This window comes from Heterodontus francisci, chromosome 1 (assembly GCF_036365525.1).
Source record: "Heterodontus francisci isolate sHetFra1 chromosome 1, sHetFra1.hap1, whole genome shotgun sequence".
NCBI classification, from domain to species: domain Eukaryota; kingdom Metazoa; phylum Chordata; class Chondrichthyes; order Heterodontiformes; family Heterodontidae; genus Heterodontus; species Heterodontus francisci.
Window position 1 is genome coordinate 108,868,592 of NC_090371.1, and position 288,358 is coordinate 109,156,949.

The 288,358-nt window shown below is 43.0% G+C and overlaps 3 protein-coding genes across 11 annotated transcripts; 2 read left to right on the forward strand and 1 right to left on the reverse strand.

The window, feature by feature from the left end:
- Positions 1 to 22,506: 22,506 nt before the first annotated feature.
- Positions 22,507 to 78,248, forward strand: ppwd1 (peptidylprolyl isomerase domain and WD repeat containing 1). Of its 3 annotated transcripts, XM_068034198.1 has the most exons (12): positions 22,591 to 22,661; positions 39,777 to 40,050; positions 44,984 to 45,086; positions 47,344 to 47,447; positions 50,270 to 50,390; positions 58,038 to 58,485; positions 61,444 to 61,634; positions 64,250 to 64,439; positions 69,103 to 69,284; positions 71,171 to 71,252; positions 75,665 to 75,847; positions 77,948 to 78,248. In XM_068034198.1, the coding sequence occupies exons 3-12, from the start codon at positions 45,016 to 45,018 to the stop codon at positions 78,089 to 78,091; spliced, it is 1,716 nt and encodes a 571-aa protein (XP_067890299.1). In that variant the 5' UTR covers positions 22,591 to 22,661; positions 39,777 to 40,050; positions 44,984 to 45,015; the 3' UTR covers positions 78,092 to 78,248. The 3 variants fall into 3 exon arrangements, with proteins under 3 accessions (XP_067890292.1, XP_067890306.1, XP_067890299.1); XM_068034191.1 differs by lacking the exon at positions 39,777 to 40,050 and having other exon boundaries at positions 22,507 to 22,661; XM_068034205.1 differs by lacking the exons at positions 39,777 to 40,050; positions 47,344 to 47,447; positions 50,270 to 50,390 and having other exon boundaries at positions 22,507 to 22,661.
- On the reverse strand, positions 77,907 to 133,240 carry trim23 (tripartite motif containing 23). 2 transcript variants are annotated; one of them, XM_068034230.1, is made up of 11 exons: positions 132,926 to 133,240; positions 128,092 to 128,254; positions 126,807 to 126,928; positions 111,614 to 111,892; positions 109,029 to 109,211; positions 107,947 to 108,162; positions 105,924 to 106,058; positions 91,200 to 91,329; positions 90,607 to 90,717; positions 83,135 to 83,256; positions 77,907 to 82,762 (listed from the first exon to the last, which is right to left on the reverse strand). In XM_068034230.1, the coding sequence occupies exons 1-11, from the start codon at positions 133,010 to 133,012 to the stop codon at positions 82,583 to 82,585; spliced, it is 1,728 nt and encodes a 575-aa protein (XP_067890331.1). In that variant the 5' UTR covers positions 133,013 to 133,240; the 3' UTR covers positions 77,907 to 82,582. The 2 variants fall into 2 exon arrangements, with proteins under 2 accessions (XP_067890331.1, XP_067890322.1); XM_068034221.1 differs by having other exon boundaries at positions 83,135 to 83,259.
- A 23,663-nt stretch (positions 133,241 to 156,903) lies between these two features.
- trappc13 (trafficking protein particle complex subunit 13) lies at positions 156,904 to 276,001 on the forward strand. Of its 6 annotated transcripts, none has more exons than XM_068034289.1 (14): positions 156,904 to 156,983; positions 181,847 to 182,782; positions 200,442 to 200,510; positions 202,605 to 202,704; positions 213,085 to 213,169; positions 214,562 to 214,689; positions 219,474 to 219,546; positions 230,518 to 230,562; positions 237,443 to 237,460; positions 245,926 to 246,059; positions 262,602 to 262,800; positions 264,339 to 264,439; positions 273,687 to 273,837; positions 275,228 to 276,001. In XM_068034289.1, exons 2-14 carry the CDS (start codon positions 182,083 to 182,085, stop codon positions 275,333 to 275,335), a joined length of 1,911 nt encoding a protein of 636 aa, XP_067890390.1. In that variant the 5' UTR covers positions 156,904 to 156,983; positions 181,847 to 182,082; the 3' UTR covers positions 275,336 to 276,001. The 6 variants fall into 6 exon arrangements, with proteins under 6 accessions (XP_067890390.1, XP_067890346.1, XP_067890354.1 ...); XM_068034280.1 differs by lacking the exon at positions 181,847 to 182,782 and adding an exon at positions 159,269 to 159,339 and having other exon boundaries at positions 156,939 to 156,983; XM_068034245.1 differs by lacking the exon at positions 181,847 to 182,782.
- The last annotated feature ends 12,357 nt before the right edge of the window (positions 276,002 to 288,358 follow it).

Consider the following 288,358-nt stretch of genomic DNA (forward strand, 5'->3'; position numbering starts at 1 on the left):
TGGAAGAGCAGATTGGGAAACAGATTTTGGAAAGGAGCAGAAGTCACAGGGTAGTAATTATGGGGGATTTCAACTTCCCAAATATTGATTGGCAACTCTTTAGATCGAATAGTTTGGATGGGGTAGTGTTTGTGCAGTATGTCCAGGAAGCTTTTCTGACTCAGTATGTAGACTGCCCGACCAGAGGGGAGGCAATATTGGATTTGGTACTAGGTAATGAACCAGGGCAAGTGATAGAGCTGTTGGTGGGCGAGCACTTTGGAGATAGTGATCACAATTCTGTAGCATTCACTGTGGTAATGGAGAGGGATAGGTATGTGCAACAGGGCAAGGTTTACAATTGGGGGAAGGGTAGATATGATGCTGTCAGGCAGGAACTGAGGAGCATAAGTTGGGAGCATATGCTGGCAGGGAAGGGCACGGTCGAAATGTGGAACTTTTTCAAGGAGCAGATAGTAGGGGCCATTGATAAGCATGTCCCTGTCAGACAGGGAAGGGATGGTCATGTGAGGGAACCGTGGTTGACAAGAGAGGTTGAGAGTCTTGTTAGGAAGAAGAAGGATGCGTATATAAGGTTGAGGAAAAAGGGCACAGGCATAGCTCTGGAGGGATACAAGATGGCCAGGAAGGATCTGAAGAAAGGGATTAGGAGAGCTAAGAGAGGGCATGAAAAATGCTTGGCGGGTAGGATAAAAGAAAACCCCAAGGCCTTTTACGCGTATGTCAGAAATATGAGGATGACTAGGGGGACCGTAGGTCCGGTCAAGGACAATAGCGGGAGACTGTGTGTTGAGCCGGAAGAGATAAGTGAGGTTTTGAATGAGTACTTCTCTTCGGTATTTACGAATGAGAAGGGGTGTATTACTGAAGAGGACGGTGTGAAACAGACTGGTAAGCTCGAGGAAGTGCTCGTTAGGAGGGAAGATGTGTTGGGGTTTTTGAATAACTTGAAGATAGACAAGTCTCCCGGGCCTGACGGGGTATATCCAAGGATGTTATGGGAAGCAAGGGATGAAATTGCAGAGCCGCTGGCAATGATCTTTTCATCTTCTCTGTTGACGGGGGTGGTACCAGGTGATTGGAGGGTGGCAAATGTTGTGCCCCTGTTCAAGAAAGGAAATAGGAACAACCCTGGGAATTACAGGCCAGTTAGTCTTACTTCGGTGGTAGGCAAGTTGATGGAAAAGGTGCTGAGGGATAGGATTTCTGAGCATCTGGAAAGACACTGCTTGATTCGGGACAGTCAGCACGGTTTTGTGAGGGGTAGGTCTTGCCTCACAAGCCTGATTGAATTCTTTGAGCAGGTGACCAAGCAAGTGGATGAGGGTAAACCAGTGGATGTGGTGTACATGGATTTTAGTAAGGCATTTGATAAGGTCCCCCATGGTAGACTTATGGAGAAAGTCAGGAGGCATGGGATAGTGGGGAATGTGGCCAGTTGGATTAAGAATTGGCTAACTGATAGAAGGCAGAGAGTGGTCTTAGATGGTAAATACTCAGCCTGGAGCCCAGTTACCAGTGGCGTGCCACAGGGATCAGTTCTGGGTCCTCTCCTGTTTGTGATTTTTATTAACGACTTGGATGAGGAAGTCGAAGGGTGGGTCAGTAAATTTGCAGATGATACAAAGGTTGGTGGAGTTGTGGATACCGAGGAGGGCTATTGTCGTCTGCAAAGGGACTTGGATAGGTTGCAGTGCTGGGCTGAAAAGTGGCAGATGGAGTTTAGCCCTGAAAAGTGTGAGGTCGTCCATTTTGGAAGGACAAACACGAATGCAAAATACTGGGTTAACGGTAGGGTTCTTGGGCATGTGGAGGAGCAGAGAGACCTTGGGGTCTATGTGCATAGATCGTTGAAAGTTGCAACTCAAGTGGATAGGGCTGTGAAGAAGGCATATGGGGTGTTAGCGTTCATTAGCAGAGGGATTGAATTTAAGAGCCGTGAGGTGATGATGCAGCTGTACAGGACCTTGGTAAGGCCTCATTTGGAGTACTGTGTGCAATTCTGGTCGCCTCATTTTAGGAAGGATGTGGAAGCCTTGGAGAGGGTGCAGAGGAGATTTACCAGGATGTTGCCTGGAATGGAGAATAAGTCTTACGAGGAAAGGCTGAACATTCTAGGCCTCTTCTCATTAGAACGGAGAAGGATGAGGGGTGACATGATAGAGGTTTATAAGATGATCAGGGGAATAGATAGGGTAGACAGTCAGAAACTTTTTCCCCGGGTGGAGCAAAGCGTTACAAGGGGTCATAAATTTAAGGTGAAGGGTGGGAGATATAAGGGGGATGTCAGGGGAAGGTTCTTTACCCAGAGAGTGGTCGGGGCATGGAATGCCTTGCCTGGGGAAGTTGTTGAGTCAGAAACTTTAGGGACTTTCAAACGGCTTTTAGATAGGTATATGGATAAAGGAGAATGATGGGGTATAGATTAAATTGTCCTTGACAGAGGACAAAGGATCGGCACAACATCGTGGGCCGAAGGGCCTGTTCTGTGCTGTATTTTTCTATGTTCTATGTTCTATTACAGTACTATATCTAGTGCAAACAAATATGCTCCTTGTTCATTTTGAGGTTATTGAGAAAACAACAAGATATCTGTTAAAATGCAGCATGCACAGCAGTAAGTGATGCTGCAGCTACCAAGGCAAAAGTAGTACCTATTGGCTGGGATGCATAGTCCCCAACCATTATTCGGTTGCACACCAAATTGGGTCTGAGCAGCACCAAAGTGTAATAACAATGCAGCTCTATATGTACATATATGCTTCAATTTCAAATATAATCCCCTTTCACAGTATTAAGCTTTGCTTGATTGCAGGTTAAATATTAAGATTACTCGTCCTTATTCTTATTACTTTAGTTTTATTTTTCGTTGTCTTCAAGGTTCATGGATTGCGTCATCAACTGTGAAAACAGTAAAGGCTTGTGCTCAGACTAAAAGCAGATAAGGGAGGCCGAAGGTCTGTGCCTGGACATAGAACTTGCTGTGACTATGACTGGATAGATTTTTCAGCAGTTCCATTTTTTGGCATACATCCTAGGGGGTTTGGGTCATTCTCTGTGTAGAAGGGCCAAGGAGAACACCAAACAGGGTGCACAAGCTTATGTGCAGAAGTGTCTGAGGAATAGTCCACACCTTCTATCCAAGGATCAATGGAGTAATGCAATTTTGAATTATTTCTTGTAAACTGCTGCTTTTATGCACCAGCAGATAAGGCCAGTGTTTGACAAAGTGATAAAAAGACAGAACTGAAGGCTCTGCATCTGAATGCATACAACATTCGTAACAAAATGGATGAATTGTTAGCACAAATAGAAATAAATATGTATGACCTGATAGCCATTACAGAGATGTGGTTGCAAGGTGTCCTTGGCTGGGACCTGAATATTCAAGGATATTTGACATTTTGGAATGACAGAAAGCTAGGAAAAGCTGTGTTAAGTAAGAGTGACACTAATATGATAATGAGAGATGACCTTAGTTCAAAAAAAATGTAGAATCAGTTTGTGTAGAGATAAGAAACAGCAAAGGAAAGAAGTCACTTGTGGAGTAGTTTATAGGTCCCCTAACAGTAGCAGCCATAAAGGCGGGGCTAAAGTGTGGCGAGTCGAAGAGACTTAGCAGTTGGCAGGAAAAAAGACAAAAGCGCAAGGGGAGAGCCAACTGTGTAACAGCCCCAACAAACAAATTTTTCTGCAGCACCTGTGGAAGAGCCTGTCACTCTAGAATTGGCCTTTATAGCCACTCCAGGCACTGCTCCACACACCACTGACCACCTCCAGGCGCTTACCCATTGTCTCTCGAGATAAGGAGGCCAAAGAACAGTAGCGACACTGTAGGACAGAGTAGACAGGAAGAAATAATGGGGGCTTGTAAGAAAGGTACTGCAATAATCATGGGTGATTTTAATCTACATATAGATTGCATGAATCAGATTGGCAAAGGTAGCCAGGAAGATGAGTTCATAATGTATTCAGGACAATTTCTTACAGTAGTGCATTCTAGTGCTATTCTAGGCCTGGTAATGTGCAACAAGACAGGATTAATTAACAACCTCTTTGTAAAGGAGCCTCTAGGCAACAGTGATCATAACATGATAGAATTTCACATTTAGTTTGAGGGTGAAAACTGTGAGTCTAAGATTAGCGTTTTAAACTTAAATAAAGGCAATTACGAAGACAGTATGAAGATAGAGTTGGCCAAAGTGAACTGGGAAATTAGGTTAAAAGATTGGACAGTAGAGACGCAATAGCAGACATTTAAAGAGATATTTCATATCTCTCAGCAAAGATGTATGCCAGTGAGGCATACTCTAGAAGAGGATGTACCATCCGTGGCTAACTAAGGAAGTTAAAGTCAGTATCAAACTGAAAGAAAGAGCATACAATTCTGCAAAGATTAGCAGTAGATTAGAAGATTAGACATATTTTTAAAAACAGAAAGAATGAATAAAAAAGATAACAAGAAGGGAGAAATTGGAGTATGAAAGAAAGCTAGCTAGAAATATAAAAATAGATAGTAAGAATTTCTACAAGTATTGCAAAAGGAAAAGAGTAACTCAGGTAAGCATTGGTGCTCTAGAGAGTGAGTCTGGGGAATTAATAATGGGTAACAAAGAAATGGCGGAAGCATTGAACAGGTATTTTGTGTTAGTCTTCACTGTTGAAGACATAAAAAATCCCAAAGATGCTTGAAAAACAAGAGGTAAAAAGGAGGGAAGAACTTAATACTATCACCATCACCAGGGAAAAGGTACTGGGAAAACTATTAGAGCTAAAGGCTGACAAGTCCCCAGGACCTGATGGCCTGAATCTTAGGGTCTTAAAAGAAGTGGCTGCAGAGATAGTAGGTGCATCAGTTGTGATCTTCCAAAATTCCCTAGAATCTGGAAAGGTCCCAGCGGGTTGGAAAATACACCTTTATTCAAGAAAGGAGGGAGACAGAAATCAGGAAACTACATGCCAGTTAGCCAAACATCTGTCATAGGGAAAATGCTAGAATCCATCATTAAGGAGGTTATAGCAGGACATTTAGAAAATCATAAAGCGATCAGGCAGAGTCAACATGGTTTTGTGAAAGGGAAATTGTGTTTGACGAGTTTATTAGAGTTCTTTGAGGAAGTAACAAGCAACGTGGATAAAGGGGAACCTGTAGGTGTGGTGTACTTGGAATTCCAAAAGGTATTCGATAGGGTGCCACATCAAAGGGTATTACACAAAATAAGTGTTCATGGTGTAGGGGGTAACATATTAGCATGGACAGAGAATTGGTTAGCTAACAGGAAACAGAGAGAAGGGATAAATGGGGCATTTTCAGGTTGGCAGGATGTGACTAGTGGAGTGCTTCAGGGATCAGTGCTGGGGCCTCAACTATTTACAATTGACATCAATGTTTTGGATGAAGGGACCGAATGTATGGTAGCTAAATTTGCAGATAACACAAAGATAGGTAGGAAGGTAAGTTGGCATGAGGACATAAACAGTCTACAAAGGGATATAGATGAACTGAGTGAGTGGGCAAAAATTTGGCAGATGGAGTATAAAGTGGGAAAATGTGAACTTGTCCACTTTGACAGGAAGAATAGAAAAGCAGTATATTATTTAAATGGAGAGAGACTGCACAACTCTGCGTTACAGAGGGATCTGGGTGTCCTGGTACATGAATTACAAAAAGTTAGTATGCAGGTACAGCAAGTGATTAGGAAGGCAAATTGAATGTTGTTGTTTATTGCAAGGGAAATAGAATATAAAAATAGAGAAGTCTTGCTACAGCTGTACAGGGCTTTAGTGAGGCCACTTCTGGAATATTTTACAGTTTCGGGCTGGAATTTTATGCTCGCCCCCTCGACAGGTTTGGAAGTGGGGAGCGCATAAAATCTGGTGGGATGGTGGTGGGGGGGCCATCCCGCCTCTGCTGAAATTTAGTCTGGGTAGGAAGGCCTGGGCTGGCTGCGGTGGGGGGGAGGAGGATGGAGGAATGGGGGTCCCTCTAATGTTGTGCCTTTATTTAAGAAGGGCAGCAGGGATAAACCAGGGAACTACAGGCCGGTGAGCTTTACATCAGTGGTGGGAACGTTATTGGAAGGGATTCTGAGAGACAGGATTTATATGCATCTGGAAAGGCATGGTCTGATTAGGGATAGTCAGCATGGCTTTGTGCATGAGAAATCATGACTCACGAATTTGATTGAGTTTTTCGGGAGGTGACCAAGAGGATTGACGAGGGCAGGGCGATGGACGTTGTCTACATGGACTTTCGCAAGGCCTTTGACAAGGTCCCGCATGGTAGGCTGGTCCAGAAGGTTCTAATACATGGGATCCAGGGTGAGCTAGCAAATTGGATACAAAATTGGCTTGGTGATAGGAGGCAGAGGGTGGTAGTGGAGGGTTGTCTTTCAGATTGGAGGCCGGTGACCAGTGATGTGCCGCAGGGATCGGTGCTGGGCCCTCTGTTGTTTGTCATATATATTAATGACTTGGATGTGAATGTAAGGGGCATGATTAGTAAGTTTGCAGATGACACCAAAATTGGTGGTATTGTGGACAGTGAAGAATGTTGTCTAGGGTTACAACAGGATATAGATCAACTGGGAAAGTGGGCAAGGGAGTGGCAAATGGAATTTAATGCAGACAAGTGTGAAGTGATGCATTTTGGGAAGTTAAACCGGGCAGGACATATACAGTGAATGGCAGGGCCCTGGTGAGTGTTCTTGAGCAGAGAGACCTTGGGGTGCAAGTACATAGTTCCCTGAAAGTGGCAACACAGGTAGACAGGATGGTGAAGAAAGCGTATGGCATGCTTGCCTTCATCGGCCGAAGCATTGAGTGCAAGAGTTGGGACGTCATGTTACAGTTGTACATGACGTTGGTTAGGCCGCACTTGGAGTACTGTGTGCAGTTCTGGTCGCCGCACTACAGGAAAGATGTGATTAAGCGAGAGAGGGTGCAGAAAAGATTCACAAGGATGTTGCCTGGTTTGGAGGGCTTGAGTTATGAAGAGAGATTGGATAGGCTGGGTCTGTTTTCCCTGGAGCGAAGGAGGCTGAGAGGGGACATGATAGAGGTATGTAAAATGATGAGAGGCAAAGATAGGGTAGATAGCCAGAGTCTGTTTCCCATGGTAGGGGTGACTAAAACTAGAGAGCATAGATTTAAGGTGAGAGGGAGGAGGTTTAAAGGGGATCAAAGGAGTAAATATTTCACACAAAGAATAGTGGGTATCTGGAATGAGCTGCCTGAGGAGGTGGTGGAGGCAGGAACAGTAGCAACATTTAAGAGGCATCTGGACAGGTACTTGAATGAGCAAGGCATAGAGGGATATGGAATTAATGCAGGTAGGTGGGATTAGTATAGATAGGCATTATGGTCGGCATGGATGCGGCGGGCCGAAGGGCCTGTTTCTATGCTGTAGGACTCTATGACTCTTTCAAAGGCACAGTGCCTGAACAAGGGACTCAAGATCGGGAAGGGCGGGGCCAGCTGAGGATCTCCCCCGCCCTTGCTGCCAACCCCCTCACCCACGACTCCCACTCCACGAGACCCCTCCCACCCTGACCTACCTTGAACCTGGTTCCAGTGCTGCTCCTCGGTTTCTGGTCGCTGCAGCTACAGCCGCAGCTATCACCTCTGCGGTGGTGCTGCAGCTGCTGCCCTCTGATTGGACAACAGCTCTGCAAAGCCGGGACTTCCAGCAGCAGGGTCCTAAATCGTATGGAAAGCCTGCTGCTGACCAGTTAAGTGCCTCATTGGCACTAAATTCAACGGGCCGTCCATACAAGAGCTGATGCGGGGATCTCGGCGTCAGTTTCCCCCGACGTTGAGCCCCACACCGCCAGCACAACATTCCATCCTTGGCCTCCTTACTTAAGAAAAGATAAAATTGCATTAGAAGCAGTTCAGAGAAGGTTCACCTGACTGATTCCTAGAATGAAGGGGTTATGAGGAAGGGTTGAACAAGTTGGGCCTATATCCATTGGAGCTTTTAGATGAATGAGAGTGATCTGATTGAAACATATAAGATCCTGAGGGGACTTGACAGGGTGGATGCTATTTAAAAATAAGTGGTCTCCCATTTAAGATGGAGATGAGGAGAAATTTTTTCTCTGAGGGTCGTTAGTCTGTGGAATACACTTCCTCAGAGAGCAGTAGAGGATGGGTCATTTGATATATCCAAGGCTGTTAGATAGATTCTTGATAGACAAGGGAGTCAAGAGTTATGGGGGGCAGACAGGAAAATGGAGTTGAGGCCATGATCATATCAAATGACGGAGCAGGCTTGAGCAGCCGAATGGCCTACTCCTGCTCCTAATTCGTATGTTTGTATGTAAATAAAATCATAACTGTTACCAATATAGAATCAGCTTCAAACAACTAGACAGACAGTCTAAATTTATTACAGAAATTTAATCTAGTTGCATAACAGGAGACCAAGTGAGGGACAAAGGGATTCCTTTAAAGTAATTTAATTATTTGTTGCAAGTTGAAGGGCTCAAAAGTTTTCCATCTGAAGTATCCTTCGACCAGCAACTAATACTCAAGATAAAGAGTGGAGGTTACTGATTGTTGGATTTCATAAAAGATGTATTGGCAATGTATAGGATCCAGTTTGAAGAACCAATGGAACATTTGAACCACTAACACCATATTAAAGGAATCCATATGAGTAAAAATTTAAAGATTAAGTAGTGTCATTCAAAAGGATGCTACAGATTATGTTGCAATTTTCAAACTGAAATCATTACAAAAGCAGGATGTGAGCATGACATAACTAATATATATATATATATATATATATACTGACTCCACTGCATGGAAACCAAGAATGTCCCTATGCAAAGCGCTGCAATTAGAGCAGACTCAACATCTTCTACCGATAACATCACAGAAAATGATAAAATAGATTTTTGTCAGACATGTATCTATAAACAAAACAGCATCTGTTCTTGAAGATTCTTTTTTATATCGCAGGAGACTGTATCAATAAAATATATGTAAACAATAAGTTTTATTGCCTTTGAAGTTGATTGCAAAAATGTTCAGCACATTTTGTATTGGGGCTTATAGTTGAAGGATAAAAGTGAGAATGAAAACAATAAAGTTAATCCACACCATAAGCCAAAAATTAAATTATTTACTTGTGTAATTGATCAGTCATGAAGCCTTTAATTTGTCAACAATTAGCAGTTGGTTTGATCATGCCTATAGATTGTACATACAATTTAGAATAGATATTATACAATACAATGCAAGATGATTAGAAGTAAGGTGCAGAAGAGGAAATTTTCACCTCTAAGTCTGTTGCAGTGCTTCTTACAGAAGCTTGTGACTGACTTATTTTATGTATAGAAACTACTGAAATTTCTCAGACTATGAGATAACATCTTAAATAATTTTCACACGTCAATAGTTTGAAGAGAAAGAGATCCTGAAAAAATATATTGCAAAGGAGAGGTTATTTTTCTGCACCGAAATAAATTCTTTCAGATTATGGCACATGAATATAATAAATTAATTTTGAATAGTCGTTTGGTAGTACAGAACTTGAGTACTGCTGAAAACAAAGACATTTTGTTGAAGCTTTTCATCTTGCACTCATCAGGACAACTCGCAAGAATACCACCTTAAGGGAATTAGCAAATATTTCGCCAAAGTATTCTTTTTTGTCTTTTTTTGTAACAGAGCTCTCGAGAAAATCTCTATTTTTCAATTAACCAGTGTGTGTGTGTATGTGTGAGGGGCTAAGGTATTTCAATCTGTGTGTTAATGCTTTGCTTCATTACTGGTTAAGTCTTGATTTATAATAAACTGATAATTTTGTTGTTTATTACAGAAACCTGGTTGGTGTATTTTATTCTGGGATAAAAAGAATCTATGATTAACCATATTGGTAACTGGGTAAACATTTAAACAAATGTTGTGACCTGAGGAGAAGTGGAACTAGAAAAAACAGTGCACTCCTGCCACCTGTGTCGTAACATATAACTGTGGGCTCTGTGTGGGATAACCCAATGCTGGCGATGTGCAATTGTAAGTGGGGTAATAATAACTGAAAAGAGGAAAAGTTAAAAAACAACAGGTTTCTTGTGCATTAGAGTAAAGTTTACACTACCGGAATGTCTTTGCCAGTTGCTATGACCTTTCTGGGGATGTATTCCTGAGTGATTTGAGAAACTTAACCAGGGCTAGACTAAAGGATTTGACAGAGCTGTTAGTGTTAGAGTTAAAATCAGGAGCTATAAAAATAGATATAATTGAAGTAATAGCACAACATTTGAAATTGGAAGAAGGAAAAGGCAAACCAGAGGGCAGGGCAGTTGAATTAGCTAAAATTCAGTTGCAGATGAGGCAGCTTGACAAAGAAAAATAAAAATAAATAGAATTGGAAAAACTTAAGGTTGAACAGGAAAGAGAATTGACAATAAAGAAACTGGAATGAGAATTTCAAAGAGAAAGAGAAAGAAAGGAATTTGAACTTAAAAAGATGGAACTAAGACAAAGGGGTGGTCTTGATTTCAGTGAATGTTCTGGTGGGGAAAGATCTGACCCCAACCCAGGACCCAGTGGAGAGTTGTTTAAATTTGTACAAGCCCTTCCGAAATTTGAGGAAAGGGACGCCGAGGCATTTTTCATTTCGTTTGAAAAGATAGCCCGATAGATGAAGTGGCTGAAGGAAAGCTGGACACTGCTTGTGCAATAATATAAAAGCAAAATACTGCAGATGCTGGAAATCTGAAATAAAAGCAAGAAATGCTGGAAATACTCAGCAGGTCTGGCAGCATCTGTGGAGAGAGAAGCAGAGTTAACGATTCAGGTCAGTGACCCTTCATCAGAACTGGCAAATACTAGAAATGTAATAGGTTTTAAGCAAATAAAGTTGTGTGGGGGGGGTGTAAGAGATAACAAAAGAGGTGTTGCTAGGACAAGGTCACAGAGAATAACTGACCAGAAGGTCATGGTGCACAGGCAAATGGTAATTTAATGGTGTGGTGAAAGACAAAGCGTTAGTACACAGAGCGTGTTAATTGACAGAAAAATGAACAGCCCTGGACCCAAGTACAAACAATGAAAAAAAACAGTGGGTAGGCACAGTAGGAAGAAACTAAACAAACTAAAATAAAATAAACAAATAAAAAATAAAAAATAACAAAAAGTAAAAATAAAAAGGGGGGCCCGTCATGCTCTGAAATTATTGAACTTAATGTTCAGTCCAGCAGGCTATAGCGTGCCTAATCGGTAAATGAGGTGCTGTTTCTCGAGCTTGTGTTGATGTTCGCTGGAACACTGCAGCAATCCCAGGACAGAGATGTGGGCATGACAGCAGGGGGGTGTGTTGAAATGGCCAGCAACTGGAAGCTCGGGGTCATGCTTTTGGACTGAGCGGAGGTGTTCCACAAAGCGGTCACCCAACCTGCGTTTGGTCTTCCCAGTGTAGAGGAAACCATATTGTGAGCAGTGAATACAGTACACCAAATTGAAAGAAGTAAATCGCTGCTCCATCTGCAAGGAGTGTGTGGGGCCTTGGATAGTGAGGAGAGAGGAGGTAAATGAGCAGGTATTACACCTCCTGTGATTGCAGGGGAAGGTGCCATGGGAAGGGGATGAGGTGGTGGGGGTAATGGAGGCGTGGACCAGGGTGTCACGGAGAGAACTATCCCTTCGGAATGCTGACAGGGGAAGGGAGGGGAAGATGCATTTGGTAGTGGCATCATGCTGGGCATGGTGGAAATAGCAGAGGATGATCCTTTGGATGTGGAGGCTGGTGGGGTGGAAAGTGAGGACAAGGGGAACCTTGTCGCGGTTCTGGGAGGGAGGGGAAGGGGTGAGGGTAGAGGTGCGGGAAATGGGCCGGACATGGCTGAGGGCCCTGTCAACCACAGTGGGGGGGGAATCCTCGGTTGAGGAAAAAGGAAGACATATCAGAAGCGCTGTCGTGGAAGGTTGCATCATCAGAGCAGATGCATCGAAGACGGAGAAACTGGGAGAATGGAATGGAGTCCTTACAGGAGGCAGAGTGTGAAGAAGTGTAGTCGAGGTAGCTGTGGGAGTCGATGGGCTTATAATGAATATTAGTAGGTAGCCTATCCCCAGAGATGGAGACAGAGAAGTCGAGGAAGGGAAGGGAAGTGTCAGAGATGGACCATGTAAAGGTGAGAGAAGGGTGGAAGTTAGAACAAAGAACAGTACAACACAGGAACAGCCCATTCAGCCCTCCAAGCCCGTGCTGATCATGATGCCCGTCTAAACTAAAACCTTCTGCGCTTCCGAAGTCCGTATCCCTCTATTCCCATCCTATTCATGTATTTGTCAAGATGCCTCTTAAACGTCGCTATCGTACCTGCTTCCACCACCTCCCCCGGCAGCAAGTTCCAGGCACTCACCACCCTCTGTGTAAAAAACTTGCCTCGCACATCCCCTCTAAACTTTGCCCCTCGCACCTTAAACCTATGTCTCCTAGTAACTGACTCTTCCACCCTGGGAAAAAGTTTCTGACTATCCACTCTGTCCGTGCCACTCATAACTTTGTAACCCTCTATCAGGTCGGCCCTCCACCTCCATCGTTCCAGTGAAAACAATCTGAGTTTATCCAACCTCTCCTCATAGCTAATACCCTCCAGACCAGGCAACATCCTGGTAAACCTCTTCTGTACCCTTTGGAAGCAAAGTTGATAAAGTTTTCTAGTTCTGGGCGGGAGCAGGAAACGGCACCCATACAGTCATCAATGTACCGGAAAAAGAATTGGGGGAGGGGGCCTGAGTAGGACTAGAACAAGGAATGTTCGACATATCCCACAAAAAGACAGGCATAACTAGGACCCATGCGGGTACCCATAGCAACACCTTTTACTTGAAGGAAGTGAGTGAGTTGAAGGAGAAGTTGTTCAATGTGAGAACAAGTTCAGCCAGGCGGAGGAGGGTGGTGGTGCATGGGGACTGGTTGGGCCTCTGTTCAAGGAAGAAGCGGAGAGCCCTCAAACTGTCCTGGTGGGAGATGGAGGTGTAGAGAGATTGGACATCCATAGTGAAGAGGAGGTGGTTAGAGCCAGGAAACTGAAAATTGTCAAAATGACTTAGGGTGTCAGAGAGTCACGGATGTAGGTGGGAAGAGACTGGACCGGGGAGAAAAGATAGAGTCAATATATGCACCAGTGAAACCCAAGTGCATCTAGTGGGTTCTCTTAATTCTTTTACGAGTGCTCCTACATGGTGCTCCCCCTTCGCTGCCAGCTGCGGTGGAGGCAGGCTGCTGAATTTGGTGTCCCGTGGCTTGGCATGACCTTGGCGGCCGTCCTCTGACTGTCTGAGGCCTGGAGGGCCCCGACATGCTGAGAGGTTCCTGCACAGGTACATGTGCCTCCTCTTTCTTTGCGGCAACTTGAGGCGCTGGCGTCACTGGCAGAGGGGCTGAGGAGCCACTGTCCACACAATGAACACCCTGAGACGAGTCTTCAGATTCAGAAGGCTACTTCCTCCCTTGCAAAGCACACTTGCACTTCCCTGCTGAGATGGAAGAAGACCTGGTCGAGACTCCAGGTGCCTCGTCCCTCTTGCCTTGCCACTGCTACATAGAGCTCATGGACAAGACGATGGTGTGCTGGTCTGCGTGCATCTCCAGCATCCACTGACTGGCCTGCTGGATGTAGGTCTCCAGGAGAGTTGCCAGTCTCTTGATGGCAGAGGCCACACATGCAGACAAGAGGGAAATCGCAGCACTCATGTTCTCCACTGTCCGAGCCAAGGTGCGTATACTCTCTGGAAATTCTACCAGGAAAGGAGGCCTAGTCAATTCTCAGATTGAACCTTCAACTATCAGATTAGCGAATACAGAATGGCTAGGAAAATTGGACCATATGCTTTTGCACTTAGAGGCGAAACAATGTGAAGACCTAACCAGGCTTTTCACAATGTTTCAAAGAGTTTGTAGGGATAAGCTGGGATGTACAACCTTAGCCACACATGATGTGGATGTGGGGGAACCATTCCTTTAAAACAACATCTTTACCACGTAAGTCTGGACAAACAGATTCAAGTAAAAGCAGAACTCCAATACATGATGGAAAACAATTTGATCAAACCTAGTCAAAGCAGCTGGAGTTCACCAATAGTTCTAGTACTTAAACATGACTGGTCAACCCGATTTTGTACAGACTACAGAAAAGTCAATGCGGTAACGAAGGCAGACTCCCACCCAATTCCGCCTTTAGAAGACTGTATCGAGAGTGGGCAGTGCTAGGTTTCTTACCAAGGTCGACTTGTTAAAAGGATATGGCAAGTTCCTTTGACTCCTCTAGCCAAAGAGATATCACCTTTTGTAACACCTGACGATCTTTATTAGTGTTGTTCGCCATTAGGGCGAAAAAATGCCCCAGCCACTTTTCAAAGATTAATGAATCAGGTGGTAGCCAGTGTTCCCAACTGTATAGTGTATCTCGATGATGTATAGTAACACTTGGCAAGACACTTAAACCAGCTAAACATTCTGTTTAAAAAGTTACAAGCAGTAGAGCTAGTGATAAATCTGGCAAAAAGCAAATTCGGAAAAGCAAGACACATAGTAGGGCAAGGACAGGTATAGCGAAAAACGGCAAGGGTACAAGCCTTAGTAGAGTTCCCTATCCATTAATCTAATCGGGAAATAATGATGTATTTAGGGATGTGCAGTTTTCATAGGAAATTTGTATGGAACTTTAGTACTGTGGCTGCTCCATTAACCAATTTGCTACAAAAAAAGGAAAACAAAGTAGTCTGGTCAGATGAATGCCAGGCAGTTTTTGAAAAGCTAAAGGCAATCATAACTAATGAATCAGTGTTGGCTGCTCCAAATTTTGCTAAACCCTTTAAAATAGCGATCGATGCTACCGACCTGGGGGTTGGCGCAGTCCTATTGCAGGATGGCGAATCAGGCATAGAGAAGCCAGAAGGGTAGTTTTCAAGAAAATTAAATTATCAAAAAAGTATTCCACTGTGGAAAAGGAAACATTAGGACTTTTGCTGGCTCTCAAACCTTTTTAAGTATATGTCTGCCAAGAGTATAAAGAAACACTAATATACACTGACCATAACCCATCAACGTTTGTGTAAAAATTTAAAAAACGAAATGCTAGAATTTTTAGATGGAATTTGTTGTTACACCCTTATCAATTGAAAATTGTACATATTTTGGGAAAATACAATGTTACCGCCGACGCTTTGTCACGAATTTAACCATGCTAAGTTATATGGATGGCGATAGTACAAACAAAATGCTGTAAATTATCAGTCGAGTGAATGGTGCATGAATGTGGAAAATAGAGTGTTTTTTCCCAGTTTCTTTTTTTTTGCATTGTAATGAAACACATTTTAAGAATGGCGTTTCATTTCGCTAAGGGCGGAGGTGTCACGGAACCGTATTTATTTTCTCCTCAGATTAAAACAGTGTGTCTTTAAGACAGGGAGAGAAAATTTTGGATTTCACAGTGTGCCACAGCTGCCTTTTGTTACCTAGGCTACAGCAGGAGAGAGAGGTCACATGGTATAATGTTTCGATTAGACTGTGTGTAAAACTGGCAAAAACCAGTCTGAACCAGACTCTCCAGCAAGGCATGCTACTGAAGAAAAGAGCTGTCTATTCTCTCTCAGCAGAAATTCTACAAGGACCTACAGGCCAAGTTAATTGCCTAAGGAGAAAAAAAGCTTTTTTTGAAGAAACCATTTGTATTGCTGAAGGTAGCAAAACTCCTTTTCTTTACTTCCAAGCCAGGAAGTATTTGCGTCAAGATTGACTCTCTCTTGACTGATTGCATCTTCTGGAATTCGCCGGTGGTCTTGATGCCTGCTGCAGTCGAAGTGTTTTGAATGCCTATTTACTGAAGGACTATTTCATCAAATCTGTGTGAATACTTTGAGAGGCATTTGATTATTTTTACACTAGAATACCTCACCCATTAGGAACGTAACCCACAAAGGAGCTTCAAAACAGCGCGAGAGGGGACTGATCCGAGAGCTTCAAAACAGCTAGCTGGGACTGGGCTCAGTCTGGAAACACACCACTTTCAGAGAAAAAATAAAAAGTGGCATCACAGGAAACAGGTAAGTGATTGGTTGGTGAGTATTTTGTTATTTTTCTCATTTATCTTTCAAAACTCAGGTAATTTAACAATATTTGTAAGGTTTTATTGGTATTAGTAAAGTTTACTAGTGGTAATAAAGCTTATTGGGAGTCGGGTAAAGTCTACAGTTTTTTAATATAGTAAGTAGTGTTTTTTAGGGAATCAAGGTCCCAAGTGCAAATAATCTCTAATTCTTGAGTAATTTAAGGAAGTACATTAGGGGTAAGTCATGGCGAGGCAGCTCGGCAGTGTGGAGTGCTCCTCCTGTGCAATATGGGGACACTTAAAGTGTCCAGGGAAAACACGTGCGCAGGACGTGTCTACAGCTGCAGCTACTCGAAATCCACATTACGGAGCTGGAGCTGCAGGTGGATTCACTGCGGAGCATCCGCGATGCTGAGATCAGCATGGATAGCACATTTAGCGAGGTGGTCATACCGCAGGCAAATGCTGCAAAGGCAGAAAGGGAATAGGTGGGAGGCAGGTAGTGCAAGAGTCCCCTGTGGCCATTCCCCTCGCTATTCACTAGAGTTTAGAAGAATGAGAGAGGATTTCATAGAGACCTATAAAATTCTAACAGGACTAGACAGGCTAGATGCAGGGAGGATGTTCCTGATGGCTGGGGAGTCCAGAACCAGGGGTCACAGTCTCAGGATATGGGGTATGCCATTCAGAACCGAGATGAGGAGAAACTTCTTCACTCAGAGGGTGGTGAACCTGTGGAATTCTCTACCGCAGAAGGCAGTGGAGGCCAAGTCATTAAATACATTCAAGAAGGAGTTAGATATATTTCTTAATGCCAAAGGCATCAAGGGATATAGGGAGAAAGTGGGAACAGGGTACTGAATTAGACGATCAGCCATGATCTTCTTTGAATGGCGGAGCAGGCCCGAAGGGCCGAATGACCTACTCCTGCTCCTATTTTCTATGTTTCTAAGACTTACTTATTTGTTTATTCTTAAGAAACAGCTAATTTTTTTCAACACCACTTTTAAAACATGTTAACCATGATTTTTCAATGCATGTGTGTGAATGGGGGAGTTAGGTTAAAATAAGAAGTTATAAGGTCTTTAGACATAGGTTTATCTTAATAGTGTTTATGATTTAGTTTTTTAATAAATAGTTAACTTGTTGTTGTCTAAAGATACCTGGTTTGGTCTGTTTTATTCTGGGGGTTAGTAGAGTGTTTAATTTGGGTGTTTAATTTCCAGTTGGGTGGGAAAACCTTAATAAAATGCTGCGACCTGTGGAGTGATGGGACTGAATTGACAGTACATTGCTCCCACCTCAGTCATAACAATACCCACTGACGTGAGAGTATCTACACTATTGAGGGTGCGGGGGAATGATGTGATGGTCACCTCCTCCTCCTCCGAGGTGGACAGCTGTCTCCCAGAGATGGCAACTCTTTGTTCTTTGTTTTAATGCAAGAAGTGTAGTAGGTAAGGCAGATGAACTTAGGGCTTGGATTAGTACCTGGGAGTATGATGTTATTGCTATTACTGAGACTTGGTTAAGGGAAGGGCATGATTGGCAACTAAATATCCCAGGATATCGATGCTTCAGGCGGGATAGAGAGGGAGGTAAAAGGGGTGGAGGAGTTGCATTACTGGTCAAAGAGGATATCACAGCTGTGCTGAAGGAAGGCACTATGGAGGACTCGAGCTGTGAGGCAATATGGGCAGAACTCAGAAATAGGAAGGGTGCGGTAACAATGTTGGGTCTGTACTACAGGCCTCCCAACAGCGAGCGTGAGATAGAGGTACAAATATGTAAACAGATTATGGAAAGATGTAGGAGCAACAGGGTGGTGGTGATAGGAGATTTTAATTTTCCCAACATTGACTGGGATTCACTTAGTGTTAGAGGTCTAGATGGAGCAGAATTTGTAAGGAGCATCCAGGAGGGTTTTCTAGAGCAGTATGTAAATAGTCCAACTCGGGAAGGGGCCATACTGGACCTGGTGTTGGGGAATGAGCCCGGCCAGGTGGTTGACGTTTCAGTAGGGGACTACTTTGGGAATAGTGATCACAATTCCGTAAGTTTTAGAATACTCATGGACAAAGACGAGAGTGGTCCTAAAGGAAGAGTGCTAAATTGGGGGAAGGCCAACTATACCAAAATTCGGCAGGAGCTGGGGAATGTAGATTGGGAGCAGCTGTTTGAAGGTAAATCCACATTTGATATGTGGGAGGCCTTTAAAGAGAGGTTGATTAGCGTGCAGGAGAGACATGTTCCTGTGAAAATGAGGGATAGAAATGGCAAGATTAGGGAACCATGGATGACAGGTGAAATTGTGAGACTAGCTAAGAGGAAAAAGGAAGCATACATAAGGTCTAGGCGGCTGAAGGAAGACGAAGCTTTGGAAGAATATCGGGAATGTAGGACCAATCTGAAACGAGGAATTAAGAGGGCTAAAAGGGGTCATGAAATATCTTTAGCAAACAGGGTTAAGGAAAATCCCAAAGCCTTTTATTCATATATAAGGAGCAAGAGCGTAACTAGAGAAAGGATTGGCCCACTCAAGGACAAAGGAGGAAAGTTATGCGTGGAGTCAGAGAAAATGGGTGAGATTCTAAACGAGTACTTTGCATCGGTATTCACCGAGGAGAGGGACATGACGGATGTCGAGGTTAGGGACAGATGTTTGATTACTCTCGGTCAAGTCGGCATAAGGAGGGAGGAAGTGTTGGGTATTCTAAAAGGTATTAAGGTGGACAAGTCCCCAGGTCCGGATGGGATCTATCCCAGGTTACTGTGGGAAGCGAGAGAGGAAATAGCTGGAGCCTTAACAGATATCTTTGCAGCATCCTTAAACACGGGTGAGGTCCCGGAGGAGTGGAGAATTGCTAATGTTGTCCCCTTGTTTAAGAAGGGTAGCAGGGATAATCCAGGTAATTATAGACCGGTGAGCCTGACGTCAGTGGTAGGGAAGCTGCTGGAGAAGATACTGAGGGATCGGATCTATTCCCATTTGGAAGAAAATGGGCTTATCAGTGATAGGCAACATGGTTTTGTGCAGGGAAGGTCATGTCTTACCAACTTAATAGAATTCTTTGAGGAAGTGACAAAGTTGATTGATGAGGGAAGGGCTGTAGATGTCATATACATGGACTTCAGTAAGGCGTTTGATAAGGTTCCCCATGGTAGGCTGATGGAGAAAGTGAAGTTGCATGGGATCCAGGGTGTACTAGCTAGATGGATAAAGAACTGGCTGGGCAACAGGAGACAGAGAGTAGCAGTGGAAGGGAGTTTCTCAAAATGGAGACGTGTGACCAGTGGTGTTCCACAGGGATCCGTGCTGGGACCACTGTTGTTTGTGATATACATAAATGACTTGGAGGAAAGCATAGGTGGTCTGATTAGCAAGTTTGCAGACGACACTAAGATTGGTGGAGTAGCAGATAGTGAAGGGGACTGTCAGAGAATACAGCAGAATATAGATAGATTGGAGAGTTGGGCAGAGAAATGGCAGATGGAGTTCAATCAGGGTAAATGCGAGGTGATGCATTTTGGAAGATCCAATTCAAGAGTGAACTATACAGTAAATGGAAAGGTCCTGGGGAAAATTGATATACAGAGAGATTTGGGTGTTCAGGTCCATTGTTCCCTGAAGGTGGCAACGCAGGTAAATAGAGTGGTCAAGAAGGCATACGGCATGCTTTCCTTCATCAGACGGGGTATTGAGTACAAGAGTTGGCAGGTCATGTTACAGTTGTATAGGACTTTGGTTCGGCCACATTTGGAATACTGCGTGCAGTTCTGGTCGCCACATTACCAAAAGGATGTAGATGCTTTGGAGAGGGTGCAGAGGAGGTTCACCAGGATGTTGCCTGGTATGGAGGGCGCTAGCTATGAAGAGAGGTTGAGTAGATTAGGATTATTTTCATTAGAAAGACGGAGGTTGAGGGGGGACCTGATTGAGGAGTACAAAATCATGAGAGGTATAGACAGGGTGGATAGCAAGAAGCTTTTTCCCAGAGTGGGGGATTCAAATACTAGGGGTCACGAGTTCAAAGTGAGAGGGGAAAAGTTTAGGGGGGATATGCGTGGAAAGTTCTTTACGCAGAGGGTGGTGGGTGCCTGGAACGCGTTGCCAATGGAGGTGGTAGATGCGAACATGATAGCGTCTTTTAAGATGTATCTAGACAGATACATGAATGGGCAGGAAGTAAAGAGATACAGACCCTTAGAAAATAGGCGACATGTTTAGGTAGAGGATCTGGATCGGCGCAGGCTTGGAGGGCCGAAGGGCCTGTTCCTGTGCTGAAATTTTCTTCTTTCTTTTTCTTTGCGGCTCACCCGCATGAGAAAACAGATAGCTCAAAGAGTTTTGTTCTTCCAAGTGCAACCCTCCAGAATCGGCTGGTGTTCTGATCGATGTGTGTGCAGTGGAGGACATAGGAGCACCATCTCTCATGCTTGCCCAAACCATGCAGCCCTGCCAATTCCAGAGACTCCTCTTCCGTGGGTGTGAGGATGGTGGGAAATGGCACCCCGTCACTGGTCTGGGCCCTTTCTATGGCACTGTGTGCTCTCTTTTCCTGCAGGAACAAAGAAGAGCAATGTTAGTGGCCTGCCAAAGACAGGCACAACGCCTAAGCGGGTGGCAGCCTAGCTGTCCAATTTGATGGCACTCAAATGCGTCCATCATTCAGCCCACTCTGGACGGAGCTTGCAAGGGTTGCCACTGACAGACGAGCACCCGTTGACTGAGCTGCATCCATTCCTCCGACAGGAACTGCTGCGGCCTGATCCCATTGCCACCGACTGCCTCCCAACAGCCGGAACCCTCACACATTGCCATTTGTAAACCCCTAAGTCAACCGAGGTTTGAGGTACTCACCTTGGCGGAACAAATAAGGTCTTTCACGCGCTTGCAGCACTGCAGCCAGATTCACCGAACGACTTCATGGCTGCTGAGATCCTCTGTGACCTCCATCCAGGTTTGCTTGATTAGGCAGGGCGGTATCCTCCTCCTGTCCCTTGGGAAAAAGGACCTCCTGACTTTGAGGAGAACCTGCAGGGAGTCTTCACTAAACCTTGGACTCCAGTCTCACACTACATGGTTGACCTGAATTGCCTCTGAAATGGTCCAGCCAATCACTCAGTTGCAAATGATTATTAGAGTTTAAAAAAATGGACCAGGCACCACCACCACAACAACAACAATTTATATTTATATAGCTCCTTTAGCTTAATAAAACATCCAAGGCTCTTGATAGGAGCATTGTAAAACAAAATATGACATCGAACCATGTTAGGAGATAGTAGGTCAGATGACCAAAAGCTTGGTCAAAGAGGTAGGTTTTAAGGAGTGTCTTAAAGGAGGAAAACAAGGTGGAGAAGTATACGAAAAGTATTCCAGAGCTCATGGCCTAAGCAACTGACAACATTTAAGAAGAATTTAAATGTGCACTTGAAATGCCATAGCATACAAGGCTATGGGCCAGGAGCTGGAAAAATGGGATTAGGATAGGTGCTTAATGGCTGGCACAGACACAAAGGGCCTGTTGCACAGACACAATGTGCCAAAGGGCCTGTTTCTGTGCTGTATAACTCTATATCCGGGATCTTCCTTCTGATATGCCAAGTGCCTTGTTCCTCCGACCTTCAGAATGCCTGCTTTGTGGAACAATAGGCGTACTCACATTGGCAGGGCTGAACTGTTGGCTTTGTCATCAGGGCAGACTGGGTATTCAGGCAGAATAGGTCTTCAGGGCAATCTTCAGCTGTGCTCCAACGGTGCTGACAGCGCTTTAGAAATGACACCAGCACCACCTTAGTTCTGGGAATAGTCAGAACCCCCCCAACTGCCGGCAGTTAATTGGAGGGCTGGCACGAGATAGCATTCCACTTGGGTTGTGAGAGCCAGAGGAATCCATTCCGGTCCCGGAGTTGGAACCTCATAGAGTCATGGTGTCATATAATTATTTATAGCACGGAAGGAGACCATTCCTCCCATTGAGGCCATGCTGTCTCTCCATGGAGCTATCCAGTCTGTCCCACCCCTCCGACCCCAATCTCCGTAGTCCTGCAAGTTTATTTTCTTCAAGTGGCCATCCAATTTTCATTCGAAGTCATTGATTGTCTTCACTTCCACCACCCTTTTGGGCAGCCAGTTGCAGGTCATTTACCACTCGCTGCATAAAAAAAGTTTTTCCTCATATTCCCTTGCATCTCTTGCCCAAAACCTTCAACCTGGTAACGCTGAACCAGAAACCCCGCCCCTGGTAACGCTCATCCCGAATCCCCGCCCCCTGGTAACGCTTAACCAGAAACCCCGCCCCCTGGTAACGCCCATCCCGAATCCCCGCCCCCTGGTAACGCTGAACCAGAAACCCCGCCCCCTGGTAACGCCGAACCCGAAACCCCGCCCCCTCCCCTTTGGTCGCTCTATGGTTCTTTTAGATGCCAGTCCTGAGTCAAAGTGTAAAGTTCAGAGGTTATAATGTTCCTACAATATGGCGGCGGCGACAAAGAAGCGAGAACAATTGACAGAGGGAAGTGGACCGGAGTCCGACGAGGAGTGGGTCGGGCCGTTGCCTTCCCAGGCTGTGCACGCAAAGAAAAGGAAAGGTAGTTGAGTCCGTCCGACTGTGGGAGCTCAGTGCCCACCCACTGGCGCAGCGTCTAGGTCGGGGAGTGGAGCCTGGTACGGCACATAATCCACAGTAGATTGAGCAATGGTCCCCGAACACACTTGTGCCGATTATCAACAGCTACAACCTTCACCTTATAATAATCACAGTACGAAAGTTGACCAAGTGCTTGTTCAAAGATGCGCCTTAAAGGAAGTCATTTATAAAACACCTTTCATTAGCCGAGGACGTCCCAATGCGTTCGACAACTAGTGAGTGTAGTCGCTTGTAGAGAAATGCAGTAGCTGGAAATTTGCGCACAGCAACTCCCACAAAGAACGATGTGATAACCAGATAATCTATTTTTGTGATAATGGTGGAAGAATAAATATTGACCAGGACACTGGGGGAAAAAACCCTTGCTTTTTCCATAGTGTAATGGGATCTTTTAAATCCACCTCAGGATAGACGGGGCCTCTGTTTAAATCTCAAGTGAAAGACAGCACCTCAGACAATGCAGCAGTCCCTCTGTACTGTACTGTTTGTACTGTAGTTGAGATTGTGCTCAAGTGTCTGTAGGGGGTTTGACCCACAAACTGCCGATGCAGAGACAAGACTACTGCCCACTGAGCACATATCTGTGCCATCACTAAGACTGCCAATTTCCACCTCCATAACATCATCTGACGTCCCTACCTCAGCTCATTTACTGAAACCCTTAGCCATGTTTTGTTACCTCTAGACTTGACTACTTATTTCAACATGCTTCTGGTTGGTCTTCCACATTCTACCCTCCGTAAACTTGGCATCATCCAAAACACTGTCCTTACTTGCCGCAAGTCCCATTCACCTATCCTCCCGTGTTCTCTGAACTGCCTTGGCTCCTGGTCAAACAGTGCCTTGATTTTAAAGTTCTCACCCTTGTTTTCAAATCATGGCCTCACCCCTCCCTATCTTTAAATTTTTTTCCAGCCCCCAGCCCTCATATCTGCGCCCATTTGATTCTGGCATCTTGAACATTTACGATTTTAATTGCTCCACCATTGGTGGCCATACCTTCAACTGCCTGGGCTCTAAACTCTGGAATTCCCTCCTTTCCACCTTTCTTTCTTCATGACGCTCCTTAAAACCTATCTCTGAACAAATGTTTGATCATCTGCCCTAATATTGCCCTATGTGGCTCAGCGTCTAATTTGGCTTTATAATCTCCTGTGAAGTAGGATCACAGAATGGTTATAGACTAGCAGGAGGTAATTCGGCCTGTTGTCTGTGCTGGCTCTCTGCAGGTTCAACTCACCTAGACCCACTCCCCTGCCTTTTGCCCGTAGCCCTACAAATCTTTTCCTTTCAGATAATTATCCAATTCTCTTTTGAAAGCCACAATTGAATTTGCCTCCACCACACTCTTGGGCAGTGCATTCCAGATCTAACCACTCACTCTGTAAAAAAAAAAAGTTCTCTCGATGACGCTGTTGCTTTTTTTGCCAATCACCTTAAATTGGTGACCTCTGATTCTCAATCCACCAATGTGAAAATGTAACTGAAGTTCTTCATCGCAGGAACCATTCTTGTGAATCTTTTCTGCACCCTCTCCAAAGCCTTCACCTTCCTAAAGTATGATGCCCAGAATTGGACACAATACTCCAGTTGAGGCCGAACCAGTGTTTTATACAGGTTTATCATAACTTCCTTGCTTTTGTACTCTGTACCCCTATTTATAAAGCCCAGGATACTGTGTGCTTTATTGACTATTTTTTCAACCTGCCCAGCCACCTTCAATGATTTGTGCACATATACTCCCAGGTCCCTCTGCTCCTGCAACCCCTTTAGAATTGTACCCTTTATTTTATGTTGTCTTTCCATATTCTTCCTAGCAAAATGATTATCTTCACACTTTTCTCTGCATTAAATTTCATCTGTCACTTGTCTGTTCATTTCACCAGCCTGTTTGTGTCCTCTTGAAGTTTATCGCTATCCTTCTCACAGTTCACAATACTTCCAAGTTTTCTGTCAAGTGCAAATTTTGAAATTGTGCTCTGTACACCAAAGTCTAGATTATTAACATATATATCCAGAAAAGCAGGGGTCGTAACACCAACCGTCTATAACCCACCTTCCTCCAGTCTGAAAAACAACCGTTCACCATTATTCTGTCTTTCATGTCACTCAGCCAATTTTGTATCCATGCTGCTACTGTCTCTTTTATTCCATGAGCTCTAACTTTGCTGACAAGCCTTTTATGTGGCACTTTATCAGACTCCTTTTGGAAATGCATGTACACCGCATCAACTGCATTACCCTCATCCACCTTCTCTGTTACCTCAACAAAAAACTCAAGCAAGTTAGTTAAAACACAATTTGCCTTTGTTCAGTTGACAAAATTCAGACTCCTTCATGACTGGATATCAGCCAAGCGATCTGACAGAACAAAGCTGGACAAGTGGTAGAAATATCAGTGGGAGAGCATTTCCGGGTTAGTGACCATAACTCTGTAAGATTTAAGGTAGTTATGGAAAAGGACAAAGACGGGCTAGAAATAAAGGTACTGAATTGGGGGAAGGCCGATTTCAATTTGACAAAAGAGGATCTGGCCAAAGTGGACTGGGAGCAGCTACTTGTAGGAAGTCTACATCAGGCCAGTGGGAGGCATTCAAAGAGGAAATACTGAGAGTTCAGAGCCAACATGTACCCTTTAAGGTGAAGGGTAGGACCAACAAGTCCAGGGAACCCTGGATGTCAAGGAATATAGAGTATTGGATCAGAAAAAAAAAGGAGGCTTATGGCAGATTCGGAGCGCTGAAAACAGCGGAGGCCCTAGAGGAATATAGAAAGTGTAGGGGGGTACTTAAAAAAAGTTATAAGGAGAGCAAAGAGGGGACATGAAAAAACATCGGCGGTCAATATAAAGGAAAATCCTAAGGCGTTTTATACGGATATTAAGGGCAAGAAGATAACCAGGGAAAGAGTAGGGACCATTAGGGACCAAAGTGGCAGTCTGTGTGTGGAGCCGGAGGACATAGATGAGGTTTTAAATGATTACTTTTCATCTCTTTTTCACTGTGGAGAAGGACGATGTAGGTGTAGAGATCAGGGAGGGGGATTGCGATATACTTGAACATATTAACATTGAAAGGGAGGATGTATTAGATGTTTTAGCGGTCTTAAAAGTGGATAAATCCCCAGGCGCAAATGAGATGTATCCCAGGTTGTTGTGTGAGGCAAGAGAGGTGATAGCAGCGGCACGGACACAAATTTTCAGATTCTCTCTGGCCACAGGAGAGGTGCCAGAGGACTGGAGGACAGCGAATGTGGTACCATTATTCAAGAAGGGTAGCAAGGATAGACCAGGTAATTACAGGCTGGTGAGTCTAACATCAGTGGTAGGGAAACCATTGGAAAAAATTTTGAGGGACAGGATTAATCTCCACTTGGAAAGGCAGGGAACAATCAGGGATAGTGAGCACGGCTTTGTCAGGGGGAGATCTTGTCTAACTAACTTGATTGAATTTTTCAAGGAGGCGACTAGATGTGTAGATGAGGATAAAGCAGTTGATGTAGTCTACATGGACTTCAGTAAGGCTTTTGATAAGGTCCCGCATGGGAGATTGGTTAAGAAGATAAGAGCCCATGGGATTCAGGGCAATTTGGCAAATTGGATCCAAAATTGGCTTGCTGGCAGGAAACAGAAAGTAATGGTCGAGGGTTGTTTTTGCGAGTGGAAGCCTGTGACCAGTGGTGTACCACAGGGATCGGTGCTGTGACCCTTGCTGTTTGTAGTGTACATTAATGATTTAGCCATGAATATAGGAGGTATGATCAGTAAGTTCGCAGATGACACGAAAATTGGTGGTGTCGTAAATAGTGAGGAGGAAAGCCTTAGATTACAGGACGATATAGATGCACTGGTAAGATGGGCGGAGCAGTGGCAAATGGAATTTAATTCTGAGAAGTGTGAGGTGATGCATTTTGGGAGGACTAGCAAGGCAAGGGAATATACAATGGATGGTAGGACCCAAGGAAGTACAGAGTATCAGAGGGGCCTTGGTGTACTTGTCCATAGATCAGTGAAGGCAGCAGCACAGGTAGATAAGGTGGTTAGGAAAGCATATGGAATACTTGCCTTTATTAGCCGAGGCATAGAATATAAGAGCAGGGAGGTTATGATGGAGCTGTATAAAATGCTAGTTAGGCCACAGCTGGAGTACTGTGTACAGTTCTGGGCACCACACTATAGGAAGGATGTGATTGCACTGGAGAGAGTGCAGAGGAGATTCACCAGGATGTTGCCTGGGCTGGAGCATTTCAGCTATGAAGAGAGACTGAAAAGGCTAGGGTTGTTTTCCTTCGAACAGAGAAGGATGAGGGGAGACATGATTGAGGTATACAAAATTATGAGGGGCATTGATAGGTTAGATAGGAAGAGATTTTTTCCCTTAGCGGAGGTGTCAATAACCAGGGGCCATAGATTTAAGGTAAGGGGCAGGAGGTTTAGAGCGGATTTGAGGAAACATTTTTTCACCCAGAGGGTGGTTGGAATCTGGAATACACTGCCTGAAGATGTGGTTGAGGCAGGAACCCTCACAACATTTAAGAAGTATTTAGATGAGCACTTGAAACACCAAAGCATACAAGGCTATGGGCCAAGTGCTGGAAAATGGGACTGGAATAGGTAGGTGCTTGATGGCCGGCACAGACATGATGGGCCGAAGGGCCTGTTTCTGTGTTGTATGATTCTGGCTCTATGACTAAAGATAATCAAGGGGCCGAGAGAGATGGTGAGGAGGTGAAGCTGAGAGACTTCAGCTACATGTGTGAAAGCTGACCCACTGTCCACAGATGATGTTCGTGACGGCAGTATATAGATGAGGAAGGGGGTGGGGAAACCAAGGATGGATTGGAAGATTCAAGATTACACTGCAAGGGTGGGAAATGCATCTAATGCTGGAGATGACCTGGCTATGAATGCATAGGTAGAAACCATGCAATGCCAGTCCAATGGATGTGGATAGTGGAGGAGATAATAGAGGAGGATGGGACTCCCACTGCCTTAATAATCTTATCTGTTTTAATACATGTTGCTTAGCAAACACAGTCCATGCATTCATATCACTCCATGTTATCAGTTCTGTAGAAGTGAATTTAAGTTCTTCAGATACATGTATAATTTAAGTTCTGTGCGTCAGTTATGAGGGTCATGATGAGCAGAATTCTGATACACGAAAGGAGGGAATATTGAGATTGAGAAGCAACCACTCCAGCTGCTTTTGTGCAACTTTGAGCGGACAATTGGTTTAGAACTGGGTGATGAATGGAAAGGAAATGGGGGGGCTGTTATAAAAGATTTAAAGAACAGATCTCTCAGGAGCTTCCTGAATGTTCAGCTGATTAAGTTAACAACAGCCAGGAAGGCAATCAATAGAGTTTTAAAATTTTGCTTTAATATATAGTATCATAAATGGAGACATTTTAACAGTGGAACAAGTTGCTTGTTTATCCTTGCCCTTATCTCTCAACTCCAACCTTTGGTCTCTTAATCCTGCTGAATTCTACCTGCGGTGACTGAGTATTCCGTTGTCTCAGCATTCCACTGGATCTCCCTTCCTAAGAGCCCTGCTCCTCTCTCCACTTACAGAAGAACATAAGACATAAGATCATGGCTGATCTACCTCAACTCCTGCTTCCTGCACTATTCCCATATCCTTTAGTTCCATTAGTACCCACAAATCTATCGACCTCTGTCTTGATTATACTCAACTGCTGAGCATCCACAGCTCTCTGGGGTAGAGAAATCCAAAGATTCACAACTCTCCGAGCAAAGAACTTTCTCCTCCTCTCAGTCCTAAATGGCTGACTCCTTTTTCTGAGACTGTGACCCTATGTTTTAGATTCCCCAACCAGGGGAAACATTTTCTCAGCATCTACTCTGTCAAGCCCTTTGCTTCAGTTGCACAGGGCATTGGTGAGACCGCATCTGGAGTACTGTCTACAGTAGTGGTTTTCTTATTTAAGGAAGGATGTAAATATGTTGGAAGCAGGTCACAGAAGGTTTACTACACTGATACCTGGAATGGACGCACTGTGTTATGAGGAAAGGTTGGACAGGCTCGTCTTGTATCCGCTGGAATTTAAAAGAGTAAGAGGCGACTTGATCGAAACGTATAAGATCCTGAGGGGTCTTGACAGGGTGGATGTGAAAAGGATGTTTCCCCTCGTGGGAGAATCTAGAACTAGGAGTCACTGTTTAAAAATAAGGGGTCGCCCATTTAAGACCGAGATGAGAAATTTTTTCTCTGAGGGTTGTGAGTCTTTGGAACTCTAATTCTCAAAAGGCAGTGGAAACAGAGTCTTTAAATATTTTTAAGACAGAGGTAGATAGATTTTTGATGAGCAAGGGGGTGAAAGGTTATTGGGGGTAGACAGGAATGTGGAGTCAAGGTTGCAATCAGATCAGCCATAATCTTATTGAATGGCGGAGCAGGCTCGAGAGACCAACTGGAGTTCCTGCTCCTAGTTCATATGTTTGTATGTTATGTTCATTCTTCTAACCTCCAGGGAATATCTCTGCTCATTGGACAGTTCCCTCATCCCAGGAACCAGTCTACTGAACCTTCATTGCACTCCCTGTAGGGCAAGTATGTCCTTCCTTCGGTAAGGTGACCAAAACTGCACATTGTACTCCATGTGTAGCCTCACCAATGCTCTGTATAATTGTAGTAAGACTTCTTTACTCTTATACTCCTTTTCTAACAAAGCTAACGTACCATTCGCTTTCTTAATTGCTTCCGGTCCCTGCATGTTCATATTCTGTGACTGATGTACATGGACACCCATTCCCGCTGAATGCAAATATTTCCCAGTCTCTCTCTATTCAAAAAATATTAATTTTAATTTTTCCTACTAAGTGGATAACTTCATACTTCACCAAAAGGTATTCCATTTGCCATATTCATGCCCACTCACCCAACCTGTCTATATCCTTCTGCAGACTATTTGCATCCTCCTCACCACTGACTTTCCCATCTAACTTAGTATCGTCAGCAAACTTGGAAATATTACACTTAGTCCCCTCATCAAAGTCATTGATATAGATTCTAAATAGCTGAGGTTCAAGTACTGACCATCGCCATACCCCACTAGTTACAGTCTGTCAACCTGAAAGTGTCCCATTTATTTCATCTATCTGGTTTCTGTCCATTAACCAATTCTCAGTCCATACTGATACATTGCCCCCAATCCCATGAGTTCTAATTTTGTACAATAACCTTAAGTTTGGCACCTTATCGAATGCTTTTTGAAAATCTAAATACATTACATCCACTTGTTCTTTTTCCACCTGACTAGTTACATCCTCAAAAAACCCTAACAGTTTTGGCAAACACAACTTCCCTTTCATAAAATAAATTCTGTTGAAAGGTCACAGACCTGAAATATTAGCTCTGTTTTTGTCTCCACAGTTGCTGCCAGATCTGCTGAGTATTTCCAGCACTTTCTGTTTTTATTCCCTTTCATAAATCTGTGTTGACTCTGCTTAATCATATTATGACTTTCAAAGTGCTCTGTTACCACGTTTCTAATAATAGATTCTAGCATTTTACCTACTACTGATGTTAGACCAGCTGGCCTATAGTTCTCCATTTTCTCTCTCCCTCCTTTCTTAAAGAATGGGATTATGTTTGCTACCTTCCAATCCTTGGCAATTGCTCTAGAATCTAAGGATTTCTGGAAGTTCAAAACCAATACATCCACTATCTCTGCAGCTACTTCTTTTAAAACCCTAGGATGCAGGTCATCCGGTCCTGGGGATTTGTTGCCACTTAGTCCCATTAATTTCTCCAGCACTATTTCTTTACAAGTATACTGTTTCTCTCTAACAAGTATACCGTTCTGGATACTGTTGGTGGGGATTGGCCTATCAGGGGAAAACAACAGCAGCAGCCAGAGCAGTGGCACCACGGCTGGCTCTGTTGTTCAGCCGGGAGGGACAAAGCGCAGAAGAGCAATAGTTATAGGGGACTCTATAGTCAGGGGCACAGATAGGCGCTTCTGTGGACATGAAAGAGAGTCCAGGATGGTATGTTGCATCCCTGGTGCCAGGGTCAAGGATGTCTCTGGACAGGGAGCATTCTGAAGGGGGAGGGTGAACAGCCAGAGGTTGTGGTACACATCGGTACTAATGACATAGGCAGGAAGAGCGACGAGGTCCTGCAGGGGGAGTTCAGGGAGTTAGGTAGAAAGTTAAAAGACAGGACCTCTAGGGTTGTAATCTCGGGATTATTCCCTGTGCCACGTGTCAGTGAGGCTAGAAATAGGAAGATAGTGCAGCTAAACACATGGCTGAACAGCTGGTGTAGGAGGGAGGGTTTCAGATATCTGAATTATTGGGATCTCTTCCGGGACAGTTGGGACCTGTACAAGAAGGACGGGTTGCATCTAAACTGGAGGGGCACAAATATCCTGGCTGCGAAGTTTGCTAGCGTCACTTGGGAGGGTTTAACCAAGTGTGGCAGGGGGGTGGGAACCAGAGCAGTAGGACAGCAGGTGAAATAACTGAGGGGGAACGAGTAAATAAGGCCAGTAAGACTAAGAGGAAGAGCAGACAGGGAGATGTTGCTGAGCACAGCGGGACTGGTGGTCTGAAGTGCATTTGTTTCAATGCGAGAAGTATAACAGGTAAGGCAGATGAACTTAGAGCTTGGATTAGTACTTGGAACTATGATGTTGTTGCTATTACAGAGACTTGGCTGAGGGAAGGACAGGATTGACAGCTAAATGTTTCGGGATTTAGAAGCTTCAGGCGGGATAGAGGGGGATGTAAAAGGGGTGGGGGAGTTGCATTACTGGTTAAGGAGAATATCACAGCTCTACTGCGGGAGGACACCTCGGAGGGGTCATGCAGCGAGGCAGTATGGGTGGAGCTCAGGAATAGGAAGGGTGCAGTCACGATGTTGGGGGTTTACTACAGGCCTCCCAACAGCCAGCGGGAGGTAGAGGAGCAGATATGTAGTCAGATTTTGGAAAGATGTAAAAGTAACAGGGTTGGAGTGGTGGGTGATTTTAACTTCCCCTATATTGACTGGGACTCACCTAGTGCTGGGGCTTGGATGGGGCAGAATTTGTAAGGAGCATCCAGAAGAGCTTCTAGAAACAATATGTAGATAGTCCAACTAGGGAAGGGGCCGTACTGGACCTGGTATTGGGGATGAGCCCGGCCAAGTGGCCGAAGTCTCAGTAGGAGAGCATTTCGGGAACAGGAACCATAATTCTGTAAGTTTTAAGGTACTTGTGGATAAGGATAAGAGTAGTCCTCGGGTGAAGGTGCTAAATTGGGGGAAGGCTAATTATAACAATATTAGGCAGGAACTGAAGAATTTAGATTAGGGGCGGCTGTTTGAGGGTAAATCAACATCTGACAATGGGAGTCTTTCAAACGGCAATTGATTAGAATCCAGGACCGGCATGTTCCTGTGAGGAAGAAGGATAAGTTTGGTAAGTTTCGGGAATCTTGGATAACGAGGGATATTGTGAGCCTAGTTAGAAAGAAAAAGGAAGCATTTGTAAGGGCTCGAAGGCTGGGAACAGACGAAGCCCTTGAGGAATATAAAGAAAGTAGGAAGGAACTTAAGCAAGGAGTCAGGAGGGCTAAAAGGGGTCATGAAAAGTCATTGGCAAACAGGATTAAGGAGAATCCCAAGGCTTTTTATACGTATATAAAGAGCAAGAGGGTAACCAGCTAAGAGGGTTGGCCCACTCGAGGACAGAGGAGAGAATCTATGCGTGGAGCCAGATGAAATGGGCGGGTATGAAATGAGTACTTTGCATGAGTATTCACCAAAGAGAAGGACTTGGTGGATGATGAGCCTAGGGAAGGGAGTGTAGATAGTCTGGGACATGTCATTATCAAAAAGGAGGAGGTGTTGGGCATCTTGCAAAGCATTAAATTAGATAAGGCCCCAGGGCCTGATGGGATCTACCCCAGAATACTGAGGGAGGCAAGGGAAGAAATTGCTGGGGCCTTGACAGAAATCTTTGTATCCTCATTGGCTACAGGTGAGGACCCAGAGAACTGGAGAATAGCCAATGTCGTTCCTTTGTTTAAAAAGGGTAGCAAGGATAATCCAGGAAATTATAGGCCGGTGAGCCTTACGTCAGTGGTAGGGAAATTATTATAGAGGATTCTTCGGGACAGGATTTACTCCCATTTGGAAACAAATGAACTTATTAGCGAGAGGCAGCATGGTTTTATGAAGGGGAGGTCATGTCTCATAACTTGATTGAGTTTTTTGAGGAAGTGACGAAGATGATTGATGAAGGAAGGGCAGTGGATGTTGTCTATTTGGACTTCAGTAAAGCCTTTGACAAGGTCCCTCATGGTACAAAAGGTGAAGTCACACGGGATCAGAGGTGAGCTGGCAAGATGGATGCAGAACTGGCTCGGTCACAGAAGACAGATGGTAGTAGTGGAAGGGTGCTTTTCTGAATGGAGGGATGTGACTAGTGGTGTTCCGCAGGGATCAGTGCTGGGACCTTTGCTCTTTGTAGTATATATAAATGATTTGGAGGAAAATGTAGCTGGTCTGATTAGTAAGTTTGCAGACGACACAAAGGTTGGTGGAGTTGCGGATAGTGATGAGGATTGTCAGAGGATACAGCAGGCGATAGATCGGTTGGAGACTTGGGCGGAGAAATGACATATGGAGTTTAATCCGGACAAATGTGAGGTAATGCATTTTGGAAGATCTAATACAGGTGGGAAGTATACAGTAAATTGCAGAACCCTTCGGAGTATTGACAGGCAGAGAGATCTGGGCGTACAGGTCCACAGGTCACTGAAAGTGGCAACACATGTGGATAAGATAGTCAGGAAGGCATACGGCATGCTTGCCTTCATCGGTCGGGGCATAGAGTATAAAAATTGGCAAGTCATGCTGCAGCTGTACAGAACCTTGGTTAGGCCACACTTGGAATATTGCGTGCAATTCTGGTCGCCACACTACCAGAAAGACGTGGATGCTTTGGAGAGGGTACAGAAGAGGTTTACCAGGATGTTGCCTGGTCTGGAGGGCATTAGCTATGAGGAGAGGTTGGATAAACTCGGATTGTTTTCACTGGAACGACGGAGGTGGAGGGGCGACATGATAGAGGTTTACAAAGTTGAGTGGCAGGGACAGAGTGGATAGTCAGAAGCTTTTTCCCAGGTTGGAAGAGTCAGTTACTAGGGGACATCGATTTAAGGTGCGAGGGGCAAAGTTTAGAGGGGATGTGCGAGGCAAGTTCTTTACACAGAGGGTGGTGAGTGCCTGGAACTTGCTGCCGGGGGGAGGTGGTGGAAGCAGGTACGATAGCAACGTTTAAGAGGCATCTTGACAAATACATGAAGAGGATGGGAATAGAGGCATACGGTCCCCGGAAGTGCAGAAGGTTATAATTTAGACAGACATCAAGATCAGTGCAGGCTTGGAGGGCCGAATGGCCTATTCCTGTGTTGTACTGTTCTTTGTTCTTTGTTCTTTACTTGTACCGATTTCTTTAAATTCCTCATTTTCACTCGACCCTTGGTTCCGCATTATTTCTGTAATTTTTTTATGTTTTCCACTGTGAAGACATGCATAAAGTATTAGGTTAATGTCTCTGCCATTTTCGTATTCCCCATTATAATTTCAGGTCTCTGCCTCTAATGGACCCATATTTACTTTCACTAATCTCTCCTTATTTACATACCTATGGAAACATTTACAGTCTGTTCTTGCGTCTCTTGCTGGTCTACTCTCATATTCTCTTTGCTCTTTCCTTATCAATTTCTTGGTCTTCCTATGCTGAATTCTAAAAGCCTCCTAATCCTCAGGCTTACTGCTGTTTTAGACAACATTATAAGGGTCTTCTTTTGATCTAATGCTATCTTTAACTCCTCTTGTTAGCCAAGATTAGACCACTTTTTCTGTGGGTTTTTTTGTGCCTGAAAGGAATGCATACTTATTCCAAATTATGTATTAATTCTTTAAATGTTAGTCATTACTTGTCGACCATCAGATCTTTTAATGTAGTTTCCCAATCTGCTTTAGCCAACTCACCTCTCATACCTATGTCGTTTGCATTGCTTAGATTTAAGATCCTAGTTTTGGACTTAACTAAATCACTTTCAAACTCAATATAAAATTCTATCATTATGGTTATTGTTCTTGAGAGACCCCTTTACTACAAGGTTATTAATTAATCCTTTCGCATTTCACAATACGAGATCCAAAATAGCCTGTTACCTAGTCAGCTGCTAGACATATTGATCCAGAAAGCTATCTTGTATACATTCCATGAACTCGTTCTCCACACTATTACTGCAAATTTGGTTTGCCCAGTCGACATTAAGATCAAAGTCCCCCATGTTTACTGTATTACCCTTGTTATATGTGCTCAAATTTCCTGATTTATACTCTGCCCTACACTACAACTACTGCTGGAGGGCTATAAACAACTCACATCAATGTTTTCTGCCCCTTGCAGTTTCTTAACTCCACCCAAACTGATTCTACTTTTTGATTTTCTAAGCTAAGATCCTTTATCTCTACTGTCTTTATCCCATCCTTTATTATCAGGGCTACCCTTCCTCTTCCATTTTGCCTATCTCCTCTAAAAGTTAAGTAACCTGGAATATTTAGTTCCCAACCTTGGTCACTTTGCAACCTCATCTCTGTAATGGCTATGAGATCAAACCTATTAATTTGTATCTGTTCTATCAATTCATCTAATTTATTGCAAATGCTTCTTGCATTCAGATAAAGTGCCTTTAGCTTTGACTTTCTTCTAATTTTCCCTGATGTCATCTTAGTCACTAATACCCTATTACCTTTGCTGCTCCCACTGTTTCTTCATGACCCTCTCTGCTTATTTTTACCCAAAATGCTGCTCTGCTCGAGAGCCTTGACATTTCCCTTGCTGCCCAACCACCACCCCCCCCCACCCCCTTTATTAGTTTAAAGCCCTGTCTACTGCCATAGTTATTCGATTTGCCAGGACACTGGTCCCAGCCCAGTTTCAATACAGCCATCCTGTTGCAACAACTCCCACTTTCCCCAGTATTGATGCCAGTGTCCCATGAAGCAAAACCTCTGCCTCCCACACCACTCCTTTAGCCACACATTTAACTTTATAATCTATTTATCCCTATGCCAATTGGCACATGGCTCAGGTAACAATCCAGAGATTGTTACTTTTGAGGCTCTGCTTTTTAATTTGGACCCTAACAAAGAACAAAGATAATTACAGCACAGGAACAGGCCCTTCGGCCCTCCAAGCCTGCGCCGATCCAGATCCTCTCTCTAAACATGTCGCCTATTTTCTAAGGTTCTGTATCTCTTTTCTTCCTGCCCATTCATGTATCTGTCTAGATACATCTTAAAAGACGCCATCGTGCCCGCATCTACCACCTCCGCTGGCAACGCGTTCCAGGCACCCACCACCCTCTGCGTAAAGAACTTTCCACGCATATCCCCCCTAAACTTTTCCCCTTTCACTTTGAACTCGTGTCCTCTAGTAATTGAATCCCCCACTCTGGGAAAAAGCCTCTTGCTATCCACCCTGTCTATACCTCTCATGATTTTGTACACCTCAATCAGGTCCCCCCTCAACCTCCGTCTTTTTAATGAAAATAATCCTAATCTACTCAACCTCTCTTCATAGCTAGCGCCCTCCATACCAGGCAACATCCTGGTGAACCTCCTCTGCACCCTCTCCAAAGCATCCACATCCTTTTGGTAATGTGGCGACCAGAACTGTACGCAGTATTCCAAATGTGGCCGAACCAAAGTCCTATACAACTGTAACATGACCTGCCAACTCTTGTACTCAATACCCCGTCCGATGAAGGAAAGCATGCCGTATGCCTTCTTGACCACTCTATTTACCTGCATTGCCACCTTCAGGGAACAGTGGACCTGAACACCCAAATCTCTCTGGACATCAATTTTCCCCAGGACTTTTCTATTTACTGTATAGTTCACTCTTGAATTGGATCTTCCAAAATGCATCACCTCGCATTTGCCCTGATTGAACTCCATCTGCCATTTCTCTGCCCAACTCTCCAATCTATCTATATTCTGCTGTATTCTCTGACAGTCCCCTTCACTATCTGCTACTCCACCAATCTTAGTGTCATCTGCAAACTTGCTAATCAGTCCACCTATACTTTCCTCCAAATCATTAATGTATATCACAAACAACAGTGGTCCCAGCACGGATCCCTGTGGAACACCACTGGTCACACGTCTCCATTTTGAGAAACTCCCTTCCACTGCTACTCTCTGTCTCCTGTTGCCCAGCCAGTTCTTTATCCATCTAGCTAGTACACCTTGGACCCCATGCGCCTTCACTTTCTCCATCAGCCTGCCATGGGGAACCTTATCAAACGCCTTACTGAAGTCCATGTATATGACATCGACAGCCCTTCCCTCATCAATCAACTTTGTCACTTCCTCAAAGAATTCTATTAAGTTGGTAAGACATGACCTTCCCTGCACAAAACCATGTTGCCTATCACTGATAAGCCCATTTTCTTCCAAATGGGAATAGATCCTATCCCTCAGTATCTTCTCCAGCAGCTTCCCTACCACTGACGTCAGGCTCACCGGTCTATAATTACCTGGATTATCCCTGCTACCCTTCTTAAACAAGGGGACAACATTAGCAATTCTCCAGTCCTCCGGGACCTCACCCGTGTTTAAGGATGCTGCAAAGATATCTGTTAAGGCTCCAGCTATTTCCTCTCTCGCTTCCCTCAGTAACCTGGGATAGATCCCATCCGGACCTGGGGACTTGTCCACCTTAATGCCCTTTAGAATACCCAACACTTCCTCCCTCCTTATGCCGACTTGACCTAGTGTAATCAAACATCTGTTCCTAACCTCAACATCCGTCATGTCCCTCTCCTCGGTGAATACCGATGCAAAGTACTCGTTTAGAATCTCACCCATTTTCTCTGAGTCCAAGCATAACATTCCTCCTTTGTCCTTTAGTGGGCCAATCCTTTCTCTAGTTACCCTCTTTCTCCTTATATATGAATAAAAGGCTTTGGGATTTTCTTTAACCCTGTTTGCTAAAGATATTTCATGACCCCTTTTAGCCCTCTTAATTCCTCGTTTCAGATTGGTCCTACATTCCTGATATTCTTTCAAAGCTTCTCTCAGCAGAACATCATTCCTAGTTCAGCCGATGTCATTGGTTCCTATGTGAACCATGACAACTGGATCCTCCCCCTTCTACTCACACAAGTTCTTCTCCAGCTGCGAGGAGATGTCTTGAACACTGGCACTAGGCAGGCCACAACCATTGGAAATTCCTGATCGTGGCTGCAGAGAACAGTATCTATCCCCTGGTGATACTGTCCTCTATCACTAACATTCCATTTTAGTCCCTCACTTGAATGGCCTCCTACATGATGGAGCTATGGTCAGTTTGCCCAACCATGCTGCAGTCCTTGTTCTCATCCACATAGGTAGCAAATACCTTGTGCCTTTTGGTCAAAAGTCTTGTATAGGCATCTTCTTCTTCGTCTTCTTTGGCCTCCTTGTCTCGGGAGACAATGGGTAAGCGCCTGGAGGTGGTCAGTGGTTTGTGGAGCAGCGCCTGGAGTGGTTATAAAGGCCAATACTAGAGTGACAGACTCTTCCACAGGTGCTGCAGGAAAAATTGGTTGTCGGGGCTGTTACACAGTTGGCTCTCTCCTTGCGCTTCTGTCTTTTTTCCTGCCAACTGCTAAGTCTCTTCGACTCGCCACACTTTAGCCCCGCCTTTATGGCTGCCCGCCAGCTCTGGCGATCGCTGGCAACTGACTCCCACGACTTGTGATCAATGTCACAGGACTTCATGTCGCGTTTGCAGACGTCTTTAAAGTGGAGACATGGACGGCCGGTGGGTCTGATACCAGTGACAAGCTCGCTATACAATGTGTCCTTGGGGATACTGCCATAAATAGCAAAAGGAGTGGTGAGGCCGATTAAGGACCAAATGGGATTTAGGCATGGAGACAGAGGACATGGCTGAGGTACTAAATGAGTACTTTGCACCAAGGAAGAAGATGCTGTCAAAGTCATAGAAGGCTGGCTATAGTGCTAGGTCACCAGGCCCGGATGAGATGCATCCAAGGATACTGAGGGAATTAAGGCTGGAAATTGCAGAGGCCATAATCTTCCAATCCTCCTTAGGTACTGGCGTGGTGCCAGAGGACTGGAGAATTGCAAATGTTACACCCTTGTTCAAGAAAAGGTGTAACGACAAGCCCAGCAACTACCAGCCAGTCAGTTTAACCTCAGCGGTACGAAAATTGTTAGAAACAATAATCTGGAACAAATTTAACAGTCACTTGGGCAAATATGGATGAATTCAGAAAAGCCAGCACGGATTTGTTGAGGGTAAATAGTATTTAATTAACTTGATTTGAGTTTTTTGATGAGGTAACAGAGGGAAGATTGATGAAGGTAATGTGGTTGATATGTGTACATGGATTTCCAAAAGGCGATTGATAAAGTGTCACATAACAGACTTGTCCACAAAGTTAAAGCCCATGGGAAAAAAAGGACAGTGGCAGTATGGATAGGAAGTTGGCTGGGTGACATGAAACAGAACAGTGCTGAACGGTTGTTTTTTGGACTGGAGGAAGGTATATGGTTGGGTTCCCCAGGTGTCAGTACTAGGACCACTGTTTCTTATGATATGCATTCATGATGTAGACTTGGGTGTATAGAGCACAATTTCAAAATTTGCAGATGACACAAAATTTGAAAATCTAGTGAACTGTGTGGAGGACAGTGATCGACTTCAAGAGGACATTGACATGCTGGTGGAATGGGCGAACGCATGACAGATGAAATTTAATGCAGAGAAGTATGAAGTGATTCAGTTTGCTAGGAAGAATGAGAAACGGCAATATAAAAGAAAGAATACAATTTTAAAGGGGGTGCAGGAGCAGAGGGATCTGGGGGTATATGTGCACAAATCGTTGAAGGTGGCAGGGCAGGTTGGGAGAGTGGTCAATAAAGCATCCTGGGCTTTATAAATGGGGACATAAGAGTACAAAAACAAGGAAGTTGTGGTGAACCTTTGTAACACACTTGTTTTGCCTCAACAGGAGTATTGTGTCCAATTCTGGATACCACACTTTAGGAAAGATGTGAAGGCTTTGGAGAGGTTGCAGAAATGATTTACGAGAATGGTTCTGTGGATGAGGGACTTCAGTTACGTGGATAGATTGGAGAAGCTGGGGTTGTTCTCCTTCGAGAAGAGAAGGGTGAGAGGAGATTTGATAGAGGTATTCAAAATCATGAGGGGCCTGGACAAAGAAGATAGGGAGAAACTTTTCCCATTGGTGGAAGGGTCAAGAACCAGAGGAAACCAACTTTAAGGTGACTGGCAAGAGAACCAAAGGTGACATCGTGATAAACTTTTTTACGTAGCATGCGGTTAGGATCTGGAATGCACTGCCTGAGAGTCTGGTGGAGGCAGATTCAATTATGGCTTTCAATGGGAATTGGATAATTACAGGAAGAGAAAAAATTTGCAGGGCTTCGGAGAAAGGGCAGGGGAGTGGGACTAGCTGAGTTGCTCTTGCAGAGAGCCGGCATGGACATTATGGGCCAAATGGCCTCCTTCTATGCGGTAACCATTATATGATTGGTTAAAGTCAAGGGCTGAGATTCCTCCATCACTGTATCATGGATCCCCATAGGTGGAGAGACAGTGGCGTAATGGTAATGTCACTAAACTAATAATCCATAGGCTCAGGCCAATTCCTTGGGGACACGGGTGAAAATCCCACCACAGCAGCTGGTGGAATTTACATTCAATTAATTAATTTAACAAAAATCTGGAATTGAAAGCTGGTCTCAGTAATGGTGCCATGAAACTATCATTGATTCTTGTAAAAATGCATCTGGTTCACTACTGTCCTTTAGGGAAGGAAATCTGCCGTCCTTACCTGGTCTGGCCTACATGTGATTCCAGACCCACAGCAAAGTGGTTGACTCTTAACTGCCCTCTGAAATGGCCTAGCAAGCCACTCAGTTGTCAAGGTCAATTAGGGATGGCCAACAAATGCTGGCCTTGCCAGCGACACCCACATCCCATGAAAGAATAAAAAAATGTAATAAAAGCAAAATACTGTGGATGCTGGAAATCTGAAATAAAAAACAAGTGCTGGAAATAGCAGGTCTGGCAGCATCTGTGGAGAGAGACACAGTTAATGTTTCAGGTCTGTGACCTTGCGTCAGAACCTGCCCTGCCATGTCTGTCTAACCTTATTTATTTAAGTTACTAATTTAGTAAAGTAATAGGAAGTTACAATTTCCTAGTTTAGAGACAAAAGGAAAACACTCACCAGCTACTGTAGGTAAAAACATGAATAAAAAGCAGCTCCTTCTTCCCACTTGCACCAAATTCCCAACTTTAGCAGTCTGTTTATGAGGCACTCTTTTATGACCACTCCATGTTCTGCACTTTCTAAAACTATTTTTAAAACCTATCTTTTTGACCATACTTTCAGAGACCTCTCTATATCTCCTAATCCACTTCAATATCATTTTCTCCTTTTTTCATTGTAATGTGCTGCCACCATTTAACATTGGTGTAGTTACCAATAAGTATGTTGGAAGCAGTTATTGTTGCACTGAGGGAGAGCAGCTGTTCTGATTTATATTTTTAAATTTACGTGACCAAAATCTAGTCGGGGTCAGTGGCTAGTTTGACTCCGAAATATGGTGCTCCAGGCAGACCTAGAAGTGAAGTAAGCCTAGAGCTGTAAAAAGCTTTTTCTTTAATGCAAATTAAACTCACAAGGCACTTCACAGATGGGTATAAGGAAAATAGTTATCAAGTCAGGAAGAAAGAGATTAGGAGGGGTGACTGAAAGCTTGGTTAAAGAGATTAGTTTTGAGGAACAAATGATTATGGTTAGTACTGGTGCTGTCTTGGGAACTCATTGCTATTGAGGCCCAAGCTGGGATGGAATTGAAGAAACAGATTTTGGAGGCAGAGTATGAAGTGCAGTATGTTAAAAAAAAAAAGTGCAGCATGGTTCTTCCTAACCTAGGATCCATAATTCCATTTCACTGGCTGTGTTTGTCCTTTGAATTTCAATCTTCAACCAAGTTCTTAACCTAAGTTTCATTTTATCAGAAATGGGTACAGCTGTACCACTACTACCCCCTCCCCTCTCCTCCCCAATCTGGATGTGCAGTTACAGTTTGTCTAAGTCAGGCTTGCAAAAAGGGCCCGTTTTCTTTGTTTTGTTAAGCAAATTGCATTTTTTGAGGTTTGTGCAAAATGCAATATGATATTCAATTTTTGAGCTTTTAACTTGTAACCTTTTCCACTTATTTAGGAACAAATTAAGAAAACAAGCGGCTGCATTTTTTTCCAAATGAATAGTGCTATTTAGAGAATGTATTTAATGCATTCTTCTGAATGTGTTTGAACTGAATCCTAATATAGAATGGGTACTACTTGTGCCCCTTGTAACTGGGGTTTGGTTGGTGTACCTGTCATTATTAATTCTGTTATAATTAAATTATTATAATTAAAAGGAATGAAACTGAATGGACCACCCAGCATTGACCTAGGCACTGGGAATGACTACAGAAAACCCAGACCTGTCGACCCTGCAAAGTCCTCCTTACTAGCATCTGGGGGCTTGTGCCAAAATTAGGAGAGCTGTCCCACAGACTAGTCAAGCAACATAGTCATACTCACGGAATCATGCCTTACAGACAGTGTCGCAGACATCACCATCCCTGGTTATGTCCTCTCTCACGGGCAGGAGAGACCCACCAGAGGTGGCAGCACAGTGGTGTACAGTTGGGAGGGAGTTGCCCTGCGAGTCCTCAACATTGACTCTGGACCCCATGAAGTCTTGTGGCATCAGGTCAAATATGGGCAGGGAAACCTCCTGCTGATTACCACCTACCACCACCACCCAACCACCCCCCCTCCCCCTCCCTCAGCTGATGAATCAGTGCTTCTTCATGTTGAGCACCAATTGAAAGAAACACTGAGGGTAGAAGGGCACAGAATGTACTCTCAGTGGGGGACTTCAATGTCTATCACCAAGAGTAGCTTGGTAGCACCACTACTGACCGAGCTGGCCCAGTTCTGCTAGACTGGGTCTGCGGCAGGTGGTGAGGGAGCCAACAAAAAGGAAAATCCTACTTGACCTCATCCTCACCAGTCCACCAGTTGCAGATGCATCAGTTGATGACAGCATTGGTAGGAGTGACCACCGCACAGTCCTTGTGAAGACAAAGTTCCATCTTCACATTGAGTGTGGCACTACCACCCTGCTAAGTGGGATAGATTTCGATAGATCTAGCAACCCAAAACTGGGCATCCATGAGGTGCTGTGGGCCATCAGCAGCAGAAGAATTGTATTCAACCACAACGTCATGGTCCAGCATATCCCCCACTCTATCATTACCATCAAGCTGGGGGACCAACCCTGATTCAATGAAGGGTGCAGGAGGGCATGCCAGGAGCAGCACTAGGCATACCTAAAAATGAGGTGCCAGCCTGGTGAAGCTACAACACAGGACTACTTGCATGCCAAATAGCAGAACAAGCCTGCGATAGACAGGGCTCGGCGATCCCACAACCAAGAGATAAGATCTAAGCTCTGCAGTCCTACCACATCCAGTCATGAATTGTGGTGGATAGTTAAACAACCAACAGGAGGAGGAGGAGGCTCCACAAATATCCCCACCCTCAACGATGGGGGAGCCCAGCACATCACTGCAAAAGACAAGGTTGAAGCATTTGCAACAATCTTCAGCCAGAAGTACCCAGTGAATGATCCATCTTGGCCTCCTCCAGAGGTCCCCAGCATCACAGATGCCAGTCTTTAGCCAATTTGATTTACTCCATGTGATATCAAGAAACGGCTAAAGACACTGGATACTGTAAAGGCTATGGGCCCTGACAAAATTCCGGCAATAGTACTGAAGACTTGTGCTCCAGAACTTGCTGCACCCCTAGCCAAGATGTTCCAGTACAGCTATAACATTGACATGTACGCGGCAACGTGGAAAATTGCCCAGGTATTTCCTGTGCACAAAAAGCAGGATAAATCCAACCCGGCCAATTACCGCCCTATCAATCTACTCTCGATCATCAGCAAAGTGATGGAAGAGGTCATCAACAGTGCTATCAAGTGGCACTTACACAGCAATAACCTGCTCATTGATGCTCAGTTTGGGTTCTGCCAGGGCCACACAGCTCATGATCTCATTATAGCCTTGGTCCAAACTTCGACAAGAGAGCTGAACTCCAGAGATGAGGTGAGTGTGACTGCCCTTGACATCAAGGCAGCACTTTACCGAGTATGGCATCAAGAAGCTTTGGCAAAACTGGAGTCAGTGGGAATTGGGTGGGGGGGTGGTGGGGGGGAAACTCTCCACTGGTTGGATCATACCTAGCACAAAGGTTGTGGTTGTTGGTCAATCATCTCCATCCCAGGACATCACTGCAGGAGTTCCTCAGGATAGTGTCCTAGGCCCAACCATCTTCAGCTGCTTCATCAATGACCTTCTCTCCATCATAAGGTCAGAGGTGGGGATGTTTGCTGATTATTGCACAAAGTTCAGCACCCTGTGACTGTATGCAGCAAGAAATTGAACTGGACCAGCCATATAAATACTGTGGCTACAAGAGCAGGCCAGTGATTCTGAATTCTGCGGCGGGAACTTGCCTCCTGGCTCCCCAATGCCTGTCCACCAGGCACAAGTCAGGAGTATGATGGAATACTCTCCACTTGCCTGGATGGGTGCAGCTCCAGCAACACTCAAGAAGCTTGACACCATCCAGGACAAAGTAGCCTGCTTGATTATCATCCCATCCACCAACTTCGTCATTCACTCCCTCTACCACCGACGCACAGTGGCAGCAGTGTGTACCATCTACAAGATGCACTCCAGCAACTCACCAAGGCTCCTTTGACAACACCTTCCAAATCCGTAACCCCAACCACCTAGAAGGACAAGGGCAGCAGCTGCATGGGAACACCACCTTCTGCAAGTTCCCCTCCAAGCCATGCACTATCCTGACTTGGAACTATATCGCTGTTCCTTCACTGTTGCTCGTTCAAAATCCTGAACTCCCTTCCTAACAGCACTGTGGGTGTACCTACACCCCAAGAACTGCAGCGGTTCAAGAAGGCAGCCTACCACGACCTCCTCCAGGGCAATTAGGGATGGGCAATAAATGCTGGCCTAACCAGTGACTCCCACATCCCACAAACAAATAAAAAAAATTCTGCTAAAATTGGAAATACGTTTGCTTTGTTTTTTTTTCCAGTTCTTGACTTTGAACATGTGTATCTGGACAACATGCCCAGTGCTTCAATGTATGAGCGTAGCTACATGCACAGAGATGTGATAACACACATGGTGTGCACCCGGTAAGACCTGCTTTCATTTTTTTAAACTTGAATTTATATGGAGTTCAAGTGATTTGATATGTATTGCTATCGTATTTATTTATTGTGGAATTTGTCTTTGCTTGTGATTGTGTAAGTTATGTTCTCTGCTAATTTGCACAATAAGCAAGTAACTTTGCAGGCAACTGTGTGTGCTTTGAGACCAAGCACAGTGATGATTATCTGAGTAGTCTTTGTAATTTCATTCTTGTGATGTTTCTTTGTTTTGATATGTTTCCCTTGTATCTCTCTGCTATTGATCCACATAAGTTAAGATTTCCCTCTAACCATTTGCTTGTAGGTATTGGCTTTCAGATGGACCCAAGGCCCCAGTCTATTTTGTGGCTTTTTCCAGACCTGCCCTTACTTCTCTCAACCTCCCCCACACCCATTCAGTCAAACCTACTTTCATCAGCCTATTTCCAGCATTATAACTTCATCGCTACTTTATCTCACTGGGTGCTATTCCTCAGCCTATCCTTTCTCTTGCTGCTGTCCCACAGTCAAGCCCTTCCTAATGGCCTTCTTTCTGTCTACCACTTCTGTAAGCTTCAACCTGCATCCTCATCCTGTCACACATCTAAGTTCCACTCACCTATCTTTATTGACCTATATTCATTACCATTCCTCCAGTGCAATAAATTTAAAGTTGTCGTCATTGTCTTCAAATCCTTCCAAGGTCTTGTCCCACCCTATCTTTAACCTTCAGTATTTTAACTCAACCTGGACCCTTCGGTCCTTTTAAAACTGCCCTTTTGTGCATACCCCATGACTTCATCCGACAGAGCCTTCAACCACTTTGGCCCTTCTTGGTATTCCCTCTCTAAAACCTTCCAATTCTCCCCTCTGCACCTTTTAAAATCTCCTCTCAACCAAACTTCAGGTCATTTAGGCCATTTCTCCTAATCTGTTCTCCCATCGCTTGGCATCCTTTTTCTTATCATTCCTGGATTTCCTCCTTTCTTTCTTCTTTGCCACCCCCACCCCGCGCCCCATACTGGTTCCCACTCCATGTGAAGCTGCTTGGGGTCCTTCTTGTGTTAGAAATGCTGTATGGATGCAAATTGTTGTTAGAATACCCCAGAGCTTCTCTTCGGCATCTTTTTCCCTTTATCTGCAATAGTTGGCTCTAAATCAGCATTTGAGGAATTGTAGCTATAAAACACTGTCGACATGCAGGTGCAGCATGCGATTAAGAAGGCTAATGGTATGTTAGTCTTTATCGCAAGAGGATTTGAGTACAGGAATAGTGAAGTCTTCAGTTGTATAGAACCTTGGTTAGACCGCACCTGGAGTAGTGTGCACATTTTGGTTCCCTTACCTTAGGCAGGATATTATTGTCATAGAGGGAGTGCAATGAAGGTTCACCAGACTTGTTCCTGAGATTGCAGGACAGTCCTATGAAGAGAGAGTGGGGAAACTGGGCCTGTATTTTCTAGAGTTTTGAAGAATGAGAGGTGATCTCATTGAAACCTACAAAATACTTAAAGGGATAGACAAGGTAGATGCAGCTAAGATGTTTCCCCTGCTTGGGGAGTCTAGAACCAGGGGATACTATTTCAAAATAAGGGGGAAGCCACTTAGAGATGAGGAGAAATTTCTTTACTCAAGAGGGTTGTGAATCTTTGGAATTCACTACCCCAGAGAGCTGTGGAAGCTCAGTCATTGAGTATGTTTAAAGCAGAGATTGGTATTTAGAAATCTGTCAATGATGTAAGGGGTATGAGGATAGTGTGGGGAAAAAGGCAGTGAAGTGGATGTTCAGCCATGATCATATTGAATGGTGGGGCAGGTTCGATGGGCTGAATGGCCTGTTCCTATGTTCCATTGATCGTAAAGGATTTTAGAAAAAATCAACTTACAGACATGTTAAATTTACTATTATCAAACAATTCCAAGCCGCTATAACCAGAACTAGTTATGTGTATGCTTTATTTGTGTGCCATTGTCCAAATTGGTGGTGAAAGTAATTATTTCTGACCCTGAGGTAAATTGTTCAAGTTCAAAAATTCAAAGCATAGGCAGAAGAGACTCTGGAGCCAAAGATACATAGATAAAATTGTCATTATTGTAGTTAACTTGTGACTTTTGAATATTGTTAACTGACTGCATTGATATTTTTCTCTTGCAGTTAAATTGCTGAAGGTTTTCCCTTTTTTATAGTACAGTTCTGCAATGAGGTAAATTTTCCAATGTTTGAGCTTACTAACCTATTATTGTTTGATTTGTAAACACACAGGACAGATTTTATAATAACTGCCAGTCAGGATGGACATGTCAAGTTCTGGAAGAAGAAATGTGATGAAGGAATAGAGTTTGTTAAACATTTTCGCAGTCATTTAGGTAAAATGTTCTGGTATTAGTTTTGTACTTGTATTTAACAATATAAAATGAATATCAAAGCCAAATATAAAATCTCTTTAGTCACACTGGTTTGGGGGGAAAAAATGCAGGAAACTAATGGCAATTTGATGTTGAGACTTTAGTGTCTCTATGCTAACAGGCAGGTAGAAAATACTTCATAAGTGGATCTTATGAGGCTTTTTCCATTTTTGCTTTGGGAGTTGAGGTAAAAGGAGGTTGGTACTCCTTATTATGCACTTGTCTATAAGAAATTTTATTATAGGAGTTCCATGCTACTGTTGTGGATTGAGGCTGATTCGGGACCAAAAAGGGGATTTAGGCATGGAGGCACAGGACATGGCTAAAGTGATGAGTACTTTGCATCTGTCTTTACCAAGGAAGAAGATGCTGCTAAAGTCATAATGAAAGAAGAGGTACTTGAGACACTGGATGGGCTAAAAAGTGATAAAGTGGTATCAGCTGCACTTAAATATTGATCAGATGCATCAGAGGATACTGAGAGAAATAAGGATGGAAATTGCAGAGGCACTGGCCATAATCTTCCAACTTAAGGTGAATGGCAAAAAAAAACTAAAGGTGATATGAGCAAATCCTTTTTATACAGTGAGTGGTTAGGATCTGGAATGCCCTACCTAAGAGTGTGCTGAAGGCAGGTTCAATCATAACTTTCAAAAGGAAATTGGGTAATTATCTGGAGGGGAAAAATTTGCAAGGCGACAGAAAACGAGAGTGGGACCAACTGAGTTCTTTCAGAGAGCTGGCACAGACACGATGAGCCGAGTGGCCTCCTGCGCTGTAACCATTTTGTGATTCTAATCGAAGTAATTGCTGGAATTCCTTTTACCAACCCGAAGATTTTGGGTTTTTTTCAGCATTTTATAAATTGTATTACTTATTCAAGCGGTCAGTCAACTACTTCAAGGGATAGTTGCTTTGAGTCCTTATTCTGAAACATTGCTCTGGTAATAAAAATACATCATACCAATATTTTAAAAAACACTTTAAATCACATTGGTAAAAAGAATAGAAAAACAGATTTTTTTTTTGAAATGGTGAGAAATTTAAATGTTGGTGTTTAGAGGGATTTGGATTTCCCTCTGCACAAAACACAGAAAATTAACATGCAGGTACAGCAAGCAGTTAGGAAGGCAAATGGTATGTTGGCCTTTATTGCAAGGCGATTTGAGTACTAGAGTAAGGAAGTCTTGCTGCAATTGTTCAGGGCTTTGGTGAGACCAGACCTGGAGTACTGTCCACAGTTTTGGTCTCCTTACCCAAGGAACAATATACTTGCCTTAGAGGGGGTGTGACAAAGGTTCACTAGATTAGTTCCTCGGATGAAAGTGTTGTCCTGTGAGGAGCGATTGAGTAGTATGGGCCTATGCTGTCTGGAATTTAGAAGAATGAAAGGTGATCTCATTGAAACATAAGATTCTGAGAGGACTTGATAGGTTAGATGTTTGGAGATTGTTTCTCCTGGCTGGAGAGTCTAGAACTAGGAGACATAGGCCAGGATTTTGTGAGGCCCCTAAGGCGGGGGAGGCACGGAAATATCACGACGCGGGGTTGGGGAGGAGCGGAGAGCCCGTCGTCCTGCGATCTTCTCGGGGGCAGTATAGGCCGACGACAGCCTTCCCACCCAGGGGCCAATTGAGGCCCTTAAGTAGCCTAGTAATGGTCAATTAAGGGCCTCTACCCACCGCCGCTAAGATCTTAGCGGCGGGGGAGAGGGTGTCTCTGCCACACGGGGAGGACGCCTTGTAAAACAAGAGGCCTCCCTGCGGGCCTGGGGGTGTCGTCCCTCCTTCGTGGGCAATTTCCTGCCCATGGAGGACTCCTCGCGGGAACAACTTTTCCCCCCGGATTCCCCTCCCCCTGGACTGCACGACCACCCAGCCCCCGTTGTTCGGGCCTTCTGGACTGGCCGCAGCGACCCCGTCTCACCTACCTCTGTTCCAGGGTTCCACTGCTGAGCCTGGATCAGAGGCCTCTGCAGTACTGGCAGTGGCCACCGCTCCCAGTGGGGCTGCCGATACTTCTGAGCTGCCGGCCTTGTGATTGGCCGGCAGCTCTTGGAGGCGGGAACCCGTCACTTTAAAGTCTTTAAAGGGATAGGGATCCGCCTCCTAAAACTATGATTCAAAAAGACCGGTGGATTGCTCCTGGGGGGCAGGTAAAGGCAGAGGCAGGGTTCCTCCGCTTTTTGACCTGGTGCTGGGAGCCCCGCCTCCAGCTCAAAATCCAGCCCATAGTCTCAGGATAAGGAGTAAGCCATAGAAGACTGAGAGGAGGAGAAATTTCTTCACTCAGAGGATTGTGAATCTTTGGAATTCTCTACCCCAGAGGGATGTGGATGTTCAGGTTATTGAATATATTCAAGACATAGCGATGAAGTTTTGGGCACGAAGGGGTCAGGGGATTAGGCAGGAAAGTGGAGTTAAGGCCAAAGATCATCCATGATCATATTGAACAGTAGAGCAGTCCCGAGGGGTCATATGGCCTACTCCTATTTCTTATGTTCCCTTGAATATTATCTCAAGCTAAATGGCAAGAATAGGACAAGGATACGCACACAAGTGGCAATATATGGCAAATTTAGAACTAAATCACTGGGGTGGCAACTAATGTTGAGCTGGGTTTAAAAATGCTGACTTTTAAAAAGGACTAACCTTATGAAATGAGGTACTATGGTTGGTACAGGTACAAGAAAAATAAGAACAGCTGCTAAATAACTTCAGTAGATGTTACATGAGTTAGTACTGCGGGCTCATTTGTGTTTCATTTTATTTTTTTAAATGCAGGAGTTATTGAATCTATCTGTGTTAGTGCAGAAGGAGCTCTGTTCTGTTCTGTTGGTGATGACCAGGCAATGAAGATTTTTGATGTAGTGAACTTTGATATGATTAACATGCTCAAATTAGGGTAAGGAAACAAAAATTATAGACTATCATTCTTTTTTCCTGTTTAAAATAATGCTTTTAGTTCATGGTTTAATGTTTTTTAAAATTGAAGTTGCACAAACTCAACATGGCATATGTTTCCTGATGCTGATTGTCTATGTTAAAATAAAAAGAATAGAAAATTGCTCTATTTAAATAATTTCTAATAGCCGTCTGTGCACTTTTTTAGAATAGAGGAATGAAATGGAACTGTTGTTTCATGAAATTAATCTTGGTGGTGTGGAAGTGAGCAGAACGGTATGACAGACTCGGTATATTTACTGAACCAGACTGAAGGCAAAAAGAACTCAGATTAACAGTGGTTGCTGAGAGTTCACAATTTGGAAAATGTATACTTTGTTACCAATACAAACTATCATCACAAAGGCAAAATATTGCAGATGCTGGAAATCTGAAATAAAAACAGAAAATGATGGAAACACTCAGCAGGTCTGGCAGCATCTGTCGAGAGAGAAACTGAGTTATCAGATGAAAAGTCAGAGACCTGAAATATTAACAAACTATCATCAGTTGATATTTAGGTATTGTTACTATTATAGTGGTCATGGCTACCCATTTTTATGGTTGGCTACTGCCTTTATATAAATGCTGATCAACACAGTAAGAAATGGTTGATATCCTTCATCAAAATTTCTACAATCATTTTCTATCTTCCATGTTCTCTATCTCCATTTTCTCTCTCTTTCCCTCATCCCCTTCTCTCACTGTTTATTTATAGCTCCATTCACTTCTCTTTTTCTATTCTCTTCTGATGACCTCCACAAAAAAAGCACAGATGGCTCATGTATCTGCCTGGCTGAACTTTTACTTACATTGCTCAACTTCTCCTTTGATTCCTCTCACTTCCTCCAATTAAAAGGTGTCACCGTGGGAACCCCTATAGGTCCTGGCAATGCCTGCCAATTTGTGGAAATGGGGAACATTCTTTTTCTCCAGTTATAGTTGGGTCCCTTCCCTCACCTCTTTTTCCAATACACTGATGATTGTATTGCTGCTGCTTCCTTGTTTCACCCCAAATTGGAAAATGTAATCAACTTTGCTTCTAATTTCCACCACTCCCTCACCTTCACATGTCCATGTCCAACTCATCCTTTCCTTAACTTCTCTGTCTCCATTTCTGAGAATAGATTGTCAACCAATATCAAATATAAGTCCCAGAACTACTTTGATTATGCTTGTTTCTACCCCATTTCCTGCAAGGACTCTATTCCATTCTCCCAGTTTCTCCATGTCCAACGCATCTGTTCTGATGATGCCATCTTCCATAACTGTGCTTCTGATAAGTCTTTTTTCCTCCACGGAGGATTCCTCATCACCATGATTGATGGAGCCCTTCCCATTTCTCACACATCTTCCCTCACCCCTTCCCCTCCCTCCCAGAATCATGAAAGGGATCCCTTTGTCCTTGCCTTCCATACCACCAGCCGCCACATTCAATAGATTTTCCTCCAATATTTCCTCCACCTTCAGCCTGATGCCACCACCAAACACATCTTTCCCATCCCACTCCTTTTAGCATTCTGAAGGGACCCTTCCCTCTGCAACACCCATACATACATACGTACAAATTAGGAGCAGGACTAGGCCATTTGACCCCTTGAGCCTGCCCCACCATTTGATAAGATTATGGCTCATCTGATTGTGTCCTCAACTCTACTTTCCTGTCTACCTGCAATAACCTTTGACTCCCCTGTCAATCTGCAATAACCTTTGACTCCCCTGTTAATCAAGAATATATCTAACTCAGCCTTAAAAATATTCAATGACCCTGCCTCCACTGCTCTCTGAGGAAGAGAATTCCACAGACTAACGACCCTCTGAGAGAAAAAATTTCTCCTCATCTCCGTTTAAGTGGGAGGTTACTTACTTGTAAACTGTGTCCCCCAGTTCTATTCTCTTTCATAAGGGGAGACATCCTTTCAGCATTCACTTAGTCAAATCCCCTCAGGATCTTATATGTTTCAATAAGATCACCTCTCATTCTTCTAAATTCCAATGGATACAGGCCCAACCTGTCCAACCTTTCCTCATAAGATAACCCCTTCATACCAGGAATCAGTCGAATGAGCCTTCTCTGAACTTCTAATGTAGTTATATCCTTTCTTAAGGAGACCAAAACTGTATGCAATACTCCAGTTGTGGTCTCACCAATGCCCTATACGACTGTAGCAAAACTTCCTTACTTTTATATTCCATCTCCCTTGCAGTAAATGACAATATTCCATTTGCCTTCCTAATCACTTGCTGTACCTGCATACTAACATTTTGTGAATCATGTACCAGGACACCCAGATCCCTCTGTACCGCAGAGTTCTGCAGTTACCCTCCATATATATAATATACTGCTTTTCTATTCTTCCTGTCAAAGTGGACAAGTTTCCCACTTTATACTCCATCTGCCAAATTTTTGCCCACTCACTTGACCTATCTATATTCCTTTTCAGACTCTTTATGTCCTCATCACAACTTACTCTCCTACTGATCTTTGTGTCATCAGCAAATTTAGCAATCATACATTCGGTCCCTTCATCCAAGTCATTGATATAGATTGTAAATAGTTGAGGCTCCAGCACAGATCCCTATGCACTCCACTAGTTACAGCTTGCCAACTCGAAAATTCCCCATTTATCCCTACACTCTGCTTCTTGTTAGCTAATTCGAGGTATAAAATACAAAAGCAGGGATGTTGTTCGTAAAAGAGGAAATCAATACGATAGTGAGGAAGGATATTAGCTCAGAGAATCCTGATGTGGAATCTATATGGGTGGAGCTAAGAAACACCAAGGGGCAGAAAACGTTGGTGGGGGTTGCATATAGACCCCCAAACATCAGTGGTGATGTAGAGGATAGCGTTAAACAAGAAATTAGAGACGCATGCAATAGGGTGCAACTGTAATTATGGGTGACTTTAATCTACATATAGATTGGGCAAACCAAATTGGCAATAATACTGTAGAGGAGGAATTCCTGGAGTGTGTACGTGATGGTTTTTTAGACCAATATGTTGAGGAACCAACTAGAGAACAGGCCATCCGAGACTGGGTATTGTGAAATGAGAAAGGATTAGTTAACAATCTTGTTGTGCGGGGTCCCTTGGGGAAGTGCGACCATAACACGATAGAATTCTTCATTAAGATGGAGAGTGAGAGAGTTGATTCCGAGACTAGTGTTCTGAATCTAAATAAAGGAAACTATGAAGGTCTGAGGTGCACATTGGCTATGATAGATTGGGGAACGTTACTTAAAGGATTGACAGTGGATAGGCAATGGCTAACATTTAAAGAGCGCATGGATGAATTACAACAATTGTTCATTCCTGTCTGATGCAAAAATTAAACAGGAAGGGTGGCTCAACCGTGGCTTACAAAAGAAATTAGGGACAGCATTAGATCCAAGGAGGAGAAATATAAAATGGCCAGAACAAGCAGCAAACATGAGGATTGGGAGCAGTTTAGAATTCAGCAAAGGAGGACAAAGGGATTGATTAAGAAGGGGAAAATAGAGTATGAGAGTAAGCGTATAGAGAACATAAAAACTGGCTGTAAAAGCTTCTATAGATATGTGAAGAGAAAAAGATTAATGAAGACAAATGTGGGTCCCTTACAGTCAGAAATGGGGGAATTTATAATGGGGAACAAAGAAATGGCAGACCAATTAAATACATACTTTGATTCTGTCTTCACAAAGGAGGACACAAATTACCTCCCAGAAATGTTGGGGAACATAGTCTAATGAGTAGGAGAAACTGTATGAAATCAGTATTAGTAGGGAAATGGTGTTAGAGAAATTGATGGGATTCAAGGCCGATAAATCCCCAGGGCCTGATAATCTACATCCCAGAGTACTTAAGGAAGTGGCCCTTGAAATAGTAGATGCATTGCTGGTCATTTTTCAAAATTCTATAGACTCTGGAACAGTTCCAACAGATTGGAGGGTAGCTGATGTAACCCCACTATATAAAAAAAGGAGGCAGAGAGAAAACAGGGAATTATAGACTGGTTAGCCTGACACCAGTAGTGGGGAAAATGCTAGAGTCCATTATAAAAGATGTAATAGCAGGCACTTGGAAAACAATGACATGATTGGACAAAGTCAACATGGATTTACCAAAGGGAAATCATGCTTGACAAATCTACTGGTTGGCAGACAGGAAACAAAGAGTAGGAATAAACAGGGGTCTTTTTCCGAGTGGCAGGCAGTGACTAATGGGGTACCGCAGGGATCAGTGCTAGGACCCCAGCTATTCACAATATATATGAATGATATAGATAAGGGAATTAAATGTAATATATCCAAGTTTGCAGATGGCACAAAGCTGGGTGGGAGTGTGAGCTGTGAGGAGGATGCAGAGAAGCTCCAGTGTGATTTGGACAGGTTGTGTGAGTGGGCAAATACATGGCAGATGCAGTATAATGTGGATAAATGTGAGGTTATCCACTTGGTGGCAAAAACAGAAAGGCAGATTATTATCTGAGCGGCAGTAGATTGGGAAAGGGGGAGGTGCATCAAGACCTGGGTGTCCTTGTGCACCAGTCGCTGAAAGTAAGCATGCAGGTGCAGCAGGCAGTTAAGAAGGCAAATGGTATGTTGGCCTTCATAGCGAGATGATTTGAGTACAGGAGCAAGGATGTCTTGCTACAATTATACAAGGCCTTGGTGAGACCACATCTGGAGTATTGTGTGCAGTTTTGGTCTCCTTATCTGAGGAAGGATGTTCTTGCTATGGAGGGAGTGCAGCGAAGGTTCACCAGACTGATTCCTGGGATGGCAGGACTGACATATGAAGAGAGATTGGGTCGATGAGGCTTGTATTCGCTAGAGTTTAGAAGAATGAGAGGGGATCTCATAGAAACCTACAAAATTCTAACAGGACTGGACAGACTAGATGCAGAAAGGATGTTCCCGATGGCAGGGCAGTCCAGGACTGGGGGTCACCATCTAAGAATAAGGGGTAAGCCATTTAGGACTGACATGAGAAGGGATTTCTTCACCCAGAGAGTGGTGAACCAGTGGAATTTTATACCACTGAAAGCAGTTGAGGCCAAATCATTAAATATATACAACAAAGAGTTAGATATAGTTCTTATGGCTAAAGGAATCAAGGGATACAGGGAGAAAGTGGGAACAGGGTACTGAGTTCGGATGATCTGCCATGTTCGTATTGAATGGCGGTGCAGGCTCGAAGGGCTGAATGGCCTACTCCTGCTCCTATTTTCTATGTTTCTATGTAATGCTGGAACTGTATAAAAAGCTGGTTAGGCCACAGCTGGAGATCTGATCACTACATTACCGGAAAGACATAATTGCTCTGGAGTGAGTACATAGGAGATTTGCAAGAATGTTGTCAGCACTTGAAAATTGCAGCTGGATAGGCTAGGGTTGTTTTCCTGAGAACAGAAAAGGCTGAGTGGTGACTTAATTGAGGTGTACAAAATTATGTGGGGCTTAGATAGAGTAAACAGGAAGGACCTGTTTCACCTAGCAGAAGGGTCAACTACCAGGGGGCACCGATTTAAGGTGATTGGGAGAAGGATTAGAGGGGACATGAGAAAAAACTTTTTCACTCAGAGGGTGGTGGGTGTCTGAAATTCGCTGCCCGGATCAGTGGTGGAGGCAGAATCCCTCAACCCATTTAAAAGGTACCTGGACCTGCACCTGAAGTGCTGTAACCTGCAAGGCTACGGACCAGGCGCTGGAAGGTGGGATTAGAATGGACGGCTAGTTTGTTCAGCTGCACAGACACGATGGGCTGAATGGCCGCATTCTGTGCTGTTAACGTTTCTATGGTTCTATAGTCAAACACGATTTCCCTTTCACAAAACCATGTTGACTGCCTGATCACATTAAGAGTTTCTAAGTGCCCTACTACAACCTCCTTAATAATAGATTCTAGCAATTTCCCTATGATAGAAGATAGGCTAACTGGCCTGTAGTTTCCTTCATTTTGTCTTCCTCGTTTCTTGAATAGAGGAGTTACATTCACTATTTTCCAATCTGATGGGACCTTCCCAGAATCTAGGGAATTTTGGAAAATTACAACCAATGTATCTATTATCTCAGTAGCTACTTCTTTTAAAACCCTAGGATGCAGACCATCAGGTCCTGGGGACTTGTCAACCTTTAGTTCTAATAGTTTTCTTAGTACCCTTTCCCTGGTGATTGTGATTGTAATTGTTTTATGTTCCTCTCTCCCTTTCACCTCTTGATTTACAAGCATTTCTGGGATATTATTTGTGTCATCTACAGTGAAGACAGTTACAAAATATCTCTTCAATGTTTTTGCCATTTCCTTATTTCCCATTATTAACTCCTGGTTCACTCCTCAACCACCCCCTTCCCTTTCCAAGGTACCTTCCCATGCAATCGCAGGAAATACAACACCTGCCTGCATACCTCCTCCCTTCCTACTGTCCAGGGCTCCAAAACAGCAATTTCTTTCAATTTAATTTACTGTTTTAGTTGCCAATAATGCAGTCTCCTCTGCATTGGGGAAACCAAACGCAGATTAGCTGATTGCTTTACTGAGCACCTCCGCTCAGCCCACAAGCATGGCTCTGAGCTTCAGGTCGCTTGACATTTTAATTCTCTGCCTCACTCCTGTTCTGACCTCTCTTGCTTTGGCCTCCTACACTGTTCCAATGAAGTTCACTGAAGCTTTCAGAACAGCACTTCATCTTTTGATTAGGTGTTTTAAAACCTTCTAGACTCAACATCATGTTCAACAATTTCAGATCATAAGCACTGCTCCCATTGTTTTGCACAGCAAGTGCTGGTAATGATCCTTAGACCCATCTTTTGTTTCTTTACACCTTCAGTACCATCTTCTTTTGCCTTGCATCATCACCTCTTTTATCATTTAATCACTCCTGCCCTCCAACCTATCGTAGACCTTCCCTTTTGTTCTTTCCTCCCATACCTGGCCTCTCTAACATTTTCCAGTTCTGATGAAATGTCATCAATCTAAAACGCTAAATTTTTTGATCTCCACATTTGTTGTCTGACCTGCTGAGTATTTCCAGCATTTTCTGTTTTTATTTCAGATTTCCAACATCTGCAGTAATTTGCCTTTGGCTCATGTAGCCTCCTGTTTTGCCGTCCTTTGGTGTGTCAGTTCATATCACGAGTCTGGGAGTTAAAATCGTTTCTTCATTTCCATATGGTGTAATTTATGATGAGCAATTGAAGTACTTCATTATTGTCCAGCAATATTAAATGGGGAAGCTCCAGGATCAAACAACCGATATTGATTAGCTTGCTTTTATATTTAAGAGGCTTAAGGTATAGTAAAGATATAGGTGTAGCAATAGGTCTTGGCATTAAAGTAGTGCATCAAGAATTAAAAGCAGAGTAGCAATGTCTTGTGGCACTAAATGTTGCTAACGATCTCTCAAATTAGTTTGTAAGATTGTTTTTGATGCAAGGTATTTTAATTATTTCTACTAGTCTGAACAGTGGTAAAATAGCGTGCATTTTCTGCCTTATTTTGTTTCTATAGCTATGTTTTAAAGATTGGAATAATGAAATTTTAGTAAGTATAAATCAATAATTAGATGAGAAACCAACAATGAGTTTAGAACTAAATGAGTCAAAATTACATTTATTTTTGCAGCTATCATCCTGGTAAGTGTGGATGGATTTACTCACCAGGAGATGCTATATCTGCTGTGGCATGTTCAGAAAAAGTCACTGGAAAGATCTTTGTATATGATGCCAGAGGAAGCAACCAGCCACTCCATTTATTTGAAAAACTGCACAGTTGTTCCCTCACTGAGATTAACTTAAATTCTGTCTACAAGGTTGTAGTATCGACTGACAAATCAGGAATGTTGGAATACTGGACTGGGCCACCCAATGAGTACAGGTTCCCTAAAAATGTAGAGTGGGAGTACAAGACAGATACAGACCTGTATGAATTTGCAAAATGTAAATCATACCCAATAAGCATCACATTCTCCCCTGATGGGAAAAAAATGGCTACTATTGGTTCTGACCGCAAAGTACGGATTTTCAGGTTTTTGACTGGAAAGCTCATGAGGGTGTTTGATGAATCGCTTACAGTAAGTGTAAATTTATTTTTAAGTATCTAAATTTTTATGCTCCATTATTGAATGCAATGAGGGGATAGAATACCTTTTTTTCACCTGGTGACATCAAATGCATGTACTGAGTCCAGGTAACCTGCTCTAAAGCTGTCTTGATTCCATTATTTGAACTATTCATAATGCAACATAACTAATTTTATCCAACTCGCAACAGCCAATCGTAAGTCTCTGGGAGATTGCCAATTTAAACGTAATTTGTCCTGCATTTTAGTCAGCACCATGCTGTGATCATGCATTCACCAGACATAGGATTAGGATTACTACAAAAGCAAAATTCTTCAGATGCTGGAAATCTGAAATAAAAACAGAAAATGCTGGATGCACCCAGCAGGTCTGGCAGCATCTGTGGGGAGAGAAACTGAGTTAACATTTCCCGGTGGCGCTCGCGCTTCTTACTGCTGCTGCATTGAGCAAGAGCAACGGCAGGCAGGCAATGAGTACTGAGGAGTACAGGCCACTCTTGGAGCCGGATGGGGATGCCCAAAAGGAGCAGCAGTACTTCAAGTGAGTGTCCCAGCAGACCATGCTGATGTTCATCCTGGAGTTTAGTTACTAATGGTGTACCGCAAGGATCTGTTTTGGGGCCACTGCTGTTTGTCATTTTTATAAATGACCTGGATGAGGGTGTAGAAGGGTGGGTTAGTAAATTTGCGGATGACACGAAGGTCGGTGGAGTTGTGGATAGTGCCGAAGGATGTTGTAGGTTACAGAGGGACATAGATAGGCTGCAGAGCTGGGCTGAGAGATGGCAAATGGAGTTTAATGTGGAAAAGTGTGAGGTGATTCACTTTGGAAGGAGTAACAGGAATGCAGAGTACTGGGCTAATGGGAAGATTCTTGGTAGTGTAGATGAGCAGAGAGATCTTGGTGTCCAGGTACATAAATCCCTGAAAGTTGCCACCCAGGTTAATAGGGCTGTTAAGAAGGCATATGGTGTGTTAGCTTTTATTAGTCGGGGGATCGAGTTTCGGAGCCACGAGGTCATGCTGCAGCTGTACAAAACTCTGGTGCAGCCGCACCTGGAGTATTGCGTGCAGTTCTGGTCACCGCATTATAGGAAGGATGTGGAAGCTTTGGAAAGGGTGCAGAGGAGATTTACTAGGATGTTGCCTGGTATGGAGGGAAGGTCTTACGAGGAAAGGCTGAGGGACTTGAGGTTGTTTTCGTTGGAGAGAAGGAGGAAGAGAGGTGACTTAATAGAGACATATAAGATAATCAGAGGGTTAGATAGGGTGGATAGTGAGAGTCTTTTTCCTCGGATGGTGATGGCAAACACGAGGGGACATAGCTTTAAGTTGAGGGGTGATAGATATAGGACAGATGTCAGAGGTAGTTTCTTTACTCAGAGAGTAGTAGGGGCGTGGAACGCCCTGCCTGCAACAGTAGTAGACTCGCCAACTTTAAGGGCATTTAAGTGGTCATTGGATAGACATATGGATGAAAATGGAATAGTGTAGGTCAGATGGTTTCACAGGTCGGTGCAACATCGAGGGCCGAAGGGCCTGTACTGTGCTGTTATGTTCTATTTCAGATCTGTGACCGTCTGATGAAAGGTGATAGACCTCAAACATAAACTCTGTTTCTCTCTCCGCAGACTTGCTGAGTGTTTGTAGCATATTCTGTTCTTATTATGGGATTAGGATTGTTGGAACATTACCGAAGTAACCATTTTCATGTATGAATCTGGGCAGTGTGTGTTGGCTGCTCAACTCTAGAGGACATTTGAGCCACGTCCAATCCTGTCCTTGCCCACTGTCCACACACGCATACTTCAGCAGTGACCAGATATTGATTTGGTAACTGTGTTGGGCCTCTTGGAGCACACATTTAAAGCAGCTCCTAGCTGGAAGCAGTAATCTTGTACGGAATAAATTTAGTGTTCGTTGTTCCATCTTGCACGTGCAATTCTTCTGACTTTGATCTACTATGCATCCTTCTTCCATTTGGCAAAGACTTCAGTTATCTTTCCACTGCATGCTAGAATTCTCCCCCTAAAACCCTCTGCCTTGCTCCATCTCTTTCCCGTGTTCAAAGTCCTCATAGATGCTTACAACCTCACCTTCTGTCGGTGCCTTATTCATCTCGTTTTTGCGCGGTGTCTGATTGCTCCCCTCTGTCTTCCATATGAAACACCTACGTAGTAGGTAGTAGGTGTTTCAACATGAGTGGGGTGCAAATTATTGTAACGAGCACACTGCTGAGTTCATGTTTAATGTGCTGTAGTTGATAAATGAAGCTTTTATTTCTGCATGCAGATTGGCAGCTATCATTTGCTTTGTAGCCATGGCTCTCGTTCTGTGCTTTAATGTTTTCTTCTTGAATATTTTGTATAATTCAGGGGTGAAGTTGCAGCACAGATGGCACTTCCATTTTGCCAATTGTGTGAGACAACCTTGAGGTAATCTTAGTTTGACACCGTCTTTAACTAATCTGCTGCAAAGCAAACTTGAAGTTTCCAGGTGGTCTCCTGGTCTTTATTTCTAACTGTCATGCAGCAGAATCAACTGTTTGTCAGCTCTTTGCTAACATATATATAAAAAACAGCATTTGGATGCTACTGAGCAGAGCCCAGTGCCTGTATAATTCTGCTTTTCTGAACAGCGAGATGCAGAACCAGCAATATAACTCAGCACTGCCAACTATAGATTGTTCTACATTGGGACTTGCACCATAACTGGACCATTAGTCCCCAGAAGTGTTAAGGTTAAAAGCTTATATGTGATTTTGATTTTCATCACTCCCTGTTGGACGGAAGCCTTAATAACTTTCCCCCCATCACCTGAAACTTCCGTAGATCTATTCAGTACATTCCACCAGGTCTGTAGTCCATATTAAAATTTCTGAAGAATCTTCATTTACAATTATTCTGCAATAGAATTCAATGATCCATGGAACTCTTTTAATGTTTTTAAGATGTTTACAGAATTACAACAGATGAGACCACAGCTTCCTGACATGGAGTTTGGTCGACGTATGGCTGTTGAAAGAGAACTGGAAAAAGTGGATGGAATAAGGCTAACAAACATCATTTTTGATGAAACTGGACATTTTGTACTTTATGGTACAATGCTGGGAATCAAAGTAATAAATATAGAAACAAACAGGTAATATATCCACAGAAATAACACTGCATGAAATAAATGCAATAGTAGACTGTTCGAACTGTTAGAATAGGGGTAGGATTGAATATTTAATATCCTATGACATGATCCTATAATTTTTTTCTCCTCATATTTAGTTTGTCACAATAACTTGCATTTACGTAACACCTTCAATATAATGAATATTCGCAAATATAGAAGCAGAAAAGATGGCTCATGAGATTTCCCTTCACCAGGCAGTGATCACAGGGAGAGGGATTTAAGGAGTAGCCAGATAGCTGAAGACTGTCTCACTGATGGTAGAATGGATGGAGAGACAGCAGAGTTGGAAGACTAAGAGTAATAAGGGATAAGGACTTATTATAGAGTAGGATATGGGTTGTGTAATTTTGGATGAGTGGGAGTTTATGTAGTGCAAAGCACAGAAGGATGCTCAGACATTGGATAAATTGAGCCTGAGACATAGATGAGGCTTTGTTTTGCTTTAGTAGATGAGGTTGCAACGAGGAAGCAGTATTTGTTCATTGCCCGCAAATGAGAAGAAGGGAAAAATCAGCCACGGTTCATCATCCTAATTGCGACTCAATAATTTTGGCTGGAAAATGTGTGTGTGTCAGTTGGACATTGGGCTTGGCTGTGTTTTCCTACCATTAAATTGAATCATACAGCAGAGAGGGAGGCCATCTGGGGAGTACCAGCTCTCTTGAAAGACCTATCCAATTGTCCCATTTCCCTGCACTTTCCCCTGAGCCCTACAAGTGTTTCCTTATTTTTTATTTTATTTTATTTAGAGATACAGCACTGAAACAGGCCCTTCAGCCCACCGAGTCTGTGCCGACCATCAACCACCCATTTATACTAATCCTACATTAATCCCATATTCCTACCCCATCCCCACCTTTCCTCAATTCCCCTACCACCTACCTATACTAGGGGCAATTTATAATGGCCAATTTACCTATCAACCTGCAAGTCTTTGGCTGTGGGAGGAAACCGGAGCACCTGGCGAAAACCCACGCAGGTCACAGGGAGAACTTGCAAACTCCACACAGGCAGTACCCAGAATTGAACCCGGGTCGCTGGAGCTGTGAGGCTCTGGTGCTAACCACTGCGCCACTGTGCCTTTTCAAGTATGTATCCAGTTGCCTTTTGAAAGTTATTGTTGAAACTGTTTCCATCACCCTTTCAAGCAGTGCATTTCAGATCATAACATTAGCAACTAACTTACTCAGTAATACATAGAATATACAGCACCGAAATAGGCCATTCGACCCAACTACTAAGATACATTGAAAGTTGAATGAAAGTGTTGATTATTTTGCTTCGTATTAGTAACTTCCAGTTCTGGTGGGTGCCAACTGAAGGACTTTCTTCAGCGACATCACAAGCTTCCAGTGCAGATTAAGCTTGTTGTACATAAGACATATATCCAAATAATTCTGCATATGGTTTGGCAATAGAAGATTGAACTGAGTCAGCTACTGTAAGCTTAACAGCAGCTTACAGTTTATTGACCCCCATCTGGCATACTGCATTCAGTTTTTGCCACCGAACCTCAGGAGAGTTACAGGCCTTGGAGTGGGTACTGAAAAATGTGGGATCTGGGATCAGAATGATATCTAAAATTAGAGCTAGGGCATTTAGCAATTTAATCAAGAAGCTTTTTTTTTAATGCAAAGGGTGGTGCAAATCTGGAACTTGCTACCCAAAACTTTGTGGATGCCAGATTAGTAGACATTTTTAATACTGTGATGTTAGGTTTTTGTTGGATAAGGATGCCAAGGGAAATGGAGAAAAGGCAGGTAAATGGAGGTGAGGTACAGATCAACCATTATCTAATTGACAGGAAGAGCAGGCTCAGGGGACTGAATGGCCAAGTCCTGTTTCTGTGTTCTTAGTGCTCCTGAAGTACAGAAAGGCCTAAAAGTATTTTCTGTGACAGAGGAAATAGTGGACCTTAAGCAGCAGGGAGTAAAGAAATAGAAAAGTCGTAGGCAAAACCATGGGAAATAGGTTTTTGAAAAGGCTTTTGTAAGTGAGGAGAGAATTCCAGAGAGTGGGAGCATAGTGGCTGATGGTTGAGTGGAGGGAGGGGAATGAAGAGTGAATTGGAGTTTGAGAAGCAGTGGGGTGCCTATGGGAGAGTACAGCCAACGGAGATTGATGTGGGAAGTGGGGCGAGGTCATGGAGCGATTTGAAAACAGGGACATTGAAATCAATTTGCCGAAGCAGGGGAGCTGTGACAGAATGCGGGGTAAAAAGAGAATTTTTAAAAATCTGAATAAAATTAACACACATATTTGTCCCACCTTAGTGAAAGTGGTTTTCAAAAGACAGATAAACGCAAGATTTTGTTCCTTGGTTCAGGTTTTCCAGTTGGAATGTTCATTTTTGATTCTTGTTCTCCGATTACATTATGTCTTCTTTGCTTCCTCTCCAAGTTGCTGCTTAAGTTGCATAGAAGCAATAACATTAATGACATTTATAGAGGGAATTTAAAATACTGCACAAACTGAATGTGGTGAGGAATAATATATTGCTATACTTTTAAGTGCTACGGTGATGTGAATGTGATGGCATCATTTGAAAAAAAAAATTTCCCCCCTTTTCTCTTGAGGTGTGTGCGAATCTTGGGTAAACAAGAAAATATTCGGGTGGTGCAACTGGCCTTATTCCAAGGTGCAGCTAAACAGGCACAGGTTGTAATGACCATGGAAATGAAAGCTTCTGACAACCCTGTGCTACAAAATGTTCAACAGGACCCAACTGTATTCTGTACAGCATTTAAAAAGAATAGACTTTATATGGTAAGTGGGAATTCATGATATACAAATTGGTCAAAAATTACTTGAGTATTTAATCTACTAATGAGGCAACAGACTAATTACTAGCCCATAAAATTCAAACTGAACTAACTAGTCATTAAGGAACAAGCACAAATTAGACCAAGTTGCCTGGGCTGCAGAGCCATATGTCCACAGACTGAAGTTTAGATATCCAAAAGATCTTTAACACAAGTTGTTGTTAACAAAGAACAGTACAGCACAGGAACAGGCCATTCAGTCCTCCAAGCCTGCACTGATCTTGATGCCTGCCTAAACTAAAACCTTCTGCACTTCCGGGGACCGTATCCCTCTATTCCCATCCTATTCATGTATTTGTCAAGATGCCTCTTAAACGTCGCTATTGTACCTGCTTCCACCACCTACCCCGGCAGCAAGTTCCAGGCACTCACCACCCTCTGTGTAAAGAACTTGCCTCGCACATCCCCTCTAAACTTTGTCCCTCGCACCTTAAACCTATGTCCCCTAGTAGCTGACTCTTCCACCCTGGGAAAAAGCTTCTGACTATCCACTCTGTCCATGCCGCTCATAACTTTGTAAACCTCTATCATGTCGCCCCTCCACCTCCGTCGTTCCAGTGAAAACAATCCAAGTTTTTCCAACTTCTCCTCATAGCTAATGCCCTCCAGACCAGGCAACATCCTGGTAAACCTCTTCTGTACTCTCTCCAAATCCTCCACGTCCTTCTTGTAGTGTGGTGACCAGAATTGCACGCAATATTCTAAGTGTGGTCTAACTAAAGTTCTGTACAGCTGCAGCATGACTTGCCAGTTTTTGTCCTGTACGCCCAGATCTCTCTGCCTGTCAATACTCCTAAGGGTTCTGCCATTTCCTGTATACTTCCCACCTGCATTAGACCTTCCAAAATGCATTACCTCACATTTGTCCGGATTAAACTCCATCTGCCATTTCTCCGCCCAAGTCTCCAACCGATCTATATCCTGCTGTATCCTCTGACAATCCTCATCACTATCTGCAACTCCACCAACCTTTGTTTCGTCCACAAACTTACTAATCAGACCAGCTACATTTTCCTCCAAATCATTTATATATACTACAAAGAGCAAAGGTCCCAGCACTGATCCCTGCGGAACACCACTAGTCACATCCCTCCATTCAGAAAAGCACCCTTCCACTGCTACCCTCTGTCTTCTATGACTGAACCAGTTCTGTATCCATCTTGCCAGCTCACCTCTGATCCCGTGTGACTTCACCTTTTGTACCAGTCTGCCATGAGGGACCTTGTCAAAGGCTTTACTGAAGTCCATATAGATAACATCCACTGCCCTTCCTTCATCAATCATCTTCGTCACTTCCTCCAAAAACTCAATCAAATTAGTGAGACACGACCTCCCCTTCACAAAACCATGCTGCCTCTCGCTAATAAGTTTGTTTGTTTCCAAATGGGAGTAAATCCTGTCCCGAAGAATCCTCTATAATAATTTCCCTACCACTGACGTAAGGCTCACCGGCCTATAATTTCCTGGATTATCCTTGCTACCCTTCTTAAACAAAGGAACAACATTGGCTATTCTCCAGTCCTCTGGGACCTCACCTGTAGCCAATGAGGATGCAAAGATTTCTGTCAAGGCCCCAGCAATTTCTTCCCATGCCTCCCTTAGTATTCTGGGGTAGATCCCATCAGGCCCTGGGGACTTATCTACCTTAATGCTTTGCAAGACACCCAACACCACCTCCTTTTTGATAATTAGATGACTGAGACTATCTACACTCCCTTCCCTATGCTCATCATCCACCAAGTCCTTCTCTTTGGTGAATACTGATGCAAAGTACTCATTTAGTACCTCGCCCATTTCCTCTGGCTCCACACATAGATTCCCTTCTCTGTCCTTGAGTGGGCCAACCCTTTCCCTAGTTACCCTCTTGCTCTTTATATACGTATAAAAAGCCTTGGGATTTTCCTTAATCCTGTTTGCCAATGACTTTTCATGACCCCTTTTAGCCCTCTTGACTCCTTGCTTAAGTTCCTTCCTACTGTCTTTATATTCCTCAAGGGATTCGTCTGTTCCTAGCCTTCCAGCCCTTACGAATGCTTCCTTTTTCTTTTTGACTAGGCTGACAATATCCCGCGTTATCCAAGGTTCCTGAGACTTACCAAACGTATCCTTGTTCCTCACAGGAACATGCTGGTCCTGAATTCTAATCAACTGACGTTTGAAAGACTCCCACATGTCAGATGTTGATTTACCCTCAAACAGCCGCCCCTAATCTAAATTCTTCAGTTCCTGCCTAATATTGTTATAATTAGCCTTCCCCCAATTTAGCACCTTCACCCGAGGACTACTCTTATCCTTATCCACAAGTACCTTAAAACTTACGGAATTATGGTCACTGTTCCCGAAATGCTCCCCTACTGAAACTTCGACCACCTGGCCGGACTCATTCCCCAATACCAGGTCCAGTATGGCCCCAACCCTAGTTGGACTTTCTACATATTGTTTCAAGAAGCCCTCCTGGATGCTCCTTACAAATTCTGCCCCATCCAAGCCCCTAGCACTAAGTGAGTCCCAGTCAATATAGGGGAAGTTAAAATCACCCACCACTACAACCCTGTTACCTTTACATCTTTCCAAAATCTGTCTACATATCTGCTCCTCTACCTCCCGCTGGCTGTTGGGAGGCCTGCAGAAAACCCCCAACATCGTGACTGCACCCTTCCTATTCCTGAGCTCCACCCATATTGCATTGCTGCATGACCCCTCCGAGGTGTCCTCCCGCAGTACAGCTGTGATATTCTCCTTAACACGTAATGCAACTCCCCCCACCCCTTTTACATCCCCCTCTATCCCGCCTGAAGCTTCTAAATCCCGAAACATTTAGCTGCCAATCCTGTCCTTCCCTCAACCAAGTCTCTGTAATAGCAACAACATCATAGTTCCAAGTACTAATCCAAGCTCTAAGTTCATCTGCCTTACCTGTTATACTTCTCGCATTGAAACAAATGCACTTCAGACCACCAGTCCCGCTGTGCTCTGCAACATCTCCCTGCCTGCTCTCCCTCTTAGTCTTACTGGCCTTATTTACAAGTTCCCCTCATTTATTTCACTTGCTGTCCTACTGCTCTGGTTCCCACCCCCTCTGCCACACTAGTTTAAACCCTCCCAAGTGATGCTAGCAAACCTCGCAGCCAGGATATTTGTGCCTCTCCAGTTTTGATGCAACCCGTCCTTCTTGTACAGGTCCCATCTGTCCCTGAAGAGATCCCAATGGTCCAGATATCTGAAACCCTCCCTTCTACACCAGCTGTTCAGTTACGTGTTTCGCTGCACTATCTTCCTATTTCTAGCCTCACTGTCACGTGGCACAGGGAGTAATCCTGAGATTACAACCCTAGAGGTCCTGTCTTTTAACTTTCTGCCTAACTCCCTAAACTCCCCCTGCAGGACCTCATCACTCTTCCTGCCTATGTCATTGGTACTGATCTGTACCACAACCTCTGGCTGTTCACCCTCCCCCTTCAGAATGCCCCCTGTCCGTTCAGAGACATCCTTGACCCTGGCACGCAGGAGGCAACATACCACCCTGGAGTCTCTTTCACGTCCACAGAAGCGCCTATCTGTGCCCCTGACTATAGAGTCCCCTATAACTATTGCTCTTCTGCGCTTTGTCCCTCCCTGCTGAACAACAGTGCCAGCCGTGGTGCCACTGCTCTGGCTGCTGCTGTTTTCCCCTGATAGGCCATCCCCCCCAACAGTATCCAAAACGGTATACTTGTTAGAGAGGGGGATAGCCACAGGGGATTCCTGCACTGACTTCCTGCCCTTTCTAGCGGTCACCCATCAATCTGCCTGCACTTTGGGTGTAACCACTTCTCTAAAACTCCTGTCTATGATGCTTTCTGCCACCTGCATGCTCCTAAGTGCATCCAGTTGCCGCTCCAACCGATCCATGTGGTCTGTGAGGAGCTGCAACTGGGTACACTTCCTGCAGATGTAGTTGTCCGGAACGCTGGAAGCGTCACGGACCTCCCACATCTCAGGTGAAGCACTTCACCCCTCTAACTGACATTTCTAGCACTAATTAATAAATTAATTTAAAATAAATACTTATTAAATCCTTACTAAATTGTTATAATTAACTATATGGTCCCTAGTGCTAGAATCCTACTATAAATATTAAATGCTAACTAAATACAGTAATCTCCTCCCTCTGGTTTCGTTACTCTACTTATTAATTAGTTAATTAGGGTTTTAACCAATTTTTATCAATGTTTTATTTTCAAATTCAGTTAAAAATAATTCCCTACCAGCCAATCAGGTCACAGCTTTCCTGTGACGTCACTTTCAGTTTTTCTACCAGAGGTAAGTTTTTTTTATACTTACCGGTCTGGAACTCCGCCCTCCAAGTCTTCTCCCAGTCAGCTGTGCTCTTTGGAAGCTCTCAGCTCCCCTCACTCTGAGGACAGGTAGGAAATGAAAGGAGCTCCTCGCTCCCTCCTTACCGTACTTCCTCAGTCACCAAACTTCCACTGTAGCACTCCAATGCAACCCAAGTCAGCACTCCAGTGCAAACTGCAGTGCAAACTTGTTCTGTATGTATTGTTGAATTTACCTTTTTTTAAAGGTATTTGATAACCATGCTGTTTTCTGTCTGACGTTATTTAAAGTTTACAAAGAGAGAACCAGAGGACACAAAGAGTGCTGAATCTGATCGAGATGTCTTCAATGAGAAACCCTCCAAGGAGGAGGTCATGGCTGCCACACAAGCAGATGGCCCTAAGCGTGTTTCAGACAGTGCAATTATCCACACGACTATGGGAGATGTACACGTTAAGCTCTTCCCTGTTGAGTAAGTTTACAGGTGTATTTCGACTATTGTGAAATTTGAAACACTCTGCTGGGTTAATTTCTGTGCTTACTATAAAAGGTGGTCAATTATTTAACAATTTTCATCTTTGTGGACTGTAATGCTATCAAGTTAAGAACATAAGAAATAGTAGCAGGAGTAGACCATACAACTCATCGACCCTGCTCCACCATTCAGTACGATCGTAGGCTGATCTTGGATTTCATCTCCACTTTCCTGCCTGCTTGATTCCCTGAGAGACCAAAGGTTTGTCTATCATAGCCTTATAGTCAACGATGGAGGATCCGCAACCCTCTGGGGTAGAGAATTCCAAAGATTCACAACCCTTTGAGTGAACAAAATTTCTCCTCATCTCGGTCCTAAATGACCATCCTCTTATCCTGAGACTGTGCCTCTGTTTTCGATTCCCCAATCAGTGGAAACAACCTTTCACAATGCCCACCCTGTCAAGCCCCTTCAGAATCTTGTAAGTTTCAATGAGATCGCTGTCATTCTTCTAAACTTGGAGAATATTGGCCCAATTTACTCAGCATCTCATCAAAGGACAACCCTCTCATCCCAGAGACCAATCTAGTGAACCTTTGCTGTACTGCCTCCAATGCAAGTAAATCGTTCCTTAAATATGGAGCCCAAAACAGCACGCTCTATTCCAGATATGGACTCACCAAAGCCCTGTACAATTCTAACAAGACTTCCTTGTTCTTATACTCCATTACCCTTGCAATAAAAGCTAACATGCCATTTGCCTTCCTAATTGCCTGCTGTACCTGCATGCTAACTTTGTGTTTCTTGTACGAGTACACTCAAATCTCTCTCAACATCAACCTTTACAAGTTTCATGCCTTTTAAAAAAAAAAATTCAGCTTTTATTCTTACAACCAAAGTGAATAACTTCACACTTCCCCACTTTATACTCCATCTGCCACCTTGTGCCCACTCACTTAACCTGTCTGTACCTCTTTGCAGCCTCTCTGTGATGTCCTCACAACTTGCATTTCCACCTACCTTTGTATCATCGGCAAAGTTAGATACTTTACTCACTGTCTCTTCGCCTAAGTCATTAATTTAGATTGTCAATAGCTGAGGCTCCAGCCCTGATCCTTATAGCACTCCAGTAGTCACAGCCTGCCAACTTGAAAATGCCCCATTTATGCCTACTTTTTGCATCCTGTCTGTTAACAAATCCTCTATCCATGCTAATATATTACCCCCAACACCATGAAGTTCCGAAGAAGGGTCACTGACCCGAAACGTTAACTCTGCTTCTCTTTCCACAGATGCTGCCAGACCTGCTGAGTGATTCCAGCATTTCTTGTTTTTGTACCATGAACCCTTATCTTGTCTATTAACCTTTTGTGTGGTACCTTATCCAATGCCTTTTGGAAATCTAGGCATACTACTGGTTCCCCTTTATCTACCCTACTAGTTACAGCCTCAAAAAACTCTTAAAAATTTGTCAAACACTATTTTCCTTTAGTAAAACTATGTTGTCTTTGCCTGCTCATACTATAATTTTCTAAGTGCATTGTTAAGACTTCCTTAATTGTTTGCTCTAAGAAACTATGCATGGAATTCTGTTCTGATTTAATTTAAAACTATGTTCTGTGCTGGGCCAGAAGAATGTTGTATATATTACCTAAGCTTTTGCCTCAAACTTACAGCTCCCGCTGTAAGACCTGGCATCAGACGTATCCAGCACAATTTGTAAATTATCTTCTCAAGTAGATAAAATTAGATTATTTTCCACCCTTTTGGGGGATATAGAGCACTTTTGTATTTTTAAGTGATCAATCCTGACCTTTTGTTTTTCTCACTTTTAATGCATTGCTTCTGGTAAATGTAACCACTTTTTATTTTCTTGTATGTAGGTGTCCAAAAACTGTGGAGAATTTTTGTGTACACAGCAGAAATGGATATTACAATGGACATATATTTCACCGTATCATTAAGGTATTTTTGGCTGGATCATAGAATAGTACAGCAAAGGAGGCCATTCAGCCTCTTGAGCCTGCACTGGCTCTTTCAAAGAACAATCCAGTTAGTCCCACTTTCCCCATATCCCTGCAATTTTTTCCTCCTTGAAATATTTATCCAATTTCCTCTTTAGCCCTCCCTGCTCTAAGGAGAACAGCCTCAGTTGCTCCAGTCTGTCCACGTAACTGTAGTCTCTCATACTTAGAGAGCTATTCTAGTAAATACATATCTCTGTATCCTGTCCAAAGCCTTCACATCCTTCCTAAAGTGTGATGCCCAGATTGGACACAGTACTGCAGCTGGGGCCGACCTAATATTTTATATAGGATCTCTTGTGTTGCTAAACTCCATATTATAATTTATTTTATTATTATTTAGAGTGTGGGCGGCGCAGTGGTTAGCACCGTAGCCTCAGAGCTCCAGTGACCCGGGTTCAATTCTGGGTACTGCCTGTGTGGAGTTTGCTAGTTCTCCCTGTGTCTGCGTACATTTCCTCCGGGTGCTCCGGTTTCCTCCCACAGCCAAAAGACTTGCAGGTTGATAGGTAGATTGGCCATTATAAATTGCCCCTAGTATAGGTAGGTGGTAGGGGAATATAGGGACAGTTGAGGATGTGGTAGGAATATGGGATTAGTGTAGGATTAGTATAAATGGGTGGTTAATGGTCAGCACAGACTCGGTGGGCCGAAGGGCCTGTTTCAGTGCTGTATCTCTAAATCTAAATCTAAAAAAAAGATACAGCACTGAAACAGGCCCTTCGGCCCACCGTGTCTGTGCCGACCATCAACCACTCATTTATACTAATCCTACATTAATCCCATATTCCTACTACATCCCCTCAATTCCCCTACCACCTACCTACACTAGGGGCAATTTACAATGGCCAATTTACCTATCAACCTGCAAGTCTTTGGCTGTGGGAGGAAACCAGAGCACCCAGTGGAAACCCACGCGGTCACAGGGAGAACTTGCAAACTTCGCACAGGCAGTACCCAGAATTGAACCCGGGTCGCTGGAGCTGTGAGGCTGCGGTGCTACCACTGTGCCGCCCATTTCATTCAATTTAAAAAACTGAGTGCATATTTCATTTTAATAAAAATAAAGTAATTATTGATGTGGAACCTCCAGTGAGGAAAAGGTTTTTCCAAATCTGGGAATTAATTTCTTTGATTACTGGGGAAAGGCAAGTTAAGCCTAACAGTTTAACCTAAAATACAATGTGCAGAAGCTGGATGCTGATGCTACTTGATTGGTTGATCTGTAGAGTTACATTATTTGATTGTATACAATTTTTATTTTAAAATAATAATACAAAACTAAGTGTTGTAGCAGAGAATGATTTGAAGGTCCAGAAGTTAATACGATTTAGGTGCATTGTGTAGTTAAGTGAGAAAGCAGAATATGAGCAATGAGACTTTTTGCATCAGTTAAGAATATAAGTAGGAGCAGGAGTAGACCATATAGCCCCCTCATGCCTGCACCACCATTCAATACGATCATGGCTGATCTTCTGCCTCAATTCCACTTTCCCGCCTGAATTCCAAAGATCCACAACCCTTTGAAGAAATTTCTCCTTATCTCAGTCTTCGGATAAGGGGCCGATTATTTAGGACTGTGACCCTGTGTTCTAGATTCCCAATCCAGGGGAAACCATCTCTGTGTCTACCCTGTCAAGCTCCCTCAAAATCGTCTATGTTTCAATGAGATCACCTCTTCAAAATTCTGGGGAGTATAGGCCCAATTTATTCAGCCTTTCAACATAGAACCAGCCTCTCATCCCAGAAACCAATCTAGTGAACCTTCGCTTTAGCACCTCCCAAGGCAAGTATATCCTTCCTTAGATTATGGAGACCAAAACTGCGCACAGTACTCCAGGAATAAAAACAAGAAATGCTGGAAATTGTCAGCAGGTCTGGCAGCATCTGTGGAGAGAGAAGCAGAGTTAACGTTTCAGGTCAGTGACCCTTCTTCAGAACTCCAGTTCTGAAGAAGGGTCACTGACCTGAAACGTTAACTCTGCTTCTCTCTCCACAGATGCTGCCAGACCTGCTGACAATTTCCAGCATTTCTTGTTTTTATTTCAGATTTCCAGCATCCGCAGTATTTTGCTTTTATCACAGTACTCCAGGTGTGGTCTCAACAAAGCCCTCTACAATTGTAGCAAGACTTTCTTATTCTTGTACTCCAATCCTCTGGCAATAAATGTCAACATGTCTTTTGCCTTCCTAATTGCTTGCTGTACCTGCATGCTAACTTTGTGTTCCTTGTAGGAGTACACCCAAGTCCCTCAGAATATCAACATTTACAAGCTTCACGTCTTTTAACAATATTCTACTTTTCTATTCTTATTACCAAAGTGAATAACCTCACATTTCTGCGCATTATACTTCATCTGCCACCTTGTTGCCCACTCACTTGTCTGTATCTCTATGCAGCCTCTTTGCGTCCTCCTCACAGCTTACATTTCCACCTAAGTTTGTATCGCCAGAAAACTTAAATACATTACTCTCGGTCTCTTTGTCTAAGCCATTAATATAGATTGTAAATAACTGAGGCCCCAGCAGTGATATTTGCAGCACTCCACTAGTCTCAGCCTTCCAACTTGAAAATGCCGCATTTATTCCTACTCTTTGCTTCCTCTCCATTAACCAATCCTCTATCCGTGCTAATATGTTATCCCAACTCCATGAGCCCTTGTTTTGCACATTAACCATTTGTGTGACACCTTGTCGAATGCCTTTGGAAATCCAAGCAAACTACACCTACTGGTCCCCCTTTATCCTACTAGTTACATCCTCAAAGAACTCTAATAAATTTGTCAAAAACGATTTCCCTTTCGTAAAACGATAGACTTTGATCATACTATGATTTTCGAAGTGCATTGTTAAAACTTCCTTAATAATAGGTTCCAGCATTTTCCCAACAACTGATGTCAGGCTAACTGGCCTGTAGTTCCCTGTTTTCTCTCTCATTCCTTTCTTTAATAGCAGAGTTACATTTGCTAATGTCCAGTCAGCTGGGACCATTCTGGAATATGGGGAATTTTGTAAAATCATAACCAGTGCATCCACTATCTCTGCAGCTACCTCTTTTGGAACTCTAGCATGTAGACCAACAGGTCCTGGGGGATTTGTCGGATTTTAGTCCCTTCAGCTTCTCCAATACTTTTTCTTTACTGATATTAATTACCTTAAATTCCTCACTCTTATTAGCTCCTTGGTTACTGTCCATTTCTGATGTGTAATTTGTGTCGTCTACCATGAAGACAGACACAAAATATTTGTTCAATGTCTGTCATTTCCTGATAATTTCTCCTGTCTCTGCCTCTAAGGGACCAACGTTAAGCAACTCCTTTTTATATACTTAGAAAAGCTCTACAATCTTTTTTTATATTACTGGCTAGTTTAGTCAATCTATTTTTTCCCCTTTATATCAACTTTTCAGTCACTCTTTGCTGGTTTCTAAAACTCTCCCAATCCTCAGGCTTACTACTATTCTTTGCAACATTATAGGCCTATACTTTTAATCAAATACTATCCTTAACTTCCCTAGTAAGCCACAGATGAATCTTTCTTGCTGAGTTTTTGTTTTTTAATGGAATGTATTTTTGTTGAACGCTTTGAATTGTTTCTTTAAATTTTTCCCACTGTTTATTTATCACCATACCTTTTAGTCTACCCGATCAACCGTAGCCAGCTCTTGCCTCATACCTAAGTAATTGGCTTTGTTTGAGCTTAAGGTTCTTGTTTGTGATTGGAATATGACTCTATCAAACTTAATATGGAATTCAGTTGTATTTTGATCACTTTTTCCCAGCAGATCTTTTACTATGAGATTACATATTAACCCTGCCTCATTGTACAATAGTAGATCTAAAATAGCTTTATTCCTAGTTGGTTCTATAACGTATTGTTTCAGGAAACAGTTACAAAAGCATCCTACAAGCTCATCTTCCAGACTACCTTTGCCAATTTGGTCCTGTCTATATGAAGATTAAAGTCCCCCACAATTATTACATTGTCTTTGTTACAAGCTCCAATTATTTCTTGCTTAAGATTCCTTAAACCACACAAATTTAAAAGCACCAAAATCAGCAGACTAAAAATTACATCAAAACAAACAAAACTTTGAGGGTCTAAAGTTCTCAGTGGTTCATTGTCAAGACTTTTCTGCTAATTACAACAGCAACAGAAAACTTTGCAGTGGAGCATTTGTTGTAAAGGTTGACTGTAGAATGATTTTAAAAAAAGAGATAAATTTTATGTTGGTCAAAATTACCAATTCTGCTTTTGGGTGTGAATCAGTCAAGTTGAAGACATATAGTAAATTTAAGAACCTATACTTGAAGCATCTGTAAAGATAATTTGAATTCATGCATCTTTTCATAGGGTTTCATGATTCAAACAGGAGATCCAACTGGCACAGGGATGGGGGGAGAAAGTATTTGGGGAGGAGAATTTGAAGACGAATTTCACCCAACGTTGAGGCATGATAGACCTTATACACTCAGTATGGCCAATGCAGGTGCTAACAGTAATGGATCCCAGTTCTTTGTAACTGTTGTACCTACAGTAAGTCTTTACAGTTCCTCTTGTTTGCTTTGTCATTGCTTAATACTAGTTTTAATTTAACGTGAAAAATACACAGTGCTTCATAGCAGTATTTCGGTTATGTAAATGGGTTGTCTGATGCACAAATGCTTATAACTTTCCAGTTAAATGCTGCAGAGCTTGCTGTTATACAATAACAAGCAAGCAAAACTTGACCAAACAGGTCAGCAAAGGCTGGAATTTAAATTGATTAGCATTCTAGCATTAGAGTTAGCAGTTTTGCCAAGTTAAACGAATTGCGAGGAAAATTCCACAATCTTGTTTGTCTAGGTCTGGCTTAGCAACTGACCCTTTTAAACCCAGTTACAATATATAAGGGATTTAAAGCCAGCTGCAATTGGGGAAATAAAACAAATGCATGTCTCCACCAAATTCAGTACATATGTTGAAAGGTTGCTTTGAACTGCAGGCTTTAGGGAAGGGACCAAGCTACTTTTGAACAAACACAAACTGTGAAAAGGGGAAAAGGGAGGCTGAATAGACTATTAATATTTAACTACTTTATGCAAAGCATAGTCAATGTATGAAATGGACTTCATGGGAGGCAGTGGGGACAAATTGTATTAGCAAATTCAAGAGTTGGATAAGTACATGGGGAAAAAAATGGGTTCAAACATAATAGGAGGAATAGGCTGTTTGGCCCCTCAAGCCTGCTGCTTTCAATATGATCATGGCTGATCTTCTACCTGAGCTATGCCTTCCTGCGCTATCCCCATATCCCTTGATTTCCTGATTACCCAAAAGTCTGTCGATCTCTGACATGAATATACTGAATAGTTGAGCATCTACAGCTCTCTGGAGTAGAGAATTCCAAAGATTCACAACCCTTTGAGCGAGTTATGAGAAATATCATGGCATACGCTAGAGCGTGGCTACCCGATCCAAATGCGACATGTGTCGGGTTCAGGCCGGGTCGGACACACACTATCACCACCTCCGGTACATGGCTCCAATCTTAATGTACTTTTTAAACAACCTTTCAAGTCCAGTTACAGTTTTTGTTGCCTATCTGCACAAGCTTAAAAAGTGAAAAACGGAAGCTAGGTTAACTGAACATTCCCAGTGGTCGGGTCAGGCGCGGGAAAAAATGAAAGGACTCCGGTCGGATGTGGTTCTGTCGGGCTCGGGTCAGGTTTCATTTGCAGACCTGAGCTGGCATTTAGGATATGCTATTTCGTGGACACAGGCCAGTCAGATGGATGGCAGAGGTATTTTCTGGTCCCGAACAATTAAATGCATAACGGCTAATTATTAAGTCCACCTGTGAAAACCTAAAAGCATTTAGCAGCTAAAAGATATAAATGGCTGTCAGTAATGGTCAACCCAATTGGAATCATCATGTGAAAAGAAACTGAAAACTAGCTAACTCACGTAGTGTTTGCAATCTTTTCTGACTATAAATGTTTTCTATGACTTTTAATTTATATTAAAGATAAATTACAATCCATTATTTTCTTCCATTTGAACTTATAGACCTTTTTACAGTAAATATAATTTCATCATTTAAATGATTTGCTAGTTTGTTTAATATTCGCTTAATATTTTGAACTTTAAACAAGATTTGATATGAGATCCTGTGATGACAAATTCCATAGCTTAAAGATAATTACTGGACAGTGTGTATTCATTATCCAACCACGAAAGCTAATTTAGATCTTCAGGATGAGATAATCATCCTTAAAGGTATGGGGAGTTGAGACTTGCCTGTGTGAGTGATATAAGAGCCCAAATAATAACGTAAGACCCAAAAATGCAGTGCAGAGAATTGTTATTAGTGGATCAGTGTGACCTACTCAAAGTTCAGAAAACACCTTGGTGATTTATCTTTATTTCTTCTTCCCTCCCTCCCCAAACTCCAATTGCTATCTTCTTTGATCCCTTGCTTATATAAACTTGACCATTGTTTATGTGGGACTTCAAAAAGCTTAAAATTCTAAGATTTGTGAAGCTTCTCTATTAAATTGAATTATGGGCCATTTTTGTTGTGAAATATTAATGCATAGAGTTTAAGAAAATAACACTCAGGAAAATGTGCTTTAATTTTTGTTTTGATATTTCTAGCCATGGCTTGACAACAAACATACAGTTTTTGGTCGTGTGACAAAAGGAATGGAAGTGGTCCAGAGAATTGCCAATGTGAAGTGTAACCCAAAAACAGACAAGCCTTATGAAGATATCAGCATTATCAATATTACTGTAAAGTAAAAGTTATAGTTTAACAAAATCTAATATCATTAAAGATTGTGTTTCCATTTTGTGAAAGTAATTTGTAACTTTTTAAAAATATTTTTTTAACAAGGGCTGGGTGTTTATCCGTGCCATGCCAATAAATCGTGGGATATCATGTCCCTTTAAATAGTCATTCTTGTGATGCTGCTTCCTTTTCTCTGTGACTTTAAATACATGTTCATTGTACCTTTTGGGCGTCCACTCAACTTGCTCCAATGTGTATTGTTGACTGAGTTATAATTAAATGCTTTTTCTTCCTACAGCAAAAAATGCAAACCTATTTGAGGAACCAAATTAATTTGCTTTCATACAGGTCCTATTAAAACACAACAACTTAATGATCTCTGCAATTTTTCACTTGCAGTAGGCAGCCACCTGCAACAAAATGGTTGAAATCTGTGTTCAGTGTGTGTGAATAGGAGACACAGACCTCAGGCTGAATTTTCAGGGCCCCGCCAAAGATGGTAACAGAGGCAGGACAGCCCTGAACATACCGGCAGAAAGTGGCATGCCCATTTCAAGGTGCTGAACCCGGTGTCAGCAATAATGAGCATCGCTGTCCCTCCAACTGAGGCAAATTAATGCAGTTTAAGAAGCCCGTTAAGAACTTATCAGAGACTGACCTTTTAACTTTTAAAAGGGCGGACAGTTTACCCGTGCCTTCAGAAACTGACCAGCTGAAAGTAGGTGTGCAAAGTTATGGTTGTCCTAAGGCATCACTTCGGCCCCATAAGAGGGGCAACAGGGCAAAGGGGGACTGGGCACTTGGTAAGGGGTCTTTTGGCACTGCAAAGGTGGCAAGGAGAGTTGGCACCCAGCACCTTGGCTTTGAATAGGGTTGACATCTCCTGGCATCATGGGGACAGAAGAGCGGGGGCCAAGGCTGCCAAGGACATTTAGGTAACCACCTGCTCAGAGGAAAGCTTCAGCTAGCCATGGGGGCACAACTGTCAGATTTTGGGTGCAGTAGCAATGAGGGGCAACACCCTCTGCAGGAAGTGCAGAACCCTGAGCATGGAAGGCAATAGAGACCAAACCCTCAAAGGATCTACTGCTGAAGACAGATCTAACTGGAGATGACCAAGAACCCGTGCCACAGGAGACTGAGATGATCACGAACATCTGTGCCCTTGTCACAGCACTGTTCGCTATGCCCTGCTAGTGGCCATCAAAGTCACTGTGGCCTTGCATTTCTTTGCTTCTATCTCCTTCAACGAAACAGGGTGTTGCAGAGACAGAGCATTGGGTTTCATCTCCATCGCTAGGTTCCCCTAGGGGTAGGTTATCATTGATTGCACCCATGTGGCCATCAAGGCACCCAGCATCTGGCTAGTGAAATCCATGAACAGAAAGGACTTCCAATCTGTCAGCTTCCAACTGGTCTGCAACCACAACAGGAGCTTCCTCCATGTGTGGCCTGTTTCCTGGCAACTGCCATCACTCTTCCATTCTGTCAGTCCAGGCTGCCTCAGAATTTCACTCCAATCCCCAAAGTTTGTGGATGGATCCTCAAGGACAAGAGAAATCCCTTGAAGGAGATGGCTTCTGACCCCTCTACAGGAGCCCCAGACACGGGCATAGAGGTGAAACCACCAATGACACCTGTGCAGGAGGACAACGATTGAGTAGGCCACCAAGTTTCTGAAGATGCAATTGCAGTGACTGGACTGGGCAAGTGGTGCCCTCCAATAGCCCCACTGTAAGGATCTCTATCATTGTGATGGTCTGCTACACTCTCCATAACATGGCCTTCCAGAGAGGTGTGGACCTTGAACGTTGAGACCTGGAAGGAGACAACACGGTGGTGGAGGGAGATGATGCTGAACAGAGAGATGCCCCTGCTGCACAACAAGATGGCCTCCTGTTGCCACCCTCCGGGAAGAGGATCTCCCTCTTGTCATGGCCTCCAGCCTTCGATCCAGATTTGCATCAATGAATTGAAGTTCTTTCCTGCCTCAGGCATTCTTGTGACATCTCATTTCCCTCTGGTGAAATGGAAGGCTTTGGCACAAACCATAGATTTCTCAATGATGGCTGCTGCTGGGGTGTCTAAGTCTCTCACTTCATCTAACCTGCCCCCATTCCCTCCCCACTGGCTCTAAGTGGGCAGAAACCCATCTCCATATCAAGGGCACAACCCTGTGAAAATCTGAACTTTAATCTGTTTCCCACCAGATGGGTTTCTGACCAAAAAAAAAGACCTGGCTTCTGTTTCCTACCTCTGGTGAAAATTTAGCCCCCCACTTGTGCCCCCTCTGTGGTGCAGCAGTGTTACAACTTCAGGATGGTTCTCTGGTACTGTGGCTTTTAGCAAAGAACTAGTAAGACTGCCGCAAGTTGCTTTAATGTAATCAACCTTCCTTTTCTATTTGTTATTTTCTTATGGCTTAAAGAGGTAGGTATACTTTGTACAAATGCAATAGAACCACAGAAGAATTAATTTATTAAAACTAGAGATATAATAATAGCTTACCAAGGTTGGCTAGCTGACTATTAATTTTCATGGGATTTTGTATGGAAGATTCATGAGTGATCAGTACAGCTCAGCATCATACATGGATTTGAGACTAAGCTTCACAGTTTTGGCAATGTAATCTTGGGTGGAATTTCCAATTTTATGGATGGAATATTAGAACATAAAAGCAGAAGTAGGCTGTTCAGCCCGTTGTGTCTGCTCTGCCATTCAATTAGGTCCATGCCTGATCATCTACCTTAATGCCACTTTCCCACACAATCCTCATATCCCTTGATATCATTAACATCCAATTATCTTATTGATTTCTGTCTTAAATAGGCTGAGTGATTGAGCTGGCTGAGTGATTGAGCTGGCACAGCTCTCTGGGGTAGAGAATTCCAAAGGTTCACCACCCTCAGTGAAGAAATTCCTCCTCATCTCAATACTGTAAATTAAGGCTGTGGTTGCCAGGAGCACTGATGGAAATTGTACTCAGGAGAGATATAGCACATTCACCTAATATTCAGGTACCAGGATTTGATAGTCCATGATTCAGACTGTCCTACGAGTCATCAGTTTTTAATGTTATGCATCAACCAAGCACCAGTTTTGCTTTGAGCAATTGAATATTTTATTGACATTGAAAGCACTTAGATTTAGTGTATACTTATTTCTTGGCATAGGCTTTTTAAAACTTGAATTACATGCGACTATTGTGTAAGTAAGCCCATTTTTTTTTTTTAGGGATGACAAAAATTAGTGTGGTAGTCTAAATTCTCTCTCACTCCCAAACTGCATAAAAAACTCAATGTCAATCATTCCTACATATAAGGCTGAGTTAGTGGCAATGCTGACTAGAACCTATTATCCACCTAACTTGAGATATGTGGACAATATCAATTACTAGTTGCACAGCTGTTTTTGATTTCCCCTTTTGAGAGAGGAAGATGGATTTGTCTGCACCTTTGCCAGACAAGTAAAACAAGTCAGAATGCTGTGCTCCAAAAAGAATTTAGTACATTCTTTAATTCATCTTGGGCAAAAAAGTGTTTAAATAGTAAATGCAACATTAACATGTACAATGTGATGTATATTTAAAGAAAAGGATTGGGAATGCTATTTATTCAAAAATATTCCACTTGATACTGCCAACTGGTTGCAGAGTACTCAGCAGTAACATGATTGCCTAGGTTCCTATAGTTCAGGCTAGTCTCAAGAGATGGTCTTATTGTTTTCCATGTAGCCGCTGTGGGACTGATTTGGGCAGAGAAAGAGGCCAAGCTTTCAGTGACTCATAGGATAATACAAGTTCACAGATTTTTCAGTATATAAATTGAAGAGTACTTTGAATAAATACTTAACTAACTTGCTTTTTAAACTATGAATTTGTGCATTAAGGTAATCTTATTACTGAGCTAACAAGCATTCAGGCTGCTAAGAGTGAGGCACATATTCGTACTCAACAATAATTAGCAGATATGTGACAGTCATAAGGCTGGCTTATAGCTCAGGATTTCAGGTGTGTTACAGCACGATACACCCACCATTGCACTATACAATGTTCAGTGGTATAGTGAAATGAATACATTTTGCCTGGGTGACTTGTTTACTGTTACATCAATACTTTGTTTTAAGTTCAAAACTTTCACAGCATCACTGTAAAAACAACTAGATTAAGAAAAAGTATTAAATGTTTGTTTTAAAGTGGCAACACAATAACTTGTAGCTATAAACTAGTTCAAAGAGGATTATCTACACTATTCACCATAATAAATTAGTGCAACAAGTACACACAATTTAATTGAACTCATCTTCTCAAAATGAAGTTCTCAAATACACTAATTCATTTCAAGTCTGCTTTACAAACTTACTGCCTGTATGTCCCCCTCCAACTTGAACCAAATCCGGCTACTATTCTTAAAATACAACATACGGTAGGGATGCCACAGTGACATGTGCAAAACAGCTATTTACAGGCAAAAATTAAGATAAAGCCTGTTGTTGCGGTAGCTTTAGGCTACGTCCAACACACCCGCAGCCACCAACTGTCTTGAGAGCCAGTCCAACCCTTCATGTAGACCTAATCCACTCCGGGCATCACAGCCTTGAATGTGCCAACTGCGACCACAGCATAGCTTGTGCAGACTGAGTAATTCTGTCATTTCTTCTACAGTAAGTGCTCCAGTCACATCCTGTTGGAACAAATTGCAACAGATGGAAATTAGCTTACTAAAAAATATATAGCAACATATTTGAGCAAATGACTATTAGTCAATCCAAACTATCAATTCAATTCCTCGTGTCATATTTCACATCATGTTTTAAATTTAACAATGAATCTTTTCAGAAACCCTTTGAGATTTCCTGCTCAACCACCTGGAGTGAGAGTTGGTTCTACTTATAATCCCTTTTTTGTTCAAGAAATTGATTTGATTTGTTTATTCACTTCAGTTTTCCTAATCTCGTTACCCAAGTATTGCACATTTCAAAAAATAATTTCAGTTTCCAGCCAATCAAAATGAATTGGTAAAACTTGAGATTTTTGATGACTGCTATTGACATACCTGTTTATTGGCAAAGGTAAGGAGTAAAGCATCTCTTAACTCTTTTTCAGTCAACAACTTGGCCAACTCGCTGTGTGCTTCCATCAATCGGTCCCGGTTACTGCTATCAATCACAAATACAACTGCTGAAGGAACAAAAGGACAAAGAATAAAAGTCGACTATAAAACACCACATTTAAGATATTAAACCCAGCAATAAGGTTAATTCCAGTTTTCTTTTCTCTTCAGAAAACATTGACTTCATAGCATTGACCGGCCTCCCTCTGAAACCTTGCCCAGGGTGGCATTACTCATACATAAAGCAAAAAGTGATGAGCTTTTGAACCAGAGGAGTAAAAATAAATAGGGACAGAAACAAAATGTAGGGAGCAGCTAACTAAAGACTAAGCGAAATCAGAAGGGCACAGGTAAGCCTGGGCATGTATACATCTGACCAAATTTGAGAGAGAGGAAATCCCATGATTACATCACAATTTATCACTCATTAACATCAACTCAGCCCAAAAAAACCATACAGCACCAGAATTAGCACACTTTAGAACATCAACTTTTAAATGTATTTTGAAAACTACTTCAAAGTTCTGTGTCAGTTATTTTATAGTTTTAACAAACCAATTGTACGAAAGCTGAACAAAAAGTCAATTTATACTGCCTGCAGTGGGGAAAACACAAACATCTGCCTTATACAGATAGGAACAGGTTAGACTATTTTGAAAAAATGCTTATATATAATTCAAACAGTGATGGGAGAGTGATCAAAAGGAACCTTGAGGTTCAGGTAAGGATAATGAACAAGCTTTGATTTTGCTGCTTGTTCATTATCATCCGAACTCCCTACATACACACCACTTCTTTGTATTCACTCCCACAACTATATCAATCATTTTGGATTGTTGGACCGGGCTAAGGAATAAAACAGTATCACAATTGCAAAGTTTGTAATATTTCTCCATTTATAGTATTTTATCATTACCAGTATTAGCAAATTACTTTTGCTAAGGAAAAGTAAAGTTCATTTCTGCCTCCACCGCAATCCAGAGAAGACAGTTGTGCTGGTCTTATAACTGAACAGCAACACCGCTAGGAAAGAACTCAATATTTCCTTCTGCAGAAGGCAACTTACCCATGAACCCCACCCAAAATACCTGGGTGACCCCCTAGACAGCAGTTTCAACTACTGGCCTCATTTCATCAACACTGGCCAAAAAGTAAAACCAGGTTGAACCTGGTCCGGAAACTCACTGGAACGTCATGAGGGAGCCAGAACTGTGACAGTGACCCTCGTCTACTCTGCTGCAGAATACTGCTCTGTCTCATGGTCCGCCAGCTGCCACACAAAGATCATGGACATGCAGCTAAACGCTGCCACGAGGATGGTGTCAGGAATGCTTAAGTTCACAATGTCCTGCCTGCCATTCACTGATGCCATCGTGCTCTGAGAGATGGAAAAGGTCATGAGCATTACCAAGCTTCCCAGACACGAAGATTTTTAAAAACCCACCAAGAAAGCACCAGACATTCTGAGAAACAGCAGCTAATACCGACCCACTATCCAGATGAACAAAATCATGAAACGCATGCAGCGTAAAGAACCAACACCTCGTTGCTGACCCAACAGACGACCCTGGCTTTGACCTCCCTCGAAGACAGTGGAGAGCGCTCAATCAAGTCGGCACAGGACATGGAACATGACTGACTATCCGAAGTGTGATTGTGGCCATGATTCCCAAACTAAGAAACACATCACATCAACTTTCCCACGAAGATCTGAAAAGGCTCCTCTTTTCTCCACTCGGCATCTCAGGAGGCCATTGAATAGCTAGCTAAACTAGACAATCCATTATAAGTGCTTCCTGTCCTATTTAAGTAGTAAAGATATTTTGTATGAGATAAAGACTGGATTTAGTGATAGGAATAAGGATGAGTGTCATAAAGACAAACATACTGTACTGAATGATGGTTTTAATTCATCAGTTGGAACCCTGCATTAAACTTTTAAAAGGAAAGCTGGAATCCTAAATTCAACTTTTAAAAAGACAACAGCTAAGATGGCCACGGCAATTTGCACTGTAATACCTCAAATTGCAAAGTATCAAGGTAGAGACACTTGTCTGAACAAAGCCTCATCCAGAACAATGGCTTGGGCAGTTGAATGAATTATCTGGTATCACCCTCGTTAGCAAGACATTCAAAGCCATCTTGGTACATTCACATTAGTGGACTCAAACCTTCAGGGGGATAAACATTGAAACAGTAAGACCTAAGAAAGTTTGGGATTCTTAGACTTGGATCTCATTAAAGTAAAAAAAAAGAGAATACAAAGATAATCATGTGACAGTCTCCCCAGTCTGTGTGAAAACTTGGGAGTTTCTTTTGAACAATCAGTGCAGGGCCCTGTGGGGTTGTGTCTTTCTTTCTCCAGATAATACTGTAAGTTTTGAACCCTGTCTGCAGACTGCAAGACATCCATGTCTATCACTGCGACAGAGGCTCCAGGGTGAAAGCCATCTACATCACTGTCTCTAAGGAAACCCTGAACCAGGTGGCCAACTCTACTAGCCAGGAACTTCAGGACCACGAATTCAACTGGAAGACACGTGAACTACCAGACTCCACAGACTGTATACTATTTTATTTGTTCTGGACTCTAATCCAACCAAACTATCTTTCCTCACTCTGTAACCTAGTTGCGTGTGTGAGATTCTCGTGTGAAAGTTGGAGCATAGTTTATTATTTTTACTTGGATTGGGTTTTGATTTTAAGTACACAAACTAATCTTTCTTGTTTCAACTCAAGAAAACCTGTCCCATTGGTTCTTTTATGATCATAGCACATAAAAAGGATTAAACACTCACTGAATTGGTCAGCACATTCACTGTTTAGAAGAAATAAACATTGCTGCAGTTAAACAAGGAGAGGGACAAGAGGGGAGCCTTTCGATCCCTTCTTACCTGATCATAACAGAAATTTGTGGGCTCGCGTCTGGGATCAAAACCAACACAAATGAGAAATTGAAAGTGGGAAACCAAACTGATCCCTAGAAAAAATTAAAAACTACAATCCAGGTTTTCTTGTGGTTTTCAGTGCTAGAGTACTAAAATGTCCACATTAGAGTCCAGTACCATCCTGAACCAGAGTGATGTAACTTGGGACAGGTTAAAAGCCCTATCTATCGAAGAGTTGAGGAATATAGCTGGGCAGTTAGGGATAACTATCCGTCCAAAAGCTAGGAAACCTAAAATCCTAAAACAGTGTGCAGATGACTGTGAAACTTTGCAGAGGAACATAGATACATTGAGTGAGTGGGCAAAGGTCTGGCAGATGGAATACAATGTTAATAAATGTGAAATCATTCATTTCGGTAGGAGTAACAGTAAAAAGGATTATTACTTGAATGGTAAAATGTTGCAGCATGCTGCTATGCAGAGGGACCTGGGTGTCCTTGTGCATGAATCGCAGAAGGTTGGTCTGCAGGTACAGCAAGTAATTAGGAAGGCAAATGGAATTTTGTCCTTCATTGCTAAAGGGATTGAGTTTAAAAGCAGAGAGGTTATGTTGCAGCTGTATAAGGTACTGGTGAGGCCGCACCTGGAGTACTGTGTGCAGTTTTGGTCTCCTTACTTGAGAAAGGATGTACTGGCACTGGAGAGGGTGCGGAGGAGGTTCACTAGGTTGATTCCGGAATTGAGGGGGTTGGCTTATGAGGAGAGACTGAGTAGATTGGGATTATATTCATTGGAATTCAGAAGAATGAGGGGGGGATCTTATAGAAACATATAAAATTATGAAGGGAATAGATAAGATACAAGTAGAGAGGATGTTTCCACTGGCAGGTGAAGCTAGGACAAGAGGGCATAGCCTCAAGATTAGAGGGAGCAGATTTAGGACTGAATTAAGAAGGAACTTCTTCACCCAGAGGGTTGTTAATCTATGGAATTCCTTGCCCAGTGAAGTAGTTGACGCTTCTTCAGTAAACATTTTTAAAGCTAAGGTAGATATCTTTTTGAACAATAAAGGAATTAAGGGATACGGTGAGAGCGCGGGTAAGTGGATCTGAGTCCACGAAAAGATCAGCCATTATCTTATTGAATGGTGGAGCAGGCTCGAGGGGCCGGACGGCCTACTCCTGCTCCTAGTTCTTATGATCTTATGTGATCAACCATTTTGCACTCGGAAATAGGTTTAGAGTCGGAAATAGACAGGGTAGTATTAGCTTAGATACAGCTAGAACAGAGACTAGAATTAGAATTCCAAGAGAGAGAGAAGGAAGGAGAAATAGATCGAGAGAGAGAGAAGGAAGGAGAAATAGATCGAGAGAGAGAGAAGGAAGGAGAAATAGATCGAGAGAGAGAGAAGGAAGGAGAAATAGATCGAGAGAGAGAGAAGGAAGGAGAGAGATCAAGAGAGAAGGAAGGAAAGGAGAAAGAAGGAATAGCAAGGAGGAAAAGGAAGGAAAGGAGGAAAAGGATAGGAGGAAAAGAAAGGAGGAAAAGGAAAGGAAGGAAAGGAGGAAAAGAAAGGAGGGAGAGGAAGGAAAGGAGGAAAAGGAAAGGAGGAAAAGGAAAGGAGGAAAAGAAAAGGAAGGAAAAGAAAAGGAAGGAAAAGAAAAGGAAGGAAAAGAAAAGGAAGGAAAAGAAAAGGAAGGAAAAGAAAAGGAAAGGAAGGAAAGGAGGAAAAGAAAGGAGGGAGAGGAAGGAAAGGAGGAAAAGGAAAGGAGGAAAAGAAAAGGAAGGAAAAGAAAAGGAAGGAAAAGAAAAGGAAGGAAAAGAAAAGGAAGGAAAAGAAAAGGAAGGAAAAGAAAAGGAAGGAAAAGAAAAGGAAGGAAAAGGAAAGGAAGGAAAAGGAAAGGAAGGAAAAGGAAAGGAAGGAAAAGGAAAGGAAGGAAAAGGAAAGGAAGGAAAAGAAAGGAGGAAAAGGAAAGGAAGGAAAGGAGGAAAAGAAAGGAGGGAGAGGAAGGAAAGGAGGAAAAGGAAAGGAAGGAAAGGAGGAAAAGGAAAGGAGGGAAAGGAGGAAAAGGAAAGGAGGAAAAGGAAAGGAAAGGAGGAAAAGGAAAGGAAGGAAAGGAGGAAAAGGAAAGGAAAGGAAGGAAGAAAAGGGAAGGAGGGAAGAAAAGGGAAGGAAGGAAGAAAAGGGAAGTGTGTCTCAGGAAAGGGAAAAAGAGCTTTCCAAAGGGGGTTAAAGCAACTCGAATTAACTAGGGGGGAGACTCACTGCACCCAGTGAAGGAACTACTCAAAGCTCAGGACTGAGTGCTGAGCTCTTAAAGTTCTCCCAGTTGATCCCAAAGTTCAATGAGGGGGATGTGGAAGAATTATCCGTCTCTTTTGAAAAGCTTGCAAGACAGCTGGACCCTGTTATTGCAAAGCAAAGTAACAGGAAAATCCCATGAGGTTTACTGACTGTTGCCTGATGAGAATTCATCAAACTATGAGATGTCTATGCTATCCTGAACACATGAGCTGGTACTGGAGACGTACGGCCAATAATTCCAAACCCTCCGAAAGCAGCCTAAACAAACTTATCTTGGGTTTTAAAAGAGTTAAGCAACTCACCTTTGACCAATTGGCAGGGCACTCAAGATACAGCCCACATATGAAAACCTCAGAGAGGTGATCCTTCTCAAGGAGTTCCAAAACTCACTTCCCCCTTCCATTAAAACCCCTGTAGAGGAACAAAAGATTCCAACAGCCAGGCATGCAGAAACCCTGGCTGATGAATTTACGCTTGTACGCAAGCCCTTACCCAAGGGAAACCCTTTCCTAGTCACCTCCAAAAACCCGATAAGGATAAAAGGTGGGAAGGTGATAGCAGCCTGAACAGCCAAAGGCGAGAAGGGAAAGCTAAACACACAGGGTGCTCTCCGCAGACAGGAGTGACGCCCCGGAGGCGTGTGTGTTTCCACTGTAACAAGGCAGGTCACCTTCAAGCTGACTGCTGGAAGTTATGGGGAAAACCTGTAGGATTAATCAGGGCACACTAGAGCAGTGCAGGAAAAGAAGCCCTGATGGAAAGCACAGACCAGACCAGGCTGTGGCTTTAACTGTGGCAGTAAGACCCAATAAACCTACTGCTGAGAGTGTGGGAAAACAAAACAAAATCCCTGAGTGTTAACAGGATTTTGTGTCCCAAGGAAAAAGGGACCCCATACCCCTCGAGAGAGGGCAGCAAGCCCACAGTCATACTTAGGAATACAGGGGACACCCAATCCCTTCTGCTGAGAAAAGGCATGAACTTTCCCCCAGAGAGTGCACTGAATGCTAGGGTGTTAGTAAATGGTATTGAAGGGCGGTATATGCCCATACCTTTATATTGGGTGCATCTGGAGTGCGACTTTGTTTCAGGACCGGTAAGCATGGGGATTGTCCCTACTTTACAGATGGACGGGGTCGACTTGCTCCCGGGTAATGATCTGGCGGGGGAAAAGATGGTAGTAATTTTAGAGACCCCGAGAGGGGTCAGGGAGGCAGAGTAGTTGCCAGAGAAGGGCCCCAGCATTTTCCTTGACTGTGCGGTGAGCTATTGACCTCTCATTTGATCGCAACAGTGAGGCTATCAGCACTCACCATATACAGCATTTCCAACGTTCACACACGTAATTAAAACGTGAAAATCCGTAGGTTGCTGCCAGAGTTCTTCTGCACGTCCACAAGCTTCGCTACACCAGTAACTTGTCGAGAGATTCAGCATTCAAACACATGAAGGGTATGAAGTTGCTGTACTTACCCATTAAACAGGCTAGAAAAAGTTAGGGCTGGTGCATTTGGGTGTAAATGAATTTTTAACGGCATGTTAAGTTTTAATTACTACCAAATAACCTCTCTGGCCCTGCAAATTTAATTTGACGAGTGTGGAGTCTCATTCCTTCAGAAATTAAATATTGTTGTATATTTAATATATATATATTTTTTTTTTTACTTATCTTTTATCTTTCTCAATGCCATTTTTCCCTAATTTCACTTTCTGTACAAGATTTTACATTGAATTACATATTCTATTCCATACTTCCTGGTTTAGATTCTGCATGTCTCAGTGAAGATTCTTCAAACTGATTCATTGAGACATGCTGTTGTTTGCCCTGCTTACACATGACACAGATTCCCTTGCAGAGCACACTATGCTGAAAAAGATCTAAGTTGCAGCTCAAAAGCCCACAAAAAGGCTGTGGGCAGCTGTAAGCACAATGAACAGTGAGCACCTTTCCTTCACCTTTGAATGCAAAATCTGAGCCAAAGTCCTTTTTTTTTTAATTTAAAGATTTTCATTACAAACGCCATCAAAAAACCCACCCACAATGCAGTAATCTAATAAAGGAATAGAAATCCATACAGAGCAATTATGGGGAAATAAAATTAAGTAGGATACTACATCGTACAACAAGCAGGACACAGTTAGTGCCAGCACTCCACAAAAGCACAATCACCAAGATGGATGCCAAAGAATCTAAGTGTTCACACTAACTGATATAGTCTTACCTTGTGTGTTGAGATAATAATGCTTCCAAAGTGGCCTCAGTTTATGTTTGCCTCCTACATCCCAAATGGTAAATTTTAGGTTTTTGTATTCTACAGTTTCTACATTAAAGCCTGCAACAGAAGGGGAGAAAGTATTAATTTAACATTTTCATATGACAATGCTCACACATATGTAAAGCCTTCCCTGAACTAAAATCATAAATTGAAACTCATGCTTTAATTTGGAAGACACTGGGTTGGAAAAATAACTGAAAAAAGACACAAAAAAAGACAAAGAGAGAGGGCAGTAGAGAGAGAGACAGACAGAGAAAGAAAGAGAAACCTTGCTATTCAACTGCTGTGGATGTTAGGAGCCAGATAGACGTTAACACAATATCAAGTGGGTATTATAATACTCAATAGCTCTGAACTCAGCATTTTCTCTGATGGGACCTGATCAAAATTTTATAATTAATTTATATTGTTTTATAGTTGATGCAAATGTAGTTTTCTGCTCTAAGAAAATAAACTAATGAATCTAAAAGATACAACATGTGAACACTTACTGTTAAAAATAAAGTAATGATCAGCACTTTGAGCCAAATGTAAATTACCTATAGTAGGAATAGGCTGCATAAACTCATCCTGCTTCAGTTTGAAAAGAATGGTTGTTTTGCCTGCTCCATCCAGTCCTAAAGTGACTACACGTATCTCCATTTTGGGCCCAATATGAACACGGTTATCCTATTGAGGGAAAAATGCAATTTGAATTCATCTTCGCTTCCTTAAAATGTACTAACATTTCAATTCCAAAGTCAATTTGCCTTTTTGATAAGACTTTACACCACCTAGAAGTTATATTATTTCCAGACTTTTATTGAAACTTGCTACCAAATAGATCACATTTTTTTTTTTAAAAAGCTAAACAAATATTTGAATATATATCTACTTTAATTGTTTGCCACCATAATAATTCAATTTCATATTTGTTACCAGAAGAAAAATGCTGGTCAGTCAGCATCTGTGGAGGGAACAAGCAAGTTCATGCTTCAAGTGTAGACCCTTCACTAGAACTGTGAAAAATTATAGATGAACATTTAAAAAGAAAAGATGGGAAGGGGGCAAGGAGGGAAAAAAAACAGGAGGTAGATTTTTTAAATTTGTACTTGGGCTGGCAAGGCCAGCATTTATTGTTAATCCCCAATTGCCTTTGAGAGATGGTGGTAAGCTGCCTTATTGAGCTGCTGCAGTCCACGTGGTGTAGCCATACCCGCAGTGCTGTTCGGGAGTAGTTCCAGGATTTTGATCCAGCAAAAGTGAAGGAATAGCAATATATTTCCAAGTCAGGATGGTGCGTGATTTGGTGGGGAACTTGCAGGTGGTGGTGTTTCCATGCGTCTGCTGCCCTTGTTTTCTAGGTGGTAGAGATTGCGGGTTTGAAAGATGCTGTCAAAAAAGAGTGTTGGCGAGTTGCTACAGTGCATCTTGTAGATGGTATAAACTGATGCCACTGTGCGTCGGTGGTGGAGGGAGTGAATGTTTAAAGTGGTGGATAAGGTGCCGATCAAGCGGGCTGCTTTGTCTTGGATAGCATCCAGCTTCTTCAGTGTTGTTGGAGACACACTCGTCCAGGCAAGTGGAGAGTATTTGATCGCACGCCTTGACTTGTGCCTTGTAGAGATGGTGAACAGACTTTGGGGAGTCAGGAGGAGAGTAACTCGCTGCAGAATTCTCAGCCTCTGACCTGCTCTTGTAGCTACAGTATTTATCTGGCTGGTCCAGTTCAGTTTCTGGCCAATGGTAACCCCAGAATGTTGCTGAATGTCAATAGGAGATGGTTAAATTCTTGTTGGAAATGGTCATTGTCTGGCACTTGAGTAATGTGAATGTAACTTGTCACAGATCAGGGAAAGCCTGAATGTTGTCCAGGTCTCACTGCATATGGGCACAAACTGCTTCAGTATCTGAGGAGTCGCGAATGGTGCTGAACATTGCGCAATCAGCGAACATCCCCACTTTTGAGCTTATGATGCAGGGAAGGTCATTGACGAAGCAACTGAAGCTGGTTGGGCCTAGGACACTACCGAGAGGAACTCCTGAGATGATTAACCAACAACCACAACCATCTCCATTTGCGCTAGGTACGATGCCAACCAGCAAAGAGTTTTCCCCTAATTCCCATCGAGCTCTAGCAAACTGGAGTCACTGATGTCACACTCGGTCAAATGCTGCCTTGATGTCAAGGACAGTCACTCTCACCTCACCTCTCGAGTTCAGCTCTTTTATCTATGTTTGGACCAAGGCTGTATTGAGGTCAGGAGCTGAGTGGCCCTGGAGGAACCCAAACTAAGTATCAGTGAGCAGGCTATTGCTGAGGAAGTGCTGCTTGACAGAACTGTCAATGACACCTTCCATCACTTTTCCGATAATTGACAGTCGACTGACAGGGTGCTAATTGGCCAGGTTGGATTTATCCTGCTTTTTGTGCACAGGACAGACCTGGACAATTTTCCACATTGTCAGGTAGATGCCAGTCTTGTAGCTGTACTGGAACAGCTTGGCTAGGGGCGTAACTAGTTCTGTAGCACAAGTCCTCAGTACTATTGCCGGAATTTTGTCAGGGCCCATGGCCTTTGCAGTATCCATTGCTTTTAATCGTTTCTTGATATCACAAGGAGTGAATCGGATTGGCTGAAGACTGGCATCTATGATGCTGGGGCCCTCAGGATGTCGAGATGGATCATCCACTCAGCACTTCTGGGTGAAGATGTTTGCAAATGCTTCAGCCTTTTCTTTTGCACTGCTGTGCTGTGCTCCCCCATCATTGAGGATGGGGATATTTGTGGAGCCTCCTCCTCCAATTAGTTGTTTAATTGTCTACCACCATTCACGACTGGATGTGGTAGGACTGCAGAGCTTAGATTTGATCCGTTGGTTGTGGGATCGCTTAGCTCTGTCCATCACATGCCGCTTCTGCTGTTGGGCATGCAAATAGTCCTGTGTTGTAGCTTGGCCAGGCTGACACCTCATTTCTAGGTATGCCTGATACTGCTCCTGGCATGCCCTCCTGCACTCTTTATTGAACCAGGATTGATCCCCCAGCTTGATGGTAATGGCAAAGTGGGGGATATGCTGGACCATGACGCTACAGCTTGCGGTTGAATACAATTCTGTTGCTGCTGATGGTCCACAGCACCTCATGGATGCCCAGTTTTGAGTTGCTAGATCTGTTTGAAATCTATCCCATTTAGCACGGTGGGAGTGCCACACAACACGATGGAGGGTATCCTTAATGTGAAGACGGGACTTTATCTCAACAAGGACAGTGCAGTGGTCCCTCCTACCAATACTGTCATCAACAGATGCATCTGCAACAAGTAGATTGTTGGCTCCCTCATCCCCTGCCACAGACCAGTCTAGCAGCTATGTGCTTTAGGACTTGACCAGCTTAGTCAGTAACGGTGCTATCAAGCCACTCTTGGTGATGGACATTGAAGTCCCCCACTCAGAGTACATTGTGTGCCTTGCCACCCTCAGTGCTTCTTCCAAGTGGTGTTCAACATGGAGGAGTACTGATTCATCAGCTGAAGGGGGGGGGGGGGGGGAAATGGGCAGTAGGTAATAATCAGCAGGAGGTTTCCCTGCCTAGGTTTGACCTGATCCAATGAGACTTCATGGAGTCCCAAGTCAATGTTGAGAATTCTCAGAGCAACTCTTCCCGGATACTATTGTGCCATCACCTCTGGTAATGGTAGAGTGAGGGAAATGTCGACCCAAGAGGTTACAGACTGTAGTTGAATATAATTCTGCCGCTGCTGATGGTCCTGTTTTGAGCTGCTGGATCTGTTCTGAGTCCATCCCATTTAGCATGGCAGTAATGCCACACAACACGATGGAGGGTATCCTCAGTGTGAAGGTGCAACATTATCTCCACCAGGACTATGCAATGGTCACTCCATATTGTCATGGGCAGATGCATCTGCAACAGGTAGATTGGTGTTGACGAAGTTGTGGGATTTTCCCCCTTGTTGATTTTCTCCACGTGCTGCAGTCCCAGTCTGGCACCTATGTCCTTCAGGACTCAGCCAGCTCGGTCAATAGTGGTGCTGCCAAGTCACTCTTGGTGATGGACATTGAAGTCCACTACCCAGAGTACATTCTGTGTCGTGGCTACCCTTAGTGCTTCTTCCAAGTGATGCTCAACATGGAGCAGTACTGATTCATCAGCTGAGGAAAGGCAGTTGGTGGTAATCAGCAGGAGGTTTCCTTGCCCATGTTTGACCTGATGCCATGAAACTTAATCAGCTCCGGAGTCAATGTTGAGGACTCTCAGGGACAGTCCCTCCTGACTGTATACCAACTGTGCCAGCACCTCTGATGGTTCTGTCCTGCTTGTGAGACAGGGCATACCCAGGAATGTTGATGGAGGAGTCTGGGACATTGGCCGTAAGGCATGCTTGAATGAATGAAAGCAAAATACTGTGGATGCTGAAAATCTGAAACAAAAACAAGAAACGCTGGAAATACTCAGCAGGTTTGGCAGCATCTGTGGAGAGAGAAGCAGAGTTAATGTTTCAGGTCAGTGACCCTTCTTCAATGAATTAGACTATGTCAGGCTGTTGCTTGACTCGTCTGTGGAACAGTTATTCCAATTTTGACACAAATCCCCAGATGTTAAGTGAGGAGGACTTTGCAAGGTCGACTGGGCTGGGTGTACCTTTGTTGTTTCTGAATAACTTGTAAAATACTTAGAAGGAAAACAGGAGGTGATTAACTACTATATTAACATGAGATGATGGGGAAAAGCAGAATAACATTAATGCATTAGAAGTACAAATGAATGGCTGAGGCACTGGTGGAGGTCACTAGTGTGGTGAATAGGGGAGTGTACATGGATGTGATCCAGGCAGTCTTCCAAACGATACTGAATAAGGTTTCACAAAATATTTTATTAGCAAAAATGAAAACACACAAAATTGGAGATTAACTCGTGATGAGTTGGCAATTGGTTGGGAAGGAGGAGGCAGACAGCAGGAATAAAGGGATTGCGTCTGACTGGTGGGATGTGACAATGGCATTCTCCAGGGATTTGTTCTGAGCCACAGCTTCTCACCACACATATTAATGACTTGGATAAAGAAATATAAAATTGTATATCTAAGTTTCCAGATTTTAGTAAATTAGGAAACATATTAAACTGTGTAAATGGGAAAAGGAATATAGACACAGATTGAGTGATTGGGTCAAACTATAGCAGATTCAGTTCAATGTGGGAAAGTGTGTGATCATCTATTTTGGATCCATAAAAAGTCAAATCTGAATAATTTTCTTAATGACGAGAGACTACAGCTGCGAAGGAGTAAAGAAATTTAGGTGTCCATGTGTACACATTACAGATTAGGCACAAGCACAAAAATAATTAAAAAGTCTAAAGGGAATGTTGGCCTTTATCTCATGGAATTTGAAATGTACAAGTGAGAAAGTTATGCTTCAGTATTACATTCAGACCTCCATCTGGAGTAGTGTGTTCAGTTCTCATTTAGGAGTGAAATCAGGAGGCACTTTTCATACAAAAGATAGTGAAAACTGGAACTCCCTCCCTCAAAAAGCTGTGAATGATGGGTCAATTGAAATTTTCAAGACAGAGTTAGATTTTTGTTCAGTAAAGCTAGCAAGCGTTATGGAGCACAGGCAGGTAAATGGAGTTGAGGTACAGATCAGTCATGATATAAAACTGAACAGTGGAACAAGCTTGAGGAACCAAATGGCTTACTCCTGTTTCTATGGAAAAAAGTGGAATTGAATACAGTAGCGTTAATAGAGAAAAAAAAAACAGGCAAACATAAAAGTTGCAGCCAGTGTCAGCAGCACAGTTCCAATGAAAGATCCCTCTCCCTCCTTTCACCCCAATGCCTCCCGAAATAAGAACATAAGTGTCATGGTCCTGTGGTTTTTTTTCGGAATACGCGGTTTGCCTTTAAGGCTTGCAAGGGATCAGTATTGCTTTAGGAGCCAGCAAGCCTTAGAAATTATAGGAAGGTGCATTTTTGTTGCCTTAGAAACAGCCATTTGAAGACTGCGATTCAAAGGATGCATTCTCGATACCATGGAAACAGCCAGTGGGAGTGAGTCTCATGCGATACATTTGTTACAATTCAGTTTTGAACAGGCATTTTAGTTGAAGACAGTTTATTCTAACAGATAGAGACACAGAGGACACAGCTGTGATGATTAGCACACTTGAAAAAGAGCTCTCACCCATTTAAACTGAAGGAATAGGAATTTTTGTCTGTTTATTATTATCTCTCAAAATTCTAAGAAAAAGTCAAGGCAAAACAGCGCTCTCTGGTAATTTAAATTGAAGGAAGGGAAGTTAGACTGTGACAATCTTTTATCCCTCAAAAACTCTAAAGTCAGCTTAATTCCATTGAAAGTATTTGCAAGTCGTTAATCGTTAAAATTCGCTGGAGAAGGAAAGCAACATTCTGTGAGGACTTCAAGCAACATTGGACTGTAAATTTGCAAGGACTCTAATTTGTTCTATTTTAAATGTTGTTTATATCTTCATAGTGTTTAAGAATTTAGTTCTTCTAATTAAAGAGTTAATTTGTTGATTTAAAGACACCTGGTTTGGTTAGCCTCATTCGGGGGTTAATAGATGGTACAATTTGTCTGGGTCTTTCTTTAATTTGGAAAGTTTTAAATGATATGTTAGGCGATCTGTGGAGCAACAGAATTGAATTATCAGTGCCTCTCTCCCACCACAATCAGAATCGTATATTTTGATTGGGGGCTTTGACTGGAGCAATCGGTTGTAACAATAAGAAATAGGAGGAGTAGGCCATTTGGCCCCTCAAGTCTGCTCTGCCATTCAATAAGATCATAGCTGATTTGATAGTGGCATTAACTTCACTTTCCTGCCTGCCCACCCATAACCCTTGACTCCCTTGTAAAGGGAGTGAAGGGTTATGGGTGGGCAGGCAGGAAAGCCTTGAATATATTTGGTGACTCAGCCTCCACTGCTCTTTGGGGAAAGAAATTCCTCCTCATCTCCATCTTAAATGAGACACCCCTTATTTTGAAACTGCGTCCCCAAGTTCTAGATTCCTCCCTGAGCGGAAACATCCTCTCAGCATCTACCCAGTCAAGTCCCCTCAGAATCTTACATGTCTCCGTAAGATCACCTCTCATTCTTCTAAACTCTATTGAGTATAGGCCCAACCTTTCCTCATAAGGCAACCTCTTCATCCCAGGAATCAGCTTAGTAAACCTTCTCTGAACCGCTTCCAATGCAAGTATATCCCTCCTTAAGCATGGATACCAAAACTATACACAGTGCTCTAGAAGTGGTCTCACCAATGCCCTGTACAGTTGTAGCAAGATTTTCCTACTTTTATTCTCTCTCCTCCTTGCAATAAATGCCAACACTCCACTTGCCTTCCTAATTACTTGCTGTATCTGCAAGCGAAACTTTTTGTGATTCATGTACAAGGACACCCAGGCCCCTCTGTACTGCAGCATTCTGTATTGCCTCTCCAGTTAAATAATTTTTTTTTATTCTTCCCACTGAAGTGAACAACCTCACATTTTCCCACATTATACTCCATCTGCCAAATTTTTGCCCACTCTCATAACCCATCTATATCCCTTTGCAAACTGTGCATGTTCCTCATAACTTGCTTTCCTACCCATCTTTGTATCATCTCAGATTTGGCTACGATACACTCAGTCCCTTCATCCAAGTCATTAATATAGATTGTAAATAGTTGAGGCCCCAGCACTGATCCCTGTGGGGAAAAAAAGAGGAATTAGAATGAGAGTAAACTAGTAAGAAATACTAAAAATAGACAGTAAGAGCTTCTACAAGTATATGTAAAGGAAAAGAGTAGCTAAAGTAAACATTGGTCCCTTAGAGGTTGAGACTGGGAAACTAATGGGAAACAAGGAAATGGCGGAGACTTTGAACAAGTATTTTGCATCTCTCTTCATGAAAGACAAAAAAATCTCAACAGTAGAAAATCAAGGAAAAAAAAGGGAGGAAGTTAAAACACTCAATATCACTAGAGGAAAAAGTACCAGGAAAACAAATGGAACTAGTTACAATTTGCCAACTTGAAAATGACTGATTTATCCCAACTGTGTTTCCTGTTAGTTAGCCAATCCTCTATCCATGCTAATATATCGCCCCCAACAGCATGAGCTCTTATCTTGTATCGTACCTTTTATGTGGGACCTTATCAAATGCCTTTTGGAAATCCAAATACATCTACTGGTCCCCTTTTATCCAACCTGCTCGTCACATCCTCAAAAGAATGCTAATAAATTTGTCAAACACAATTTTCCTTTCACATAACCATGTTGACTCTGCCTGATTACACTGATATTTTCTAAATGTCCTGCTACTAATTCCTTAATGGATTCCAGCATTTTTCCAATGACGGATGTTAGGCTAACTGACCTATAGTTTGCTTTCGACCTCCCTCCTTTCTTGAATAGAGGTGTTACATTTGAAGTTTTTCAATCTGCTAGGACCTTTCTAGGATCTAGGGAATTTTGGAAGATTACAACCATCCACTATCTCTGTAGCCACTTCTTTTAAGACCCTAGGATGCAGACCATCAGGTCCAGGCCTTTCAGTTCCATTCTTTTTCCTGGTACTTTTTCCTCTAGTGATAGTGAGTGTTTTAACTTGCTCCCTCCCTTTTTCTCCTTGATTTTCTACTATTGGGATTTTTTTGTGTCTTCTTTCATGGAGAGATGCAAAATACTTGTTCAAAGTCTCCGCCACTTCCTTGTTTCCCATTAGTTTCCCAGTCTCAACCTTTAAGGGACCAATGTTTATTTTAGCTAATCTTTTCCTTTACATATACTTGTAGAAGCTCTTACTGTCTGCTTTTAATATTTCTTACTAGTTTACTCTCATTCTAATTCCTCCTTTTTTTTTTTAAGTCATCCTTCACTGGTTTCTAAAATTTTCATGCTCTTCTGGCCGAGCAGTAATCTTTGCAGAATTGTATGCCTTTTCTTTCAATCTGACACCATCCTTAACTTCCTTAGTTAGCCATGGATGGTGCATCCTTCTCATAGTGCCTTTCTTTATCGATGGTATACACCTTTGTTGAGAGTTAGGTAATATCCTCTCAAATGTCTGCCACTGCTTATCTACTACCTTACCTTTTAACCTATTTTCCCAGTCCACTGTAGCCAACTCTGTCTTCATTCTCTGCAACTGCCTTTAAGTTTCAGACACTAGTTTCAGACCCACGTTTCTCACCCTCAAACTGAATGTGAAATTCTATCATGTCATAATCACTCTTACCTCGAATATCCTTCACTATGAGATTGTTAATTAATCCTATCTCATTACACATGACCTGGTCTAAAATAGTCAGTTCCTTGGTTGGTTCCAAAATGTTTTGTTCTAAGAAATGGTCCTGAATACACTCTAGGAACTCATCAAAGAACAAAGAACAGTACAGCACAGGAACAGGCCATTCGGCCCTCCAAGCCTGCGCCGATCTTGATGCCTGCCTAAACTAACACCTTCTGCACTTCAGGGGACCGTATCCCTCTATTCCCATCCTATTCATGTATTTGTCAAGATGCCTCTTAAACGTCATTATCGTACCTGCTTCCACCATCTCCCCCGGCAGCAAGTTCCAGGCACTCACCACCCTCTGTGTAAAGAACTTGCCCGCACATCCCCTCTAAACTTTTCCCCTCTCACCTTAAACCTATGTCCCCTAGTAACTGACTCTTCCACCCTGGGAAAAAGCTTCTGACTATCCACTCTGTCCATGCCGCTCATAACTTTGTAAACCTCTATCATGTCGCCCCTCCACCGTTCCAGTGAAAACAATCCGAGTTTATCCAACCTCTCCGCATAGCTAATGCCCTCCAGACCAGGCAACATCCTGGTAAACCTCTTCTGTACCCTCTCCAAAGCCTCCATGTCCTTCTGGTAGTGTGGCGACCAGAATTGCACGCAATATTCTAAGTGCGGCCTGACTAAAGTTCTGTACAGCTGCAGCATGACTTGCCAATTTTTATACTCTATGCCCCGACCGATGAAGGCAAGCATGTCGTATGCCTTCTTGACTACCTTATCCACCTGCGTTGCCATTTTCAGTGACCTGTGGACCTATACGCCCAGATCTCTCTGCCTGTCAATACTCCTAAGGGTTCTGCCATTTACTGCATACTTCTCACCTCTGATCCCGTGTGACTTCACCTTTTGTACCAGTCTGCCATGAGGGACCTTGTCAAAGGCTTTACTGAAGTCCATATAGATAACATCCACTGCCCTTCCTTCATCAATCATCTTTGTCACTTCCTCAAAAAACTCAATCAAATTAGTGAGACACGACCTCCCCTTCACAAAACCATGCTGCCTCTCGCTAATAAGCTTGTTTGTTTCCAAATGGGAGTAAATCCTGTCCCGAAGAATCCTCTATAATAATTTCCCTACCACTGACGTAAGGCTCACCGGCCTATAATTTCCTGGATTATCCTTGCTACCCTTCTTAAACAAAGGGACAACATTGGCTATTCTCCAGTCCTCTGGGACCTCACCTGTAGCCAATGAGGATGCAAAGATTTCTGTCAAGGCCCCAGCAATTTCTTCCCTTGCCTCCCTTAGTATTCTGGGCTAGATCCCATCAGGCCCTGGGGACTTATCTACCTTAATGCTTTGCAAGACACCCAACTTTTTGATAACGACATGACCCAGACTATCTACACTCCCTTCCCTAGACTCATCATCCACCAAGTCCTTCTCTTTGGTGAATACTGATAAAAAGTACTCATTTAGTACCTCGCCCATTTCCTCTGGCTCCACACATAGATTCCCTTCTCTGTCCTTGAGTGGGCCAACCCTTTCCCTAGTTACCCTCTTGCTCTTTATATATGTATAAAAAGCCTTGGGATTATCCTTAATCCTGTTTGCCAATGACTTTTCATGACCCCTTTTAGCCTCCTGACTCCTTGCTCAAGTTCCTTCCGACTTTCTTTATATTCCTCAAGGGATTAGTCTGCTCCTAGCCTTCCAGCCCTTACGAATGCTTCCTTTTTCTTTTTGACTAGGCTCACAATATCCCGCGTTATCCAAAGTTCCCGAAACTTGCCAAATTTATCCTTCTTCCTCACAGGAACATGCTGGTCCTGGATTCTAATCAACTGACATTTGAAAGACTCCCACGTCAAATGTTGATTTACCCTCAAACAGACGCCCCCAATCTAAATTTTTCAGTTCCTGCCTAATATTGTTATAATTCGCCTTCCCCCAATTTAGCACCTTCACCCAAGGACTACTCTTATCCTTATCCACAAGTACCTTAAAACTTATGGAATTATGGTCACTGTTCCCGAAATGCTCCCCTACTGAAACGTCGACCACCTGGCCGGGCTCATTCCCCAATACCAGGTCCAGTACGGCACCATCCCTAGTTGGGCTATCTACATATTGTTTCAAGAAGCCCTCCTGGATGCTCCTTACAAATTCTGCCCCATCCAAGCCCCTAGCACTAAGTGAGTCCCAGTCAATATAGGGGAAGTTAAAATCACCCACCACTACAACCCTGTTACCTTTACATCTTTCCAAAATCTGTCTACATATCTGCTCCTCTACCTCCCGCTGGCTGTTGGGAGGCCTGTAGAAAACCCCCAACATCGTGACTGCACCCTTCCTATTCCTGAGCTCCACCCATATTGCCTCGCTGCACGACCCCTCCGAGGTGTCCTCCCGCAGTACAGCTGTGATATTCTCCTTAACAAGTAATGCAACTCCCCCACCCCTTTTACATCCCCCTCTATCCCGCCTCAGGGCTATCTTTGCCAATTTGATTTGTCCGATCGGTAGGAGGATTAAAATCACCCACAATTATTGCAGTAGCTTTCTTACAAGCCCCTATTATTTCTTGATTTATACTTTGTCCTACAGTGTGATGAGGTATTCAAAATCATGAGGAGTCTGGACAGAGTGGATCGGGAAAAAACTGTTCCAACTCATGAAAGGATCGAGAATGAGAGGGGACAGATTTAAAGTGATTGTCAAAAGAAGCAAACGTGACATGAGGAAAAACTTTTTCATGCAGCCGGTGGTTAAGGTCTGGAATGCACTACTCGAGAGTGTGGTGGAGGCAGGTTCAATTGAGGCTGTCAAAAAGAAATTGGACCTTAATCTGAAAAGGAAGAATGTGCAGGGCTACAGGGAGAAGGCAGTGGAATGGTATTAGGTGGCGAATAGCTCATTCGGAGAGCCGGTGCGAATGTGATGGACTGAATGGCCTCCTTCTGCGCTGCAACAATTCTCGTATTCTATGAAAATTATATATTGCCAGCATCTACTGCCATAAAAGGAAGTTGGAGTTACCGTTAAAGTTTGAAGTTCATAAAATAGTTTTCAGGGTCAGGAACTGAAGTGGGAAGTGGTAACTGGTAGTGAGCTCAGGTTGCACTTGCAGACAGAACAGAGGAATTTGACAAAGCAGTCACCAATTCTGAAAAGAGGAGGCCAAATGGACCATCCACTCTGCACTTCCAGCTGAAGATGGTTGCAAGCACTTCAGCCTTGTCTTTTTGCATTCATGCTGGGCTCAGTGATTGTTGAGGATGGGGATGCTCATGGAACCTCCTCCTCCCATTAGTTGTTTAATTTCACCACCATTTACGACTGTATGTGGCAGGACTGCAGAGCTATGATCTGATCCGTTGGTTGTGGGATCACTTTTAGCTCTATCTATAGCATGCTGCTTCTGCTGTTTAGCATGCATGTAGTCCTGTGTTGTAGCTTCACCAGTATGCCACCCAATGTTCCCTCCAATTTCTGCTTGCTGTGCACGGCTGGCTTGACGTACTGCATGGTCCTTCTAAGACCAACACACAGCCACACATCTTAAAGGGACGGTACTGGCGCGCAGCCGGCGTGTTCCCTGTGCAGTACATTCCCAATTGTTGCGGGTGCGATAACACACATTAGTGGTCCCCCTTGCATGCTCTTCTACACTCCTCATTGAACCAGGGCTGGTCCCCTGGCTTGATGGCAATGCTTTGCCATGAGGTTAGAGATAGTGATGGAATACAGTTCTCCTGCTGATGGCCCATAGTACCTCATGGATGCTGTCAGACCTGTTCTGAATCTATCCCATTTAGCATGGTAGTAGTGCCACATATGAAAAAGAGTGTGTCCTCTGTGTGAAGTCAGGATTTCCTCAATAAATGGACTGTGCAGTGGTCACCATCACAGACAAATGCATCTGGGGCAGGTAGATTGGTGAAGATGAGGCAAAAAAGGTTTCTCCCTTATGTTGGTTTCCTCATCACCTGCTTGCACGCCCAGTCTGACAGCTTTCTCCTTCAAGACTTGGCCAGCTCAGCCAGTAGTGGTGCTACCACTTGGCAATGGACAATGAAGTTTCCATCTAGATTACATTTGTTGTACCTTGCTACCAAAGAATCAGTACTTCATACACACAGCTGAGGCAGGACAGTAGGTAGTAATCAAAGTTTCCTTGCCCATGTTTGATCAGATGCCAATATATATCACTGTGCCACCAGCTTTGGTGGGTCTGTCCTGCTGGTGGCACATGAAGAATTCTGGGATGTTGGCTGAAAGATATGATTCAATGAGGTTGTTGCTTGACTAGTCTGTGGGACAGCTCTCCATATTTTGACAAGTTCCCAGATGTTAGCGAGGAGAATTTTACACGGTTAACTTGATTAAGTCATGTCCAAATCTGATGCCACGTGGTCCATCCAGTTTTATTTTTAATGTACTTTTTTGTAGTGGTTTCGTACAACTGAGTGGTTTGCTCGGCCATTTCAGAGGGCAGTTAAGAGTCAACTACATTGCTGTGGGTTTGGAATCATATACAGGCCAGACCAGGAAAGGACGGCAGGTTTCCTTCCCTAAAGGACAATAGCGAATCAGATGGGTTTATGACAATCTTCATGATAAGCTTCATGAGCATCATTACTGATACTAGCTTATTTTAATTAATTGATTTCAAATTCATAAATTATCACAGTAAAATTTGAACTCAAATGTCTGGTTATTGGTGCAGGTTTCTGACTTACTAGTTCAGTAACATAACCACTATGCTGCTGTAACTGATGTGAATTTTAATCACCTGTTATGCAAGTAAATGTAGCCAATTTGCACGCAGCAAGATGTCACAACAGCAATGGTGAATGTATTTGAGGCAGTGCTGGGTGAGGGAAGAATGTTGACCAGGACAAGGAGAAGAACTTTCTCCTCTTCTTTGAATAGTGTTCTGGGATCTTTAATGCCCACCTGGACTGACAGATGGAGCTTCTATTTCACTTGAAGGATGGTACCTCTGACAATACAGTAACCCCTCATACTGCACTAGTTCCGAGTATTCAAGTCTTGAAGTGGGGCTTAAACCTGAAACCATCTGACTCGAGGTAAAACTGCTACCAACTGAGCCAAGCTGAGATGGGCCAGTCCCCACAGGGTGGCATTTCCAGTCAATGGAATCTTGCTTTACTCTTAGGTCACTTAAACAAATGTAATTCAGTTATGATCATGTTTCAAAAATATTACATTGAAAGTTAACCATTGATCAACGCCTTTTATTTTGAAAACTAGGCAGTCTCTTATGAAAATGAGATTTTAAAAAACTGAGAACTCCCTATGTAAACGAAGTTTGTTCTAAAAAAGTTTATTTCCCCCCCTCATAACTCACTGCTTACTTACTACCTCCTCTATCTTACGCATTGATCTTATAAATTGATGTTTTTGTCCATTTTTGGTTTATTTCCTTTTTAATTTAAGCTTTCATTTCAATACTTCAGTCAATTTTTGATTTTTCTTGTTTCTTTTGTCCCAACTTTCCCTCCAATTTCTCTTGCGTGGCCAGTTTGTTACACTGAGGTCCCTTTAAGATTGGCCCGCGGCTGCACATGCACAGATCTTATAGGAACCGCTTCTTGTGCGCAGCCTATTTGATCCCTGCACAGCAAGTTCTGATTGCTGTGTGGGTGAGAGGGAACATTGTTCTCTATGTTATAATCTGGACCAGCTTGTGCTTCTTAAAGCTACTTATTATCACAGATCATTTCTATTGTGTTCCACATGATATACAAAACATTTATTCAACATTCATCTTGTTTGTTTTATTTTATGATTAACAGCTAAGTAAATTAAGTAATTTCTTTATACTTTCTTCCACTGGATTCTCAGGTCAAAGAACTGTATACTAAGCAGTGTGCCAAAAAATGGACAACTTTTATTTGGCATACAAACAACTAGACGGAAAGAAGATATGGCACATTACACTGCAGAGGGAGCACTGAATGATCAGGAAAAGATTCTTTACCTTTGTGAAGGTGACAGGGATACTAGCATCCAACTGAATGTGATCAGCGAGTTCTGTGAACTGTTGTTGTTGCTTCTGTAATGTTTCCAGCAAACGAGTAATCTCCTGTTTTGCCATTACCACACGACAATCATCCTAGCCAGGAAAACATTTCAAGCACACCAAGCTCAATTACCAGTGCAAGTACTACGTTTCATAATACTAAAAACAAATTAAGCATCATGATGTAGCATGACTTGTTGTATGAGGAATGTGAAAACATCAGTAGAGCTGAGTGTTGATGTAACATTAACTGAGAAAAATCAACAAAAGATACTCAATGTGCAAAAAATAATCTTCTGATAGTTTACACATGCAAAATCATAGCATGTCTACTTTTTTTTTGCATACAGATACTCACTGGCATCCTGTGGTTTTACACAGTTTTCTGTTTTTATTTTGATAATGCAACTAACTTTGTTGCATATTAATATTGAGTGAACTTTCATTTATACAGCACCTTACTGCATCAAGACTTTCAAAAACACTCCCAACTAAGGTAATGGCTTGAATTTACACTTCTTGAAAAACTGAATTTCCAATCTATGCCACTTGGGAAGGCTTCCAGGGACACTCCCTGACATGAAGAGGGAATAAATATTAAACAGATGAGAGAACAAGGAAGCAAGAGAGTGTGTACAAGCAGTTTTACAATAGCATTAGCAAAGATCAGGGAACAGTCATCCACACATTCTCTTGGTTGCAAATGCTGTGAGAACAGACAAAACAAAATGTGGATAAATAGGACATGTACATGTCACTGGTGTTTTCAAATCAGCTCTTTGTGTTCCAATCAAAAGCATTACAAGCCTACAAGTGACTACACTTTAAAAGTATTTCATTTGGCTCAAAATGCTTTGGGACATCTTGAGGTTGTGAATGGTGTTATATAAATGCAAATCTTCCTTTCAATTAGAAATTTACTTCATTTTTCTTGGTCCTTTTTCATTAAACAGGTTACATAATATCCATTTAAATTAGAAGGAATATCTACTACATTTTAAAAGATTAAGAAGCCATCTAGATTTTTGAAAATTACTATTCTGGAAAAGATGGCAGTTATCAATTTTTTATTCAGACTTAAAATAACGTTTGTATTCGATCAGGGCTGCATGTAGGCTGATTGACTGAAATGAACAATTTCTAAGGTTACCCAGCCAGCTGAACTTCAGTGCAAGTGAATGTTTTTATTCTTTCATGGGATGTGGTGTTGCTGGCAAAGCCAGCATTTGTTCCCCATCCCTAATTTCCCTTGACAACTGCTTACTAGCCATTTCAGAGGGCAGTTAAGAGTCAACCACATTGTTGTGGGTTGGAGTCACAAGTAAACCAGACCAGGCAAGGATGGCAGATTTCCTTCCCTAAAGGACATGAGTGAACCAGATGGGTTTTTACGACAATTGATGATGGTGCCATGGCACCATTACCGAGTCTAACTTTCAATTCCAATTTTTTATTAATGAATTGAATTTAAATTCCACCAGCTGCTGTGGTGGGATTTGAACCGTGTCCCCAGGGCATTGGTCAGAGCCTCTGGATTACTAGTTCAGTGACATTACCATAATGCCACTGTCTCCCCCAAATAGCTGTCCCATTACTACTATTCAATCATACCTCCTGCATTGATGCATTTCTTTTGTTTTTCTTCGGCCATACGTAAATTTAATTGCTGGCACGGCTTCTGTAAGTTGAGAGATAAGAGGGGCGAAGTAACGGAGCTTGACGTGTAAGTAAGGTATCCTCTATTACATTTGAAAGGATGCTTGAGAGCCAATCACAACATGTGATTTTTAAAAGGTACAATTCTTCCTCTAAGAGAATGGCTGTTCGACATTGTACTGCAATGTTTGAGACATAAAGATTGCGGGCAGGAGATACAGGTTTTACTATACTAATCTTATCCTGAAAGTTTTAATTGCGTACTGGATAAGAGTTATATATTAAAGGTGATACACAAAATGCTGTTCATGTTTTCAACACCTACCTGTTGTAATGTTTTTTCACAGTGGAGACAAGCTGTTGAAACTTGAGACAGTAGAATTGTCATGTCCTCTTGTTGTTGCCTCAGCCATATCAATTTCTCCCGCACGTGAGCATCAACTACGCTCAGTGCCATTTCCTCCTGCCGACAGAGAGTTTCATGCAACTCTGCAAAATATGCACGAACACAGGAACGTGCATTTTCAGCACTGCCTGGAACCTATGAGAGGGGCAAATCATGCTAAAGCATTAATATGGACCATATTCATAACAGGTGTATTGTAGGCTCTAATGTGGTATTGCAAAAGATACTGTAGCCATTATTAACTCTAAACAAAAAAAAACCTGCAGTGAGGTAGCAAGAAAACTCAAAAATGGATTTCTCTGACTTTTATTGGAAATCTCAATAGAAACATCTATTATTGTGTAATTTACCATTTTCTTTTCCTCCCACATCCGCAATTCCTTGTACTACTCGTGACTAAAAATGGCAATTCAAATTATTTTTTCAGTATGCGACAGCTGAGCGAGACAAGCTTCCCCTGGGTTCAGAATGCCTCCAAAAATCCGAGCCAACACTGGGTGACCAGCAGGTAATAATGAAAGAAAACTCATATCCTAACACCATTATGCAGGACAGCAGTAAGGCAATATAAAAGGCTACCACTTTGTGCTTTTTAAAAACTTTTAGATACTGAAATATTATGCTTACTCATTTGGTTCAGACAGCCAACATGGTCAGAGCTGTTCTGGATCTAATCTTCAGTAAAGATCCAGCTATATTACACCAGATAGACATAGATCATTATCTAGAATCAGTGATTGCATTATACCAAAAATGTTCATATCGGCCCATGAAACAGAAATATTGAACTTCAAAAGAGTAAGTGTTAGAGAACATAAGCTGATTTTCCAAAAAGAAGTTAACTGGACAACAATTAATAGTGCTTCAGTAAAATAAATTGGGAAATATTTAAAGGATATAATGGCGAGGCTGACCAAAATAAAAATCAATCAATATTATACTGAGGAATCTATAGCCTTGATCTTTAAGGACAGTCCCAAAGGAAGACATGTTAGTCTTACATGATCCGTGTGAGCCATTCCAATTCTGCTTTCTATTATTTGTTCTCTTCCTTCAATCTTCTGAATAATCCCAGCTAGTTTTCTGGAATAGTCAGAGATTTCCTCTGTAAAAGTACGGATGCAGTGCGCCATATCTAAAATAGATGCACGGATTTGATCTGCTTCAGTTTCTAAGAGTGTATTCTGCAATCATAAAAACATTTAAAACATAGATTGCATTAACTAGCATGTCACTAAACAGCAATAGACTTTGGCTTAAATGACTATTAATGAGAAACTTTTAAATTGCTTTCATCTTTTCAATCCAATTTTATAAGCAGTTTCTGAAACCTCGTTCGATCAACTATCACTTTTCATGCAAACTGTTTTTCTGCCAAATCCACTTTGAACCAACTGATGAGGTACATACGAACATACAAATTAGGAGCAGGAGTAGGTCCCTCAAGGCTGCTCTGCATTCAACAAGATCATGGCTGATCTGAATAACTTTAACTCCAGACTCCCGCCTACCTCAGATACCCTTTCACCCCCTTGCTTATCAAGAATCTATCCATCTCTGCCTTAAAAATATTTAAAAGCTCTGCTTCCACTGCCTTTTGAGGAAGAGAGTTCCAAAGACTCACGACCCTCTGAGAAAAAATTTCTCATCTGTCTTAAATGGGCAGCGACTCATTTTTAAATAATGACCCCTCATTCTAGATTCCCTTACAAGGGGAAACATCCTTTCCACATCCATCCTGTCATACGAGCACAATTCCCTCTTCCCAGGAAATTCAGACAGCAGAAATAAAACTATTCCACTAATGCATATTTTGACAAAAGCTACATCTTGACGGAGTACTTAAGTTGCAATATGTTGCCTGAGCTTTCCTGGTTAGAGTTTAGCCTGGCTGAGGTTTCAACAAAAGACAAAAGTTACTTTACAGCATGTGTCATCACTGATAGGTTCTTCCAAAAAATTCACCTTGACTGCTGATGACTGCAAAAAGATCTATATATAAACTAAGCTCCTCTAGTGTTGATAATAGTAGTTCAGAGCATGGCTGTGATGTTTAACTGAAACCTGGTCATTGCTTTAAATCAGCAAATTCAACTAATTGGTTGTGCTTTATTCAAGTTATTTACAGCGCAACTACAAATGCTTGTAAACTACAGGCTCCACATCCATTACACCTCTTTCCTTTGGTGTTGCTTAGAAGAAAAAAATCTTGCTGTGCATGTGGAAGGAAGGTAGCATGTAATTTAGTGGGAGAATTGGTAACTGGGCCTCTAGTGAGTCCCAGAAAGCAAGTTCTGTGATCAGGGAGGGGATTATGGGGTTGAAAAATTATTTAATTTTATTTTAGGGCGGCACAGTGGTGCAGTGGTTAGCACCGCAGCCTCACAGCTCCAGTAACCCGGGTTCAATTCTGGGTACTGCCTGTGTGGAGTTTGCAAGTTCTCCCTGTGTCTGCGTGGCTTTCCTCCGGGTGCTCCGGTTTCCTCCCACATGCCAAAAACTTGCAGGTTGATAGGTAAATTGGCGATTAGCAATTGCCCCTAGTATAGGTAGGTGGTAGGGAAATATAGGGACAGGTGGGGATGTGGTAGCAATATGGAATTAGTGTAGGATTAGTATAAATGGGTGGTTGATGGTCGGCACAGACTCGGTGGGCCGAAGGGCCTGTTTCAGTGCTGTATCTCTAAACTAAACTTTACTGGAACTGCATTTAATCAAAACAATGAGAGATGAAAGAACTTAAAGTAACTTTTTGACAAAATATAGGTGGCTTGCCTATGCAAAATCTATGAGTTAGCCTTGTGATTAGAGGGAAAACAGGCAAGCTGAAGTGAAAAAAATTATAAATTTGAATAGTAAAGGATTGAAATTGGACAACTGGGGGGTGAGAGATGCGTTGTTGTTTAAATCAAAGGTGTATGCGTGCGTATAGGGACCAATTATCTCAAGTTGTTCAGAGAGACCTAGACCTCCAAAGAAAGTGTAAATGAAAATCATGAATTTTTACAGCATGGGGAGGAGGCCACTTGGTCGAGTGCGCTGACATCGGTGTTCAATTATCCACAGTCCCACTTCCCGCCTTTAAAATTTTACAAAGCTACTGAAAGCAAGAAAATTAATTGTATAAGGTAAACATTACTGTAAAAAAAAAGAGAATTTATAACATTAGGCAGGAAATTTTATTTTGAACCCTGGATATTTAAGCTAGTGAGAAAGAAAAGACAGGGAAGGGAGTTTAACACTAGAAGGTCAGCCCTCCAGAAAAACATTTTTTTGGCCAGTACAAAACACTGTTTAGAGAGAGAAGAGGAAGAAACTTTCAAGTAACCTTCCTTTCTGAAAGGTAGCCTTTCTGTACTAAGACAGTGGTGGGAAGGTTGAATTGAAACAATAAATGAGCCCATAACTCAGCGGATTCGATTTTCAATTTACATCACATGCTCATAGCAAATGCTTAAAAATCTGTACAAAAAAAATGAAATTCCAAATACTAATGTATCTGTTCCATTTTAAATTCTCTGACAAGACCACATGAAATCAGTGTTGCAGGCTGCATACTTAACATATGAACTAAAATTACAAGTACCTTGTGGCCTTGATGCTTTGCGTATTCCTTGCATACACAGCACATTAGGGGACTTGATTGACATCCTTCCTCCAAACAAACAAACTCGATCACATGCACCTGGTGTTGAGAGCACATGGTCTTCTCATGTGGTTTGTCAGCCAGAGGTACGCGTCGATGTTTGGCCAACGTCCGTGTAGAATGTGTTAGCTGGGAGCAGTCTGCACAAAGATGAGTTGCGCACACGGTACAATACATGGATGCAATGTGGTTTTCATCTTCATCACAGCGGATAATACGCTTCAGAAATATTCATATCAAAAAAGTAGGCCGTTAGTTCATATACTGTCAAGAAACACTAATATGATTTCTGTCCAATTGTAACTGGTTTACTACACATGAAGAAACTGAAAGTACCATACAATAACATTACTGGCTGATAGACAATCACTTAAATTTTATCACAATGTGCAGACTAAAGAGCTCTATAACATTCATTAAATCATTACCCTGCAATGTAATGACAGAAAACAACAAAGAAAGACTTAGCAAGTCTTGCAGCATCTTCAGAGCGAGAAACAGTTCTGATGAAAGGTCACAGACCAGAAACATGAACTCTGTTTCTCTCTCCACAACTGCTGCAAGACCTGCGGAGTATTTCCAATATTTTCTGTTTTTATTTCAGATTTCCAGCTTCCGCAGTATTTTGCTTTTGTACCTAGTAGCATACCTTGGACTACTTTATACATTGTACTATATTTAATGAATGCATCATAACATCCGTTACTAATATCCGTTTCTGTCATTCTGGCAAAACATGTACTCCCATTTCTTGTGTAGCTCTACTCTATTTCAGAAAAACATCAAAGCTTTACCTTGGAAACAAAAAGGAGCCACATTCCTCACCCATCTCCAAAGTACAGCGATTGAAAACTGAAAGCTTATATAAGCAGCGCCCAATCACACCTGGCATATTACCCAAACTTAAAATCAGGGTCAGGTCAGAAGCCGGGTATAGAATCATAGAAGAGTACAGCACACAAAAAGGCCATTCAGCCATCGAGTCTGCTCTGGTTCTTTGGAATAGCAACCCCGTTAGTCTGACAGCCTAGCTCTTTACCCATATCCCTGAAGTTCTCTCTGAAGTATTTATCAAATTCCCTTTTTATCCAGTACTATCAGGCAGTGCATTCCAAATCATAATCGTTCATTGCATTAAAAGTTTTTCCTCTGGCTCTTTTGTCAATCAGCTTAAATCGGTTTCCTCTGGTTACCGACCCTTCAGCCATTGGAACGTTTCTCTTGATTTACTCTACTCAAACCCCTTACGATTTTAAGCATCTCTCTCAAATCTCCTCTGAGCCTTCTCTGTTCCAAGGAGAACAATCCCAGCCTCTCTGGTCAATCCAAATAACTATAATCCCTTATCTCTGGAACCTTTACATCCTTCCAAAAATGCAGTGCCCAGATTTAGAATTAGCCACTCCAGATGGGGCCAAACTAGTGTTTTCTACAGGTTTATCATAACTTCCTGGCTTTTTTATTCTGTGCCTCTATTTATAAAGCCCAGAGTCCCATATACTTTAATAACTGCTTTGCTTACCTGTCCTGCCACCTTCAAAGTTTGATGCACAAACACTCAAAAGTCTCTCGTCTTCTTGCAACCCCTTTAAAATTGTGCCACTTAGCATGTATTGTCCCTCATTATTCCTACCAAAATGCATCACCTCACACTTTTCTACACTGAACTTAATCTGTCATATGTCCATCCATTCCACCAGCCTATGTTCTCCTGAAGTCTATTATTAGCTTCCTCACTTTTTACATACGAACATACACATTAGAAGCAGGAGTAGGCCACTTGGCCCCTGAAGACTGCTCCGCCATTCCATAAGATCATGGCTGATCTGATTGTAATCTCAACTACACATTCCCGCCTACCCCCAATACCCTTTCACCCCCTTGCTTATCAACAATCCATCCAGCTCTGCCTTACAAACAAAGACTCTGCTTCCACCGCCTTTTGAGAAAGAGAGTTCCAAAGATTCACAACCCTGAGAAAAAAAATCTCCTTATCTAGGTGTTAAGTGGACGACCCCTTATTTTTAAATAGTGACCCCTAGTTCTAGATTCTCCCACAACAGGAAACATCCTTTCCACATTTACCCTGTCAACACACCTCAAGATCTTGTATGTTTCAATCAAGTCGCCTCTTACTCTTCTAAACTCCAGCGATACAAGCCTACTCCAAGCTTTCCTCATAAGACAACCCGCCCATTCCAGGTATTAGTCTAGTAAACCTTCCCAGAAGTGCTTCCAATGCATTTACATCCTTCCTTAAATAAGGAGGCCAATACTTGTACACAGTACTCCAGATGTGGTCTCACCAACGTCATGTATAGCTGAAGCATAACCTCCCTACTTTTGTAGTCAATTCCCCTTGCAATCAATGATAACATTCTATTAGTTTTTGTTACGAACAGGTGAAAAAGAGGTCTAGGGTTCTCTTTCAGCCTTCACCTGGTCTTACTGCAACAGGGTTTAATTTTAAATACACAGTGTTTTTAGCTCCCTCTTGGTGAATCCTTGTTCACCGCTTTCCAATTGTAAAGCAAAAAAAAAAACAACACAAATGGGCTTTCTTAGGTTTAAAGAAGAAACAGGACATCACTGCAGGAGTTCCTCAGGGTACTGTCCTAGGCCCAACCATCTTCAGCTGCTTCATCAATGACCTTCCTTCAATTATAATGTCAGAAGTGAGGATGTTCGCTGATGATTGCACAATGTTCAGCACCATTTGCGACTCCTCAGATCCTGAAGTAGTCCGTGTAGAAATGCAGCAAGACCTGGACAATATCCAGGCTTGGGCTGAGAAGTGGCAAGTAACATTCGCGCCACATAAGTGCCAGGCAATGACCATCTCCAACAAGAGAGAATCTAACCATCTCCCCATGACATTCAACGGCATTACCATCGCTGAATCCCCCACTATCAACATCCTAGGGGCTACCATTGACCAGAAACTGAACTGGAGTAGCCATATAAAATACCATGGCTACAAGAGCAGGTCAGAGGCTAGGAATCCTGAGGCGAGTAACTCACCTCCTGACTCCCCAAAGCCTGTTCACCATCTACAAGGCACATGTCAAGAGTGTGATGGAATACTCTCCACTTGCCTGGATGGGTGCAGCTCCAACAACACTCAAGAAGCTCGACACCATCCCGGACAAAGCAGCCCGCTTGATTGGCACCCCATCTACAAACATTCACTCCCTCCACCAACAAGAAGAACAAGGGCAGCAAATACATGGGAACACCACCACCTGCAAGTTCCCCTCCAAGTCACACACTATCCTGATTTGGAACTCTCGCGCCGTTCCTTCACTGTCGCTGGGTCAAAATGCTGGAACTCCCTTCCTAACAGCACTGTGGGTATACCTACCCCAAATGGTCTGCAGCGGTTCAAGAAGACCACCACCTTCTCTAGGGCAATTAGGGATGGGCAATAAATGCTGGCCTGGCCAGTGATGCCCACATCCCATGAATGAATAAAAAAAAGTTGAAGTTTATTAAACTTAAACTCGAATTCGGTTAACGCCTACGGATACACGCCACGCTCCTCGCAAGCATGCATATGCAATACACACATGCAAATAGAGATAGAAAAGAGAAGAAAAGAGTAGAAGATAAATAAAGTGGAAAGGTACGAAGCAATATCTGAAGAATTGTTGTTACGGTTCTTTGAGCTCACTGTAGAGTCCTTGATTGTAGGTAGATCTTGCTTTTCGTTGGGGTCCAGTATTCTTCTTAAACCTTGTTTGCTGTGGGAGACTTTTCTCTCTTGGGGTTCATGTGTCTTCAGTGGATTCAAAGGCTTGTGAGAATGAGATGGGAGCAGACAGGAGATATATCTTCTCAGTCCAGGAGCAAACAGCTTTCTGCCCAAACTGTTTGTACAAATTCAAAAAATTCATGTGGCCCAGCAGTTTAGTCATGTGACTAGCTGGTTTGACCATGTCCGTTTGTGTATTCGGCCATCTTAGTAGTCAACCTGGAATGCGAGCTCCCCCACCTCCAAAGTCTGGTGAACAAAGGTCCATTGTGGGTTGAATGTCAGGGAGTGACTGCTTTGTCCTTCCAAACACCGTCTGTTAACATGCAAATGTATTTTCCAGCCATGGCTAACCTGTTCAACAAGTCCTCCCCTCACTCCACTAACAGTTTAAAATCAACGTTCATGACAAAATTAATGTGCCTCATTCCTGGCAGGCGAGAGCCTAGCATGACACTTTCCGAATTACTTGCTGTACCTGCATACTAAACTTTTGCGATTCATGCACTAGGACATCCAGATCCCTCTGCACCTCACAGCTCTGTAATTTCTCAGCGTTTAGAGAATATGCTTCGTTTTTATTCTTCCTGCCAAAATGGACAATTTCACATTTTCCCACATTATACCCCATTTGCCAGGTCTTTGCCTACTCACTTAACCTATCTATATCCCTTTGTAGCCTCATGTCCTCCTCACAATTTACTTTCCTAACTATCTTTGTAAGTGCCTGGAGGTGGTCAGTGGTTTGTGAAGCAGTGCCTGGAGTGGCTATAAAGGCCAATTCTAGAGTGACAGGCTCTTCTACAGGTGCTGCAGATAAAATTGGTTGTTGGGGCTGTTACACAGTTGGCTCTCCCCTTGCACTTCTGTCTTTTTTCCTGCCAACTGCTAAGTCTCTTCGACTCGCCACACTTTAGCCCTGCCTTTATGGCTGCCCGCCAGCTCTGGCGATCGCTGGCAACTGACTCCCACGACTTGTAATCAATGTCACAGGACTTCATGTCGCATTTGCAGACGTCTTTAAAGCGGAGACATGGACGGCCGCTGGGTCTGATACCAGTGACGAGCTCGCTGTACAATGTGTCCTTGGGGATCCTGCCATCTTCCATGTGGCTCACATGGCCAAGCCATCTCAAGCGCCGCTGGCTCAGTAGGGTGTATATTCTGGGATGTTGACCACCTCGAGGACTTCTGTGTTGGAGATACGGTCCTACCACCTGATGCCAAGGATTCTTCGGAGGCAGCGAAGATGGAATGAATTGAGATGTCGCTCTTGGCTGACATACATTGTCCAGGCCTTGCTGCCATAGAGCATGGTACTGAGGACACAGGCTTGATGCACTCGGACTTTTGTGTTCCGTGTCAGTGCGCCATTTTCCCACACTCTCTTGGCCAGTCTGGACATAGCAATGAAAGCCTTTCCCATGCACTTGTTGATTTCTGCATCGAGACAGGTTACTGGTGATAGTTGAGCCTAGGTAGATAAACTCCTGAACCACTTCCAGAGTGTGGTCGCCGATATTGATGGATGGAGCATTTCTCACGTCCTGTCCCATGATGTTCGTTTTCTTGAGGCTGATGGTTGGGCCAACTTCGTTGCAGGCAGCCACAATCCTGTCGATGAGTCTCTGCAGACACTCTTCAGTGTCAGATGTTAATACAGCATCGTCAGCAAAGAGGAGTTTCCTGATGACGACTTTCCGTACTTTGGTCTTTGCTCTTAGACGGGCACCTGATCTTGTGTGGAGGAAAATTCCTTCTTCTGAAGACTTGAACGCATGTGAGAGCAGCAGGGAGAAGAAGATCCTAAACAGTGCAGGTGCGAGAACACAGCCCTGTTTCACGCCACTCAGGATAGGAAAGGGGTCTGATGAAGCATTGCTATGCTGAATTGTGCCTTTCATATTGTCATGGAATGAGGTGATGATTCTTAGTAGCTTTGCTGGACATCCAATCTTTTCTAGTAGTCTGAAGAGACCACGTCTGCTGACGGGATCGAAGGCTTTGGTGAGATCAATGAAAGCAACATAGAGGGGAATCTCTTGTTCGCAGCATTTCTCCTGTAGCTGGCGAATGGAGAACAGCATGTCGATGGTGGAACTCTCTGCTCGAAAGCCACACTGTGCCTCAGGGTAGACACGCTCAGCCAGCTTCTGGAGCCTGTTTAAAGCGACTGGAGCGAAGACCTTCCCCACTATGCTGAGCAGGGAGATTCCACGGCAGTTGTTGCAGTCACCGCGGTCACCCTTGTTCCTATAGAGGGTGATGATATTGGCATCGCGCATGTCCTGTGGTACTGCTCCCTCGTCCCAGCACAGGCAAAGCAATTCGCAGAGTGCTGAGAGTATAGCAGGCTTAGCACTCTATTATTTCAGGGGTAATGCCGTCCTTCCCAAGGGCTTTTCTGCTGGCTAGAGAATCAATGGCATCACTGAGTTCCAATTTTGTTGGCTGTACGTCCAGCTCATCCATGACTGACAGAGACTGGGCTGCATTGAGGGCGGTCTCAGTGACAACATTTTCCCTGGAGCACAGTTCTAGGTAGTGCTCCACCCAGCAGTCCATTTGCTTGCATTGGTCAGTGATTGTGTCCCCTGATTTAGATTTGAGGGGGGCGATCTTCTTGATGGTTGGCCCAAAAGCTCTCAATGCCATCATACATTCCTCTGATGTTTCCAGTGTCGGAGGCCAGCTAAATATGACTGCATAGGTGTTGCCAGTAGTCATTTGCGCAGCGCCTGGCTGTTCTACGTGCAGCGCTTCTGCGTGCTTTAAGTGCTCCGGATGTTAACTCGCTGGGAGCTTTCTTGTAGTTCAACAGTGCAATGCGTTTAGTGGCTATGACAGGTTCCAGCTCTTCAAAGTGAGATTGAAACCAGTCTGCATTCTGCTTCACACGTTTGCCATAGGTGGTCATAGCTGAGTCATAGATGGCATCGCTGATGTGGGTCCACTTGGTCTCTGCATCCCCTGTAGGAGTGTTTTGAAGGGCTTCCTGCTATAATGTCTTTAATAATAGCTTAACATTTTCCCTATGACAGAAGTTAAGCTAACTAGCCTGCAGTTTCCTGCTTTCTGTCTCCTTCCCTTTTTGAATAAAGGAATTACATTCGCTGTTTTCCAATCTAATGGAACCTTCCCCGAATCTAGGGAATTATGGAAAAATCAAAAGCCACGCATCAACTATCTCACTGGCCACTTCTTCTTAGATCCTAGGATGAAGTCCATCAGGACCCAGGGACTTGTCAGCCTGCAGCTCCAACTATTTGCTCAGTACCACTTCCCTGGTGATTGTAATTTTCTTGAGTTCCTCCCTCCCTTCCATTTCCTGATTTACAACTATTTCTGGCATGTTATTTGTATCCTCTAATGAAGACCAATGCAAAATACCTGTTCAATTCATCTGCCATCTCCTTATTTTCCCTTATTAATTCTCCAGACTCACTTTCTATAGGACCAACGCTCACTTTGTTAACTTTTCTTTTTTAAATATCTATAGAAACCCTTATTATCTGACTTTATATTTCTCACCAGCTTTCTCTCATACTCTAATTTTTCTCTCCTTACTCATCTTTTAGTTGTTCTTTGCTGCTTTTTATATTCTGTCCAATCTTCTGACCTACCACCCATCTTTGTGCAATTATATGCTTTTTCTTTAAATTTGATACTATCTTTTTAGTTAACCACTGGTAGTGGATCCTCCCCTTGGAATTTTTCCTTCTCATTGGAATGTATCTATTGTGTATTCTGAAATATCCCCTTGAATATCTACCACTGCATCTCTATTGACGTATCCCTTAACCTACTTTGCCAGTTCACTTTAGCTAGCTCTGCTTTCATGGTCTCAATTGCCCTTATTTAAGTTTATAATACGAGTCTTAGACCCACTCTTCTCTCCCTCAAACTGAATGTAAAATTCAATCATATTATGATCACTTTTGCCTCGGGGCACCTTCACTATGAGGTCATTAATTAATCCTATCTTGTTGCACAATACCAGGTCTAGTAAAGCCTGCTCTTTGGTTGGCTCCAGAATGTGCAGTTCTAAGAAACTATCCCAAAAACACATTCTATGAACTCCTTATCTAGACTACCTTTGCCCATCTGATTTTTCTAATCTAAATGTACATTATAATCCCCCATGATTATCGCCATACCTTTCTGACAAGCACCCATTATTTATTTCTTTATACCCTGTCCTACCATGTGGTTACTGTTAGGGGGCCTGTACACCACAAGTGACTTCTTGCCTTTAACATTTCTCATTTCAACCCAAACTGCTTCCACATCCTGGTTGCCTGAACTTAGGTCATCCCTACTCTATTGTGCTAATACCGTTATTAATTACCAGAGCCACCCTCCACCTTTTCCTAGCTTCCTGTAATTCCTAAATGTCTTCAATATTCAGGTCCCAATCTATGCCACCCTGGAGCCATGGCCCTGTAATGGCCATCAGATCGTACTTATTTTTAATTCAGTTCATCTGTTTTGTTTTGAATGCTACCTGCATTCAGATACAGAGCCTTTAGTTTTGTCCTTTTATTATTTTTCTAACCTCTAGCCTTGTCTTCTGATTTACTCTTAGATTTGTAATCACTGTCCCTTCCTGTCACTGTCTGGTTATCTTTTCCCATATTAATACCTTTCTCTCTTGCCCTGTCTCTACTCTTTGATTTCCCACATCTTCCCAAATTCAATCCTTTGCCCCACTATTTAGTTTAAAACCCTCTCTACTTCCCCAGTTATGTGACTCACTAGAACACCAGTCCCAGCACAGTTCAGGTGTAGACCGTCCCAATGGTACAGCCCCCACTTTCCCCAGTGCCCCACGAACTGGAACCCACTTCTACCACACCAGTCTTAGAGCCACGCATTCATAGTAACATAGGAACAATAGGCCATCGAGCCTGCTCCGCCATTCAATGTGATTTGGGGCGGCACAGTGGCGCAGTGGTTAGCACCGCAGCCTCTCAGCTCCAGCAACCCGGGTTCGGTTCTGGGTACTGCCTGTGCGGAGTTTGCAAGTTCTCCCTGTGACCGTGTGGGTTTCCGCCGGGTGTTCCGGTTTCCTCCCACAAGCCAAAAGACTTGCAGGTTGATAGGTAAATTGGCCATTATAAATTGTCACTAGTATAGGTAGGTGGTAGGGAAATATAGGGACAGGTGGGGATGTTTGGTAGGAATATGGGATTAGTGTAGGATTGGTATAAATGGGTGGTTGATGTTCGGCACAGACTCGGTGGGCCGAAGGGCCTGTTTCAGTGCTGTATCGCTAATCTAAAAAAAAAGCCAAAGACTTGCAGGTTGATAGGTAAATTGGCCATTGTAAATTGCCCCTAGTGTAGGGAGGTGGTAGGAGAATGGTGGGGATGTGGTAGGGAATATGGGATTAATGTAGGATTAATGTTGTTGGTTGGCACAGACTCGGTTGGCAGAAGGGCCTGTTTCAGTGCTCTTTCATTCTATGACTCTATGGTTGATCTTCCACTTCAATGCCTTTTTCCCACACTATTCCCATATCCCTTAATGTCATTGGTATTTAGAAATGACAATTGTTGCTTTAAACATACTCAATGACTGAGCTTCCACAGCCCTCTGGGGTAGAGAATTCCAAAGATTCACAACCTCTGAGATGAGGAGGGATTTCTTCACCCAGAGTGGTGAACCTGTGGAATTCTCTACCACAGAAAGCAGTTGAGGCCAAATCATTAAATATATTCAAGAAAGAGTTAGATATTGTTCTTGGGGCCGAAAGGGTCAAGGGATACAGGGAGAAAGGAGGAACAGGGTACAGAGTTTGGATGATCAGCCATGATCATATTGAATGGAGGTGCAGGCTCGAAGGGCCGAATGGTCTACTCCTGCTCCTATTTTACTATGTTTCTAAAGAAATTTCTCCTCATTTCTGGCCTAAGTGGCTTCCCCCTTATTGTGAAATTGTGTCCCCTGGTTCTAGACCCCCAAACCAGGCGAAACATTTCACCTACATCTACCCTGTCTATCCCTTTAAGTATTTTGTCGGTTTCAATGAGATCACCTCTCATTCTTCGAAACTCTAGAGAATACAGGACCCGTTTCCCCAATTCCTCTTCATAGGATAGTCCTGCCATCCCGGGAACAAGTCTGATGAACCTTCATAGCACTCCCTCTATGGCAATATCCTTCCCATGGTAAGGGGACCAAAACTGCACAGAGTACTCCTGGTGCGGTCTAACCAAGGTTCTATACTTCACTACTCCTGTACTCAAATCCTCTTGCAATAAAGGCTAACATACCATTATTCTTCCTAACTGCTTGCTGCACCTGTCTGTTAGTTTTCAGTGACTTACTGATGAGGACACCTAGGTCCCTTTGTATATCTACACTTTCTAATCTCTTACCATTTAAGAAATACTCTACACATCTGTTCCTCCTACCAAAGTGGATAACCTCACATTTTTCCACATTATATTCCATCTGCCATGTTCCAGCCCACTCACTGAGTCTGTCCAAATCCCCTCGAAGCCAGTTTGCATCATCCTCACAACACACATTCCCACCTAGTTTTGTGTCTTCCGCGAACTTGGAAATACTACATTTGGTCCCCACATCCAAATCATCGATATATATTGTGAATAGCTGGGGCCTAAGTACTGATCCTTGCAGCACTCCACTAGTCACAGCTGCCAACGCGAGAATGACCCGTTCATCCTAACTCTCTGCTTTCTGCCTGTTAACCAATCCTTAATCCATGCCAGTATGTTACCTCCTATTCCATGTGCTTTAATTTTGCTAACCAATCTCCTGCAGGGGACTTTATCAAAAGCCTTCTGAAAATCCAATTATACCACGTCCACCGACTCCCCTTTATCAATTTTGTTAGTAACATCCTCAAAAAAAACTCCAACAGGTTCACCAAACATGATTTCCCATTCATAAATCTATGTTGACTATGCCCAGATTATTATCCAAGTGTCCATTTATCACATCCTTTGGAATAGATTCTAGCATTTTCACTACGCCTGATGTATGGCTAACAGGTCTGTAGTTCCCAGTTTTGTCGCTCCCTCCCTTCTTAAATAGTGGGGTGACATTTGCTACCTTCCAATCTGCAGGAACCATTCCAGAATCTACAGAATTTTGAAAGATGATCACCAATGCATCCACTATCTCCACAGCTACCTCTTTCAACAGTCTGGGATGTAGAATATCAAGTCCTGGGGACATATCAACCTTCAGCCCCATTAATTTCTCCAATACAATCTTCTTACTAATACTTATTTCCTTCAATTCCCCATTCTCCCTAGTCCTGGAAAATTTCTCTAATCTTATTTGCCCTATTCCAATTTGCACATGGTTCAGGTAATAATCCAGAAATTATTACCTTTAAGGTTCTGCTTCTTAATTTGGTGCCTAGCTCCTCATCTTGACTATACAGAACTTCTTCCTTTGTCCTGCCTACGTCGTTGGTACCTACATGGACCACAACGATTGGATCCTCCCCCTCCAGCCCTGAGCAGATGTCCCAAACCCTGGCACTGGTCAGGCAACACAGTCTTCTGGACTCTTGCTCTTTGCTGCAGAGAACAGTGTCAATCCCCCTCACTATACTGTCCCCTACTACCACTACTTTCCTTTTTGCTCCCTCCACTTGAACGGCTTCCTGTACCATGGTGCCATGGTCAGTCTGCTCATCCACACTACAGCCCTCGCTCTTGTCCATATAGTTGCAAGAGTCTTGAACTTGCTGCTCAATTGCAAGGGCTGAAGCTCCTCCACTCCCACCTTCTCGATCCCCTTACCTGCTTGACTCGCAGTCACACCCTCCTGTCCCTGACCAAAATTGATCACCCTATCCTAACGAGTGTGACTGCCTTCTGGACCAACGTGTCCAGGTAACTTTCCCCCTCCCCGATGCATCACAGTCTGCAGCTCGGCCTCCAGCTCAATGACTCTGAGCTGAAGTTCAAGCCGCAGACACTTACTACAGACGTGGTTGCCATGGCATACTGCAGCCGCGACATGTCACCTGTCTGCCATCTTTATTGTGTTAATTTAATTTAATTTATTTTCTCTTAATTCATTTATAGTTCCCCTCCTTACCGAACTCCCTCACTTACCCCTTGTATACCCCTATTTAAAACTAAGAAACCTAACTTGCCTCTCAACTTAAACAGTAATTTCAGTTAATTGCTAAATGTAAATAAACAAACAAAACCAAAACTAGACTCGAGAAATTAATCCTTAAAATCCACTCACTTACCAAACTCCTTCTTCACACTCTGTGCCCTCCAGCAGCACTCAGTGCAGACAATTACATACTATAAATCAGTACTATGGATCAGTACTTGGAGCTACGATGTTGTGGCCATTACGGAGACTTGGATATCACAGGGGCAGGAATGGATGTTGGATGTTCCGGGGTTTAGATGTTTCAAAAGGAATAGGGAGGGAGGTAAAAGAGGTGGGGGAGTGGCATTGCTAATCAGGGATAGTATCACAGCTGCAGAAAGGGAGGTCGTCGAAGAGGGTTTGTCTACTGAGTCAGTATGGGTGGAAGTCAGAAACAGGGAAGGAGCAGTCACTTTATTGGGAGTTTTCTATAGACCCCCCAATAGCAACAGAGATACGGAGGATCAGATTGGGAGGCAGATTTTGGAAAGGTGCAGAAGTAACAGGGTTGTTGGCATGGGTGACTTCAACTTCTCTAATATTGATTGGAACCTCCTTAGTGCAAATAGTTTGGATGGAGCAGTTTTTGTCAGGTGTGTCCAGGAAGCTTTCCTAACTCAATATGTAGATAGGCCGACTAGAGGGGAGGCTATGTTGGATTTGGTGCTTGGCAACGAACTATAGTCATGGAGAGGGATAGGAGCAGACGGGATGGGAAAATATTTAATTGGGGGAGGGGGAATTACAATGCTATTAGGCAGGAACTGGGGAGCTTAAATTGGGAACAGATGTTCTCAGGGAAATGCACGACAGAAATGTATAGGTTGTTTAGGGAGCACTTGCTGCGACTGCTGGATAGGTTTGTCCCGATGAGGCAAGGAAGGGATGGTAGGGTGAAGGAACCTTGGATGACAAGAGATGTGGAACAGCTAATCAAGAGGAAGAAGGAAGCTTACTTAAGGTTGAGGAAGCAAGGATCAGACAGGGCTCTGGAGGGTTACAAGGTAGACAGGAAGGAACTGAAGAATGGACTTAGGAGAGCTAGAAGGGGACATGAAAAAGTCTTGGCGGGTAGGATTAAGGAAAATCCCAAGGCGTTCTACACGTGAGGAACAAGAGGATGGCCAGAGTGAGGGTAGGGCCGATCAGGGTTAGTGGAGGGAACTTGTGCCTGGAGTCGGAGGTGGTAGGGGAGGTCCTAAATGAATACTTTGCTTCAGTATTCACTAATGAGAGGGACCTTATCGTTTGTGAGGACAGCATGAAACAGGCTGATATGCTCGAACAGGTTGATGTTAAAGAGGAGGATGTGCTGGAAATTCTGAAAGACATGAGGATAGATAAGTCCCCGGGGCCAGATGGGATATACCCAAGGTTTTTACGGGAAGCGAGGGAAGAGATTGCTGCGCCTTTGGCGATGATCTTTGCGTCCTCGCTGTCCACTGGAGTAGTACCAGATGATTGGAGGGTGGCAAATGTTATTCCCTTGTTCAAGAAAGGGAATAGGGATAACCCTGGGAATTACAGACCAGTCAATCTTACGTCGGTGGTGGGCAAATTATTGGAGAAGATTCTGAGAGACAGGATTTATGATTATTTGGAAAAGCATAGTTTGATTAGAGATAGTCAGCATGGCTTTGAGAGGGGCAGGTCATGCCTCACAAGCCTTATGGAATTCTTTGAACATGTGACAAAACACATTGATGAAGGAAGAGCAGTGGATGTGGTGTATATGGATTTTAGCAAGGCGTTTGATAAGGTTCCCCATGGTAGGCTCATTCAGAAAGTAAGGAGGCATGGGATACAGGGAAATTTGGCTGTCTAGATACAGAATTGGCTGGCCCATAGAAGACAGAGGGTGGTAGTAGATGGAAAGTATTCAGCATGGAGCTCGGTGACCAGTGGTGTTCCACAGGGATCTGTTCTGGGACCTCTGCTCTTTGTGATTTTTATAAATGACTTGGATGAGGATGTGGAAGGCTGGGTTAGTAAGTTTGCCGATGACACAAAGGTTGCTGGAGTTGTGGATAGTGTGGAGGGCTGTTGTAGGTTGCAACAGGACATTGACAGGATGCAGAGCTGGGCTGAGAAGTGGCAGATGGAGTTCAACCTGGAAAAGTGTGAAGTGATTCATTTTGGAAGGTCGAATTTGAATGCAGAATACAGGCTTAAAGACAGGATTCTTGGCAGTGTGGAGGAACAGAGGGATCTTGGGGTCCACGTCCAAAGATCCCTCAAAGTTGCCACCCAAGTTGATAGGGTTGTTAAGAAGGCATATGGTGTGTTGGCTTTCATTAACAGGGGGATTGAGTTTAAGAGCCGCGAGGTTATGCTGCAGCTCTATAAAGCCCTGGTTAGACCACACTTGGAATATTGTGATCAGTTCTGGTCGCCTCATTATAGGAAGGATGTGGAAGCTTTAGAGAGGGTGCAGAGGAGATTTACCAGGATGCTGCCTGGACTGGAGGGCATGTCTTATGAAGAAAGGTTGAGGGAGCTAGGGCTTTTCTCATTGGAGCGAAGAAGGATGAGAGGTGACTTGATAGAGGGGTACAAGATGATGAGAGGCATAGATAGAGTGGATAGTTAGAGACTTTTTCCCAGGGCGGAAAGGGCCATCACCAGGAGGCATAATTTTAAGGTGACTGGAGGAAGGTTTAGGGGAGATGTCAGAGGTAGGTTCGTTACACAGAGAGTGGTGGGTGCGTGGAATGCACTGCCAGCGGTGGTAGTAGAAGCAGATACATTAGGGACATTTAAGCGACTCTTGGATAGGTACATGGATGATAGTTGAATGAAGGGTGTGTAGGTAGTTTGATCTTCGAGTAGGTTAAAGGGTCGGTACAACATCGTGGGCCGAAGGGCCTGTACTGTGCTGTACTGTTCTATGTTCTATATTTCCTATTTTCATGTCATCTGCAAATTTTTAAATTGTGCCTTGTGCCAAGTCAAAGTCATTAATGTATGTAAAAAAACAGCAGTGGTCCTCATACTGAACCTTAAACTGATTGGCCTGGAATTGCCAGGTTTATCCTTCTCCCCTTTTTTGAAGAAGGGTTTAACAGTTGCAATCCTCCAGTCCTTTGGACTTTGACCTCCCTTTCCCCTGATCTGCCATTCATGATATTGATGCCTGTCAATCTGCTCCTCAAATTTCTGCCCCCACCTCTGGCATATTATCTCCCTTAGATCCCATAGTTTTCCACTTACGTGACATTCAGAGTTACGTACCTCTCCTGATATTCCCAGAACCACTTCAGATGCTCCATGGTGATTGGCTGTGCCATTCTGCAACCGTTCTAGGAGCTCCAACAAGGCAAAATTTTTCTTTAAGCCCCAGACACCTGAATCACCTGTCAAATGAATTCATATTCAGTCTACATCAAGCCTTCAGTATTTTCTTCTATTAAATTTCTATTCTAATCAACCCAAGGATATTCTGAGTACTTGACTATTTCAGTACATTTTTCATGAGAAAAGGAAAACAAAATAAATGTGTAGAATCAAAACATTTCTTAATTCATTGTGTGTTGTGTGAGGGTAAAACACTAATTTTGTTATACATAATATCTTTTCATGTAGAAACACTGCAGTTATCTTCAAAGCAATAAGATGAAACTAAGTCCATCAAGGTGAAGATGATCTTCAAAACACACAAAGAAAAAGCAGTAAAAAACTGAATGGCAAAGTTCATCACTTGATTAATAAAAAAGGTCTCAACCTATCAACACATCACAACTTAACAAATGCCACTTGAATGTCTCGTGGCTCCTTGTCCCATATAATTTATTTGAAGCTCCTGTGGCCAACTTATAGTTTTTGTGTGCATGATTAAAAAGAATGAAGGACTTGCATTTATATAGCTCCTTTCACCTGAGAACATCCCAAAGCATTTTACAGCCAATTGAGTACTTCTGAAGTGTGGTCACTGTTGTAATGTGGGAAATGCAGCAGGTAATTTACACAGCAAGCTCCCACAAACAGCAATCTGATAATGACTAGCTTATCTGTTTTACTGAAGCTGGTTGAGGGATAAATACTAGCCAGCGTCAGGGCAAATCTCTTCTGCTGTTCTTCAAAATAGTGCCATGGGATTAATAGTAATATATAACCATCCTCCACCACTAAATCACTGCGACTTCCTGCTAAGGCAAGGGTGCAACTTCTCAGGACAAGTGCACCTTATGATCAGTCAACAGAAGCTGCATTTCTTCAGAAAAACGTTCGTTCTGCCAACCTTTTTGCGTTGTTTTTCCCACCCCGTCGTTATTCTGCAATGTCTTATTTAGAGCTCAAACAGCCGCTGCCTAAAGTCATCATTTTAGGATCATCAGGCAATCGGTGTTATGCCAAAGTAATAGGTCTTGTAAGGGTTCCAATTGAATTTGCAATACTGAAGCAAGCCAACATTGACAATTTGTTAAAAATAAACCATAAAAATCTCAAACTGCAGCATGGCATAAGAAATTTAAAACATTCTACTATAATTATTAGAAATATAAATTGCTGGACCAACCTAATTCAGTCACCTGTCGGTCAAATGGACAACGTATTGCTCTCCCCTGTAGTGGAAGGCGGGTGAGACAATCATGACAGACAGTGTGACCACAAAGGAGCAAGCGAGGTACTTTGTCTCCCTGCAGAGAGAATACGTCTTCACAAACTCCACATTCGAGAACCTAAAAATTAAGAGACTCAATGGGTAAATGCACTATGGGAGATGGCACAGAACTGAACAAACTAAAAAGATCCCAGATGTTTGATTATTGGTTTGCACAGGGAGAGGATGGGGTGGAGAAATGACATCTACAAGGAATTCTCCTCCAGGATTCCTGTTCAATTATTATGCATTGATCTCTACATTTTGGGGAAGGAAAGCACTTGTCTTTGTTGTCATGACTTTGTTGTTGGGTCACAATTCTGGAACTCCCTTCCTAACAGCACTGTTGGTGTACCTACACCCCAATGACTGCAGCAGTTCAAGAAGGCAGCTCACCACCACCTTCTCAAAGGAAATTAGGGATGGGGAATAAATGCAGGCTTAGCCAGCGATGCCCACATCCCACGAACGAATAAAAAAAAAAATCATAAAGCTGAACTGATATCCCCATTTGCCTGATAGCACTGACTCTTTGCTGGGGCATGATTTTAGTAACACTGGTTTTCCTCCAGTACCATGATCCAAGCGGCCATTATTCACACAGGAGCTTTGACATTGAGTGTTGAACAGCTATTCAACCACACATGGCATCAGAACCAATCTTGATCCCATTTTCACTCTATCTTCACCTGTAATGAAATAGCAATCAGAAGTGAGAACAGACAGATTGGCATCAGTGCTTCAGGGCGGAGGAGGGGGCAAATATAAAACTACTACTTCCACCCCAACAGGGATCAAAACTCACATGGGACTGAACTGGCGTCTTTCTGATGCTGGATAAACTCAGAGCCACTGAGGAAGTCTTCAATATCAAAGTAACATAACCAGCTTTGAACTGTGTTTAAAAAGGGCAGGACTGGGTGTTAAATATTCCTGGATACAAGGTGTTCAGGAAAGATGGACAAGGGAAAAAAAGGAGAAGGGGTGGCAGTATTGATTGAGAGCATTGCAGTGCTGGAGAAAAAGGATGTCCCAGAGGGGTCGAGGACAGATTCAATTTGGCTAGAGCTAAGGAACAAGAAAGGTGCTCGGTGTTGTCTATAGGCCACCAGCTAGTGGGAAGGACGTGGAGGAACAAATTTGCAAGGAAATTACAGAGAGTTGTAAAAATTATAGGGTAGTTATAAGGGGGGACTTTAATTATCCAAACCTAGACTGGGATAATAGTAAAGGCCAGTGAGGGGCAAGAGTTCCTAGAGTGTGTTCAGGGAAATTTTCGACAACAGTATGTTGCGAGTCCAACGAGAAAGGAGACACTGCTAGACCTGGTTCTTGGGAATGAGGTGGGCCAATTGGACCAAATATCAGTAGGATAGCATTTAGGGGACAGTGATCATTGTATCATAGAAACATAGAAAATAGGAGCAGGAGTAGGCCATTCGGCCCTTCGAGCCTGCTCCGCCATTCATTATGATCATGGCTGATCATACAACTCAATAACCTGTCCCCGCTTTCGCCCCATACCCTTTTGATCCCTTTAGACACAAAAGCTATATCTAACTCCCTGAAAATAAACAATGTTTTGGCCTCAACTGCTTTCTGTGGTAGCGAATTCCACAGGATCACCACTCTCTAGGTGAAGAAATTTCTCCTCATCTCAGTCCTGAAAGGTTTGCCCCGTATCCTTAGACTATGACCCCTGGTTCTGGACTCCCCCACCATCGGTAACATCCTTCCTGCATCTACCCTGTCAAGTCCTGTTAGAATTTTATAGGTTTCGATGAGATCCCCCCTCACTCTTCTGAACTCCAGCGAATATAATCTTAACCGACTCAATCTTTCCTCATATGTCAGTCCCGCCATCCCAGGAATCAGTCTCGTAAACCTTCGCTGCACTCCCTCTATAGCAAGAACATCCTTCCTCAGATAAGGAGACCAAAACTGCACACAACATTCCAGGTGTGGCCTCACCAAGGCCCTGCATAACTGCAGCAAGACATCCCTACTCCTGTACTCGAATCCTCGCGCTATGAAGGCCAACATACCATTTGCCTCTTTTACCGTCTGTTGCACCTGCATGCTTACCTTCAGCGACTGGTGTACGAGAACACCCAGGTCTCGTTGCATATTCCCCTCTCTCAGTTTATAGCCGTTCAGATAATAATCTGCCTTCCTGTTTTTGCTAAGATTTAGGCTGACTATGGAAAAGGACAAAGTGTAATCTAGGGTAAGAATAATTAACTGGGGGTAGGCCAACTTCAATGGGGGAAGAATGGAGCTGGGCGAATAAATTAGAATCAAAATGTGGCAGGAAAACCTGTAGATGAACAATGGGCTACCTTCAAAGAAGAGATAGTTCGGGCACAAACAAGGTATGTTCCCTCAAAGGGGAAAAGTAGGGCAACAAATCCAGAGATCCCGGATGACAAAAGAGGTAGTGATTAAGGTAAAGAAGAAAACGTGTGCTTATGACAGATGCCAGGCAGAAAATACTATTGAGAACCAGGCTGAATACAGAAGGTCCAAAAGGGGTGTGAAAAAGCAAATAAGAGAAGCAAAGAGAGCATGAAAAGAGACTGGCAGATAGCATTAAAGGGAAAGCCCAAAGTTTTCTATAGGCATATAAATAGTAAAGGGGTGGTAAAAGGTGTGGGGCCGATTAGGGAACAGAAAGGGGATTTACACATAGAGGTAGAAGGCATAGCTGAGGTATTAAATGAATACTTTGCATCTGTCTTTACCAAGGAAGATGATGCAACCCAGGCAATGTTAAAAGAGGAGGTAAGTCACACTAGAGGGGTTTAAAATTGATTTTAAAAAAGGACATATTTGATAGGTTGTAAAGTGGATAAAGCACCAGGATCAGTTTTTAAAAAAAATTCATTCCTGGGATGTGGGCATCGCTGGCCAGGCCAGCATTTATTGCCCATCCCTAATTGCCCTTGAGAAGGTGGTGGTGAGCTGCCTTCGTGAACCGCTGCAGTCCATGTGGGGTAGGTACACCCACAGTGCTGTTAGGAAGGGAGTTCCAGGATTTTGACCCAGTGACAGTGAAGGAACGGCGATATAGTTCCAAGTCAGGATGGTGTGTGACTTGGAGGGGAACTTGCAGGTGGTGGTGTTCCCATGTATTTGCTGCCCTTTTCCTTCTAGTTGGTAGAGGTTGCTGGTTTGGAAGGTGCTGTCTAAGGAGCCTTGGTGCATTGCTGCAGTGGATCTTGTAGATGGCACACACTGCTGCCACTGTGCGTCGGTGATGGAGGGAGTGAATGTGTGTGGATGGGTTGCCAATCAAGCGGGCTGCTTTGTCCGGGATGGTGTCGAGCTTCGAGTGTTGTTGGATCTGCACCCATCCAGGCAAGTGGAGAGTATTCCATCACACTCCTGACTTGTGCCTTGTAGATGGTGAACAGGCTTTGGGGAGTCAGGAGGTGAGTTACTCGCCGCAGGATTCCTAGTCTCTGACCTGCTCTTGTAGCCACAGTATTTATATGGCTACTCCAGTTCAGTTTCGGATCAATGGTAGCCCCTAGGATGTAGATAGTGGGGGATTCAGTGATGGTAATGCCATTGAATGTCCAGGGGAGATGGTTAGATTCTCTCTTGTTGGAGATGGTTATTGCCTGGCACTTGTGCTGCGCGAATGTTACTTGCCACTTATCAGCCCAAGCCTGGACATTATCCAGGTCTTGCTGCATTTCTACACGGACTGCTTCAGTATCTGAGGAGTCACGAATTGTGCTGAACATTGTGCAATCATCAGCGAACATCCCCACTTCTGACCTTATGATTGAAGGAAGGTCATTGATGAAGCAGCTAAAGATGGTTGGGCCTAGGACACTACCCTGAGGAACTCCTGCAGTGATGTCCTGGAGCTCAGATGATTGACCTCCAACAACCACAACCATCTTCTTTTGCGCTAGGTATGACTCCAGCCAGCGGAGGGTTTTCCCGCTGATTCCCATTGACCTCAGTTTTGCTAGGGCTCCTTGATGCCATACTCAGTCAAATTCTGCCTTGATGTCAAGGGCAGTCACTCTCACCTCATCCAAGGATACTGAGGGAAGTGAGGGTGGAAATTGCAGAGGCACTGGCCATAATTTTTCAGTCTTCCTTAAACTCGGGCGTGGTGCCGGAGGACTGGCGAATTGGAAATGTTACACCCTTGTTCAAAAAAGGGTGTAAAGATAAGCCCAGCAACAACAGGCCAGTCAGTTTAACTTTAGTGGTGGAGAAACTTCTAGAAAAAAAAATTTGGGACAAAAATCAATAGTCACATGGACAAATGCGAGTTAATTAAGGAAAGCCAGCATGGATTTCTTAAGGGAAAACCATGTTTAACTAATTGCTGAGTTTTTTTGTGAAGGTAACAGAGAGAGTTGATGAGGGCAATGAAGTTGATGTAGTGTACATGGATTTTCAAAAGGCTTTTGATATAGTGCCACATAACAGACTTGTGAGCAAACTTGTAACTCATGGAATAAAAGAGACAGTAGCAACATGGATATGATGTGGGCAGGGGGGGACGAGAGGGGGCATGGGGGAGGGGCGGGTAAGGGGGGCATGGGGAAGGGGGAAGGGGAATTGGGGCATAGGGGGGCTCAGGAGGCAGGGAAGGGGGCTCGGGAGGCAGGGAAGGGGGTGCAGCCAAGGCGACAGGATTGAAGAGCCGGCCTGAAGAGCAGAACAGCAAATGGAGCTCTGAGCCGGAAACCGCTGAGGTTTAGGTGCAGTCAAGCCCCACACTCACCTTGACCGAGCAGCCGCTCGCAGTGCGATGGAGCCGGGAGCCACTCTCCACCGGCAGCAGAAGCTTGTTCACCGGAGCAGCCGCCATTCCGGATCACAGCAAAGCGAAGGCCGCAATCAGGAGCTGGAGACCATTCAACATCTCATCTCCAGGTCAGCATCACTTATTACAAATTACACCGTAATTCGAATGATGCATGATGTTTACAAACACTATCAGTGATGCATCTGCATTGTCTCAGATTTTCATCAAATTTCCTACTTATGACCAGAAATGGTGCAGTCCAAATGTTGCTGCGCGTCACTGCCTGGTGGTCAACCGCGCATGCTCAGATTGTTAAACCTACATTCCTGTAGATTGGAATAATACTAAAACTCAGACAATGTAAACAATAAGGCATTTACATTAACATAGACGAATGCATCGAAATGTTTACGTCATGACAGCTTTAATTAGTCTGAAAAAAATGCATTTCACAAGGTCCATACTAGCAATGGGAAGAATACAAAGAAGTACAACACTGATCCACGTACAAAGGAGATGACTTATCAGGAAAGTGAAGAAAGAGCGAAATTAAGGTGATCTCTTTGAGGAATACAAAATGCTCAATAACATAGATGAGTTCGCAGGATAATTAGGGATGAAGAAGACCTCTTGACCCATATCAGTTCATCTTTCCAGAAGTACCCTACGACTCCCCTTTGCACTGCATAATTGGTTCTTAAATGCATGCAGAGTTTTCACCTCCATAACTGCCCGGAGGCCCATTCCAAGCATTCTGCGTGAAGAACTATCCGATATCAATCCTAAAACTACCTTTCACTACAATCATATGCATTTATTTAGCACATTTAATGTAATAAAATGTCCAAAGCACTTAATAGAAATGCAGCATATTTCCTTATCATATTCCCACTGTTTAATTTAAAGTAATACTAAAGGTTTACTTTTTATTTTGTTTACCTCTCCAAGATCATCTTTCAGACTGCTCCTTTCCAGACTGAAAATCCCTAGTCTGCTCATAGAGTTATACAGCCCAGAAACAGGCCCTTCTGCCCATCAAGTCCATGCCGGCCATCAAGCACCTATCTATTCTAATCCAATTTTCCAGCACTTGGCCCGTAGCCTTGTATGCTATGGCGTTTCAAGTGGCCATCTAAATACTTCTTAAATATTGTGAGGGTTCCTGCCTCTACCACCCCTTCAGGCAGTGTGTCCACACTCTGGGTGAAAATTTTTTTCCTCAAATCCCCTCTAAACCTCCTTCCCCTTACCTTAAATCTATGCCCCCTGGTAATGACATCCTCCGCTAAGGGAAAAAGTTTCTTCCTATCTACCCTAAGTATGCCCCTCATAATTTTGTATACCTCAATCAGGTCCCCCCTCAGCCTTCTCTGCTCTAAGGAAAACAACCCTAGCCTATCCAGCCTCTCTTCATAGCTGAAATGCTCCAGCCCAGGCAACATCTGGTGAATGTCCTCTGCACCCTCTCCAATGCAATCACATCCTTCTTATAGTGTGGCAACTGTACACAGTACTCCAGCTAAAACTAGTGTTTTATACAGCTCCATCATAACCTCCCTGCTCTTATATTCTATGCCTCGGCTAATAAAGGCAAGTATCCCAAATAAGAACATAAGAACTAGGAGCAGGAGTAGGCAATTCAGCCCCTCGAGCCTGCTCCGCCATTCAATACGATCATGGCTGATCTCATCTCGGCCTCAACTCCACTTTCCTGCCCGTTGTCCATAACCCTTCAACCCATTACTAATTAAAAATTTGTCTATCTCCTCCTTAAATTTACCCAATGTCCCGGCATCCACCGCACTCTGGGATAGTGAATTCCACAGATTCACGACCCTTTGAGAGATGTAATTTCTCCTCATCTCTGTTTTAAATCTGCTACCCCTTATCCTAAAACTATGACCTCTCGTTCTAGATTGCCCCACAAGAGGAAACATCCTCTCTATGTCTACTTTGTCAATCCCCTTAATCATCTTGTATACCTCATTTAGATCTCCTCTCATTCTTCTAAACTCCAGAGAGTAAAGGCTTAAACTGCTCAATCTCTCTTCATAAGACAAGCCCCCCATCTCTGGAATCAATCCAGTGAACCTCCTCTGAACTGACTCCAATGCAACTACATCCTTTCTCAAGTAAGGGGACCAAAACTGTATGCAATATTCCAGGTGCGGTCTCACTAATGCCTTGTACAGTTGCAGCAACACTTCCCTACTTTTATACTCTATTCCTTAAGCAATAAATGCCAAAATTCCATTTGCCTTCCTTATCACCTGCTGTACTTGCAAACTAGTTTTCTGCGATTCATGCACGAGGCCACCCAGATCCCTCTGCACCGAAGCACTCTGAAGTTTCTCTCCATTTAGATAATAATTTGCCTTTCTATTCTTCCGCTGAAAATGGATAACCTCACACTTATCCACATTAAAATCCATCTGCCAAATTTTGGCCCATTAATCTATCTATATCCATTTATAGATTTCTTATTTCTTTATTGCAACTTTTTGTCCCACCTATTTGAGTGTCATCTGCAAATTTGGCTAGAGTACCTTCCATCCCTGCATCCAAGTCATTTATATAGATTATAAATATTTGGGGCCCGAGGACCGAACCCTGTGGCACCCCACTAGTCACACCTTGCCAACCAGAAAAAGACCCATTTATCCCGACTCTATGTTTTCTGTTGGTTAGCCAATCCTCTATCCAAGCTAATAAATTGCCCCTAACTCCATGTAAACTTACCTCGTGTAGTAACCTTTTGTACGGCGCCTTATCAAATGCCTTCTGGAAGTCCAGATAAACTACATCTACAGGATCCCCATTATCCACTTTGCTTGTTACAGCTTCGAAGAACTCTAGCAAATTAGTCAAACACGATTTACCCTTCATAAAACCATGCTGACTCTGATGGATACCTTCCTAACCACCTTATCTACCTGTGCTGCTGCCTTCAGTGATCTAGGGACAAGTACACCAAAGTCCCTCTGACCCTCTGTGCTTCCGAGGGTCCTACCATCCATTGTATATTCCCTTGACTTGTTAGTCCTCCCAAAATGCATCACCTCACACTTCTCAGACCCCTGACAGCAGAGATCAACCTCATGGCTCCTTTTCAGTAGGCCATCACACTTGAATTGCGTCTCAATGACCGGAACTGGGTGCAATACTCAAATAAAAGCGGAAATTGTGGGTGTACTTACACCCTATGGACTACAGCGGGTCAAACAAAAAACAGAAAATGCTGTAAATACTCAGCAAGTCAGACAGTATTTGTGGAGAGAGAAACAGAGTTAAAAGTTCAGGTCGATGATCAGATTTTCAGAGTTCGCAGTATTTTGCTTTTGTAGTGGTTAAGTTATGGCTTGACCAGAGCACTGCAATTTGATCACCATCTCCTCTGATATATTAGCTATTTTGCTATGTAGTTCAACATTCTAGCAGCTTTTTGATTGCTGTGCTATACTGATTGGACACATTTAATACACAGTCTACTCAGGACCAAGGCCTCTTTTCACTTTATCCATTGTTGTTTCAACACCATTCATCCGACAAGCAGTATTTTGCACTTGTCAGCATTATGTTTAATCTGCCATTGATCATCCCACATACATTTTATCCAATTGACTGTAATTTTTGAATTGCTTTGTCCAGTTCCACTGCCCCTCCCGGCTTGGTATCCTCAGCAAATCAAACCATCCTGCAATGAGTTTCTGTGTCCAGGTCATAGAGTCATTTACAGCACAGGAGGTCATTCAGCCTATCGAGTCCATGCCGGCTCTTCATGGAGCTATCCAGTCAGTCCCACTCCCCCCGCTTGATCCCTGTAGCCCTGCAAGTTTATTTCCTTCAAGTAGCCATCCAATTTCCTTTTGAAGTCATTGATATTCTCCACTTTCACCACCCTTGTGAGCAGCGAATTCCAGGTCATTCTTGGTATCGTTAGACTAATATGGAATATTTAATGAATCTGCAGAGGTATATGAAACAGGAACTTAATTGGAACACATCTTACTGCTCTGGCTTACATCTTCCACGAGGCTGTATGAGACCAAATCATGTGATGTTACATCACTTCCTGTGATGAAGTACACTGTATATGATCAGCAATTATAATTAACCCATTAACAACCCAATATCAAATGTAACACATTTGTTACCATCAGGTGAGGAGGGGTTGAATGGTTCCCTCCTTTTCCCTCTCCTTGTTTGACCACAACAGGTTTAATTCTTTTTTGTAGAGGATATACTTGCCAATTCAGTGAGTGTTTAACTGTGTTAATAGCTGAGGCCCCAGCACTGATCCTTGCGGCACCCCACTATTCACTGCCTGCCAACTTGAAAATGCCCCATTTATGCCCACTCTCTGTTTCCTGTCTGTTAATCAATCCTCTATCCACGCTAATATATTTTCCCCAACACCATGAGCCCTTATCTTTCCTGTCAATCTTTTATGTGGCACCTTATCGAATGCTTTTTTAATATCCAGGTATACGACATCTACTAGTTCCCCTTTATCTACCCTACTAGTTACATCCTCAAATAAAAAATAAACGTCAAACATTTCTTTACTCAAGCATTAATAAACATTTGGAATAATGGTGGTGGGCTGTATGGAGGGGTGATGGGGGTGGTGGTGGGTGGGCAGTGCATGGAGTCTCCAAAATGCACTTAGATGGTAGGCAGGATGATATGGAGTGCCACGCAGTGAAGATCATGTCTGTGCTACCTCTCGATGGGCAAAAGCTGCACTGCGACTCAGGAAGGAACTCTTCAGCTACTGGTGATTGAGGAGGATCCTTGAAATGATCTTCCCTGTGGCAGGCAGCAGGGAGATTCTTCTGCCACAATCGGTCTTGTCTCCGTTCTTGAATACAGTCATGATCACAGCCTCCCCGACGTCCCTTGGCAAGAGTCCCCTCATCCCAGATGAGGGATATGAGGTTGCACAGTCTTGGCAGGAGTGGATATCCGCCATGCTTCAGGATTTCAGCTATGATTCCATCTGCTCCAGAGACCTTGTTGTTCTTCAGTCATTGAATGGCTTTTTTGACCTTGCTCTGGACTGGGGTTGTACTGAGACAGAGTCTCTGTTGAGGAGTTCTTTGAATTTTTTTTTTAATTCATTCATGGGATGTGGGCGTTGCTGGCCAGGCCAGCATTTATTGCCCATCCCTAATTGCCCTTGAGAAGGTGATGGTGAGCTGCCTTCTTGAACTGCTGCAGTCCATGTGAGGTAGGTACACCCACTGCTGTTAGGAAGGGATTTCCAGGATTTTGACCCAGCGAAAGTGAAGGAATGGCAATATAGTTCCAAGTCAGGATGGTGTGTGACTTGGAGGGGAACTTGCAGATGGTGGTGTTCTTTTGCTGCCCTTGTCCTTCTAGTTGATAGAGGTTGCAGGTTTGGAAGGTGCTGTCTAAGGAGCCTTGGTGCGTTGCTGCAGTGCATCTTGTAGATGGTACACACTGCTGCCACTGTGCGTCAGTGGTGGAGGGAGTGAATGTTTGTGGATGGGGTACCAATCAAGTGGGCTGCTTTGTCCTGGATGGTGTCGAACTTCTTGAGTGTTGGAGCTGCACCCATCCAGGCAAGTGGAGAGTATTCCATCACACTCCTGACTTGTGCCTTGTAGGTGGTGGACAGGCTTTCAGGACGCAGGAGATGAGTTACCTGCTGCAGGATTCCTAGTCTCTGACCTGCTCTTGTAGCCATGGTATTTATATGGCTACTCCAGTTCAGTTTCTGATCAATGGTAGCCCCTAGGATGTTGATAGTGGGGGATTCAGCGATGGTAATGCTATTGAATGTCAAGGGGAGATGGTTAGATTCTCTCTTGTTGGAGATGGTCATTGCCTGGCACTTGTGTGGCACGAATGTTACTTGCCACTTATCAGCCCCAGTCTGGACATTGTCCAAGTCTTGCTGCATTTCGACACGGACTGCTTCAGTGTCTGATGTTCCCTCCAGCGAGCACTGACTGCCTCCCTGTACTTGATGTGTTCTCCTCCATGCTTGTCTGTCAATGGGGTGAGCCCTTGAGTGCTTGGACCATAGATCGCCTTGACAGCGCTGAAGAAACCGCGCATGTTGTTGGTGTCCACAAGTTGCTTGATTCCTCGCACTCTTTCTACCCACTGTTTGTTTTCTATCTCCTGGGTTTTATGCTGCACCACTGCCTTCAGGAGCCTGCAGGATTGCTGCTTTACCTCGGATGTGTGGTGAAGTTTCCAGTCTGCGAAGGCTTTCTGCTTGAGCTCGATTAGGTCCGGTATTACTTGGTCATTCTCATCAATCCAGTCACGATGCTTCCTGGTAGAGAAGCCAAGGACCTGTTTGCAGGTACTTGTTAAGGTGGCCTTTAGGATCAACCAGGCACTAATTGCACACAGTGGCTCCTGGTAATTGGAGGTTGAGAGGTTGGTGGTAAGGCACTGACTGAGAAGGGCTGCTTTAGCGGGATCTTAGAGGCCTTCAGTGTTAATTTTTTTGTGGCATTTCTTTTGTTGCTTCCGCTACTTGGGGTTTGGGCTAATGGAGATTGTAGATCGGTCGAGGCGGTGGTCAGTCCAGCAGTTGTTGGTATCTGGCACGGCGCGGGTGATGTGGATATGTCTGTGGTCCCTCGCTCGTACTATGAGTAGGTGTCAGTGTTTGGACCATGGGTATTGCCATGGGTTTGTCTTGCTGGCGGAACAGGGTGTTAATTATGACGAGGTCACGCTCAAAGCATCTCGTCAAGAGGAGGACTCCATTGGAGTTGCTTTCCCTACTCCTTCCTTGCCAATTAGCTACTTCCAGAGATGTGTGTCCTTCCCGACTCTGGCGTTGAAGTCTCCTAGAAGGATCAGTTGGTGCAGGAAACAATGCCCAACTGCTGTACATGGCCTTTTTTGACTGCACAAAAGCCTCTGACTTTGTCAACCACGAAGGCTTATGAAGCATCCTGCTCAAGTTTGGGTGTCCTCAGAAGTTTGTCACCATCTACTCCACAATGACATGCTAGCCGTGATCCTCACCAACAGAACCACCACAGACCTCCTCCGAAGCGTATGAGAAAATGGATCTTTCGCTAAACACCCAGAAAATGAAGGTCCTCTTCCAACCAGCTCCCACAGCACAACACCTTCCCCATCAATCAAGATCAATGACGAAATCCTGGAAAATGTAGATCATTTTCCATATCTTGGGAGCCTACTCTTGGTGAAGGCAGACTTTTACGATTGAGGTGGGAGGAGTGCACTGTCTTTTCTAGTCCCACTTCTCCGCAGGTCACAACATATATTTTAAAATGTTTACCCAGTTACCAATTCGGTCAATCATATATGCTACTCTTTATCCAAGAATAAAATACACCAACCAGGTTTCTTTAATAGACAATAAGATTGTCAGTTTATTATTAAACAAGACTTATCCAGTAACGAAGCAAAGCATTGTTACGACCAGGTAAGAAATGTGTCTAGGGGTCTTTTGCTGTCTTTACCTGGTCTTATTGTAACAGGGTTTAATTTTAAACACACTGTGTTTTGAGCTCCCCCTTTTTGAATCCTTGTTCACAACTTTCCAATTATAAGGCAAAGAAATGGGCACAAACAGGCTTTCTTAGGTTTAAAAAAGAAAGATGAAATTTATTAAACCTTAAACTTAAACTCTAATACGGTTCACGCCTACAGATATACGATGCGCCCACGCTAGCATGCACACGTGATATAAACATGCAGACAGGGACAGAAAAGAGCAGAAGAAAAGATAAGTAGAACAGTTTGAGGAAATATCTTGTTACTGTTTCTCAAGCTTGCTGTAGTCCTTGATTGAAGATATGGGCTTGCACTTCTTTGGGGCCCAGCAGTCTTCTTAAAACCTTGTTCACATAGGAAACCTTTCTCTCTTTGAGTTTCACATGATTGCACAAGATTTAGTTCCGTGGGAAGAGATGTGGCGAAATGATGTGTGCCTCAGTCTTGGCAAGTGGGAGTTTGCCTGACAGCATTAACACACAGATTGAAATATGAAAGTTCCCTTTTCAAATTTCCCATACAGAGACTCAAACACACACTGAAAAAAGCACAGAAATTCTCTCTGCGGAGGTCTGTTGTAAAAAAAAAGACAAAAAAAAAGAATACTTTTGGCAAATACTTGCTAATTCTTGAAGAAAAAAGAGAAGATATTGAAGGATGTCAGTTGTCCATTTTTGTCTGGCATCCGGGTATATGGAGACGGGTCACTGGGATCTTTTCAAAAGCAATTCATTCTGAAAATGACAAGAAATCATCTGGTAGGCTTTCTAGGAGTCATGTGGCATCAGGGGTTTCAGCCAGCACATTTGAATTGCAGGGCTTTTCAGCTTCTCACGAGAGATGCAGCACCAAAGATTTTAGCTCTCTCACACTGGATCTTTGCAGGGTTTCTTCAAAGAGGTAGAGAAAGACGTGAGCTGGGTGGTTCCTTTTTTCTTGGCAGGCAAAACCAACTGTCTTCAAAACATTTCACACCCCAACTGACTTGAAAATAATATCCAAAACCCTAAAACAGAAGTCAACCTCTTGACCTCCATAAACCTGTGGCTTCTCTGTAAACATCCTCCCCAGGTCATCAACGTTTCTGTTGTTTATTAAGCTTAAAGCACATGCCTTCCAGCAAGGTTGTTTTAAACAATATCTCAGTGTCCTTTCAATGAACTGTGAACAACAAAGCAAAGTCCAGCTTCTATGAAATCTTCAGCCTTCCAATAAATCCATCTCCACAATTTAAATATAAGTCCTCAAAAAAAAACTTAACAAAAAATATAAAAGCACTGTCATAACAAGACATGCATGACGAGGTTCATCATCACCTCCAATGTGCCAGCTCAGCCTTTGGCTGTGAGGAAGAGAGTATTTGAAGATCAGGATCTCAAACCCAAGACTAATATCATGGTTTACTGGGCAGTAGTGATCCCTGCACTCCTATATGCTTCAGAGACATGAATAACCTAGAGCGGGCACCTCAAAGCACTGGAGAAGTACCACCAGAGGTGCCTCTGTAAGATCCTCCAAATCTGGTGGCAAGAATGGTGGTCCAACAGCCATATTCACTTGTCTGACACCAGATGCCCGAAGCAGCTGTTCAATTCACAACTTGGTCATGGCAGGAAGCTCCCAGGAGGAGAGTGGAAATGCTTTAGAGATCAAAAATCCCCATCGACTCATGGGAGTCCCTGGCTCATGACCGTCCTAGATGGAGAAAGCTCATTTGGGAAAGCATCGTACATCTCAAGAGACTTTGTTGGAAACACACGGAGGCGAAGTCAAGGTGGCGGAGGGAGTGCATAAACCTCCAAACTACTCATCTACCTGACCCTTCAAGCACCACTTATCCCATATGTGGTAGAGTCTACAGATCATGCATTGGACTAATCAACCATCTCAGAACCAGAACCCAATGAACCAAAGTGGAAGTAAGTCAGCCTCAATCCCGAGGAACTGCCTAAGAAGAAGGATGGAGTACGGGTCCGACCAGCTCAAAAGGAGGAATTAAGGGACGAAATTTTACTCACCCCCCCATTCCCCCCCCCCCCCAAAACGAGCAGGCTGGTGGTGGGAGGCGAAGGGTGGTGGTGATGGGTGGCGTAAAATTGAGTGGGAGGCGGGGGGTGGGGGGTTGAGCCGTTCCAGACCCCCTCCCGCCCCCATTGCCAATTTACACGCGCTGGCAGCTGCCCCAGGCCACTGAAGGCCCTTAAGTGGCCAATTAACTGGCACTTAAGGGCCTCCACCCACCGCCAGAGGTATTTTATACTTGGCTAGCAGATGGCTGAGGCCTCAAAAAGCCTGCTTGATGAAACCAGGCAGCCTTCTTGTGGGTTAGGGGGGAGGCCCTCCTGATCAGGCACCCTGTGGTCCATGGAGAGCTGGCCCTGAAGCCCCAACTGCCCCCAATGCACAGCAGTTCCCTGCCCCCCAACCGACCTCGCCTTGCCTTTACGGGGCCCGACCGTTTGTCCCCGACGAGGCCCTAAAAACTCACCTTTTTTCCAGGGCTGTCTTTCATCTTCTTCTGATGGCTGGATGTGGTTCCAGCAGTGGCCACCACTCCTGGGACGAAGAGCTGCCAGCCCATTGATTGGCCGGCAGCTCCATTAGGCTCATGGAGGTGATCCTGCCCAAGACCAATTAAAGGCCTGGGAAGTGAAAAATCCCTATCTAGCTCCCCAGGCTCAGTGGAGTGGGGGCTTGCCACTGACTTTTTGGCCGATGGGCAGAAGGCCCCGTCCAATGAAAAATTCCAGCCATGGTGTCTATGACAGACCCAAATTTGTAAGATAAATTTATTTTATTTAATTGTCCATTGCTCTACTTTTAGGAACAAAGTCAATGTTTGAAAAACTATACTAGTGCAGATAAATGTTTATTAAAAAAAATGCTTTCATGGTTGAATTGAGTTTGTTTTCATACATGGCTCCACATCATCTCACTAAAAATAAAGATGCATGTTATTCATAGACACACACAAAATTGCTCGCTATGTGTTTTAATAGGAAATATGGTCTTTAGTCTGAATCTTTAAACAAATTTAGATATCAGAAAGACAGCTGAGGTAAGCATGTGTTGGGTATGTTTGATTGTGATAAACAGTGAAGTAGATTTGTTCTATGTATATTTATATTGTGTATTATATCTGACTATCTAATCTGAAAAAAAATTAATAGCAGATAATCTGATTTCTACAATGCAGGTAAGTGTTACTGGCTGTTGCAAGGTAATGTAATTTTTAGCAAGGCATTCTCTCAAACGCTTTCTCATATCTATGAACCTGCCAGGTATACTGTTTCACTGTATACTAAATGATTTTCTGTTATTTAATTTGTAGGTTCTATGTTGTCTTGCAAGGCAAACTCCATTGTAAAAAGGCTGTATGCAAAGAGTGTTGGTGCAGAATAACAATACTATATCACCTTACCGATTAAAACAGCTACTAAAATTCTCGCTCAAAATAAGTATAGTTTTGAAGAGAAAATATACCTCTCCAACCCTTAGGCAATTTCTCTTTTGACACAGTTTAACTAATATATACATTTCTTACAAACTTAGTGTTTTTCTTGTTATTTATGCCATAGTATAGTCTCCAATGAGTTCCCAATGCTATATTTTGCCTTCATTCATATCCTCCAGGCAATACACTCCTGCATCAAAGTGGGTGACAATTGCAGCTTCTTTCCAGTGCATTGTGGAGTCTTCCCATCTGATCTTGCTTTTCCCTACAGGGATAAACCTTGCCTCAATTTGGTACCTTTCTACAGCAGCATGAATGAAATCTATAACTTAGTGGAGTAGAGGATTGAATCTGCATTGGCCATTCTGTTTTCCTGCACATAATACAAAAGTAGTTCTGTAACTGGTGGGACTGCTGATTCTGCAGTATCTACTCCATTTCTACCGTGAGTGGATTCCACAACACTAAAGAATCTAAAGAATAACAGTGCTTTTTTTTTTCTGTGATTCTTTTCCCCAGCCCTGCAATGTTAAAACTGGTGCTGTGAGTGCTTGATCTATAGTAACTGGGAAATGCAAGACAGTAGCTTTGACAATAAGTGAAAAATATCTGATTTGGAGTGGGTGCATCAGGGGTAATGGGACAATGAATTTATTTAAAGCACAGATAGGTCATCCCTTGTGACCAGTGTGCTGCACGCAATTTGCCGAATTTAACTATATTTATGTTTTTGGAGAGAAGCAGCATCTCAGATATGGAGCTGAAAAGCTTCTCTAATGGCAGAGTATGTAAAATCTGGCATAATACATAATGCTGTATAGAGCATGAGGCCTCTATTTTGATATTGATGTGCGCTGAGTTAATTAAGTTTAATAGCAGTTACAATGCTTCAGTCTCCTTGGGTGTAGCAAAAGAAAAGATTGCTCCTCAACAATATTAATTAAATCCTGCTGAATTGTACATGTATGCAGATGCCAGATGAGATCAGGATTTGACTCAGTTGTGGCGCCATCCATGTCAAATAGCCTGATAACAATATCATGGCTCACATCTGAAGAATAACCCCTTGAATAAGTTACTGGAAGGTTGCCACCACTAGTAGACCTGAAGCCCAACAGCTGTTAACACCACCAAGAAAGTGAAAAGAGAAAGGGAGCCAAATTAGGAAAAAAATGTAAAGAAAATCTTGCACTTAAAAGTTGTTGAATATTGACAGCTATGTCAGTCATACGTTCTGAAGTATTCATCATTTTAAAAATTGAATAATATAGGTAGTATTCATTCATTATTTGTACTGCTTTATACCTCCTTGACCTGTCTGCAGCCTTTGATATGGTTAATTACACATCTTTCTCCTCCATTGTCCAGCTCAGTGGAACTCCCCTTACTTGATTCCATTTTTATCTATCCGATTGTAGCCAGAGAATTTTCACTAATGGCTTCTCTTTCCATCTCACACCTCAGAAATCCCCCAAGGTTCTATTCTTTTCAGTGTCTAGTTTTCCATTTTGTTACATCTGTAAACATGAGTTCTGCTCCCACATGTATGCTGATGATACCCAGCACTACCTCTTGTAGCCCACTCCACTGTCTTTGTTCTGTCAGACTGTTTGTCAACATCCTGTCTTGGATGAGCTCTAGTCTCCCCCTGCTAAACATGGAATGCTCAAAGCCATCACGTTATCGACTGCCATAAACTCCATGCCTTCCTTACTGACATTATCCCCCTGAGGTGAAATTCGAATATTTGTAACTTCAGTGACCTGTTTGACCCCAAACTGAGCTTTTGACCCCATATCCTCTTCATTACAAAAGCTCCTTCCTACCATCTCTGTAACATAACCCACCTTTATCCCTACTTCAGCCCATGTGCTGCCCTTGCCATCTGCAGATTCAATGACTTCAGTGATTTACTGGCCAGCCTCCCATTCTCCACTCTCTGTAAACTTCTGCTCATCCAAAAACCAGCTATCCTATCTCACACAAAATTCTGCTCACCTATTAGTCCCATACCCATTGACCTACATTGATTTCGGGTCTCCTAATTCCTCAAATCTAAAATTCTCATTTATATTTGTATATCTCTTCATGGTTTCACCTATCCCTTTAATGGACAGTCATACAAACCCCTTACCCTCAGTCTGAATTGTCTGTTTCTTATACTTTGGTCTCTTGTGCATTCCCCTGCCCCATGTTTGGCCACACAATTTTTTTTTGTACAATCAATAAGGGTCACCAAACAAAAATCATCACAAGTAGCCCTGTTGTTATATTATCCCAAAATGATTTAGGATCTATATGGTCCATGCGCAGGTATACATGCATATCCGTAATACCACATCAAACACTACTGCACTACGGTCTGTGTGCATCATTGCATCATTCCACCACACATGTAGAGATGTGTAAAATATGAGTTGCAAATCCCAGTATCTTTGTGAAAAAGTGTGATTATTTCAGAGCACTGGGAAGCACAAGACATAAAATGGTGGCAGCAAGGTGTTAGTGAGTAGAACTCAAACCCTATGAGCGATGTAAAGACTGTATTTGATTGTGAGAAAAACAAGATGGCGGCAGCAATGAATGTGCAGTTTCAGCCCATGATGAATTGGGAGGCCGACGACATCGTGGAGGCACTCGAAAAGTTTAAACAAAGTACAAATTGACATTCAGTAGTTTTCTGAAAGGCACTAGTGAAAAGAAAAAGGTCAATTACATCCTTTTGTGGACAGGAGAGAAAGGATTAGATCTTTTCAAAGCTGGGAAATGAGTAAGGACAACAGTAAAAACTACACAAGATTTTTGAGAAATTCGGTACACATCTTCAGCCAAAGTCAAAGCATCGGATCCACAGTTATGAATTTTAGAGCTTGAGAAAGGAACCAGGTGAGCTTGTTGACTACTTCCTAAGAAGATTGAGAAATGTAACCAGCAAGTGTAAATTCAAGTACACAGATGAAAGGCTGGTAGATCAGCTCTTTTGGGGCTTTGCACATCCTGATGTACAAAAAGCTCTAATTGGAAAGGACAAGCTTACAATATTGCAGGCACATGAAGCCACAAGTAGACAGATGAAGACGCTGACTACCCAAATGGTTAGCTTTCAGTTAAGTCAAGGGAAAGGAAGCAGGGTTGATGCAGTGAAGCAGCAACAAAGGAATACACACCAGAGAGAAAGAAAGATGTGCAAGAGATGTGGCTGACTACAAGTTCACAGACAGAAAGAAATGTCCTGCATACGGATCAAATTACAGAGCTTGTGGAAAGCCCAATCGTTGGGAAAATATGTGCAGGATAAAGAAAGTGGATGGTAAAGGAATGACCAGAGGCAGAGCAACAGGGCAAATGAGAAATAAAAGAAACCAAGACATCTATACTCTGGAAGATGACGGGGAGTTTGAGGACACAGTAGAAACAGGAACCATAGACTGACATGAAATGTCTGGATGCGAAAGTTCCCAGAGAAAAGAAATTCGCACAACCACATGGATCAGGAAAAAGGTGAGAAGTAACCCCACAACCATAAACCTGAAGCTGAAGCTGATACTGGAGCACAGAGAAACATTATCCCACTCAGGCTATACCACAGGATCTTTCCTGAAAATTTGAAAGAGAATTATTACCCAAAGAAGATGCTCTGAAACCGAGCAACGTCATGCGAATAGTGTACAGTGGAACTGAGATTCAATAGCTGGGGATAACCCAAATCAGAGGGATGCACAAAGGAAAAGATGTTAACTATTTATTCTATGTCACTAACAGATGGTCCAGCTATCCTGGGGTTGAGCAGTTGCAAAGAGTTGCAGCTGATTTCAGTAAACCATGAGATGAAGGAGGCAGCAAGAAGCTTGAAGGTAGCACACTCATTGTAAAGTACCCTCCAATCAGAAGCAAGGAAGATAAAAGCAAAATACTGCAGATACTGGAAATCTGAAATAAAAACAAGAAATGCTGGAAATACTCAGTAGGTCTGGCAGCATCTGTGGAGAGAGAAGCAGAGTTAACGTTTCAGGTCAGTGACCCTTCATCAGAACTGGCAAATGTTAGAAATGTAATAGGTTTTAAGCAAATAAAGTTGGGGGGGGGGGGGGGCAAGAGATAACAAAAGGCAAGGTGTTAATAGGACAGAGGGTCACAGAGAATAACTGACCAGAAGGTCATGGAGCAAAGGCAAATGGTATGTTAATGGTGTGCTGAAAGACAAAGCATTGGTGCAGAGAGGGTGTTAATTGACAGAAAAATGAACAGCCCTGGCCCAAAGCACAAACATGAAAAAAAACAGTGGGTAGGCACATGGTAAAAAAATGAATGATGAAACAAACTAAACTAAAATAAACAAATGGTTAGCACCGCAGCCTCACAGCTCCAGTGACCCGGGTTCAATTCTGGGTACTGCCTGTGTGGAGTTTGCAAGTTCTCCCTGTGTCTGCGTGGGTTTCCTCCGGGTGCTCCGGTTTCCTCCCACATGCCAAAGACTTGCAGGTTGATAGGTAAATTGGCCATTATAAATTTCCCCTAGTATAGGTAGGTGGTAGGGAAATATAGGGACAGGTGGGGATGTGGTATGAGTATGGAACTAGTGTAGGATTAGTATAAATGGGTGGTTGATGGTTGGCACAGACTCGGTGGGCCGAAGGGCCTGTTTCAGTGCTGTATCTCTAAAAAAAAAACTAAAAATAAAAAGGACGATCTGGTCCAAATGTATCCAGAGTGTTTTGAGGACATGGTTGGATGCTTTGAAGATTTTGAATATCACATTACCATTGACCCAGAGAAGAAACCAGTGATTCATCCCCCTCATAAAATACCAAAAGAGCTAAAAGGAAAGCTTGAAGGAGAACTCAGAGATGGAAGAAAATAAAGTTATTGCCAGAGTCACAGAGACTACAGATTGGGTAAATTCCATTGTGGTGAGAGAGAAGCCAAATGGATGGCTTCTTTGCCTGGATCCTAAAGATCTTAATCAAGAGGAATCACTACCTTACTCCAACACTGGAAGTAATCACGCCAGCAAGCTTGATGCCAGAAATGGCTACTGGAACATGAAGAAGAATCTTTGCTGTTGACAACATTCAACACACCCTTTGGACAGCACAAATTCCCGCATCTACTATTAGTTTTAAAATGAGCCAGGAAATGTTCCAGCAAAAAATAGGCGAGACATACAGGGGATGCAAAGGAGCAATTGGCATAGCTGATGATATGCAGATCTATGGTGTAGATGAAAAAGACCATGATTACCACTACATGAAGCCATGGAGAGAACCAAGAAAGCTGGGATCAAGGGCGGCACAGTGGCGCAGTGGTTAGCACCGCAGCCTCACAGCTCCAGGGACCCGGGTTCGATTCCGGGTACTGCCTGTGTGGAGTTTGCAAGTTCTCCCTGTGTCTGCGTGGGTTTTCTCCGGGTGCTCCGGTTTCCTCCCACAAGCCAAAAGACTTGCAGGTTGATAGGTAAATTGGCCATTATAAATTGTCACTAGTATAGGTAGGTGGTAGGGACAGGTGGGGATGTTTGGTAGGAATATGGGATTAGTGTAGGATTAGTATAAATGGGTGGTTGATGTTCGGCACAGACTCGGTGGGCCGAAGGGCCTGTTTCAGTGCTGTATCTCTAAAAAGCTAAATGCAGACAAATGCATTGTAAAGGTGACGGAATGCCAGATCTTCGGAATGGTGTACACACCTGCGGGGGTCAAGCTGAGACTTGAAAAAGTCACAGCTATCTCTGAGATGAAAGCTCCGAGAGACAAGAAAGATCTGAGAAGTTTTCTCGGCTTAATCCAGTACATGAGCTCTTTCACATCTCACATGACAGAGCACACAGCAAACCTACAAGAGCTGATGAGAGAAGATGTGAGTACCAGTGGTCAGAGTCGCATGAGAGGAGTTTCAGTAAACTCAAAGAAGTAATGTGGCAGGAGACACTCTTCAGAGTGAAACCTGTCACTCTACAAGAAGGTGCTTCTACAAAAGGACTGGAGCAGTCCAGGTACAAGAAGGAAAGCCGATAACATTTGCATCCAAAGCTGTAACATCAGCTGAGATCAGATATGCCAACATAGAAAGAGAGCTTTTGGCAGTGGTGTATGGATGCGAGAAATTCCAGACATATCTCTATGGGAGAAAGTTCATAGTGGAGAATGATCATCGTCCACAAGAAAAATTGATGTAGATTACAGAGGTTACACTTGAGGCTTCAAAGTTACGATCTCACTCTGAAATACAAGCCAGAGAAATGGTGCTAGCAGATACCCTGTCGCTATATGAGAAGCACGAGATAAAAGATTTGGTGTAAAGATACATCATCTAGAGAATGTGCCGCCACCGAAATTGAGTCAAATCAGAGATGAGACCAGTAAAGATGAAGAATTACAGATGCTCTCTCAGCAAGCGATGTAGGGATGGGCAGATAAATTGAGGCAAACACAACCAGCAATCCAGCAGTATTGATCAATCAGAGATGACATTTCATTAGAAGACAGTGTTCTGCTGGTTAGATCCAGAATCAATTTACCCAAAACGATGCAGAGAGAACTTCTCCAAAAGATATATGAAGGCCACACGGGAATGGACAAGTGTAAGCTTAGTGCCAGATCAGCTGTGTACTGGATAGGCATCTACAAAGATATTGAAAAAATGGTATCCACATGCAGTGTATGCCAGAAGTACAGAAATACACAATCGAAAGAGGAGCTGATGGTTAGTGAGGTACTACCCATTCCATGGTATACTGTGGGAGATGACTTACGGGAACAACAAAGAATGGTAACTTATTGTAGCAGACGACTACTCAAAGTTCCCATTTATCAGAAAGGTAGAGATTTGAGAGCTACAATTGCCATAGTAGTACAAGTCCTGTTTGCTGAGCAAGGGATTCCAAAAAGGGTGATAGGTGATAATGAAACCCAGTTCATCTCCAGAGAGACTATGGAGTTTGCTGAACAGTATGGATTCAACATCGTAATCTCATCACCACAGTACCCAAGGGGATGCGGCTTTATAGAAAGACACGTCCAGACTATCAAGAGGACTCTCATAAAATGCTGAGACAAAGGAAGACACAAAATTTGCCTTATTGTCACTCTGAGCTACACCTCTCAAGACCGACATGAAATCGCCTGCAGAGCTACTGAATGGCAGAAAATACAAGACAACTCTGCCAAGCAGAATCACAGAATTGTTACAGCACAAAAGGAGGCCATTCGGCCCATTGTGTCTGCACCGGCTCTCTGAATGAGCAATTCACCTGGTGCCACTTCCCCGTCTTCTCCCCATAACCCTGCACATTCTTCCTTTTCAGATAACAGTCTAATTCCTTTTTGAATGCTTCAGTTGAACCTGCCTTCACCACACTTTCAGGCAGTGCATTCCAGACTTTAACCACTCACTGCATGAAAAAGTTTATCGTCATGCAGCTTTTGCTTCTTTTAACAATTACTTGACCGGGGGTCACAGTCTAAGGATAAGGGGTAAGCTATTTAGGAGATGAGGAGGGATTTCTTCACCCAGAGAGTGGTGAATCTGTGGAATTCTCTATCACAGAAAGCAGTTGAGACATTAAATATGTTCAAGAAAGAGTTAAATATAGTGCTTAGGGCTAAAGGGATCAAGGGATACAGGGATGATCAGCCATGATCGTATTGAATGGCGGTGCAGGCTCAAAGGGCCGAACAGCCTACTCCTGCACCTGTTTTTCTATGTTTCAATCTGTGCCCTCTCGTTCTCTGCCCTTTCACGAGTGGGAACAGTTTCTCCCTATCTACTCTGCCCAGGCCCCTCATAATTTTGAATGTCTCTATCAAATCTCCTCTCAGCCTGCTCCAAGGAAAACAGTCCCAACTTCTCCAATCTCTCTTCATATCTGAAGTTCCTCATCCCTGGAAAATCTCTTGTGAATCTTTTCTGCACCCTCTCTAATGCTTTCACATCCTTCCTAAAGTGTGTTGCAAGATACATCCTCCAAATGACCATGAGGAAGTAAGACAACAAATCACTAATGCCCAGGTAGAAGGAAGTCAGAACTTCAGCAAACATGCCAAATCATTGCCTGAGTTGTTAAGAGGGATATTGTGCATGTACTTTTTGGGATTTTCTTCTCCCTGCTGCTTTCACATGCGTTCAAATCCTCTGAAGAAGGAATTTTCCTCCACACAAGATCAGGGGGCAGGTTGTTCAACCTTGCCCGTCTAAGAGCGAAGTCCAAAGTACGGAAAGTCCTCATCAGAGAACTCCTCTTTGCTGACGATGCTGCTTTAACATCTCACACTGAAGAATGCCTGCAGAGTCTCATCGACAGGTTTGCGTCTGCCTGCAATGAATTTGGCCTAACCATCAGCCTCAAGAAAACGAACATCATGGGGCAGGATGTCAGAAATGCTCCATCCATCAATATTGGCGACCACGCTCTGGAAGTGGTTCAAGAGTTCACCTACCTAGGCTCAACTATCACCAGTAACCTGTCTCTAGATGCAGAAATCAACAAGCGCATGGGTAAGGCTTCCACTGCTATGTTCAGACTGGCCAAGAGAGTGTGGGAAAATGGCGCACTGACACGGAACACAAAAGTCCGAGTGTATCAGGCCTGTGTCCTCAGTACCTTGCTCTACGGCAGCGAGGCCTGGACAACGTATGCCAGCCAAGAGCGACGTCTCAATTCATTCCATCTTCGCTGCCTTCGGAGAATACTTGGCATCAGGTGGCAGGACTATATCTCCAACACAGAAGTCCTTGAAGCGGCCAACATCCCCAGCTTATACACACTACTGAGTCAGCGGCGCTTGAGATGGCTTGGCCATGTGAGCCGCATGGAAGATGGCAGGATCCCCAAAGACACATTGTACAGCGAGCTCGCCACTGGTATCAGACCCACCGGCCGTCCATGTCTCCGTTATAAAGACGTCTGCAAACGCGACATGAAATCGTGTGACATTGATCACAAGTCGTGGGAGTCAGTTGCCAGCATTCGCCAGAGCTGGCGGGCAGCCATAAAGACAGGGCTAAATTGTGGCGAGTCGAAGAGACTTAGTAGTTGGCAGGAAAAAAGACAGAGGCGCAAGGGGAGAGCCAACTGTGCAACAGCCCCAACAAACAAATTTCTCTGCAGCACCTGTGGAAGAGCCTGTCACTCCAGAATTGGCCTTTATAGTCACTCCAGGCGCTGCTTCACAAACCACTGACCACCTCCAGGCGCGTATCCATTGTCTCTCGAGATAAGGAGGCCCAAAAGAAGAAAGAAGAAAGAAAAAAGAACAGGACCCAATCCTGAAAACCTGGAACCCAGAAAAAGTCGTTGGTAAAGCTGAGACGCCAAGATCATACATCATCGAGAATGAAACCGGTAAGCAGATGAGAAGGAACAGACCATATTCAGCCTACACCAGAACTGATAAAGCAGAGAAGGTTATCAGCAACATCACCAACAAGTGGTGCAAAATTAGCAACATCACCAGCGAGTGACATAACATCACCCACATCAAGCACAACTTCTACACCAGGAGAAACACTGTTTGCTGTATCGAACCTTTTGCTGAGTCCATGAGGAAGAATGCGGGCATATGAGGGGTGACAATCCCAGGCAGCGGAGGCACTCAGGCAAAGACCTCCCTGTACATGGACAATGTCGCCATCTTCTGCTCGGATCCTCTGTCCATTCGCAGACTGATGAGCATCTGCAACCAGTTTGAACTGGCTTCGGGAGCCAAAGTCAACCATGGCAAGAGTGAGGCCATGTTCTTTGGGAACTGGGCCGACCGATCCTTTGTCCCCTTCACCGTCAGGTCAGACTACCTGAAGGTGCTGTGGATATGATTCGGTAGGGCTGGGGCATGTGCCAAAACTTGGAAAGAGCGAGTAGCCAGGGTACACCATAAGCTGAACATGTGGGAGCAGCGATCTCTCTCCATTGTGTTTAAGAACCTGGTCATCAGGTGCGAGGTACTCATGTTGTTGCTGTATGTGGCGCAGGTCTGGCCCATACCCCACTCCTGCACTGTGGCGGTCACCCGAGCCATTTACCGCTTTATCTGGAGATCCAAAATGGACCAGGTCCGGAGGGACACGATGTTCAAACCTCTGGATAAGGGCGGGAAAAATGTACCCAACGTCATCCTCATCCTGATGACCACCTTCATGTGCGGCTGCATCAAGCTGTGCATAGAGCCCCAGTATGCAAACACCAATTGTCACTACGTGCTGAGGTTCTGTCTGTCCCAGTGTTGCGAAGGATGGGCCTGGTCACATTGCCACGGAACGCTCCATCCAGTTGGACAGTGCCGTACCACCTATCCTTCGTGGGAACGTTTCTGTGGGAAAACACCTGTGACCACCAATCCATCAGGCAGTGGTATGCACGGAATGTCCTCAAGGCCTTACGGGAAAAGGAGATGGTGGATCCTGTCGGATGGTTCCCCAAGCAGACTGCCAAAGTCATTTGGTAGAATGCCTCATCACCAGAACTTTCAAACAAGCAGCAAGACATAGCTTGGCTGGTGGTGAGAAGGGCCATCCCTGTCAGATCCTTCCTGCATGCCCGGAGTCTCGCCCCCTCCGCACGCTGCCCTTGAGGTGGCTGCGGTGGGGAAGAGACAGTTGCCCACCTCCTTCTGGAATGTGTCTTTGCAAAGCAGGTGTGGAAAGAAATGCAGTGGTTTTTGTTGAGGTTCATCCCAAGCAGTTCTGTAACATAAGAGTATGTGTTCTACGGGCTGTTCCCAGGGACGCACACCAAGATAAACATCAACTGCTGCTGGAGGACCATCCATTTGGTGAAAGACGCTCTTTTGTCTGCCCGAAACTTGCTGGTCTTCCAGCGCAAAGAATTGTCCACGACCGAGTGTTGCAGACTGGCACATTCCAAGGTCCAGGACTCCGTGCTGAGGGACGCACTAAAGCTTGGGGCAGCCGCTGCAAAGGCTCAATGGGGAAAGATCACAGTGTAAGGTCCTCCCACCAAAGTGAACTGAGGGGCTGGACCCATGGGAAACCCCTCGGGCTGTATACACCAAATATGGTTTTGCTGTAAAATGTACATGGCAGATAAAATGGAATAGAAGGGTTGTGAGGCAACTCACTCCTGTATTGAAGAAAACTGATTTCCTTTGCACTTTTTGGAATGGCAACTTGGTGCTGTTTTGAACTGTTTTGTAATGTATTTTTTTACAGATTTTTATGAATAAAGTACATTTTGGAAAAAAAAACACAACACAGCCAGCACAGCGTGCTAACTCATCGCAGAAAGGGATGACGACAATCAAATCTAGGAAATGGAGGCACGACGTCTTATCACCAGAATGATATTGTGAATAATGCTTTGAAGGAAAATGAGCCATTGAAGAATATTAAAGTGTTCAGAATTATAAGTTTAATTTTTAAAAGTTGATTGTAAATTTTCTTTAGTAGCCAGAAAAAAATTACTGTTTGGAAAAATTATGCTGATAGGAAAAGACATTGCAATTTTTTTTAAAGAAAGAGGGATGTTCTATTGTTATATTATCCCGAAATGATTTCGGATCTATATTGTTCATGCATATGAAGACATGTGTATCCATGATACCACATCAATCACTACTGCACTAGCGACTGTGCACAAAACACAAATTGTATCATTCTGCCACAGTGTAGAGATGTGTAAAATATAGGAGATGCAAGCTCCAATATCTATGTTAAAAAGTGTAGTTAATTCGGAGCTCTGGGAACTGCAAGACATAACAGGCCCTTGTCCAGGGCACCACTAATATCAAACTGAATAAATGCCAAAAATAACCATCAAGCACCATCAAAACAGAAGGATACCTTACCAACCAAATTAGAATTTTTATTATTGATGACATCAAGTATTCTGATGGACACTGCAAGATCCCTCTCTGGGGCCACCCGGGCACAGACAAGACCATGAAAGAGAGGCAGACAACCACAGAGACACCCCTACACACTGCGGCATTCATGCCTTTAACACCGTGGCCTTTTGCTCTGGAATTCATTCTTGAAACCCCTCCCCCTCTCTCCTTTAAGTCCCTATTTGATTCTTTGACCTAATTTTAATTCACTCCTCCTAATCCTTAATTTCTTGGCTTGGAATCCATTTTACATTCCACCTCTGTGAAGCATGTTATTTTAAAGGCACTAGTTATAGTGATATAAGAAAAATATAATTTAGTGCAGTATTAGGGCGGCACAGTGGTTAGCACCGCAGCCTCACAGCTCCAGGGGACCCGGGTTCAATTCTGGGTACTGCTTGTGCGGAGTTTGCAAGTTCTCCCTGTGACTGTGTGGGTTTTTGCTGGGTGCTCTGGTTTCCTCCCACAGCCAAAGACTTGCAGGTGATAGGTAAATTGCCCATTGTAAATTGCCCCTAGTGTAGGTTGGTAGGGAATATGGGATTACTGTAGGGTTAGTATAAATGGGTGGTTGTTGGTCAGCACAGACTCGGTGGGCCGAAGGGCCTGTTTCTCTAAATAAATATGAATAATTTAAATTGATTTTGGTGGATAATAAGACTAGCTGATGCTTTGTGAATTTTATTTGTGTGGTGTTACTGCCATGATCTCACTGAAAATAACCAAAGTATTTGTGTCCTTTTAAAATCGTTGTTCGGGGCAAGTCTGTGCTGTTCTGATGAAAGGTCACTGACTTGAAACGTTAACTCTACTTCTCTCTCTACAGATGCTGCCAGACCTGCTGAGCATTTCCAGCACTTTCTGTTTTTATTTCTGTGCTCGGAAGGTGTGCTTTTCTACCGTCCATGGTACATGTAAAAAAAAGATTAAAATGAAGCAATTTACTTGCAGGAAATCCCTAATAAAACCTTTAAAAAAACTATTAAAAGCATCCATTAAAATAAAACTCGGGAGGAGAGTTGTGGTCCATTTATTTGCTCTCTTGATAACAGTCACGCCCGCGCGCTTGGAGCCGAGAGTAATTTGTGTTTCGAAATCGTTCGCACTGGCGGTTATTTTGCTTCATGTGGGGACCCGTAGGGCAGTCGGCGCATGCGGGTTGGATGCTACAGTTGAGCGGTGAAGATGGACGTGAATCAGCCCAAACAGGAGCACCTGCTCGCACTGAAAGGTAAGGAGTGGAGCTTGGCAGATAAGGCCTCTGGGTGTTGACTTGATTTCTTTCTGTTATAGTCAGCAGCTCTCCATGGATTTATTGGCGGCTGCGGTTAGCCCTGTTGTGCTTTTTTTTGTGTGTGATTCAACTCTGGGAGTGTAGGGTCTGTGAATTTACCTGTAAATGTTTGTTCTGTGCTTTTCCCATCGACTCCTGTTTCAGTGCTACTTTACAGCAAATCTGGCACTATGGGATTTACATAAGAAATAGGGACAGGAGTGGATATGGCCCTTTGAGCCTGCTCTGTCATTCAATACGATCATGGCTGATCTACCTCAACTCCACTTTCCCACCTGCTCCCCATATCCCTTGATTTTCTGAGAGACCAAAAATCTATCTTAGCCTTAAATATAGTCAATGATGAAGCATCTACAACCCACTGGGTTTGAGAATTCCAAAGTTCAGTCAGAGGGTTGCAAAAGAAATTTCTCCTCATTTTAATCCTAAATGATCGGCCCCTTAGTCTGAGGCTGTGTCCCTTTGTATTAGGTTCCCTAGCCTGTGGAAACAACCTCTTGGTGTCTACCCTGTCAAGTCCTTTCAGAATCTTGTATGTTTCAATGAGATCATCTCTCCTCCTAAACTCCAGAGTATTGGCCCAATTTACTCAGCCTGTCATCATAGGATAACCCTCTCATCCCAGGAACTAATCTAGTGAACCTTTGCTGTACTGCCTCCAATGTAACTATATTGTTATGACCAGGTGAGATAGGGGTTCCCCCTCAGCCTTTGCCTGGTCTAACTGTAACATGGTTTAATTTTTTAAAACACTGTTTTAGTTCCCCCTCAGTGAATCCTTGTTCACTGCTTTCCAATTGTGAGGCAAATAAATCAATTCAGACAGGTTTTATTAGATTTAAACAAGAAAGGTGGAAGTTTATTAATCTTAAACTCTAATTTGGGTAATGACTATGAATATGCAGCATGACCAGGCTAGCATGCAAATGTGATAAACACATGCAGATAGAGACAAAAATGTAGAAGGAATAAAGGGGAAAAGTTTGAGGCAATATCTGGTAGTAATTACAGTCCTTTGAGTTTGATGTTGAGCCTTTGGTTGCTGGTAAGTGATGCTGTTCGTTTGGGCCCAGTGCATGCTTTAACTTGTTTCGATGTAGGAGTCTTTTCTCTCTTGAGGTTTACGTGTCTTGAGTGGGTCCGGAGGCTTGTGAGAAAGCGAGAGAGAGCCAGCCAGGAGAGAAGCTCTCTTGTTCCAGGTTCATTTGCACTCTGCAGTCTGTCCAAACTGTGCGGTGTGTAGGTCAAACAAAGAAAACTTGGGCCAGCCAGTTAGTCACGTGACCAGCTGCTTTAACAAACTCCTGAGTTAGTGGATTCTATCATCTGAGCAGACCCTGGAATGCGAGCTTCCTTACACCTTCAATGTCTGGTGATCAAATCCATTTGGGTTAATTGGACCAGGGAATAGCTGCTTTGTCTCCACAAGCACTGTCTTTTAGTATGCAAATGTCTTCCAGCCAAGTGTCTGGGGATCTCTGTTTAAACAAGTCATTTCTTCACTCCAGCAAAGTTCAAAATTAGTGTTCATACGACAAAATTAATATGCCTCATTCTTGGCAGGTGGGGTCTTCATGACAATATCCTTCCTTTTAAATATGGAGAGCAAAACTGAACACAGTACTCCAGGTGTGGTCTCGCCAAATTCCTGTACAATTGTAGCAAAACTTCCTTATTCTTGTATTCCAATCCCTTGGCAGTAAATGTCAAAATGCTTTTTGCCTTACTAATTGTTTGCTGTAACTGCATGCTGACTTTGTGTTCCTTGCAGGAGTACACCCAAATCCCACTGAATGTCAACATTTGCAAGTTTCACTATCTTTAAAAATATTTTGCTTTTCTATTCTTACTACCAAAGTAAATAATCTTGCACTTTGCCACATTATACTCCATCAACTACTTGTTGCCCCACTCACTTAAACCTGTCGATATCTCTTTGCAGATTCTTTGTGTCCTTCTCACAGCTTCCATTCCCACCTAACTTTGTGTTGGATGCTGTAGTGTCCTTGGACCTCTGAAAACTGGGTTTGCATTCAGCCCAGGCTCCTGGTAACGTTATCAACCCAGTTCCCAGTAGATGGGGAAGGTATTGCTCAAATTTGATATATTGGTAATCTTTCTCTTGCAAGCCTCAACAGTGACTTGTTTGGCAATGGAAGATTCACACTGGTGGAGTAGCAGATAAAGTTTTTGCTGTAGCTAAGCTCTGTTCCCTTTTCCAGAACTGACAACACTCTCATTGATGAGCATAAGAAAGCACAAACTAAAAGGCATGAGGTTAACTTCACACAGTGTAAGTGAATTAATGATTTTGCTACTTCAGTGAAATTCAGCGAAGGTTAGAATGCATTGTTCACCAAACATAACAGTTAAAGCTGCTAATCTGTACCATTCAGTACCACACAAGGTAAATATTTTGTGTAATCAGTGAGCATTTAGATGGATCTCAGGTATACACTGAACTTACATAGGAACATGGATGCAGCATAGGGAAAGCTACAATTGGTGCCACTGCCCCTAAATTAGAGAATGAAGAGTTCTTGCTTCTGTGTGGATGTTGAAATAGGACTGGATAAAACTTGGTTGTGATGCCACCCATGGCTAAGCTGTCTGCCAACATTCATTGTAAAGAATTTCCATTTGGGGAAGGTACGATGGGGCATAATTTTTTGAACTGGAGTATACATTTCAGATTTCTGTCTGTTTAGGATTGGACATACCATGCTGTGAGCACACAATTTTCTTTTTCTAGTACATTTGTCATGGTAGACTAAACATTTTTGCAGTTATAGCACTGTTACTCATTGCATAGTTGGTACTTCTAGAGTTTAGGATGAGTCCCTGGAACTGTGCTGATTTGCAAGGGGTTCTTGGCCGTCGGGCTAGAGGGGAAATCCCTGTGCAGAACTGTTTGAAAGCCACTGTCATGGGGCTTCTGACAACTGAGGAACTAAACCCTTGCATGAATGAACAATGTGTGGAGAGGGAAGGAAAAATATATTTCCCTTCAGATTGAAATATCCAGAATTTGTGGATTTTTAAACAAAAACACTATGCTGGAAAGACAGCAAGTCTACCAGCACCAAAAGATAAAAGTTAACCTTTGTCTAAAGCTCTTCCTTTTCAAATGTTGATATAGTCTATTTAGAGCATTGACTGTTTTACCTAAATATTACTTTTTTAATAAGAGTTTGAATTAGTTGGTATTCTCTTAAATTCTCTCCTCCTGTACTGAGATATGAAGGCAACCGAGTGCTGGGATGTCCAAATGAAGAGGTTCAGTTATGTTTTAGAGATGCATTTAAGTACAAAACCATTAATCATGTGTATAATACTTGACAACTCCCTGTATGTCTTCCTGTAAATGGTTCCTCTCCACATCCGCTAGATTGATATGCCAGTACAGTATTGAAGGATACTGCATTGTCAGATTTGTTTGCCTAGGAAATTTAAATAAAGGTTCTGTTGTGGTGGTTTGGGTGGATGTTAAATATTCCATATTACAACTCTTATAAAATGTAGAGTTCCTGTGATCTCCTATACAACAATTCTTTCTCAACAAAAACAGAATAAACAATATGTAACTGACATGTTGGCCTAGGTAACAGTTACTGCATTTCAAAGCAATACATCGTAAGGAAGCTTTCAAGATATTTCTGAGCCATGATTTCTACTATTTTTATTTTCACTAATCACAATTTGCTCATGTTATCAGCCCAGTGCCCTTGAAGGACATAAATTGTCACATGGTTGTTCATCATAAAGACTCAGTATAAAACTTGGATAATCTAATGAGTTAAGGATGAAGATCACTCTGCTTAATTTGAATTAGTACATATAGGATGTGGAGGTGGTACTTTGAGGTGGTGCGATTGCTAATTAGGCTATCAGTGGGGATAAAATTCTTGTTTACACTCTGAAGAGAATATTTGCTTGAATCTTAGGGGGGGGGGGGGAAGAAACATCCAGCAGTGCAATTACAGATCTTGATGTTTCAAATTTGTATCTTGGGGAGAGTATTTTGAATTGCATAGTATTTAGAAGTGGTATTTGTGGAGGGAATAACTTGAGGTTATGAGTTATAAGTATCACACAAGTAAAGTGCATAGAATTAAAGCACATTGGTTTAAGTCTATTTGTTCTCCTTCATATATTGCTAACACAACTGCCTGGTAACTGCATAGTGACATAATGCATGAAGATGGAGTATATGTTGCTGAGGACTGCCTTGTAATTTGTGTAGTAGGAAGTGTTGAACAGCTATTTTAGTGAACCTAATCATTTAAAATTTCATTGAGTAATTGTACTTCCACCAATTGTTAGGCAAATCAGCACAGATTAGTTAAAGTGTACATCCACTTGTACCTGTATGTTTAAAGGGGAAACAAGTCTTTTAAAGTCTCCCAACTACCACTTCATCTTCAGCCTCCTTTTTTCTCTTAAGTTCTTGAATGTAGTGTTGCCTCTCTAATTCATATCCTTTTCTTTTGCAATACTTCCTGTACAAAACCCTCCAAGTCCTACTCTTGCCATTCTAACTGCATTTCAATAGCCCTAGCTAGTTCTGAATGGGATCCTTTTTGAGCATGGTACATTATCACTCTCAGTTCTTTCTGCAGCACTCAATGGTGTTCTTCCAAAGTCTCCTGCCATCATCGAGCTTTGTAACTACCCTTCCATGACTCCAACCTATGTATCTGAATATAGCCATTGCATTTCCCATGAATGACTTCGCTCCTCTGCACTGTCACACCTGGGGTCTCCAAAGATCTTCCTTGCCCTCCTCCTTGAATAACGTGCTGCTGAGTGGTGACATTGTTGGCAGGGAAAGGAGTTGTATGTATGCTGATGATACCCAGTTGCATCTCTCCACCGCTGCCTCTCAATCCTTTCACTACCATTGTGCTGTGACACTACTTGTCTTGCATCATAGAATTGTAGAAATTTAGAGCACAGAAGGAGGCTATTCGGCCCATTCTCTGTGCCGGCTGTGTAAATTTGTAAATGTCCAATCGCGGAATCACATCTAATTTTGGATGCTGTGTTTTGAGTTTTGCGAGCACGGGCTGGTTGGGTATGGCCTGCACCTTGCCCGGTGCGAACAGCGGAAGGGACATGTTTGATACAATCCACTGGTCTTTGGGACGTACGGCCTATATACCTAGCATCACACTGGCATTGAAATTCATATTTCACATTACTCATTTGTGTGATAGGCAGGGCATCTTTTTGGCTTGACGGCAGCTTACTGTTAGTGGCGATCACCACATGTGTTGCTACTGCATAGTAGCAGCGTGAAACAGCTAGCTTCACCTGTTGCTCAAAGTTTTGAGGTACAGGGTAGTTTGCGGTGGACTGGGCACTTTTCAGGGTGGAAAATGACTGCCTTAGGTCTGTTCATAAGTTTGAGCGATATACAGCGAGAAATTATCTGATCAAGGTAGCCATTGTCATGAAAGATGTTTTTGATCCACTCTATTTCAGCATCCAGCTTGCATGGTGAGCAAATAGCTTGGGCCCTATTTACGAGGTTGCCAATAAGGCCAATCTTATAGCGCGTGGAACTATAAGGGATGGGCTTCAGCCTGTGCTCAAATTCACCTTTGAAATGGAGCAGTCAAATGAGCTCCCTTTCCTTGACGTACCCCCCCAGTTGAGAAATCTGCTAAGGGTTTCTCTACCACGGTCTACCGCAAGCCTATCTTCGCTGGTCATTACGTGTGTTAGGATTCTTAGCGCGTGGAATGATATCAGATTGGCTTTAGATTTTTCAGAAAGCTTTTGATAAGGTCCCACACAAGAGGTTTATAAACAAAATTAGAACACATGGGATTGGGGGGAATATACTGGCATGGATTGAGAACTTGTTATGGACAGAAAACAGCGAGTAGGAGTAAATGGGTCATTTTCACGTAGGCTGTGATTAGTGGGATACCGCCAAGATTAGTGCTTGCGCCCCAGCTGTTCACAGTCTACATCAATGATTTGGATGTGAGGATTAAATGTAATATTTCCAAGTTTGCAGATCCCACACAACTAAGTGGAAGTGTGAGTTGTGAGGAAGATGCAAAGACGCTTCAAGGGGATTTGGAGAGGCTGAGCGAGTGGGCAAAAATTTGGCAGATGGAATACAATGTGGAGAAATGTGAGGTTATCCACTTCAGGAAAAACAGAAATGCAGAGTATTTCTTAAATGGTGAGAGGCTGGCAAGTGTTGAACTTCAAAGGGACTTGAGTGTTCTGGTTCATGAATCACTGAAAGCTAACATGTAGGTTCAGCAAGCAATTAAGAAGGCAAATGGTATGTTGGCCTTTATTACAAGAGGATTTGAGTATAGGAGTAAAGATGTCTTACTGCAGTTATGTAGAGCCTTGGTGAGACTGCACCTGGAGTATTGTGTGCAGTTTTGGTCTCCTTACCTAAGGAAAGATACACTATAGAGTCATAGAGAGATACAGCACCGAAACAGGCCCTTTGGCCCACCGAGTCTGCGCCAACCATCAACCACCCATTTATACTAATCCTACATTAATCCCATTTTCCTTCTCGCATCCCCACTTTTCCCTCAATTCTCCTACCACCTACCTACACTAAGGTAAATTGGCCATTGTAAGAATTACCCCATCAACCCACAAGTCTTTGGCATGTGGGAGGAAACCGGAGCACCCGGAAGAAACCCACGCGGTCACAGGAAGAACTTGCAAACTCCGCATAGGCAGTACCCAGAACCGAACCCAGGTCGCTGGAGCTGTGAGGCTGCGGTGCTAGCCACTGCGCTGCCATAGCGGGAGTGCAACGAAGGTTCACCAAAATTCCTGGGATGGAATTGTCCTATGAGGAAAGACTAAATAGACTGGGCCGTTATTCTCTGGAGTTCAACCGTTGATTCTGTTCAAGACTGAGATCGATAGATTTCTATATATTTAAAAACATCAAAGAATACGGCGATAGTGTAGGAAAATGGTGTTGAAGTAGAAGATCAGCCATGAGCTCACTGAATAGCAGAGCAGGCTCGAAGAGCTGAATGGCCGACTCCTCCTATTTCTTATGTTCTTACTGTTTCCTACTTTGTAGCTACTGGCAGGGAGCCTATAAACTACTCCCACCAGTGACGACTTTTCTTTGTTATTTCTTATCCCCACCCAACTGATTCTACTTCTTGATCTTCTGAACCAAGATCCTTTCTCATATTGTACTGATCGCATCCTTTATTAACAGAGCTACCCCACTTCCTTTTCCTTTCCTCCTGTTCTTCTGAAATGAATGTTCAGGTTCCAGCCTTGGTCACCTTGGAACCATGTCTCTGTAATGGCTAGCATATCATACCCATTTACTTTTATTTGTGCTCTCAATTCATCCATCTTGTTTTGAATGCTGCGTGCATTCAGATAAAGAGCCTTTTAATTCAGTCTTTTTCCCATTTTTGCCGACTCTGACCTTATCTGCTGCTGCATTGTTATGTTTGTACGCTCTGACCCTTCCTGTCACATTCTGGTTCTCATTGCCCATATCATTAATCTGCACTATTTCCTTGTCCTTTCTCTTTAACTTTACAAATCTCCCCTCACATTAACCTGGCCCCCCACTATTTAGTTTAAAGCCCTCTCTACTGCTCTAGTTATACGATTCGCCAGGGCACTGCTCCCAGCACGGTTCAGGTGAAGTTTGTCCCAACAGTACAGCTCCCTCTTCCTCAGTACTGGTGCCAGTGTCCCATGAATTGAAACCCACGCATTCAACTCTCATCATATTTACCCTGTGCCAATTTGCTTGTGGCGTAGGTAGTAATCCAGCGATTACCTTTGTGGTCATGCTTCTTAGTTTAGCCCCTAGCTGCTCATACTCCTTCAACAGACCCTCTTTCTTAGTCCTACTTATGTCGTTGATATCCATGTGGACCACGACAACTGGATCCTTCCCCTCCTACTCCAAGTTCCTGTCCAACCCTGAGAAGATGTCCTTAACCCTGGCACCAGGCAGGCAACACAGCCTTCGGATTCACGCTCTCAGCTGCAGAGAACTGTATCTATCCCCCTAACTATACTGTCCCTTACTACAACTACGTTCCTTTTTACCCCCCCCCACTTGAATGGCCCTCTGCACCATGGTCAGTTTGCTCATCCTCCCTGCAGCCCCTGCCTTCGTCCACACATGCTGCAAGAACATCAAACCTTTTGGAAAATTGCAAAGGCTAAGGCTCCTTTTGGATCCCCATAACTGTCTGTCTCGCAGTCGCATGTTCCTGTCACTCAGGACAGATCAACTCTGAAGTACCTAGCCAAAGGGGTGTGACTGCCTCTTGGAACAAAGTGTCCAGATAACTTTCCCACTCCCTGATTCATGACTGTGTCCAAAGCTCAGACTCTAGCTCATCATCTCTGAGCTGAAGTCTTTAAACTGCAGCCACTTCCTGCAGATGTTGTCGCTGTGGATCTCACTGGTGTCCACCAGCTTCCACTTCTTCCAGCTGCAACATATCACCTTTCCTGGCTTCTTTACTGTGTTTTATTTATCAAATTGGGTTTAGAAATATCACCTTTTATGTGCCACCTTATTGAATGCCTTTTGCAGATTCAAATACACTACATCTACAGGTTTTCCTTTATCTACCCTGCTGGTCACATCCTGTAAACACTAAATTTGTCAAACAGGATTTCCCTTTTATAAAAAGCATGTTGATTCTGCTTGATTGTATTATCATTTTCTAAATGTCTTGCTGCTACTTCCTTAAGAATGGATTCCAGCATTTTCCCAATGACAGTTGTTAGGCTAACTAGCCTATAATTTCCTGCTTTCTATCTCCGTCCTTTCTTGAATAGAGGTGCTAAATTAGCAGTTTTCCAATCTGGTGGGACCTTTCCATGAATTAGGGAACTTTGGAAGATTACGACCAATGTAAAGTAAACTATCACTTTACTTCACTTCTTTTAAGAACCTAGGATGCAGGCTATTGGGTCCAGGGGACTTGTCAGCCTTTTGTCTCATTAATTTGCCTATACTTCTCTCGTGATTTAAGTTCCTCCTTCCCTTTTGTCTCCTGATTTTCTATATTCTTAGGTTGCTTTTAGTGTCTTCGATTATCTTGCATGTTATCAGATACAAAATATTTGTTGAACGACTGCCATTTTCTTGTTTCCCATTGTTAACTCCCCAGTGTCATCCTGTAAGGGATGAATGTTTACTTCAGCTACTCTCTTCCTTTTTATATATTTCTAGAAGCTCTTGCTGTCTTTTTATCTTTCTAGTTCGTTTACTCTGAATCTATTTTCTCCCTCTTTTTGTCATCCTGTGCTAGTTTCTAAAATTTTCCCAATCTTGCATACGAACAAGAAGCAGTACAAATAAGGAGCAGGAGTAGGCCACTTGGCCCCTCGAGCCTGCTCCGCCATTCAATAAGTTCATGGCTGAACTGATTACTCCACATTCCTGCCTACTCCTGATAACCTTTCACCCCCTTGCTTATCAAGAATCTGTCTGCCTCTGCCTTAAAAATATTCAGTCTCTGCTTCCATCGCGTTTTGAGGTAGAGAGTTTCAAAGACTCACTACCCTCCTGAGAAAAAAATTCTCCTCATCTGTCTTAAATGGGCGACCCCTTATTTTTAAACAGACCCCTAGTTCTAGATTCTTCCACAATGTGAAACATCCTTTCCACATCCACCCTGTCAAGACCCCTCAGGATCTTATATGTTTCAATCAAGTCACCTCTTACTCTTCTAAATTCCAGCAGATACAAGCCTAGCCTGTCCAATCTTTCCTCATAAGACAACTCACCCATTCCAGGTATTATGACTCTATGACTCTATTAGTCTAGTAAACCTTCTCTGAAGTGCTTCCAACACATTTACATCCTTCCTTAAATAAGGAGACCAATCTTCTGGCCTACCACTAATCTTTGCAACATTGTATGCCTTTTCTTTCAATTTAATGACGTTCTTAACTTCCTTACTTAGCCACGGATGGTTCATCTTTCTTGTTGGGTCTTTTTCTTAATTTCAACAGAGATATATTTCATTATGAAATACCTCCTTAAATGTCTGCCACTACTTATTTACCAACTTAGCTTTTAATTTTTAAATTTTTTTTTATATATTTAGAGATACAGCACTGAAACAGGCCCTTCGGCCAACCAAGTCTGTGCCAACCATCAACCACCCATTTATACTAATCCTACACTAATCCCATATTCCTCCCACATCCCCACCTGTCCCTATAGTCCCCTACCACCTACCTATACTAGGGGCAATTTATAATGGCCAATTTACCTATCAACCTGCAAGTTTTTGGCTCTGGGAGGAAACCGGAGCACCCGGCGAAAACCCACGCAGACACAGGGAGAACTTGCAAACTCCACACAGGCAGTACCCAGAATTGAACATGGGTCGCTGGAGCTGTGAGGCTGCGGTGCTCGCCACTGTGCCGCCCATCTATTTTCGCTGGAGCTGTGAGGCTGCGGTGCTAACCACTGCGCCACTGTGCCGCTAATCTATTTTCCCAGTCCACTTCAGCCAACTCTGTCTTCATACCCTTGTAATTGACTTTCTTTAAGTTTCAGACACTTGTTTCAGACCCAAATTTGTCCCTGAAACTGAATGTGAAATTTATCATGTTATGATCACTCTTCCCTGGAGGATCCTTCACTATGAGGTCATTATTCCTGTCTGATTACACATTATCTGATCTAAAATAGCCTGCTGTCTTGTTGGTTCTGCAACATACTGTTACAAGAAACTGTCCTGAACAAATTCTGTGGGCTCGTCCTCGAGGCTACCTTTGCTGATTCGATTTGTCCACCCTCCATAAACCTGTTGACCCAAAACTCTGCTGCACATATTATAGCTTCCGTAAAGTCCCATTCACTCATCACCCCAGTGCTTATTGACCTATATTGGTTCCTGGTTTGGCAGTGCCTCAGTTTTGAAATTCTCGTCCTTGTTTTCAAATCCTTTCATGGCCTCGCCCTCTTCCATAACCCTGTAATCCTGTCCAAACCTCCAAGATATTTGTGCTGTTCCGAATCTGAATTCTTAAGGATCCCCTGTTTTAATTGCTCCACCATTGGTGCCTATTTTTTCTTTGATTCGTTTGTGGGATGTGGGTGTCGCTGGCTAGGCCAGCATTTATTACCCATCCATAATTGCCCTTGAGAAGGTGGTGGTGAGCTGCTGCCTTCAACCGCTCCATGTGGGGTCGGTACACCCACAGTACTGTTGGGAAGGGAGTGCCAGTATTTTGACCGAGCGACAGCGAAGGAAGAGCGATTATAGTTCCAAGTCAGTATGGTGTGTGGCTTGGAGGGGAACTTGCAGGTGGTGGTGTTCCCATGCATCTGCTGCTCTTGTCCTTCTAGGTGATAGAGGTCGTGGGTTTGGAAGGTGCTATCGCAGGAGCCTTGATGTGTTGCTGCAGTGCATCTTGTAGATGGTACACACTGCTGCCACTGTGCATCGGTGGTGGAGGGAGTGAATTTTTCTGGATGGGGTGCCAATCAAGTGGGCTGATTTGTCCTGGATGGTGTTGAGTTTCTTGAGTGATGGAGCTGCACCCATCCAGTCAAGTGGAGAGTATTCAATCGCACTCCTGACTTGTAGATGGTGGACAGGCTTTGGGGAGTCAGGAGGTGAGTTACTCACTGCAGGATTTCTAGCCTCTGACCTGCTCTTGTAGCTATGGTATTTATATGGCTGGTCCAGTTTAGTTTCTGGCCAATGTTAACCCCCAGGATGTTGACAGGGGATTCAACGATCATAATGCCATTGAATGTCAAAGGGAGATGGTTAGATTCTCTCTTGTTGGAGTTGGGCATTGCCTGGCACCTGTGTGGCGCGCATGTTACTTGTCACTTAGCAGCCCAAGCCTGGATATTATCCAGGTCTTGCTGCATTTCTACACAGACTGCTTCAGTATCTGAGGAGTCGCGAATGGTGCTGAACATGGTGTAATCATCAACGAACATTCCCAGTTCTGACCTTATGATTGAAAGAAGGTCATTGATGAAGCAGCCGAAGATGGTTGGGCCTAGGACGCTATCTTGAGGAACCCCTGCAGTGATGTTCTGGAGTTGAGATGATTGACCTCCAACAACCACAACCTTCTTGCGTTATGCTAGGTATAACTCCAACCAGCAGAGAGTTTTCTCCCTGATTCTCATTGACTCCAGTTTTGCTAGGTTTCCTTGATGCCATACTTGGTCAAATGCTGCCTTGATGTCAAGGGCAGTCACTCTTGCCTTCCAGGAGCGGAGACGAACGGACCTGAGGGGAGAACACCGAGAGAGGACCAGATAAATACAGCCTGAGGATCGTGACCTAGACACTTACCTTCAGGAGTGGAGTCCAGGCATGCCGAAGGTTTGAAAAAAAGAAACAGGTCAACAGTGACATAACAGGAAAGCTGCAAGGTGATTGGTTGGTGAGTAACTGCTATTCAGGAATAACTAAATAGCTGGGTAAGTAACTAAAAGTAAAGACAAAGGTCCACAATTATATAGTAGGGAGTGCTTTTTTTTTTAGGGAATCGAAGTCCCTAGTGTAAATAATCTAAGTTTTGAGTAAGTTTAAGGGAGTAAATTAAGGGTAAGTCCTGGCAGGGCAGCTCGGCAGCATTGGAGTGCTCCTCCTGTGCAATGTGGGAAGTCAGGAACACTTCCAGTGTCCAGGGCGAACACATGTGCAGTAAGTGTCTCCAGCTGCAGCTACTCGAAATCTGCATTTCAGATCTGGGGCGGCAGCTGGAGAAACTGTGGAGTGTCTGCAAGGCTAAGATCATCATGGATAGCAAGTACAGGGAGGTGGTCACACCGCAGGTGAAGACTGCTCAGGCAGAAAGGGAATGGGTGATCGCCAGGCAGAGTAGAAGAACTAGGCAGGTAGTGCAGGAGTCCCCTGGGTCCATCTCCCTCTCTAACAAATTTTCCACATTGGATACAGTTGGGGAAGATAGCTTCTTGGGAATGCAGCAAGAGCCAAGTCTTTGGCACCACGGGTGGCTCAGCTGCACAGAGTGGGAGAGCTATAGTGATAGGGGATTCTTTCGTAAGGGGTACAGATTGGCGTTTCTGTGGCCGCAACTTGACTCCAGGATGGTATGTTGCCTCCCTGGTGCTAGGGTCAAGGATGTCACGGAGTGGCTGCAGGACATTCTGAAGGGGGAGGGTGAACAGTCAGAGGTCGTGGTACACATTGGTACCAACGACATTGGTAGAAAGAGGGATGAGGTCCTGCAACAAGAATTTAGGGAGCTAGTTAGCAGGTTAAAAAGCAGGACCTTAAAGGTTGTAATCTTTGGATTACTCCTGGTGCCATGTGCTAGTGAGTATAGGAATGGGAGGATACAGCAGCTGAATGCGTGGCTGAAAAGATGGTGCAGGAGGGAGGGCTTTAGTTTCCTAGATCACTGGGTCTGTTTCTGGCGAAGGTGGGACCTGTACACGTTGGACGGGTTGCAGCTGAACCAGAACGGGACCAACATCCTTGCTGGGAGGTTTGCTAGTGCTGTTGGGGGGGGGGGGGGTTTAAACTAATTTGTCAGGGGGATGGGAAACAAAGTGGAGGTACAGTAGGGGGTGATGCACAGTAAAATATAGCAGAGAAACTGAGTCAGTCTGGAAGGCAGTGCAAATATAGACCTGTTAAGGCACAAGCGAATAATGCAGGCCTGATTGCATCTATTTTAACGCAAGGAGTCTTACTAGTAAGGCAGATGAATTGAGGGCATTTATTAATGCATGGGAATATGATATTGCTATCACAGAGAGGTGGTTGAGGGAGGGGCAGGGCTGCACTGTTGATTTAAGGAGTCAATTACTGTAGTAAGGAGGGATGATATCTTAGGTTCCTCAAATGAGGCCATATGGGTAGAACTTAAAACAAAAGCGGGCAATCACTTGGCTGGGAGTGTACTACAGGCCTCCAAACAGTCAGGGAGAAATAGAGGAGCAGATGTGTAGGCAAATCTCTGAGAGGTGTAAAAATAATAGGGTAGTAATAGGGGATTTCAGTTTCCCCAATATCAATTGGGATAGTCTTCGTGCAAAAGGCTGAAAGGGGACGGGAATCTTAAAGTGCATCCAGGAGAGCTTTTTGAGCCAGCACATCTGCAAGAGAAGGGGCAGTATTGGACCTAATCCTAGGGAATGAAGCTGGACAAGTGGTAGAAGTGTCAGTGGGGGAGCATTTTTGGGATAGGGACCATAACTGTAAGATTAAAGGTAGTTATGGAAAAGGACAAAGATGGACTGGAAATCAAGGTACTGAATTGGGGGAAGGCAGAGTTCGATATGATAAAACAGGATCTGACCAAAATGGACTAGGAGCAGCTACTTGTAGGAAAGTCCGGCTGAATGGGATCGATACAAAGACCAGCAAACGGTCACAAAGCAGCTTATAAGAGCTACTAAAAGAGATTATGAAAGGAAACTTGCAAGGGACATCAAAATCAATAAATTTTACAGTTACATAAAGGGAAAGCGATTGGTCAAGAGCAATGTAGGCCCACTAAAAGCTGAAAATGGAGATATTATCATTGATAATGGGAAAATGGCAGACATGTTGAACAACTACTTTGCCTCAGTATTTACAGTTGGAAAGGAGGATAACTTGCCGGAAGTTTCTAAAAGATTAATAGCCGATAGGGGACAGGGACTTAATATAATTAACTTAAGTAAAACATCAGTAACAAGGAAATTAATGGAACTGAAGAGTGAGAAATCCCCAGGACCTGATGGTTTCCATCTGAGGGTGTTAAAGGAAGTAGGGGAGCACATTGTAGATGCCCTAACTATAGTCTTTCAGAGTTCCCTAGATTCAGGAGTGGTCCCTCTAGATTGGAAAGTTGCACATGTCACTCCACTTTTTAAGAAGGGTGAAAGGGGGAACCAAGGAAATTACAGACCAGTTAGCCTGACATCTGTGATGGGCAAGTTGCTGGAGTCCACAATCAAAGATAGGGTGACTGAACACCTATAAAAAAAAAAAAAAATTTCAGTTAATCAGGGACAGCCAGCATGGATTCATGACGGGAAGGTCATTGCCTGACAAATCTCATTGAATTTTTTGAAGAGGTGACTAAGGTAGTGGACTGGGGAATGTCTATGGATGTTATTTATATGGACTTTCAGAAGGCATCTGATAAAGTCCCACATAAGAGACTGTTAACTAGGGTAGAAGCCCATGGAGTTGAGGGCAAATTATTGACATGGTTAGGAAGTTGGTTGAGTGGTAGGCGACAGAGAGTGGGGATAATGGGCGGCGCAGTGGTTAGCACCGCAGCCTCACAGCTCCAGGGACCCGGGTTCGATTCTGGGTACTGCCTGTGCGGAGTTTGCGAGTTCTCCCTGTGTCTGCGTGGGTTTTCGCTGGGTGCTCCGGTTTCCTCCCACATCCAAAGACTTGCAGGTGATAAGTAAATTGGCTGTTGTAAATTGCCCCTAGTGTAGGGAGGTGATAGGGAATATGGGATTACTGTAGGGTTAGTATAAATGGGTGGTTGTTGGTTGGCACAGACTCGGTGGGCCGAAGGGCCTGTTTCAGTGCTGTATCTCTAAATAAAAAATAAAAATAAAAAAAATAAATAAAAATAAAAAATACTCTGATTGGCAGGATGTGACTAGTGGTGTCCCGCAGGGATCTGTATTGGGGCCTCAATTATTCACATTATTCATTAACGACTTGGATGATGGAATAGTAAGTCATATATCCAGATTTGCTGATGATACAAAGTTAGGCGGCATTGTAGACAGTCTAGATGATAGCATAAAATTACAAAGAGATATTGACAGACTAGGTAGGTGAGTGGGCAAAATTGTGGCAGATGGATTTCAATGCGGTCAAGTGTGAGATTATCCATTTTGGACCAAAAAAGGATAGAACTTTCTAAATAGGAAGAGGTTAAATACAGTGGATGTCCAAAGAGACTTGGGGGTTCAGGTGCATAGATCTTTAAAATGCCATGAGCAAGTGCAGAAAATAATCAATAAGGCTAATGGAATGCTAGCCTTTATATCCAGAGGATTGGAGTATAAAGACACAGAGGTTATGCTGCAGCTGTACAAAACCCTGGTTAGACCCCACTTGGAGTACTGTGTGCCGTTCTGGGCACCACACCTTAGGAAGGATATATTGGCCTTGGAGGGAGTGCAACGTAGGTTTACAAGAATGATACCTGCACTATAGGGGTTAAGTTACGAGGAGAGATTACATAAAATAGGCCTGTTTTTGCTATAATTTAGAAGGTTAAGGGGTGATCTGATCGAAGTCTTCAAGATATTAACAGGAAAAGACAGGCTAGATAAAGATAAACTATTTCCACTGGTTGGAGATTCTGAAACTAGGGGGCATAGTCTAAAAATTAGGACCAGACCGTTCAGGAGAGATGTTAGGAAGCACTTCCTCATGCAAAGGGTGGTAGAGGTTTGGAACTCTCTCCCACAAACAGCAGTTGAAGCTAGAACAGTTATAATTTTAAATCTGAGATAGATAGATTTTTGTTGAGCAAAGATATTAAGGGATATGGGCCAAAGGCAGGTACATGGAGTTAGGTCGCTGATCAGCCATGATCTCATTGAATGGTGGGACAGGCTCGAGGGGCTGAATGGCCTACTCCTGTTCCTATGTTCTACATCAGACCAGTGGGAGTCATTCAAAAAGGAAGTAGAGAGAGTTCAGGGCGAACATGTTCCCATAAAGGTGAAGGGTAGGACCAACAAGTCCAGCGAACCCTGGATGTCAAGGGATATAGAGGATTAGATAAGGAAAACAAAGGAGGCTTATGGCAGATTCAAAGCGCTAAAAACAGCGGAGGCCCTAAAGGACTATAAAAAGTGAACTTTAAAAAAAGTAATTAGGAGAGCGAAGAGGGGATATGAAAAAACAATGGCAGGCAAGATAAAGGAAAATCCCAAGGCGTTTTATAAGTATATTAAGGGCAAAAGGATAACCAGGGAAAAGGTAGGGCCTATTAGGGACCAAAGTGGCAAACTGCGTGTGGAGCCAGAGGACATAGGTGAGGTTTTAAATGATTACTTTTCATTTGTCTTCATTATGGAGAAGGACGATGTAGGTGTACAGATCATGGAGGGGGATTGTGATACACTTGAACAAATTAGCATAGAAAGGAAGGAAGTATTAGTTGTTTTAGTGGGCTTAAAAGTGGATAAATCCCCAGGCCCAGTTGAGATGTATCCCGGGCTGTGATGTGAGGCAAGGGAGGAGATAGCAGGAGCTCTGACTCAAATTTTCAAATCCTCTCTGGCCACAGGAGAGGTACCAGAGGACTGGAGGACACCGAATGTGTTGCCATTATTCAAGAAGGTAGCAGGGATAAACCAGGTAATTACAGGCCAGTGAGTCTAACAGCAGTGGCAGGGAAACTATTGGAAAAAATTCTGAGGGACAGGATTTATCTCCACTTGGAGAGGCAGGGATTAATCAGGGATAGTCAACATGGCTTTGTCAGGGGAGATTGTGTCTAACAAACTTGATTGAATTTTCCGAGGAGGTGACTAGATGTGTAGATGAGGGTAAGGCAGTTGATGTAGTCTACATGGACTTCAGGGCGGCGCAGTGGTTAGCACCGCAGCCTCACAGCTCCAGCGACCCGGGTTCGATTCTGGGTACTGTCTGTGCGGAGTTTGCAAGTTCTCCTTGTGACCGCGTGGGTTTTCGCCAGGTGCTCCGGTTTCCTCCCACAGCCAAAGACTTGCAGGTTGATAGGTAAATTGGCCATTTTAAAAATTGCCCCTAGTATAGGTAGGTGGTAGGGGAATTGAGGGAAGGTGGGGATGTGAGATGGTAATGGGATTAATGTAGGATTAGTATAAATGGGTGGTTGATGGTCGGCACAGACTCAGTGGGCCAAAGGGCCTGTTTCAGTGCTGTATTTCTAAATAAGGCTATTGAAAAGGTCCTGCATGGGAGATTGGTTAAGAAGGTAAGAGCCCATGGGATCCAGGGCAATTTGGCAAATTGGATGTAAAATTGGCTTCGTGGCAGGAGGCAGAGGGTGATGGTCGAGGGTTGTTTTTGCGAGTGGAAGCCTGTGAGCAGTGCTGGGACCCTTGCTGTTTGTAGTGTACATTAATGATTTAGAAGTAAATATAGGAGGTACAATCAGTAAGTTTGCAGATGACCTGAAAATTGATGTCGTAAATAGTGTGGAGGAAAGCCTTAGATTACAGGATGATATAGATGGGCTGGTAAGATGAGCAGAACAGTGGCAAATGGAATTTAATCCTGAGAAGTGTGAGGTGATGCATTTTGGGAGGACTAATAAAGCAAGGGAATATACAATGGATGGTAGGACCCTAGGCAGTACAGAGGATCAGAGGGACCTTGGTGTACTGGTCCATAGATCACTGAAGGCTGAAGTACAGGTAGATAAGGTGGTTAGGAAGGCATATGGGATACTTGCCTTTATTAGTTGAGGCATAGAATATAAGAGCAGGGAGGTTATGCTGGAGCTGTATAAAATGCTAGTTAGGCCACAGCTGGAGTACTGTGTACAGTTCTGGGCACCACACTATAGGAAAGATGTGATTGCACTGGAGAGGGTGCAGAGGAGATTCACCAGGATGTTGCCTGGGCTGGAGCATTTCAGCTATGAAGAGAGACTGGATAGGCTAGGGTTGTTTTCCTTAGAGAGAGAAGGCTGAGGGGGGACTTGATTGAAGTGTACAAAATTGAGGGGCATTGATAGGATAGATAGGAAGAAATTTTTTCTCTTGGTAGAGGGATCACTAACCAGGGTGCATAGATTTAAGGTAAGGAGGTTTTTCACCCAGAGGTTGTTTGGAATCTGGAACACACTACCTGAAGTGGTGGTAGAGGCAGGAACCCTCAACATTTAAGAAGTATTTCGATGAGCACTTGATTTGCCATAGCATACAAGGCTACGGGCCAAGTGCTTGAAAATGAGATTAGAATAGATAGGTGCTTGATGGCTGGCATCGACATGATGGGCTGAAGGGCCTGTTTCTGTGCTGTATAACTCTGACTCACCTCACCTCTTGACTTCAGCTCTTTTGTCCATGTTCGAACCAAAACTGTAATGAGGTCATGAGCTGAGTGGCCCTGGCGGAAGTTAAACTGAGCGTCAGTGAGCAATTAATTGCTAAGTAAGTGCCACTTGGAAGGTGTCGTTGACAGTGCTGCCATCACTTTACTGATGATTGAGAGTAGGCTGATGGGGTGGTAATTGGCCGGGTTGGATTTGTCTTGCTTTTGTTTACAGGACATACCTGGGCAATTTTCCACATTGCTGGGTAGATGTCAGTGTTGTAGCTGTACTGGAACAGCTTGGCTCGGGGGACGGCAGGTTCTGGAGCACAGGTCTTCAATACTATTGCCGGAATGTTCTCAAGGCCCATAGCCTTTTCAGTATCCAGTGCCTTCAGTCATTTCTTGATGTCACGCGGAGTGAATCAAATTGGCTGAAGACTGACATCTGTGATGCTGGGGGCTTCAGGAGGAGACCGAGATGGATCATCAACTCGGCACTTCTGGCTGAAGATTGTTGCAAATGTTTCAGCCTTATCTTTTGCACTGATGTGCTGGGCTCCTCCGTCATTGAGGTTGGGGATATTTGTGGAGTCACCTCCTCCAGTTAGTTGTTTAATTGTCCACCACCATTTACGGCTGGATGTGGCAGGACTGCAGAGCTTAGATCTGATCCGTTGGTTATGGACTCGCTTAGCTCTGTCTATCGCATGCTCCTTACGCTGTTTAGCATGCAAGTAGTTCTGGGTTGTAGCTTCAGCAGGTTGACACCTCATTTTGAGATATGACTGCTGCTGCTCCTGGCATACCCTCCTGCATTCTTCATTGAACCAGGGTTGACCCCCTGGCTTGATAGTAATGGTAGAGTGGGGGGATATGTTGGGCCATGAGGTTACAGATTGTGATTGTGTCCAATTCTGCTGCTGCTCATGGCCCCCAGCGCTTCATGGGTGCCCAGTATTGCACTGCTGGCTCTGTTCGAAATCTATTCCATTTAGCACGGTGGTAGTGCCACACAACACGATGGAGGGTATCCTCAATGTGAAGACGGGACTTCGTCTCCACTAGGACTGTGTGGTGATCACTCATACCAAAACTGTCATGGACAGGTGCATCTGTGGCAGGCAGATTGTTGAGGACGAGGTCAAGTATATTTTTCCCTCACCACCTGCCGCAGACCCAGACTAGCAGCTATGTCCTTTTGGACTTGGTCAGCTTGGTCAGTGGTGGTGCTACCGAGCCACTCTTGGTAATGGACATTGAAGTCCCCCACCCAGAGTGCTTTCTCCAAGTGCTGTTCAACATGGAGGTGTACTGATTCATCAGTTGAGGGAGGGTGGTAGGTGGTAATCAGTAGGAGGTTTCCTTTCCCATGTTTTTCCAGGGCCCTGAGCTCTGAATTACCTCCTTAAACCTCTCTACCCTTCCTTCCTCTTGAACACCTACCTCTTTGACCAAGCTTTTGGTCATGTATCACGATAACCCCCTTATGTTATTAATTGATTTCCACTTCTGTTTGATAATGCTCCTGTGGAGGCCCTTGAAACAATTTACCATATTAAGGGTGCTATATTGGTGTTGATCTCATCATCTCAAGGTTCAGGGTTTACGGTAGTAAGGAAATTGTCGCTTTAATTTTTAAGGAACCTGACTAGCAGTTTCATGTTTTCAATTATCTGCAGTGCTTAGTCACAATGTGATATGATGTATATTTCTAAACACATCTATCTATATCTGTCTATTTTCTTGGGAAGACTTTGAAAGCTATGAGCATTCCATCACAGTGAAATTAAATATTTGGAATTTTTTAAACAACTTTTTAGTAAATGGCATTTGAAATCAATATCCCTGTGATTAAGGACCGCTATTATTGCAAATATACTAAATGCTGTATCAACAAATTTGAACTGCTGCAAATTATATTCACCCTACCTTAACAGTACTACATTAGCAGAAGAACATCAGCTTGGTTGATCCCATGTCAGATGCCCTGCTGAATGCGGTACTAACTCTGGATTGTACTTAGCTACTCTAGGAACATCTGGGCAGAATCCAGGAAGGAAAAAGTCATTTATTTTTTAAATATAGTGTTACTTTTGGAAATGTCTAATGCTTATGCATACTTTTTCCAGGGCTGTTTTAAATTGTAAATTTTGTTTAGTTTCAGTTTTGGTTTATTGAAGCCTTGGCACATTCCTTTTCAAATCGATGATGACACCAAATGTTGCAATGTGGCTCTGTTCATAAGTTTTATATTTGAATAATCATGGGATGATTTTGTAAATACTGTAACATTCTCTACAGGATTTTTGTAATGCTCTGAAATATCAATTGTAACAAATTGATCAATTTAGAATACTGGTGTTTGCAGCTTCCTGTCTGCAAAATTATGTAGCATATTGGAGGTTAAGATGGTTCGCTTTTTACAAAATACTGAAGAACATTGTCCATTTGATAGCAAATGTACATTTCTTCCACATTCAAAGCAGTTTGAACAGTTGTACTTTAGTCCACATTGATCAAAGGAACAGGAGAAAATGTATTGGTGGGTAAAACACATGATTTTTACCTACTTTCTACATGACCTCTGTGTATTCATAAACATTAGCCTCGTGGGGGTGTGGGGGGGGGGTGGGGGGAACAGCTTTCTTGGGCTAAAACTATGCTTGCAAATTGATAATGGGTAGCTTTTAACTCCCCAGTAGGAAAGAGGGTACAGGAGTAATTCACCCCCATATTTCAATAAGATCATGGCTGATCTGTGTCTTAACTCCATTGACCTGCATTGGCTTCATTCTTTTATACACTTGTCTAGCAAAAAATAATGCATGTTGATTATTTATACTTGATTACTACATTTTAGGGATCTGTGCACATGAATCTCCTAAATCTCTTTGGACCCCCACTGTCCCTAGCTTTTCATTATTTAAATACTTTTGATCTCCCTTTTTGGTTCAGAATGAATGACCTCATGTTTGCACATTGAAATCCATCTACCCCCACCATTTTGTCACTCATTTAAAATATCTTTTTGTAATTTTAATTTTATGCTTTCATCTACACCATGTACTATGCCACCAATCTTTGTTATTGGCAAGCTTGGATATCTTGTTATTGTATTATTGAAGTTATGAATAAATATAATGAATAGTTGAGGCTTCAGCACAGATTCTTGTGTGACCCCACTAATCGCTTCCTTCCAGTTTGAGTACATACCTGTTATCCCTGCTGTTGTCTTCTACTATCTAACCAATCTCTGGACAAGGTCAATTAATTTGCCTTCAATTTCATGAGGTTTAATTTTAGCTAACAGTCTGTTTTATGGAACCTTATCAAATGCCTTCTGGAAGTCCACATAAACTACGTTGACAAACATTCCCCTGTTTACTTTAGCTACTTCAAAAAATTCAATGTAGTTAGGCATGACCTACTCTTTACAAATCCATTCTTTCATCAGCTCAAATTTCTTTGTCAAGTGCTCAGTCTCTCTGTCCTTAATTATAGATTCCAATAACTTCCTACAACAGATGTTGGACCGACCGATCTATACTTTCCTGGTTTTTCTTTCTCATTTCTTAAATAACAGAGCTACATTTGCAGTTTTCCAATCACACGGGACAATACCTGAATCAAGAGTGCTTTGGAAGATCATGACTAAAACATTTGAAATTTCTTCACCTACTTCCTTTAAAAACTCTGTGGTGGAAACCATTAGATCCGGGGGATTTGCCAGTCTTTAGTGCCGTTATTTTTTCGAATACTGTTTTCTTGCTTGTGTTAAGTTTTTAGTGAGTTCCATTCCTTGATTCATTAGTAATTTTCCTGGGATGTCAGGTATAGTATCCTCTGAATTACTTTGTGTCACTCTTCAATAAATCTGCCATTTCCTTATTTTCAATTGTAATATTACCCCCATCTGTTTTTAAAGGGCCCATGTTGCCCTTATCTTCTAATATAATTGTAACAACTGTTTGTGTTAATCTTCATCATTTGCAAGTTTCTTCTTTTTTCACAGCTTTTTTTTTGTCTTCCTTTGCTCTTTATCTCTCGCTGGCTCCCCTGGATTTACTATTTCTTTGCACTTCTGTACACCCGTTAGTTTTACGTTATACCTCACCTCTTGTCGATCGTGGCTGTTTCAATTTGGTAAGTAGAGCTCTTTCCCCTTTTGGGTATGTACTTTATTAAGCTAAGTTCTTTTTTGAATACCTCCCGCTGTTCATCAGTAGTTTTATCTGATAAAAGTTTTGACCAGTTTGCTGTCACCTCTCTCATCCTGTTAAAGTTAGCCTTACCAAAATCTAGAATCATAGTAACGATTAGATTTGAAAAAGAGAAACTTAGCATTGAATTTGATCATATGATCACTGTTAGGTTAATAAGGGATCATTTATCTAAGTCAGGGTCATGATTCATTACTAAATCAAACATGGCTTGCCCTCTTGTTCGTTCTAGAACACATTGCTCCAGAAAACTGTCCTGAATACACATAAGGAATTCACTACCTTTATGGCTTGAACTTTTTTGCTCTTCCCGACCTGTCTGAAAATTAAAGTATCCCATTAAAACAACTTTGCTTCTGCTGCAAGCCTCTCTAAACTCTGAATTACTACATTCTGCCACTTCACTGCTGCTATCAGGAGGCCTGTAGCCAATTCCCATTACAGCTTATGTCCTCTCTTATTCCTCAATTCTAACAAGCCCTCTCCTTCCCACTGCCTTTACCACCACCCCCCCCCACCACACCCCTTCCCAACATGAAATAGTCCCAGTTATGACGAGCTTATAGCCATGTCTCTGTAATGGTCACCCCACCTTCCCCTTTTTACTTTATACTGAAATGTAGAAGAACCACGATGCACATAATTACTGGAGGGCTTAGTGCATTGGGCTAGTAACGGGCATGTTTCCTTTGAGCTTGAGTTTTGCCACTGAGACGGTTTATTCAAAGAAAACAAAGGCAAAATCATACCATTGACATGATACCCAGAAAAATGCTGATCTTTCCTGAACAAAAAAAACAATATTCTGGAAAATAGCAGCTGAGTTGTACTTTAATTTGCTTGCTCTATTAGATATAAGCCTAGATAAGGACAGCCCGATGGCATATCACACAACTTATAAATTTTCATGAATAAAAAGAAAAAGATTTTCTTTTATTTAGTGCTTTTTATGATCTCCAAATGTCTCAAAAGCACTTTACAACCAATGAAGTCCTTTTCAAATGTTGTAATGTAGGAAATATGGCAGCAAGTTTATGTACAGCAAGGTCCCAAGAACAACAATGAGAGAAATGGCCAGTTAATCTGTTTTAGTTATGTTTGTTGAGGGATAAATGAGGCCACAACACCAGAAAAACTTCCCTGCTCATTTTTGAATAGTGCCATGGGATCGTTAGCATCCACCTGAGAATACCTTTTCCTGAAAGACCGCACCTCTGACAGTGCAGCGCTCCCTCAGTACTGCACTGGAGTGTCAGCTTGGATTATGTACTCAAGCCTCCTGGAGTGGGACTTCAGTCATGTGCTTCTGACTGGAGTAAAAGAATACCACTGTCCCCTTGTTTTGCTTCTCCCAAAAATAGTGTGACATTGATACTTCAATGCACCCGTTGAGCTGATTACAAAGGTGCAGAGGGCAGAATTAGGTTTCCTTCTCTGTTGGGATCCTGTCTGAGGACCTAAAATGGTAGAGAAATTTGTCACTGTTTTGAAGCAAATTCCAAGATAAATTTTTAAAAACTGCATTGATATTTTTAGTTTAAGGATTTCCTATGAGACAGATATTCAAAGAAATTTATCTCTGCAGGATAGCGCTTCCTGAAGGTGATACTGCTGCGTCCCAGTACTCTACTTCAGCTTGAGGCTCTTTGTCTTCTAACCTGTACTAAATTGGCAAAGGAAACACGCTCGGTGACGAATCACTTCCTTCTGAATGACTGATAGGCTTGCAACTATTAAAGTACAAGGAGAAAGGCTTGCTAATAGTCATTGGCCTGTGGGGATTCAAGATGAAACAACTGCTTGGTGCCCAGAGCTATTCACATGGAGTTAGTGGTACATTACAGGCCTAATCAAGACTGTTCTCCTGAAGTGCTGAAAATAGCAGAAAGATTGATAGAAGACTTCCCTCAAAGAATTTCACCGAGATTCATGCCATGGTTTCCAAATAACCTGCAAAGCACACCAGTGAAGCCTGAGAAATGTCCTCCAACTATTTCAGATGAAGAAGCAAAAAGAATTGAAAAATATTTGGTTGAGAGAGAATTCAAAGCGGAAGTTCAATATTATGATTGCACAGAGGGTCTTCTAGAATTTTCTGCAAACCTTCAGAGGGATGGTCCTCTTACTCGTGTAGCTGCTGTGAAATTTCTTCCAGAAACAACACGTTTACAGTGTGGCATTACAAATGAGGAATACAAATCAGAAAGGTCTTGGAGTATTGCAGGATACAGCAGAATAAGGGGACCAAGCACTTTGGAAGTCAGTCAAGGGCTTCAAATAATCAAGGAAAAGCTGCAGCTACATTCTTTTCAGAGGGCAAAGTGGGTCATTGATCAATCCAATTGCAGTTCTCAGCAACTGGAGGAGACCTGGGCTAAGCTCAGCAGTATTATCAAACATGGTGACCTTCCTGGTTGTAATGCCAAAATACATAGACATCTTGGTCAAATATGGATTTTCTGTGACCTTGTGTGCTGTGAATATGTTGGTAAACTGATTAAACAAATATTAAATCTTACAGGTAAAATCAGTTTACTTGTACATAAACATGGTATAATTCATAACTTGTAACTATGGAAAATGTTACTTAAGAAGTAAAAGCATTGACATGTATGAGTTTCTTGCCATTGTCTGTGGACTTTAAACAATATAGATTTACATGTAATTTTGATAAATAAACAGATTGCCTTTAATGACCATTTATGGGTAAACTCTTCAGTATATTTCGGTGTCAGCCATGGCTCGGGTGTTGCACTCTCATCTGAGAAGGTTGTCCAAGTCCCACTCCAGAGGCTTGAGCACAGAATCCAGACCAACACTTCAGTGCAGTACTGAGGGTTTGCTGTCCTTGTCAGAGTCTTTTGGATGAGATGTTGAACCATTCGCTGGAAGATTCCATGGTACTCTGAAGTAAAAAAGGAGAGTTCTCCCCTGTGTTTTGGCCAACATTCATCCTTCAACTAAGATCACTAAAAACAGATTATTTGGTCATATCACATGGTTGTTTGTGGGACCTTTACTGTACACAAATTGCCTGCTGTATTTCCTACATTGCAAGTGACTACACTTCAAAAGTTCTAAATTGGCTGTGAAGCACCTTGGGATGTCCTCAGGTCATGAAAGGCACTATATAAAGGCAGCACAGTGGCGCAGTGGTTAGCACCGCAGCCCCAGGGACCCGGGTTCGATTCTGGGTACTGCCTGTGCGGAGTTTGCAAGTTCTCCCTTTGTCTGCATGGGTTTCCGCCGGGTGCTCTGGTTTCCTCCCACATCCAAAAGACTTGCAGGTGATAGGTAAATTGGCCGTTGTAAATTGCCCCTAGCGTAGGGAGGTGATGGGGAATATGGGATTACTGTAGGGTTAGTATAAATGGGTAGTTGTTGGTCGGCACAGACTCAGTGGGCCGAAGGGCCTGTTTCAGTGCTGTATCTCTAAATAAAATAAAAAAAATAAAATAAATTCTTTCTCACCAGAGAAAAGTTGATCTTAAATGGGATTTTCTTTCCTATTTCGAGAGATTTAAAAATTTATTTTAATAAGTGAATGATGTGCTTTCTGTAGTGATATTCCTCGATCTGTGCACTAGAAATATTTTCTGTTACGGTGTGTTATGGGGGCTTCACTACAGTAAATGGTCACAAGGGAAGTGTGCCATTCAGAATAAGGTTAGGTTTTGTTTTGCTGATCACTTGAGTTAGTAGTTTTAGTCAGGGTGGTAGTCCTGTTACAATTGGCTTCAGCATCCCTAGGTGTGGGAGGGAGGAAAGAAAGCTATAGCTCCTACTAGCTGGAAGTTTGTGTTTATATGGACATGGGTTGAAAACGGGAACAAGCTTAATCATGGTCTTTTAGTTGATTTGATAACACTTGCTGTGTAAACTCTATTTTTGAAGAGTTGGCACTTAATTGATGCATCGTATGGTTGCAGATGCTGTGGTGCTATCTTGCAGCGTGAGTTGAGAAAGGCAAGCACAGTGGCATTCTTTCTGCAAATGAGAGGTCTGATTGCTTCATAAGTGTTCACCTTAGTAGCAGAAAATATTCCAATTGTGTTATGATGTGAAATTGATCTTGACAGGAAGCATAAAAAAAGAAGCATATTATCTGCGACTGCAGATCTGAGATGCAGAGGGATCTGGGTGTCCTAGTGCATGAATCGCAAAAGGTTAGTATGCAGGTACAGCAAATAATTACAAAAGCTAATATAGTGTTATCGTTTATTGCAAGGGGAATTGAATACAAAAGTAGGGAAGTTATGCTTCAGTTATACAGGGCATTGGTGAGACCACATTTGGAGTACTGTGTACAGTATTGGTCTCCTTATTTAATAAAGGATGTAAATGTGTTGGAAGCAGTTCAGAGAAGGTTTACTAGACTAATACCTGGAATGGACGGGTTGTCTTTTGAGGAAAGGTTGGACAGGCTAGGCCTATATCCGCTGGAATTTGGAAGAGTAAGAGGTGACTTGATTGAAACCTATAAGATCCTGAGGGGTCTTGACAGGCTGGATGTGGAAAGGATGTTTCCTCTTGTGGAAGAATCTAGAACTAGGTGTCACTTTAAAAATAAGGGTTTTTCCATTTAAGACATTTGAAATTTTTTCTCAGAGGGTTGTGAATCTTTGGAACTCTTCCTCAAAAGGCAGTGGAAACAGTCTTTGAATATTTTTAAGGCAGAGGTAAATAAATTCTTGTTAAGCAAGGGGGTGAAAGGTTATTGGGGGTTGGTGGGCATGTGGAGTTGAAGTTACAATCAGATCAGCCATGATCTTATTGAACGGCGGAGCAGGCTCAAGGGCCGAGTGGTCTACTCTTCCTAATTCATATGTATATTTGTATATTAACAGACCAAAACATCAGCTAACAGTGAAAGTTCTACTTTACATAGTAATGTAACTAAAAGTTTACAGGTATGGGCTGGAGGGCAGGGGATTTGATCTCCGATATCCAGGAATTAATATTTCTGGCCTAAATACTTCTGTAAGCAAAACGTTGCATTTAAAACAATTTTACATTCTCTGAAAGTTTGGTCTGAAATTGGAGATTACAGAATAGTTTATCTTCACTGGAATCTTTTGCAGGTCAAACTATACACTGTTGTCAACAGACATGAGCCAAAAATCATCCATTAGATCTGGTGACGGTATCTAGAAAATCTCAACTGGCCAGTAAAATGGGTCACCCTGATGATGCAAATCCTATGAACTGCAGTGCCATCCCATAGTAAAAAGAGTTTTATTGTGTTACGATCCTGTTTTTTTTTGGGCGGGGAGGAAATCTGCGGTGTGCCTTTAAGACAGCAAAGGATCAGTACTGCGTTAAGAACATGCAAGCCTCAGGAGTTAGAGAAGGTGCATTCTGGTTGCCATTGGATACAACCATACAGAGAGGGAGAACAAGAGGTTACCAAGGAAAGTGCATCTTGGTTGCCTGGATACAACCACTCGGAAACCAAGGACAGGATAGACAATGTTGCTGTTTAATTTTAAAACTAGTTGAAAAACTGGCTTTTGCAGAGATAGTTGAGACACAGACGCACAGGCTATCTGCCAGCATAAAAAATATCCCATGGGATTCAGAAAAATGTAGCAAGATGGATATAAAATTGGCTCAGTGGCAGGAAACTAAGGGTAATTGTTGATGGGTGTTTTAGCGACCCGAGGGCTGTTTCCAGTGGCGTTCGGCAGGGCTCAGTATTGGGTCCCTGCTTTTTGTGGTGCGTATTAACGATTTGGATGTCATTGTAGGGAGCATGATCAAGAGGTTTGCAGACGACCTTGTGATAGATGGCGAGAAGGATAGCTGTAGGCTGCAGGAAGATATTGATGGTCTGGTCAGATGGGCAGAAAAGTGGCAAATGGAATTCAACTTGGAGAAGTGTGAAGTGATGCATTTGTGGAGGTCAAACAAGGCAAAGGAATACATGATTAATGGGAAAATACTAAAAGAGGAAGTGAGGAACCTTGGAGTGAATGTCCACAGATCCCTGAAGGTAGCAGGACAGGTAAATAGGATGGTTAGGGAGGCATATGGAATCCTTTCCTTTATTAGCTGAGGTATAGAATACAAGAGCAGGGAGGCTATGCTGGAATTGTGTAACTCATTGGTTGGGCCACAACTTGAGTCCTGTGTGCAGTTCTGGTCACCTCATTACAGAAAGGATGTAATTGCACTCGAGAGTCTACAGACCAGATTTACAAGGATGTTGCCTGGACTGTAAAAATGCAGCTATGAGGAAAGATTAGATAGGATGGGGTTGTTCTCTTTGGAACAGAGAAGGCTAAGGGGCGATCTGATTGAAATGTACAAAATTTTGAGGGGCCTAGATAGAGTGGAAGTTAAGGGTCTCTTCACGTTAGCAGAGAGGTCAGTGATGAGGGGGCATAGATTTAAAGTGATTGGTAGAAAAATTAGAGGGGAGATGAGGAAAAACGTTTTCTCCCAGAGGGTGGTGGGAGTCTGGAACTCACTGCCTGAAAGGGTAGTTGAGACAGAGACCCTCAACTCATTCAAAAGTAGTCCGGATATGCACCTCAAGTGCCGTAATCTGCAGGGTTATGGACCAAATGCTGGAAGGTGGGATTAGAATAGGTGGATTGTTTTTGGCCAGCACGGACACGATGGGCCAAGTGGCCTCTTAATGTGCCTTAAACTTTTTATAATATACTGAAGGAAATAGGAGAGCTCTCCCTCTGTCTGTTTAAACCCTATTTATTATACTCTCTGAATTCTGAAAAGTCAAGCCAGATCAATTTCTTAAAATAACCAATTACTTTAACTACCTAACTGTAATTGCTGAATTCATTGCTGGAAAAGAAGAGCATCATTTCAACTGCAGAACTAGATGACTGACTGTCCTACTGTTGAAGAACCTTTTTTTTCCCATCAGACAGCTATGAGGACTTCAGGCAACCTTGGACTGTTCTGCATTGGGAGATTCCACTTTGGCAGCAGCATAAATCTGCAAGGACTTTGTTACTTTTAATTAAATGTTGTTTATATCTTAGTAGTGTCAAGAATTTAGTTTTCGTTAATAAACAGTTATGTGTTGATCTAAAGTTTGGTTAACCTCATTCAGGGGTTAATAGATGGTTCAATTTGGCTTTGGTTCTCTTTAATGTGGAAAGTTTAAAGTGATAGGTTAGGTGATCTGTGGAGGGACGGGACTGAATTGACAGTGTGTTTCTCCCACCACAATCGGAATCATATATTTTGATTGGGGGCTTTGACTTGAGCGGATCGGTCGTAACAGTTGGCACAGCAATGTATTTTCATTCTTTGTATTTTTATCAAGGCAGGGGTAGGAGACAAAAGCAAAATTTGAAATGGAGTTAAGTACATATGCGAATGAAAACTGTCCAGGTTTTATCTTGCACGGAAAATAACTCTGCAAATACACTGGAAATAAATATTTTAAAAAGTGCTCTGTATTTGTCATTATTAACCTGAATTTAGAAGCAATGAATAATGTTGAGCAGTCAGATTTCATGTACATTTTCAATCTGCATGTAACTGCTGGATTCACATTATTGCAGAACTTTTAACCTAGAGCTCCTATTTTTAAATTCATTCCTGCCTTACACCACATGACCTGCACATTTTCTGGGTCCGTGGGCAGGTAGTGAACTTGCACCCAAGTCTCAGCAATAGCACTGTTGAGTCCACCATTCATTTTAAGAATAAACAAGAATAGCTGCTTTTTGCCCATATTTTATGACCAAATGAAGTTGCATTCTCAGAATCTGCACATTTCAAAGCTTTAACCTCAGTGGGTATTAATGAGGAATCACCAATTTTTTTTTTTGCCATGATTGAGAATTTAGGATCATATGCTCATAAGCTATCTTGGAGGTGTGTGATATATGCCTTTTTCTCCACTTTTGGGAAGAATCTTTTACAAACCTGCAAGCCAGCACTCCCCTAATTGATTTTTGCATATGTTTTATGAAGTCAAAGTAGAGATGATTCCATTACATTGTTCAAATTTACAAACTAAAATTTAATTTGCTTTATCAGGAGGTTTAAGTGTTCAGATGAACCCCATACATTATATTTTCTTTTACTTGCTGCTGTAACTCCAAATCAAAGCCCTCTCCCTCTCCCTCTTTCTCTTTTTTTATCTCTTTTCCCCCCCCTACTCTCTTTCCCCCCCCCTACTCTCTTTCCCCCCCCCTACTCTCTTTCCCCCCCCCTACTCTTTTCCCCCCCCTACTCTTTTCCCCCCCCTACTCTTTTCCCCCCCCTACTCTCTTTTCCCCCCCCTACTCTCTTTTCCCCCCCCTACTCTCTTTTCCCCCCCTACTCTCTTTTCCCCCCCCTACTCTCTTTTCCCCCCCCTACTCTCTTTTCCCCCCCTACTCTCTTTTCCCCCCCTACTCTCTTTTCCCCCCCCTACTCTCTTTTCCCCCCCCTACTCTCTTTTCCCCCCCCTACTCTCTTTTCCCCCCCTACTCTCTTTTCCCCCCCTACTCTCCCCCCCCTACTCTCTTTTCCCCCCCCTACTCTCTTTCCCCCCCCTACTCTCTTTTCCCCCCCCTACTCTCTTTTCCCCCCCCTACTCTCTTTTCCCCCCCCTACTCTCTTTTCCCCCCCCTACTCTCTTTTCCCCCCCCTACTCTCTTTTCCCCCCCTACTCTCTTTTCCCCCCCCTACTCTCTTTTCCCCCCCCTACTCTCTTTTCCCCCCCCTACTCTCTTTTCCCCCCCCTACTCTCTTTTCCCCCCCTACTCTCTTTTCCCCCCCTACTCTCTTTTCCCCCCCTACTCTCTTTTCCCCCCCTACTCTCTTTTCCCCCCCCTACTCTCTTTTCCCCCCCCTACTCTCTTTTCCCCCCCCTACTCTCTTTTCCCCCCCTACTCTCTTTTCCCCCCCCTACTCTCTTTTCCCCCCCCTACTCTCTTTTCCCCCCCCTACTCTCTTTTCCCCCCCCTACTCTCTTTTCCCCCCCCTACTCTCTTTTCCCCCCCCTACTCTCTTTCCCCCCCCCTACTCTCTTTTCCCCCCCCTACTCTCTTTTCCCCCCCCCTACTCTCTTTTCCCCCCCCTACTCTCTTTTCCCCCCCCCTACTCTCTTTTCCCCCCCCCTACTCTCTTTTCCCCCCCCCTACTCTCTTTTCCCCCCCCCTACTCTCTTTTCCCCCCCTACTCTCTTTTCCCCCCCCTACTCTCTTTTCCCCCCCCCTACTCTCTTTCCCCCCCCCTACTCTCTTTCCCCCCCCTACTCTCTTTCCCCCCCCTACTCTCTTTTCCCCCCCCTACTCTCTTTTCCCCCCCCTACTCTCTTTTCCCCCCCCTACTCTCTTTTCCCCCCCCTACTCTCTTTTCCCCCCCCTACTCTCTTTTCCCCCCCCTACTCTCTTTTCCCCCCCCTACTCTCTTTTCCCCCCCCTACTCTCTTTTCCCCCCCCTACTCTCTTTTCCCCCCCCTACTCTCTTTTCCCCCCCCTACTCTCTTTTCCCCCCCCTACTCTCTTTCCCCCCCCCTACTCTCTTTTCCCCCCCCCTACTCTCTTTTCCCCCCCCCTACTCTCTTTTCCCCCCCCTACTCTCTTTTCCCCCCCCTACTCTCTTTTCCCCCCCCTACTCTCTTTCCCCCCCCTACTCTCTTTCCCCCCCCTACTCTCTTTCCCCCCCCTACTCTCTTTCCCCCCCCTACTCTCTTTCCCCCCCCTACTCTCTTCCCCCCCCTACTCTCTTTCCCCCCCCTACTCTCTTTTCCCCCCCCTACTCTCTTTTCCCCCCCCTACTCTCTTTTCCCCCCCCTACTCTCTTTTCCCCCCCCTACTCTCTTTTCCCCCCCCTACTCTCTTTTCCCCCCCCTACTCTCTTTTCCCCCCCCTACTCTCTTTTCCCCCCCCCTACTCTCTTTTCCCCCCCCCTACTCTCTTTTCCCCCCCCCTACTCTCTTTTCCCCCCCCCTACTCTCTTTTCCCCCCCCCTACTCTCTTTTCCCCCCCCCTACTCTCTTTTCCCCCCCCCTACTCTCTTTTCCCCCCCCCCTACTCTCTTTCCCCCCCCCCTACTCTCTTTCCCCCCCCCCTACTCTCTTTCCCCCCCCCCTACTCTCTTTTCCCCCCCCTACTCTCTTTTCCCCCCCCTACTCTCTTTTCCCCCCCCTTACTCTCTTTTCCCCCCCCCCCTACTCTCTTTTCCCCCCCCTACTCTCTTTTCCCCCCCCTACTCTCTTTTCCCCCCCCTACTCTCTTTTCCCCCCCCTACTCTCTTTTCCCCCCCCTACTCTCTTTTCCCCCCCCTACTCTCTTTTCCCCCCCCTACTCTCTTTTCCCCCCCCTACTCTCTTTTCCCCCCCCTACTCTCTTTTCCCCCCCCTACTCTCTTTCCCCCCCCTACTCTCTTTCCCCCCCCCCTACTCTCTTTCCCCCCCCCTACTCTCTTTCCCCCCCCCTACTCTCTTTCCCCCCCCCTACTCTCTTTTCCCCCCCCCTACTCTCTTTTCCCCCCCCCTACTCTCTTTTCCCCCCCCCTACTCTCTTTTCCCCCCCCCTACTCTCTTTTCCCCCCCCCCTACTCTCTTTTCCCCCCCCCCTACTCTCTTTTCCCCCCCCCCTACTCTCTTTTCCCCCCCCCCCTACTCTCTTTTCCCCCCCCCCAGCAGGAGAAACATTTTCTCAACATCTTCCCTGTGAAGCCTTCTGCACACTCTGTTGAACCAGGGTCAATGTCTTGACTTCATGGTGATGGAAGAGTGAGGGATACATAACTGGCTGTGAACTTGCAGACTGTAGCACTAAATAATTCTCAGGCAGTTTTGGGCTGATATATGTCTGTCACTCTTGGCACATTAGTGCTGCCTCACTGCACAATAGAGAGTGTCCTCAGTGAAAATGCAATTTTATTTTCATAAGGACTGTGTGATGTCACTCCTACCGGTGCTATTGTGAACAGATGACATGAGCTTGAGGATGTGGCCAGGGAAGTTATACCCTTTTCATCTCCCCACACCAGTGTGAGGCTCACCACCAGCAATTTATAGAATTTTGAATCCTATTTATATCGGAAGGGGGGGGAGCAGGGAAATGGGAATTTAGTGAAGAGCTGAATTGAACTATCACTGGTATAGCCATGATGAGACTGTTTGGGATAGAAATGCAAAACTGTGCTAATGTGCTTCCTGGACTGCTGTAATCATATGACCTTGACCATGAGGCACTCAAGGCAGTTCTATAAAGACACAGTGCAAGCAAGACTGCCCTGTGAGCTCAACATGGTGTCAGCGTGGAGCTGAGATTGAGTGTTGAAGAGCTGTATAGAAGCACAACTACTAAAAGAAGAACGCAGGAGTGTTCCGAGCAGATAAAAACCACAGAAAAGGAACAAAGAAGCAGGCCACAGCTGAAAGCACTGGGTAAGACACAATGGCAGCAATTTTTTCCTTTCCCAGTGCAGGTCGAACTGAAAGGTGATATGAAGTCGAACTGGCAGTTTTTCCACTCTCAATGGCAAAATTACAAAATTGCGACAGGTTTAATTAACAAAGCAGAACAGCAACGTGTGGCTACACTTTTATCACTGTTGGGTAGAGACTGCTACAAAATGTATTCCACCCTAAATCTCTGCGGAACCAAACAGAAGACAGAAATTTTGAAAGCCTTGAAGGCATGCTTTGAACCCCAAGTGAGTGGAACTTATGAATGGTTTGTGTTCAATATTAGGGCCCAAAGTGAAAAAGAGTCCATTGATCAATATGTCAGCATTAACACAGCTCGCAGAATCCTGTGAATTTGCACAACTAAAAGATGATCTAATTAAAGGATTTTATTACGTATAAAGTGATCCCGTAGTGAGTGCACATCTGCTGAGAGAAGAGACAAAGTGACAGTGGAGTCTGACCACAAGTCACTTCAAAGCATTTTCCTCAAGCCACGACTATCTGCTCCAAAGCGTCTGCAAAAAATGTTACTCCGGTTACAGAGATATCACCTGGACATGACATACAAGCATGGGAAACGGATGTACATTGCTGACATGCTGCCGAGAGCGGCACTCCCTAAGAAGAAAGTAGCGGATGCTACGACAGTGTGAAATTTTCCAGATCCAACTTTATGTGCTCTGGAAGTCATCAACCCAGCAGAGACATTGAATTTGAGTGGCGAGCGCCTCACTCAAATTAAGCGAACTACCCAGCAAGATCCAACTCTCCAAGTGTTGCAAGAAGTAGTGATGAAAGGATGGCCTGAAAGCATCAAGGACACTCCTGTGATCACAAGCATATTGGGCATATAGAGATGAATTGACAGCCCAATTATGGCATCTTGTACAAAGGAAATAGTCATCATCCCTAAGGAGTTGAGAAGAGAGATGTTAAAGCACATCCATGCAAGCTACCAAGGAATCAAGGCGAATCTGTAGAAGGCAAGAGAACTGGCCAAACATGAGCAATGAAATCAAGGACCACATCAGCCAGTGCAGTGCATGTAAAGAGTACCAAGCTAAGGAGCTGCTGATGACGCATGACATCCCAGACAGACCATGGATGAAGCTGGGAGTAGACCTCTTCACTCTCTCACAGGAACTGATTATCTTGTCACAGTAGACTACTATTCTAACTACTGAGAGGTAGACTCGCTGACACATCGATTAACGTTGAGATTGTAGAATGCCTGAAAGCACACTTCGGTCGTTACAGCATTTCGGATATTGTGATGAGCGACAATGGCCCTCAGTTCACGAGTGAAGAATTTAGCCACTTCAAAAAGGATTGGAAAATTCAATACCATACTTCATCTCTACACTATCCCCAGTCAAATGGAAAGGCTGAGATAGCAGTGAAAATCGCCAAAGGAATCATAAAGAAAGCAAGCATATCCAGCACAGAGGTATACAAGGCGATCCTTGAGGAGAGAAACACACCTACTAAAGGCATGGAAAGTAATCCAGTACAAAGACTAATGTCATACCGCACACAAGCTACTGAAGCCAGAAGTAGTAACAGGTGTGAGTGACAAAATCAGGGTGAAACGGCAGAAAGTCAAATTTCATTTTGACAAAACTGCCAAACCATTGCCAAAATTAAGCATTGGAGAGCCAGTCAACGTACAAACCTTCAAGGCTGTGAACAAGAGTCCGCCCAAGTGACAATTTGTACTTACGTAGAGCAGTTGTCACCTCAATTGTACGTGGTGCAGGTGAATGACCAGATATACCGTCGCAACCGCAGCCACACGTGCACAACTGGAGAAGCTGTTCCTTCACTGTAGGCGGCTGATCAGGAAGATGTGAACTTGTCATCTGCACGGATTGCAGATCACCCAGACGAACAGCCAGCGACAACGCGCACGCGTGCCATCAAGAGATCAGCACTATTTAAAAACTGTGTGCAATGCATGTGCATTGACCAGAATAATGAACTGCTAATGCATGAGAACAGTTGTGTGCATAGTGGGTAACTTGGGCAAGTCACAGTGTAAATGATGCATGCAAATTTTTGTTTTTTTAATGAAAAGGGGATGTTTGGGATAGAAATGCAATACTGTACTAGTGTGCCTCCTCGCTTGCCATGGTCATGTGACCTCGACCATGAGGCACTCACTGAAGGCAGCCATCACAAGGCAATTCAATAAAGACACAGTCCAAGCAAGACTGTTGTCTTGTGAGCTAGTAACAGGGACGACTTGACTTTCTGTGTGTAATTTCTGCTTGCCTATTACTTTTTTAAGGTGACGCCTCAGTACAAAGGTCTGGTGTAATTTGGTTGCATCAGAGTTCACTTTTTTTTTTAAAGTCATCTTGAGATATGAGCATTTATTCCCCATCTTTAGTTGCTGTGAGCAGGTGGTTGTGGTGGGCTGTCTTGAACCAATGCAATCCATGCTACCCGGAATCACGTGTTGGCCAGATCGGCGAAAGAAGACAGATTTCCTCTCTAAAGGGCATAGTAACCCAGTTGGATTTTGTTACGATGTTCCAGCAGCTTTTTGGTCCCTTTTACTGATATTGGCTTTTAATTTTTTTCTTAAGATGAATTTGAGTTCACAAATCGCCATGGAATTTGAATCTTGTTCTTTAGATCAGTGTTGTCCAATATGCTTGCAACTCGACATATGACGAATAGGACACTGGCATGCAGTGAATTGATGCTGTTCTCTTTTGAGGCCCCACAGTACAAAGTTGTGTTCAAGTTGCAGAGTTAAATATGAGTATGGGTGTCACTCACTGGATTGTTATTTACTGTCTGGCCCTAATCTGAGCAAAGAAGGATCAAAGATGTTGCTGTTAGACAGGGGTCACATACCAGTCAGACAGCAACTATGTACATCAGAATATAGTTGAGTTATCAGGTTTCTAGTGACCTGAAAGTTGAAGGGCCACTTGCTCAATGAAATGAGAAAAATAGTCTGCCAGTTGTTACCTTCTCAGTTCCTGTTCTCTCTGGGTGCTTCTAATGATGCATTTAGAGATGTGGGACTGCTGTGTGAAGTGCTGTGAAAACAGGGCTGGCCTTTGAAAGGACAGTGGTTTGATTGCTCTCAGTTTTCATGGGGAATCTGTGACACGGTATGTTAACTAAAGAATCTGGTTTTGTTTAGCTGGTAGTTGACAGTTTTCGCAAAACAGGTGAGGTGTGTGAGCGACTGACTGCGCTGCATGGCTGCCAATGAGGGTTGAAATGTGCAATTTTGGCAAGCTGGGGGCAGTGTAGCAACATCCAAATGTTTCACCCTTCATCTTAATAGATCTGTTGAAACAAGCGATTAAAGGAATAGGGCACTATTGTCGTAAAGGGAGAGATTGCAGGAGGTTGGCCACAAGTCAAAGGTCTATTAAATGCCTGGACGCTGTGTTTGGAAATGGCAGGCAACAGAGCGTAAGCAAAGCAAGAGTCAGGGTAGAAGCCAATGCGTAGAGATTTTTTTTTCCTCCTCTCCCCCGCACCCACCCCAGTCTTCTAATATGCCCATTCTGATAAAATAGAGAGTTTACTCTTGAATAACTTTAAAAAAGATAAATTGAAGCATGCTGTCAGAAACAGAAAACTTCAGCCAAAAGATTACGAACATACATACGAAGTTACAAATTAGGAGCAGAAGTAGGCAATTCGGCCTCTCGAGCCTGCTCTGCCACTCAATAAGATCCTGGCAGATCTGTTTGTGACTCGAATTCCACACTCTCAACTGTCCCCAATAACCCTTGACTCCCTTGCCTAACAAGAATCTATCTACTCCTGCCTTACAAATATTCAGTGACTCCACCTCCACCACCTTCTGAGGCGGAGTGTTCCAAAGTTGCACAACCCTCAGAGAAAAAATTCTCCCCATTTCTGTCCTAAAAGGGCGACCCCTAATTTTAAAACAGTGTCCCCTAGTTCTGGACTCACCCACAAGAGGAAACTTCTTTTCTGCATCCACCTTGTCGAGACGGTTCAGAATCTTATATACTTCAATCAAGTCTCCCCTCACTCTTCTAAACAACAGTGAAAATAAGCCCAGGCTGTCCAACCTTTCCTCATAAGGCAACCCGCTCATTCCAGGTATCAATCTAGTAAACCTCCTCTGAACCACCTCCAATGCACTTGCATCCTTCCTTAAATAAGGAGATCAAAGCTGCGCACACTATTCGAGATGTGGTCTCACCAATGCCCTGGATAACTAAAGCATAACATCCTTATTTTTATTTTCAATTCCTCTCTTAATAAAGGATAGCATTCTATTAGCCTTTATGACTTGCTGTACCTGCATACTAACTTTTTGTGACTCATGCACTAGAACACCTAGACCCCTGTGCACCTCGGAATTCTGCTGTCGTTCTCCGTTTAAGTAATACTCTGCTTTTTTTATTCTTCCTGCCAAAGTGAGCAACTTCACATTTTCCCACATTGTACTCTGCCAGATTTCTGCCCACTCATTCAACCTATCTATTATCAGTCTTCAACTTTCTTATATCCTCTTCACAACATACTTTCCTACCTATCTTTGTGTCATCTGCAAATTTAGTTACCATGCCACCGCTACCTTCATCTAAGTCATTGATATAAATTGTAAAAAGTTGAGGCCCCAGCACAGACCCCTGCAGGACTCCACTCGTCACATCTTGCCAATCAGAAAAGGACCCATTTATACTTACTCGCTGGCTGACTGGCAGAAAACAATCATCTATCCATGCTCATATGTTGCCCACTACACCATGAGCTCCTACTTTGCACAATCACCTTTTATGTGGCACCTTGTCAAATGCCTTCTGGAAATCCAAGTACAGTATGTCAATGGGCTCCCCTTTATCCACAGCACATGTTACTCCTTCAAAGAACTCCAATAAATTGGTTAAACATAATTTCCCTTTCACAAAGCCATGCTGACTATTCCTGATTATCTTGAATTTTTCTATGTGCCCAGCTATTGCCTCCTTAATCAATTCTAGCAACTTCCCCACAACAGACTTCAAACTAACTGCCTATAGTTGCCTGTTTTATGCCTCCCGTCCCCCCCCCCCCCCTTTCTTGAATAGTATTAGTTATCAGTTATATGAAAAGAAAGAATGTGCAGGGTTATGGAGAGAAGGCAGGGGAAAGGAACTGAGGGAGTTGCTCTTTCAGAGAGCCGGTGCAGACACGATGGGCCGAATGGCCTCCTTCTGTGCTGTAACGATTCTGTGATTTGCTACTTTCCAGTCTGATGGAACCTTTCCAGAATCCAGTGAATGTTGAAAAATTGACACAAACGCATCTGCTACATCGTTAGCCACCTCTTTTAAGACCCTAGGATGAAGCCCATCAGGACCCGGGGAGTTGTCCGCCCGTAGCTCCATCAGTTTGCTCAGTACCGCTTAACTGGTGATTGTAATGTCACCAACTTCCTCTCTTCCTTCCACCTCCTGATTTATAGCTATTACTGGAATGTTTTTTGTATCCCCTATGATGAAAACAGAAGCAGAATATTTGTTCATTTCATCTGCCATTTCTTTATTATAGAGTCATAGAGTTATACAGTACAGAAACAGGCCCTTCGTGTCTGTGCCAGCCATCAAGCATCTATCCATTCTGTTCCCATTTTCCAGCGCTTGGCCTGTAACCTTGTATGCTATGGCGTTTCAAGAGATTGTCTAAATACTTAAATGTTGTGAGGGTTCCTGCCTCTACCACCCCTTCAAGTAGTGTGTTCCAGCTTCCAACCACCCTCTAGATGAAAAACAATTTCCTCAAATCCCCTCTAAGCCTCCTGCCCCTTACCTTAAATCTATGCCCCCTGGTTATGGATGCCTCCGCAAAAGGGAAAAAGTTTCTTCCTATCTATCCTATCAATGCCCCTCATAATTTTGTATACGTCAATCGGGTCCTCCCTCAGCCTTCTCTGCTCTAAGGAAAACAACCCTAGGCTATCCAATCCCACACAGCTGAAATGCTTAAGCCCAGGCAACATCCTGGTGAATCTCCTCTGCACCCTCTCCAGTGCAATCACATCCTTCCTATAGTGTGGTGACCAGAACTGTACACAGTTAGTTATCTACTATTGACTCCCCATTCTCCCTCTCTAGAGGACTTTACTTACTCTTTTCCTTTTTAAATACCTGTAGAAACTCTTGCTATCCACTTTTACATTTCTAGCTAATTTCCTCTCGTACTCTAATTGTCATCTCCTGATTTACCTTTTAGTCATTCTCTGCCATTCTTGATATTCTGACCAATCATATGACCTGCCACTCATCTTTGCACAATTATATGCTTTTTCCTGAAGTTTGATGCTTTCCTTAACTTCTTTAGTTAACCATGGATGGTGGATCCTCCCCTTAGAATTTTTCTTCATAGTAGGAATATACTTATCCTGAGTATTCTGAAATATCCCCTTAAATGTCTGCCACTGCTTCTTTAGTGATCTATCTCCTAGCCTAGTAACCCAGTTCACTTCAGCTAGCTCAACTTTCATGCCTACATAGTTGCCCTTATTTAAGTTTAGATACTAGTCTTAGACCCACTCTTTTTTTCAGACTGGATGTAAAAGTCAATCATATTGTGGTCACTACTACCTAGAAGTGCCTTTACACAATACCAAGTCTAATAGAAGTGCTCTCTGATTGGTTCCAGAATGTGCTGCGCTAAGAAACTATTTATGAACTCATCATCCAGGCTACTATTGGCAATCTGATTTTTCCAGTTTAAATGTAGGTTAAAATCACCCATGATTATTGCGGTTCCTTTATCACAAGCACCCAATATTTCTTCCTGTACACTTAGTCCTACATTGTGATTACTGTTAGGGGACTGTAGTGACTTCTTTCCCCTACTATTCCTCATCTCCACCCAAACCAATTCTACATCCTGATTTCCTGAACCAAGGTCATCGCTAACTATTTCACCAATGCCATCTGTGATTAACAGTGCTACCCCTCCACCTTTACCTAGCTTTCTATTCTTCTTGAATGTCATGTATCCCTCAGTATTCAGGACCCAATCCTTGTCATCCCGCAGCCACATCTCCGTAATGTCTATCAGATCATATTTATTTACTTCAATGTACTGCATTGTTGCCGCCCTTTGAGAGCGTATACAGAACAGTTGGATTGCAAAACCCTTTTGAAGCTGTCGTCCTGGCTGTGGTAGTGAATCTATCAGTTTTGATTGCTAACGCTTTAAAACCTCAAACCTATTTTCAAAAGATTATGCAATGTTAATGCACATATTTTGTATAATGTGGTGAATATAGTGACCTGATTACCACAAGTTTAGCGAGCATTGAAATGTTTTTGACAATACTGCTCTATATTATTGGTTCATGCCTCTGGATTACTACTCCAGTATCCTAACCACTACAACGTCCAGCTGTGGAGTATACCAATGGCTCTAATTAACAAAATCACGGGACATGATTCCGAAAACACTGGTTAAAACTCCAGGAATCTTGTGTAATAAAGGAATTTTACTTATTCGGTCACTGTAAACCAGTGGCCTTGCTTCATCTTTAGAGATGAGTTGTGACTTAATGGGAATGAGGAGAATGTAGAATCCTATCTACCTTTTTATCCGAACCCTGGAGGGGTAAGTAACAATCAATGGGAGATAACTATGGAATAGAATATAAAAGTAGAGATGTTTTGCTACAGTTGTACAGGGCATTGGTGAGACCACAGCACAGTTTTGGTCTCCTTACTTAAGAAAGGATATTATTGCAATGGAATCAGTTCAGAGAAGATTCACTCGACTGATTGATTGAATGAGAGGGTTATCTTATAATAAAAGGTTTGACAGATTCATTCTGCATTCATTGGAGTTTAGAAGGATGAGAGGTGATCTTATTGAAACATATAAGATCCTGAGGTGACTAGACAGGGTGGATGTTGAAAGGATGTTTCCCCTTGTGGGAGAGACTAAAACTAGGGGCACAGTTTAAAAATAAGGGGTCTCCCATTTAAGACCGAGATGAGGAGAAATTTCTCAGAGGGTCGTGAGTCTGTGGAACACTATTCTCCGGAGAGCAGTGGAGGCAGGGTTATCAAATGTTTTGAAGGCATAAGTAGACAGATTCTTGACAAACAAGGGAGTCAGTAGGTATCAGGGATAGGCAGAAAAGTGAAGTTGAGTCCACAATCAGATCAGCCATGATCTTACAGAATGGCGGAGCAAGCTCGAGGGGCCGAATAGCCTGCTCCTCCTAGGTCGTACGTTAGCATTTCACCTAACTACTGCATGTTCTTCGCGTTACAAAAGCAAATACTAGCAAGGTGACAGATGGTTGTAACTGACTCAAAGTGACTTACCTCCTGTGTTATGAAGGAACATTTCAAACCATTTGTGTGGATTTCCAATGGCAGCATATTTGTAGATAACCCTTGAATCAACACAGCAGTCAACAGTAACTTCATATAATTTTCTATTAAGTGTTTGAAGTTTCTGGAAAATTCCATTATATAAACTGAAAGAAATCATAGTTTACAAAAAATTTGCTGTATTGATTTTTGTTGGGTGAGGCTTTTGAAATATGACGCAAAGGCAGGTAAATGGCATTGAAATACAGGTCAGTCAGGATTTAATTAAATGGTGGAACAGGCTTGAGAGGCTGAATGACCTGCGCCTGTTCCAATGTTCTGACACTATTCTATCTTAATACTTGGAACAGTGGTTAATGCCTGATTAACTGGGCTAGTATTGTCACTTGTGGTCTTTGATTTTGACACATTTTTGGCCTTGTCATTTTGACTGTATACCATAATTCTTTCCTTATTTCATATTATAGTGATGAGATTAACCAAACCAACGTTGTTTACCAATCTGCCAGTGACCTGTGAAGATCGAGACCTTCCTGGTGAGTCTGGTTAATTCTTTACCATTATAAGACAGTGCACTGTCATTTTAGATATGGTTATAAAAGTACCTCCATTTTTTAATACTTTGTGAAGACTCCTGTTTTAAAATTGTGGAAATGAATTTCTTTGGAGGACTGAAGAGATTACATAGATGCTGGACTTTGATTTTTTTGTTTAAAAAGGTCACTGGAAGGCCTTTGGGACTTGGTTTAGAAACACACTTATTGGAAGTTACATGTCTTCAGCTAAATAAATAGCAAAAGCCTTGGTGACCAGGGGGAGTTGTTTACAGAGAAGTGACATGTCAAGATTTATGGTGGTCAAAAGTTGGTTTCGTTTTGGATCTTGTTTTGAGTCAGTTGGGGGTCTGCCTACTAAGAGGGAACACTAGTTAATCCTTTCTCCACCTCTCTGAGAAACCCTGCAAATCCATAGTGATAGTTGAAACCCCTGATGCCGCATTTCTCCTGCCAGACTAATCCTCAACATCGCCTGAAGAGAACTTCTCCAAAAGATCCCAGTGATAGCTGTCTACGCGTATTTGGGACGCCAGAATAAAGGGACAGCTGATGTCATTTCATATCATCATAATTTCCTTCAAGAATTAACAAGTATTTGGCCAAAGTTTTTTTTGTATTTTTTTTATAAAGAGATCTGTGCAGAGAAAACCTTTTTTTTTCTCCTTTAATCTGTGTGTAAGTGTGTGTGGGCTAATTTTAGAAGGGAATTTTCATATTTCGATCTGTGCGTTAGTGCTTTGCATCTTTACTGAACTGTAAATTAATAATTTTGTTCTTTATGAAAGAAACCTGGTTGGTGGATTTTATTCTGAAATAAAAATAGAGTATATAATTGGCTGTATCGGTAACTGGGTAAACATTTCAATATATGTTGTGACATGTGGAGAAGTGGAACTAGAGAAAGATATTGCATTCCTCTTGCCTCAGTTGTAACAATATAAAGAATGTTAATATGCAACACTTCACATTACGAAGCATGATCTAAATTTGAATGTTCGCTATTAATTGGCTTTCTAAAGATAATCTGTTAGTCTGAGAATTTTTAAATTCTCATTTCTACTCTTTGAAATGTAAGTATTCTGTATGCACAAAATTCTGTTGCCTCCTCATATTAGAATCTCAGACCTTGCTGGTTTGACCTGAGTATGACATAATCTGGTCTCTTCTTATCAAGACTATTATACTAGCTTTACAAAAATCTATTTTTTGTATCTTAAAATAGCACCGCGCATAGGCACATCACCGAGTGAGCATCATGCAACAATGGAAGGATCTCCATAATGCCATTTTATGGTGCATTTTGGAGCCATCCAACAATGTGCTAAAACCAGTTAGTGTATAACAGACAGGAAAGGCATCTGCTTGCCTTGTTTGTCTTTGGGCCACTTGTTTTGAATGCATTCATTCTGGTGATACTGGACTCCAACCTTACCCTCTGGACGTGAGTATTCTGCTGGACGTCAATCCAGACTTCAAAACTGGAGCTCTAGTCTCCATTCGCTGGGACTGTCTGGAGTGGGGCTCCAATCTTGCCCCACTAGACAAAGGCGAGAATGCTTCCATGAAGCTGAAGGTTCATTCTGCCGAACTATCTTTGTGACATAATAATAGTTCAGGCAGAGGAGTCTTCAATCATTTTCTTCTTCCCCCAAGCCCCACCTCCCAATCACTCCTCCTCCCCACAACTGCACACCCAACAGTCTCAGTCTCTATCCTAAGCAGCATTACAATGCCCACTCTCTGCCTCAGAGTAGGCCAAATCCTCTAACTAAAAATCAAGACCACTCTCTGACTTGCCACTGACCATGCTCCACACCCTCACTCCCTGATGCCTGTTCATATGAAGTTGTAAACTGCCTTCTGACTCTAATACTGACCATCCAAATCTTCTCCACCTCTTCCTCCCATGTTAAATTGTCTTTAAAAGCTGATTTATTGAAATGTTGGAAAGGTCTAATTCTTGAATCTTTTCTTTTAACAAAAAGTGCTTTTTGGATAAAAGGTACTCTTTAATGTGAAGATTACATTCTGGAAACAAGAATGCCAATTAATAACACCATTTTTTTTTCTTAGGAGATCTTTTTAGTCAACTTATGAAGGATGATCCCTCTACAGTTAAAGGAGCAGAGACTTTTATGTTGGGGGAAATGCTGACTCTCCCTCAGAACTTTGGGTAAGTGCCTCAATCATGTACATATGTTCTGTCATTCAAGCATACACTTCTCTTTAATTTCTGCTCTCTTCTCTCTCCTCTTCCCCACCCTACCAACAAGCAAACAAAAGTGGGAAAGAGGAGAGCAGAAATTAAAGAGAAGAAAATGAGAGATTATTGGGGAGTCATCTTTTTGTGGAGGGTGGAAACTGCATTCTGAATGACTATTCAGTGCATCCATTCAGAAGAATCACTGGTTTTTTAATCTTCATAGGTTTTGAGGACTTTTTCTCTTCATTACCCCACTGAGAAGTCTATTCCATCTATTGATCAATTTGTGTGAAGAAGAGTTTCCTAACATCAGTCCTAAATTTGACACTAATCAATTTGAGCCTATGCCCCTTTATCTTGTCACAATTTAATTTGAAGCAGTTCCAGATTTATCTTTTCTATAGCAGTTATTGTTTCATATATCCCTATGTTTCCTCTTTTACCACCCCTATCTTGTCCCCCCTTTCCTGTGCTTTTCTGTTCTGGATTAAGTTATTGGATGTTGGGCATCAATCTTATTGCTCTATCTGGACTGCCTGTAATGCTGATATCTTTCGTGTGGCTTGGTTACCAGAATAGTATGCAGTTTGTGTTAAGATAGGGTGAAGTATTTTAATATTACAAATTATAGTTGAGTTGCTTCTGCGTGCTGTGGGAAGAGTATATATAATCTGTAGGAATGAAATTCAGGTGCTGAAAATCATTCCCTTTTTAAAAATATTTAGCATTGATTGTATATCTTTGGAGGGGATAATGAGTGTCATTGATTTTTCACTTGGAAGACTTGTGGATGCTTTCTCTTTGTCGAATGATCTTGTGCAAGAGTATAATGAAGAATTTGTCTGCAGATTCATTTTTCTTTGCTGTTTGGAAGGCACTCAATTCTTCAGTAACCTTCATTGCATCCAGGAGAAACCACTGTTACATTTAGTAACTGCTTTGTACTTAATGGTGAGCAATCACTAGATAAGTGACTCATGATTAGGCTTGTGGTTGTAACTTTGGAGTACACTTTGAGGAAAATGGTCAGAAGGACTGGAGGTGCATTTTTTGAGGGTTAAGGAGTTGCTCCTGGGTGTGGAACTAAATTAGGTACTGATCTTATCGTGAATGATGTCATTAAATAGACTTAATTCTTGTATCTATTGGGTCTATGGTTTTACCACCTATTTTGAGGTTATTGCTTGGATGGCCTTCATTCTTTGAATAAAGATGTTTTTTGTGATATTCTCAGTTTATTTTCTCTTTCATTTGTCCTTTGGTTAAACTATAATGTGCTTACCTTATATTTTATGTAATGGATTGAGACTTCCCCTTCCTTGAGTGTAAAGTAAGCTTTACTGATGTTTCCTCATAGCTTATCCTTTTATATTGGGACTTCTGTTGTCCTAGCTTTGTATCCTTCCAATTCAAGTATATTGTTTTTTGAGGCATGTTAACTAATATATTATCCAGTCGATGCCGTATTCTGATTTCATGCAGAACTGTCAAATTTTCTGAATCTCCAGTTAATCGATACTCTAAGGAGTTCTGCATGAATTTTATCTGTAGCATCCTCCAAGAAGTTGAGGTTCATCAGGTATGATCCGCACTTCGCTAAGTCCATGCTTTTTTCTTTCTAGAGTTATTGATATACAGGTACTCCTTTAGTCTGCTTTTAGTTTAAATTCCATTATTTTAACTTGTCAATATTAAGTCAATGATCTTGTAATTATCTTGGTCAGTTTTGTTGCCCGTAAAAATATGTAGGTACCATGTTTACCTGCTTTTCCAGGGAACCAAACTATAGCTTTGTCATCATTGCATGACAATAGCTGGTGTCCCACAAATGTCCTCTTTAGTTTCTTTCAGCAGCCAAAAATTTAGAGGGCTATTTATCTTCATGACTATGTGTTAACTTGTGTTTTGTTTTGTAATGACCGAGGCAGGAGGAGTGCACTGTTAGTTCAGTCTCACTTCTCCACAGGTCACGACCTATCAATAAATTTTCCCACTTACCTAAACAGCCAATTAGGTACTCTATTTGTCCCCAGAATAAAGCACACCAACAAAAGTATCCATTTATTATAAACCAAATCTTAACCAATAATGAAGTGTTTGCGAATTGAAATATTAAAACCCTGTATTTTTATCCTAGCCCTCATGCACATACATCCAAAAAACGGTTAACTGGGGGGAAAAATGGGATTTTTGTTTGCAGATGTTACAAAGAAATAGAAGGAATAAAAAACGTAACATATACTGAATATGGAAGTCCTTTGTTTTGGCGAGGTGTCCCAAAGTCGAATAAGGCTTCCATTAGGAATTTTTCCAGGCGATGTTGATTAACAGGCTGTTTTGGTAAGCGTTGAAAGAAATTCAACTGCTCAAGGCTTCACATAGGTCTTCCATCAGGTGTGCAGCAACAGAGGTTTTGGTCCTCACATTCGATGCGAAGTTTATTTGAAGGTGCAAGGTTTCTTCAAAAAGGCAGGAGGAAAAGTAAAAGCTTGCATGAAGTTTTACTGTTGCAAGAGCAGGGATTCTTCAAAGAGAGGTAACCTTTTTCTCTGAACTCCTGGCAGGTCCATATCAAATTCCAACTGCCCCTTTTAGTCCAAAAAACAGCATCTTTTTAACAGTTCGAAGTGAAACCAAACTTTTTCCAAGCATGTTTCTTGGTAATCATAAATTCTTTCTTGTCACAACACAAAATAGCTCTCAAGTCAAACCCCCTGTGGTGTTTACTTGAAATCACATGCTATCCAGCAAAAAACTTTACAGTTCACCTGTTGTTGAAGTTCCTTTTTAAAAAAAAAACCCAAACATCACCCTCCTCAGTTTTGAAATATAGATTCCAAGTTTTAACAAAAGCATTAAGAGTAAGAGAATGACTAAGGAGATTAGGGCCCATAAAAGACCAAAAAGGTGACCTGTGTGTAGGGGCGGAAGATATTAGTATGGTTCTTAATGAATACTTTGCGTCTGTCTTCACAAAAGAGGGGGACGATGCAGATATTGTAGTTAAGGAGGAAGAGTGTGAAATATTGGATGTAATAAACATAGGGAGAGAGGAAGTATTAATGGGATTGGCATCCTTGAAAGTTGACAAATCACCAGAGCCAGATGAAATGTAACCTAGGCTGCTAAAAGAAGCAAGAGAGGAAATAGCAGAGAGTCTGCATCATTTTTCTGTTCTCGCTGGATACAGGTGTGCTGCCGGAGGATTGGAGAACTGCTAATGTTGTACCTCTGTTTAAAAAGGGAGCGAAGCATAGACCGAATAAATACAGGCCAGTCAGACTAACCTCAGTAGTGGGCAAATTATTGGAATCAATTCTGAGAGACAGGATAAACTGTCACTTAGGCACAGGTTAATCAAGGATAGTCAGCATGGATTTGTTAAGGGCAGATCTTGTTTGACCAACTTGATCGAATTTTTTGAAGAAGTAGCAAGGAAGATAGATGAGGGTAGTGCAGTTGATGCGGTCTACATGGATTTTAGTAAGGCTTTTAGCACATGGCAGACTGATTTAAAAAAAAAAAAATCCCATGAGATCCAGGGAAATGCAGCAAGGTGGATACAAAATTGGCTCAGTGGCAGGAAGGAAAGGGTAATTGTTGACGGGTATTTTAGCGACTCAAGGGCTGTTTCCAGTGGTGTTCCGCAGGGCTCAGTACTGGGTCCCTGCTTTTTGTGGTGCGTATTAACGATTTGGATGTAAATGTAGGGGGCATGATCAAGAAGTTTGCAGACGACACAAAGATCAGCCTTGTGGTAGATAGCGAGAAGGATAGCTGTAGGCTGAAGGAAGATATTGATGGTCTGGTCAGATGGGCAGAAAAGTGGCAAATGGAATTCAACTTGGAGAAGTGTGAAGTGATGCATTTGTGGAGGTCAAACAAGGCAAAGGAATACATGATTAATGGGAAAATACTAAAAGAGGAAGTGAGGGACCTTGGAGTGAATGTCCACAGATCCCTGAAGGTAGCAGGACAGGTAAATAGGGTGGTTAGGGAGGCATATGGAATCCTTTCCTTTATTAGCTGAGGTATAGAATACAAGAGCAGGGAGGCTATGCTGGAACTGTATAACTCATTGGTTGGGCCGCAACTTGAGTCCTGTGTGCAGTTCTGGTCACCTCATTACAGAAAGGATGTAATTGCACTCGAGAGTCTACAGAGCAGATTTACGAGGGTGTTGCCAGGACTGGAAAAATGCAGCTATGAAGAAAGATTAGATAGGATGGAGTGTTCTCCTTGGAACAGAGAAGGCTAAGGGGAGATCTGATTGAAATGTACAAAATTTTGAGGGGCCTGGATAGAGTGGAGGTGAAGGGTCTCTTCATGTTAGCAGAGAGGTCAGTGGCGAGGCGGCATAGATCTAAAGTGATTGGTCGAAAAATTAAGAGGGGAGAACGAGGAATAACTTTTTCTCCCAGAAAGTGATGGGAGTCTGGAAATCACTGCCTGAAAGAGTAGTTGAGGCAGAGACCCTCAACTCATTCAAAAGGAGTCTGGATATGCACCTCGAGTGCCTTAATCTGCAGAGTTACAGACCAAATGCTGGAAGGTGGGATTAGAATAGGTGGATTGTTTTTTGGCCAGCACAGACACAATGGGCCAAGTGGCCTCTTTCTGTGCCTTAAACGTTCTATGATTCTATGGAAAATATATGGAAACTCGTAACTGTTTACAAACGCACCACATTAAACATTGTTGAAATGGATCACTTGGTAGTGATGTCTATGGTGCCACAACTCTCTTCCCTCAACTGAATAACAAAGTTTGTTGCATATTATCTTGTGAAACGATGGAGAAAAATCTGAATGAAGGAAGGACCAATTAAACCATAAATTTAAAATAGGATCGTTGCTGGAATTTGGCCGTGGTTCCCTTTTAAAATCACTATTTTCAAGCTACAATGATGGTTATACAGCCAGGAGCTCTGAATTTAATCAGTACATTAGGAACAAATGAAAACTAGATTTTGGTTTATTGCAAATGGCGTACGTTTTCAACATTTATAATTACAAATAGGATCCAAACCCAGGGACTTGACCTTTTTCTAGTGAGTTGTCTCATACTCGTGTCTCAAGAGTGTATTTATTTAGAACAGCATGATTAGGAATCTCTATAGTTCCTCCTTCCTTTCCTGCCAATATTCTCTCTCTTCATTCCCCTAAAGCTGTTAACTCCTTGCCATGTCAGGTTCACATTGATACCAGTCATCCCAATGGCTATTCTTCTTGTGTAAACCAGTAGATAGTTTACTGAGGTGCAGGGGTGGGAACTGAAACTGCTGTCTAAAATCAGCTAACTCAGCACAGATCAGGGGTGTTTTTGTCCTTTCTAAGCTATGTGCTGAATTCATTGGTTTAACCAGCTGAGTCGGGGTGGGGTTAGGGCAGTTGTCAATAGAAAGTGCTGCAAGTGAAAAATTTTAACTTGCCACTTCACAGAATCACAGAATTGTTACAGTGCAGAAGAAAGCCATTGGGTCCATCATGTGGGCACTGGCTCTCTGAAAGAGCAACTCACTCAGTTCCATTCCCCTGCCTTCTCCCCATAACCCTGCATATTTTTCCTTTTCATATAACTGTCTAATTCCCTTTTGAATGCTTCAATTGAACCTGTCTCCACCACGTTCTCAGGCAGTGCATTCCAGACCTTAAACACTCGCTGCATGAAAGAGTTTTTCCTCGTGCCAGTTGAAATCTGTGCCCTCTCGTTCTCGATCCTTTCACGAATGGAACAGTTTTTTTCTATTTACTCTATCCAGATCCCTCATGATTTTGAATGCCTCTATCAAATCAGCTCTCAGCCTTCTCTTCTCCAAAGAAAACAGTCCTAATTTTTCCAATCTATCTTCATAACTGAAATTCCTCATCCCCGGAACCATTCTCGTGAATCTTTTCTGTACTCTCTTCGATGCCCTCACATCTTTCCTCAAGTGCGGCGCCCAAAATTGGAGGCAATACTCTAGCTGAGGCAGAACTAGTGTCTTATACAATTCAACATAACTTCTCTGCTCTTGTACTCTGTGCCCCTATTAATAAAGCCCAGGATATTGTATGCTTTATTAACCGCTCTCTCAACCTATCCTGCCACCTTCAGTGACTTATGCACGTATACACCCAGGTCCCTCTGCTCCTGCATCCACTTTAGAATTGCACCCTTTTTTCTATATTGTCTCTCCATGTTATTCCTACCAAAATATATCACTTCACATTTCTCTGCATTGAATTTCATCTGCCACCTGTCTGCCCATTCTACCAACTTGTCTATGTCCTTTTTAAATTCTACAATCTCCTCCTCACAGTTCACAATGCTTCCAAGTTTCAGATCATCTGCAAACTTTGAAATTGTGCCCTGTACACCAAGGTCTAGATCATTAATATATATTAGCAATAGTAAGGGTCCCAATACTGATCCCTAAGGAACTCCACGACAAACCTTCCTCCAGCCCGAAAAATATCCATTAACCATTACTTTGTTTCCTGTCACTCAGCCAATTTCGTATCCATGTTGCTACCGTCTCTTTTATTTCATGAGTTATAAGGTTGCTCACAAGACTGTTGTGTGGCATTGTATCAAATGCCTTTTGAAAGTCCATGTACACCACTTCAACAGCATTGCCTTCATCAGCCCTCTCTGTTACCTCCTCAAAAACTCCAGCAAGTTAGTTAAACATGGTTTTCCCTTAAGAAATCCATGCTGGCTTTCCTTAATTAACTCACATTTGTCCATGTGACTATTGATTTTGTCCCAAATTATTTTTTCTACAAGTTTTTCCACTATTGCAGTTAAACTCACTGGCCTGTAGTTGCTGGGCTTATCTTTACACCCATTTTTGAACAAGGGTGTAACATTTGCAATTCTCCAGTCCTCTGGCAACCCCCACACCCCGCCTAGTCTAAGGAAGACTAAAAAATTATGGCCAGTGCCTCTGCGATTTCCACCCTCAGTATCCTTGAATGCATCTTATCTGGTCCTGGTGCTTTGTCCACTTTTAAGTACAGACAGCCTATCTAATACTACTTGATCAATTTTTAACCCCTCAAGTGTCTGGCTTACCTCCTCTTTCAATATTGCCTGGATTGCATCATCTTCCTTGGTAAAGACAGATGCAAGGTATTCATTTAATACCTCAGCTATGCCCTCTGCCTCCGTGTATAAATCCCCTTTCTGGAGGGATGGTAGAGGCAGGAACCCTCACAACATTTAAGAAGTATTTAGATGTACACTTGAAATGCCATAACATACAAGGCTACGGGACAAGTGCTGGAAAATGGGATTAGAATAGATAGGTGCTTGATGGCCAGCACAGACACAATGGGCCGAAGGGCCTTTTTCTGTGCTGTATAACTCTATGACTGTATGGTCCCTAATTGGCCCCACTCTTCCTTTTACGAGTTAATGTCTATAGATAATTCTGGGATTTCCTTTAATGCTAGCTGCAGTCTCTTTTCATGCTCTGCCTTTGTTTCTCTCATTTGCTTTTTCACTTCCCCTCTGGACTTTCTATATTCAGCCTGGTTCTCAGTAGTATTTTCTACCTGGCATCTGTCATAAGCACACTTTTTCTTCTTTATCTTAATCTCTACCTCTTTTTTCATCCAGGGAGCTCTGGATTTGTTTGTCCTACTTTTCCCCTTCGAGGGAACATACCTTGATTGTGCCCGAACTATCTCCTTTTTGAAGGTAGCCCATTGTTCATCTACTGGTTTTCCTGCCAGCTCCATTCTTACCCCATTGAAGTTGGCCTTCCCTCAGTTAATTATTATTACGCTGGATTGCTCTTTGTCCTTTTCCATGGTCAGCCTAAACCTTATGATACAATATCACTCGAAATGCCCTGCTACTGATGCTTGATCCACTTGGCCCACCTCATTCCCAAGAACCAGGTCTAGCAGTGCCTCCTTTCTTGTTGGACTAGCAACATACTGTGGTAGACGTTTTCCTGAACACACTCGAGGAACTCTTGCCCCTCACTGCTCTTTACACTAGTATTATCCCAGTCTATGTTTGGATAATTAAAGACCCCTATTAAAACTACCATGTAATATTTGCACCTCTCTGTAATTTCCTTGCAAATTTGTTCCTCCACGTCCTTCCCACTAGCCGGTGGCCTATAGACAACACTGAGCAATGTAACTGCACCTTTTTTGTTCCTTAGCTCTAGCCAAATTGATTCTGCCCTCGACCCCTCTGGGACAACCTTTTTCTCCAGCACCGCAATGCTCTCAATCAATACAGCCACCCCTCCCCCTTTTTTCCCTTTTCTATCTTTCCTTAATGTCTTGTATCCAGGAATATTTAACATCCACTCCTGCCCTTCTTTGAGCCAGGTCTCTGTTAGAGCCACAATATCATATTTCCACATGGCAATCTATGCCTGTACCTCACCAGTCATATTAACCACACTCTGTGCATTCACATACATGCACATTAACCCTGATTCAGACTTTATTACTTTCTCCCCTACTCTGACCCCACCTAATAACATACTATTCCTTACTCTTGTGCTATCTATCTCCCCCAGTATTCTGCGCACCTTTGTATTCCTCTCTAATATTTGTCCTGATTCCCACATCCCAGACAAGTTACCAGTTTTTTTTCCCCCTCCGATCTGAGCTCCCTCTCAGGTTCCCATCCCCCTGACAATTTATTTTAAACCCTCCCCAACAGCACTAGCAGATCTCCCTGCGAGAATATTCATCCCAGTCCTGCTAAGATGCAACCTATCCATCTTGTATAGGTCCCACCTGCCCCAGAATCTGTCCCAATGTCTCAAATCTGATGCCCTCCCTCCTGTACTTGTTTTCCAGCCACGTGCTCAATCGCTCAATTCTTCTATTCCTATGCTATGGGAGGACTAACAAGGCAAGGAAATATACAATGGATGGTAAGACCCTAGGAAGTATAGAGGGACCTGTCCATAGATCAGTGAAGGCAGCAGCACAGGTGGATAAGGTGGTTAGGAAGGCATATGGGATACTTGCCTTTATTAGCCAAAACATAGAATATAAGAGCAGGGAGGTTATGATGGAACTGTATAAAATGCTAGTTAGGCCACACTGGAGTACTGTGTACATTCTGGTCGCCACACTATAGGAAGGATGTGATAGAGGCAGGAACCCTCACAACATTTAAGAAGTATTTAGATGAGCACTTGAAACGGCATAGCATACAAGGCTAGGGGCCAAATGCTGGAAAGTGGGATTAGAATAGTTTGCCTGATGGCCAGCACAGACATGACGAGCCGAAGGGCCTGTTTCTGTGCTGTATAATTCTGCTTCTATGCTCACTTGCATATTGGACTGGGAGTAATCCTGAGATTACTGGTTTTGAGGTCCTGCTTTTTAATCTCCTTCCTAGCTCCCTAAAATCTGCTTTCAGGACTTCATCCCTCTTCCTACCTATGTCACTGGTACCAATGTGGACCACGACCTCTGGTTGTTCATCGTCCCCCAAAAGAATGTCCTACAGCCTCTCTCTGACATCTTTGACCCTGGCACTAGGGAGGCAACACAAAATCCTGGAGTCACATTTACCGCCGCAGAAACGCCTGTCTGTTCCCCTAACGAACGAATCCCCTATCACTACTGCTCTTCCACTCCCCTTCCTCCCCTTCTGTGGTGCCACAAACTTGGCTCTGACTGCACTCCTCCTGAGGAGCCATCACCCTTGCCAGTATCCCAAATGTAAAACCGATTAACGAGCGAGATCATATCAGGACTCCTGCACTACCTGCCTGGTTCTCTTAGACAGCCTGATGGTCACCCATTCCCTATCTGCCTGCATGCTCCTAACCTGCGGTGTGATCACCTCCCTAAACATGCTATCCACATAGTCCTCCGCCTCGTGGATGCCCAACAGTATCTCCAGTCACTGCTCAAGTTCCGAAACCCGGAGCTCAAGCTTCTGCAGCCGGTGACACTTCCTGCAGATGTGCTTGTCTAGGTCACGTGGTGCATCCATGACTTCCCGCATGCCACAGGCTGTACATTCCACTCAACAGAGCTGCCCTGCCATATCTTAACTTTACAGACTATTTATAAGTAGAATAGCTTACCAGGTACTCACCAAACAGCTCCTTCCACTGCACCGAAGCAGGAACCAAATACTGGAGGGTTAAAAAAGTAGAAAAATGAAGCACCTCCTCCCGCTTCACCAAACTTGCCACTCAGCTTGCAGTCCGCACACCGTGAATCTAATAGACCTTACTAATGCCAATAAAGCTTTGCTAATACTAATAAGGTTTACTAATAGTAGTAAGGTTTATGAATACTGATAAACCCTAATAATATTTGATACAGCTTGATGGTCGGACACTAATTTCACATTTTGATTTCTCGTCCTGGGCAGGAATATTTTTTTAGGTGAAACCTTTTCAAGCTACATCAGTGTACATAATGACAGCGCACAAGTTGTTAAGGATATCTTGGTTAAGGTAAGGCAATTGATTATATTGTGCACCTGATTTACTTTTGGAAAGCACTTCCATGCAGGTTCCATTCTGTTTTCTCCTGGCTAATATAAAAGGAATTTTTCTGGTAGTAATGAACAAATTCTTTTGTTGCCACTAGGATTTCAGTACCATGCAGTTGTGGGTGGGTGACATTTTTGTACAATTTCCATTAGAACTGAAAACACCTGGCAGTACAATTATAGATTTGGTCTTTCCAAGCTTGGTTTGTGTCTGGGAAAAAATATTTTGAGCTGTTTAATTCTGGGGTGAATTACCAGCAGTGACTGGATAACTACTGCTCCATTCCATCTTGAATCGATCATTAGAAATTAACTTGAGGGTTACTTGTATGAAAATAACTCTAGAAATTGGCCACCTCTGTGCTTTTTGCAAAGTTAATTACAGATATGGCGAGGTCCAGTCGTCCCACCTAGCTCAACATTCTAAAAAAATCTATGATGCATCTTCCCCTAAATCTGTGTCTAACTGCATCTTGATTGACTGAAATAAGTAATAAAGTAAGTAAGTTTCTTGAAGTAATAAAGCGAAAAATCATTAGGCTGATTCCTAGTATCAAAGAATGGATTCATTAAAAAATTTAGAAAAACTCACTCTTTTCCCTTGAAAGAAAGACTTTTTAATATAGCTATTTAAGAAGCTACGTGTAGAATACTCATCAGGACCACTATGTCGAGTTTAAAGCACACAGTAGAACATGGGGTATAAACTGGTAAAAGGTCTTTCAGGTGTGGTAGTGGAGGCAATATCAATGGAATTATTCAAGAGCTGGCTGAGTGTTGTGCTGGAGAAGATGATGAGATTTCTATAGAAAGAAATTAGCTTGATGGACCAAATGGCCTTTTTTGATACCTTGTGATCATAGAAGCAATTTTAATTTACAGCATTTAAAATTATCATACAAGAAGTGTTCACAATTACATATGGCACCCATTTAGGTGTAAATTTCAGATTTGTCATTGTTTATTTCCACCACCCCCATGCAGCAGGTGGCTGAAGCTTTCCTCATTTCTTTCTCTTCCCTTTTTCCTCCCCTCCACTTGTGTTTGTTTGACCAAAAGTGCTTCCTTGCAACGGATGGAAAGGAAGTGAATGAGAGTGACTTGAGTTGACTTTCATTTCAATCTTTTTTTCTCTCTGATGGGTTGGTTGAAGTTGAGTTTGTGGTCTGTGGGAAATTTCAACTGCAAACCTGTGCCCTGCAATTGCTACATCACTGAAATGCCTAGTTAATACCTATATCTGTAAGGGTGCCACAACTCCTCAATGGAGGAGGGTCTTAAAAAGCAAAAAAAACTATCAACTTTACCAATCATACAAAGGATTTTTGTTTTACCTATGTTCTCTTTAAATAAGGCTGATCTTCAGACCAGCTCTCAGCGTTTAAACCTGTCAGCTTCTAATACTGCAGTGGCTGAACTTAAGCCTGACTGTTGCATCGATGATGTGATTCACCATGAAGTGAAAGAAATTGGAACGCACATGTAAGTTCTGTTTTCCATTTTGAAAAAAAGACTGAAAATAAAGCATGCATCAAAGGACTAAAATTAATGACCCCAGAGGTGCAAAAGCATTGGTCCGTTCTTTTGAGTGTGAAATAACCATAACTCAATGCATAAGTGTGAATCTACTCTGCCCACTACATTATTCTGCAGGGAAAGATGACCTCTGAAATCTCGAATGGCGTATCACTCTTTTAGAATTTTCTACACCGCTCCCAGAAGTTAAATGACAACTCACACTTGTTACTTTATTTTTACCTATGTGTTGTACTTTTGATAATGGTAGTATTGGTCATGCAGTATGCATGCATGGCATGCAGTCATATTCAGTTGGCCTCAGACACCGGAAACATCAGAGGAATGTATGATGGCATTAAGAGAGCTTTTGGGCCAACCATCAAGAAGATCACCCCCCTCAAATCTAAATCAGGGGACACAATCACTGACCAATGCAAGCAAATGGACCGTTGGGTTGAGCACTACCTAGAACTGTACTCCAGGGAGAATGTTGTCACTGAGACTGCCCTCAATGCAGCCCAGCCTCTGCCAGTCATGGATGAGCTGGACATACAGCCAACAAAATTGAAACTCAAGTGATGCCATTGATTCTCTAGCCAGTGGAAAAGCCCCTGGGAAGGACGGCATTACCCCTGAAATAATCAAGAGTGCTAAGCCTGCTATACTGTCAGCACTCTACGAACTGCTTTGCCTGTGCTGGGACAAGGGAGCAGTACCACAGGACATGCGTGATGCCAATATCATCACCCTCTATAAAAACAAAGGTGACCGTGGTGACTGCAACAACTACCGTGGAATCTCCGTGCTCAGCATAGTGGGGAAAGTCTTTGCTCGAGTCACTTTAAACAGGCTCCAGAAGCTGGCCGAGCGTGTCTACCCTAAGGCACAGTGTAGTTTTCGTGCAGAGAGATCCACCATTGACTTGCTGTTCTCCCTTCGTCAGCTACAGGAGAAATGCCACAAACAACAGATGCCCCTCTACATTGCTTTCATTGATCTCACCAAAGCATTTGACCTCGTCAGCAGACGTGGTCTCTTCAGACGACTAGCAAAGATCGGATGTCCACCAAAGCTACTAAGTATCATCACCTGATTCCATGACAATATGAAAGACTCAATTCAGCATAGCGGTGCCTCATCAGACACCTTTCCTATCCTGAGTGGTGTGAAACAGGGCTGTGTTCTTGCACCCACACTGTTTGGGATTTTCTTCTCCCTGCTGCTCTCACATGCGTTCAAGTCTTCAGAAGAAGGAATTTTCCTGCACGCAAGATCAGGTGGCAGGTTGTTCAACCTTGCCCGTCTAAGAGCGAAGACCAAAGTACGGAAAGTCCTCATCAGGGAACTCCTCTTTGCTGACAATGCTGCATTAACATTTCACACTGAAGAGTGTCTGCAGAGTCTCATTGACAGGTTTGCGGCTGCCTGCAACAAATTTGGCCTAACCATCAACCTCAAGAAAACGAACATCATGGGACAGGATGTCAGAAATGATCGATCCATCAATATCGGCGACCTCGCTCTGGAAGTGGTTCAAGAGTTCACCTACCTAGGCTCAACTATCACCAGTAACCTGTCTCTCAATGCAGAAATCAACAAGCGCATGGGAAAGGCTTCCACTGCTATGTTCAGACTGGCCAAGAGAGTGTGGGAAAATGGCACACTGACACAGAAAACAAAAGTCCGAGTGTATCAAGCCTGTGTCCTCAGTACGTTGCTCTACAGCAGCGAGGCCTGGACAACGTATGTCAGCCAAGAGCGACGTTTCAATTCATTCCATCTTCTCTGCCTCCGGAGAATCCTTGGCATCAGGTGGCAGGACCGTATCTCCAACACAGAAGTCCTCGAGGCGGCCAACATCCCCAGCTTATACACTCTACTGCTTCAGCAGCGCTTGAGATGGCTTGGCCATGTGAGCTGCATGGAAGATGGCAGGATCCCCAAGGACACATCGTGCAGCGAGCTCGCCACTGTTATCAGACCCACCGGCTGTCCTTGTCTCTGCTTTAAAGACGTCTGCAAACGTGACATGAAGTCCTGTGCCATTGATCACAAGTCGTGGGAGTCAGTTACCAGCGATCGCCAGAGCTGGCGGGCAGCCATAAAGGCGGGGCTAAAGTGTGGCGAGTTGAAGAGACTTAGCAGTTGGCAGGAAAAAAGACAGAAGTGCAAGGAGAGAGCCAACTGTGTAACAGCCCTGACAACCAATTTTTCCTGCAGCACCTGTGGAAGAGCCTGTCACTCTAGTATTAGCCTTTATAGCCACTCCAGGCACTGCTCCACAAACCACTGACCACCTCCAGGCGCTTACCCATTGTCTCCCGAGACAAGGAGGCCAAAGAAGAAGTAGTATTGGTTACTCATATTACTTTGCTATTGTTCAAAAATTACTTCCTTTATAGACAAAAGATAAATGTTCTTATCAGAAATTTACTGTTCTATGGATCCTTCCAAAACTGATATGCAAACATAAATTTTACTTTTAAGATTTTTAAATTAAATATTCTAAATTTAAAAAAACCTGAACCTTGTATTGCCACTGAATATTGAAGCGTGAACAGATGGCATAGAGTGGAGGTATATATTTATATTTATTTTATATTTATATTTCTTCACCTTATTGTGATATCAGCTAGTCTCTGCAGAAGGGGAAGGTACAGAGCAGATAATAAGCATCTACCTATTTGAGGGTTGGTTGAAGAGATCGGTAATTAGAAGGTAAACTACTGCATGACTGTTGTCCCTACTTTGTAGTCGTTGACTAAAAGCAGCATTGCAGAGGCCATTCAACAGGCCACTTGCCCTTTTACTGTGTATCCCAATGAAAGTAGAGCAAGGGGTTCACGGAACTAAGCCCGTTTTTAAAAAACTAATATACACTTTTTATCATCTCCCCTTTTGCAAAATTTAAATTGACCGCTAATCACCTATTTAGATTTTGACGTAAACGAAAGGGGAAGGAGACCAATACGTTGTTTCCAGTATTGAACTGGACATGACATTTATCAAACTGATCAGATGTTCTTGTTGCTCTTTTGATGGATTTTGTAATTCATTTTTAAGCATTTTGATCTTTCATTGACTATCATAAAAGAGCATACAAACAATTTTACTGGGTCAAATGGTCCTCTATGCTGCTACATTCAATTTATTAGACAATGGGCTAATGTCAATGACTTTAATCATGAAAATGCAGTATACCGTTTATGGACCCTCACAGGATCATCGTATTTTCTCCAATTTTCTGGTTGACTTTTGTTTTCAAAGTTTTTAATGCCATGAAACGTATCTTGTAAAAGCTAATGTACCTCTACTATGGACTTACTTGCAGAAATAGTTTTCTGGAAGAGTCAGTGCTAGAGTTTAACGTTTTTGGAACATGTTTGGACCATCACAAATACTTTTAGAATAATATTAAAGGTGGATCAATTCCCTGTTTAATGGGAGCTTGTGAACTTCCTGGTTGTCGAAATATTCTTGTCTATTGACCAATAGGCATGAAATTAAATGGAAATCTGAAATGCTGGAATTACACATTAGGTCCATCAGTATCTGGAAAGAAAATGCAATTTAATGCTTCATGTGGACAGATTAATGTTTAGACTGTAGGCTGTTTGTCAGATTTGAACAAGACTAACATGGGGGTGGGGGGAGAAACAATGGGCTGGATTTTCTTTCGGAATTTGGAAACCTGGCATCGGGAACAAATGACGGTCCCAAGTCTGCACCTGCTGGCAGCAAGACTGGCAAAGGGATATTCCCAGAGGCAGCCGCCTAATTGACTGTCTCTGAGCTTGCCGTCCAATTTAGGTCGGCGGGTGGGCTCCTGATGCTGCCGGCAGTCAGGAGATCAAGAGGGCACATCAACATGGAGGTACCCTCAGAGTGGTAAATTTAATACAAAAATTCAGAGTGGCCAAACGGGCTGATCAGAGGGAAAATTTCCATATGGCTTGTTGGGGGCGACAGGGGCTGCTTTTCCTACCTGAGGCCCTCTCTTTGGGGCATGGAGCCTCTGGCTCCGATGGCCCCACCCCTCCAGACTGTTGCAGGGAGGCCGCCTCTGGAGCTGGCGGTCTATGCGTGAGGTGCGGGTTGGTGGCGGTGTGCTCTACCGCCGGCAAAGTGCAGGCTGGCCATCTAAATTGCCCTTAATTGGGGCTTTAAATATGCTAATTGACTGCCCACCTGTGTTCACAGGGCAGTAGATCCATCTCCCTGTCTGCTGCTTGGAACTTACTCGATGGTGAATGTGTCAGGGAGCCATTCTGACAGCTCCCTGCGATTTTTCCCAGCTCTCTTTTTCCCCCCACCGCCTCCAAGCCCACTACCCCGGGCCAGGAAAATTCTGCCCAGTAGTCAAAGTCAAAGCTCTCTTTCTCTTTTCAGATACTGTCCTATTGTGTAATTCCAGCATTCTGTTTTATATTGTAAATGCATAAATCTGCTTACATTGATGTAATATGCAAGGCAACCAGAAAATTCAAGTATGGGAAAAGGACATTTAGCCTATTAAATCTGTTTTAAATAGTGCATTTAAAAATGAGGCACCCAAAACCTTTAGATTTATGGAATGAACACCTTCCTGTTGCAATCCCATAGATTGGTACCATAAAGATTGGTAACATTAAAATTTGATATTTATTCAAGCCTTAATTATTAGATGATGTGTTTAACCACATGAGCCCATTATGTATATGATGGCCCATTTTATTGATTTATTTTTCCACTTGTCTTTGCCTTTGCAGCTTAGTCTGTGCAGTCAGCTACACCACACAAGCTGGAGAGAAGATGTACTTTAGAAAGTTCTTCAAATTTCAGGTAGGGCATATAAGTGGGCTGTACTACAGAGTAGCTGATTAGTTAAGTGGCTTATTAGTCCAATCTGGTTGCTGCAGTTTCAGCTTTAAAAAGTATAAATACAGAGGTCTGGGTGCAGCCTGCAAACGGCTTGCAGATTGCAAGCAGAGTGTGGAGTTATGAGTTTGGTGAGTTGCGAGTTTGGTGAAGGGGGGGAGGAGGTGCTCCTTTTTCTACTTTTTCACTCTCCAGGGAACACTGTCAAACATCTGCTATACTCCATCAAAGCCAGCTCACCTGATAAAAAGAGTTTCTAAAAGGGGAACACTCTTTTAAAAAGTCTGTTATGCAGGCCTCCACCTGCCAAGAATGAGGCGCACATTATTTCGCCACATGAACAAAAAAACTTTAAACTGTTGCTGGGAAGAAAAGAGGGCCTATCACAAGGAATTGCTCGGCCCCTCGCCGGAAAGGTATTTTGTTTTCATTCTAGTAGACAGTGTTGGAACAAAGGACGCAGTCCCAGCTTCTCCAATACACACAAGACCTGGTCAGACCAGTTTAGTCACATGACTAACTGGCTGTTTGAATTTGAACTTGCCACAGGGTGTTTGAAACTCAGAAAAGCAGTTTGCTCCTGGACTGAAAAGATCTCTGTCCTGTCTGCTCTCATCTCTTTCTCACGGAACTGAAGACCCATTGAAGACACATGAACCCCAAGAGAGAGAGTCTCCTACAGTGAACAAGGTTTAAGAATAATACTGGGCCCCAACAGAAAGTAAGACTGCCGACAATCGAGGACTACAGTGAGCTTGAAGCACAGTATAAAAAAAAAAAAAAAAAACCCCTCTTCAGTGATTGCCTCAAACTTTTTTACTTTAATTTTCTTCTCTTTTCTGTCTCTATTTGCATGTGCATATCGCGTATGCATGCTAGCGTGGGGCGCGGTGTGTATCCGTATGTGTTAACCAAATTCGAGTTTAAGTTTTAATAAATTTAACTTTTCTTTAAACCTGAGAAAACCAGGTTGTGCTCATTTCTTTGCCTTATAATTGGAAAGCGATGAGCAAGGATTCACCAAGGGGAAGCTCAAAACACTGTGTGTTTAAAATTAAACCCTGTTATGATAAGACCAGGTGAAAACAGTAAAAGACCCCTAGACCCCCCCTCTCACCTAGTCGTAACAAATATAGAAACATAGAAAATAGGAGCAGGAGTAGGCCATTCGGGGCCTGCTCCGCCATTTAAAAAGATCATGGCTGATCGTCTAATTCAGTACCCTGTTCCCGCTTTCTCCCCGTTTCCCTTGATCCCTTTGGCATTAAGCAATATATCTATCTGCTTCTTGAATATATTTAATGACTTGGCCTCCACTGCCTTCTGTGCTAGAGAATTCCACAGGTTCACCACCCTCTGAGTGAAGAAATTTCTCTTCATCTCAGTTCCGAATGGCATACCCCATATCCTGAGACTGTGATCCCTGGTTCTGGACTCCCCAGCCATTGAAAACATCCTCCCTGCATCTAGCCTGTCTAGTCCTGTAACAAGTCCATAAAATATTTTTTAAATAGATCAAAATTTGGAAGTGCCACAGGGTTTTGTAGGGCGAGAGTCCCCTGCGGAGCCTCACTTCGGTTCAGAGCCATACTCTAGACATGACGGGAATGAGTGGCTCAACGCCAAATAATGTGTAAAAACAGTAATTTTATTGATTAATTATTAAGTAATTATTAAACAATTATTAATAATGAAGCAAAGAAATAACTTTATTAAAAAGAAAGGAAGGAAAAGAGTTTTGAAAGACAAAAAAACTTACAGCACACTGCTATAACCCCAAATTAGTCTGTTCATGACAACTCCCTAAAATGGTACCGTTCCCCCTTGGTACATACATCGCCAAGTCTCTGGAGAACTTTGCATGGTGGTGGGCTCTCCAGTCAGTCACTCTGTTGACCTCCTTTCCTCTGTAGTCTTCAGTGGATGACTAGTCCACTCTGGCTGCAGCCCCGAACATTGGATGCTGTGCCCTTTTAACTCCAATTTCTGGCTCCATTTCAGCTTCTCGAGGTTTCCATCTAGACTTTCCCAAAACAAAGGTCTGTCAACCATGAGTCCTTATCAAATTCTTCTCACAGGCACTATGAGGCCGTTCAGGTTGTTGACATCCTTTGATTGTGTGTCTCACCAGCCATCAATTAGGTTATACTGCCCATCAATTAAACTCCATCTTCTGATACCACACCATAGTGGATCACCCCTGTGCAAGGTACCAGTCCTAGAGTTACCATTTACTAGTTTGAACCTTTGTCCTACAACAGCAGCTTGCACTTAAATAGCACCTTTAAAGAGCTTAATGTCTCAATGCACTTCATAAGAGCGTTATCGAACAAAACTTGACACTGAGCCACTTCAGGAGATATTAAGGCAGATGACTAAAAGCTTGGTCAAAGAGGGTAGGTTTTAAGGCACATTTTAAATTGAACAGATCTAGCAGTTCAAAACTAGGCATTCATAAGGCACTGTTGGCTATCAGCGACACAAACAATTGAACTCAAACATAATCTGTAACCTCATGGACTGGCATACCCCTTCCTCTACAATTACCATCAAGCCAGGGATCCACCCAGGTCCAATGAGGAGTGTAGAAGAACATGCCAGGAACAGCACCAGGTGTATCTAAAAATGAGATGCCAACCTGGCGAAGCTACAACACAATTATATGCAAGAACACAGGAAATAGGAGCACGAGTATGCCATATGGCCCATCGAGTCTGCTCCGCCATTCAATATGATCATGGCCGATCTTGGGCTTCATCTCCATTTTCCTGCCCGTTCTGCATGGTAAACAGCAGAAATATGCCAGAGACAATGGATCACATCAAAGCTCTGCAGTCTTGTCATATCCAGTCATGAATGGTGGTGGACAGTTTAACAACTAACAGGAGGAGGAGGCTCCATGAGCATCTCAGTCCTCAACAATGGCAAAAGACAAGGCTGAAGCATTTACAACCACCTACAGCCAGAAGTACAAAGTGAATGATCCATCTCTGCCTCCTCCTGAGGTCCTCACCATCACGGAAGCCAGTCTTCCGCTCCATCTGATACCTAGAAGTGGCTGAGCATGCTGGATATGGCAAAGGCTGTGGGCCCTGATGAAATCCCGTCTTGAAGACTTGTGCTCTAGAACTAGATGCGCCTCGAGTCAAGGTATCCAGTACAGCCACGACACTGGTATCTGCCTGACAAAGTGGAAAATTTCCTAGATATGCCCTGTCTGCAAAATGCAGGACAAATCCAACCCAACCAGTTCCAACCCTGTCAGCCTACTCTCAGTCATCAACAAAATGATGGAAGGTGTCATGAACAATGCTATCAAGTAGCACTTATTCACCAATAACCTATTCACCAGTGCTCCGTTTGAATTCTGCCAGGACCACTCAACTCCAGACTCATTACAGCCTTAGTCTAAACATGGATATAAGAGCTGAATTGAAGTGATGAAGTGATAGTTATTCCCTTTTACGACAAAGCAGCGTTTGACTGAGTATGGTATCAAGGATGCCTAGTAAAATTGATGGCATTGGGAAGTGGGGTGGGGGAGCTGTCCACTGGCTGGAGTCATACCTAGTGCAAAGGAAGATGGTTGTGATTATTGGAGGCCAATCATCTCAACCCCAAGACACTGTTGCAAGTGTTCCTCAGGACAGGCTCAACCACCTCCAGCAGCTTCATCAAAGACCTTACCTCCACAAGGTTAGAAGTGGGAATGCTGGCTGATTGCACTGTATTCATTTCTGTTTCCAACTCTTCAGATAAGATCATAGGAAATAGGAGCAGGGGTAGGCCATTTGGTCTATCGAGCCTGCTGTGCCATTCAAACAGATCATGGCTGACCATTTACCTGTACGCCATTTTCCCCCACTATCCCCAAGTCGAGTATTGCTGAAAATAGAGACATGTTGAAGCTTTTTGTCTAGCACTCATCAGGACAATCTGCAAGAATAACCAATATAAAGGAAAACAACAACTTGTACTGCATGAGAAGAGAGAGCTGATTGGTTGGCAAGTAAACTCTGGTAGAGGTGTTGCCATGGTGAATGCACCAGTTTACGGTGACTGACAGTTAACTGCCAAGCTTTGTTTAAAATTTAAACTAGGCAGCTTGACTCTGGTCAAGATGTTGCCCTGAGGAATGAACCAGCAAATGGCTGTCACTTATTTTGTTCAGCTGCAACGGGCGCAATGTTTGCAAAGAATAGGGTCCTGTGTATTAATATATGTAGCTTCCAGTACGCGCAAATGCACCACATTACAAGCCCTACCATCTTAAATTGGTTATCAGCATTATTCTTAGCACACTGTGGATTATTTAGCAAATGTTGTCCAATCACGGAATCACATCTAATGTTGGACACTGTGTTTTGAGTTTGGAGCAACAGGTAAAGCTGGCTTTTTCATGCTGCTACTATGTAGTAGCAACACGTGTGGTGTTTGCCACTAACAGGATGCTGCTATCAAGCCAAAAAGATGTTCTGCCTATCACACAAATGAGTAATGTGATGTATGAATTTCAATGCCAGTGTGATGCTAGGTAAATAGGCCGTACGTCTCAAAGACTGACAGATCGTATCAAACAACATGTCCTTTCTGCTGTTAACAACGGGCAAGGTACGGGCCGTACCCAACCAGCCCGTGCTGGCAAAACTCAAAACATAGATGTAAACAACTGTGGCCCAAGCACTGACCTTGCGGTACCCCACTAGTAACATCCTGAGAATGACCCATTTATTCCTGCTCTCTGCTTCCCGTCTTAACCAATTCTCAGTCCATGACACTATGTTACCCCCGATCCCATGTACTCTAATTTTGTTTACTAACCTGTGTGGGACCTTATCAAAAGCCTTCTGAAAATCCAAATACACCACATCCACTGGTTCTCCTTTATGCTACAAGTAACATCCTCAAAAAAAACTCCCGACAGGTTTGTCAAACATGATTTCCCTTTCACAAATCCATGTTGACTTTACCCGATCATATCATTATTTTCCAAGTGTCCAGTTATCTCATCCTTTATAATAGATTCCAATATTTTCCTAACTACTGACGTCAAACTAACAGGTCTGTAGTTCTCCATTTTCTCTCTCGCTCCCTTCTTAAATAGTGGAGTTACATTTGCTACTGTCCAGTCTGCAGGAACCCTTCCAGAATCTATAGAATTTTGAAAGATAACTACCAATGTATCCACTATCTCTATAGCCACCTCCTTCAAAACTCTGGGATGTAGCTCATCTGGTCTAGAGGATTTATCAACTTTCAATCCAATTAATTTTTCGAGTATTACCTGTTTATTGATACAAATTACTCTCAGTTCCTCATTTTTACAAGTCCCTTGGTTTCCTCGTATTTCTGGGATATTTTCTGTGTCTTCCTCCATGAAGTCACAAAGTAATTGTTTAGTCTCTTCGCCATTTCCTCATTCTCCACCATAAACTCTCCTGTCTCTACCTGGAATGGATTCATATTCGCCCTTGCTAATCTTTTCCTTTTCACGTAACTAAAGAAGCTTTTACAGTCCGACTTCATGTTTCTAGCTAGCTTAGATTTATAATCTCGTTTCCCTTTCTTTGTCAGTTGTCTTTGTTCCCCTTTGTTGGACTCTACATTGCTCCCAATCCTCGGGGTTACCACTTTTCTGGCGACCTTATAAGCCACTTCCTTTGACCTAATGCAATCATTAGCTACTTTTGTTAGCCACGGTTGATTCACCTTTCCTGTTGGGTTTTTGTGTCTCAGAGGAATGTATATTTGTTGTAAACCATGTAATATTTATTTATTTAGAGATACAGCACTGAAACAGGCTCTTCGGCCCACCGAGTCTGTGCCGACCAACAACCACCCATTTATACTAATCCTACATTAATCCCATGTTCCCTACCACATCCCCACCATTCTCCTACCTACACTAGGGGCAATTTACAATGGCCAATTTACCTATCAACCTGCAAGTCTTTGGCTGTGGAAGGAAACCGGAGCACCCGGCGGAAACCCATGCGGTCACAGGGAGAACTTGCAAACTCCACACAGGCAGTACCCAGAACTGAACCCGGGACGCTGGAGCTGTGAGGCTGCGGTGCTAACCACTGCGCCACTGTGCCGCCCATTTCTTTAAATACTAGCCATTGCCTATCTACCATCAAATCTTTTAATGTATTTTCCCAATCCACCGTAGCCAACTTGTCCCTCATACCCTCATAGTTTCCTTTCTTCAGATTTAAGACCCTGATTTCAGAATAAACTATATCTGTTTCAAACTTAATGTAGAATTCTATCATATTTCCTAATGGCTCTTTTACTGCAAGGTTATTAATTATCCCTTTCTCATTGCATATAAATCAAATATAGCCTGAACCCTAATTGGTTCTTCAACATACTGCTCCAGAAACCCATCTCATACATGCTCCAGGGATTCATCCTCCACAGCATTAATGCTGATCAGGTTTGCCCAATCTATATGTAAATTGAAGTCGTCCATTATTACTGTGTTGCCCATGTTACATGCAGCTCTAACTTCCTGATTTATACTGTGCCTAACATAACCACTACAGTGTGGTGGCTTATAATTAACTTGCACCAATGTTTGCTGCCCCTTGCTTTTCCTTAGCTCTGCCCAAACTGATTCTACATCTTGCTCCTTCGATCTAAGACCCTCTCTCAATAATGTACTGAGCGCGTCCCTTATAAACAGCGCTACCCCACCTCCTTTTTCCCTTCGCCTATCTCTCCTAAATGATGAATATCCCTAAATTTTCAGTTCCCAGTCCTGGTCAATGTTTCCCTAATGGCAATTAAATCATAACCATTTACCTCTGTTTGTACCTTCAATTCATCTACCTTGTTGCGAATGCTGTGTCAATTCAGTTAGAGTGCCCTTATCTTTGTCTTAACATTATTTCTCATTCCGATCCTATTTGATGTTTGTCTTCGTCACGTCTGCCTTGCAATTTCGCTTACTGCTTCTCTACTTCCTGGTAATCAGTTTTACCTTTCTCCAATCCAAGCTCCCTCTTAGGTTCCCAATCTCTTGATAATTAAGTTTAAACCCTCCCCAACAGCACTAGCAAACCTCCCTGTGAGGATGTTGGTCCCGGCCCTGAAACCCGTCCATCTTGTACAAGTCCCACCCACCCCAGAACAAATCCCAATGCCTCAGAAATCCGATGCCTTCCCTCCTGCACCAGTTCTCCAGCCGCATGTTAAATCCCTTAATCCTCCTATTCCTATGCTCATTGGCACGTTTCACTGAGAGTAATCCTGAGATTCCTGCTTTTGAGGTCCTGCTTTTTAATTTCATTCCTGTCTCCTTTAATTCCAATTTCAGGACCGCATTCTTCTTACCTATGTCGTTGGTACCAATGTGGGCCATGACCTATGGCTGTTCATCCTCCCCCAAAAGAACGTCCTGCAGCGGTCTTTGAAATCCTTGCCCCTGGCACCGGGGAGGCAACATACCATCCTGGTGTCACGTCTGCGGCCGCAGAAACGTCTGGCTGTTCCTGTAACTAACGAATCCCCTATTATTACTGCCCTTCCACTCCTCTTCCTCCCCTCCTGTGCAGCTAATCAATGACCCAGCCACCACTGCTCTCTGGGGAAGAAAATTCAGAAGATTAACTACCCTCTGAGATAAGAAATTCCTCATCTCCATCTTAAATTGGCAAATCCCTTTATTTTCAAACTTTGCCCTTTTTTGAAAGGTTTTTTGAACTCTTTTCCCCCATTTCACTTACAAACAGAAACAATCAAAACAGCACCAGGAAATAATGGTATGAATGAGCTGGGCGAAGGACTAGAATGAAAAAATGGTTAATTTTGCTTTGATAGTGGACGTAGGAAAAACAAGTTGGGTTTAAAGCATATGCATGGAGAATGCTGGAGTTATCCTCAAGGTATTGATGGCAGTTTGAATCAAATGGAGAAGACTAACCTCCGTAGTATTTCAAGCAATTGCTTGCCTTAACTCTGCAGTAATAATTATATACCACAAGCAGATGCACAATGAAATTGAAGAGCAATTTAAAAATGCATGATGTTGACTTAGAATGTTAAGTTATCTTGCACGATTGAGGTTGCAGTCACACAGTTTTCAGAAAAGTTCAGAAGTTCTATCGGGGCAATTAGTTGTAATGTGCATGATTGCATTTCTTTGAATTGTATAAACTTAATTTTTTAAACTACAGCATTTTAAAATTACATTAGATATTTTCTAATTGTTTCTTTATAGTATAGATTTATATGAATTTTTAAAGCATTTGTCAATATAGAAAATTGCAAAAGTTGTACGGTAATAGGAGTTGGCAGAATAATGAAAAGTAAAAGCCATAGAATCATAGAATAATGGAAATTTACAGTACGCAAGGAGGCCATTCGGCCTATTGCATCCGCGAAGGATGTTAAGGCATTAGAGAGGGTGCAGAAATTATTTATTAGAATCGTTCCAGGCATGAGAAACTTCAATTATGTGGATAGGTTGCGGAAGCGGGTCTGTTCTCCTTGGAGAAGAGAAGATTAAGAGGAGATTTGATAGAGGTGTTCAAAAACATGAAGGGTCTGGACAGAGTAGATAGAGAGAAACTGTTTCCATTAGCCGAAGGATCCAGAACCAGAGGATACAGAGGTAAGGCGATTGGCAAAAGAAGCATCAGCAACGTGAGGAAAAACTTGTTATGCAGCGAGTGGTTAGGATCTGGAATGCACTGCCTGAGAGTATGGTGGAGGCAGATTCAATCGAGGCTTTCAAAAGAGAACTGGCTAATTATCTGAAGAGAAGAAATTTGCAGGGCCATGGGGAAAAGGCAGGGGAGTGGGACTAGGTGAGTTGCTCTTGCAGAGAGTCGGCACAGAAACAACAGGCCTACTGGCCTGTGCTGTAACCATTCTATGAAATGCGCTACTCTCATCGGTACTCCTTGTTAACTCCTCAAAAAATTCAGTCATGTTCGTCAGACACGACCTTCCTTGAACAAATCCTGCTGTTTTTGATTAATCTGTGTCTTTCTAAATTGAGATTTATCCTGTCTCAGAAATTTTTCCAATAATTTTCTCACCACCGAGGTTTGGCTGAGTGGCCTGTAGTTACTTGGTCTATCCCTTTCTCCCTTTTTATACATTGGTACAACGTTATCAGTCCTCCAGTTTAGGCCTGTAGCCAGAGAGGATTGGAAAATGCTGGTCAGAGTCTCCGCTATTTCTACTCTTGGTTCACTTAACAGCCAGGTTTGGAGATTTATCCTCTTTCAAAGATGTTAAACCCCTTAATACTTCCCCTCTCGCTGTTAATTTCATCTAATATTTCATTCATACTCCTCCCTGATTGCAATGTCTGTATCATCTCTCTTTTGTGAAAACAGATGCAAAGTATTCATGCCTGTGCCCATGCATTCTGCCTCCGCACCCAGGTTATGCTTATGGTCCCTGATGGACCTACTCTTTCTTTAGTTGTCCTCTTGCTTTTTATTTATTTATAAAAGAAACGTTGGGTTTTCTTTGATTTTACGTGCCAATATGTTTTCATGCCCTCTGTTTGCTTTCCTAATTTCCTTTTTAGTTTCACCCCTACACTTTTTATGCTCCTTTAGGTTTTCTGCAGTAACGAGCCCCTGGTATCTGTCATAAGCTTCCCTTTTTTTCTTTATCCTCTCCTTTAAGCCCTTGACATCCAAGGTGCTCTGGATTTGTTAGTCCCACCTTTTCTCTTTAAGGGAACATGCTGGTTCTGAACCCTCACTATCACTTCCTTGAATGCCTCCTATTGATCTGGTACTGATTTACCTTCAAGTAGCTGTTTCCAGTCCACTTTAGATAAATCATATCTCAGCTTAGTAAAATTAGCTTTTCCTCAATTGAGAATTTTTATTCCTGGTCTATCTTTGTCCTTTTCCATTACTTCCCTAAGTCTAACAGAATTATGATCACTTCCATCAAAGTGCTCCCCAGCTGATATCTCTTCTAACTGCCATCCCTACAACTAAGTCCAGAACTGCCCCTTCTCTTGTCGGGCTTGTTAGGTACTGGCTTAAAAAAAGTTGTCCTGAATGCATTTTAAGAATTCTGCTCCTTCTGTGCCTTTCATTCTAATTTTATCCCAGTTAATATTAGGATATTTGAAATCACCCACTATTACTGCCCTGTTGTTTTTGCACTCTTCATATTTATTCTTCGATCTCGGGGGTCTATTGTACACTCCCAGTTGTGCGATTGCCCCTTTTTTTGTTGCTCAGTTCAACCCATTTAGCCTCATTTGATGATCCTTCTCCCATATCATCCCCCCCCCCCTCACAACTAATTGTTTATTTAATCAATATTACGACCCCCTCCCCCCCTCCACCATCCCATCTGAAAACCATGACTGCTTGTATTTCTTTCATTATGTGAATGGGTTGCTAAGAGCAAATAGCAGACTGCTGCAACTGAGGCTATACAGTTTGGGGATTATGTGTGTTAATCTGTTAGCACGTAATGGCTTTACAGTCTGTACTGTACAATGGTGCTGTGATTTAGTGTGTATCATAAGACATTTAATACCATCTACAATAAACACTGGCCTAATGCAAAAGGTATTTGATATATTCTGGTCAGAAGCAGTTGTGAAGTTAGCAGATTGGTACAGCATTTTAACATGAAAGGCTGAAAGCTAAATTGGTCTGCTTGGTATTAAACTTTTTAATCCCTAAGATTCTTTTTGACAAGGGATTTTGTTTTGGAAGGCTTCAAAGTCATGTGACTTTTATTTGTGGCAGAGAGTCCTTTGTATTTTGTCCAATAAGTTTATTGTACATTCTACATTTTCAGTTATTCAGTTGTACACAGATTTGAAGTTCAGCAAATTGCCAACAAAGAAACTGCTTAATTCTTAGACAGCATCTAAATCTAACAGTCCTGATGGATGATCTACCGGAGAAAACAGTCTTCAGCTTGCACTCTCTATTCACACAGGTCCTTAAACCACTCGATGTAAAGACCAAGTTCTACAATGCTGAAGTAAGTATACTGTTAAATTGTCATAATGTGCCAAGAGAAGTTCCAAATTTAGTTCGATTCGTTCCATTTATTTGGTTTCTTTTAAAGGCATATTGATATCTGTATTTATTATACTTCTGCTAGTAACACATAGCCACTATAATGTGCATGTGTATTCTTTTCTTCTGGAATATACTGTATATTTTAGATAGTTTTTTGTTTTAACTTAATAGCATTCTTTTTTAAACAGTCCTGTCTTTTTTTAAATAAATGCTTTTTTTACTTAGAGGGGTGGTCCAGCCTGTCAGAAACAGTGAACCTTTCTGTAGTTGGAAGAGCTGCATTTGCAGTGAGGTGAACAATCCATCCGTCTTGTCTTGCCCAAAATTCTGCTTTTTGCAACATGTTCATTACTTGTTTGCTGCGTTAAATTGATATACTGATACAGCTGTTTTTGGTAGTTTAAATGGCTGACATTTTTGGGCTTCAAAGCAATGACTATTGATTTCAGTGGAGAGCTCTGTACCTCTAGCAATAAAAACTACATGCCAGTCATTCTATGACACCATTTTAGATTTGTGCAAACAATTGAGGGAGAATATTGGCTGTTGTTCTGTTTCTTAAATTGAACTTATTTTTTATTTCATCAAATGTAGATTGAGAAATGAATAGTGCACATCCTGCAAGTACCACTATAACACAATTCCTGTAACGCCCATTTGTCGATTTAAGCTTGCCTCTTTATTGTATTTGCATCCGAGTCCTCCCACCTCTTAAAGACAGCTGTTTTCAGCATGCTACCCAACTGACTCTTTGTTTTATGCCTCTTGCCCAACATTTCCCCCGCTGCCTCTTTCATCTCCTTCCTTTTGCAACTGCCATCCTAAATTCTGACATATGTTTCACTTTTCTATGTTTCACACTCCCAATGCCACCTACACTCCCTATCTACCTCCAGCTAGAACACCAGTGCTTTAATTTCTGCTCCCCACTGCCAATATGATCCTGAGAAAAGCCTTGTGTGTTCTTGAGCATGGCCTGGGAATCACGTTTAAATTCTTCAAAGCATTTACATCTTCCTAAATACTGCTACCACCTCCCCCTCCCTGACCTTCAGTAGTTTCAGGCCCTGCACCCACCCCTGGTCCTTTCAGGTCCTGCATCCACCCCTGATCCTTTCGGGCTGCAGCACTTTTTTTTTTAATATTCCAAAACCCTATTGCTTTTGCTCTGTACTTCTGCACAATGTGACCGTACCCCCCACCCCCGCAAAAAGCTCCGTTGGATCTTTGGAAATGATGTAGGTTTTTAAACTTAAATACATTAATTTCTCGAGCCACTTTCTAAAAGTTATGCAAGTTGATGAGCAATTAGCATAGCTAGACCGATTTTATATATTTTCTAGATACTATTTATTTATCATTTAGGTTTGTTTGATTTCTTTTTGTTTCATTGGCATTTTTAGCTTGTGTACTGTTGAAGCATTTATTAAGGTCATAATTTCAGCTATTGTTTGCTTCCTTTGCATGTAAAGATGTCAGCCATCAGAGCTTGCAAATTGAACATGCTTGGTCATGAACATGATTAATCGAGATTTTTTTTTTTGGAGACTAAAATTGCTGTGGTTAGGATGTTTAGTTCTTTTAAAGGAATAAAAATTGTTCTATTGGTAAGTCAAATCATTATCAAAAGTTCCATTCTGTACAGACTGAAGTTAATCTATTTATTTAAATCTGTTCCAGTACTACAGCCCAAATGTCTGTCATGTAGAGTTTGGTAGCTTATGTGTAAAATTCACTGCAGCATCTACCCCTTTCTTGTAGGATTTACAGGCATTAGTAGAGCCTCAGGCACATTTAATTAAAATGCACGTTTTTGTCACCATAAGAGGTAATTGCCATATGTGCTGATACAGAGCAGTAATGTTGCAGGTTCAAGCCCTGGTTTGTGATGACTTAGTTGATCTTCGCTGGCATGTTAGTGTATGCTATAGTCTAAGTTTCCCCATTCCCAGCCATCGTGGTGACAATGTAAACAGTTATTTTTTTAATATTTCAACCAGTCATGATGTTTTTTCTGAAATGATAAAATAGGGTTTGTACTTTACTGATTAGGAAGGCAAAAGTTTGCCAGGGCTCCTACTTCTGATTTCTGTCGACCAACCCCCAAACCCCCCCCCCCCCCCCCCCCCCAACCTTTGCTGGACATACATCTGTTTGGATGCTACACTGTGATGGCCCCAATGGCAAATAGACCATTGCCATTCATTATCCAGATTCAGGCTTGAAGAATGAGTTCTTGAGAGACATGTCAAAGCGCTGTTCATGCAAATAAAGCTCATTGACTTTACAAGAGGACAACTGAGAGGAAAGTTTCTTGGGAGAGAATGATTTCTTCTTAAGAGCATATTTTTATTTTTGTTTGGCTGTTTGTGAAATTTCTCCCTCTCCAAGTTTCTTGGCTCTCCTGTGATTGAGGGCAGGTGCCAGTTGGTTTCTGGTAATGTTGCTAGGAAATGTACAAAAATGGCCTAAGGATGAATCCCTCATCTTCACTTCCTAAAGTGGCTGAATGTAAGAAAAGAAATTGAAGCTACCTCCCCATACTACTACACACTTTGTTAAATGTACAAGGGATACTTTATCATCCCCCTCTTTCTGGAAACTCAGCTGGTTTTCTTTTTTAAAATGTTCATTTAGTACAGAATATTAAGCTTGCCTGTTGCACCCTGGAGCATTTCAACTTTTTCACACCCATATATTTGTATTATGTTGTGTAAGACAACCCAATATTTTAAGTGATTTGATTCTAATTGAATTTTAAGAAGAAGCACTAAAAATGTAGCTTGCATTCATGAATTCTGTTGGCTAGCTTGTGTCTGAGGATGTTCAGCCTGTGTTAGAATTCAGCCTGCCATGTTGGACCTTGTTGATCAGTATTTTTGTTCAAGGATAGATATTACCAGAAAGATGAGCAACAGGAGCTGGCTGGGTGGTGCAATGGTTTACACAGCGGGCTTTCACCTCTGATACCTGACTTTATAGCCAGTCCTGGCAAATGGGATACAAGTCTCCTTTGCTGGCTTTTAGGGTAGTTTCAATCCAGTTCCAAATGAGCATAGGCTTACTGCACAAAATTGTCCATAACTTACCATTCATTGGCAATCTAGTTTAGAGAGACCACAGGATAGCTAGTGTGGGAAATGAAAAATGTCACTGATACAGTAGAGGCTGCTCTTGCACTGGGGCTGAGGCATGTGTAGGGAAACTTTACACTGCATATGGATATGCTGTACTGACCTCGGAGTGACTCCATCTGCCATTAGGCCCCTGAAATGGGAAATTCCACAGCATCAACCTTCCTAATCTTTCATAAGCATGAAGAATGCAGCTTGGCTGGTTAAAGTCATTAAAAAAAAATCTTTTTCATTTTATCTATTAATAAAACCTGAACTAGAAGTGGAGGAACATTCACAGGTACCCTGCCTAAAAATAAAGCAATAGTTGGTGGGGGGACGTACTCCTGTAGAAGGACACCTAACAATCATGACATCAGCCAGTCATTCGAATATGGTACAACTAAGTAAAGCAACCTGTAAAGATGTAGGTTTTGAATTTGAAGCCAAATTTTAAGTTCTGCTACTCTGATTCAGCATTGTAGCAGCCTTTGAGATCAAACTATTAGAAGTTAAAACAAATTACTAGTGTGGAAGGATGAAATAGTCATTGGGTTGGGTGGATTGCTTGCCAGTGTTTCATCTGCAATATGTGGTGACAGGGCAAGTTGTAATGAGCTAGTGATATAAGCAAGCATTACAGGTGTATTGAGTCTTAATGTTAAAACTACAGTTTTAATGGATAACATCAAAGAAATGTCACTAAAATGTTTTAAGGCACTTTTCAAGTGGGCATTAATATAGTTGAGGCTCCTTATTAAAACTGTCATTAGAAAATGAGAGGTGGTCTCATTGAACATACAAGGTTCTAAAGGGGTTTGACAGGGTTGACAAAGAGATTGTTAACCCTGGCTGGAGAGTCTAGAACACGGGGGCACAGTCTCAGGATAAGGGGCTGAACATTTTGGACTGAGATGAGAAATTCCTTCACTCAAAGGGTTGCAGGCCTTTATAATTCACTACCTCAGAGGTTATGGATGCTCCATCATTGAATGTATTTTAAGGCTGAGATAGACAGGTTTTTGATCTCAGGAAATCAAGGGATGTGGGGAACGGGCAAGAAAGTGGAGTTGAGGTAGATGAGCCATGATCATATTGAATGGCGGAGCCGGCTCAATGGGCTGTATGGTCTACTCCTCCTCCTAGTTTTTATGTTCTTGAAAATGGCTCACAGCAAAAATAGTGTTCTGGATGTGTGGAAGATGCACATAAATTTAATGTGAACATTTATGCAAGCTGTACCGCAAGACTATGTGGCATGGAACCGGATTACTAGGTTTCCAAACTAGGATGTGGCAAAAACGACAGTTGACAATTGACTAAATTGCCTTTATTCCTTTCAACTCTTGGAATTAGCAAAGTTTGCTTTTAACTGTAAATTAATGTAATTTACATTCCTATAAGATATATATGTTTTATAAATATATTTATTCATATAGCATCATAGAATGGTTATAGCACAGAAGGAGGCCATTTGCCCTGTTGAGTCTGCGCTGGCTCTTTGCAACAGCAAATCAGCTAGTTCTAATCCCCCCCTACCCTTTCCCCGTAACCCTGAAAATGTTCTTATCTTCAGGTGCTTATCCAAATCCCTAATGAAAGCCGCCATTGAACTTGCCTCCACCAACCCTCTTAGGCAATGCATTCCAGATCCTAACCACTCACTGCATTTAAAAAAAAATGTTTTGTCATGTCACTTTTGGTTCTTTTGCCAATCATCATAAATCTGTGACCTCTGGTTCTCGACCTGTTTGTCAAAGGGAACAGTTTCTCTCTATCTACTCTGTCTAGACCAATCATGATTTTGAACACCTCCTGTCAAATCTCTCAACCTTCTCTGTACTAAGGAGAGCATCAACTTGTCCAATCTATCATCGTAACTGAACCATTCTCATAAATCTTTCCTGCGCCCTCTCTAAAGCCTTCACATCATTCCTAAAGTACGGTGTCCAGCATTGGACATAATTCTCCAGTTGAGACCGAACCAGTGTTTTATAAAGGTTCATCATAACTTCCTTGCTTTTGTATTCTCTGCCTCTCTAAAGCCCAGGATCCCGTATGCCTTTTTAACCACTTTCTTAACCTGCCCTGCCACCTTCAATGGTTTGTGCATGTATACCCCCTTTAGAATTGTACCCTTTATTTTTATTGTCTCTCGTTCTTCCTACCAAAATGTATTGCTTCACATTTCTATTAATTAAATTTTATCTGCCACATGTCCGCCCATTCCATCAGCCTGCTTATGTTCTATCACTATCCTCCTCACAGTTCACAATACTTCCACGTTTTGTCATCTGCAAATTTTGAAATTGTATCCTGTACACCCACATCTAAATCATTAATATATATCATACTGCAACAGGAATATGCCGTTTTACCTTTTCATTGTAATTTTCTTATGAAGCCCCTTAAATCCCAGGGTCAAGAATGGCCATGTTATTGCTTCCAGACTTCTGCCAATCCATACGGAAATGAGCATCAGATGTGTAGAGATGGCTTTTCTATTAATTTTTCTCTTCTCCTTTTGGGGTAGCACTTGGTATTTCACTTCATCAGGATAGTTAAGATTAACATTTGTGGGGAAAGTATGAGGTCATCCACTGCGGATCTGCAAAAGACAAAGCAGGATCTGTTCTTAATGGTAAGAAACTAGGAGCTGTGGAGGAGCAAAGGGATTTAGGTACCCATGTACACAAATCACTGTAAGCTAGTGCACAGGTACATGAAGTATCAAAAAGGCTAATGGAATGTTGGCCTTTATTTCCAAGGAATTGGAGTACAAAATGGAGGAAGTCAGTTGCACAGAGCCCATTTGGAGTACTGCATTCCGTTTTGGGCACAGAATCACAAACAACATCTATTTTTTCTGGTGAGGAACAAGAGGCAAAATCTTAAAATTAGAACTTGGTCATTTAGGAATGAAATCACAAAGCACTTTTTCACAGAGTAGTGAAAATCTAGTATTTGCTCCTTTAAAAGACTGAATGCTGGGTCAGTTTGCAAGACTGAAATTGAGATTTTTGTTAAGTAAGGGTATCAAGGAATATAAAACAACGGTGGGTAAATGGTGATGAGGTACTGACCACCCATGATCTAAATGAACGGCAGAACAAGCCCAAGGGGCTGAATGGCTTACTGTGTTCCTATGTTACTCAGTGGCATTGGGGAATCAAATCAGTGGTTCCTTACCTGCAGCTTTTGTGAAAGGTTTATGTGCAAAGATTTTCAGTAATAGTAAAGTTTTTGTAATTGGAGCCAGTCCTTTGTGAAAAGTAGTAACACGTATCTGATAGCATATTTGTGCAAATCTTCTTCCTTATAGTTTCCAGAGGTATAAATATTTCAGTTAAAGCTCTCCTTCCTCGGGACAGGTAATGGAAAGTACTCATCCAAATTATCTCTTTCGAGTCCTATACAAATTTTACGAATAATTTTACAATTAATTTTAAAGAAAAATATTCTAATTGGCTTAATATCCTCTGCCATGGTTATCTTTAGTTTGAATACCTTGGAAAACACTAGCCTGATGAATGTACATCTGTTTATTTTGCCTCACTCATGGGTGATTACTTTGACCCTCTTTTCCATACTGTTAATAGTATATTGGGAACATGATGAAGAAGATAATTAAGCTTTTCATGAAATCTTTAGGTAAAGTAGTTCTTTTCTTTAACATTTAACCCTTATTACTCTAATGTTTGCTTTTTTTTAATTTTCCCCTATTAGAGTGACCTCAGTTCTGTGGTAATTTTTTATTTATTGCTACTTTGTGCTTTAATTTAATTGCAACATAATCATAATTGCTGTAATTAACATTGGCTAAATTTGCAGAAAAATAATGGAGAAGCATCAGTTAAATTTGAAATTACTGCTGTAACAAAAAAGTAAAATGAATTGTCTATGAAATGGTGACTCTTTGAAAATGTATAACTGTAAGTTATGGTTTGTTCATTTGAAAAATCTAATTTGTTTTTCCTAAACTATCTACAATTTAACCTCAGTAAATAACTATTGGAAATGTGGAAAGTTACTTCGGAGACCATACTGAAAAGTAACTAATTTGTTATGCTTTTCCATTATATCACTAATCTCATCCAAGCTTGCTTAAAATCTTTGTTGAAGTAAAATGCTGAATGACAAGTAAAATTTGTTTAATTAAGGGGATTTGAGCAATGGATTTGTGGCACATTCTTTGTTGAAAGTGACGTTTTAAAAATCCTTCAAAATTTGAGAGATGACCATATAAAAATATTAGCTTTAATCTATGGTTTGTTGTCTTAAAAAAATACACAGTTGATAATACATCCAGGGTTTTGGGCAGAAATCTAAAATGGGACACTTATAAACACAGAAATTTTGTCAGTAATGTTGTTGACATCTTGCACACAGCCCATTGTATTTGAGTGGAACCTATCAATATATGCTGTCAACAATGAGAGTTCCTTTTTTCACCCCCCAAAACAAATTGTAGATAAAAACAGAACATGCTAGAAACAGCAGGTCAGGCTGCATCTGTGCAGAGAGACATAGAGGGTTAATGTTTCAGGTCAATGGCCTTTCATCAGAACTACTCTTTGAGTAATCTAACTTAGCAAATGTTTGTATTTGTGGAGCTATTGCATTTGATATTCAAATAAATCCGGTCATTATTGAACACTGAGGTAATTCAACTTATGTTCATAAACATTGATTGCATTTGTTTAAATCATAGAAACTTACAGCACCGAAGGAGACTAGTGTCTGTGGTGGCTGTTTGAAAGAGTGCTTCGTCCCACATCCCTGCATTTTTGTCTGTTACCCTTTTTAAGTTCCTCATCCTCATCTGTCCAACTCCCTTTTTATTTATGGAATCAGCTTCCACCAGCTTTTCAGGCAGCACATTCCAAATCCTGACCACTCTTAAGTCAAAAAGTGTCTCCTCATCTCCCCTCTAGATCTTTTTCCAATGATTTTGAATCTGTTGCTTCTGATTATTACCTACTTGCCGAGGGAATTTTTCTAACCTGGTCTCCAAACTGAAGTGTCTCATCCGTGTTAAACCTCCTCTGTACCCTTGCTAATGTCTTTACATTTTTCCTGAAGAATGGTGCCCAGTATTGTCCGCAATACTCTAGCTGAGGCCTAACCAGATTTATAAAGTTCTAACCTGATCACCTCACCTTTGTATTCTATTGTTTTGTTTATAAACCCAAGTAACCTTTTTTTTTACCCACCTTATCAATTCACCATTAGGTATTTGTGTATGTGGACACCAAGGTGTCTCTACTCATCTACACTTTACAAAATTGTGCCATTTGCAGTATACTGTTTCATATCTGTCCTCCTAAAGTGCATCAATTCACACTTCTCCACATTGAACTCCATCTGCTCTTCCCGTTTCACCATCCTGTCTGTCATCCTGAACTCTGTAACTATCCTCATCATGATCTACTACTTTGCCAGGTTTCGTATTTTCTGCAAACTTTATAATACTGCTCCCTACATCTGAGTCTAGGTTATTTCTAAAAATTGCAGAGAGTAATGGACCCAAAACTGACTCTTGGGCAAATACCACTGCAAACCACCTCCCAGTTTGAAAAACAGCATGCTTTGCTTCTTGTCACTGAGCCAATTTTATATCTATACCGCCACTTTCCCCTTAATACGATGAGCTTCCATCGTCTTAGGCATTCCATACAGGAGACTTACTTTGTCGGATGCCTTCTGAAAGTCCTTATGTACAAAACCTTTTTTTTTTTTCGTTTCATGGGATGTGGGCATTGCCAGCAAGGCCAGCATTTGTTGCCCATCCGTAATTGCCCTTGAGGATGGTGAGCTACCTTCTTAAACCACTGCAGTCCATCTGGTGTGGGTACACCCACAGTGCTGTTAGGGAGGGTGTTTCAGGATTTTGATTCAGTGACAGTGAAGGAATGGTGATATATTTCCAAGTCAGGATGGTGTGTGACTTGGAGGGGAATTTGCAGATAGTGGGGTTCCCATGCATCTGCTCCCCTTGTCCTTCCAGGTGGAAGAGGTCGTGGGCTTGGAAGGTGCTGTCGAAGGAGGCGTGATGAGTTACTGCATTGCACCTTGTATATGATGTACACTGTCGTCACTGTGTGCCATTAGTGGAGGGAGTGAATGCTGAAGGTGGTGGATGGGATGCTGATCAGGCAGGCTATTTTGTCCTGGATGGTGCCAAGCTACCTGAGTGTTGTTGGAGCTGCACTCATCCAGGCAAGTGGAGAGTATTCCATCACACTCTGACTTGTGCCTTGTAGATGGTGGACGGGCTTTGGGGAGTCAGGAGGTGAGTTACTCGCCGCAGAATTCCCAACCTCTGACCTGCTCTTGCAGCCACGGTATTTATATGGCTACTCCAGTTCAGCTTCTGGTTAATGGTATCCCTCCAAGATGTTGATAGTGGGGGATTCAGCGATGGTAATGCTGTTGAATGTCAAGGGGAGATGGTTAGATTCTCTCTTGTTGGAGATGGTCATTGCCTGGCACTTGTGTGGCACGAATGTTACTTGTGCTTAGCAGCCTAAGCCTGAATGTTGTCCAGGCCTTGCTGCATATGGACAGGGACTGTTTCAGTATCTAAGGAGTTGCGAATGGTACTAAACATCATACATATATCAGCGAACATCCCCACTTCTGACCTTATGATGGAGGGGATGGTCATTGATGAAGCAGCTGAAGATGGTTGCGCCAGGTAACTACCCTGAGAAACTCCTGCACTGATGTCCTGGGGCTGAGGTGATTGGCCTCCAACAGCCACAACCATCTTTCTTTTTGCTAGGTAGGAATCCAATCAGTGGAGAGTTCTCCACGCACCCACCCCCGATTCTCAATTTGGTTTCTCAACTTCAATTTTGGTCGAGCTCCTTGATGCCATGCTCGGTCAAATGCAGCCTTGATGTCAAGGCGAATCGCTCTCACCTCACTTTTTAAAACATTTTTATTTAGAGATACGGCACTGAAACAGGCCCTTCAGCCCACTGAGTTTGTGCTGGCCATCAACCACCCATTTATACTAATCCTACATTTAATTCCATTACCCTCTCACATCCCCCACCTTCCCCTACCACCTACCAATACTAGGGGCAATTTATAATGGCCAATTTACCTATCAACCTGCAAGTCTTTGGCTGTGGGAGGAAACCAGAGCACCCCGGCGAAAACCCACGCGGTCACAGGGAGAACTTGCAAACTCCGCACAAGCAGTACCCAGAATCGAACCCGGGTCGCTGGAGCTGTGAAGCTGCGGTGCTAACCACTGTGCCGCCCTTCTTGAATTCAGTTCTTTTGTCCATGTTTGCACCAAGGCTGTAATGAGGTATATGTAGCTGAGTGACCCTGGCAGAACCCAAACTGAGCATCGTTGAGCAGCTTGCTGCTTTTTAAGTGGCGCTTGATAGCACTGTTGACCACTGATGATGGAGAGAGTAGATTGATGGGACAGCAATTGGCCGGATTGGATTTGGCCTGCTTTTTGCAGACAGGACGTACCTGGGCAATTTTCCATATTGTCGAGTAGATGCCAGTGTTGTAGCTGTCCAGGAACTACTTGGCTAGGGGTGCGGCTAGTTCTGCAACACAAGTCTTTATTTAGCGCTATGGCCGAGGTGCTGTCACAAACCAACCGTATCTAGCGTCTTTAGCCATTTCTTGATATCACGTGGAGTGAGTGATGCTGGGGACCTCAGGAGTAGACTGAGATGGATCGTCCTCTCGGCACTTTGGGCTGAAGATGGTTACAAATGCTTCAGCCTTGTCTTTTGCACTGATGTGCTGGGCGCTTCCATCATTGCAGATGGGGATATTTGTGGAGCCTCCTCCTCCTCCTCCTGTCAGTTTAATTGTCTACAACCATTTACGACTGGATGTGGCACTACTGCAGAGCTTTGATCTGATCCGTTGGTTGTGGGATCACTTAGCTCTGTCTATTGTACGCTGCTTCCATTGTTTGGCACGCAAGCAGTCCAGCGTTGTAGCTTCACCAGGTTGAAACCTTATTTTTATGTATGTCTGGTGCTGCTCCTGGCCTGTTCTCCTGCACTCTTTATTGAACTAGATTTGATTTCTTGGCTTGGTAGAGTGAGGGATATGCTCATGAGGTTACAGATTATGTTTTTGAATACAATTCTGCTGCTGATGGCTACAGCACCTCATGGATGCCCAGTTTTTAGCTGCCAGATCCGCTGTTCTATTCCATCTAGCATGGTGGTAGTGCCACACTCCACAATGAAGGGTATCCTCAGTGTGAAGGCGGGTCTTCGTTTTCGCAAAGATTGTGCAGTTGGCACTCCTTCCAATACTGTCATGGACAGATGCATCTGCAACAGGTAGATTGGTGAGGACGAAGTTAAGTAGGTTTTTCCCTCTGGTTGGTTCCCTCATCACCTGCCGCAGGCCCCGTCTAGCAAGCTATGTCCTTCAGGACTCTGCCAGCTTGGTCACTAGTGGTGCTACCGAACTACTCTTGATGAACATTGAAGACCCCAACCAGAGTCCATTCTGTACCCTGCCACCCTCAGTGCTTCTTCCAAGTGGTGTTCAACATGGAGGAGTACTGATTCATCAGCTGCGGGAGGACGGTAGTCAGTAGGAGGTTTCCTTGCCCATGTTTGACCTGATGCTATGAGACTTTGTGGCTTCCGGAGTCAATGTTAGGACTCCCAGGACAACTCCCTCCTGACTGTATACCACTGTGCCTCCACCTATGGTGAGTCTGTCCTGCCGGTGGAACAGGACATACCCAGGGATGGTGGTGTCTGGGACACTGGATGTAAGGTATATTTCTGTGAGTATGACAATGTCAGGCTGTTGCTTGGCTAGTCTGTGGAACAGCTCTTTCAATTTTGGCACAAGGCTCCCAGATGTTAGCAAGATGTTAATGTCGACAGTGTTGGGTTTATCGTTGTTTCCAGTGCCTAGGTCGATACTGAGTGTTCCATCCATTTTTATTCCTTTTCAACTTTTGTGTAGTGCTTTTGAACATTGAGTGGCTTTCTGGACTATTTCAGAGGGCAGCTAAGAGTCAAACACACTGCTGTTGGTCTGGAGTCACACATAGGCCAGACCAGGTAAGGACGGCAGATTTCCTTCCCAAAACGGCATCAGTGAATCAGATGGGTTTTTATGACCATCGGTGGTAGTTTCATGGTCACCATTACTGAGACTAGCTTTCAATTCCAGATATTTATTAATTAATTGAATTTAAACTCTACCAGCTGCTGTGGTGGGATTTGAACCTGTGTCCCCAGATTATTAGCCTGGGTGTCTCGATTACTAGTCCAGTGGCATTACCACTCCATCAACGTCTCTGATTTCGCTGATGATTGCACAGTGTTCAGCCCCATTCGCGACTGCTCAGATACTGAAGCAGTCTGTGTCCATATGCAGCAAGACCTGGACAACATTCAGGCTATGGCTGATGTGGCAAGCTACATTCGCACCACACAAGAGCCAGGCAAAGACAATCTCTAACAAGAGCGAACCCAACCATTTCCCTATGACCTTCAAAGGCATTACCATGGCTGAATCTCCTATTAACATCCTAGAGGTCACCATTGACCAGAAACTGAACTGGACCAGCCATATAAATACTGTGTCTATAAGAGCAGATCAGAGGCTGAGATTTCTGTGGGAAGTAACTCACCTCCTGACTCCCCAAAACCTTTCCACCATCTACAAGGCACAAGTCCGGAGTGTCATGCAGTACTCTCCACTTGTCTGGATGAGTACAGCTCCAACAACACTCAAGAAGCTCAACACCATCCAGGACAAAGCAGCCCACTTGATTGGCACCCCATCCACCACCTTCAACATTCACACCCTCCACCACAGTGGCAGCAGTGTGTACCATCTACAAGATGTACTGCAGCAACTCACCAAGGCTCCTTCGACAGCACCTTCCAAACCCAAGACCTCTACCACCTAGAAGGACAAGAGCAGCAGATGCATGGGAACACCACCACCTGCGACTTGGAACTATATCATTGTTCCTTCACTTTCACTGGGTCAGAATCCTGGCAATCTCTTCCTAACACTGAGTGTAACTTCAGAGCTTGACTGGCCTTTTTAAAAAATTTTTTTACCATGTGCCTGCTTTTCCTGTAGTCGGAGCTGCTCATTATTCCGCTACTAACAGTCTGTCTGGACTAATGCTTTGTGTCTCAACACAAACATTAACACACGCTTTGCCTTTGTCCCTGCACAGCTTTGTTATTTAATCTCTCCTGCCCTATCAAACACCTTCCCCTTTATTCTCTCCCCCATCCCCTCCCCTTCACTTGCTTAACACCTAATTCTTTTCTAACCGTTGCCAGTTCTGATGAAAGTTCACAGACCTGAAACGTTAACTTTGCTTCTCTCTCCACAGATGCTGCCAGACCTGCTGAGTATTTCCAGCACTTTTTGTTTTTGTTTCAGATTTCCAGCATCTGCAGTATTTTGCTTTTATTTATATAACTGTATCTTTCTAAACCGCATGGACTGCAGTGGTTCAAAAAGAGAGCTCACCACCACCTTCTCAAGGGCAATTAGGGATGGGCAACAAATGCTGGCCTAGCCAGCGATGCCCACATCCTGTGGAAGAATTTTTTTTTTAATTCTTCCTGTAGGATCCATACAGCCAGAAGAACAAGGTACTTTCCTTTTTTACTTGGCTAAATTCAAACTTGGATCCAGGAGTGAAAGGACAAGATGCTAACCACTATGCCACCCAGTTCCATATTTAAGCATGTTAATAACTGCTTATTGCATAATATGCATATTTTATAACCTCTTTAAGTGATTAATCCACATAACTGAACAGTATAGTATAAAACCTTTACTGTTTTTTCCCATTGTTTTTAATTAACCACCATACACTATTCATAGGACAAAGTATAAACTGCTAAATCATTTTTTCTTCTCTGTCCTCAGTTTCTTCTCCCCTCCATGAAAAAGTAAATATTTATTGTGTGTTGGTAATATGAATCAAATATTGCAAGGTTACTTTAATAAATTGCCTAAATTTGTTCATTTCAATTTTAAAAAAAAATACTGATGCCAGAAACAGCTTATTAATTGGTGTTAACCAGGCAGTTTATGGTGAGGCTGATGATTACATTGTAAAAAGCAAAATTAGAAATATGTGCCATTTACCATATGCCCTTCATGTACAATCACTTTCTACACAAACTTTTTATTTGCTAACTAGAAAGAGCTTTGAAGGCAAAACTGTTAACATTTATGATGTTTTGGTATGTTGAATAGGGAATTTTCTGATTTGCTATTTGGTTTCAAAAGCAGTGCTCGGGAATATTTTAACCACTCAGAAACTCAGTAGTAGCATAGTCTTACCAAACCAGCGTTATTATTTTGTCCCTTTTTTGTGAATATGGAATTATAATTTTTTGCTCCTTATTTAAAGTACTATTCATGGTGAAGTACTTGAATATTATCTAAATTAGATAAAGGTATGACTTGTAATTTGAGGCTTAGTTTCAAATTAGATGAAATATAAATAAATAGTTCTGCTCTGGGTAACCTGTGCCATAATCATAACCAACATGCTCTAAATATAGAGCAAGTTATGGGTTAAGCTGTTAATAAAATAGAAAAGGGGTTCACTGCATATCCCGTTCCTCCCTTGTAGGAAAATTAAAGAAAACATGGATGATTAACAAATCAACATACTTTCAGATTACTGTATCTCAGTTGTCAAAGCAAATAGTTAAATTTAAATTAAGTAATTTTATTAGTACAGCTGCCTACCCATAAGTTTCAACTATTTTATTTCTTCATGTTTACTTTAACTTGGTATGTCATCTCACACAATTTTAAGAGTGACTAGTATCTACTATATTGGATCTTGCTTTTTTAATTTGCTTTTGTTTCAAAGGGGGAGAGTAACTGATGTGCATTACTCAACCAGTGAGACCAATGTTTTTAAAATATTTTTTATAGACAGTCCAAACTAATGTTTAATACCCCCCAGGAGTCAGCTACTTGTAATGTGTGAAAAAAATTGCATTTCAGTAAATTTATCCCAAATCCATTGCAATAACTAAATCAATAAACTAATATGGAAGTGAGTAAGACACTTCTAGGAATAATGCTTCTGCTTTTCTTCATTGATTACCTGTCCTGTGATTCTGAGGCATGAACTAATAATATTTTGGTTAATTCTCAGAAGAGCTGATACAATGTTGTTCAGAAGATTTTTTTCCCCACAGACTGATGAAGTCTTTCTGGAAGCTCAAATACAGAATATCACAACTACCCCAATGTACATGGAAAAAGTTTCTCTAGAGCCATCCATAATGTACAATGTAACTGAGCTGAATACCGTCAATACAGGAAGGGATGGGTAAGAAGAAAGTGTTAAGTTATCAGCTGTGCTTGGTCAGACTGCTTTTCTTTATTCCCCCATACCCTGCAGTATTTGTGTAGCTTTTACAATTTGTTGCATGTTGATTTGAAAAATTAACTTTTTGTCCATATTTCTTTAATGTCTTCAGTTTTAACTTTTTTTGGTGATTGCTCCCTTTCTCCAAAATCACTGCGATGTATACCAGTATTTCTGCTCTGCTAACTAGAAATCAATCTGCGTGCAGCAAATTAATATATGTGCTACTGAAATGTGAAGTTCCACCTCTGAGGTGGGTGAGAATTCTTGTGACTGTCTGAATTGAATGTTACTCTTTTTGGAACTTGTAGCTGTAAGACTATGAAATGAGTATCTTGATACTACATGACTGAAGGTTCTTTTATTTCAACACTCTTGGTTCTTCTGTGTGGGGGTGGAGAGAGGTGGGAGGATGATATTTTCAGATACTTGTCAATATGTTGTATAATGCCTCAAAAATTTCAATAAAATGGATCTGATTTGGTGATGCCCAATTATGGTGAGCAACACCTTTAAAATCAGTTTGATGTAGAATATTGAAAAATTGATTCCATTTCTGATTAACTGTCCTGTAAAGCAATTATGGACTTGGTTGATAGTCTCTCTCCCTGGATTGTTCACTTTGGAGAAAGAGTCTCTCTCCCTGGATTGTTCACTCTGGAGAAAGGTGATCTGTGCTCCTATAAGTTGCATTGCTATGATGCAGGAGTTTCGTATTTGAAAGGAAGTGCTGTTAAGATGCAAGCCAAGGAACTTCGCTGTTGTGTTCAAACGATTAACAAAGGACACAAAAGGCAGTTCTGGCTTTAAAAAAAAAACGCTTCCATTTTGTAGGTTTAGACAAGTTCAAAGTGGTTTCCCTCTAAACATTGGTGTGTTTATAATCAGCTTTAAAGAGGTGTCATTCAGGGTCCCATGCATTTGTCTAATTATAAATGCATTTTCCATGTCAATGAATGTTGATGCCTGTTTAGAATCTTCTAGCTTTGGGATCACTATTCAGTACGCATGTTCATTCTATCATATTGGTGTACGTCACCATGTAGGGTAGTCATATCCACTGCTACATTAGTTGCAGAATCTTGTATGATCATATCAGATAGCTGCACCATTACTCTAATTGTTGGCCACATTCTGCAGTTTAGGTAAAGTGGAACAACTCCTTGTACTCTCGTCATGTTATATTTGGAAGGGGCAGATTGCAAATGGAAATGAGTTTTCCTATAAGAGAGGGCGTCATGCAATGCTAACCATTATAGACCCAATATTGCCTGTAACATAATGGAAAAATTAGAAGAGGATTGCTTTTTGGCATTTGGGAAATATTGCATAATTATTGGGCTGTATAACGAAACAATTGCCAATATAGTTTAATGTAAAAAAATTTGAATACATTTCTTAATTTTTAATCAAGTATTATATAATGCAGTCTGGAGTCATGTACATGATTCTGTATGAAATTGAGAAAATCTTAACAAAGCAGATTACAGTAATAAAGACCATAGAACCAAGCTCAAAGGAACTTCTACAGGGAGTGTGTGCTGACTAGTTGTGGATGTGTGCATTTTGAGTTTTTGTGATCTGCAGACCTGTGTGATTGAAGCCAAATCTGAACATACAAGCTAGGAGCAGAAGTAGGCCATTCATGGCTGATCTGTTTGTGTCTCGAATTCCACACCCCTATCTACCCCCGATAACCTTAGGTTCTTGTTAGGCAAGGGAATCAATCTACATAGAATCATAGAAATCATTGAAATCATTGAAAGTTTAAGGCACAGAAATAGGCCACATGGCTTATCATGTACCTCCGCCTTAAAATTATTCAATGACCCTGCCTCCACCACCTTCTGAGGCAGAGAGTTCCAAAGTCGCACAGCCCTCTACGGGGACGGCACAGTGGTTAGAACCGCAGCCTCACCGCTCCAGCGACCTGGTTTCGGTTCTGGGTACTGCCTGTGCGGAGTTTGCAAGTTCTCCCTTTGACCACGTGGGTTTCCTGCCACAGCCAAAGACTTGCAGGTTGATAGGTAAATTGGCCATTGTAAATTGCCCCTAGTGTAGGTAGATGGTAGGAGAATTGTGGGGATGTGGTAGGGAATATGGTATTAATGTATGATTAGTATAAATGGGTGGTTGTTGATCGGCACAGACTCGGTTGGCCGAAGGGCCTGTTTCAGTGTTGTATCTCTCTATGACTCTAAAACAATCCTCCTCATCTCTGTACTAAAAGGGCGACGACTAATTTTAAAACAGTTCTGGACTCACCCACAAGAGGAAACATCCTTTCCATATCCACCTTGGGCGGCACAGTGGCGCAGTGGTTAGCACCGCAGCCTCACAGCTCCAGGGACCTGGGTTCGATTCCGGGTACTGCCTGTGTGGAGTTTGCAAGTTCTCCCTGTGTCTGCGTGGGTTTTCTCCGGGTGCTCCGGTTTCCTCCCACAAGCCAAAAGACTTGCAGGTTGATAGGTAAATTGGCCATTATAAATTGTCACTAGTATAGGTAGGTGGTAGGGAAATATAGGGACAGGTGGGGATGTTTGGTAGGAATATGGGATTAGTGTAGGATTAGTATAAATGGGTGGTTGATGTTCGGCACAGACTCGGTGGGCCGAAGGGCCTGTTTCAGTGCTGTATCTCTAATCTAATCTAATCTAATCTAAACCTTGTTGAGACCGTACGGGATCTTATACTTCAATCAAATCTCCTCTCACTTTTCTAAACTCCAGTGAAGACAAGTCCAGTCTGTCCAACCTTTCCTCATAAGACAACCCGCTCATTCCAGATATCAATCCAGTAAACCTCCTCTGAACCGCCTCCAAAGCATTTACATTCTTCCTTAAATAAGGAGGCCAAAACTGCACACAGTATTCGAGATCTGGTCTCACCAATGCCCTATGTAACTGAAGCATAACATCCTTACTTTTATTTTCAATTCCTCTCATAATGAAGGATAGCATTCCATTCTCTGCCTTTATTACTTGCTGTACCTGCATGCTAACCTTTTGTGAATCATGCACGAGAACACCTAGATCCCTCTGCACCTCTGAATTCTGCAGTTGTTCTCCGTTTAAGTAATACTCTGCTTTTTTTATTCTTCCTGCCAAAGTGAACAACTTCACAGTTTCCCACATTATACTCCATCTGCCAGATTTCTGCTCACCTATTCACCCTATCTATATCAGTCTGCAACCTCTTTTTATGTCCTCTTCACAACATACTTTCCTACTTATCTTTGTGTCATCTGCAAATTTATCTACCATGCTCTCGCTCCACTCATCTAAATCATCGATATAAATTGTAAAAAGTTGAGGTCCATGCAGGATTCCACTCATCACATCCTGCCAATCAAAAGGACCCATTTATGCATACTCTCTGTTTGCCAGCCAGCCAATCTTCTGTCCATGTTAATGTGCTACCCCCCTACACCATGTGCTCCTACTTTGCGCAATAACCTTTTATGAGACACCTTGTCAAATGCCTTCTGGAAATCCAAGTACAGTATGTCAACGGGCTCCCCTTTATCCACAGCACATGTTACTCCTTCAAAGAACTGCAATAAATTGGTTAAACATCACCTCCCTTTCACAAAACCATGCTGACTATTCCTGATTATCTTGAGTTTTTCTATGTGCCCAGCTATAGTTTTTTTAAATATTCATGCATGGGATGTAGGCGTCACTGGCCAGGCCAGCATTTACTGCCCATCACTAATTGCCCTTGAGAAGGTGGTGGTGAGCTGCCTTCTTGAACTGCTGCAGTCCATTTGGGGTAGGTATACCCACAGTGCTGTTAGGAACGGAGTTCCAGGATTTTGGCGCAGCGACAGTGAAGAAACGGCGATATAGTTCCAAGTCAGGATGGTGTGTGACTTGGAGGGGAACTTGCAGGTGGTGGTGTTCCCATGTTTTTGCTGCCCTTGTCCTTCTAGTTGGTAGAGGTCACGGGTTTGGAAGGTGCTGTCTAAGGAGCCTTGGTGCATTGCTGCCACTGTGCGTCGGTGGTGGAGGGAGTGAATGTTTGTAGATGGGGTGCCAATCAAGCGGGCTGCTTTGTCCTGGATGGTGTCGAGCTTCTTGAGTGTTGTTGGAGCTGCACCCATCCAGGCAAGTGGAGAGTATTCCATCACACTCCTGACTTGTGCCTTGTAGATGGTGGACAGGCTTTGGGGAGTCAGGAGGTGAGTTACTCGCCTCAGGATTCCTAGCCTCTGACCTGCTCTTGTAGCCATGGTATTTATATGGCTACTCCAGTTCAGTTTCTGATCAATGGTAGCACCTAGGATGTTGATAGTGGGGGATTCAGCGATGGGAATGCCATTGAATGTCAAGGGGAGATGGTTAGATTCTCTCTTGTTGGAGATGGTCATTGCCTGGCACTTGTGTGGCACGAATGTTACTTGCCACTTATCAACCCAAGCCTGGATATTGTCCAGGTCTTGCTGCATTTCTACATGGACTACTTCAGTATCTGAGGAGTCACGAATGGTGCTGAACATTGTGCAATCATCAGCGAACATCCCCACTTCTGACCTTATGATTAAAGGAAGGTCATTAATGAAGCAGCTGAAGATGGTTGGGCCGAGGACACTACCCTGAGGAACTCCTGCAGTGATGTCCTGGAGCTCAGATGATTGACCTCCAACAACCACAACCATCTTCCTTTGCGCTAGGTATGACTCCAGCCAGTGGAGGGTTTTCCCTCTGATTCCCATTGACCTCAGTGTTGCTAGGGCTCCTTGATGCCATACTCTGTCAAATGCTGCCTTGATGTCAAGGGCAGTCACTCTCACCTCACCTCTTGAGTTCAGCTCTTTTGTCTATGTTTGAACCAAGGCTGTAATGAGGTCAGGAGCTGAGTGGCCCTGGCGGAACCCAAACTGAGCGTCAATGAGCAGGTTATTTCTAAGCAAGTGCCGCTTGATGGCACTGTTGATGACACCTTCCATCATTTTACTGATGATTGAGAGTAGGCTGATGGGGTGGTAATTGGCTGGGTTGGATTTGTCCTGCTTTTTGTGTACAGGACATACCTGGGCAATTTTCCACATTGCAGGGTAGATGCCAGTGTTGTAGCTGTACTGGAACAGCTTGGCTAGGGGCGCGGCAAGTTCTGGAGCACAGGTCTTCAGTACTATTGCTGGAATATTGTCAGGTCCCATAGCTTTTGCAGTACCCAGTGCCTTCAGTCATTTCTTGATATCACGCAGAGTGAATCGAATTGGTTAAAGTCTGGCATCTGTGATGCTGGGGACTTCAGGAGGAGGCCGAGATGGATCATCAACTCGGCACTTCTGGCTGAAGATTGATGCAAATGCTTCAGCCTTATCTTTCGCACTGATGTGCTGGGCTCCCCCATCATTGAGGATGGGGATATTTGTGGAGCCACCTGCTCCAGTTACTTGTTTAATTGTCCACCAGCATTCATGGCTGGATGTGACAGGACTGCAGAGCTTAATCTGATCTGTTGGTTATGGGATCGCTTAGCTCTGTCTATCGCATGCTGCTTACGCAGTTTGGCATGCAAGTAGTCCTGGGTTGTAGCTTCACCAGGTTGACACCTCATTTTGAGGTATGCCTGGTGCTGCTCCTGGTATGCCCTCCTGCACTCTTCATTGAACCTGGGTTGGTCTCCTGGCTTGATGGTAATGGTAGAGTGGGGGATATGCCGGGCCGTGAGGTTACAGATTGTGGTTGAGTACAATTCTGCTGCTGCTGCTGATGGCCCACCGCGCCTCATGGATGCCCAGTTTTGCATTGCTAGATCTGTTTGAAATCTATCCCATTTAGCACGGTGACAGTGCCACACAACCCGATGGACGGTATCCTCAGTGTGAAGGCAGGACTTCGTCTCCACACGGACTGTGCAGTGGTCACTCCTACCAATACTGTCATCGACAGAAGCGTCTGCAGCAGGCAGATTGGTGAGGACGAGGACAAGGGTGGATAGCAAGAAGCTTTTTCCCAGAGTGGGGGATTCAATTACTCGGGGTCACGAGTTCAAAGTGAGAGGGGAAAAGTTTAGGGGGGATATGCGTGGAAAGTTCTTTACGCAGAGGGTGGTGGGTGCCTGGAACGCGTTGCCAGCGGAGGTGGTAGACGCGGGCACGATAGCGTCTTTTAAGACAGATACATGAATGGGCAGGAAGCAAAGACATACAGACCCTTAGAAAATAGGCGACATGTTTAGATAGAGGATCTGGATCGGCGCAGGCTTGGAGGGCCGAAGGGCCTGTTCCTGTGCTGTAATTTTCTTTGTTCTTTGTTCTTTTCCTCGTGTTGGTTCCCCCACCACCTGCCACAGACCCAGTCTAGCAGCTATGTCCTTTAGGACTCGGCCAGCTCGGTCAATAGTGGTGCTACCGAGCCACGCTTGGTGATGGACATTGAAGTCCCCCACCTAGAGTACATTTTGTGCCCTTGCCACCCTTAGTACTTCCTCCAAGTGGTGTTCAACATGGAGGAGTACTGAGTCATCAGCTGAGGGAGGGCGGTAGGTGGTAATCAGTAGGAGGTTACCTTGCCCATGTTTGACCTGATGCCATGAGACTTCATGGGGTCCGGAGTTGATGTTGAGGACTCCCAGGGCAACTCCCTCCCGACTCTATACGACTGTGCCACCATCTCTGGTGGGTCTGTCCTGCCAGTGGGACAGGACATACCCGGGGATGGTGATGGCAGTGTCTGGGACATTGTCTGTAAGGTATGATTCCGTGAGTATGACTATGTCAGGCTGTTGCTTGACTAGTCTGTGGGACAGCTCTCCCAACTTTGGCACAAGCCCCCAGATGTTAGTAAGGAGGACTTTGCAGGGTCGAGAGGGCTGGGTTTGCCGTTGTCGTTTCCGGTGCCTAGGTCGATGCCGGGTGGTCCGTCCGGTTGTTATTCCTTGTTATTGACTTCGTAGCGGTTAGGTACAACTGAGTGGCTTGCTAGGCCATTTCAGAGGGCATGTAAGAGTGGGTCTGGAGTCACATAGTGGCGGCGCAGTGGTTAGCACCGCAGCCTCACAGCTCCAGCGACCCGGGTTCAATTCTGGGTACTGCCTGTGTGGAGTTTGCAAGTTCTCCCTGTGTCTGCGTGGGTTTCCTCCGGGAGCTCCGGTTTCCTCCCACATGCCAAAGACTTGCATTGCCCCTAGTATAGGTAGGTGGTAGGGCAATATAAGGACATGTGGGGATGTGGTAGGAATATGTCATTAGTGTAGGATCAGTATAAATGGGTGGTTGATGATCGGCACAGACTCGGTGGGCCGAAGGGCCTGTTTCAGTGCTGTATCTCTAAACTAAACTAAACATATAGGCCAGACCAGGTAAGGACAGCAGATTTCCTTCCCTAAAGGACGTTAGTGAACCAGATGGGTTTTTACAACAATCAACAATGGTTTCATGGCCATCATTAAACTAGCTTTTAATTCCAGATTTATTAATTAAATTCAAGTTCCACTTCTGCTGTGGTGGGATTCGAACCCATGTCCCCAGAGAAATACCCTGGGTCTCTGGGTTACTAGGCCAGTGGTAATACCACTACGCCACCGCCTACCCTTAATGATCGATTCTAACGCCTTCCCCATGACAGACATAAAATAACTGGCTTACAGTTATCTGTTTTCTGCTTCCCCCCCCTTCTTGAATAAAGGGGTTATATTTGCTACTTTCCAGTCTGATGGAACCTTTCCAGAATCTAGCAATTTTGAAAAATTAACACCAACGCATCTGCTACCTCATTAGCCACCTCTTTTAAGACCCTAGAATGAAGCCCATCAGGACCCGGAGCCTTGTCAGCCCGTAGCTCCATCAGTTTGCTCAGTACCGCTTGCCTGATTATTGTAATTTCACCAAGTTCCTCTCTTCCTTCCACCTCCTGATTTACAGCTATTACTGGAATTTTTTTTGTATCCCTTACAGTGAAGACGGAAGAAAAATATTGTTCATTTCATCTGCCATTGACTTCTTATCTACTATTAACTCGCCATTCTCACTCTCTAGATGACCAACAGTCTCTTTACTTACTCTTTTCCTTTTTAAATACCTGTAGAAACTCTTGCTATCTGTTTTTACATTTCTTGCTAGCTTCCTCTCATACTCTAATTTTCTTCTCCTGATTAACCTTTTAGTCATTCTCTGCCGTTCTTTATATTCTGACCAATCATCTGACCTGCCACTCACCTTTGCGCAATTATATGCTTTTTCCTGAAGTATGATGCTTTCTTTAACAACTTTAATTAACCACGGATGGTGGGTCCTCCCCTTAGAATTTTTCTTTATAGTAGGAATGTACTTATTCTGAGTATTCTGAAATATCCCCTTAAAATGTCTGCCACTGCTGTTCTATTGATCTATCCCCTCGCCTAGTAACCCAGTTCACTTTAGCTAGCTCAGCTTTCATGTCCACATAGCTGCCCTTATTTAAGTTTAAAATACTAGTCTTAGACTCACTTCTCTCTCTTTCAAGCTGGATGTAAAAGTCAATCATATTGTGGCCACTGCTACCTTGTATGGGCCAGACCTGCGCCACGTACAGCAACAACGTGAGTGCCTCGCACCTGATGACCAGGTTCTTACCCAGAGCCTTTACTCTGAGGTCACTAATTAATTTTTTTTTTTATTTCCAAAATATACTTTATTCATAAAAATCTGTAAAAATTACATTCCCAAACAGTTTAAAACCGCATCAAGTCAAAAAATACAAACAGTGCAAAGGTGATCAGTTTCCTTCTATACAATTATGAGTTGCCTCACAACCTTTCCATTTCACATTTGTCCTGCCAGATACATTTTTACATTATACAGGAGACAGAAATTTTCCCGATACAGTTCGATGGGTTTCCCATGGATCCAGCCCCTCAGTTCAGCTTGGGGGGGGGGGACCTTACACTGTGGTCTTTCCCCATTGAGCCTTTGCTGTGGCTGCCCCAAGCTTTAGTGCGTCCCTCAGCACGTAGTCCTGGACCTTGGAATGTGCCAGTCTGCAACATTCGGTGGTGGACAACTCTTTGCGCTGGAAGACCAGCAAGTTTCGGGCAGACCAAAGGGCGTCTTTCACCGAATTGATAGTCCTCCAGCAGCAGTTGATGTTTGTCTCGGTGTGCGTCCCTGGGAACAGCCCGTAGAGCACAGGCTCCTGTGTTACAGAGCTGCTTGGGATGAACCTCGACAAAAACCACTGCATCTCTTTCCACACCTGCTTTGCGAAGACACATTCCAGGAGAAAGTGGACAACCGTCTCTTCCACACCACAGCCACCGCGGGGGCATCGTGCAGAGGGGGCGAGACTTCGGGCATGCATGAAGGATCTGACGGGGAGGGCCCTTCTCACCACCAGCCAAGCTACGTCTTGGTGCTTGTTTGAAAGTTCTGGTGATGAGGCATTCCGCCAAATGACTTTGACGGTCTGCTCGGGGAACCATCCGACAGGATCCACCATCTCCTTTTCCTATAGGGCCTTGAGGACATTCCGTGCAGACCACTGCCTGATGGACCGGTGGTCAAAGGTGTTTTCCCGCAGAAACTGCTCCACGAAGGATAGGTGGTACGGCAAGGCCCAACTGCATGGAGCGTTCCGCGGCAATGTGACCAGGCCCATCCTTCGCAACACCGGGGACAGATAGAACCTCAGCACGTAGTGACACTTGGAGTTTGTGTACTGGAGATCTACACACAGCTTGATGCAGCCGCACGCGAAGGTGGTCATCAGGATGAGGGCCACGTTGGGTACATTTTTCCCGCCCTTGCCCAGAGATTTGAACATCGTGTCCCTCCGGACCCGGTCCATTTTAGATCCCCAGATGAAGTGGAAAATGGCTCGGGTGACTGCCACAGCGCAGGAGTGGGGTATGGGACAGACCTGCAACACGTACAGCAACAACGTGAGTGCCTCGCACCTGATGACCAGGTTCTTGCCCAGAATGGAGAGAGATCGCTGCACCCACATGCTCAACCTTTGTTGTACCTTGGCTACTCGCTCCTCCCAGGTTTTGGTGCACGCCCCGGCCCTTCCGAACCATATCCCCAGCACCTTCAAGTAATCTGACCTGACGGTGAAGGGGACAAAGGATCGGTCAGCCCAGTTCCCAAAGAACATGGCTTCGCTCTTGCCGTGGTTAACTTTGGCTCCCGAGGCCAGTTCGAACTAGTCACAGAGGTCACTAACTAATCCTGTCACATTACACAATACCTGGTTGGTTCCAGAATGTGCTGCTCTAAGAAACTATCTCGAAAGCATTCTATGAACTCCTCATCCAGGCTACTATTGCCAATCTGATTTTTCCAGTTTATATGTAGGTTAAAATCATCCATGATTACTGCCGTCCCTTTATCACAAGCACCCAATATTTCTTCTTGTATACTTCGTCCTACATTGTTATTACTGTTAGGGGCCCTGCTGACCAGTAGTTTATGTTTAGTGATACAGCACTGAAACAGGCCCTTCGGCCCACTGAGTCTGTGCCGACCATCAACCACCCATTTATACTAATCCTACACTAATTCCATATTCCCCTACTATTCCTCATCTCCACACCAACCAATTCTTCATCTTGATCTCCTGAACCAAGATTATCTCTAACTATTGCACCAATGCCATCCATGATTAACAATGCTACCCCTCCACCTTTACCTAGCTTCCTATTCTTCTTGAATGTCATATACCCCTCAATATTCATGACCCATTCCTCATCATCCTGCAGCCATGTCTCTGTAATGGCTATCAGATCATATTTATTTATTTCAATGTGCGCCATCAGTTCATCTACTTTGCTATGAATGCCATGTGCATTCAGATACAGAGCCTTTTGTTTTGTCTTTTTGTTATCTTTGTAATATCTAGTCTTGACAGTTGGTGTGGTCTTAGTTTTTTTTCTCTCTGTCCCTTCCTGCCATTCTCTGACCTTCATTTCCCATATTACCATTCTGCTCTCCTGCCTTGACTCTACCCCTTGATTTGCTACATCTAACCAAGCTTTATCCCTCTTTTCCCCCCTCCCCTGCCCCTCCTTGTTTAGTTTAAAGTCCTCTCTACTTCCATAGTTATCGGGTTTGCGACAACACTGGTCCCAGTACTGGTGCCAATGCCCGACCAACTGAAACCCACTTCTCCCGCACCAGTCTTTGAACCATGTATTCATTTCACTAATCGTATGTACCCTCTACCAATTGGCACATGGTTCAGATAATCTGTGATTATTACCCTTGAGGTTCTGCTCTTCAATTTGGTGCCTAGCTCCTCATACTGTCTAAGCAGAACCTGTTTTCTAGTCCTACCTATGTCATTGGTACCTACATGGACCACAACAACTGGATCCTCCCCTTCACAGAATTTACTGTGCTTATTACTGTGCTAGTACCACCTTCAACTAAAGTTATACTTTTTTTGATTACACAGATATGTAGACCTTCCTACTGGTAATAGATGTTACCAACACTAATATATCTTTGCCAATACTATTAAACCTTACTACCATTATTAAACCTTACAAATACTGATAAACAGTAATAATACTGAATGCAGCTTATGTATCAAGTTGTCCTAATTTGAACTAATACACATACTCCCCGCTGGGGTGTCTCACTCTGTATGGAAATTTATAAAATCAGCTTTAGTTTTTAGTTAATAAACTAATGAATCGATCATGTCTCATTTTATATTTGATGAGATTAAATTAAAAGATAAGTACTCATCCCAGCCAGCTTTCTGTTGCCCTGTTCTCTCTGTCGATTGTGACGTCCATCTGATGTCACTTTTTGATTTTCCGCGCTCGCTTGCTCGCTCTTTTTCTCTCTCTCTCCCTCTCTCTGTCTCCCTCTCCCTCATTTGGCGTGCTTTTTACATCTCCGCTCTTCTCTCTCTCTCTTCACATTCTGGTTTGTGTTGAATTCCATGAGTAGTTTGCAGTCCTATGAAATTGGATGAGCATCTGGGAATACCCCTGATTCGTCGCTCACACCATGTAGAAGTGATGGTTCGTGAGGCTAAAGACTAGCATGCACTTAGTTGTAGTACAGAGTATCACCTTTGCAGTTAATAAATATCACAACTTCTTTGAGGCAATAATGTCTATCATCCTATTTGAAGCCACAATAGCATATTTTTGTGGAACATGTTTACATCTTTTACACAGGGACTCTGTTCCTCACCATAAACGCTAGATGTTTCTACTCACCAGTATTCACGGCAATGAAAGCTATTCCCGAGGTTCACTGTTGCCTGTCAGTTTCTTGACATGACTGCTACAATGTCAAATAATTGACCTCGTGTGATTTGTCAAGCTGAAATGACCTGCCATAGAATGTTGACAAGACTACAGGTTGAATTCATCCAGGATTTTAAAAATGCATGGTCTCGCTTGAGACAAAACTGCTAGTGATTGAAACCAGTATGCTTTCTGTTTGAGACCAAAGGGACACTTTTTAGCTGACTTTCTTGGACTGCAACTTTTGCTTCCAGTGCCCTTTTGTGTCTATGACACACATTTCACATCTTCTACCTAAGTATGGTTGCTATAAAAACAGAAAGTGCTGGAAATACTCAGCAGGTCTGGCAGCAATTTTTTAAAATTCATTTCATGGGGATGTGGGCGTCGCTGGCCAGGCTAGCATTTATTGCCCATCCCTAATTGCCCATGAGAAGGTGGTGCTGAGCTGCCTTCTTGAACCGCTGCAGTCCGTGTGGGGTAGGTACACCCTTAGTGCTATTAGGAAGGGAGTTCCAGGATTATGACCCAGTGACAGTGAAGGGATGGCGATATAGTTCCAAGTCAGGATGGTGTGTGGCTTGGAGGGGAACTTGTAGGTGGTGGTCCCACGCATCTGCGCCATTGTCCTTCTAGATAGTAGAGGTCGCTGGTTTGGAAGGTGCTGCCTGAGTAGCCTTGGTGCGATACTGCAGTGCATCTTGTAATTGGTACACACTGCTGCCACTGTGTGTTGGTGGTGGTAGAAGTGAATGTTTGTGGACGGGGTGCCAATCAAGCGGGCTGCTTTGTCCTGGATAGTGTCGAGCTTCTTGAGTGTTGTTGGAGCTGCACCCATCCAGGCAAGTGGGGAGTATTCCATCACACTCCTGACTTGTGCCTTGTAGATGGTGGACAGGCTTTGGGGAGTCAGGAGGTGAGTTACTCACTGCAGGATTCCTAGCCTCTGACCTGCTCTTGTAGCCACGGTATTTATATGGCTACTCCAGTTCAGTTTCTGGTCAGTGGTAACCCCAAGGATGTTGATAGTGGGAGATTCAGCAATCATAATGCCATTGAATGTCATGGGGAGATGGTTAGATTCTCTCTTACTGAAGATGGGCATTGCCTGGCACTTGTGTGGTGTGAATGTTACTTGCCACTTATCAGCCCAAGCCTGGATATTGTCCAGGTCTTGCTGCGTTTCTACACTGACTGCTTCAGTATCTGAGGAGTCGCGAATGGTACTGAACATTGTGCAATCATCAGCAAACATCCCCACTTCTGACCTTACGATGTAAGGAAGGTCATTGATGAAGCAGCTGAAGATGGTTAGGCCTCGGACTCTATCCTGAGGAACTCCTGCAGTGATGTCCTGGAGCTGAGATGATTGACCTCCAACAACCACAACCATCTTCCTTTGCACTGGGTACGATTCCAACCAGAGGAGAGTTTTCGCCGTGATTCCCATTGACTCCAATTTTGCTAGGGCTCCTTGATGCCATACTCTGTCAAGGGCAGTCACTCTCACCTCACCTCTTGAGTTCAGCTCTTTTATCCGTATTTGAACCAAGGCTGTAATGAGGTCATAAGCGGAGTGGCCCTGGCAGAACCCAGACTGAGCGTCACTGCGCAGTTTATTGCTTAGTAAATGTTGCATGATAGCATTGTCAATGACACCTTCCGCCACTCTGCTGATGATTGAGAGTAGACTGATGGGGCGGTAATTGGCCGGGTTGGATTTGTCCTGCTTTTTGTGTGCAGGACATACCTAGGCAATTTTCCACATTGCCATGTAACTGTTAGTGTGTAGCTGTGCTGGAACAGCTTGGCTAGGGGCGCGGCAGGTTCTGGAGCACAGGTCCTCAATACTATTGCTGGAATGTTGTCCGGTTCCGTAACCTTTGCAGTATCCAGTGCCTTCAGTCATTTGGGGCGGCACAGTGCCGCTGTGGTTAGCACCGCAGCCTCTCAGCTCCAATGACCCGGGTTCAATTCTGGGTACTGCCTGTGTGGAGTTTGCAAGTTCTCCCTGTGTCTGCGTGAGTTTTCTCCGGGTGCTCCGGTTTCCTCCCACAAGCCAAAAGACTTGCAGGTTGGTAGGTAAATTGTCCATTATAAATTGCCCCTAGTATAGGTAGGTGGTAGGGAAATATAGGGACAGGTGGGGATGTTTGGTAGGAATATGGGATTAGTGTAGGATTAGTATAAATGGGTGGTTTATGGTCGGCACAGACTCGGTGGGCCGAAGGGCCTGTTTCAGTGCTGTATCTCTAAACTAAACTAAATTTCTTGGTGTCATGTGGAGTGAATCGAATTGGGTGAAGAGTGGCATCTGTGATGCTGGGGACTTCAGGAGGAGGCCGAGATGGATCATCCATTTGGCACTTCTGTGGATAGAGAAAAAGTTAACCTTTTCATGTTGATGACCTTTCATCAGAACACAGGCCTTAAATTAAGACAAGACTGTGGGATGTACCGGAAATGAAATCAGCGTAAATATAAATGAAACAGGAAAAGAGAGCATAGAAAAGAATAAACTAAGTGAGCACTTAGATGGCCAGGGAATAACTAGAATTATGGAACAGGAGTGTAAAAAGATGGTTAGAAATAAAGTAAGAGTAACTGCTATTAAAAATGAGTTAAACTATCTGTACAGTAATGCATACAGAGTCAATAATAAAACAGGGGAACTGGAGGCAATAATATGTTGCGAGGAACCAGACGTAGTAGGGATTGCTGAGACATGGCTACCCAAAAATCAGTACTGGGAATTAAACATTGCAATTTATAATATATTTAGGAAAGATTGGCTACAGCATAGAAGCAGGTAAATCGGGAAAAGGGGGAGGTGGAGTAGCTGTACTTAGTAGGGATAGCATAATAGCAGTAGAAAATGGGGAGACAATGGTATAGTGGTAATGCCACTGAACTAGTAATCCAGAGGCCCATGTTAATTCCTTGGGCACAGAGCTTTAATTCCCACCATGGCAGCTGGTGGAATTTGAATTCAATTAATTAATCTCAATCACGGAATTCTTACAGTGCAGAAGGCGGCCATTTGGCCCATCGTGTCCACACCGGCTCTCCAAAAGAGCAATTCACTTAGTGCCATTCCCCTGCCTTCTCCCCATTACCCTGCAGATTCTTCCTTCTTATAACAATCCAATTTCCTTTTGAATGCTACAACTGCACCTGCCTCCACCACACTCTCAAGCAGCGCATTTCAGACCTTAACCACTTGCTGCGTGAAGAAGTTTTTCCTGTTGTCACTTTTGCTTCTCTTATCAATTACTCTAAATCTGTGCCCTCTCATTCTCGATCCTTTCATGAGCGGGAACAGTTTTTCCCTATCTACTCTGTCTAGAGCCTTCATGATTTTGAATGCCTCTATCAAATCACCTCTCAGCCTTCTCCCTATCTCATTGGTCCAGTACTGAGATCTATTGGTATGCAGAAAAAGATCTGGGGAAAAAATACAGGCAGATCTGTTTAATAATGTTATGGATGAGTGTTTAGTTTAGTTTAGAGATACAGCACTGAAACAGGCCCATCGGCCCACCGAGTCTGTGCCGACCATCAACCACCCATTTATACTAATCCTACACTAATCCCATATTCCTACTACATCCCCAACTGTGTCTATATTTCCCTACCACCTACCTATACTAGGGGCATTTTATAATGGCCAATTTACCTACCAACCTGCAAGTCTTTTGGCTGTGGGAGGAAACCGGAGCACCTGAGAAAACCCACGCAGACACAGGGAGAACTTGCAAACTCCACACAGGCAGTACCCAGAATTGAACCTGGGTCGCTGGAGCTATGAGGCTGCGGTGCTAACCACTGTGCCACTGTGTAATTTATTTCTGAACTTTGAACTTTACTACTTCTGCTTTGGAAATATCTAGAAGTATTAAATAGAATATTGAAAGAACTTTTATTTAGTGTTAAACAGTTGCTTTTCTGTAAGCATCAGCAATATATAACAAACTAATTTATGTAAAGTTAACATTCTAAATGGAATAGTTTACAGTGACTCTTTAAATATTGGAAAATGTGGCTTACATTATCAATCCTTAAATTCTGCAAAGACAAGGACCAAGGCTCATCAAAGATGCATTTAAGGGGAATTTGTATAAGTATGTGAAGGAATAAAGAAGTTTATGTTAGTAGGCGAGATAAAGTAAGGTGGGAAGAGGCTTGTGTGGAACATAAAACATTGGTACAGACCTGTTAGGCTGAATGGCTTGTTTCTGTGCTGTAATTATTTCAGCTTGTTTATAAAGATAAATTTAAGTAGTTTTTTCATTGAAGTGTTTCTGTTCTGTTCAGGTACTCCACATTTGGGAAGATGACCTACTTACAGCCTATGGACACACGGCAGTATCTATACTGTCTCAAGCCTAAACCTGAATTTGCAGAGAAAGCTGGGGTCATCAAGGGAGTCACAGTTATTGGGAAATTGGACATAGTCTGGAAAACAAACTTGGGTGAAAGAGGACGGCTACAAACAAGTCAATTGCAGCGAATGGTTAGTAAATGTGCACAATTTAGGTTTCTCCAACCTCGTGCATTTAGTCAAATTTCCATATTATAAAATCTTGTGGTTATAAAGTTTTATGCAAATTATGCTTACTCATGCTTTGTGTTCACCAATGGAATTTTGAAAATTTGGTCCATTGTACTGAATGTCGCACCTTTATCAGGGTATTCATATTAAGCGTAATCATACTTTTTTCTTAATGAGTTATTTTATTGGCAGAACATCTACAATGCTTTATTCTAAATTTATGTATTTTTTTAAACTCTTTCCTGAAAATGGCAACTTCTGTTGAGGGACAGTTCCATGGTTGCAGACCATCCTCCCTTACCTTACCCATTCTTGAAATAGGATCCCAAACAGAACGTGTTGGACTTTTCAACCAGGAGGCTGTCAGATATGCCTGAACCTGCCTGTACTTTGCAACTTTCAGCCGGGATCACTGGAGAGCAATCCAAAGCTTCTCACCAAATCTTAGCTATATTTAGCTAACACCAAGATGAAGTCCCATACTTCTACATTAAACTTCAGTTGAGAATCCATAGGGATTGAGCCTGGGACCTTTCTGGCTATAGAATAGGAATATAGACGCAGTAATAGGCCATTCAGACCATCGAGCCTGCACCACCATTCAATACAATCATGGCTGATCATCCACTTCAATGCCTTTTTCCCACACTATCCCCATAACCCTTTATGTCATTAGTATTTCAATATCTGTCAATCTCGGATTATATTTAAAGCAATGAGCTTCCACAGTCCTCTGGAGAATTCCAAAGATTCACAACCCTCTAAGTAAAGAAATTTCTCCTCATCATGGTCCTAAGTGACTTCCTGCTTATTGTGAAATTGTGTGCCCTGGTTCTGGACATCTTAGCTGCATCTACCCTGTCTATCCCTTTAAGTATTTTGTAGGTTTCAATGAGACCTCCTCCCATTCTTTGAAACTCTAGAGAATACAGGTCCAATATCTCCTCATAAGACAGTCCTGCCATCCCGGGAGCAAGTCTGGTGAACCTTCGTTCCACTCCCTCTATGGCAATAATATCCTTTCTAAGGTAAAGGGACCAAAACTGCGCACAATACTCCAGGTGCGGTCTAACCAACGTTCCATACAATTGAAGCAAGACTTTGCTACTACTGTACTTAAATCCTCTTGTGATAAAGGCTAACATAACATTAGCCTTCCTAATTGCTTGCTGCACCTGCATGTTGGCTTTCAGTGACTTATTGACTAGGACATCCAGGTCCCTTTGTACATCGACAATTTTTAATCTCTTACCATTTAAGAAATACTCTGCACATCTATTCCTCCTACCAAAGTGGATAACCTCAAATTTTTCCACATTATATTCCACGTTGCTCCGTGGGGGCTTTTATAGCCTGAAGAAGTTCTATTCTGAAGGTTTGTAATTTTTGGTACAGATGCAGAATGTTTAATTTTTTTCTGATCTTTCAGAAAGATGATCAAGCAGATTTAAATTTTTCCTTCTTGGAAATCAGCAGTGTTTCTCATGATTTTATTTCAGGCTCCTGGATATGGTGATGTAAGACTTTCCTTGGAGATGATCCCAGATACTGTAAATCTTGAGGAACCTTTTGAAGTTACGTGTAAAATAACTAATTGCAGGTAATAATAAGACCGCTGATGAATGCAGAGTTTAAGTTTGCACTGAATTTAGCTCATTAGAGGGAAAGAATTTTCAGTCTGAATTGTTGACCACCCCACACCCACCCAAAAAAACTAAGTAAAGATAAAGACAAAAATTTTTAATTGAAAACTATGCTTGAATTTTATTTTCCCTTTCCTGCAGAGATATCCTCTTTCTGGTATCCACCCTCAGCAGAGAGTGATTTCCTAGGGAGGTATTTGTTGAAGGGCTCTGTAACTGACATCAGCGGATTGGCTCCCTGCTGAGTGTGGAGACCTGGAATCATGAGGGGTCTACGGGAAAGCAAAATTTCAAAATATCTTACCTGCAGGGTAGGCATTGAAATTAATATTTGCACACTCCCAAACTTTTCCTTTAATGTAGTGATTAAATTTATCAGGTGATGGATGAAAACCACATTATTCTAGTGCAGCTATTTTGTGAATATTAATCTTAAAATGAGGGGGAAGTCCAAGGCAAGTATGTAGTATTCCACCATCCATATAATTTTAAAATAAATTTCTCTGGTAAATAAATTTTCTTTTATCATTTGTCTTGGCTCCCACGGATACCCAACATCTGAGTCTGTTCTAGCACTAGTTTCTCTCTTGAGCTGCTTTGATGATGCATGTTGTGGGTGTAGCTTCATAGACTGATCCAGAAATCGGCACTTGGGATCAATCTTGATGTTGATCTGAAAGTATCAAGGTATGTGTACTCATCCAACAATAACTGTTTTTGGCTACTGCTCCTTCAGATTGGTATTCAGGCACAGATTTTGAGGCAACTCTGTAGAACTGCTCCTAGTTGCTTCCATAACTAGTGTTGCTGGAATGGGTCTGGAAGGTAGAAATCTAAAACAACTGGCCTCAATAAGAGGCAAATAAATGAATAAAAACACCATCTCGTACATGATGGGATAAATGTATTTACATTTTAATGTTACATGGATAGGATGATTTGCTTAAAAATCATTTCATAAATATTTTTGGTTTGTTACTATTTTAACCACTTGGCCAAAGCCATAGTGGTTAATTTGCAATGTGTATTGTATAAAACTGTTTGGGAGTACTTACCATAGCTGTAGAAAATATTCATAACTTAGGTTTGAAAATTGTTTGCTCCAAAATGTTTAATTGCCCTGAGGTTTTTTCAGGCAGTGATTTAAATATGGGTGTGGTAATGAGAGAAGGCTGTATTTGCTGTGGGTCTGATGCACCAGGTGTAAACAAAACCTACCTAATTATTCTTAAAAGTTTAGATTTACATAGGGGTTTAAAGATGTGCACAGTACCAGTGTGACCATCATTTCAAAATAAATGCTCCCAAACTTTGTAGTATCATTAACACCAATTGTGTCAAGTAACTATTCCTAGTGTTGTGACAAAATTTTATTTGATGCATATGCAATGCTCTTGTGAAGATGCCCAGTTGAAGTTTTAAATTTCTTTTGATGTAGATAGAGTAGTGATGCGAATTTGCCAATTAACATTGTGTTCTATATTCAGAATGTCGAGTCAATATTCAATAAGCTGACTTATGTCTTTTTTTTGTTGGCAATGCTGTATTTGTTGCCCTGAGAAGGTGGTTGCAGGCATTCTCCTTGAATCACTGCAGTCCTTGTGTGAAGATGTAGGGGTAGATACTGAGTCTAATAGGCGCATTAAGTGAGATGCTTTGTCCTGCTGATTGCAATCTTCCCAAGTGTTGCTTTTGCACCCATCCAGGTGAGTGATGTGTATTCCATTATACTCCTGATTTGAAACTTGTAGATGCTGAAAAGACTTTTGAGGGATTCAGAGGTGAGCCAATATTTGCAGTGTACCTAGCCACTTCCCTGTTCTTGTACTCATGGTGTTGATGTAGCTGGTTCAGTTAAGTTTCAGGTCAGTGGTGACCCTGCCACCCTCCACCCACAAGATGTTGAGGGCGGAATCAATATTGGTGGTGCCATTGAATGTCAGGGGATATGGCTGAGCTATCTCTTGGTCATGATTCTCGTTCTCACTGCTTCTGTGATGCAAATGTTAATTGCCCATGGCCAGCCCAAGCTGGGATGTTGCCCAGGTCCTACTGTATGTTTCATTCACAGACAAGTAATGCATGAAGCTGAACACTGTGATTTCATTAATGAGCAGCCCCACGTCCAGCTTGTGGTAGAGGGAAGGTCTTTGGTTGGGCTGAGGACATTTCCCTGAAAAACTTGCAGCAGTGTTCTAGGTTTGTGATGAATGGCCTCTGAAATCTGACAATTTTCCTTTGTGACCTCAGCCACTGGAAGATTTTCCCGATGACTTGCATTGGCAGTTTTGCTGGAGCTCATTGGCGCTGTACTTGGTTGACTGCTGCCTTGATGTGGAGGGCAGCTAATATAACTTGTGGTATTCAGCTCTTGCATCCCTGTCTGGCTCAATGATGTGATGAGGTCTGGAGTTGAGTGGTTGTGGCACAACTGAGTGTTATTGGTGACTAGGTATTTCTTAGTGGCACTATTGCTGCCGCCTCCTAGCATTTTGCTTTATTGGGAGGAGCTGATAGGGCAGTAATTGGCTAGGTTAGTTTTGTCTTTTTTATATATAGATGGGACGTATGTGGGAAATTTTCCACATTGTCAGGTAGGTGCCAGTATTCTGAACAGGGCAAGCATTCAGCACTACAGCCGAAACATTAAGGCCCATAGCCTTTGCTGTATCCAATGCAGTCAGCAGCAGCTTAATGTCACATAGAGTGAATCAAATTGGCATGTATGATAATTGGCCTTCAGTAGGAAGCAAATAGAATCATCTCTTCGGCATTTTACTGAAGACAGGTGCTAACGCTTTATCCTTCTCTCTTCCACTCATGAGCTTGGGTTCACCGTGATTGAATATGGGGATGTTGACAGAGCCTTCCCCCTCCTGTTAGGTCCTGATTGTCTATCACCATTTCGCCTGGATGTGATAGGGCTACAGAGGTTTGTGGTGAACCATTGTTCATGAGAGCACTTAGCTCTGTCTCTAACATGTTGCTTTTTGTGTCCATTCACCTCAATCACTCCATGTGGTAATGAGTTCCACCTTCTCACCACTCTCAGTTAAAGAAATTTATCCTGAATTCCTAATTGGATTTATTAGCTGTGGAAAAGATCTGGAAAAATCTAGATCTAGATCTCTCAAACGGCTTTGAATTCCTGGACAACTCTCACTATCAAGACGTGCTTCTGCTGTGGACTACATTGGCTATACTGTAAGGCCCAACTTCTGTCTCTGATCTGCTGCTCTTTTGCAATATTTAAAGTAACTGTGATTAGGTTACAGCACCCCCCTCCTCCCCCTCCCCCCCTCACCACTGCTGTGAGTGAGAGTCTTTAGTCTGCTGCTGAGCCTGTGACTGGCCATTGGTTATACTAGTTTTTCAGCTTCAATCTGATCCTGGCCAGAAAATCACTCACCTGGGCCGGAGAGCAAACCTCTGTTGCTTCTGAATTTTGTGGTGTCCTCCAACTTTGCCATCTTCTTTCTATCCTGAAACTGACTCTGTACATTTCCTGCATCTACATCCCATGAAAATAACAACTTATATTTATATAGCACCTTTAACATAATAAGATCTCTCAAGGTGCTACACAGGAGCATTGTAAAACAAAGTATGACACTGTTCCACAAAGAGATATTAGGACAGATGACCAAAAGCTTGGTCAAAGAGGTAGGTATTAAGGATTGTCTTAAAGGAGGAAAGCAAGGTGGAGAGGTGTAAGGAGGGTATTCCAGAGCTTAGGATCTAGGCAACTGAAGGTGTGCCCACCAATGGTGGAGTGAATAAAATCAGGGATGCACAAGAGACCAGAATTAGAGGAGTGCAGATATATAGGAAGGTTCTGGGGCTGGAGGAGATTACAGAGGGAATGGCGAGGCCATGGAGGGATTTGAAAACAAGGATGAGAATTTTTAAAATGAAGGCATTACTTGACCAGGAACCAAGGCAAGTAGACTAAAACTCTGCACAGTACTCCAGATGCGGTCTCACTAAGGCCCTGTACAGCTGTTGGAACACTTCCCTACTTTTGTACTCTATTTCCCCTTGCAATGAGTACCAACATTCCATTTGCCTTCCCAATCATTTGCTGTACATGCATACTAACTTTTATCATCATGTCTCCTTTCACTCCGGGAAATTAGGGATGGGCACAAAATGTTGGCCTTGCTAGCAACACTTGTATCACATGAACAAATTTAGAAAAAACTTCTCTCTCAGGTACTCTGTTTTCCCAATTCCCTAGCCCAACCCTTCAGTACTCTTCGATCTTCCTGCTCCGTTGCTGCCATCCCAGGCTTGACTCCCTTTTAGATAAACCTATAGCTTCCCTCTATGCCTCTCTTGGCATCCTCCGAAGAGCTCATGTAGGCACTTGGTGCTGGCTGATTACAAACAACCATCCCAGTTACCCCATCCCACTCTCTGGTTGACCTTATTGCCCAGTGCATCTGTTGGGGACTAATCCGCCCCGTCCCAATGCTGGCCCTGTGTACTCTATCAGTGGATCAGCTCTCGCCGCCCTTCTGTACATCTCCCTCCAGAATTCCCATTCACTTGTGAACAAGGTGTTTACCATCCATGAACTTATTTTGGACGATTGCATTGACATCATGGTCTTGACGGAAACCTGACTGAGAGGTGATGACACCTTTTCCCTTAATAAAGCCTCCCTGTCTGGCTATATCTTCCATCACTTGACCTGTCAAGACCATCCCAGTGGCGGTGTGACACTCATCAGATCACACCTTGACCCTGACCCCTTACTCCTCTGGCACTTGCTCCTCCTTTGAGCATCTCACCTTGCTCCACCTCTCTTTCAGAATCCTTATTCTCTACCACCTCCCAAGTATGATAAGAATTTTATAATCTCGATATCTTCACTGCTTTCCTCCCTCAGTCTCTGTACCAAATGACTTTTCATCCTCAGTGATTTCAATCTCCTCCTCAACTCATCATGTTAGCTGTGAGTACACTGCCCTCTATCCTCCCTAAATCTCTCTCTGCATGTAAACACCCAACCCGTTTTTACGGCCACTCCCTTGACCTTGCCATCTCATGTGGTCTTGCTACTCCCATCATATCAATTACAGATAAGGCCATCTCTAATCACTTCCTTGCATCACTCTCCATCCACATCCCCCTTCCATGTCACAACCCTACCTCATTCTGTATCCATCCCTAGAAAATAAACTATCCCCTAATTCACTTACAACACCCCAACTGTCTCACCTACAACATTTCTGCAGCTACTGATTTGCTCAACTGCACTCTCACCTCCACCTTTCCCTAGTCCCCATTAAAACCATTACTCTCTCACCCTGGCTGTTCCCCCAGTCTGGCCCTCATCTTTTTAATTCTTTCATGGGATGTGGGCATCCCTGGCAAGGCCAGCATTTGTTTCCCGTCCCTAATTATCCTTGACAACTGAGTGGCTTGCTAGGCCATTAAGAGGGCCGTTAAGAGCCAGCCACATTGCTGTGGCTGTAGAGTCACATGTAGGGACAGCAGATTTCTTTCCCTAAAGGACATTAGTGAACCAGATGGGTTTTTATGACTATCGATGAGTTTCATGGCACCATTACTGATTTTCATTATTAATTGAATTTATTAATTAATTGAATTTAAATTCCACCAGCTGCCATGTTGGAATTTGAACCCATGTCCCCAGGGCATTAGCCTGGGCTTCTGCATTACTAGTCCAGTGACATCACCACTACACCACCATCTCTAAGTGGTGCAGTCTTGAAAGGATATGGCAGACAACTGGTTTAGCCATCAACAGCCAGATCTGGCTGGACTACATAAAGCACTATTAGGTCCTGCTCTCTATTCCAGGATCATCCTGGAATCCAAAGATAACTTCTGGCTGCTTTTCTCTACTGAAAAGTCGTCTTAAACAACCTCTCCCCTGTCTCTTCCACTCTCACTGCATGGAGCTCATAGACTTCTTTGTCACTAAGATAGAGACCATCTGATCAGCTGATTCTGTCGCGTCCCTCCCTTCCACTAGCCCACCAGGCCAAACTTCCTCAAAGGGTCCCCCTGCCCTAGCCCTGAACTTGCATCTTTCTCTAGTTTCTTTATCTCCCCTCATGCCCTGTCTGAGCTCATCTTGTTTGAGGCCCACCTCCTGCTCCCTCAACTTATTCCCACTAAACTGCTGAGCAGCCAACTTCCCTTCCTGGTTCCCATGTCAGCTGATATTAATGGTTCTCTCTCTTCAGGGTTTGTCCCTCTCCTTCAAATCTGCTGTCATCATCCTGCTGTTCAATAAATCATGACCCCACTTTACTTGCAAACTACTGTCCAATCTCCTACCCCCTTTTCCTCTCCAAAATCCTTCCCATTGTTGCCTCTCAAATCCATTCCCATCTTTCCCGGAACTGCATGTTTGAACTCCACTCAGCTTTCCGTCCCTGCCACAATACTGGAACAGCTCTTAATCAAAGTCACAAATAACATCCTACGTGACTGTGACAAAGGTAAACTCTCCCACCTTGTCCTTTTCAATCTCTCTGCAGCCCTTGACACGGTTGACCGCACCATCTTCCTCCAATGCCTTTCCACTGTCATCCATTTGGGTGGGACTGCTCTCACCTGTTTCCATTCTTAGCGATCTAATCATAGTCAGAGTATCACTTGCAATGGATTCACTTCCCACTCTTCCCACTCACCATTGGACCTTGGTGTCCCTCAAAGATCAATCCTTGGCCCCCTCCTATTTCTCATCTACATGCTGCCCCTCGGCGAAATCATTCAAAAGCACAGCTTTAAGTTTCACGTGTACGCTGACGACAACCAGCTCTACCTCACCACCTCCTCTCTCATAACATATGTAGGAGCAGGAGTAGTCCATTGGGCCTCTCAAGCCTGCTCCGCCATTCATAACTATCATGGCTGATCTTCTGCCTCAACTCCACTTTCCTGCCTGCCCCCCATATTCCTTGATTCCCTGAGAGATCAAAAATCTTTCAACATCAGTTTTGAATATATTCAACAATGGAGCATCCACAACCGTGTGTGATAGTTCCTAACATTCGCAACCAACTGAGTGAAAATATTTCTCCTCATCTCAGTCCTAAATGACTGACCCTTTTTCCTGAGACTCTGCCCTGTGTTCTAGATTCCCCAGCCAGGAGAAACAACCTCTCAGTGTCTACCTTCCCAAGCCCCTTCAAAATCTTGTATGTTTCAATGAGATCACCTCTCATTCGTCTAAACCCCAGAGAGTATATACCCAATTTACTCAGCCTTTCATCATAGGGCAATCCTCCTATCCCATGAACCAATCTAGTGAACCTTTGCTGTACCACCTCCAATGCAAGTATATTCATCCTTAAGACCTCGAGACCAAAACTGCACACAGTTTTCCAGATGTTTTCTCACCAAAGCCCTATACAATTGTAGCAAGACTTCTTTATTCTTGAACTCCAATCCCCTTGCAATAAAGCCCAACATGCCATTGCTTCCTAATTGCTTGCTGTACCTGCATGCTAACTTTGTGTTCCTTGTATGAGTACAACCAAGTCATTATGGACATCAACATTTAAAAATTTCATGCCTTTTTAAAAAAAAAAAAATTTCTATTCCTGCTACCAAAATGAATAACCTTGCACTTCCCACATTATATTCCATCTGCCACCTTGTTGCTCACTCACTTAATCTGTCTATATCTCTTTGCAGCCTCTTTGTGCCTGCCTCATAACTTACATCCCCACCTAAGTTAATGATATTAGCAAAATTGGATACATTACTCTCAGTCTCTTCATCTAAGTCATGAATATAGATTGTAAGGAGCTGAGACCCCAGCACTGATCCTTGCGACACTCCACTAGTTACAGCCTGCCAACTGTATGCCCTGTTTATCTATACTCTCTACTTCCTGTCTGTTCACCAATCCTCTATCCATGCTAATATATTACCCCCAACACCATGAGGCATTATCTTGTGTATTAAACTTTTGTATAGCACCTTATCAAATGCTTTTTGGAAATGTAAGTATACTACATCTACTGGCTCCCCTTTATTTACCCTACTAGTTACATCCTCAAAAATGTTTTTAATAAATTTAGCAAACACTCTTTCCCTTTTGTAAAACCTCGTTCACTTTGAAAGGGACTCCTCCACTGTTGTTAAATGCTTATCTGACATCCAGTGCAGGATGAGCAGAAATTTCCTCCAATTATATATTGGGAAGTCTGAAGCCATTGTTTTCCACCCCTGCTGCAAACTCCATTACCTAGCTACTAACTCCATCCGTCTCCCTGGAACCAGTCTGAGAGTAAACCAGTCTGCTTGCAACCTTGGTGTCATATTTTACACTGAGATGATCTTCCAACGACATATTCACACCATCATGAAGACCATCTGTTTCCACCTCCACAATGTCATCTGACTTTGCCACTGTCTCAGCTCATCTGCAGCTGAAACCCTCATTCATGCCTTTGCTACCTCTAGACTTGACTATTCCAATGCAATCCTGGCTGCTGTTTCACATTCTACCTTCTGTAAACTTGAGGTCACTCCAAACCCTGCTGCCTGTGTCATAACTCGCACCAAGTCCCCGTTCCCCTATCACCCCTGTGCTCGCTGACGTACATTGGCTCCTGGTCAAGCAACGTCTTGATTTGAAAATTCTCATCCTTGTTTTCAAATTCCTTCATGGCCTCGCCGCACCCTATTTCTGTAATCTCCTCCAACCCCACAACTCTGCTATATATCTGCACTCTTCTAATTCTGGCTTCTTGTGCATCCCTGATTTTAATCACCACCATCGGTGTTTGCGCCTTCAGTTATCTAGGCCCAAAGCTCTCGAATTACCTCCCGACATTCTCTGCTCTCTACCTCGTTTTCCCTCTTTAAGACAGTGCTTAAAACCTACCTCTTACGTGGCTCAGTGTCATATTTTGTTTATAATGCTCCTGTGTAGTGCCTTGAGACGTTTTATTATGTTAAAGGTGCTATATAAAATACATATTGCCTAGTTTGCAAATAGCCCTATGTAATATCTTTACTAGGTCCATACTTCTTTCCGTAGTACACCTGGGTTTTGGCACATCTGTACTTTAGATTCATGTAGCATTGTTAACTGATGTAAGGCTCAGACTGGCCACTGTCATGTGAGAATGATTCAAATCTTTATTTTTTTATATAGTGAAATGCCTGTGATTTTGCACTGAGTGGTCTCATTCACAGTTTTCCTTTCTCTAGCAGTGAGAGGACAATGGATCTGGTGCTTGAAATGTGCAATACAAATGCAATCCACTGGTGTGGCATTTCAGGAAGACAGCTGGGAAAGTTGAGCCCAAATTCCTCTTTACATCTTGTACTCAAGCTGTTGGCCTCTCTGCAAGGTTTACAGGTAAATCCTATGACTGAAAAGAGCGGTTGAAGAGGGGGAAACTTAGTTTATGAAATAGCCTTGACAAATTTGCTATGTATTTTGGATGTTAAAATTAGGCTTTGGTGAAAATTGTCAACTATTGGGAAGAATTTATACATTGTGTCTGCTCACCAGTGCACAGTTTCCCTCCATTCATTTGAGTGAAAACTGGTGGGTTGGCAAGTGAACATGTGGAAAACCTCAGCCACAGTATATAAGAGCTCAGGTTTATTCAGTTTTTAGAACAATTTAATTGCTCATTGTATAACTAGGTATGTTAATATATTCATGGCTTCTTCAATCAATTTAATTAAATTATGTAATTGCATTGCTGACTAAATCTAACCATACGCATGTTGCTAAGTATAGCCATTTTAAAATGTGGATTATTCACAAGCTACAAAATTGTATGTTTGCAATATTTGCTGCTTTTGTTTTACAATCTTACTTGCAGCACTGGTTTTCTTTTAATTGTGAAATTATTCCTATTACTGGTTTTGACAAATGTTAGCAAGGATGAGGGGGGAAAAACTGTTCAGAAAGAAAGACGTGTAATTATATAGCATCTTTCACAACTTCAGAACATTCCAAAGTGCTTTATAGCCAATGTAGTAGTCATTGTTGTAATGTAAAAAACGTGGCAATCTGTTTGCACAACAAGCTCCTGCAAACAACAATATGATAATGACTAGATTATCAGTTTTAGTGATGATGATTGAGGGATACCTGTTGGCTAGGACACCAGGGATCGCTACACTGCTCTTCCAAATACTTCCATGGGATTTTTTTGCGTCCACCTGAGGGCAGACAGAGCCTTGGTTTATTGAAAGACGGCACCTCCAACAGTGTAACACTTAGAGTACTGCACTGGAGTGTTTGCCTAGATGTTATGCTCAAATCTGTAGAGAGGGATTAGACCCCACAACGTTTAGACTCTGTGGCAAGAGTGCTACCACTGAGGCATAGCTGACAGCAGAAACAAATACCCTTACATTGACAAAACAGTGGAACAGTACCAGCTGATAAAACAAGAGCACAGTATGGTAACTTTGAATATATTGCATCTGTCCTTCTGTTTGATTTTGCTTCCTGTTTAACTCTTTGCATGCTTCACTGTTAAAAGGATGTTGTCCTAATAAAAAAAAAACATGTTTTGTTTGAGGAGCCAGGTTAGCTATGCATTACTTTCATCCGTCACATGCAAACAATGTGCACTATCTCAACGTGATTTGTATTTTTGTGTTTGCAACCAAATGCGAACATTATCCCTTTTAATAACTTTAAACCAACTTTGCAATTTCCTCCAATGATTATTTACATTTTGTCAGTACTTCCTACAACTTCTAATTTTGTTCAATTCTCTTTTCAGAGTATTTCAGGATTGCGACTGATGGATACATTTTTAAAAAGAACATACGAGTATGATGATATTGCACAAGTATGTGTGGTCTTTTCACACTTGAAGTCAGAAAGCTAGAAACATCATCTTGAAGTGCTGTTCCCTTCCTGTGGTTAGCTGTGGACCAATGGTTCTGTTTTAATGGTGTGACCTGTCTATTCACGAGTGAAAGACTATCACCATGTTCATATAAACCAAAACATGAAGATTTTAGAATTTTAAAAAGTCTGCTGATACTACCATCTATTTGAAATAGATTGAGTGGATTGCTGCACTGCCCCTCGCATCTCTGGGGCTTACTTTCAAATCCAATGCAGATTGATGGGTTAGCAGTATTCTCTGCTTGCTGGCTGTAGAGATCTTGCATGAATTAAGTTTGGGCAGTCTGAATCCATTTCTTATTGGACATGAATCCACAACACTAAACTATTATTTGCCACTAAATTGGTAATCTCATTCAGCGAGGCCAAAGGGTGTGGGAAATGGGAAACTGTCACAAAGGTGCAGAAATTGGAGCTGAAGCATATTGTGGAGGCACAGTAGAGGGAGCTTTACTTTACATCTAATCATGCAAACCTGATCTGGGAATGCTTCATATTGCCTGAGATGGAAAATATTCCATTCCCCAGCATCTAGCAAGGTTCACACTGATGAGCATAAAATCCACAAATACTTTTTTAAAAATAAATATTTGTTCAAAACTGGTTTTAACTTGATATGAATATAATAAAGCTTTAAATGTACTTACCAAAATGGTCTACAGTGTACATTGCTTTTGAAAAAAAAGTTACAACATTGTAGTGCTTTCATAGTTAGAATAATGGTGACAGTCATTACGACTAAAACTTTTTTGATGAAATCACCGTTTCTTTTACTGTTTTATTCTTGGGAACATTGCATATCGTGGAGAAATTTCAAGTGGCAACTGTCCATACCTAACTTGTGGTGGGACCTTGAGCACGATCTGTGCAGCTGGTAATAAAATGTGAAATGTTTGTTGGGCTGGGGACTAAAGCTTTATAGGAGTTCTGAAAATGTTAGTTTTCTTTCCTTCCCTTGTTCCTTTTCCACCCCCTGTCTCCTTCACCAGAAAACAGGGACAGAAGTGGGGGTGGGGCGATATTTTAACTTTATTTACCTATATTTGAGGAATCTATAGTTATTGGAATCCATCTAAGCTGATTAGAGAGTGCCGATATGGATTTGTAAAGGGTACATCATGTCTAACGAAACTAATCTAATTTTTTGAGTAAGTAACTAAAGTAGCAGACAGGAGAATGTCTATGGATGTAGTTTATATGGACTTCCAGAAGGCATTTAATAAGGTTCCACCTCAGAGATCGTTGGCTGAAGGCAAATTATTGACCCAGCTAGGAGATTGGTGAGGTGGTAGACGACAGAGAGCTGATATAAAGGATATGTACTCGAATTAGAAGGAAGGGACTAGTGGTGTCCCAAAGGATCTGTGCCGGGGTCTCAACTTTTCATTATATTAATGATTTGGATAATGCATTGGAGAGTCATGTATCCAAATTTTCCAATGGCACCAAGATTGATGGTATAGTAAGCAGTGTAGACAGGAGCATAAAATCACAATGATACATTAATATATTAAGTGAGCGGGTGAAATTGTCTCAAATGGATTTCAACGCAGGTATGTATGAGGTCATCCATTTTGGACCAAGAAAATGATGGATCTGAGTATTTTTAAATGGTGAAAAGCTAGGAATAGTGGAAGCCCAAAGAGGTTAGGGGTCTATGTATGCAAATTACTATATGTAGTCAGGTATGAAAAATAATTAATAAGGCGAGTGGAATGTTAGCCTTTATATGTAGAGGACTAGATTAAAAAGGGGAGGAGGTATTTCTGCAGCTACACAAATCCCTGGTTAGACCATATCTGGATTGCTGTGTACTGTTTTGGGCACTGCATCTTAGAAAATGTATATTGGAAGGAGTACAGTGCTGTTCACCAGAAAGTTACCAGGGCTCCAAGGGATAGATTATGAGGAGATATTACTTATGTATGGCCTGGAATATAGAAGATTAAGAGGTGATTTGATGTTTTTATTGGGATTTTGAAAGGAATTGATGAGGTAGATTGAAATATTTGAAGCTGGTGGGGGAGCCTGAGGAAAAGGCTCATAACTGAAAAATCAGAGCCAGAAAAAAGTAAAAGTAGTTAAAGTTCATGGGGGAAAAGTATAAAGCTGATAACTATTACCTCCTTATGAATCCAAATGCTATCCTGAAAATGACGACAGAAAGCTGGGGAAAATGCACTCCGTTTATAATAAATTGCCAAGCACTCACTCGTGCAGGCTGCCATGTTGTTGCTGTGACGGAAGCTGAGATAGTTACAAGAAGGATATTTATAGTGGCAGAAGCTTTTCAATTAGCAGCAACTTTCATTCTGATGCTACTGAATTCACCATGTTTTTCATTGCAACCCAGAGTCAAATTATGTTTGTGGATAAAAAGGTCCAAGTCGAGATCACAAGACGATATGATATTGGAAACTGCAGTGTTGTGCTGTTACAGTATAAGGTACTCTGAACTTTGGTTAACTTATGCTGTACATGACCTTGGAGTGTGTAGTGCTGTGGATTGTGTCATGAAGGTGCTTCCATTATTTTTTTTTGAGGACTTGTGTTTAAAAGACTCTGGAAAATGCCTGAGAAGATACCTGGACTTGTTTTTTTTAACGGGTCACTGGAAGGACTCTTGGGACTTTGTTTAAAAACAAACACTTACTGGAAGTCACATGTCTTAAGCTAAGTAAACAGCCAGAGCCACATGGACAGTGGAACTGTTTGGAGTTAGAGATGTCATATGTCTGGATTTACGGCTGTCATGAGGTTTGGGGTTTGGTTTCATTTTTGGATATTGTTTAGAGTTCAGTTAGTGTGTATCCTGCTGAGAGATGCCACTCAAATCATCCTTTGCCACCTGTTCTGAAAAAGCTTCTGAGAATCCGGTGTGATAGCTGATACCACTCATGCTGTAATTCTACTGAAAAGCCTGCAAGACTACTCCTCAACGTCTCCTGAACAGAACTGCTCCAGAAAGATCCCAGCACCAGCCCTTTGTGTACCCAGACGCCAGACCAAAGGGCCATCTGGAACATTCCATATATTATCCTTTTTCTTTAAGAATTGACAATAACTTGGCCAAAGTATTTTTTTAAAAGTTGATCGCTGCAGAGCCAGTTTCTTTCATTTTTTTTTCTTTAACTAGTGTGTGTGTGCGCAGGTGTGTTAGGATATTTTAGAAAGGTAGATATTTATACTTTCATATTTCAAACTGGGTTAAGCTTTGCATCTTTATTGAATAAGTCTTGTTATTTAAACAATTTTGTTGCTTATTAATTATAAAAGAAACCTGGTTGGTGGATTTTTATTCTGAAACTAATATAGATAAAGTATATGATTGGCCGTGTCGGTAACTGTGTAAAACATTTAAATATATGTTGTGACCAGTAGAGTAGTGGAACTAGAGAAAGGCAGTGCATTCCTCCAACCTTGGTTGTAACATAAAGTTGGGGGCTAGTCCAGGATAACCCAAAGTCGGCAAAGTGCAATTTGTAAGTGTGGTAATAATAATTGAAAACGGGAAAAGGGAAACACCAGGTTTCTTGTGCATTAGAGTAAAGTTTACAGTACAGAAATAACTGTTTTTGATGCAAGTGCGTTGGTGCAGCAGTCTGGAATAAATTAAATTATGATTCTTTAAAGGTGTTGTCTGCTGGCGAGTTGTTAAGTGTGGCAGAGCACTCGAAGGTAGATATTAGATCAAAAGCTAGGAGACCTGAAATTCAGTGATTAGGGGCCAGACAGCTGAAGATTGAAGTAAAAGAGCCAGAGGGACGATTCGAATCGGAAGAAGGCAAGGTAACACTGGCACAGATTCGGTTGGACAGGACAAAGTTAGAGCTGGAATTTCAGAGAGAGGAAAAAGAAAGGGCATTTCAAAGGGAGCAAGCAGAGCGGCAGGTGAGAGAATGAGCAAAAGAAAGAGAAGAAAAAGAGAGAAAGGGAATACTAGCTTAAAAGGCTGGAACCAAAACGAAAGGGTGGCCTTGACTCCAGGGAAAGTTCTGATGAGGAAGAATTTGACTGCAACTGAGGACCCAGTGGGGAGCTGTTTAAATTTGTTCCAGCCCTTCTGAAGTTTGAGGAAAGGAATGTAGAAGCATTTTTTCATTTCTTTGAAAAGCTAGTTAAACAAATGAAGTGGCTGAAAGAAGATTGGACACTGCTCATACAAAGCAGGTTAATTGGCTGAGCTCAAGAAGTTTATGCTATGCTTTCTGGAGAAGCTTCTGCAGCCTGAGATGGCAACAAAGGGTACTCTCGCTGCTTATGAGTTGGTTCCTGAAGCTTACAGGCAGAAATTTCAGAACCTCCGGAAACAGCTTGGGCAGACTTGTACAGAATTTGAGAGGATAAAGCAAATTAACTTTGATCATTGGATTATACTATAATTATACTATAGGACCCCAATTCAGAGGGCATTGGAGGAGCATATATGTAGGGAAATCACAGATAGGTGTAGGAATTATCGGGATGTAATAGGTGATTTTAACTTCCCTAATATTGACTGGGACTGCCTTAGTGCTAAGGGATCTTTTTTTTTAATTTAGAGATACAGCACTGAAACAGGCCCTTCGGCCCACCAAGTCTGTGCCGACCAACAACCACCCATTTGTTAGTCAGATGGGGAAGAATTTGTTAAGTGTGTCCAAGATAGTTTTCTGAAGCAGTATGTGGATGGCCCTACTAGAGAAGGGGCTACACTCGACCTCGTCTTAGGAAATGAAGCTGGGCAGGTGGTTGATGTGTCAGTGGGGGAGCACTTTGGGACCAGTGACCATAACTCTATTAGCTTCAAGATAGTTATGGAAAAGGATAGGACTGGTCCTAAATTGGGGGAAGACTAATTTCGATGGCATCAGACAGGAACTCTCAAAAGTTGAATGGGAGAGGCTGTTTACAGGTAAAGGGATGTCTGGGAAGTGGGAGGTTTTTAAAAGTGAGATAGGAAGTGTTCAGGGCCAGCATGTTCCTGTTAGATTGAAGGGCAAGGCTGGCAGTTTAGGGAACCTTGATTGACGAGGGATATTGAGGGTCTGGTCAGGACAAAGGAGGCGGCATATGTCAGGTATAGGCAGCTGGGATCAAGCGAGTCCCTCAAGGAGTATAGGGGATGTAGGAGTACGCATAAGAAGGAAATTAGGAGGGCGAAAAGGGGCCATGAGATTTCCCTGGCAGATAAGATAAAGGAGAATCCTGAAAGATTCTATAAGTATATTAAGAGTAAAAGGGTAGCTAGGGAGAGAGTAGGTCCCCTTAAGGATCTGTGTGGTAATCTATGTGTGGAGCCACAGGAAATGGGCGAGGTCTTAAATGAATACTTTTCGTCTGTATTTACTGTGGAGAATGTCATGGAAGCTAGTGAGCTCAAGGGAGGGAACAGCGATATCCTGGAGTATATCGACATTACAAAGGAGGAGGTGTTGGAGGTTTTGAAGTGCATTAAGGTGGATAAATCCCCAGGGCCTGACCAGGTGTATCCTAGGATGCTATGGGAAGCAAGGGAGGAGATTTTTGTATCATCGTTAGCCACGGGTGAGGTACCGGAGGACTGGAGGATAGCTAATGTTGTGCCTTTATTTAAGAAGGGCAGCAGGGATAAGCCAGGGAACTACAGGCTGGTGAGCCTTGCATCAGTGGTGGGAAAGTTATTGGAAGGGATTCTGAGAGACAGGATTTATATGCATTTGGAAAGGCAAGGTCTGATTAGGGATAGTCAGCATAGCTTTGTGCGTGGGAAATCATGTCTCACGAATTTGATTGAGTTTTTTTTTAGAGGTGACCAAGAGGATTGACGAGGGCAGGGCGATGGACGTTGTCTACGTGGACTTTAGCAAGGTCTTTGATAAGGTCCCACATGGTAGGCTGGTCCGGAAGGTTCAAACACATGGGATCCAGGGTGAGCTAGCCAATTGGATGCAAAATTGGCTTGGTGATAGGAGGCAGAGGGTGGTAGTGGAAGGTTGTTTTTCAGATTGGAGGCCGGTGACCAATGGTGTGCCGCAGGGATCGGTGCTGGCCCTCTGTTGTTTGTCATATATATTAATGACTTGGATGTGAATGTAGGGGGCATGATTAGTAAGTTTGCAGATGACACCAAAATTGGTGGTATTGTGGACAGTGAAGAAGGTTGTCTAAGGTTACAACAGGATATAGATCAAGTGGGAAAGGGATTGGCAAATGGAATTTAATGCAGACAAGTGCGAAGTGAAGAATTTTGGAAAGTTAAACCAGGGCAGGACATATACAGTGAATGGCAGGGCCCTGGGGAGTGTTGTTGAGCAGAGAGACCTTGGGGTGCAAGTACATAGTTACCTGAAAGTGGCAACACAGGTAGACAGGGTGGTGAAGAAGGCGTATGCCTTCATCGGCCGAGGCATTGAGTACAAGAGTTGCGACGTCATGTTACGGTTGTACATAACGTTGGTTAGGCCACATTTGGAGTACTGTGTGCAGTTCTGGTCGCCGCACTACAGGAAAGATGTGATTAAGCTAGAGAGGGTGCAGAAAAGATTCATAAGGATGTTGCCTGGTTTGGAGGGCTTGAGTTATAAAGAGAGATTGGATAGGCTGGATCTGTTTTCCCTGGAACGAAGGAGGCTGAGAGGGGACATGATAGAGGTATATAACATGATGAGAGGCATAGATAGGGTAGATAGCCAGAGTCTGTTTCCCATAGTAGGGGTGACTAAAACTAGAGGGCATAGATTTAAGGTGAGAGGGAGGAGGTTTAAAGGGGATCAAAGGGGTAAATGTTTCACACAAAGAATAGTGGGTATCTGGAATGATTTGCCAGAGGAAGTGGTGGAGGCAGGAAGAGTAGCAACATTTAACAGGTATTTGAATGAGCAAGGCATAGAGGTATATAGAATTAATGCAGGCATGTGGGATTCGTCTAGATAGGCATTATGGTCAGCATGGACGCGGTGGGCCGAAGGGCCTGTTTCTAAGCTGTACGACTCTATGGATGCGGGCACTAAAGGTAGAGGCCACGTATGAGACCCTTCGAGAAATTGTTCTGGAGGAATTTAAAAATTCACTCCTATTAGTAAGAAGCCGTGTAGAGAACCAGAAGGTTTCAATAGCCATACAGGCCGCTGAGATGGCTGATGATTACGAGCTTGTGCACAAGTGCAAACATTTCTTCCGTCACCCCCCACAAACCCAAGAAGAATAGAAGGTAGGAGGGTGAAAGGACGAGAAGGGACAGCTGGGAACAAACAAGGATCTCCTCCTCAGGCAAGAAAGGACAGTGCTGATGGTGGGAGTGAGGTCCGGAGGCCTCAGTGTTCCCATTGCCACAAGGTGCCACATTTCATGCAGAATGCTGGAAGTTACGGGGTAAACCCATGGGACTTATTGGGGTACACAAGGCCAATGCAGAAAAAGGGGCCCCGATCGAGAGTACAACAGATCAGGCTGTAGCTCTGACTGCAGCAGTAAGGCCAAGTTAAAAAAAAAACATTGTGGGTAGGGGACATGAACGATAGCTGAGAGCTATGGGGAATTATTATCAAAAGACAAAGTAACGCCTGATCCCTCAAGTGAGGCAGGTAAACCTATAGTTATACTTAGGGATACAAGAGCCACATAAACTCTCTTGATGGGGAAAAGCATGAATTTTCCACAAGAGAATGCATTGGATGCCAAGGTTTTAGTGAACAGTATCGGCAGGGAGTATATACCTGTACCTTTGAATCGGGTGCACCTGGAGTATGAGCTAATGTCTGGAACAGTAACCGTAGGAGTTGTCCAGTTTGCCTGTAAACAGAGTTGACCTACTCCTGGGGAATAATTTGGCCAGAGTGAAGGTAGTAGCTTCTCCAATAGTCACGGAAAGACCAAGTGAAGTCAAGGAGACAAAGCAGTTGCAGGAAAACGTTCCAGGAATTTTTTATCGGTACGTAAAAAGGAAACCTTTGGCTAAGACAAATGTGGGTCCATTACAGGCAGAGTCAGGAGAATTTATAATGGGGAATAGAGAAATGGCAGAGAAGCTAAATTATTACTTTGTGTCTGTCTTCACTGAGGAAGATGCAAGAAATCTCCCAGAATTAGAGATCCAAGGGATTAGGAAGAATGAGGAATTGAAGGAAATTAGTATTAGTAAGAAGGTTGTATTGGAGAAATTAATGGGGCTGAAGGTTGCTATGTCCCCAGGACTTGATATTCTATATCCCAGAGTGTTGAAAGAGGTAGCTGTGGAGATAGTGGATGCATTGGTGATCATCTTCCAAAATTCTATCGATTCTGGAATGGTTCCTACAGATTGGAAGGTAGCAAATGTCACCCTGCTATTTAAGAAGGGAGGGAGCGAGAAAACGGGAATTATAGACCTGTTCGCCTTGCATCAGTCATTGGGAAAATGCTAGAATCTATTCCAAAGAATGTGATAAATAGACACTTGGGTAATAATGATCTGATTGGGGATAGTTAACATGGATTTATGAATGGGAAATCATGTTTGACAAACCTGTTGGAGTTTTTTGAGGATGTTACTAACAAAATTGATAAAGGGGAGTTGGTGGACATGGTATACTTGGATTTTCAGAAAGCTTTTGATAAAGTCCCCCACAAGAGATTGGTTAGCAAAATTAAAGCGCTTGGGATAGGAGGTAATATACTGGCATGGACTAAGGATTGGTTAACAGGCAGAAAGCAGAGAGTAGGAATGAACGGGTCATTCTCACGTTGGCAGGCTGTGACCCGTGGGATCAGTGCTTGGGCCCCAGCTGTTCACAACATATATTGATAATTTGGATGTAGGGACCAAATGTAGTATTTCCAAGTTCGCTGCTGACACAAAACTAGTTGGGAATGTGTGTTGTGAGGAAGATGCAAAGCGGCTTCAAGGGGATTTGGGCAGATTTAGTGAATGGGCAAGAACGTGGCAGATGGAATATAAAGTGGAAAAATGTGAGGTTATCCACTTTGGTACGAGGGATAGATGTGCAGAGTATTTCTTAAATGGTAAGAGGTTAGAAAGTGTCAATGTACAAAGGGACCTGAGTGTCCTCATCAATAAGTCACTGAAAGCTAACATGCAGGTGCAGTAAGCAATTAGGAAGGCTAATGGTATGTTAGCCATTATCGCAAGAGGATTTGAGTACAGGAGTAGTGAAGTCTTGCTTCAGTTGTCTAGAACCTTGCTTCGACTGCACCTGGAGTACCTCTGTGCAGTTTTGGTCCCTGTACCTTAAGGATATTATTGCCATAGAGGGAGTGCAGTGAAGGTTCATCAGACTTGTTCCCAGGATGGCGGGACTGTCCTATGAAGAGAAATTGGGGAAACTGGGCCTGTATTCTCTAGAGTTTCGAAGAATGAGAGGTGATCTCATTGAAATCTACACAATACTTAAAGGAATAGATGCAGCTAAGATGTTTCCCCTGGTTGGGGAGTCTAGAACCAGGAGACAATTTCAAAATAAGGGGAAAATCACTTAGGACCGAGATGAGAAGAAATTTCTTTACTCAGAGGGTTGTGAATCTTTGGAATTCTCTACCTAAGAGGACTGTGGAAGCTCAGTCATTGAGTATGTTTAAAGCAAGAATTGACAGATTTCTAAATACCAATGACATAAAGGGATACAAGGAGAGTGGGAAAAAGGCATTGAAGTGGAAGATCAGCCATGATTGTATTGTACGGCGGGGCAGGCTTGATGGGATGAATGGCCAAGTCCTTTTCCTATTTTCCTTTGTGTGCAGTGACCTGAGCAATGGCTAAACAAGTTCCATCAGTGGAGGTCAGACAGATTGGCAACACAGACAGATATTTGGTTATCTGAAGCTTTTTGGGGGGATTTGGATAATCTGAAGGAAATGTTCGGTAAGTCTTCTCTGAGGCTCAACAACCTGATCCAGACTTAAGTAAGGTGGCACAATTGGCTCAAACTGAAGCTGAAACAAAGGGAGTTCCAGGATGCTACTATATTAAAAATGGGATTCTGATGAGGAAGTGAAGACCTCCTCACTGACCTAGGAATGAAGAATGGATAGTGGTACTGCCCAAGTATCACCAGGGAATATGAAGGAGAACAAACAAAGAACAGTATAGCACAGGAACAGGCCATTCGGCCCTCCAAGCCTGCGCTGATCTTGATGCCTGTCTAAACTAAAATCTTCTGCACTTCCGGGGACCGTATCCCTCTATTCCCATTCTATTCATGTATTTATCAAGATACCTCTTAAACGTCGCTATTGTTCCTGCTTCCACCACCTCCCCTGGCAGCAAGTTCCAGGCACTCACCACCCTCTGTGTAAAGAACTTGCCTCGCACATCCCCTCTAAACTTTGCCCCTCGCACCTTAAACCTATGTTCCCTAGTAACTGACTCTTCCACCCTGGGAAAAAGCTTCTGACTATCCACTCTGTCCATGCCGCTCATAACTTTGTAAACCTCTATCATGTCGCCCTTCCACCGCCGTCGTTCCAGTGAAAACAATCCGAGTTTATCCAACCTCTCCTCATAGCTAATGCCCGCCAGACCAGGCAACATCCTGGTAAACCTCTTCTGTACCCTCTCCAAAGCCTCCACGTCCTTCTAGTAGTGTGGCGACCAGAATTGCATGCAATATTCTAAGTGTGGCCTAACTAAGGTTCTGTACAGCTGCAGCATAACTTGCCAATTTTTATACTCTATGCCCCATGAAAAACCCATGAAATTCCTATGGTGGGACATGTAGGGATCTGGAAGACCCAATCGCGTATAAGTGAACATTTTTACTGGCCAGATCTTTCCAAGGACATGGTGCAGTTTTGTGAACGTGTCAGATTGTGGGAAAGCTGCAACCTGCGATAAAACCAGCACCTCTAATTCCCAGTTTTTGGGTAACCATTTAACAGGTAGACTGTGTGGGACGTTTACTGCAAACAAAAACAGGGCACCAATATATGCTCACTGTTATAGATATGGCTACTCAGTTCCCAGAGGCCATTCGTTTGAGAACAATTTCTGCGAAGGTAGTGGTAGAGGTTAACCCAGTTCTTCACTCTATATGGATTACCGATTGATCAAGGTTCCAATTTTTTGTCTAAATTTTTTCAGGCAGTTATGAGTAATCTGTGTATAGCACAGTTAAAGTCCTCAGCATACCACCCACCGACACAAGAGGCTTTAAAACGGTACCATCAGACCCTCAAAACGATGATCAGGGCGTACTGTCATGAATATCTCTATGATTGGGATAAAGGGCTAGAATTTCTTTTGTTTGCCACTACGGATTCACCTAATCAGTCTACTGGTTTTAGTCCTTTTGAATTAATTTATGGACATGAGGTAAGAGGTCCTCTGAAACTAATCAAAGAAAGGTTTTTAGAATAGATTTTTAGAACCATCCATGTCAGATTATGTATCTGTGTTCCAAGAGCGGCTCATGAGAGCCTGCAAAGTGGCTCAGGAACACCTTAAAGCTTCCCAAACAACCATGAAGAAATGGGCAGACAAACATGCTAAGATACAAACATTTCAACCAGGGGATGATGTGTTAGTATTACATAACATACAAGGCTACGGGCCAAGTGTGAGGAAGTGGGATTAGTTGTGGACAGGTGCTTGATGGTCGGCGCAGGTCCGTTGGGCTGAAGGGCCTGTTTCTGTGCTGTAAAACTTTGACAAGATGACTCTAAGATAGCTGTTTGGTGAGTATCTTCTAAGTGGTTCTGTGCTGTAAAACTTTGACAAGATGACTCTAAGATAGCTGTTTCGTGAGTATCTTCTAAGTGGTTAAGGTCTTTTCTATTCCTATGGTTTAAAATAGTACAGGAACTGGTGGTAAGGTGAAGAAAATATATAAAATAGGAATATAAATAATTCAATAAAATTAAGTGGTTAGTTAAAACATAGTAAGGATGGCAGGACAGGTGATGTGTCACATGCAACATGTGAGAGCTCCTGGAACTCTGTGTGATCCAGGACAAACACCTCTGCAGTAAGTGTTTGCGGCTCGAGGTGCTTCAGTTCAGTCATTGAACTGGAGGCCAAGCTGCAGAAACTGTGACACATCAGGTAGGGAGATACTTTGTACCAGGAGGCAGTCACACCCCTTAGGATAAGGTCTTCTGATTTGGTCAGTGGTCAGGGACAGGAGAGTGTAGCTGCAGCTGAGGCAGGTAAGGGATGCAGAGTGCAGGAGTCTCAGCCTTTGTGATTGTCTAACAGGTTTGAGATTCTTTTAGCTTGTTTGAATGAGAGTTGGGGCTGCAGGGTGGATGAGCTAACTGACCATGGCACTGAGGTACAGGAAGCTATTCAAGTGGAGGAAGCAAAAAGGGATGTGGTGGTAGTAGTGTACAATATAGTGAGGGGAATTGACACTGTTCTCTGCAGCGAAGAGCGAGAGTCCAGAAGGCTGTGTTGCCTGCCCGGTGCCAGGGTTTGGGACATCTGCTCAGGGCTGGAGAGGAACTTGCAGTGGGTGGGGGAGGATCCAGTCGCTGTGGTCCATGTAGGTACCAATGACATGGGCAGGACAAGGAAGGATGTTCTGCAGTCAGTACGAGGAGCTAGGCACCAAATTAAGAAGCAGAACCTCAAAGGTAATAATCTCTGGATTAGCACCAGTACTGGGGAAAATGGGGCCTGTACCGTTGGGATGGTCTAGACCTGAACCGTGCTGGGGCTGGTGTTCTAGTGAACCGCTTAACTAGCAAAGTAGAGAGGGTTTTAAACTAAATAGTGGGTGCAGGGGATCAAATTTGGGAAGATGTGGTTATCTAGAAGCTTACAGGGTAAGATAAAGCAGAAAAAGAAAGCTTATGACTATCACAAATATCTTAATACTTTAAAAAGCCTACAGGAAAGTGCAGCGGTGAAGTAAAAAAGGAAATTAGAAAAGCAAAGAGAGGACATGAAAAATTATTGGCAGGTAAAATCAAGGAAAACCCAAAGATGTTTTATTAAGAGCAAGAGGATAATTAAGGAAAGGATAGGGTCTATCAGAGTTGTACAAGGGAACTTAGGTGTGGATGCAGAAGATGTGGGCAGGGTTCTTGAGTTTTTTGTCTCAGTCTT

Bases quoted from the DNA above. Each gene is read 5' to 3' on its own strand.
- trappc13 (XM_068034289.1), top strand. From the start codon at position 182,083: ATGGAGTTAGTGGTACATTACAGGCCTAATCAAGACTGTTCTCCTGAA. The intron at 182,783-200,441 runs GTAAAATCAGTT...TTCATATTATAG, and splicing joins ACAAATATTAAATCTTACAG to TGATGAGATTAACCAAACCA. The intron at 219,547-230,517 runs GTAGGGCATATA...CTATTCACACAG, and splicing joins GAAAGTTCTTCAAATTTCAG to GTCCTTAAACCACTCGATGT.
- ppwd1 (XM_068034191.1), top strand. From the start codon at position 22,547: ATGGCGGCGGCGACAAAGAAGCGAGAACAATTGACAGAGGGAAGTGGA. The intron at 58,486-61,443 runs GTAAGTGTAAAT...AATGTTTTTAAG, and splicing joins TGTTTGATGAATCGCTTACA to ATGTTTACAGAATTACAACA. The intron at 64,440-69,102 runs GTAAGTGGGAAT...CGTTATTTAAAG, and splicing joins AAAAGAATAGACTTTATATG to TTTACAAAGAGAGAACCAGA.
- trim23 (XM_068034221.1), bottom strand. From the start codon at position 133,012: ATGGCGGCTGCTCCGGTGAACAAGCTTCTGCTGCCGGTGGAGAGTGGC. The intron at 108,163-109,028 runs GTAAGACTAACA...CCCCTCTCATAG, and splicing joins GAATGGCTCACACGGATCAT to GTTCCAGGCAGTGCTGAAAA. The intron at 106,059-107,946 runs GTAGGTGTTGAA...TTTCCTGGCTAG, and splicing joins GTGAAAAAACATTACAACAG to GATGATTGTCGTGTGGTAAT.